This window comes from Epinephelus lanceolatus, chromosome 13 (genome assembly GCF_041903045.1).
Source record: "Epinephelus lanceolatus isolate andai-2023 chromosome 13, ASM4190304v1, whole genome shotgun sequence".
NCBI lineage: Eukaryota > Metazoa > Chordata > Actinopteri > Perciformes > Serranidae > Epinephelus > Epinephelus lanceolatus.
Window position 1 is genome coordinate 25,676,229 of NC_135746.1, and position 231,366 is coordinate 25,907,594.

Here is a 231,366-nt window from a genome sequence, read left to right on the forward strand (position 1 = left end):
CCTGAGGTTGCTGCGGCAAGGACACAACCTTTGTACATGCGGTGCTGGCTGCTCTACCAGGTGAGCTACTCAGCGCCCCCCTCAAATGTATGCTTGACACTAAAACATGATGTATAAAATATATTAATTTACCAATAAGTATGGTTTTAATAGCTTGGTATGGTATGGCTTGCTATGCACCATAAAAAAGTATGTTCATAAATGGCACTAGAGGTCACTCTACATGTTTCTGTTGGCACAGTCTAATATGCAACTCAGGCTCATGCAGCATATGTCATAAAGGGTCCCTGCTCTGTCTTTCTTTCAGCTAAGGAGTCCTGATTGAGGGCCGCTTCTTTGAGCAATAAGGCTCATGAATATCTATAGTTGTAGTCAAGAAAGCCCATGAGAAAATCAAAACCGTATGTCTCTCAACATTTCTGAGTTCTCAGCCCCAAGCCCAGTTGACGCATGATGATATGAAGATGTAAGTCTTTATGCATATATGATAAATGATTTAATTAAACAGCTAGGGCCTCTGGTTTTTGGAGACAATGTCAACAGTGAGAAAATACAGAGCTATCATCAGACTTTAATATTGGAGTTGCATCAGACTGAAGTGGCAGAACATCTCTACTAACCTGGAGTCTGGGGACCAGACAGACCTCTGATGAATTCTCCGGGAAGTCTTGAGCTGTTTTCTGCATTTAGCAACACCCGTGCTATTTGTCCATGTTATCCATGGCACACTAGTTTTATTACTCAGCTGTTGGAGTGGGTAATGATTAGCATCATTTCTTTAAAAAAAAGTACAGGTACAGACCAAATCGGATCAGATTCAACACATTTGATGTAGAAACGTTCATGACGAAAGTAGAATTCTGCCTTTGAGTTTGTATTTCAGTGTTCATATCAGTACACACAGACTCACCTTCACAAAACTTCACACAGACAATGAGCACAGGTTCATTCACAAAACACTTTTGCCTCTGAGCAGAACAAAAGGCACAGAGTTCAGGGAGATAACATCTGACAATACATCATTAAGAGACATAGAAGTGCAATAATTTACAACAGCATCACTCATCCATCAGAGAGACATGGTGGCAGTCAGGCGTCATTATTTAAAGTTGCTTCAAAATACCATTTTTTTTTTGTTTGTTTTTGTTTTTTTACAGCAATCTGAATATTGACAAGAACAGAGATGTGATCCATAAGCAATCTCGTGTCACCACTGTGAAACTAATGCAGCTGTAAATGCACAGAAATGTACAGATTAGCCCTTGAATCAGATATGGAGTGCAAGAGCCAAGATAAAAAAACACAAACATTCACCAAACACTGATACACACTAAGCAATTTATATTTATCATTCGAGAGTTGTAAAATCCAACAGAATCAGTGAAATATATTCGTTATACTATAAATTACTTTGTAATGTGTGAGCCTACAACATATCCTTTATATACAGTGCAAGTGAGCAATAGAATAAAGAAGGATTATATGTGGTTTAAAGGACAGGTTCAGTTACTAATCACAAGCTCATACAGTGCGTACATTATATATGTTGTCACTAGTTCCTTTAATCATTCCTCCGGTCCATATTGGCCCTGAAGTGACTCCAGTGATTATTGGACAAACAGTAAATTGGTAACACTTTACTTGAAGGTATCTACATAATGGTGACATGACACTGTCATGAATTTGTCATAAACATTATGTACATGTCATTAACATTTATGACTGCTGTCATTAAGTGTCATTAGGTTTTTGTAATGACAAGTTGACATTGTTTGGGTTGTCTTGATTATGACAACTAAAGTGACATTATCAGGAGTTGTCTTTGTGATGACAAGTTGACATTAATTTTTTTTTTGGGATGTCCTTATAATGACAACTTGACATTAATCAAAGTGACATTACCAGAAGATGTCTTTGTCATGACAAGTTGACATTAAATTTGTTTGGGATGTCCTTATTATGACAACTTGACATTAACCAGGATGACATTACCAGAAGATGTATCTGTCATAACAACTTGACATTAACAAGAAATGCACCTCTTTTTGTGTTTATGACAAGTTGACATAATGATGATTATTGTTTTGACAGATACATCTTCTGGTAATGTCATCCTGGTTAATGTCAAGTTGTCATTATAAAAACATCCCAAACAAATTTAATGTCAACTTGTCATGACAAAGACAACTTCTGGTAATGTCACTTTGATTTATGTCAGGTTGTCATAATCAAGACAACCCAAACAATGTCAACTTGTCATTACAAAAACTGAATGACACTTAATGACAGCAGTCATAAACATTTGACCTGTACATAATGTTTATGACAGGTTCATGACTGTGTCATGTTATAGTTATGACAGTGTCATGTCACTCTTATGTAGATACCTTCAAGTAAAGTGTTAACACTAAATCTAATATGCGTCTGCCCAGCTTAGCCTAATCCCTCTGCCACCTTCCTGATAATTCAACTCAGAATTTTGATGTAATTTTTTTACCTTCCCAGTCACACGCTTAATCCAAAAACAACTTGTGGATGTAAAGCAAAAGCAAACACTGTGCCTTACAGAAATATTCTCAAAGAATACTGTGCCAAAAAGAAGTGTCAAACACTGGATTTTATTTTGTATCTGTAATTAATTGAAGTCACTTTGAAGAGATCTGTTCTCACTCAAACATGAAAGGTATACATTAATATTGATGTGGGGTGTTTTAAAAAAAAAGCCTCAAAGAAATGTACTTTTATTGAGAGTGTTGTAAAACAGTAAAACAGTGGGTGAACACTTTTTATAGGCACTGCAGTTGGACTTATTAGCAATTAAGCTAGCAGCTTTTACCATTCAACAAAACCATACTGGACCAAATTATGCCTTTGGAACTTGGAGCGACATCACTTTTCTAGTGTTGCTTTGAGATGCCTTTTTCCAACCTTTGAACCCTGAGTAAATTGGTGGGAATTCTTTCAGAAACACGGGAAAATGGCAATGAGCAACTTGGTAAAAAATGTTCCACAAATTGCACCAAAAAAAAAAAAAAGATATAGAAAATTACTTTTAAAAAGCTAGGGAAAAATGAAAAGAAAATAGGGAATAATTATATTTATAATTAGCATTATTTCATTATATTATATTAAGAATTATATTACAGATTTTTAGGTTTTTCAGGTAACTTCCTTTTTTGTTTTTAATTTTCTTTTTTCCCTTTTTTTTAAAACTAATTTTCTTGTTTTTAATTATCTCTTTTTACTAATTTCTTGCTATGGGGGGGGGTAATTTCTTCTTTCATTGCTCATTGCCTTCTTCCCATGTTTTTGAAGCCAATTTGCTCAAATTTCGAAGGGTTAACTATGAACACATGAAAGACATAATCAGTTACAAGAGAGAACTGCTGCAAAAATAGAGTTCATGATAAGATGAAGGAAGTTAGCCTCCACCCAACATACTGGTGTTATTCAATAGGCTACACTGTGCATGGTGAATGTTTAGATATGTTATGCCCTGATGATATGCACCAGTATGGAGAGGAGGAATCATTAATTCTTTCAATATAATACATGTTAGCATGTGTAATAAAGGAATATTCCACTGATGTAGTGTTGCACTGCTTAGATAATTTTAGACTCATAATGGACAGGTTCAAAACTGACGCAGTAGAACCAGTGTTGTCTCTGTAACACACTTCTTCTTTGTAAAAACCTGGCGCAGACATTACCCACAATACAACTCAACTGCGACAGTTAGGTTGTAGATTTGGGTGTGTTATGCTAGTAGTGGCTAATTTAGCATCAAACAGAGATGAGGAGCTATAGAGGACTGACTTGTTTCTAACCTCTAACCTTCAGGGTTTTTTAATTTTCAAACATGTCTTCAGCCCCAACTGATGCTGACTCAAGTGATATCACTTGAGTCAGTATATCAGACTGTGCAGCTCCCGCTGGAGCTACAAAGCTTTATACATTTTTTTTTCACATTCAGTCGTACTCCCCAACAACTGTAAACAGACTTTAAAGAAACTCCATACAACATTCAGGGCATATTTATAATTGGGTATGGAGTATGGTCGTGATTGCCTACACATGGCTCTCAACATGGCAATGGCTGAGCAGATGGCTAGCAGTTAACAGTGCAAACAGTGCTACAATAGCAACAGTGTTGACAAAGCTAATGGTGTTGACCTGTGGTGGAACCAGAGGGCAGTTGCTAAGCTTCTGCTACAACCCTGTCCAGCCACCGTGGGTCAAGATAGCCTTGTCAATAGTAACCGCATTATGAGCGTAGCGCAGAGTGACTGCAATTAGCTAGCCAGTGGGACATGTACATAGATTTATAATAACACCTTGATACCAAATGCCAAGGTGCCGCCTGTTCATTCCAATTGAAGTGCTCGCCTGACGCATGCCCCAAAAAAAAGTTTCTACTTTCCAAGTTTACGTCTGCGGTATTGGGCCCACTGAATATCCTCCGTGTTTCTCCCGCTAGTCCCGCCTGCAAGTTCCTGCTCACCTCATAGATTTTACATTGTGATATTGTCAGGGGTTTGTAAATCGCTTTTCTTAGCTGCTGGAAAATTTTACAAACATAAAACCTCCATGGATAAAAAATTGATAATAAAAGAGTCAGTATTGACCTTGATTGCAGTTCAAGGTGTCCTGTCAACACCTTTACAAACATCTGTTTTATAATGGTGGCCTATGGGGAGAATGCTCTTTGAGCCACTGGGGATTTTTTTGCTGCAATACTGTGAGTGGCCACTGGGGAAAATTGGCTGCTGGTGGAGCAGCGTTCCTGGGAGCCTGGACATAAAGGGAGGGACTCATGCAGCTGGGTGGGCAGAGAAGCTCGTATTACAACACACAAGAGGTGGCGTGACTTTATTCTCTGCTCAGGACACCATTATTCCACTATATCCTTACACAACAAATAGTTGTTTACTGCTATATTAATGCTCTAATATTCATTATTATTATCACTTCTTTAATGCGTAAAATCAGTGAAGTTCTCCTTTAAGATAGACTTGTTGAATAATCTGAACCTGTTCTTTAACCTGTAACCTTGGTAAGTGTGTCACTGCCTTCATGACATTTCTTTTCTGTAATAATCTGTGACAGCAGTTCAAGTGCTGCATCAGGCTCAGCTCATTTTTTTACCAACACTTTAACACAAAAATCACATGCAGCACTTCATGCTGAAGATGACACTGACTACAGTATATATCAAGAAAATCCAAACGTGGGCAAAAGCAATAAGTCTGCTCTAACACTGCGGTCCGCCACATCAAGTCATTTTATTGTTGACGTTTGGGTTTTGGCCACACCAGTACAGCTTGTCTTCGCCTCTCCTCCTCCTCCTCCACTGGCAGAGCAGCAGCATGCGGAAGGTCTTCTGAAAGGTCTTGTTGCAGAGGGCGTAGCACATGGGGTTGATGGTGCTGTTGACGTAGCACAGCCAATAGCCCAGGTGCCACAGGGACGTGGGGATGCACTCGGCACAGAAGGTGGAGATGAGCACCATGATGTTGTATGGCGTCCATGTGAGGATGAAGGCCAGGAGGATGGCGCTGAGAGTCTGGGCTGCCTTCTTCTCCTTCACCAGCACCATCCTCTTCCTCTTGGTGATCTGGTTCTTCAGGACGGGGTCAATGGGTTTGGAGGTGGTGGAGGAGGAAGGGGAGGTGTTTTTGGGGGGCGGCTCTGCTTCAGGCAGGCAGGGCGTGGCAGTCGTAGGTTTGCCGTTTTTACCCTTTGAGCCAGGTTTGAATTTATAAGAGATGCGTTTTTTACTGCTCTTCTTCTTAGGAGTGGAAAAATACAGATCTTCTGTGTAATCATTCACCTGCCCGTTCTTGTTATTTTCTCCACTGCCTTGCTCTTTGAAAGATCCCTGTGGAGTTTCTATTGAAACATGCTGCTCCTCCTCTTCAGACGAGGAGTAGCTGTTAAAGGAAGTGATCTGATCTGCCTTCGCCCATGCCTCGTCTGATCTAGTGGTAGTTTTAGTGGCATTACTTTGATTAGATGAGGACCAGGAGGCCTGACTGCGGTCCCTCCTCTCTCTGGTGAAATGAAAGCAAGAATGAATGATAGTTTTCTGTGGTTTAGTCCCCTCGAGAACATTCTCTGTCGCGAGCCCTTGCAGCTCTGCCAGATCTTTGGTCCGTTTCTGCGTCTCCTTGTAGATTCTACAGTAAAGGATGGTCATAACGGAGACAGGGATGTAGAAAGCAGCGATGGCTGTGCCAAATGTGATCACAGGCTCTGTTAAAAACTGAATCTGGCACTGGTCAGGAGGCACGTTTCTCTCCCCTACAAAGTACTGCCAGCACAGAATGGGTGGCGCCCAGAGGACAAAAGACACCAGCCAAGCGAGGCCGATCATGATGGCAGCTCTCTTTGGAGTCCTTTTAGCCCTGTACGTCAGCGGCCTCGTGATGGAGAAGTACCTGTCGAAGCTGATGACGAGTAAGTTCATAACTGAGGCATTGCTGGCTACATAATCCACTGCCAGCCAGAGATCACATGCAAGGTTCCCCAAGGACCAGTAACCCATCAGGATGTACGTGGTGTATAAGTTCATGGACAACACTCCGATGATGAGGTCAGCGAACGCCAAACTCAGCAGGTAGTAATTGTTAACAGTCTTCAGCTGGCTGTTGACTTTGAAAGACAGCAACACCAGCACGTTACCCACGATAGTTATCAAGCTGACAATGGCCGACACTGTAGCGATGGTTATGACCTCCCAGACGTTGAAGGGAGCCACCTGTGATGCGTTGGTAAAAGTGCTGTTTGGAGGATCTACATCCATGTTGTTATGTCTGTGTTGCAGTTGACAGGTCAGAGGGAGGCACACTTTTGTGGATCCATTAAGAGGCTTCCTGAAATAAAAAGCAAAACATAAATGAGATACAGTTGCACATAAATGTATTATTATTATTATTTTTTTTTTTTTTTTTTTTACAGCAGGATAAACCCCTGTAGATATATTGTTTTCAATGGGTCACAAAACATGCTCATGTAAACTACTATTAGTTCTGTAGTACTTGAAGTATTCAGTTTATTAAAATATGTTTATGTCCTCAGTGGACATGTTTGTAATAATACAGTGGTTTTATATGATATTCATTAAAAAAAAAAGACAAACTAACCCACTTTATTTAATAACATTGATTTTATTTACAACTTGTGATGTAGTGCTGTATGTTACTATGGAATAAAAAAAAAAGATTATTGATGATGTTTGCATATCATTTGCAGATTTTTTTTTATTAAAAGGAACAAAATTCCTTACAGCTGTATTGAAATTTCAATTGCACAAATCTAATATAACTTAATGAATAAGATCCACTGAAAGCTTTTTTATGTATATATTTTTACATAAATCGTGCAGCTGTTTTTTTCAGATTTATTTTGAAATATATTTATTTATCTATTTATTCAATTTTAATTTTAATTTTTGTATTCAAAAAGAATTATTTTTGTTATATTACATTGTTTTTTTCCCAATAAAATAATTTTAAATAACAAAATAAAATGTAGGTCTTTTTAAGACAGCCTAATATTGGAAATAATTTTAAAAATATTAACATTCAAACAATAAAAATATTGACATTCAATTTTTAAATACAAAATGATTATTGCCCATACTTCAGTCAACAGATGACATCGATTATTTTGGTCCAAATGAGACCGGGAACCATCAGACGCCATTTTGTCGCGGGACACCATTCCATGTAACACTCGTTCCGTTCAACTCTTAGGGTGTTACATGCTAAACCGTCCGGCCACAGTTGTAAGCAATGGAAGGTAGACCGAGCAGAGGCAGAGGCAGAGGCGGCAGTTGGAAAAGAGGCGGCCGGGGTGGAAACGACGGCGACAGCGGTGGCGGTGAACACCGGGGCAGAGGCCGAGGAGGCCACTACCGAGGCCGGGGGAAAAGAGACCACTACCGCGGTCGTGGACGCGGGGGAGGCGGCCATGCAGCAGAGTTCCATCACCGGGTGAGACAGCATGGAAGCTGCGTTCCACAGGCGCTGCTCCCCGTCACCCCGCTGGACCAAACCTCGTTGACCAAAACAGTTATTTTGGGATTGCGCCACAAAGACAACACCCACAGTACTTTAACAATGGAATAAAAGTTAACAAGACCTCCTCTTCATTTCGGCATAAGTAGCAAGAATTTTAGTATAATTGTTCGCTCATTTGTCCCAAAATACTCTCTTAACTGAGCACCGTGTAAACTTTTAAATACCGATACTTTCTATAAAAAAAGGTTGTGCTTTGTGGGTAATCTGACCGATAGTCAGACAAAATAATATGACGTCAACACGTTTGCCAATATGTGACAATTTTTCCATGCAATTAAAGCACAGGCTTTGTAGCAGCTTTAGATTTGTGAGTCATAATATTTATAGCCTCAGAACAGATAGGTGGAGCACTGTGCAGTAGATAAGTGGGTCTGTGTCAACATAATCAAATCCACACTTATCTACTGTACATGCGTAATGCACACGCCATGACTTCCTGTCAGCATGTATGGTTAGACTGAGAGGAATGTTGGTAGTGATCAAGCTCTTTCACAACACTTCAACATTGTCACTGGGCCTTGGATTTGACACCAGAGAGTATGCTTAATTTACAGCAGGATGTTCTGTCAGATGATGCTCCTGCCATGGTAACTACAGAATTAGCAGGGAAACAATAGGGGCTCTGTGATTGCAATCATACAAATCTCTTTTGGTACATAGGAGCTCCTTGATTGCAATCATAAAAAAATATCCTTGCATGGATCCATAGCTACCATGGGGGCTTTGATGATACTGTTGTGAGAAAATATAGCGCTGTTGTGTGTGTTTGATTTTCTTAAGCTTTTATTTTTATAGCATTTTCAGTATAAGAAGCAAGTGTAGAGCAGACATAAAAATCCCTTGATCGGTGTCAAAGAACTGTCGCCAACAATCCCCCTTCAACCAGAAAAACTGAGCAGGCTTTGTCCCTCTGACACATCTGCACATTACCATGACAACCTCAGCAAAGGTTTGTGCAGCTATGTGACAGAACAGCAAGAAATCCATGACGCAGACGTATTTAATTAGTTCAGTTGTGGACATCTATTCTTTGTCATACAGTGCCATTTACCTTGACCCTTTTGTTAAGCTTAGCTACCAGTCATGAGTAACAGCTATGTGTTAATGACGGCTTTACAAAGCGCTCTTTGAATTAGCTTTGTCGAGCATCATCAGAGGAGTGTTGTTCCTGTCATGGAAAAATCTTTAGTCATTGTACCTAAGACTAGCTGGCTCCACATAGTTTATAAAGTTGGAGTGATCTACACCACCAAAGTATTTAAAATCAAAATGCAGTTCATTTTGTTCTCTGGAAAGGTGGCATATTTCAGAAGTTATGTAATGGTGTGCCAGAAGGTGCACATACATTTCCCAACCATCTCTGATGATATACAGGAATAAAGAACGTGTTAAAGTACCTGCAGAATACGCAGCAAACAACAATGAACAATCGTGCTCCAAGAAAACAACAGTAAACTATAGAGTGGTTATCTGACTTTCTTCCTCACTCTGACATATCACCCAATGTTTCCTGTGTAGGGTTGCAACGGTATAACGGTATTATTGTGTGCCACGGTATGAAAATTGACAGTTATCCTACTGTGTACATTTGCTTATCTACAGTATCTAAAAAAAAAATGCATCCAGACAGAGACTCTCACCTGCACGAAATGATATAATAATTGTGTAATACTGTATACTGTGAAACTGTGATATTTTCTAGGACGGTCATCCTACAATGAAAATCTCATATTGTTAAAACCAGAAGTGAGAGCAGTTAGAGGGGATAAAGGGGATGTCACACCTTTCAAATGAAACGTGCCCTCTTTCGAATACAATTACAGATTTTTCTGGGTTTGAATATTGTTGGAAACTTTTGGGATAATCCAAGTACACAGCTCAACAAATATATTATAGGTATAGTCCTTTTTGACATTTAAAGCTTGAATGTGAAATAGGGCTTCAACCATTAGTCGACTAATCGATGACTAATCGACTATTAAAATAATCGGTGACTATTTCAGTAGTCGACTAATCAGTCATTTTTCATAGAAAAGTACTATAAAAGTACCCCAAAATACTCTTATTGCAGCTTCTGACGTTCAGATATTGGCAGCTTTACACACTCTCCCATGACGGTGAACTAAAACCCTTTGGCGTGAGTATGAAACAAGACATTAGATGACATAATTTTGGGGTTTGGGAGAGACAAACTGACATTTTTCAACATTTTAACACATTTTTTGATAAAATGATTAGTCAACTAATCGAAGAAATAATCGAAAGATTAGTCGACAATGGAAATAATCGTAGGCTGCAGCCCTAATGTGAAATTTTATACCTTTGAATAATAGGTTTTTCCCACGATCGACAGCCCTGAACCAAAAGATATTCAGTTTACAGTGATAGAAAACAGAGAAAAGCAGCAAATCCTCACATGTAAGCAGCTGGAAGCGGGTCATTTTTAGTATTTCTGCTTGACAAATAAAACACATTGATTTTCTATCAGTGAACTAATTGTTTACGGTCTGCAATGTCCTTCTGTTAGTTTGATTGTGGGCAAAGGCTTTCTAAAAATTTGAAATGCTTCTGAAAAGTCTGTCCTCCTCCTATCCTAACAAGAGCCCTTTTTAGATAGGAATTGTCTCAAATTGGAGATTAACAATTCATGGATCAAGATATTTTCAAAATACAGCTCCTGTTTTTGAAGTATTCAGTTGAATTACCTAGTTGTGTCATCAAAAGTATCGATTTACTGATACATATTGATTCTGAAGTTTTGAAACAGTTTTAATAGTCATTGTAGGGCTGCAACCTACGATTATTTTCATTGTCGACTAATCTGTCGATTATTTCTTCAATTAGTCAACTAATCATTTTATCAAAAAATGTGTTAAAATGTTGAAAAATGTCGGTCTGTCTCTCCCAAACCCCAAAACTATGTCATCTAATGTCTTGTTTCGTACTCACGCCAAAGGGTTTTAGTTCACTGTCACGGGAGAGTGTGTAAAGCTGCCAATATTTGAACATCAGAAGCTGCAGTAAGAGTATTTTGGGTACTTTTATAGTACTTTTCTATGAAAAATGACTCAAACCGATTAGTCAACTACTTAAATAGTCACAGATTATTTTAATAGTCGATTCGTCATCGATTAGTTGACTAATCATTGCAGCCCATACTCATTGTTAGCAGTATCAATACACCGATAACGGCAGTGCTTTCCATCTCTATTGTCAGCGTTTACTGCAGTCATCCTGCTGTTCTTTGCTACTAACCAAGAAAAGACAAGTCATCGTTGTCATGTCATAGCCTCGTTATATTTATCTTTTAATAGAAATTTAAACTACTCAAAAATAGTATTGACATTTTTCAAAGTGTTGTATCAAAGTTAGAAATTCTAGTGTGGTGACAACACTATTTGTTACATTAGCTTGATGGAGTGAAGTGGATTAAAGGTAAAAGGCGTTTGGATTTGGAGCTGTATGCAGTCATTTTTCTAACTTTCCAAAACCGCCAATTCAGTGATCACTCCCACTTCCTCCAGTAGTTGGTGAGATGTAGTCAGGGTTTGAACATCTGTCACTTTTCATATGTACAATTGAGTGCAACACCATAAATGCTTTCTGAAGAGAGACTCTGAGTGTGCACTATGATTGCCATTTGTTGCTTAAATCACGTTTCTCCTTTTGTATCCCACCATGCTCTTCCTCTCTCAGAATCAAGATGAAGAGGACAACGTTCAAGAGGAAGACGACAGGAGGGAGGTGTTCTCCAGGAGGAAACTGGAGTCAAACTGGGATCGATATGAGGCGTCAGAGAGGCAGGAGCCTGACGATGACACACCCACTCAGAGAGGAACGGACTACCACGTCCTGCTGGAGTCAGCAGGTAAGATCCGACCGCGAAGAACTTGAGGAGGTTGTGTTTGTTTTGCCAACGCCCACTGTAGTCCATCAGCAGGAGCGAGAAGCCAGGCATCTCAGCTTCCCAAACACTTAAAATATCCTTATAATACTCAGTTTTTGGGGGGCTGAGATTTGTTTACAGCACAACAAATACATAAAGCCAATTTGCTCCAAAGGTTTAAAGGTACACTTGTTGTCGGCTTCTCTTTGTAAACAGCATCTGCAGCATAAGCCAAAGCCAACCCCAGATTTGCTGTGTGTTTCAGCAAAATGACGCTCTGGCACCAGAGGCCTAACACGAAGCAGGATTTGGGGTTAGCGAGGTAACTTCAAGGTTAACTCTGGGTTTTCAGTACTACGAAGCTGGTTCACTTTTTACCAGGATAAATCAGAGTGGTAACTGTAACTGAGAGTGTGGCTGATTCTCCACTCTGATTCATCACTGCAGCTCAGAATAACATGAGACGCCTGTGTGATGAACACTGGGAATAATAATGAAAGATTATTTCTTTATGAAAAAAATAGCCCTCTCATTGTTACTCAGCTCTCCTGATGATAAATGCAACATTTCGGTCAGATAGACCTCATTCATCATTAACTATTTTTTCACTCTTTACTTTAGTAGCACAAACATTGTGGTGTTACTTTGAAGTGTTTTTATGTGACATATTCAGAGTGGTTTCATCATCATCCAACTAAATGGCACTGTAACTAAAATACTTATTCTATACTCAAGTCATATATAATCATACCTACACATATTTTAAGCCTTGGTCTCCTTTTAATATTATGATATGATTTTTAGTGTTTTTACATCTTCTTATTCTGTTGTAAGATAATAAGATACCATCTACATTTCATCGACTTTTTAGTGTCTCTAAAACAGAACTTTCCTGCCAGAAGTGGGCGATATTGCCCTAAAATGATATCACGATATTCATCAGGGTATTTTTGCGGTAATTATATTCTTGACGATATCACAAATTAGTGGGAAAAAAAATGTATTAGTAATTTATAAATATAGAATTGCAACAAAATAAGTGATGTAGTTTCACAGTTTGCCTTCAAGTGTTCAGTAAAAACTAAACAAACGTTACCTCTAATTTCTTTAGTTGGTAAACAACAACAGGAACACAGAGTGAGGTCAGATTCTGTATACAATATTAATAGTTCAACAAAATAAAATCTACCACAAATTACACATTTAAACAGCTCCCAAATACAAAATAAAATGTACTCTCTGGGATCTATATAGTATATAAATCAACAGGTGATTTCCTTCTTTTAGCAAAATCCTAAATGACTGAGTAATAACTGACTAATCATCACACTGTAACCTGTGACAGGCTGTTATGATACCACAACTATCACACATTCACATATATGTAGTTTTTGGTCGAGCCGCAAGTGGCATGTAGGTTTACATTACCAAAGCTTTATGACAAAACAACACCGAGGAGAGGGAGAGACGCTGTGCTGCTGCCAGAGGAGCCGCTGAATGAGTTCCCTCTGAGTGGTAACTCACTAAAAGAGTCTGAGAAGTCCGGGGCTGTTCATAAAACATTCAGGACACAGTTTATTCCACACTACTGAAGCTGCTCCTTTTTATGGAACCACTGCAGAGTTGCTAATCATTTCGCTGTCAGTCATGCTTGTTGTTGCCGTGGGTAACAGTATGGCGTCAATAGTTGAAATATCGCGAATATCACAATATGAATTTTTCATATCATATTAAAAACTATACCGGTGTTATAGTGAACGAGATGATATGACACACCCCTAATTCCCACAGGTGATCAGTATCACTGTTTCATATTGTCTCATAAGAACGACTTCATTCATGGTTCTGATGGTTCTTTAACATGAACACGCTCGTGGCTGGATAGAAAAACCCAGAGTTGACTGCACTAGTTGATAACCAGCTTTGTGATACCGGTCAGTGTTAGGGTTAGTGAAGCCAGATGGGTATGTTGAACTTGCTTCTTCAGTCCTCTGGTTGATACCTTTTTATAAAGTCCTAACCTCACCTGCATGCTGTGCCCAGGAACGTCTTGAATACAGCAAAGTAAGGAGAAAATAGGAAAGCACATACACTGCCACACGCTTCTAGTAGGTAAGAGGAATTGCTTTTGTGTGTGTCTGTACATTGTTGTAAGGAAAACACCAGTTTATCTTTAAGTGACTAATTATTGTTCCATTTCCCGTGTTTATATTTGCTGCTCCAACATCGTGCTTCAATTTGCACAAACAAATGTTGGCTAATTTTTTAACAATAATGATCAAACCATTCGTGGATTAAAGGAAAAGTACGAAACTATTATGTGTTTGTGTTGTGTATGAGCCGTTCTTGGATAACGACATGGAAAAATCACCCAGTGTCAAACACTCCACTGAGTCTAATTGTGCTTTTCTGAAGTTGTCTCTGGATCCTAATTAGTTAAAAGGAAACGTCTGTCGTTTTAATGGACTTTAATTGCTCTGTATGGGCACTGCTGTCAGATGGCTGCATAGAAAATCCTCCTTGTTTGCTCTTTTCAGTGGACTGTGTTGCAGCCCCCTGGGCGCTCAACAGGCTCATCCCTGTTTCTGTTGATATGTCTTCCCCCAAAGGAACACGAGCAGAAAGCTCAGTGCCGTCTTATTAGAGCAGAGCTCAAATTTCTTCATATTTAGGAGCGATTCTCACAGCCCGTCACATGAAGCTCATTTTAACAGCTCCCAAGTGAGCGGTAATTTAGCAATATTGCCACGGCTGTTGGCTTTGTAGCATCGTGCTTCACTGTGTTATTAACTGTAGTTTAAAAGTGTAAAATGTTTGGTTTCATTTTACCTAGTGTCTGTTGGTTGATTTGAATTTTATAAACCAGCAGGATTTGATATGTGTATTTAGAGACCATTAGTCAAATTAGGGTTACACCAACATGTTGGCCTCATGTTAATTAACAAACCTCAACCAGTTGCTTTGTTGCCCTCCTGAAATGATTCAGTTTCTCTTTTTACAACACTGGCATACAAATGAACTGGAAAACATGTAAATGAGATTTGACTTCCTTGGTACATTTTGTGTTTTTTTTTATCACCCATTTATGTTTTGGTAAATTTTGAATGCCTATTGTGGGTTTCATAATGGTTTAAAGCTGCAGTAATCAATATTTTAATGGTAAGAAAAAGTGGTTGCTAATAGTGGTTATTGAACAGAGAAATATCAGCCACCTTTGCTGCTCTTCCCAAATCTACGGCGCATTTTAGTGTTTTTCAGCTCTTTGTTTTGGTTTTATGGCTCACAGCTTTACTGTTTTGGTTCAGTCTCCCTACTTTTATCAGTGTTCTTTTCAGCAGCTGTTTTCAGTGATAAAGCTCCAACATCCTACCGTGTGTTACATCTAACAACAGCCAGAGTTAGCGAGTATTTGGTGAACACACTGGAGCCTTTAACACTGAAATACACAGATATAACACCAACAATTAATGCAGTGAGACCTTTATGCTTTGTGCTTATCCTTAGTTTCTGTCATGTATATAGATACAGTGTCAGATATTCATATTAATTGGGCCAAAGTTTCAAATAATAAGCTGAATGTATGTAAAAGTAATCCCTGGTGTCAGCACGTGATGGATTTCTTTGTATGGTCATCTACTCCAGGCCCGCTACTGCAAGTGTTTACATTACGTAGCCTACACTGCTACATGTAGCTACATGCTAACAGATAGGGAAAGCTTGATTGCTGTTGCAATTCAGTGGGTTAATTGTGGTTTCAATTATTTTTTATTGTCAGAACTGACTGACATTTCCCAAACAGCAGAACATTTCACAAACCTATGGTAGATTAAAGTCATTATAAACAAAATAATGTCAATAAATAAATAAATAAATAAATGAAATAGACAAAGAAATTTCCGTGGTCAAAGCAGTCATACTCATGATAACTTCATAACTATGTTGAATGCTAGAACGTTACCATACGCATTAGTGGCTGGTCTTGTTGTCTTTATCTACGGCTACTGCTATTACTTCTCCTTCTCCTTCTTCTGGTTAATGGCGGGTGGCAGTTAGCATTTCAGATGCCTTACTGCCCCCCTCTGTGTATGGCTGGTTTTATTATGTCTAGGATTTTTTGAACATGTATTATATCTCTATTGGTATTGTTTTATTGCCCAACCCTAGTATGCTGTACTTCGTTACAGTCATTCCTCAGCTGCAAGTACACTGCTACATGTAGCTAGCTACATGCTAACGCCAGGGACACCTGTAACCTTGGTCGTCAAAGTTGTTTATTTCTCTCTGATTTCGGATCGTATTCCCGCTGGAACATTTCTAGTTGTGTTTACAAGCTCTTATTGGTGACTTTTCATGGTGAAATGTGCTGCGATTTTTTGTTTCTTTCATTTCTGTGGCTGCAATGACAGTACAGAGATGCTGAGATGCAGAAGACCTGGAAAAGCTGACCAATCAGAGCAGACTGGGCTTTTGTAGGAGGGAGGCTCAAAGAGACAGGTGCTAAAATGAAGTGTTGCGGACAGATATTATAGTTTTCTTAAACATTCTTACATTAAAGCATTTAAACATGTTCTAGTAGAAACCCAAAATTAAAGTATGAACCTGAAAATGAGCACAATAGGTCACCTGTAAGTGTTTCAGGGGCTTGGAGGTATGGAAAAATTGATGCAATTCTGGGAAGAACACTTTTGAATACAGTTTCCTGCTGAGGAAAACACGCACAAGGTGTTGATAATATAACAAAAATATCTCTTATCAGCAACTAATGTATTTAGTATTGTTTTTATTATCAGCCTTTAATGAAAACCCACATTTGTCAAGCTGTTAATTAGGCCTAAGCTTTGCTGATGGAATTTGAAATAATCTAATCTGTTGCATTCAATAGCTTTTAAATATTTGCTGATTAAGTGCTGTATATTAATCAGCACAAAGTCTGATAAGCTATCCTTAAATCAGCCAAGTGTATTTGTGTTTTTGCCAGATATCCAGGAGTGGGCACTGACAATCTGTGCAGGGCTCGCTCGTGTTTTTCCAGGAAGTTTTGAGGCCATTTTTAACTCCAGATGAGTGTTTAAGCAGCTAACTGTTTTTATAGGATTGTTGTGTTTTTTTTGTTTCTCACGCCATTAGAGAGTTAGAGAGTGTTGCTGCGCCGTGTCTCTCTCCCCTTCTCTTGTAGCGTAAATGCCAAAGGTGTTCCTGTGAGTTGTTTGACTCGTATCTCTCGTCTCTGTGTTTTGCCCACATTGTCAGATTAGTCATGCCGTACAGCAAGAGGCTGCCGCTCTCCAGAGAATACTTAATTGTACGTGGGAGGCGATGCTTTCAAGAGTCGTTTTTCTGGCCAATTAAGGTAGCCATGAAATCAGGAATCTGCCACAGAAACCTCCCTTTTCCTCTTAAGTTGTTATAGAATACTTACTACTGTGGAGCTTATTTCACTGTCACTTTTTATATCCAAGGCGTTGAAGTGTTGAAGTATTCTGACTGTTGTATTGGCGCAACTGGGCAGAATGTAAAGGTGAGAAGTGTGTGCAGAATATTTGTATTTTCGGATAGAAATGGCCTAAAGCAATGTTTTCCCAACCTTTGTAATGTATCAAGATTCAATATCTCAGAGCAGAGAGGCTGTCGGAGTGATGTAGGAGTTAGATGTGAGTGAGATTATGAGTTAATTTTACTACATTTTAATCAAATAAATACAATAAGCAGTATGTGATAAAGTACAGGGATGCTGCCTGTCAGAAGAAGAGCCTGTCTGATCATGTTGCCAGCCACTGTTGTCAGAAGAGCTGAGCACATAACCTAAACAACCTAAAACAAAACTGTATAAATATATATCTGTGTGGGTGGGGATTGTTTTGTTCTACCTGACATTAAAAGGCAGAGAGCATTGAAGTTTTGTTGAAGTGAGAACAAGTCAGTTTGAAAGAAGATGCTCAGACGATTAGTTGAACGATTCATTGGTCTATCAATTAACAGTCTGAATATTATTAGGTAGGCCTACACATTGCTAGTACTGGGTTGGACCCCTTTGCCTTCAGGACTGCCTTGATTCTTGGAGTCATAGATTCAACAAGGTGCTGGAAACATTCCTCACAGATTTTGGTCCATATTGACATGATAGCATCACACAGTTGCTGCAGATTTGTCAGCTGCAACATCCATGATGTGAATCTCCCGTTCCACCACATCCCAAAGGTGCTCTATTGGATTGAGATCTGGTGACTGTGGAGGCCATTGGAGTACATTGAACTCTGTCATGTTCAGGAAACCAGTTTGAGATGATTTGAGCTTTGTGACATGGTGCGTTATCCTGCTGGAAGTAGCCATCAGAAGATGGGTACACTGTGGTCATAAAGGGATGGACACGGTCAGCAACAATACTCAGGTAGGCTGTGGTGTTTAAACCATGCTCAGTTGGTACTAAGGGACCCAAAGTGTGCCAAGAATCCCCCACACCATTACACCACCACCACCAGCCTGAACCGTTGATACAAGGCAGGATGGATCCATGCTTTCATGTTGTTGATGCCAAATTCTGACCCTACCATCTGAATGTTGCAGCAGAAATCCAGACTCATCAGACCAGGCAATGTTTTTCCAATCTTCTATTGTCCAGTTTTGGTGAGCCTGTGTGAAGTGTAGCCTCAGTTTCCTGTTGTTAGCTGACAGGAGTGGTACCTGGTGTGGTCTTCTGCTGCTGTAGCCCATCTGCTTCAAGGTTCCACGTGTTGTTGGTTCAGAGATAGTCTTCTGCAGGCCTTGGATGTAACGAGTGGTTATTTGAGTTACTGTTGCCTTTCTATCATCTTGAACCAGTCTGGCCATTCTCCTCTGACCTCTGGCATCAACAAGGCATTTTCACCCAGAGAACTGCTGCTCACTGGATATTTTCTTTTTCTCGGACCATCCTCTGTAAACCCTAGAGATGGTTGTGTGTGAAAATCCCAGTGGATCAGCAGTTTCTGAAATACTCAGACCAGCCCGTCTGGCACCAACAACCATGCCACGTTCAGAGTCACTTAAATTGCTTTTCTTTCTCATTCTAATGCTCCGTTTGAACTTCAGCAGGTCATCTTGACCATGTCTACATGCCTAAATGTGTCAAGTTGCTGCCACATGATTGACTGATTAGTTATGTGTGTTAACGAGCAGTTGAACAGGTGTACCTAATAAAGTGGCCGGTGAGTGCATGTGTTGATAATTTTTTTCAAGCCAAAATTATCAATAAATAAATAAATAAATAAACAATTGCTCCACCTTCTCAGATGTATAAATGTGCTGCTTCTGTCCATTATAGTAAACTGAATATCGCTGGGTTTTGGACTGTCAGATAAATTAAGGAATTCGAGCTTATCAACTTTAACTACTTTGTGATGTTTTATTTAATTAACATTAAATTGAGAAAAATGGCAAATCTGTTGATAAGAGGTGGAGGATATGGCCAAAATCTTCTCTCATAGTATCAGTAACTTTATATCAGTAGCAGTATAAATCACAATATAGTAGTTATTCTGTAAAGTCAATTACAAAATGGTTTAAATAACCATACTGTACCTCATTATGTCTTACTATTTTCTTCTTTTATTTTGAGCTAAAAAAAAACAAACAACTGCCTTACATGAGACAACACCACGGTTGAAAGCAAAATTTTCTAAAATGGAAGCTTTAATGTTCCCAAGGACAATAATATTTCAAGTGTTACAACTTCACTGTCCTCCATGTCTGCCTAAATCCGTGGTTTCAAGTTTGTAAAAAACACACTTTATTTTTTCACACTTTATTAAGTACAGTGAATTTCCAGCAGAGAGCTTTTATTTTGAAGTGCTGTTTCCTGCTGTAGAGTGAGTGACTAACGGACAGCTACTTGAGAGAGACAGCAAACTAGCTCGAGGGCATGGGCAAACACAAGCATGATGCTGAATATACACTGCTCGAAAACACCTAGTCAGTTAAACTTCAGGGATATCAATGTGTCCATTTAGGAAGCACAAGTGATTGTGAATCAGTTTCACCTGCTTTGGTGCAAATGAAAATGACAAAATGACATTGGAGAGGGAAAAGCAAGACAACTCCCAAAAAGGAAAAGGTTTTACATGTGGTGGCCACAGACAGTTGCTCTCTCCTTATCCCTACTGACTGATTCTTCTCTAGTTTTGTGTTCTGCCAGCACAAATGGAGCTGAAACTGTCAGAGTTTTTGGCAGACAGTGTACGTGAGGCTGGACAGATAATAAAACAAATCACCATTATTATCCTCTTCCTGTCCGGGAGAGTGGAAATACACCTGTCAACACCTTTAACACAGGCTGTATTCAAGACCTTTAATTTGCGACCCACAACTCTGATCTTTTTTCAGCTATTAGAATGTGAAAACAAAGTGGAAAATAAAATAGGGTCTGATTGTCAGTATGCTGTGACAGAAAACACCTTCAAGAGCTGCTGTTGCTTCACAACTCCAGTGTCAGGCATATCAGATAAAAAGAATCAAACGGCTCACCAGTAAGCCAGGCCACTGAGGCTAACCAGCATGTAAAGCTTTTGCAAGAAGTCCTCAAAGTGCTCAGATAAAATGGAAATTTAGACATTCACAAGGCAAATTTCATCCACTGATGAAGATCACATCATGTGATTGAAAGCACCAGAACAACTACTTGAAGGGATACTTTGCTGATTTTCAACCAGCTCTCTGTCATAACAATGTGGGTAGTATATATTAATGAACTGTGCTACACTTCCCTGCTCATCTCCCAGCTCAAATATGGCAGATGATTAGCTGGAGGCAAAACACAACTCTCCACCACAGGGCTGTAGGCTATATAGGAGTCTTAAAATGTGGTCTTGTTGTGTTATTGGGAGCCAGAATAGAAGGAGTCATGGCTCAAAACTTACATTTGATCACATACCGCTACCGCTTGTCAACAAAAACAAAGACAACTATGGTTAAATGTGATAAGACGAAAAGACAGAGGCGATCATCAACAATGCTCATGTGCAGCGCACACTTCATATCAGGTTAGGGAAAAAGTATTTCCTGTTGTAAGGATGAATAACGTTATGTGTATTAAGGGTTATCATGTCCACCTCATCAGAAACTGGGGAGGTATTAAGAGGAATATTAGATTTCTCTGTAACGCTAACTCTTTAGCTCATTAGCTAATGTTAGCTTTGGAAACCGTTCAAGTGTCATCCTCCTTCGTAAGATTGGCATAGTAATCAACCACAAAGCTTCCTGTGAAATCATCCATCCACTGAGTGAGAGCGTACGGGTCGGCCAGTCTGGTCCTGTTGGTCAGTGTTTACTCTTTCAAGCACACTCGCAGTCCGGAGAGTGAGTGACCTGATGTGGTGCGATTGTAAATTCAGTCTGATGCTCTACACTAAAATGAGAGTCCTGTTTGTCAAAGAAATGGAGCATTATATTTCTATATGAATTAACAGTTAAGTTAATCACACATTAACTCCGCTAGGCGCTCTGCTGCTCTGAGAGTGCGGTGGTCTGGATAACTGAATGATACATTTTGACAGTGCTCTGACTTTCTGAAAGGTCCAGTTTGTGCCAGAGTGCACTCCAACACTTGGAATAAGTATTTCTGAATGTACCACTCGCACCATCTCCCTCTATATTGAAAACGAGCCAACAGAAATTGCTAGCGAGTGCTAGCTAATGTCTGTGGAGAATTGTTTTTCCTCCAGTTAAGCCCCGCCCGCCAAAAAAACATCTTATTGGTGACTAACAGTATAAGGGTCTACACAGAGAGTATACAAGCGGATCAAGAGAGAGGCCCGCCCCCCTCTCTCTCAAACTCAGACCAAACTCTGATCCAACAGTAAAACTAAGCAGTGCTGAAATATAAACCAAGATTCTGTTACTGTTTTTCCTATTTCAAATATAAAATGTCCTCAGAAACAAATATTAGTGCACTGTTTGGCTGTAATACGAGAATTTGTGAACAGAAAGTGGGCGCCATACTGTTTCCTGTATTGTGAAAATGGGGGCTGAAAAAATACTGTGATCAAACAGTGAAAGAAGGCAGTGCTGATCAAATATGTATTAAGATTCTATTACTGTGTTGCTCATTTCTCGCCTAAAACGTTTAAGATTTCTGTCTCATGGTAATTAAAGACACTTGTTACCAGCCAGCGGCCATATTCTTTCCTGTGTCAAAAACAGCCAAGCTCGCATAACATCATCTACCAGGAGGAGCGTTTATTGGTCTGGTGCATCACAGTGCATTCTGGTAGTTGTAGGTTTTCTCTGGTCATGTAGCACCCATTTCAAAAGTATTTAAGTCTTTCTACTGCGGAGACAGCCTAGGTTTATAAAAAGACAATCTTTTGAGAATTTGTAATTGAAGTTGAGATAAGATTCTTCTGTCAGTGTTTGAAACGATAGTAATCAGAAATTGGTAGATACATGGTATGTGTTTAAGATTTAACAGTTGAAACCTTTTGATCAACTCTGCCTCAAGAAGGTCAATTACAAAATATAATCAACCAATAAACTCTGATGTGTTATTATAGGTCAAATAAGATGAGAGTTAATTGATCACTGGGAAAAATTCACAAGCATCCAGCAGTTTAATTAGCTATTAAATTAGCTTCACCTTTACTCAGCTGCAACATTAGAATTATATACACATTAAGGCATCAGTTATTATAATCCAATAATATGATAATATAATTATGAAATGGGCCATTCTGCTTAATAAGTGTCTTTACTTTTGGTTCTTTAAGTATATTCTGATGCTGGATGCAAATTTTGAATAATAAAAGTACATGACTTTTATTTGTAACAGGATGTTTCTGCACTGTAGTACTGCTAGTTTGATGTCAGTGAAAGATCTGAGTACTTCTTCCATCAGTGTAATAATGCTGCAGTCCATACATCCCACTCCTTCCAATCTTACATTTTGCCTCAGATGTTCTAGTGCAGAACCTGTCGCTGTTGTTTATATAATCTCCATTTATATAACCTGTTTGCTTATAATCCAATTTGACTTTTTCCTCTGTATCCGAATGCATTTGCTGCTGCAGCGACTCCCACAAGGAGCATTAAAGTTTTTATCCTTACTCTGCGTATATTAATTAATTCACACGACACAAATTAAGTGCACGGAGCTGGAAAATGTGAGCACAAGGTCCACAAGGACCTGCACCTTTTTGGTGACTTTGCCTTGACGATCCATTTAGAAATGTATAATTGATTCATCAGGACGTACAGTGGCTGACTGTGTGTTTGCAGAGGCTCTATTGAAAGCTGTACTGTACTCAGTGTGATGAGGAAAAATGGAGCCTGACAGGGAAATTATGTAAAGAGACTGTTTGATTTGAATCGAAGGTCATGATGATTTCTGTTGTTTCGTGGCCTCGTGGATGGCTATTATGTGGCCGCGCTGCTTGTCCAAACATCCCGAGTGCTTTTAGCATTCATGTGTTTTGATTGATTCTGATACACCTTCTATTATTACACCCAATGACGAGATTAACAGTGTCAGGAGGCAGCGGACCTGCTATATGACATCCGGATTGAGGTTACTTTTCAAGGATGAAGCATTGGTGCTTTTGAAACTTGAAATATTTCAGGATCAGGTGCGTTTTAGAAGCTGCTTTTGTGCAGAAGGCTTTTCATCGGAGAGGAATTTTGTCAAAAAACGGGTGTATTGATTGATTTAAAAGCAAGGTGCCTTAAGGAATGAATCACTGTCGACTGCTTTGTAACCCGAAGGTGATTTTATTTGTCAGGTCTCGTCTCCTCGCATTGTTGGGGGTTGATTGTGCTGTTGCTAGGGGTAATGCACACATGGTGCAATTGCCTTGTTCCCTGTGTATGTATGTGTGTGTATGTGTGTGTGTGTGCATCCATGTGCCTATATGACTTGGGGGGATTGCTGGGCAGTTATTTACATCCTTACACGGTCATCTATCTGTACACATTAACACAGGGATCAATCCTGCTCCCCCGCAGCCGTGGTTTACCAGGTCGCTAATGGGCACCTATCAAGGCTCAATCATAATGAGACTAAAGGAAATCGCATTAGAGCTTCAGTGATTCAGCTAACTAGATTGACAAACACAAGGACGTTTTCCTAACTGAGATGAATAGTCCCAATCATGCCATTAATTCATATGTTCCAGTGTCATTATGGATACTTGATTAGCCTCCGAGACTGGAGGAGACTGGCGTCAAAGCAGAGGAATGAGGCTGTTCACGTCCTGTCTGCTCGGCAAAAACAAATAGGAAACAAAGCATTACAGGTGGTTCGTTTCCCCGCTAATGGTAATTATGATGAGGCCAGTGGAGGACGGTGTGAGGCCAAATAAAGCAGCAGGTGGGTCATAGACACTTCACTGAGATCCTCACACAGCAGCAACAGTCTACCCACTTTCATCCTTAAATACCTGCTCCATTGTTTGACTGTTAATACGTTGATATATGAGGGTCATGTGAGGGGTTTGTCTCAGGGCTGCAGTTATTTTCATCATCCATTAAACTGCAGGTTAACTTCTCAGTTAATGCCAGGAAATAGTGAAAAAGTCCATCAAAATTTCCCTGAGTCGTCGGCCAACAAACTGACCAACAATCCAAAACCACAAAACATTAAATCTACAATCGTAAAAAAATATAGAAAGGCAGCAAAATGACTCTAAACAGTTACTTAAATTCCATTATTCCATTACTGACAATTTTGCCATTTATTTTGTCAGTTAAACAGTTACTTGTTTGGTCTATATAATGTCAGAAAATAGTCAAAGATGGCCGTCATAGTGTCCTAGAGCTGAAGTTGATGTTTTCAACTTCAAATTTGCCATCCAAATCCAATTCTATCAAGTTTGCTATGGAGCTGCAATGATTACTTGATTATTCAATTGAATAAAAACATGACTTTGTACCTGATAATTAATTAATCATTTAGGCTAAGTCATTTTTAAGACAAACATTCGCTTTGACAGTTCCCGCTTTTCAAATATGAGAATTTTTGAAAAGCTGGAACCGTGACTTTTCATGGTGTTGGATTTTAGTAATTTTTTATAAATCTGTATCTGTATATATTTAGTTTTTTGACTTGTCAAACAAGACATGACATTTGATGATGTCACCACTAGAGCTGCAACAATTTATTGTTAATTAATCATTGCCAACTGTTAAATTAATTGCCAACTAATTTGGGAATAATTGATCTGTTTGAGTAATTTTTTTGAGAAAAACAAGTCAAAATGTTCTAATTTCAGTGTCTACAATATGAATACTTTCTGGTTTCTTTACTCTTTTATGACAGTAAACTGAATCTCTTTGGGTTCAACATCATCAACATCTTTTTTTTGACCATTTTCTGCCATTTTATAGACCAAACAACTGATTTATTAATCAAGAAAACAATTGACAGATTAAAAGAGAGTAGAAAATAATCCTTAGCTGCAGCCTTAGTTACCACCATCTAGGACAGTGATGCACATTTTAACTGTTTTCCAATGTTTTACAGGTCAATCAGTTCATTGAGAAAATAATCTGCAAATGAATTGATGATAAAAACAGTCGTCAGCTGCAGAAAAGGTGCAATTCTTAATCTCGAACAAGGGAATTTTTGGCTGTTGCTCTTTAAAAATGACTTAAATAATTAATTGTCGAAATAGCTGCCTGTTCATTTTCTGGCAATCAACTAGTGGCTAGTCATTTGAGCAGTAGCTCAGTTTTAAAACCTGCTTAGATAAAGCTCATAGTGTTTATACCTCTAAGACTACAGTGGTACAAGTGTTGGGATGCCAGTCATGTGACTTGTCATCCCCATGGTTATTTATGATGGCTTAAATGAAATCATCTTACTCCTTGTACCTCCTATGTTTTCCTGAGTAGAAAATAAACACACAACACCCCTACACGCACTTAGTAAAGCATATTTAAGATTCAGGATCAGTTTAATAACCTTTTTGTAGGTGTCAAAAAAAGTCAATGTTGTACAAAATGTACTGCAGAGCTCCGAGTCTGAACTATAAAAGCACCATTGACAAGTGATGAACCCCAGCACTTGTTCCGTGATTCATTGATATAGTAACTCGGCCACATTTATGATTCAAGTGATAAAAATTTAACAATGTTAGAATATATAATGTGATTGTACTGAAGAGTAAGCTGCTCCTATGCACTGTTTAATTTCCTGCCATAATAGCCACATCAAACAGAATACATACTCACCCTGTATGGCTTTGACAAAACACGATCCTCCAGAGTTAAATGGGCGCACGGCCAGCTCTTTGATACGCTCTGTTTTTCCTTTTACTCCTTCAGTCTGGCAGAGTTGTCACAGTTTTTTCTCCCTGTCTTTCTCAGCTCTGTTCGTCTTCTTTCTGTTTCAAAGCGTTGGCTTCACACCTTCCCTCGCTGGCTTGCTCTTCCCCTCCCCTGCTCCCTCTCGCTGACTTTTTTTCCTCTGTGCTCCTCTCTCCAACGAGGTGAAAAACACACTTGCCAAATACAGGTAGGTCATCACACCGTCTCTCATCCTCATCAGTTGCTAAGTACGAGGTGCTTTGATGCGAACAAGTTTTTCAGCATCGTTGTCGTGTGCTGTATAGCTCCTGAACGGTCCGTTTTTCTCTCCGAGATGAGATGGTGAAAAGCAACAGCTGTTCAACATCAGTGTCCATTTGACAGAGCAGCTTAGGTGCCTCGTTGGTGCTATTCAGAGCTTTTTCACAGAAGGATGAATTACTGGAAACGGCTCCTGGTCCTCAGCAGGGATAATCACGTGAAGATCTCATCAAAGCCTTTTCTTCTTCACCAAAGATAAACTCAGCATCTTCTGGGAAATCGATAAAAAAAGCAGAAAAAGTTGCAGTTTCTCACTCCTTCTGCAAAATTTTGAGCAACTCCGCTGGCAAGGAAAGCGGAGTAAAGCTTCTCCAATCCTCAAGGCTGCCCAGATTGGATGACTTTTTGTCTCCTACCAGGCTTCTGCTCGCCACGTCTGATGAAGCTGCCCGGATGCACGTTTGAACTAATGTCCTCAACCAACACGCAGATTCAACTGTGAGCCACTATTAGGAGAAATTCCCACATGGCCGGAAGCTTCATCCTGTATCCGAGCACTGAGCAACATGTAAAAGGAGGGAGGAAGAGGTGAGGAGGTGGAGGAGTAGGATGAAGCAGAGGAGGGGAGGAGCTGGAGGAGGAGTCAATGTGGGTGTCAGGGCTGACTGTTTGCCTTTGCATATGCAGTGCTCACAGCCGTACGTCTTCATCAGAAGGGGGAATGCATTCACACGACTGCTGGCTATGTCCCACTTCATGGTGACTCTGTTAATCCTCAGAGTGTGAACCCTCTTTAAAAGCAGTGAGAGTCAGTGTGGAGAGATTTGCAGAGTTTTTCAACTGCTTTCAGTTTACCAGGTAATCTCAGCCGCCTCTGTTGGCCTCACAGTGAGTGCTTTCACTGTGCGCCTTCTGTTTCTGTTGGTGTGACCTTCACTGCTTAGATAAGCTTCTTTCTGTAGATGCAACAAAGGAGGGAGCAAACAAATTAGGTTTTTTTTCTTCATAAGTAGCTGCACTGAAGTGAGAAGTTAATTTTCTCAGTGGCTGAAATGTAAATTCAGTGGGAAGCAGAGAGGAAGAGCGGATATCAGTAGTATAGCTCAGCCAGTAAGGGATTTTTCATCATAAACTCATAATGTATTGTGACTGAGATACATACTCAGCAGGATATTATACAGCTGAAAAGGTCTTTGCTGGACATTCATAATCATCAGCCCTTTTTACGCAGATATCATGCTGTGGGGCTGCGACAAAGTCCCTTCTTCATGCTGCCTTTGCATTTTACATAGAACCAAACAACAGCGACATCATGCCACTCCATGTGTGACATTAGACAGCATGCCGGCATCATGGTAGCAAGAGGTGTGAAGGGCGTGACATGTAACACCATGGCGTCAGCCTCCAGTATGACATAAAACATACGTGTCAACAGTGCATTCTAAACAATAACACAGGCATTAACGTGGAAATAACAATCATTTACTGACTCTGTTATCTGGAGGCTGATCTTGTATTGATCTCGAATTTACTGACATTTTTAGCTGCGGTTCCTCTTCTTTTAGTTAGCCACTAACTGCTAACAGCTACTTTTTAAATCTCCCACAGTGGGTTGCATGCATAATACATCATCAAGACGTCACACTTGTGCGCCCATGATCCCGTCCTGCCAGCTGCCCTGTTTATACAGACTCCATTTTGGCACTGTTATTACCGCACGTAGCAGCTTAAAGGGGAGATCACTCTGTCCCCCTATTCTGTGTTTGTACCTTATATATAGAACAGTGAGGTGGCATAATGGTGTGAAATTCCCACCTTGAACAGGCAGTGTAAAAGGGGCTATTGTTTCTATATGACCTCAGACCTAGTTTGGCATTTCAGTACCGCAATTTGCTGTTACTCATCGGCCCACATAAACACTAATACCCTGGGTACTCCAGCTTCCTCCCACAGTCCAAAGACATGCAGGTTAATTGGTGACTCTAAATTGTCCGTAGGTGTGAATGTGAGTGTGAATGGTTGACTGTCTCTATGTGTCAGCCCTGTGATAGTCTGGTGACCTGTCCAGGGTGTACCCTGCCTCTCGCCCAATGTCAGCTGGGATAGGCTCCAGCCCCCCCTGACCCCCAACAAAATAAGAGGTTATGAAAATGGATGGATGATATATCTCCAATAGAGGTTGATCAATTTATTGGTTTGGCTGATTAATCTACACCAATGGGATGTTTTACAAACTATTGTTTTCGGCAGAACTTGGCTCCGACAGTGGCCGACAGCTGAACAGCCTCCGCCCGTGACACAGTGAAGTGCCTACATTACTGACTGGAGAAGAAGAGGGTTGTGTTAAATGATCAGTGGCTACAACTCCAGTTAAAGCAGGTCCCATCTGCTGTATTAGTGTGTCTAAGTTTATTGCTCTTCGTTTTAACATGTAATTGCATGATATTTTTGGCAGAGCCACAGCAGCTGATCTGGCCCTGTAAACATGAAAGTCTGTGACGGAGTGAATGCCACACTTCTTGTCTCAAATGAAAAGCCCTCATTTCAAATTAAAAACTGTCCAGCATTTCAGAGCCAGTCTTTTTTTGATGTTCAATGAATCATGAAATAATTTCAATATTCTGAAAATACAAAATGACTCAACAATCTTTCTAACTCTTGTTACAGTTTACATTTGAATTTTTTTTTTTCAGTCCTGTCAATTAGCAATTACAAAGTGCTCCAAAGTATTTGAATTACTGCTTTGAATGCAGGCTCCATACTCAAAGTCAAGGTAATGCCATTGTGTACCTGAGAACCTCAGGTTGACTTTGAGGGAAGATAATAACTAAAAGAAGTCACTCCCACCTTTATTTTTCACAGTTAGTCTGATGTTCAGCTCCAGATTTATATATTTATTTAGACATTTACTACTTTGAGTTTGATATGCAGTGATCTAGATTCATTCATTTATTTAGGTATCTACTACCTGACTTGAATAGTCAGTCCTACAGTTATTTGAGCATCATCCAGTTTTTGATAAGTGGTTGGAGTGTGGGGTTTGATATCGGCCCATCAATCAGCTATCTACTTTTTCCTGCTCCAAACCATCATCAGTATATTGGCCTTCGCTGCAGTTGATCGAAATTGTTAAAGTTAGGTAAGTTAGAGAGTAATAATGTCGGTTCCTGTGTCTTTTTAATTAATGGCCCAGCCGTACCACTGCTAAGATACTATCCATGTTTTTGGGAGACATAACCCCACAGCCTTGTGGCAATTGTAATGGGTTGTTGTGAGTATCATTATAACGATTTGGAGAAACATGGAAAGGATCAACAACAAGAGATTGATCCACCATTGACTAGTCAAGGAAAATAGTCAATGTCCCCAGCAAATTCTCAACATGCTTTGGACCAATGCTTTCGGCTGTTTGTTGCGTTATTTAAGAGCACCTATTAGCCTCTCATCTGTGTCCTACTTGTTGCTGGATTCACGAGCAGCTGTTCATATCTGTAAGCAGCGTCCAATCCAGCGCAGAACAGCTTGGTGATTGCTGTTGACGCAGTGAGACTAACACATGGTCACGTGTTGTGGAACATGCCATCAGCTCCCAACACCACACTGACATGACGCCTCGTACAGGTTAGCAGCAGTGATGAAGATGTCATTGTTAGTGGATGGCAGTTTTGGCTTTATTAAGTTATTTATGACCATTACATGAAGTTGTCATTAAGACCATGTTTCTCAGCATTTTTGGGTCCTGACCCAAAAATGTGTCTCCAGACCCCAGTGATTAAAACATTGCTAAGTTGTCATAACAATATAACTCAGTTTGAGAAAGCAGCCAAATGAAAACAGTGTTTATTGGAGACATAAATTTGGCCAAAGGGAATGTGATTGCATTGGTTCTATCAGTTTCTCTTTGAAAGCTGGATGGATACGGTGATGTGCCATACAGTATCACTGTTATGAATGTCTGAGTTGACGCTGGACCAGGACAGGGTTTCAGTGAGGTAACGTTAGTGATGGTAACAACCCCACGCATTCATTGTACTGCAGATTTTGGTGTTTTTTCAGGTGGTTTAACAAATTTGTTGTGTTGCTTTCTGGCGCAGGCACAAGTCTCATGCACTCTTTGACCAATTTGTTCTCTCCTAAATCTGAAATACTTCCAAACAACAGATGATGACAGTTAGTGAGCAGATGATTGTCATTTTTCCCGTCTACAGCTGCAACATTCAGGAAGGATTTTCTCAGGCGGTTGCTGCAGGGTGCACGCTTAGCTAAGGTTGCAGCAGTAGGAGATGTTCACCGTACAATTACCGTCTCAGAAAATATTGCGGTTTCACCATATCATGGTATTACAGAATATATATTATTATCAGTCAGAAGGACCCTCAAAGGAATGAAAACAGAAGGGTTATTTTTGGTTAAACAAACATTTTATTACTATAATTGAAACTTGAAACCATTTTGTTCACTGTGTAAAATATTGTAGATAAGCACATGCACATGGTATGATAGCTGTCAGTTTTCATATCACAGTAAACCTTGAAACCGGTATATGGCTGCAACCCTACGCATAGCAGACAGCTCTTCATAAAATGGAGGGTTAGGTTTAGCTTAGTTCAGGAAGCGCTTGATTTAATATGCAGCAGAGTTTTGGAGCATTTTAGACATCAGCATTGCAGTCGATCATGTTCGTTCAATTGTGGGAAGCCAAAATTGTGATGGTGATCAATATTTGATTAACTGTGCCGCTGCTGTATCTTCCAAATTGGGGATATAGAGATTATGTCTTTCAAATCTAATCAAAGCTAACCCATATACTTTCTCATGTTGTTGCCCTGTGCAGTGGTGTGAGGTCTGCAGCAAAGATGGCAGAGTTGTTACAGGCATTTGTGTGGAAGCGGTGTTTGAATTTAAATGAGCCAATGTAGAATGTGGAAAATTGGTCCAACTAGCATGGGCTTCAATTTTAGTGCATGGAAATACAAACAGGATGAAATATCTCACTTCCATTTAGAGCTGTAACATAAAGGTAATAAGTTGTCAACTGTTAAACTATTTTACAACTAATTTAACAATAAGTTAATTGGTTTGAGTCATTTTTTCAAACAAAAAGAAATTCTCTGATTCCAGCCTCCTAACTTAAAATAATTTCTGCTTTCTTTACTCCTCTATGACAGTAAACTGAATATCTTTGGGTTGTGGACAAAACAAGACATTTGAGGGTGTCATCTTGGGTTTTGGAAAACACTGATTAATATTTCAAACTTTTATAACAGCTAATCAGTTAATTGTGAAAATAATCTACAGATTATAGCTGCTGCGCAGCGATGGGTCAGGTGCGGGAATTTTTAGGCAATTCTGAGCAACAAGCAGAAGAATTGGAAGACATTTAGGAATTTAGCAACACAATCTGCCTTTTGCATCAGCTGATGCTTAAACTCACAACCTCTAAGACTAAGAATCAGTTTCTATCTCACTGAGCTAATTAGTCAGTGACAATTCATGTGTAGCTTCACAAATTGACTAAGCCAGACGTGCAGGTTTAGCAGCCGTCCATGCATGGAAAAGCAGATTTCAAACCACTGTAAAAAATTCAGTTATCGAAACAAAAATCTGAAAATACACATATTGCATCTAGACAGCATGGAGATGTTGGTAATTTGTTTGTAACAATGATTGACTTGCTCCATAAGTGAAAAACTGATGTTTAAAAATGCCATTTTTACATTGACTCCAATTGTTCACATTAGAGCAAAATTCAAAATGCTGTCAAAAATTCAGTTTTTGAGATAAAATTCTCAGGGAGGAAATTCTGAAATCTACCATGACTCTAGAATTTTGTCATTTTTTTCATGAACATTGAAAATATATTTAGCAAGAATTTGCATGTATATGTTTACAGTACCGTTTACAGTCAAACATTTTGATGCACTGTCGGCTCAATTTTTGATAAATCAAAAATCTGAGAAGGACCGTAGGACAGCCTGAAGATGCTCTGTAGCAAGTTTGGTGTCAATTGAGCAAAAATTGTGGGAGGAGATAGGTTTAAGAAGTTTTACAGTTTTTGAAAAAAAAAAACGGAGTGATGAACTTCATAATTTTTAATAGGCTTAAATGATGAAAGTTGTGAAGTTGTAGCACATATGGTTGATTTCTTATGAATTTTCAAAATTTTGAACTTTATCAGGACTATTAGCTTGAGTTTACAGCTGAGGATATCTGGCATGAGACTGGACCTTTGTGCAAAGTTTGGTGAGTTTTCACCCATGGGAAGTATGATTTCCTCAGAAGAAGAAAGAAGAAGAATACCTAGGATTACAATAGTGTCCCGGCAGCTTAGCTGCCCGGACATAAATCGACAATAAAAGAAACCTGTTGCAGCCCTGTTTCCAATGCATTGATTCTGTTTTTAACCGACAGGCTGTTTTTGTACCATATTTTACCACACTGGTTCACTGCATCAGTGATACCACTTAAATTAAAAAACATGACGAACACCAGTCTTTTTATGTTTTATAGAAAAGAATTAAACTAATCTTAATATTTTAATCTCCAGAACACTGCGGTAGAAACAGAGCTCTTGATTCGTACCCTTTAAATGATTTAATTTTGTGCACTGTGAAATGTCATGCATGCATAAAATCAGTCTTTTCATCACAACAAAAGTATTAGCTTTGAAAATTGTCGCTCCATTAGGCAATTATTATAATGGAGGGTTTGGTGGCTGTTGCTCATCATCTTTCTGCCCCATCAGCCTTCAGAAGCTGATGAGCCACCATTTCTCTGGCTCCTTCAGAAATCAAATCTTGCCTGAGCCCCCTGAAACGACCACAGCTGTTTCGTCCTGACTCTGTGATTGAACAGGTTGAGTAGAGCGGGCTGCTGTGCATTTCTTTGGAACAGTCTCTGCTCTTATATAAATATACCATACAGGTTCCAGTGGACCTCTAAGCTACAGGCTAGCTATTGATCATCAGGAAAATACAATAGAAAGGATATGAGGCATGTCTAATGTATCCCACAGGGAGTTCATGTAATGAGGCACACATACTGTATGTACGGCGTCTGCTCGATTTCAGTAGATTGGGCGCATCACAGTCTTCCACCCACATAGTTGACACCTGTGACACCCACACCGCTGTTACCCACCACTATTATTGTGCATATTAAATGATTGATGGGAGAACAATACAGTAGAGAGCAATTATGAGCTCTTATCTAGTAAAGCAGGATAAGAACAAATACTCTGTTCCTTACAAGACTATTGATTTACTCTGCAATTGAAAACATGTTTTAGTTAAGTTCCGTTTTTCAAAAGAGAGAAAGGAAGAAAGAAAGTAGATTTTTATTCTTTTTGCATGGCCTGTCAGCCTCTGTTTCTTTTCTTGTGTCGGTCTTTGGGTTCTGGGCCTGGATTTTACTTAATACTTACATGTTGAGGACTCTTTAGGCTCTCTTTGTTGGAGAGGGAGAGTATGTGACCTTCTTGGAGTTTCTGGGTGGGGTGTTAGGGTGCTTTCAGACCTAGAGTTGTCTTGCTTTGTTCTGAATCAGGGACTAATGTTGTCACAAAGTTGTATAATTGCCTAGAGTTGGTTCGTGTTCTCACGGCAGTATTTACAAGCGGACCAAATAAAATGCATTGTGTGAGAAAGCTGCTCTTGATTGGTCAGAATTTACATGCAGGAAAAATCCACAAAACGTTGAAGAAGAGTACACTTGCAAGATAAATGTGACACTTTCTAATGTCACAATGGAGGGACAACTACGCAGGTTGATTTTAACGCTGCTCATCGTGGACTATATTGCTGTCATTGTTCATTTTAGTCAAACCATACAGTTTGATAACGAGGCGCGGCTCATCCATGCCCTGATGTGCTGATCTTGATAGAGATCATGATCATTCAGGGGAGGGAACACTCTGAAGAACTCCTGACCCTGACTGGTATGTGTGCAATTAGGCGACCAATTAAATGTTGGCAGCCTTGCTGTCAGCAACAGAAACACTAGTTGGTTAAACCTATTTTTAAGATACTCAGAGGAAAATGGGAGGAGTTTGGGTCAGCATGCAAGACTAACCAGTGACTCTGAACATCAACAGCTCTTTCTCTTTCACTCTCTTTTTCACACACATGCACAAATACATACATGTCCTCTCAGACTTAAGTGCACGTCCACTTGACCAGTACAGGTCAAGTCTATGGTAGGCTTATGTCCAGCTACACACACACCCGTGCCAGCTGGATGTCTTCTCTCTAGGCGGACTGAGAGAGGTGCTTAGGTTTGCCACAAGTTCGGCGCACTGTAGATCCTGAGAAGCCTGGCTGTATGTGTGTTTGTCTCAATTTCAGCCACACTCATGCATCAGAGTGAGTGAGTGCGTTTTTGAATGGATATGAGTCGGGATGGTAAAGACAGGGTTGGGTGATATTGAAATTCCCCAACTGCTTTATACAAAATTATCATAAAAAAAAGAAAGAAGCTGAAGAGATTAACACACTTAGATGTAAGTATCCATAGACTGGTGACGTATATGTTACAATACCCATAAGTGGCCACGTTGTATAGGTAATAAGCGCTATTTTACAGAGAGATCAGATCAATCAACTGATAAGGTATTTTTTTTAAATTCAATAACATGTTAAACTGCTCTCAGTTATGCCACTGTTGACTGTCACATTTACGTTTTGTTACCTTTGATTGAGACAGTTTGCTACACTGCATTAGTTTGTTTGTTAGTTAACTCTCGTCCAGCCACTCACATGGTCTCTCTTTTTCCTCTTATTTCATTCCTACATCAACGTCCTCTTCGGCGTCTTCACCTCTACCTAGGGCTGGGCGTTATGACCTCAAATCATCAAAACTAATGAGCATTTTTTCCTCGATTTCGATTACTGAATGATTATTTTTTGCCCTCATAGTTCACTGACGAGGTTTGTATTGTAAATATAGCTTAAATAATTGAAGGAAACACACACAGATGAACTGTTTATGGTTATTTATTGAATATTTCGATATTTTGAATAATGTGTAGCCTTTGTAAATGCTTGTGTTATCGAGAGCTGCTTTGTGGAGGCACTTGTTGCTAGGCGCGTGTCAGTCTCTTTCCTTTTTTTTTTTAAGCTGTGCACTGTTCATATTCACTAACGTGATTGTGCTTTAAGTGCTGAAACAAATGAGTGGTATTACCTTTGGTCGTTAAAACGGTTTTTCACCAGTGTTTACATTTGATTTCATTCTGTTAGGTGTCGTCTTCACGTAAGCCAAACTATGTCCGAGCGATGGACACGGCATTTCTCTTTGCACAAGTTGCTCAGTTGGCTCTGTGTTTGAGTTCTCCTTCATGTTGCTCCCAGGTCTCGGACTGGACGGGGTAGAGTCACGTTTTTAAGGGGCCACCACGTAAACACACACATGGTGGGGAAGGTATTAACTGAATGTCAAAAAAAGAACCGAAATTACCGACATGGACAACAACAAACATTGTGGGAATTAAAGAGACAACATGGTCCCCATTATAAGTCAGTGTGCCATCAAAATGATTTGGAAGCTTTTATTTTACGGTAAAAACGTTGCATAATGTTGTTTTTAACCCTGTGACCAGATGTATCAGTGAACTCTAGGTTACTCTTGTTATCTGCGCACCGCCTTTCAAGCTGTTAAAATATTGATATTGAAAATGACCATTGATTTTTGTCCACTGATTATAAATGTGTCAGCGCTACATTGTCAAATAACCTTTAATTCCCCGCAGCTCAGCCAATTATATAAAAAGACTGTGGTTTGGAAAGAAAAGCCAAATTAGTCATTTAATGGTGTGATTCTCTGCCTCAAATAAAGATAATTGCTTTGTGTGCTTCACACCTCCCACACTGTGTTGCTTGTCTTGTGGTAAATAACAATAGAGGTGCTGATAATATTGGCACATGAAGCTTTCCACCAGATGCATCCTCGTCCTGACTGAACATTTTTTGCATTTAATGTCATCTCAGGCTGCTCATTAGCTGTGACCAACCAAACGTGACATTTGTCATCAGTCAAACGGTCTTAATTCAAACAAACACCAAACTGTGTGCGCCCGATTCTCTGTCAACAAGTGTTGCTGGCATTAGTGAACCAGGATGACCCTCGATTCAAGAAGCATTTGAATGAGTTGTAACTACTTTAGACCACTGAGGTAAGATTCCCTCCAGTGTAGATAATAAGGCATCATTAGCATTTGATAGACAGAGTGGCTTCTGTAATGGTGCCTTCTTGAACCGGCCTCATTACTCACATTTGAGAGCATCTCTCGTTCCTCCAAAGTCCCAAAGAGCCTCCCTTTGAATATGAATGTGACCTCGGTCTGCAGTTGGAGAGAATCAAGATAAACGAGAGTCATATAAAGCTCCAGCTGAAACACAAGCAGAGCTGACTGCAGGGCATTTGTGCCTCGCAGCATCTCGGCACGACGGTCTTGAAGAAAGGAAAGCAGTGGTCACTTAAAATTATTAATCTACACTCTTTGTCCAATTTATCATACACCCAAGGATGGAAAGTGTACCAGAATATTATACTAAATAGGACTAAACTAACATAACCTGGACTTTTGTTTTTTTTTTTGTATAAATCAGGAATTACAGTCTGGCTGAAATGGCCTTGTTAAAGTCTGGGTAAAGCAAAATCAGATATTTCTTTCTTAACATCATTTTACATGTTAGAAAGTACTGCACTGTCGAGTTAGACCGTTGAACTGTTTTTCATCATTTCTGTGTCCAGAATTTTTTGGGTGAGCCAAAATGCCTGCTCGAAGATGCACTACAGTGATCCAACATAACCCTTCCCTACGATATAAATACTATGTTACTATTGACTTTAGAGCACTTAGTATCAGTGTCGTTTCTTCCACCCACTGTGTTCAGCTGCGAATTTGCTCTGTCCAACAAGCTCTCTGAGCTCTCTCAGTCTAATAAGTATGTGGATAAACATCTCTGTTAAATGACACAATCATATAAACACACACTAAGCAGCCATCACTGAAGTACCTTTCAGTCTCTCTGGCTGACTTGGCTACCCAGCCCATCAGCAGTTACTGCTCACTGCTGTGGGTTTGTATTTCGTGCTAACATTAGCCACTATTAACTGCTGAACGAGAGGCCATCGCTGCGGAACAGTATGTTGCCTGTTCCATCATGTGGGCTGCCTTGTTGAGCGCAGTGTCACCGAGAACATTGTATTCGACACAGTTTCAAAAGTAGTATGATAGTTAAACATATCGTTTGATTTGTAATGTGTACTGAACCGAAAGCCTTGTACCAAACGGTATAATATGAATACATGTACTCTTGCACCTCTGTTACAACTCAAGTAAAAGCACTTGTAGTTTAAAGAAAGTTTATTTGAACTCAGTGTAGACATTACAGATGGCAGCTAAGATTATGCCTCAAAAAGTGCGAGAACCTTAACATCCATCCATTTTCATAACCGCTTTTCGTCTTGAGGGTCGCGGGGGTGCTGCAACCTATTCCAGCTGACATTGGGCGAAGGGCAGGGTACACCCTGGACAGGTCACCAGACTATCACAGGGCTGACACATAGAGACAGACAACCATTCACACTCACATTCACACCTACGGCCAATTTAGAGTCATCAATTAACCTGCATGTCTTTGGACTGTGGGAGGAAGCTGGAGTACCTGGAGAAAACCCACACTGACACAGGGAGAACATGCAAACTCCACACAGAAGGGCTCCCTCCTGGGATCGAACCAGGAACCCTCTTGCCCACCTTAACATTTGTAATAGAATAAAAACTATTGAACTCAAGATTTTGAAAATGTGTGTTGTTTCGCCCTTGAAAATAAACACATTTACAAAAGGGGAAAAGAAAGTGTATTCATGTGAAAATAAAAGTACACACACTTTTATATTCATGTGAAAATAAAAGTACACGCACTTGGGTTATAGTGAAAACTAAGTCAGATAAAATGTACTGTGAGTAAACGTTGCTGCTTTACATTTTTTAACAGGCTAACAGTAGTATCATACATGATGATATATGATGCTAGATTATAGAACACGTTTAGCCTGCCAGGGTTCAACGCTAAGGTTTTTTTTCACTTGCCCGGTCGGGCAAGTTGGTCAGAGATCTACTTGCCCGAAGTCAGTTTTTACTTGCCCTATAAAAATTGTTTAATTTAAGCAGCTATCAATGAACAAATACTGCAGTTATTTTTATGTTATGTAATCTTTATTCACACTGTATTTATTAATTAAAACAACATATGTCATGTATTGTAGCTTAATTCCTACACAAAAATGACAGTGTCAGGGCTTAAAGTGAAAAATTTGTCAGTCATTCTCCGTCTGTAATTTTGCGCCCTACTTGAGCCATGCCCACCTCTATTTATTTTTCACCCCTCTCTCCAGTTCTGCTGTATTAACACCGGGTTTAATATATTTTGCTTCCATCTCTCTGCCCTGCTCTACTCTACTTCAACGCTACTTAGCTCTCTCTCTACTCTACCAGTAGACTACCACATCCACCTGTTGCACAAAACGCACACAGCAGTGTTTCCCCTAGGATGGAGTTGTAGCAGCGGAGGTGAAGCACACGCATGAAAAATAATTTTCACTTGCATGAAACTTTTTTGTATGCTTGCAAAGCAGCCTGCTGGGATGTTTCTATGTATATACTGGCACCAGAAGGGCTCTTTAGGACTAAGTACATACAGTACATGTGTGCACAGTATGAGCAGGTGAAATGTCTGTCTAGCTTACATATGAGGTGTCTCAAGATTTAGGAACATACAATTTTATTGAATATAATAAAAGTAAAAAGTCACATGACATGCTGCTGTTTTGTGCTATGACCTATTTAAGTGTTGGAAGTTGTTATTTATGTGACAATGCCTGAACGCAACACAAGCTCAGCATGAGCGCTGTGCTGAGCTGCTGTGTGAGCAGCGTGTTTGTCTGTGCGTAACAGCAGTCTGTTGGTTATTTACACACTGTCCATAACATTAACTTTGTCAGCTGACAAACTGCACCGGGCTCGGGGTCAGGTTTGGTCAGGAAAATGCAGCCCGAGCCGCTCTAGCGTGCTCAGCTGTGTGTGGCGGAACTCTGCCGTGCGAGATACAGAGAGCAGAGGAGAATTGTTAACGAGTGACCATGTAGAGACAGAAATGACACGATGGCATAACACCATAAATATTATATTGTTATGTTATTATATGAAGCGTCCGTCGCGCAAAATAATATCAATGGGGGCTGTGGGCAGGACATTGTTACACAGCTGTGCCTGTGACTTCAGGCAGAGAGACCGCTGCATCAGAGCTGAAGAGCACGTTTTAAAATACATTTATTTTATCAATTAGTTATTAACTTTTACTATTTTTAGCAACTTGCCCAATCGGGCAAGTGAGTTGTTAGTTTACATGCCCGACCGTGAGTTTTACTTGCCCCAGGCAATCGGGCAATCCTTATTGTTGAGCCCTGCCTGCAAAATAAATTGAAGTAAATGTTAACGTACACATTAGTGCAACAAGATCATGCCACTGAACCCTGATGTCCAAACTAATATTGTCTACAGATGACACTTTGCAGTCTGTGCATACAACTGATTATCAGTTATGAATATATAACCACCATCCTCAGTGTACCTTTCTGAAATTAAAGGGATGCTCTCCCAGTTTTTGACCAGCTTTGTATTATAACAATGCTCCCTCCATCTTACTATTGCCCAGATCTCCCTGCTCATCTCTCAGCTCAAATCTCAAATTCTGATAGAGATCAGATTTTATTGGGCTGTTGCTCGAACTACATATTGTAATTTGCATTTTCGTGTACCTGCCCACCCCCCCAAGCTCAAATTACCCACCCAGCAGTGGTCCATGTTTATTGGTCTAGTGAGTTGTAGTGCATTCTGGTAGGTCTTGTACCTTTATTTCTCTGGCCATGTGGCACCAGTTTCAAAAGTATTTGCATCTTTCTTCTGCATAGACAGCCCAGTTTTATGAAAAGACCATATTTCCAGCAGTGATGTATTTCTTCAACCAGAAAAGAGGACAAAACTCAGACTGAAGTTCTTACTCTGTAATAGACGCAACTGGAAATGTAGTGAATTACAACATCTGTGGATAAAAAGTATTGAAGTAAAAGCAAAATTTAACAACAATACAGTTTTGGAAAAAAACATGCCTTCGTTACAGTAACGAGAGTCTGAGATGAACACCTTGGATAACTGCCTTGTATTTAGTGCTCCATTTATTGATCCAGACCTTATGACCCCTCTATAGCTTCCCAGTGTCTGTGTGCATTATGTGGATGTGAAAACTGGTCAATAGCTCATGAATACACTGATGCATCTATTGCTGCCATGAATCAAGAAGACACAGTTCCTCACATCGGTATTGAAAACATTCAAACCATAAATTGATGTCTTCTTGTGATGTTTTCAAATAGTATCTGTTGGACAGTTAGTGAGATACGTCGATATCATGCAGGTGCGCCATGTTTGTGTCTCTGGTTCTTGATAATATGAAGCTGTGTGTGTCTGTCTCCCTGTGGACCTATTGACTCCACGATGCAACCTCTCTGCATGTGTAATTTGAGAGGTTTTATTTTGAATCATTTTCTTTGATTGCAGCATTTGAGTCAAACTGCTGCTTCGACTAAAAGGATCAGAAGGGCTGTGTTTTTACGAGTTGACATTTGTCTTTCTCCCGTGTCTGAAATATTTAATCCACTGAAGTCTATTGGCTGATTTTATATCACATTAAACTTTATTGTCATTGGAAGTACTGTACATAAACTGTATAAAAATAATAGACGTAGCCAACATGATGTCTCCCCTTTTTTAAAAGCCTTGAGTCTGACGATAATGTGCAATTCGATAATGTAAACAGAATAAACAGCTGGAGACATGAAATGAATGCGGTGTTTACTCTGTCGGTCAGATTTATACAGTAAGTGTATAGTGTTATTCAGCAGCCAGAAACAGTCATAGTGGCTGATATTATCTTATTGTACATATGTTGGTGGTGGTGTGTCTTCCTCAAGCTTGGGTCCTTTATCAGAGGCCTGGGAGTTTGAGGGTTCTGCGCATTATCTTAGCTGTTCCTAGTACTGCACTCTTCTGGACAGAGATCTCAGATGTTGTACCTGGAATCTGCTGAAGCCACTCTCCTAGTTTGGAGGTCACAGCCCCCAGCTCTCTCACTGGGGTTACTTGTATAGTAGCATTCCAACAGTCCCCTATTTTCTGCTCTAGTCCATCTATGTCTTGTTCCAGTAGACATCATCAGCGTGCCCTGGTTCCCCAACACCTATATATATATATATATATATATATATATATATATATATATATGTATGTATTTAAACTATAAATAGAAAGAAGAAATTAGAAAGAAATCTTAGTGCAGTGGTTCCCAACTGGTCCAGCCTTGAGGTCCAGATTTCTCCTTAGTCATCAGTTCAAGGTCCACACAGTGTAATACATTCAGCGTCATGCTTGTGCTCGGCCATGTCATCGAGCTACTTTGCTGTCTCTGTCAAGTAGCTGTCCGTTAGTCATTCAACCTTCAGCAGGAAATTATATTTAAAAATAAAAGCTATGCACCCGAAATTCACTGTACTTCAAAATTTTTACAAACCTGACACACTCACAAGTCACTTGCGGTCCATTCAGAATGGACCCATGACCCACCAGTTGTGAAACCACTGTCTCAGTGTTTCCATACATTGATTGATTGATGTCAACGTGAACAGCCACACATTGATTGTGGGGAGCTGGTGAGAGTCCGCCTGCACACACGCAGTTACAGGGCTAACTGTTAGCATCACAGGAATAACGACAGTTGAGCTGGTCTAGCGTTGACAAGAGTTTTTTGGGACCGTTTAATGGCTTGATGTTGGACATTGTCCGTCCCTCGTGTTAGCTGACTGTTCGCCAGGACCGCAGCTCCTGTGGTTACTCAGCGCTGCGTCTAACCTCTGTATGCTAAGTCATGTTTGACCCTGCACCTCTGGGCCAAAGCTTTGAATGTTCGCTGTGTGTTGATTAATTCAGTTCAATTCAATTCAGTTTTATTTATAAAGCCCAATATCACAAATCACAATTTGCCTCACAGGGCTTTACAGCATACGACATCCCTATGTCCTTATGACCCTCGCAGCGGATAAGGAAAAACTCCCCAAAAAAAACCCTTTAATGGGGAAAAAAAACGGTAGAAACCTCAGGAAGAGCAACTGAGGAGGGATCCCTCTTCCAGGACAGACAGATGTGCAATAGTTCCAGAGCCCAGAAAAATGGTATTTGGGACAGCCCCAATCAGAGTTCATGTCAGTACAGCTGCCTTGGTGTTGCTTCAGTGAAGGAACAATCCAGAGAGTCCAGTTTGACCAACAGAACCATGAGTCTCTGAAGGCTTGTCAGACACCTGCATAATAATGTTGCAAAGTAATCTATCGTTTTAACTTATTTGACTGGTAAACCCAGGGCCTTGCTTGATGATGATGTGTTGCGGAACTGCAAAACCTGAGCCTGGTTCAACTTTTGTCCTTGAGTCCTCTGCTTTGGTACCCCCACTGTGTTAACAGATGGGTCTCATTCAACTACATGAAACTGATCAGTATCGGCCTTCAGTTTTAATCAGGCTGTAGTTGATTTATAGAGGCTGGTGCTGAAACACCTAGTCAATAAATCATCCATCCATCCATTTTCTAACAGCTTATCCTCTTGGGGGTCACGAGGGGGCTGGAGCCTATCCCAGCTGACATTGGGCGAGAGGCAGGGTACACCCTGGACAGGTCACCAGACTATCACAGGGCTGACACATAGAGACAGACAACCATTCACACTTGCATTCACACCAACGGCCAATTTAGAGTCGCCAATTAACCTGCATGTCTTTGGACTGTGGGAGGAAGCCGGAGTACCCCACGCTGACACAGGGAGAACATGCAAACTCCGCATCTCCCACACCCGGGATCGAACCAGAATCCCTCTTGCTGTGAGGCGACAGTGCTAACCACCACACCACTGTGCCGCCAGAAAATTAACACAGCTTTAATGATCAGTAAATTGTTTTAAGTATCAAGCAAAAATACAGAAAATTTGTAAGTTTGAGCCTCGAAATACGAGGATTTGCTGTTTCTTTCAGTTTTACAGAACTGTAAATTGGATATCTTTTACTTGTTTAAGCCTTTAGGCTCCCGACTGTTGTTCTGACTAAACTAGCAATTTAAAGACGTCACTATGAGTTCTGGGAAATTGTAATCCGTCAGAAGACTGAGGGCTTGAACTCATTTACAGCAAAGAAGCCGGTGAAAAGAACTCTTCCACGTTGTCTTTGTGTAGCCACGAGCACAATGAATGATCCTCCAAACTGTATTTATCTTTTAAGTGTGTCTGTACAGAGTGCAGGTGGCGGTGTGTGTTTTGTGTCTTTGAGACTGCAGCATCATGACTCAGTCAGACTCAGACAGTTATGAGTGTCTTCTGATGAATTTACTACAAGAACAGAGGAACTTGGGATTTCTGGAGCGAATAGATCAAACTGGGGTGGCTGCTCTGGATATCTTGTTATGATTTTAGTGCTGCGGTGTCTGTCACAGTTCATCCGCTCTTCAAAGGATTGAAATGTTCATGCTTTCTGGCAGTTTGGTGCTTATTTAAGGCGGTCCACAGGTCTTTATTTAGCTGCCTGTGGGTGCATTGTTCTTATCTTCCTGTGGCCTTTGAGGCCTTTTGTAAAGAGAAAGAAAACACTGGTAATGCTTCGCTTGTGAGAACAAAATCACCTTTTTCCCATCAGTGTAACAAACAAAAATGTCAGATGGATGGCACGTTCTTAACTGTCTTTTTCTTGTTAGGTGAATAATGACAATTAGCTGGAGTGGCTAAACAACTAAAATGCTCTGTATGGATCTGTGTGTAGCCTGCTTGTTTCACACTATCGATCCATTTTTTTAGCCCAGTGTTGATCAGTATTAGCTGTTTACGTGTCCACTCAGCTAACCTAATCGCTGAGGCTCCGTGTACCTTTTATAATGAGGGACCCAGATGTCCCAGCAGTCTCAAGACCGATGGTTGTTTCAGCCACAGGGACCAGCGCCTGGAGGCTCATTCTCACCTCACCTTCTTTGTTGCGTCCCTTTGATGGTCTGAAGCTAGATGACGTCAGACAGCATGAAGAGAACTGCTTAAATACTTCTATTTGTTTCCCATAAAGGGTGATAAAAGGCCACTACTTAGCTCTGAAATTGATGTTTGTATTGATTGTGTGTAAAGATTTAATGTGTTGCATGGTTCGCCTTGATGACTGTCACTGTTACACACTGAAGAGTCTTTGGTCCAATCTACTTGTTTGTTATGACCTGTCACACTGGTCATTTTTTATCTAATTGTCATTTAACCCTCTGAGACCCACATAGACCAGTTATTGTCTTTTTTGGTTGGATAGGACATCTTTTGGTGGAGATGGCAGGTCAACAGTATATACCACATAGAATTGGTATAAATCACCTGAAAGCAGGGAACCTGGAGATTAATTTGAGATGCAGCTCAACACTGTGTTAAGTTTTTCTAGTCACAACGTCACGATGGAATTATATGAAGGCCATTCCCATGCTCATTTATGTCTCATACGTTTTTGCAGCGATTTTTGGGGTTGATACCATTTGTTACATAGCTTGGGTGCTCAATTTAAGCATGTTGTACCACTCAAGAATTGATAAAAAAAATTGTCAAATCCCTCCATAATATCACATTAAGATACCAAGCCCTTGAGGAACACCATAGAAAAATCCATGCTGTGATTTGGAATCAAAAAGTCTTGATATTTGGTGATTTCTATAAGCATTGCATGTTTTGGTGATTGGGGCAGAGTGCACCTCTGCTCTGGAAACTGCTTTGAACCTCCCTTGTTGTCAATAAACCTATGAAAGCCATCCATCCGCTGAATGCCCGAGGTCTCTAATTTCTGGTTGTAAAGTTTACTGACACTGTAATGATCCTATAGGTCACTAGGTCTTTTTAGGCCGTGATGTCCATTTAAAACTGGTCTCACCACAATGAAATGGCCACTTTGGGGGCTAACATCATCACATGAATAAAACAGGGCCCACTGAATTCATAAGAGGCTCAGCTTTCCATTCATACCCAATTTATGCATTTCCAAGTCTATTTAGGGAGCCCAGTATGCAGAAATATTCAAATACAATCTGCGATAATAACACATTTATACTGCATGCAAAGAAGTGCATAGTTTGTGCCCAAAACTGAATGGGACTAGTATAAAGAGAGCATGTCTGTAAAGGAGAGACTTGTGTGTACAGAACCCATTTCCATTCCGATATTTTGAGGTGAGAGGTCAAGGCACCTCTGTGAAAATAGCCATGCTGTTTTCCAGTATCATCACTCAAGCTTTAAAACTCAGCCCTCTATAGCCTCCGAAAGACAAGAATGTTGGCCAGGATTGCCAGTGACCAAGCAGGTCTCAGAGGGTTAATTTACTTGTCACTCTTGTCATGTCAGATTTGTTTTATGCCCAACAGCTGTCTAAATCATTTGAGAGTAAAGAGTTTTCCATTAGTTATTCTGTACAGTTGATGAAGTTAAAGTTGTTTGTTTTTTACTTTAATAACAGTCATTTTTTAGTCACAATAGCACCGCGACACAAAGAGTTTGGTCCAGACTGAAATATCTGGATGACCATGAAATTATGTTTGGACATTCATGATCTCGAGAAGATGACTTTAGTGATCTCCTGACTCTTCCCTGTAGCACCTCCATGATGTTGACATTCATGTTAATAAGTGAAATTTGTCAATAACTGCCGGACAGATCGCCATCAAATTTGGTACAGATGTTCATGTCCCTTTCAGGATGAATTGTAACGACTTTGGTGATCCTGACTTTTCATCTAATCGAAGTTTAATTTGTCGGATTCATTGCAAAACTGATGACAGTCCCAGTAGCAGCTGCACTTTGTATTTATTGCTAATTAGCACATGCTAACACACACTAAACTAAGATGAAGGACATGAAAACATTATGTTTGCTTAACATCAGTATGTTAGCATTAGCGTTATATAGTTATGTGTGCATGTTAATGTTAGTATTTAATTTGTGCCTAACACAGCCTCACAGAGCCACTAGCATCACTGTAGACTGATAAAATTAGTTGGTCACCTAAACCCGGACTGTCTTCACCGGTTTAGCATGGTCAGACAGCAGGAAGATACATTTTTTTTCATATAGAAGAGTGATAATAGGCTCTCTAGCCCTAAAAACAGATGTCTGTATTGATTGTCAGAAGCTGAAAGATTCGATAAACTAATAAGCTAGCCTGGCGGGCTCGTGGGCTGCTCAAGCTCCGGACATTAACCCATTCAGGGCTTGACGCTAACTTTTTTCCCAAGGAGCACATGTGCTCCTAAGTTGAAAAAGTAAGGAGCGCACAAAGAACTTTAGGGGCACAATGTAAATTGATCAAATAATGTGTTTTCCGTAATAAACAAGCAAAATTATTTAATGAATTTGTATACTAAATGTACAGAAAGGTAAAATCATCAAGTTTTGAAAAAGTATTGCAATTTAATTTTGTCTTTAATGTTATTATCTTATATATATTATCTTTGCAATATGATTATCTTATATAATGTTATTACTATCCTAAAACATTCTCCAGGTCCTCTGAAACTCTGCAGGACTTAAGCCTCTTTCACACAAAGCTTTCGCGGCGCCCACCAAGGGGTAGGGCGCAGAGGACAGGATTTGGGGGAGTACAGGCTCGTTCAGGAGCTACAGCTCCATGGTGACCGCTTCCGGGTCTACTTCAGGCTCTTCTCTGCTATTGGACGCGCGGCGCCGAGGTATGCGCACATGCGCTAAGGTAGCACATACACAATGAATGGGTTCGTCGGCGGAGGTCTGCGCTTTGCGCGCTCTGTGTGAAAAGGGCTTTATTTCCACCCTGCCCAGCAGCGGTACCGTGGCGAACGGTCCCTAAAGGCCTCTACACATGATCAGCTGTAAAACCGCTTTGCGCTGGCTGTCCCATTGTTTGTCTATGGAGAGGGCAGCAACGCCTGACAAAGCGGCACCGCTACCCTTGGCGTCGCACACCACTCTGATTTTCCGTCCGAGCGCTGTGCTCAGAGTTTAAATTATTTGAACTACAGGGAGAACGGAGCAGGCTTCCCTGGAGATCCGCCGATTAACCCGGTCCATCTCCTCCACACTTTGACTTATTTCCACGCTGCCAACAGTGGGATTTAAGCCCTTTTCGCACAGAGTGCGCAAAGCGCAGACCTCCGCCGACGAACCCATTCATTGTGTATGTGCTACCGCGGCACAAGAGCGCATTGTGCCGACAGTGGCTTGGAAAACCGCCCATAACCGTGTCACACAGGGAACAGGGAAGAGGGAAGAGGGAAGGCGGCTGGAGTTCCTCCAACATTTGCGGTTAGATTATCATATTTTTTTATTGACAAAAATATAGGCTGCTTCGGCTGATTTTTTTATGCACACATGTGCCCCTAAATATTTTTTACAGTTCGCACACATCTATTTTTAGTCGCAAATGCGAGTGAAACGCTCGCACTGTCGAGCCCTGCCATCCCGGTGTTTTCTCCGCAGCCTCCACTTCACTCAGCTTCACTCAGCTGCCCGATAAACCCGCTGCTTCTTCCCACTTTAACCTGAAATGATGTTTTAGCCTAGCGGGCTAAGACATCGCTCTCACTCATGGAGAAGAGGAGGAACGTTAGCGTTAGCTCCCGCTGTTAGTCAGCTGCCACCGGCTACTGGAGTAACTTACAGCTATGGAGTGCTTCTACCAGCTCTTCTAGTCACTGAACCTCACCTCCATCTCAGTAAATATATTAGAAAAATGTAGCCTTGCGGGCTGCACGCCTGGCTCGCCAGGCTGCCCGCAAGGCTACATTTTACAATGCTAATTGAAAATGTTAGCTGGGCTGCCGGGCTAACTTACTCACCTAACACAACCATAAGGCCTGACCCATTGCTGGGACCGAGCCGCTAATAACTCAAGCTCCAGACATTAACCCATCCCGGTGTTTCCTCCGCAGCCTCCACTTCACCCAGCTTCACTCAGCTGCCCGATAAACCCGCTGCTTCTTCCCACATTAACCTGAATAACAAACCAGGGCTCGGTGCTCCGGTTGGATCCAAACAGAGAGCTGGGGCTAGTTGGGAAGCTAGCGGAGGCTAACCGACTGTTCTTCGCTCCGGTCATGCTGCGGCTGACCGCCAGCCGCTCCCAGCTAGCTCCGGATTGTTATTGAGGTTAAAGTGGGAGAGGCAGCAGATCTGTGGGGCAGCTGAGTGAAGTGGAGCCTGAGGAGGAAGCACTGGTTAGCCCCAGTTCTCCGCCATTTCGCTTCGAAAATACACGCTGCCATTGCTCACTGGCTGTAGCCTTTTATAGGGAGGGAGGGCCAAGGGCTCCGAGGGGGGTTCACATGAACGCGCAGCCGGACCGGCTTGTAAACAATAGGCTGGAGATCAACACAGAGAGAGGTTGTGTGAGGTCATGCTATACTCCAGATGAAATTACACCTCTAGTTCTTCACATAGCGATTTTTTAATTCTTTCAATCTAGAAATGATGAATTTCACTTATTGCTCCTTTAACTGTAGGACTACTTTGTGTGCAGTGCTAGTTGGCAAATGTTAGCATGCTAACATGCTAAACCTAGGTGGTGAACATGGTAAACATAACTCCTTTTTAGGTTCAGCAGGCTAGAATATGAGAGCATGTTAGCATGCTGGTGTTAGCATTCAGCTCAGAGGACCACTGTGCTGTACAGCCTCAAACAGCAGCTAGCATGACATTTGACTGATACACTGTGTGTCCAATCAGATAGTACACTTACAGGTGGCACAGTTTGTACATGTGTTGCACTGTCTTCATCTACTTCATCGCCACTGCTGTACACAATTAAAAAACTACAACACCCATAATTAATGTAGGAACTGCTGCAGCCAAAGTGCAGCCGGTGGGAGCTGCATGACGACTCAACCACCATGATCAGTTTTTAATGTTTTATCAGGCAATAAATACTCCAGACTCTGCTCTAGTGTCATTTTCAGGACAATTGGGGCAGGATTCTTCTTGGATTTCAGAATTGTCCTGAATTTTTCTGGATGTCTGGTCCCCCTAGTTAAAGTATATTTGTACAATGTTTTGGTGCTCACTGCAGTAGTCAGCCACCATTTCATAAATTTATTTAAAATGTGTTTGAAGTACAGCCCTGTGTGGTACATGGTGCACCATCGGAGCACTGCTCTTTGTTTACACTTACTGAGATTTAACTAATTTTGAACACTGAAAACAAATCTCTACAGATATGGAAACACAAAATAATTGCACAACATATCCACACCCCCTAACACCGTTTAGAATATAACACATCCACAGTAAGTCACCACTGGTGCAGGCAGTTTGCTGTTAGAGGTTGCATAATGAGATGAGTGTAATCAGCATGTGATAAGTGATTCTTAAGCTCAAGTTAAAGTGGCCAAAATTATACATCACTGCTTTTTTATAACAGAGACAGTTTCACCAGAGCAAATGTGAGATTCAGTCAATTCAGAGATGTGCAATTTTCAATTCAAATACTTCTCTGTGCATCGTCCTCTGATATCATTATGTCATATGAAAACATGAGTGTATTTAAATGAATCACAGTAAGATATATGTGTGCATGCTCCCATAACAGGATGACTAAGTACACTACATATTTTTTTGACATTATTGATCTCAGCAGTCCTTAAATTTGTATAAAACATGAAAAAAAACTTTGATCGTGGCCTAATATCATCCATCAAAAAAATATTACTGAGCGTCCATATGATCACCTGTTTGAATATGATTGATTAGATCCCAGGTTGGTCGAGCCCAAGCTGCAGCCTCTTAAACCTCCAAACAAGCTTCACGGCCATAAAACACACGCCTAATGAGAGCGAGGCCTCGAGTGGATTGGAGCTCTTGTGATACGACTTTGTCATAAACACAGCCTCACTCACGCAATCACCATTAAAAGTTAAGAATAAATAGCTTCAGCCCTGTGCATTGTCTCGCCTGGTTTGCTCGGGATTTTAATTGCAATTAGCGCAGCTGATTTATCAACGCGTAGTGGTGGGTTTCAGCACCATGCCGTGTTAGGCTAATTGGTTTGGTTAAAAAGGCGTGACAGGGAGCACGCTGTAGCTCTCAGAAAGAGGATCAGCTCCATGGATCGCAACAAGAAGTTTCTGTGTGCGGTCCTTCCTGCGTGTTTTCTGTGTGTTTTCAGTCTGTTTTCATTCCTTCCATCTTCCTTCAATCTTTTCCTCTCTTATCTTCCCTTTCGTCTTTTTCTAATATTTTCCATCCTGCCCCCCCTTAGTGCTACCAAACACTTCTCAGATGGGATTTGTCACAGTAGTAATAACACTCAATCAGTTCTCTATGAGCCGCCTTGCTCCATCTCCTCTCTTATCAAGTGAGGATCTGCTACGACAGCCGGTTTAAAAGAAAAGTAATCATTCACTGATCACACGCCATTACTCTGCTGCTAAATGGAGGAGGAAAGGGGGGAGCAGAGAATGTGTGTATTCCTCTTCTAGTCAGATAAAATGTCAACATTTCACTGCAGGTGTTAGTGGAGACTGAGCAGCGGTACTGTTGCTCCTTACATGTCCCTCCTGTCACCCGCTCCAAGAGAGAAGGCTGAACAAGTCGAAGCTGCAGCTTTACACGGCGAGCGGACCGAGTCTGTGCACTGAGCTGTATGCTAAAGGAGTGGCTCTCTCAACAAGGGTGTGAATCTGTGATGTTTGTGGTTTGTATGGCTGTCTGCTCTGCGACCAACAGGGCAACAGCGGCATGCTCTGGCAAACAGGACACAGGGACACACAACCCAAGAGACTTTTGCTGTGCACATGAAATGTTCTAAATGTTAGCTCCATATTCAAGATGTAGAGTTGCAGCCCCGTATTGAGAAGCACAGTTCAGTTGTCTTAAAGCTTTTATGCTTCTTCTCTAATTGAGGCTCCCACTTCGTGATTGGTTAATAAAGGAAATGTATGAGAGATGATCACTTGTAACCAAAGCATTTCTTAATACATGAAATGTAGTGGGGATGCACAATGATATTGATGTGTCATGTGTATCGCCAGATTCAGGTTTTAAAATGAAATACCAGCATCGACTTGAAATGAACAATTCTGCCAATATGACATGTCAATAAGTTGTCACATTAATTATGCAACTTCAATTAGTCAAAATAGGTTCCAGTTGTAATAATTGTAAGAATTGCCTCAGAGCATCATCCAAGTCTGTTAAAGGGATACTTTGCTGATTTTCAACCAGCTTTGCATCATAACAGTGTGGGTAGTATGTGTTAATTAATTGTGGTAAACTGCCCTCCATCTTACCAGCGCCCAGATCTCCTTGCTCATCTCTCAGCTCACATCTGCCAGATCATGCATTTCGTGTCCATCTGGCTGATTTTCGATGGCTTTAAATCTTTTGCTCAAAGTACAGATTGTACTTCCACTTTTTTGTTTGCCAGCCACCACGGACACAAAGAGTTTAGAAGCGGATGAAGAGAGAGACCCACCCCTCTGTCTCTGTCAAACTCAGATCAAACCATAAAACTAGGCAGTGCTGACCACATACAAACCAATACCCTGTTACTGTATTGCCTTATTCTCACCTACAGTGTGTTCAGAAACATACTTTAGTGCACTGTTTGGCTGTGATATGAGAATTTGTGAAGGGGAAGTAAAGGCTGAAAAAACTGAGATCATACAGTAAATTTTTTTGTAAATGGGTTGAAAAATTCAAACAATTTTCTTCTAAAAAAAGATGAGAGAAGATGTCTCAAGTTATCTTTTTAAGGCTGCAACTAATGATTATATTTTTAGTATTTATTGATCTGTCAGTCTTGGCTATTGATCTGATGACAATAGGCCCTTGGGGGTCAACAGCCATAGGAGATGTGTAGCCAGCAGATATTCGGGGCAAGACCTTCGCTTTTGTACACCAGTCATCGTTTACAGTTTGATTTGCACTTTAGACAGGTTCAGACAACATTTCGGCTAATCTCTTTAAACAGATAGGGGCATATGGATGCAGATAAATTAGTTAAAAGCTCATAAAAATCTAAATCATCGTTAGATGATAGCCGATGGGTTTCAAGATCTTTGACCAATGCATTCAACCTCTTTTGCTCTTCATATGGACTGTTTACCTGCTGCTCAAATGTGATTTGTCAATACTAATCCAATGCCAAATGCAGACCAGAATATCCCATTGTCTGTTTATATAGTTTACTGATCTGCAGATTAGTTTATTCCATGAAATGTCCAGGCTGTCCAAGCTACAGTGTAAATTCCCAAATATATTCAATTTAACATGCTGTAAAGAGAAGAAGGCAGCAAGTGTTCACATCAAAGAAGGTTGAACCAGCAAATGTGTGACGTATTTTCTTAAAAGATGACTGAAATTATTCATTGATTATCAATATAGTTCAAGATTGATCTACAGGAGTCATTTTGAGGATATAAGAAGACTCCACAGTGTAAATGTTAGGTGCAAGTTAAGGAGACAGTAACAGATGTTTTGTCCTCCTGTTTCAGTGTAGATGCATTTCCTCAACGCTTCACCTTGTTCATAGCAAAGCGATACGCATCCAGCACGTCTTATCTTCATCCTGACTCAGTGCCAGTGCTCGACAGTCTTACAGAGCAGAACAAGAGCAGAGGGGGTGAAGATGAACAGCGGAGGGGTGAGAGCAGAGTGGAGTTGAGTGGAGCAGGAAAAGAGCAGAGCGGAACAGAAAGGCAGGAGCGAGGCCACAACACATCCCAAATATAAAAGATGAGAGCGGGATGAGCCAGAGATAGCTCAGCGAAGCCGGGGTCGCAGGCAAAAAGCCACATTTGTTAATATGGGGTTCAGCCAGCAAGATGTCAAGAGACAGGATACCACATTATACAGAAGTTACACAATGCCAGCCGAGCCACTTAGCACACAGCATGAGTAATGCAGTGTTTATTCACCGTGGAATAACTCACCCAGGTTCACTGGCCCAACTGACGCACTTAGACAATAATTTGAGCTATGAATTGATCTTTAATCAGTTGTGTACCGTGAAGTCAGGGATTTACTGGCATCAGAGTCATCACACTAATATTTAACTTGTACCTGCACGGGACAGGAAAAGTTTCCAAAGTTAATTTCATTGTTTCCAGATGAAGCTGAATACCTTACGAATGACAGAACATGTAATTCGAAAAACAAAGTCACACACGTTCTTAGTGGGTGTTGCCCTCCGCCAGGGCTGTTCCTTGTCTCAGATTCTGTTAGGTGATATTCATGGACAGGATCTCAAGGCGCTGCTAGGGGGGAGGAAGAGGTCCAGTTTGGTGACCTCAGAATTGCATCTCTGCTTTTTGCAGATGATGTGGTTCTGTTGGCTTCATCACACCATGACCTCCAGCATGCACTGGGGTGGTTTGCAGCCGAGTGTGAAGCCATCAGGATGAGAGTCAGCACCTCAAAATATGAGGCCATGGTTCTGTGCCGGAAACCAGTGGATTACCCCCTCAGGATTGGGATAGTTACTGCCCCAAGCAAGGGAGTTCAAATATCTCGAGGTCTTGTTCATGAGTGAGGGTAGAATGGAGCGTGAGAAAGATCAGTGGTTTGGTGCGACGTCTGGAGTGAAGCAGGCACTGCACCGGACTGTCATGGTGAAGGGGGAGCTGAGCCGGAAGGCAAAGCTTTGGATTTACTGGTCCATCCATGTCGTATGAGCTATGGGTAGTGACCGAAAGACTGAGGTTGTGGATAAAAGCGGCTGAGATGAGTTTCCTCCGTGGGGTGGCTGGGCTCAGCCTTAGAGACAGAGTGAGGAGCTCGGACATCCGGAGGAAGCCTGGAGTAGAGCTGCTGCTCCTTCACAGTCAAAAGGGGTCAGTTGAGGTGGTTCGGGCATCTGATCAGGATGCCTCCTGGGCGCCTCCTGTTAGAAGTGTTCTGGGCACGTCTCACTGGTATGAGGCCCCGGGGCAGACCCAGAACACACTGGAGGGATTACATATCTTGTCTGGCCTGGGAACCCGTAGGGATCCCCCAGGAGGGGCTAGGTAAAGTGGCTGGGCAGAAGGACAAAAGGAATGCTTTGCTTGGCCTGCTGCCCTCTGTGGCCCCGCTTCGGATAAACAATTGGAAATGATGAATGACAGAACGTGTTTAAAGAATACTGATGATTGTCAAGAAACACACAAATACACAGTTTGTTACTGTGGATGTTTCTGGCCATGTCTGAAATTAGTGCTGAAACAATCAGTCGATAAAGCGATAAGTTACTTGACCAAAAGTGTATCAACAGTTTTGGTATTTGATTTGTCATTTAAGTCATTTATCCAACCTAAATGTCAATGCCAGTTCTTGTAATTTGAGTACATTTTGGGATTGTTATTTGGACAAAACAGGCAATTTCAAGATGTTTTTTTTTTATTTTTTTTGCTGATTGCTTGGCCTCTGGTAATGCTCTTTGCAGCTTTTTCGAGAACCGCTCATACAAACAACTTTACACAACACTGCTTGTACCCATCATTTGCAAGCTAGCTATTTGGGACCAGGCTGTTTATGGGAACAAAAATGTTCAATCTGAAAGTTACATCGCTAATGCCTGAAATGCTTGAGTTCACTCTGGTCTTTCTTTCTTCATCTGTTCTTGGACGTACTGTAGCAGGCAATGAAGAGCAAGCTGTACCCAGCATGCTGTTCAGCAGTCTAATTCGTGTCCCATCTCAATACACTACCCAGTGTGTACTTCAGGCAGTAGTAACGCACTACTAATTAAGATGTGTAGATCTCAAGAGCTCGCATTTGACACTGCACTTTCTTGGGTCCTCAGCAAAACACCTGCCAAGTCATCTGAACATCTGAGCAATGGTTGTCAAGAAAATCAATCGACAATCACAGAGACTCCTATTAGGGGATAACAATTAACCTGGAAATCCAGATGCCCCGCCCCCAGCAAATTCAAATTTGCACTGCACGGGGATCTGGCCCAGACGAGCAGAGCCCGCTGAATCGCCTATCGGACCAATCAGATCAGTCTATCTGACAGAGGCGGGCTCTGGGCGGGCGTAACATGACGAGGACAGCACTGCACTGTATGAGTCGAAAAGTAAACAGCCAAGATGGCAGCTGCCGAAGGACCGCGTCCATTCAATGTAGCTTTGGAAGAAACGCTAAGCCAACTACACTTATCTCTTTCCTTGAGAGAGGAACAGAAGACTGCCCCAGAAGCCTTCGCTTCCAGGAAGGACGTTTTTGCTGGTTTGCCGACGGGATATGGCAAAAGCATAATATATCAGTTAGCCCCACTGGTCGGCAAACAAATGGGGCTTAGTGCAATGAATACGTCACCTTGTTATTTGCTCTGATTGGCCATCGTGCTATCCAATTGCGTGCGGCGGCATTTGAAATGCCTCAGTTAGTGCCGCCCCTTGGGTAGGAAGGGTGTATCGGTGAGGGCCAGACTCAAAATCTTTCTAGATTTGAGTCTGGATTTTCAGGCTAGGTAACAATATGAGCCAAGGTGAATTTAATTTAAATAACATTATCCAGATCTTTAACAGAATTTTCTGTGGGCAAATGAAAACACAACTGCCAGTGTTTGATTTTGATCTTTTATAGGGTTGGTTTGGATTCACCAAAGTCACACAACAACACAAACTAACTAACTGATTGAGGCAGCTGTAGACCAGCAGCTCCTGTGTCCTGTGAGGCAAATGTACTGTTTTTGTCAGTGGAGTCTGGTGGCTTTGAAGGGAGCGATATAATGGCTTTATGTTCCCTGTTGAAAAGGGCTGACTGACAGTGAGGTAAAGCAAGGAAAATATTCTAATGTCAACAAATGTACAATGCTTGGCTTTCATGATGGATGGTCCTTGGCTTCCATGATACTTTGCTAAAATTTCCCAAACCTGAAGGTTACAGCTGTCTTGTTTTGTCTGATTAACAGTCCAAAACTTAAAGATATTCAGTTACCAATGATATTGAATATAGAAAAGCCATAAATATTCACACTAAAGAAGCTGAAACAGGTTGTTTGGTAATTTAGCTTAAAAAAAACAACACTTTTCTGCTGATTGATTCAAAGACTCACTGTCGTAGCTCTTGTATCTGCTATGATCTGCAAATCCCCACTGAGATAATGTGTGAACGGAGCCCAAGTACCAGTGTTTATTCAGTTGAGTGCAGTTTGATTCAAATGTGTTTTTCACACAGCTCGATAGTGACACATGTGAGGCTGAAGTCAGTGTAACTATGCACTTAAAACAGTGTCAGCTGAGAGCAGAGAGAGGATTTAAGTCTCACAGATCTGTTTGGACGAGCAGGAATGAAGAGTCGACTTTGCTCTCTTTCTTTTTTCTTCATTCCCCTCTTCTTCACACACCCCCCCCTCCACCTCCTCCCTGTCGCCCTCCTCCGATCCTCTCTTTTTCTCTGGAGCATTGACAGAAGGTTCTCTCATCCTCACCGGCAGCTGTTGCCATGGTTGTGTCAGCACTCTCCGCACTACCTGGGATGGTATTTCCATGGACACAGATCAGGATGACACTGGGCTGTGAGGTGTAGGAGGGAGGCAGTTCAGCAGTGTCAGCAGTTCTGTGTGTTGGAGACAAACTGAAGGAGACAGAGGAGGAGGAGGAAGAGGAGGATTAGGGTCTGGGAAGATATTAAACAGAGAGGAGCAGAAGTTGGAAAAAGAGTGAACATGAGAGAGAGAGGCCACTGTTGAAGGGTCATTTCTACTTGACGCAGATTTCCCTTTTTAACGCAGAGTTGTTCAGTTTCAATCCGTGAACAACAACAAAACAAGAGTTTAACAACCGGGGAGGCCTCCGACTGAGTCCTGCAGCTGTTCCATTAACACTGGAGTGGACATTAGAACATTTGAATTACATGATTATAATGTTTTCCAGATGAACCATAAATCATGGCCTAAATTGGAGAGTCACTCTTTAACACATCATTCTGTGTCCATGAGAGGGAAGTGAAGAATTTGAATTTTTTTGGCTGATGCTGATGGATATTGGAGAATGATAATTTATGTATCATAAATACCGTAATGTTCAGAATATAAGATGTTTTTTGTTCCTCCTGGAAATAAGTCTAAAAAAGTGGGCTAGTCTTGAATTCGGGTCTAAACTTTTAAATGTTAGTGTACATTCACATCAATGAAAGGTGCCAAATATCTGTACAATGAGCGTTCCTTTCCTGACCGAAGCGAGCCACCACCCTGTACAACAAGCCCATTACCACATCCATCATTCAGCTGAAGAAGGCCTCGGAAATCATTTAGGATCTGAAGATATCCACGACCGACTTCAAAGCTAGCCTTGGTAGATGTAGAAGAATGATGCAGCATAATGGCCCCTTCAGTTACAACACGTCATTAGCACCACTGCGCTCTGAAACCCATTATTTCCAATGGCTTGCTGTGCCACGACGGCTTTTCGCTTTGTCGTCGGTTAGAGCTTGCTCACAGCGCTGCGTGCACTGAAGCCAGTGGCGACACAAGCTCAGATCTGACTTGTCTGATGAAGCCTTAATGGACTATCGTGGCAATGCAGGGTGAGTCTTGCTGAGCAATCGCCCTTGGACTTCAGAGAGAAGCTACTGTTTTCTTTTTTTTAATGAAATGTGATTAAGTTGAGGAAAAAGGACTCCTACACCCTGGATCAGATAGGCAGTGCTGTTTATAAACCCGTATTTTGACATGTGTTACACTTACACATTGGATTGCATTTATTTAATTTAAATGTGGCATATCTAAAAGATATTGCAAACAGGATTGTACAGCAAACTCGGAATGACTATCACTCTTTAAAGGTAGTGGGTGCCCAACCCGAGGATGGGATCCTCAGGGCTAACTAATTATATAGGAAACAAATTAACACCTATTTATTGATTCGATAAAATGTTCAATAATCCACCATTAAAAAACCAAAAAGTAGAATATTGGATATTTTTACCTCTTCAGGAAACTCTTCAGTTGAATCATATGAGAATTAAACGTTACTCTTTAATTCACTGACACATGCAACCTGTGCACATGTTTGGAATTGTTTTAAAAGTAGGATTGCAGTGGTACACTGGTTTTAAGGTATGATACCATGCACATTTGCTTATCTACAATATTTCTAAAAATGCAACTAGACAGAATCTCAACTTGATTTTACTTTATACACAAACTTTCATTTAGGAAAATGGTTTCAAGGATCAATTACAGTAATAAAACTTTGTTCAATCAAAAACAACCCCTCTGATCTCAGTCCTTTAAGGGTAATTTTGACTTATAAGAATAACTCTGTAATAACATAGTACCATGAAACAGTGATATTTTCTGAGACAGTTATCGTACCGTGAAAATCTCATACTGTTGCAACGTTACTCACAAGCCAGAAAGATTGGAAACCATTGCTTTGATATAATAGATATATTAATGCCTCTGTGGTGTACACAACATATCTTAATAAAGATTATTAAAGCGTTTATTAATTATTACACTTGAGTATCATGATATTACGTTTTTTTTGGATTTTTGACACTAAATATTTTTGATTGTTTGCACTTTTTTATTTTCTTAAGTTGTTTACCCTGAAAAAAAAATCCTGCAGCAATTTTAATTTTTTTTATACTGACACAGGTAGATGTCAGTTCCTTTGCTGAGATTGCAGAAAAAAGTAGTGCTGTGATGTCGTATGTTACAGGGACTGTGATAAATACAAATATAGATCTCACTGTTCTGATTTTATCAAGAAAAATGTGGCTTTTTAATCCATAAGTTGGTGTTCTTTTTACTATGACAGGTTTCCTAAAATTGGGTTTTAAAACATCACAATATATTATTTTGCTTACAGTTACCCAGGATTGAAATGTAAATCGTGTATTGTGATACATATCATTTGATTCTTGCCAACACACAGCCTGGTGAATTCGCCAATATTTCTTTGTAACATCCTAATAGGACTGTGGTTGTTTTTTATAAGTGGTTGTGATTATTATAGGATGTGAGGCAGTACATTTCAGTTTTATTTTAGTTCCACCGGCCTCATCGTGTCCACCCGATTGGATCTTTCTCGACATTGTCACTGAGTTAATGGTTCTCTGGTTTCGTATTTGAAGGTGAGCCGCTCTGAATATTGTTAGCAAACGATCTCTGATCTGCTTCAGATAACAGCGGTCTTGTCAGTTAGGTTTAAGAATTCGATTTCACGTCCACCAAATCCAGGTTTTATATGCCCACATCTTTCCCTGTGAGGGTGAAAATCAGTCGATCTCCCCGATAAGACACCCATCTGGCCCGACACAAAGGCATCCGCTCCCTGAGCCGTCAGGTAAAGCTGACATTCCCATTCCCCTCTCTTAGCCTCCTGCCTCGCACTTATTGTAACCTCCATAATGCCTCTATTCATAAATCATCTTTTCTGGGCCCGTGTGACAGCAGGCACTCTGACCTCCTGCAGACTCTCCGTCTTGACCCCCTTCACTCCCCGTACAGCCGAGCAATCAAGGACAGCGGCAGATGGTGCCGAGCATCTCCGCGTGAAAGGCCGAGTGTCATTTAATATAACAAAACGAGAGGCTGTGACTGACTGCAGCTTCTCCGTCAGGTCTCCCACTGACCGCCCATCTGTGTGTGGCAGAGTGACCACAGTGTGCTGTTCAGCATCAGCGAGGATAACACACCCTTATCCTTAAATTCTCTATCAGCTGGACTCCTTGGTGGTTATTTAACTCATTTCTCTTAACAGTAGTTTTTAAGCTTCCCCCTGCTTCCAGTCTTTATGCTAAGCTAAAGCTAATTGCTCTCTGGTTACAGCGCCATATTCAGCCCAGATATGAGATAAAAGAAAGGGAACTTCCTTCTTAATTCTCCATCTTTGTTACCTCAAAGAAACGACTGCAGCATTCACATATTTCTTCCGTCTGTTTGAACGACGGGAACATTTCTCACTTCATCTAAAAGTGTTCACATTCACCCTGTTGTTCCACCCAGAGTTTCACCACTGCTGCTGTAGCCACATCCACAACACGAGGAGTTTTATTAGTGGTGCTTCACTTCTGACACTGTGCATCCTCGTAGAGCTGTTTGTACTTGGTGTCGTGTTTTGACTCAGCACTCTTCACACATGGTTTCCCTCTGCACCAACACACGTTTCATCTGCACATTTTACCCGATTGTGCATCTGTGTCCATTTTCTTTATTAAAAACTCAGCACGTAGAGTCCTCACCTGTGTGCTGGACGTGTGGCGCTGCTGCTGTTTGTGCTAATTAATGATCCAACCTCAGCCCTCAGCCAGTTGATGTTTGGGAAGCAGAGCGGCGTCACATGCTCGCCCTGCTTTCACTCTCACACTGATCAACAGTTTACACAAAGCTACCGCCTGCTTTTCCAGAGAAACACAGCTTCAGCATTTCAGACTTTTTAGGTGTGAAGGCCGCTCGCTCAGCTCGCACAAGCCACCGCTTCACACACACACACACACACACACACACACACACACACACACACACAGCCTGGAGTCTTTGCACTTACAAAGAGATGAATAAACTGAGTGTTGTTTTGAGTTGAACTAAAGGAGACAGCAGTCCTGTAGGACACCGTCAAACTCTGTTATCTGTGTGTCTTTCTCAGGGGATTCCTTCACTCAATTCCGGTTTTCAGAAGAAAAGGACTGGGAGATGGACTCATTTGCAGCCAGTCAGGTAAATCTATACTCTCCCCAGTGTGCAGCGTTCTGCACGGCATCTTTGTCTTTCATGGATTTAACTCACTTTGTGAGATATGGATCCCTCAGATAGGCATATTACACCTGGATTTAAAATGCACAGCAGGTGAAAGCAGGTGGTTGATCCATTAGTTTGGTTCACATTGATATATCCCAACTATCAGATAGATTGGCACAGAATTTTGTACAGACACTTAGGCCATGTTTACACGAAAACGATCCACTGAAAACAGAATTGTTTTTTATTTTCATTTTGAAAAAAGTTCCCCGTTTAGACGACAGCGTTTTGATAACAATCGCCGTGCACACGGATCCGCAAAAATGACCACAAACGCTGCAGTATACATGCAGCGCTTGTCTGGACGGACGACGAGGTGGAGTTGCTACAGTAAATCTACACTATGATGGGGAAGTGTTGATAAATTCAATAGGGTGAGCAGCACAAGCAGAGCTCAGGAGAACGCCATTGTTGTTGTGATGATCGACTTTCTCGTGCATGCCTAGTGACTGGAAGTGTAATGCTCATGTGCGAAAAGTCTCCGTTTTCAGAGGAACTGCATATTGCAGGACCTTATTGATCCAAGATGATGAGTCTTAGGTCCCCTTTATACGACAATGATTTCAAATGAAAATGGTAAACTTTAGTTGCATTTTGGCCGATCGTTTACACGACAGCGGCATTTTGTGTGCCTGAAAACGCAACGTTTTGAAAACAGGTTCCAGAGTGCAATTTTTTGGAAACGGCACCGTCTCCGTTGTCATGTAAACTTGCAATATGCAGTTCCTCTGAAAACGGAGACTTTTCTGGCAGACTCCTGAGCTCTGCTTGTGCTGCTCACCCTGTTGAATTTATCAATGCTTCTTAAGCAAAGTGTAGATTTACTGTAGCAATTCCACCTCGTCATCCGTCCAGACAAATGTTTGTGTGGTTGCCATTTTGTTTGTTTATACATCGCCTCTCTGTAGAAGGAAGTGTAAGCGCCACACCGCCAACTACTGGCATGGCATGTATACTGCAGCGTTTTGGGTCATGTTTGTGGATCCGTGTGCACGGCGATTGTTATCAAAACTTTTTTCAAAACGAAAATGAGAGACAATTCGTGTAAACATGGCCTTACTGACTGATGATCACCTGACTTTTAATCATTGCTGGTTTGAGTGAAATGTCTCAATTCAAACTGTTGTTACTCTAAATAAGAGCTGCTAGTTTATCTTGACTTCCAGTGGCACATATTTCACCTGTCAAACACTTTCAGGTCTGATCCTTCCGTGCACTGCGCTGCCTCATCATTATGGCTGATGCTAAAAAAAGTTAAAGCAGTAATAGTAATTTGGCAGCGTCGTCACATGCAGGATCAGGACTACTACTGGATATTATTTTAAAAAACACAATGCCAGTACCAATGCTAGCAACCCTCTCAGCATGCAGAACTGCCACCTCCATTAAATACACTGCACCACATCACAATATAGACTGTATGGGTTGTAGCTGCTGCGGTAGTGGGCCAATCATACGTCAAGTAAATCAAGAATGCTTGTGGTGATTGGCTGTGAGTGTGTTTTTTTAGATCTATACTGGATACACAAAGGATCAAAAGCAGGTATCGTTTGATTAGAGAAGTTTTGATACTGCTTGGTACTGGGTTATTTCATATAAATTATCAATTTTAATTTTAATTTCGTATGAAGTACCAATACCCAGCCCTGATCAGGACTGATAGAGCTTATAATGTGAGCAAACAGAGATGTTTTAACATTGAAACCACAAACACATCATGGCCTGTCATGACAGTTAACCGACTTGTTGAGGTCATGTCCATACATCGTACGATATCGACCCTGTGTTTACATAAAAATGCACCAAAAAATGCCACCAACATTTTACCTGACATGATGTACATTGTCCTCTTAACTATAGCGCTGTTAATCAATCTAGATTGTTTTGGTGTGAGTTGCAGAGTGTTGGAGATATCAGCTGTAGAGATGTCTGCCTTCTCTCCAATATAATGGAACTAGATGGCTCTCAGCTTGTGGTGCTCAAAGCGCCAAAAAAATACATTTGAAAAACTCAACAGCAATGTCTCTTTCCAGAAATCATGACCTGGTTACTAAAGATAATCCACAGACCTTGTTGTGAGCAGTTTCATGTAGGAACTATTTTCTTTCAGCTGAGCTTGACCCACTAATTGTATCATGACAGAAGGAAGAGTGCATCTACTCATGGACAAGAGGCTCATGCTTGTGACAGCGTGAGATGTAAACATTAATGGCGTCCTCCTCAGCTGAGCTGTAACATCAGCTAGCTCAGTGGTGCTAGGTGAGCTAGCAGTAGATGCACACTTCCTTTTGCACGGTGATACTACACGGAGACAGTGTGCCATCTAGTTCCATTGTAGGTATCTCTACAGCCAATACCTCAAACACCCTGCATATCTACGTAGCTTCATAGCTAATGTTAGCATGATGATGAAGATCTACTGGGCTCAAGATGTGGCTGTAGATCTTAAATTCTCAATCTGTAATTTACCAGCAGTAAATCTGAAAACAAACATCTAGATTGTGACTGCAAACAGCTGTTTTGGTAACATTTTTTCCCGTTTCCACTCTAGATGTCTGCAGTGTTTGTGGACCTCCCAGCACTCGCCCAGAGCCTTCAACAAGTGCCTCTCCATCAGAGACTCAACCTGGATGCTGAGCTGCTTCAGGTAGGCTGTCTGACTGTATCTCCTCTTAACTGAACTTTGGTTGCAGGTTTTTAATGTTTATTTATCATGCTGCTCCTGTTTCAGGTCACAACACCAATAGAGCTGCCCACTATGACCCTCGCACCTAAACAGGAGGTGCCCAAAATGGCAACCTTCACTCCTCCGTCCGCACCTTTAAAAGTCCCCAGCACCGACCAGAAAGTTCCCATGGCTGCAAACCCAGCATCAGGCTCAGACTCCCAGGTTTCCTTGAGCACTGCAGAGCCACCGGTGGAAGATGATGGTGATGAAGAGCTGGACCAGCTGCTAAGTTTACAGAAACCAGTCTCGGGTGTTAGTGGAAACCAGTCTGTCAGTGTCACAGACGAGGAGAGTGTGCTCACAAAGAAAGGTGAGTTTATTCAGCGTGTTTTATGTGAGTGCTCTGTATTTAAGTTTGACATTTTGGGAAATGAGCTTATTTGTTTTCTGTGGGAAAGTTAGCTGAGAGGATTGATACCACTCAAGTCGGTACAGTGAATATGAAGCTACAGCTAACAGTCACTTAGCTTAGCATTACGTCTGAGGCACAGGAGGGAAAACAGCGAGCCTGGCTCTGTCCAAAGGGAACAAAATTGGCCCACCAGCACCTCGAAATACAAAAATTATTTACATCTTGCATTACAATGAAGTTGTTTTTGACTCTTTCAATTACTTTATTTTTGGACAAACAATACTATAACCTATTTTGATGAAGATTTTTTGACACACTATATTATGACTTTTGTGATATGACTTTTTTTGTTGTTTTAGATATTTATGACATAGTACACTGACCTTTATTTTTTTGGCATACTATACTATTACTTATTTTTGGACTTTTATGACAAAGTACATTGACTTTTTTTTATTTGTCTGTTTTGGCATACTGTAGTATGCTTTTTTTTTTTTTACATACAATACAATATTATGACCTGTACTTTTAAAAGATTTGTATGACTATACTATTATCCAGACTGTTATTGAGACTTCTTCTAGTCCTCATATACTATGACTTTATTTCAGTTTTTTTGACATACTATACTATGGCTTTTTTAAATAGCATGTTCCGACATACTATACTGTGACACTTTTTTTTTCATGATTTTGGACGACATACTACTGTGACACTTTTTTTTTCATGATTTTGGACGACATACTATACTATGACTTTTTTTTCATGATTTTGGACGACATACTATACTATGACTTTTTTTCATGATTTTGGATGACATACTATACTATGACTTTTTTTTCATGATTTTGGACGACATACTATACTATGACTTTTTTTCATGATTTTGGACGACATACTATACTATGACTATTTTTCATGATTTTGGACAATGACGCTTTTTCCATGATTTTGGACGACATACTATACTGGCTTTTTTTTCATGATTTTGGATGACATACTATACTATGACATTTTTTTCATGATTTTGGACGACATACTATACTATGACTTTTTTTCATGATTTTGGATGACATACTGTACTATGACATTTTTTTCATGATTTTGGACGACATACTGTACTATGACTATTTTTCATGATTTTGGACAATGACGCTTTTTCCATGATTTTGGACAACATACTATACTATGACTTTTTTCATGATTTTGGACGACATGCTATACTATGATTTTTTTTCATGCTATTGTATCACTGGTTTTACTGGTATTTTTACTGCCTTATGATGAATTAGTGGTAGTAGCGCTTTAAATTGCCACAGCCATTTTGGTGCTTTTGGAGAACTTCATCAATGTGACAATCACTGATCAAATCTTGGCAGCCAGTCACAATGTTCTTACCATGTGTTCTTTTAATCTGCAGCATGTGAGGAAGTGAAGGAGGTGGTAACAGAAGTCATAGAAGAGAAGATGGAGGAGGTGAAAGACAAAGATGTCACACCTTCCAAATCTGCTTCCGTCAAGCAGGAAATGACAGAAGAAGACCTGGAGGATTGGCTTGACAGCATGATCTCCTGACCATCAACCCAACGAAGGACTTGATTAAAGACCGAAGAGTTGTTGGACTTTGGTCTTGATTTCAAACTTAAAATTTGCCTAAAAATCAGCCTGAAAGCTGATTCTAAAGTTTACATGTTGGACACATGTTTGTAAAGGACTTAAGCAAAAAAAGCAGAGACCAATATCCAACTTAACAAAAAGGGGTGGTTATGTGTTTGTTTCCTGGGTTGAATGAGAGACAGTATGTTCAGAGGTGAGACAGGACAGTATGTGTGTGATAATGTGTCAGAATATTCCTGCTTCACTTCATGTTTTGGAGAAAGAATTCTCTGTTTTGTGATACTGTGTCAAAGTGTTCCTGTTGCACACTTCATGTTTCAGAGAAAGAATTCTCTATTCCTTGTGAAAGTTACACACCGCGGGAGTGTCGCCGTCAGAGGGATCTCAGCTGCAAAAGGGACAGACACAATAGTGAAACTTTGCTTTATTGCGTCAATTACTTTATTCATTTCCTCCCCCTCATCAAAAGAAATGCGGTTTACCAAAGCTACTACATACATACAAATGGCCGTACAATAGCAGTTAACCCTTTTGTCGTCAATAAATCCTTGAAACAAGTTTTGTTTTTTCCATTTTCATCTGTTTGGGGGCTCTTCTACTGTGGAAGGAAGTGCAGGCGGGCAGGACACCACAGCTTTGAAACAAAACCAAACTAAGCAACATTTACACAAGGATCATCTAGATTTTATACAACAAATGTTTTCTCTTTTTATAATTTAAAAGCCACAAAACTACCAAGCTAAATCTGCTTGTAACTAATCCAGAGCTAGAGCACTGCTTGTGTCAGGAGGGACAAAAATGATAAATTTGTTTTGCATAGTTTCTCATAAGGCACGTTGGCACATGATAAACACCTAAAGTGAGTCGTCTCTGGTCCTGGAAGAACCATCTTCTGCAACTCCTCATTTCATCTGACAGATTTGAAAGGCAGATCAGGTCTCGCTCATGTCATTTGATGTTAACTGGATCAACAGTGATCAGTACTAGCAGCACACATCCATTCAGTTGGTTTGGTAATAAGTGACACTAACATCCTGGCGTTAATCTAGAAATTGTGCATATTCAGACATTCAGTTGTCATGCTGTAACCCTTCACGTGTATCAAATGTCTACACACAACAAATTGTGCAACAGGTTGGGGTTAAGCAAGTGAAAAGGCAATGTGAATCAGAATCAAAAGAAGAATTTGCATAAAAGAGGCGTCGTGGCAAGTGACTGTTTTTCAGTAACAAGGAAGAGGACTTGGATGGACAACCCCGAAATGTCCAGTCGTCAGTCATTTGTCTTTAAATCATTTTCTTGACATTATTTTTTTGTGTATCTGAATTCAATTCATTTTTTCTCGACACCATGGCAGCAGAGAAAGTCCAGAAATTGTCCAGGTTCTGTTAACAGGGTGAAGTCAAGTTCAGTGTCTCTTTCAGATAGAAGGAAAGTAGAGAGGCGTGTTTGGGGCACGACACAGAGCTGGCCCTCTCTAACCCAACTGGTCCTCATATTGCTTACGGAAGCAGTCTCCAGTAGGGAAGAAGTCCCAGCATCTCTCCTGGTACATCTTCCACACAAACGACTCCTGGTGGGGGGGGGGGAGAACAAATTTGATGTTGTAAATCAGTTTATTAAAAATTTGAAGGGGCAGTCCATCAATTTTACACATTAGATTTTACATTAAGTTTACTAGATGGTACTACCGTGATGGAAAAAGAATAATATGCCATAAAAAATATGAAAAAGTCAGAGTATAGTATGTCATTACAATGTGGTAAAAAATAGTCATAGTATAGCATGTTATCCAAAATCATGAAAAAAAGTCAGAGTATAGTATGTCGTCCAAAATCATGAAAAAAAAGTCATAGTATAGTATGTCGTCCACAATCATGAAAAAAAGTCAGAGTATAGTATGTCGTCCAAAATGATGAAAAAAAGTCAGTATAGTATGTCGTCCAAAATCATGAAAAAAGTCAGAGTATAATATGTCGTCCAAAATGATGAAAAAAAGTCATAGTATAGTATGTCGTCCAAAATGATGAAAAAAAAGTCATAGTATAGTATGTCGTCCACAATCATGAAAAAAAGTCAGAGTATAGTATGTGGTCCAAAATCATGAAAAAAAAGTCAGAGTATAGTATGTCGTCCAAAATGATGAAAAAAAGTCATAGTATAGTATGTTGTCCACAATCATGAAAAAAAGTCAGAGTATAGTATGTCGTCCAAAATGATGAAAAAAAGTCATAGTATAGTATGTCGTCCACAATCATGAAAAAAAGTCATAGTATAGTATGTCGTCCAAAATCATGAAAAATAGTCATAGTATAGTATGTCGTCCAAAATCATGAAAAAAGTCATAGTATAGTATGTCGTCCAAAATTATGAAAAAAGTCATAGTATAGTATGTCGTCCAAAATCATGAAAAAAAGTCATAGTATAGTATGTCTTCCAGAATCATGAAAAATAGTCATAGTATATAGTATGTCATCCAAAATCATGAAAAATAGTCATAGTATAGTATGTTGTCCAAAATCATGAAAAAACATCGTAGTATATAGCATGTTGTCCAAAATCATGAAAAAACATCATAGTATATAGCATGTTGTCCAAAATCATGAAAAAAAGTCATAGTATAGTATGTCGCCCAAAATCATGAAAAAAAGTCATAGGATAGTATGTTGTCCAAAATCATGAAAAAAGTCATAGTATAGTATGTCGCCCAAAATCATGAAAAAAAGTCATAGTATAGTATGTCTTCCACAATCATGAAAAAAAGTCAGAGTATAGTATGTTGTCCAAAATCATGAAAAAACATCGTAGTATAGTATGTCGTCCAAAATCAGGAAAAAACATCATAGTATATAGCATGTTGTCCAAAATCCTGAAAAAAAGTCATAGTATAGTATGTCATCCAAAATCATGAAAAAAGTCATAGTATAGCATGTTGTCCAAAAACATGAAAAAAAGTCATAGTATAGTATGTTGTCCAAAAACATGAAAAAAAGTCATAGTATAGTATGTCGTCCAAAATCATGAAAAAAGTCATCGTATAGTATATCGTCCAAAGTCATGAAAAATAGTCATAGTATATAGCATGTTGTCCAAAATCATGAAAAAAGTCATCGTATAGTATGTCGTCCAAAATCATGAAAAAAAAGTCATCGTATAGTATGTTGTCCAAAATCATGAAAAAAAAGTCATAGTATAGTATGTCGTCCAAAATCATGAAAATAGTCATAGTATAGTATGTTGTCCAAAACCATGAAAAAAGTCATAGTATAGTATGTCGTCCAAAATCATGAAAAAAAGTCATAGTAGTATGTCGTCCAAAATCATGAAAAAAAGTCATAGTATAGTATGTCTTCCACAATCATGAAAAATAGTCATAGTATATAGTATGTCATCCAAAATCATGAAAAATAGTCATAGTATAGTATGTCGTCCAAAATCATGAAAAAAAGTCATAGTATAGTATGTCATCCAAAATCATGAAAAAACATCGTAGTATATAGCATGTTGTCCAAAATCATGAAAAAACATCATAGTATATAGCATGTTGTCCAAAATCATGAAAAAAAGTCATAGTATAGTATGTCGTCCAAAATCATGAAAAAAGTCATAGTATAGTATGTCTTCCACAATCATGAAAAAAAGTCAGAGTATAGTATGTCGTCCAAAATCATGAAAAAAAAGTCATCGTATAGTATGTTGTCCAAAATCATGAAAAAAAAGTCATAGTATAGTATGTCGTCCAAAATCATGAAAATAGTCATAGTATAGTATGTTGTCCAAAACCATGAAAAAAGTCATAGTATAGTATGTCGTCCAAAATCATGAAAAAAAGTCATAGTATAGTATGTCGTCCAAAATCATGAAAAAAAGTCATAGTATAGTATGTCTTCCACAATCATGAAAAATAGTCATAGTATATAGTATGTCATCCAAAATCATGAAAAATAGTCATAGTATAGTATGTCGTCCAAAATCATGAAAAAAAGTCATAGTATAGTATGTCATCCAAAATCATGAAAAAACATCGTAGTATATAGCATGTTGTCCAAAATCATGAAAAAACATCATAGTATATAGCATGTTGTCCAAAATGATGAAAAAAAGTCATAGTATAGTATGTCGTCCAAAATCATGAAAAAAAGTCATAGTATAGTATGTCTTCCACAATCATGAAAAAAAGTCAGAGTATAGTATGTCGTCCAAAATCATGAAAAAAAAGTCATCGTATAGTATGTTGTCCAAAATCATGAAAAAAAAGTCATAGTATAGTATGTCGTCCAAAATCATGAAAATAGTCATAGTATAGTATGTTGTCCAAAACCATGAAAAAAAAGTCACAGTATACTATGTCGTCCAAAATCATGGAAAAAAGTCAGTTTGTCATCCAAAATCATGAAAAAAAAGTCATAGTATAGTATGTCGTCCAAAATCATGAAAATAGTCATAGTATAGTATGTTGTCCAAAACCATGAAAAAAGTCATAGTATAGTATGTCGTCCAAAATCATGAAAAAAAGTCATAGTATAGTATGTCGTCCAAAATCATGAAAAAAAGTCATAGTATAGTATGTCTTCCACAATCATGAAAAATAGTCATAGTATATAGTATGTCATCCAAAATCATGAAAAATAGTCATAGTATAGTATGTCGTCCAAAATCATGAAAAAAAGTCATAGTATAGTATGTCATCCAAAATCATGAAAAAACATCGTAGTATATAGCATGTTGTCCAAAATCATGAAAAAACATCATAGTATATAGCATGTTGTCCAAAATCATGAAAAAAAGTCATAGTATAGTATGTCGTCCAAAATCATGAAAAAAAGTCATAGTATAGTATGTCTTCCACAATCATGAAAAAAAGTCAGAGTATAGTATGTCGTCCAAAATCATGAAAAAAAAGTCATCGTATAGTATGTTGTCCAAAATCATGAAAAAAAAGTCATAGTATAGTATGTCGTCCAAAATCATGAAAATAGTCATAGTATAGTATGTTGTCCAAAACCATGAAAAAAAAGTCACAGTATACTATGTCGTCCAAAATCATGGAAAAAAGTCAGTTTGTCATCCAAAATCATGAAAAAAAAGTCATCGTATAGTATGTCGTCCAAAGTCATGAAAAATAGTCATAGTATATAGCATGTTGTCCAAAATCATGAAAAAAAAGTCGAAGTGTAGTATGTCGTCCACAATCATGAAAAATAGTCATAGTATAGTATGTCGTCCAAAATCATGAAAAAAAAGTCATAGAATAGTATGTCGTCCAAAATCGTGACAAAAAATCATAGTATGTCGTCCAAAATCATGAAAAAACATCGTAGTATAGTATGTCGTCTAAAATCATGAAAAAACGTCATAGTACATAGCATGTCGTCGTTCAAAACCACGAAAAAATTTAGTTTAGCATGTCGTCCAAAATAATGAAAAGAAGTCATAGTAAAGTATGCTATTAAAAATGTGATAAAAAAAAGTCATTAGTATATCATTATATTATTTTTAATAAAAAGTCATAGTATAGTGTCATTAAAAATGTGACAAAAAAATCACAGTATAGTATTGTCCAAAAATGGAATATATGTGTTTGTGTATATATACGTGCTATAAATGTCATCGTAAAGTATTCATAGTAAGGTATGTTATAAGAAATCTGGAGGTTACGAATATAACCAATGTTCCCTGAGGGAGGGAAACGAGGTAAGAGTAGAGACCAACCTGAAGAAACTTTTTCAACACGCCTGTCAAGGCCAATGAGACTGTCGCAGGCAGGGGAAGTCCCGCCTTCCCTTGGGGCTATAAAATACCCTGCACAGTCTTATTTCCTCAATCTAAACTGCACTTCACCGAGCCTAATTAAAAAGGCGGTGAGGGGCTAACTTGTGTTGTACCTCGTTTCCCTCCCTCAGGGAACATTGGTTATATTCATAACCTCCCTTTCGGTCGGTACACTCGGTACAACACATTAGTATGGGGACCTATCATCACGCCCCGAGACGTCCCTGCAGCTCGACTGAGAAGATCCAGCTCAGCAGTGACCCTGATGTCAGTTACATCACCTCCCTGCTGAGAGCACAGACTGAGTGACATCCTTAGCTGTCACATTCAGACAATAAAATTTCATAAATGTATGTGGAGAGGCCCAGCTTGCCACTGAACATACATCCTCCACTGAAACTCCTTTAAACAGAGCCCAGGACGCAGCCATGCCCCTAATGGAGTGGGTCCACCCGCACAACCCAATGAGAGAGGCGCTGTTTGGACAGTGCTCTGCCTTTAACTGGGTTAGCGAACAGACAAAAAGCTGATCCGTATCTCGTACCTCTCATGTGCGGTCGATATATGCGCGCAACGCACGCACCGGGCACAAATTATGTAAACGCTGCTGTTCAGCGGATACAAAGGGAGGTGGCGAAAAGGACGACAGTTCACAAGTCAAAGCCTTGTATGATAAGGTCGGCACCTTAGGGATGTACGCCGGATTAGGACGCAGCACCACTTTAGAATAGTCCAGCGCAAACTGCGTGCACGACGGATGAACAGAGAGAGCATGTAAATCCCCTATGCGTTTTGCTGAACGCAAGGCCAATAAGAGTGCAGTCTTATATGAAAGCATGTCAATGCCGATAGACTGAAGCGGCTCAAAAGGCGCGTCACACAGCGCGTCCAAAACCAATGTGAGGTCCCACTGAGGGACCACGGTTTTGCGCATCGGCCTCTTTCGTTCTAAATACACTTTCGGTGCAGCTTAGACACATCATCAGTGTTGTATCCTGGGTTCACTGGGTGTTTCGGGTCTCACAACAGATACCCTCGCCCAGGCGACCCAGCCGGGGTGATCAGTCCCGGCTTGTGTCTAAGTAGCTTTGGTTGTCCACGGATCTCCCTGCTTGATCTGGACGTCTTTTCTGCCACGTCAGTGATGTTTTTGATGGCTCTTCTGTTGTGCTGTCCCTTCACTCCCAAAATCCTGAGTGCTCTGATGAGAGACTGGCCTACGAATCCCCTGCACCCGACCTCGATGGGGTTGCATCGGGTCCTCCATCCTCTGCTTCGGCATTCGCCTGCCAGCTCCTCATACTTGGCCCTCTTCCTCTCAAAGGTCTCCTCCATCCGGTCTTCCCAGGGAACAGTCAACTCCAGCAGGACCACTTGCCTAGTTGTTTCTGACACCAGGACCATGTCTGGCCTGAGTGTGGTCACTGCGATGTTCTCCGGGAATTTGAGCTGTCTCCCTAGGTCGACTTTCAGCTGCCAGTCTCGAGCTGTTGCCAGCAGCCCCCCTGCTTGACTCCGGCACTGCTGTGGCTTCTCCCCAGCCCTAACAAAGGCGATGGACTGCCTTGTTGGTTGTTGGTGTTTACTGGTGGAGATCCCTGCGCTGATGACCTCTGCGATGACCCGCAACACTTGGTCATGGCGCCAGCGGTAGCGCCCGTCCCCCAGCGCCCTTGGGCAGCAGCTCAGGATGTGCTCCAGCAATCCAGCACTCTGGCAGAGAGGGCACAGTGGATTCTCAGCCAGGCCCCAGCGGAAGAGGTTGGACGGGCTTGGGAGGACATCGTACACCGACTGGATGAGGAACTTGATCCGGTGTGGCTCAGATCGCCATAGCTCTGTCCACGATATCTTCCAGTCAGCTGCCTCCTCCCATCGGGTCCACGCCCCCTGCTGCCACATCCCTACTCTCCTAGTGCAGTGGGCTTCCTCCACCCCTGCTCGGACCTCCTCCTGGATCAGCTGATGGCTTTCCTTTCCCTGGGCCTTGTTGAAGTGAGGTCTTGGGTTGCTCCCGAGTCCTGACCATCCGGACGCCACTGTTCCCACCAGCTCACTGTGTCGCAAGCAGGACTCAGCCTGGTTGACTGCCTCGTGAGCCTTCCACTTCCTGCCGGTTCTTACTTCTATGCCAGCTGAGGAGACTTTGACGTCACTGGAGTCCCTATACAGCCTCACCTCTCTTGCTCGGGTGACCATAAACTCCTCTGTCAGACTACTGAAGGGCAGTTTCAGCTTGTTGTTCCTCCCGTACAAGGCGATGCTGCTGAGGCTTCGTGGTAAGCCCAACCACTTCCGCAGGAAACAGCTGACCTTCCTCTTGAAGCACTCCACGGTGGTCAGTGGCACATCATAGACCAGCAGTGGCCAGAGAAGTCGTGGCAGGATGCCATGTTGGTAGATCCAGGCTTTAAACTTGCCTGGTAATCCTGACTTATCCACTGCTGTCAGCCAGGATCCCAACTCCTCTGATGTTGCTTGGAGTGCTGCGGTGTCCTTCAAGGTGCAGTCATAGATCTTGCCCAGGCTGGCTTCTCTCCCACAGATGGAATCTGGGTGCCTCCTAGTGAGAAGCGAAACTGGTCTGTGACCTTCCCCTTCTTCACCACCAGGGACCTGGACTTGGCTGGCTTGAAGTTCATCCGGGCCCAGCTAATGAGACGCTCAAGGCCTTGAAGGATCCATCTACAGCCCGGGACTGATGTTGTAGTCACTGTCAGATCATCCACAAATGCTCTGATGGGGGGCTGCCGCATACCTGAGTTGGTGAGTGGGCCTCTGCACTCCACCTCTGCTGACTTCACCAGCATATTCATGGCCAAGGCAAACAATATCACTGAAATGGTGCATCCAGTGATAATGCCCTTCTCGAAGCACACCTTTCATGAAACGCATCACCAGGGGATGAGAGCCAGGGGATTTCCCTTGAAATCCCACATGACAGGCAGAAATGGCTGAAAGATACACTTATTGTGGAGGAGGAAAGCCCTTTCTCTAACAATTCCTGAAGAAAAGTTAAAATCTCCACCGCAGAGCTCTGAAAAGGAGAAATGTGTCTCCACACACCAAGCCTCAAAAGCACACCACTTGAGCATATACAGTCCCTGTGTGGATGGCGCCCTGGCACTTTGGATCATATCGATCACATTATCTGACAAACCTGCAGCCGTCAGATTCTCCCTCTCAGGGGCCAGGCCCACAGACCCCAAATGTCCGGCCACGGGTGCCATATCTGTCCCTGGGCCTAGGACAGCAGGTCTCTGCGCACGGGGATGCACCAGGGCTCCCCGCTCCACAGCACCATGATCTCCGCAAACCACGCCTTCCTGGGCCAGCAAGGAGCGATCAGGATCATAGTTAATCTCTCTAGGTGCACACGCTCCAGTGTGGTCTGAATCAGCGCCACCGGAGGAAATGCATACAGGAGCGTCCACAGCCACTGATGGGCTAGCTCATCTAACCCAAGAGGCGCACTCTTGTCCCATAGTAAGAAGAACATGGGACAATGTGTGTTTTCTCTTGAGGCGAAGAGCTCGACAGAGGCCCTGCCGAACCGTTCCCAGATCTGTTCCACTATTTCCGGGTGGAGTCTCCACTCTCTCGCCAAGGGAAAGCCCCTGGAGAGGAGGTCCGCTCTGCTGTTCAACACTCTTGGGATGTGCGTCGCTCTGAGAGACAACAGGTGCCTGTTGCTCCATGAAAGCAGACTGTGGGAGAGAGAGAGCGTGTTCCTCCCTGTTTGCTTATGTGCGCAATTATGCACGCATTGTCGCTGCGCACCAGAACATGGTGGCCGGCCAGCAGACCTGCCCTGTAAAAATGCCTCAGTGACAGAAATACAGCGTATAACTCCAGCGTATTGATGTGCCATGTCCTTTCATCGTCCGTCCAGTACCCGTTCACGTGAACGTTCCTGCAAATGCCTCCACAGCCCCATTTTGCAGGTGCACCATTAATCTGGCTGTGTGGACATTTGCCTGATGAGCCGAGTCTGCCAGAATTAATAGATTGTCCAGATAGTCGAGGACCCGTATGCCCTGACTCCTGATCGGCGCCAGTGCTGCTTCCAGGCATTTGGTAAAGATGCGTGGGGCGAGAGACAAGCCGAATGGCAGAACTTGGTATTTGTACACAGTGCCTTCGTAAGCAAAACGCAAAAACTGTCTGTGTTTCCGCAGTATTGCTATGTGAAAATATGCGTCCTTTAGGTCCACTGTAGTACACCAATCCCCCAGTCGGACAGATTGCATCACCTGACGTAAGGTGAGCATCCTGAATTTGAATTTCCTCAGGTGTCTGTTTAACTTCCTCAGATCCAAGATCAGACGGAGGCCCCCGTCCTTTTTTGGAATGACAAAGTAGCGGCTGTAAAATCTGCACTGTCTCTGTCACGGGGACAGCCCTTGTTGCTTGTTTCGCCAAAAGTGTGCAAATTTCCTCTCTCAGTATTGGGGCCGAGGACGGATGTATGGCTGATACCACAATGCCTCTGAATAGCGGAGAACGCTTTAGGAATTGGAGTCTGTAGCCGTGAACTACAGTTCCCATAATCCACTTGGACGCTGTGCATGCGCGCCAGGGGCCCTGCCTTGCGGCCAGCCTGCCGAGCATAATCATTTGTGGTATGATAGCGCCCTCTGCTGGTAGGCCCGCACACCGGCCGAGCGGAGTTTGAGAGAGTGATTGAGTGTGCGGATGAGGTGTTGTCTCCTCGTTTATTTCCGCCATATGAAGTTTTTGAGTGGGGTGAAAACAGCCCTTTATTAACACACGGGAGCTCTGAACATTGTGAACACAAAATCATATCACTGTTTCTTTGGTAACTGCACAAGGACAACATTTTCCTTTTGTGGCATAAACAACAAGTGACAATGTCGGCCCTGGTGACTGTATGCTTAACCAGGGTTTTTTCAACACCGGAGCAAACTGTAAGTGAGGCATCTCTCGGTTTAGCCCTGTGGATCAAGAGTCCATAAATTGTGGGGAGACGACGGGCGCACCCTGCCCGTTTGGAGGAAGACTGCTTCCTCCCTCTCCCTGTGTGAGACGATTTTGGGTCCACTACCTGCCTCGGAACAAAACGTTGTTTAGTCCAAGCTGATTGTTTCGGCTGGGACTGGGGACGCGGCTCCGGTGTAGCTGATGGCTGTTGATGAGAGTAATCCTCCGGGGAGGGTCTCTTCTGAGCAGGGCGCCGAGTGAAGGAGTGTGACTGGGGACGAGGGCGTCTCTGGTCACTGCGAGGCTGTGGATGCGGCTGGGCGTACGCGCGCCTGGGCATGCTCATTCGCAGAGCCTCCTCCTGCTTCTTCCTTTAGTCACAGCGAGTCTGAATTTTATCCAGAGCCTGTCCGAACAGTCCGGTGGGTTCAACCGCCTGGTGGAGAAATTCAGAGCGCTGTGTCTCGGGGAGCTCGGTTAGCGTTAGCCACAGATGACGCTGAGGTACCACTGTCTCGGCCATGCCCGGGGCCACGGCTGCCATGCTGGAGAGACGGAGAATGAAGTCGGTGGTTCTGCGCACCTCATCCAGCGCTCCGGCTGCGTTCTCCTTCTTTACCAGAGCTTCATGCAGCTCCCGTAACATCTCAGCCTGCAGCATAGAAGCCGTATTCAGCGCACGAGCAGTTAGCCCCTGGGCGCAGTATATTTTCTCTAGCTGGGAGGCGGAGAATCTGCACTGCCAGCTGGGAAGAGTGGTCTTGCTGGCCGCTGAATTGGGCTTCGGCGCCAGGTGCACTGCCAGCGTTTCATCCATAGGAAGAATGTTGGTTAGTCCAGTGGACTCCATTCCTTCCAAGTCCAAGAACTGGGAAAAAGGCAGGGAGAGCGGGGCCTTGGTGGACGCCCAGGTCCGCGAAAGCTCAAGTGTAAAATCGGGGAAGACCGGTAATTTGTGTCTCACCGTTGCCGGCTGCTGGGGGAGAAAATAGTTACCGGCGAGTCGGGTCTGCTGCTGGCGGGGAGGCAGAGCCGGCCATGGTACCTCGAGGCGCTTGGCCGCTCGGCGGCACAAGTCAATCAAAGCCGGGGTGGTGCCATCCGGTTCTGCCGGCAAATCTCCCGATCCAAGGATCTGGCTGTGATCAGCATCCTCTTCGCCCTCTCCCTCCGCTTCGCCCTCCGTGAAGCCGCCCGAAGTGGCTAGAGAGAGCTCATCGTCGGAGGGCACACACAGCGGCGCATTATCCAGCGTGACGGTGAAATCAACCGCATCCTCCTCCATGCCCACGTAGTCGGTGGTAGGGAGTATCTCGTCCATTTGGTCCCTCCAGGACTGTCCCATGCTGCACTCGAAGCCCAGGCTGTCAAGCTCCAACTCCGTGGGTGACTCGGTGACCTCGGACAGCATGAGGTCCCCGAGAGCGGCAGATTTGCTGTTTCTTTACCGGAGCCATTCCACTTCGCTAGTTAGCGAGCTAAACTGGCGAGTCGTTAACTGGAGCTAAACTTAGTGGAATGTGAATTTGTTAGCGTGGCTAAACAAATAGTCATTAGCTAGGCTAAACGGCAGAAGGACGGCTAGTTAGCAAGCTAAACATGCATGTCGAAACTGGTATTTGTTAGCACCGCTAAACAAATAACTGTTAGCCAGGCTAAACGAGAGAGCAGCAAGTTAGCAAGCTAAACAAGCGCAACGCAGAAACAGCCTTGATAGCGACGCCCTGGGTAGGGAGCGAGCTCACCTCCTGTGGACAGTTAAATCGCTAGCAAGTGTTCTGCAATACTCAGGTTATACGAGGTGAAGTGCAATAAGATTGAGGAAATGAGACTGTGCAGGGTATTTTATAGCCCCAAGGGAAGGCGGGACTTCCCCTGCCTGCGACAGTCTCATTGGCCTTGACAAGCGTGTTGAAAAAGTTTCTTCAGGTTGGTCTCGCGAGGACGCAATCCCCATACTAATGTGTTGTACCGAGTGTACTGACTGAAAGAGAAAATAAAACATCATAGTACATCTTAAAAATGTCAGTTATAGCATATTCATTAAAAAAAAAATAAATAAATAAATAATAATAGTAATGTCATACTATAGTATGCCAGAAAAGTGTCAAAATTTTGTCACCATTTTTGTCCAAGCACACCACATTCCTACACACTCAACCAGCCACCAGCCAGATAAATGTTTCCGGTTATACAGGGCTCTGGCATGATAACGCATAAGTTATAAGCATGGCATTAGTTTTTCATAGTGTGTGGAAACATGGTGTTTACAGCATTAAAGCTTTGTGATTTTATTCTCTAAGAGCGGCTGTATTAGGTTGTTTTTGCAGCCTGGAGGAGCTGCAACAAATTCTGCTAAATTTGTGACCTAAGAACAGTGCATGCACATCAAATAAAAACAACTTGGGTCTCGGGTGCACGACAGTAACAAGTTAATATCAAAAAAGTCAAATGAACCCACGCATTGCTTCTTCCTCCTGCTATGCTGCACTTACGCAACACAACAAGTGGGTTGAAATGTTGCACAAGTAAAACCTACTGAAGTTTCTGTAACCTTCCTTTGCTGTCTTGAGGTTGATCAGACACATCATGATATCTAACAGAATAAAATGCTGCAGAGAAGCTGAAACACTAAGTTGTGAAACTCATCACATACCTGACCCGTGTGTTCAGTCTCATCCTTGTTAATCAGGTACATCAGGAAGAACCTGCACACAGAAGCAACATGAGTGGTGTCAAAAATAAACTGTAAATCAGAAATATGACTTTGGTGTTTGCTGCTGCACTCACAGGTAGTTAGCTAGGTTGTGCTCTTGTAAGGTGTGGGTTTCAAACCCGTGAGGCGTCCGGTCAAAGTAGTCATTCCCAATCCCACAGATGAAGCATTTGGTCTGAAAGAAGAATAAGAGGGGATTACTACATTTAAATAAAGGGCCACAGTATGTCAGCTAATACATTATCTTATTCTCTGCTGCAGTTGGGTTGATTTCACAGCTGTAATTGGTTCATTTTCCCCGCAGAAATGTGACACTGTCGCCTTTTTATAAACAAATCAACAGCTGCTAACACACAGGTAACTCATAGACTGGACAATGTTGTGTTTCTGCATCATGACTGCTACACTGACCCATGTGGGAAAATCAAATTACAGTGACCAACAGCAAATCACGCTGCACTTTACTGAGACTGGTGTGTTTGTTCACTATTCCTGGTCACTGAGGAATACATAGGGGTCTTTTACGGTTATATTACAGAAGGAGATAGTTACTGTTGTCACTATGTTTTAGGGCGCATTCACAACAGGATAGTCCTGGTTGGACTGCTTGGTTCGATTGGGCAGGGAATGCCGAAAAATTTCACACCTTCATTTGGTTCGGATCACTTTCACACTGCACTTTTTAAAGTGGACCAAACCCTCTGGACAACATCACACATACAACAGCTGCTCGTTTGGGGGCGGTATTGCCCAAAACGACCACTGACCAGGAAGAAAAAAAGCATGAGGAAGAAGAAAACCCGGCTCATCGATTGGCCAGGACTGAAAACGGAAATGCAAGTGAACCGAGACCCCCAGTTTTCAAGCAGACCAGGGTTCACACCACTCCAAACTAGCCAAACTATCCGTGGAAGCAGACCAGGGTTCATTTAAAGCGGACCAAATAGGACCAGTGTGAATGCGTCCTTACTCACTTTTTGATGAGGACCACAAACACAATACACTGCTGTTTAAACTCCTTTACACTGTCTAATTCATCAGTTAAAAAATATAGTAAACAATACAATGCCAAGATAACTTCTTGGATTTCATTTTAGTGTAGGTTTTGAATTTATGTTAAACATCACACGCATCTAGCCGAGCCTGACGGGACCTGTTGGAGTTGGGATAAATATTTACAAATGATGCTCTAGTTCAGCCTATGACGAACCTACTATCCGTGTAGGGCTACTTCTTGATCAGTGCTGGCATGTGTTACTTATGTGACAACATATGACAGGTTGAAAATATTAATTTAAGTTAACATTAGCGTGCTAAAAATGGAGGACATTAAACAAAATTTCTCATCACCTAACGTTATCCGAAGCTCGGTGCTCTTGCTCGGGACATTATGGCCTTTCCAGCTAGGAGCAGCAGCAGCAAATGGAATTTGAGCGTTACTGGAAGAACCATCAAACAGAGGAGGGCAACGCTGAAGCCATCCACGGTGGATGCTATCACCTCCCTCTGCAATAGCTCCAAGTACACCACGATGGTTGGATAACATAACAGTTACAGCGGTTACAGTTCAAGAAGAGTTTATGCACTGTACAGTTGTTATTTACGGTATTGAAAAAATGGATGGAGAATATTATGACTGAATAATAAAGTGTTTGTCCAACCAAAAAACTGCTTTGATTCCTTCAAGGTTCATTGTATGTGATATTAATAATTGTGTGACACTGTGTACTGTGATACCCTGAAACCGTAATAATCTCATACTGTTGCAATCCCAACCCTCCTACTATGACAGTCATTTACAAGGTGCCATGTCGATAATCGAAGAATACAGACAAGCTGTTTCTACAGGGATAAACTCAGTGCTTCAGTAACTTCACATGAACTGCATCAGGCTCTGGTTGAGTTTGGACATAAATTTAAGAGTGGGTGTTGGGTTCAGGCTGGGCTTGGTTACTACTTTCTCCGGCTTGGACTGAAATATGCTGCACGAGCTGCGATCTAGTCTAGAAGCCAACCAAGATCCTCCTTTTCTAGTGGGATTCAACTCAGATTTTATTCTGTGCGCCTATCCTAACCACACAGGTTAGGAATAAAGGCGCCTTGAGTATAAAAATTTTCCGCCACATTTCTTTAAAGCATGTAACTAAATGAAAAGAACTTTGTGGCTGAAATGTTTGCTCCTGGCTGCACCCGAGTCTCACCTCCATGTCCTCCTTCACCTGCTCCTGCTGGTCTCTCAGCTCACCAAAGGCATCAATAATCAAACCTGTAGGAGGGTGCAACAGCTGGTTACAGTACTGAGCATGACTTATCTTCTGTCACATGTGAAGTTGTATTAGCGCATTAGGATGCAGAACATAGAGAAATGACTAAGACTGTGTACCCTGAATGATGGCCAGCAGAATGACGATGACAAAGAAGAAGAAGGTGATGTCAAACAGGATGCGGTAGAGCTCGTAGGGGTCTCCAGCTGGGTCCTCCAACTCGTCTCCAATACCACCTCCGGCTCTCACACCCACGTACATGTGGAACAAATAGCACTGCCAAGAGAAACACAGGAGGGTAACTTACAGATTCAGTCATGAGCTGAAACCATTTGTAGAGTATCAAAGGCAGCTGTATCTTATTCTGTGGTGGCTAGGTTCGTCCATTTCAGACAAAATATATATGGATGAACTGAGTGTGTGACTGGAAAAACATCCATTGCTAGAAGAAGATAAAAAGCATAAAGCCTTAAGAAGCAAAAGTTGTCTGGTAAGGTGTCTAATAAAAGGTTGAGATAAATAACTATACTCTGAAAACTCCTGAGAGCCTGTGAGCTGCTCTTCTGGGGTGATGAAATACATTTAATAAATAATCCAGGTATGCAGCAAAATATTTATGTTTTTCATTCACAAAAGTAGTGTATGATTATGGTTTTAAAAATTAATCCTGTACAAGGTTGACTAATGAAAAATACTTTCTATTCAGTTTATTAGTCACCTCCTCTTTTAATACCAAGATGAAGGCCAGCAGGCAAAACTGTTTGAGTCAAACATTCAAAATAAATGCCTCAGGAATCCTTTTCAGCTCCAAACACTTGCTGAAGGCTGCCGCCATGGAAAGCCATTTTCTGTTTTCACAGGTTTTTCCTACATTAAAGTTTCTCTCTGGGCATTGATTAAAGCCATAAAAACTCACCTCTATTCATCAAAATTACATATTTAGAAGTATATTCAAGAATGAAAAATCATGAAAACATCCCTTCATGCCTTCAAATGGCTTAGATAAACCTCTACACCTTTGCCTTATTTAGTATGCATGGTTCTATGAATATGCAAATTAACCGCTTGAGCATACCTGATAACCTTCGACTCCACTCATCAAACACACAAACTTCTGCTTGTAAACATTAACAGATAATATGAGCCCTCAGCTTGACCAGGTTATAAAACAGCTAACAATGTCTTGCTAATGTTGAATAAACCTTGTGTTATGCCACCCTGCAAGTTAATAGGATCGTTTCCTTAGAACTGCCCGACCCTAAAATATTTTTCAAACCATCACAGATGTTGAAAATGTGAGAAACCCCACACATAACCATGAGTGCTCTATCGTAGGCAACTGGACCTGCTTGAGTTTCTTGAAGACATTTCGCCTCTCATCCAAGAGGCCTCTTCAGTTCTGAAGGACGCAGGCTTTAAACTCTGTGTGGGTGTGAACACTTACAGAGACCTTAAGGTCACATGTGAGTCGTTGACCCACCCGGCCATCTTGTGTGTTATTAGGGTTAAGCCTAGTTCACATTACACAATTTTCACCGCGATTTTGACGTCGGCAGAGTGAGTGAGTGAGTTGGCAGATAGTCTGCCATGACGAGTCTTCATGTATGAACAAGCCTATGAGCAAGTCGCCCCCTCGTCTGTGACCGGGACTGGATATCTGGCATGCTAGAAAACTGGAGAAGTCTGACATGACTGACAAAGAGCATCAGCCAATGAGAGGTGGGATACGTCCCACGTCAGCACACAGGAGGATGGAAGAAATGTGAGGAGGACAAGCCGCAGGGTTGCCACTTGCCAGGTTCACTTATTAGCCACGACTTTGGGCTTGTTTCTAAAGTGGAGTTGCTTATTTGGGCTTGCTCTCTAAACGTCACCTCTCTCTCTCTCTCTCTCTCTATATATATACATATATATATCTGTCTATTAAGTTATTTAAAAGCATGACAGTTGCTTCTTTTGGGCTTGTTTCCATAGCCCTGGTTGCTTGTTTCTCTCCCAAAATATGGCTGAAAGCTGGCAAGCAACAACAACAATGGCGGCATCCACAGGATCACGGGGAGTGCGTTGTGTTTGGACCCAGGATAATAAAGAAAATCCATGCCTTTATGATGTGTCGTCTCCAAGTTTCAAGTTTGGTGATGTCACCACATTATCTGGGGCTCTGTCGGCGAGGGCTTGGTGGAGAAATCTTGTGGTGTGCACACACAGGTCGTAACGCAGTTGGTAAGACTCCCGCTGACAGAAACACACGTCGCCAGGTACGAACACTCAAAAGATTACGATAGTCTCTGCGACGCAAAATCAGGGTGAAAATCGTGTAATCTGAACTAGGCTTAAGAGGGTGGTAAATGGTGTCGTAGGCCACCTCCTCTGTTGACCATCGTTAAAAGGCAGGAGGTGAAACATCTTCAAAAAACTCAAGCAAGCCTATGATAGAGCACTTGTGATTACTATGACCTGGATGACTGAGAATCTTCACCGACCCACACATAACGACATGTAATAATAAGTTTAAAAGTATAGTATTTAAAAAACATCATATAGACATGTTAAATAGGTTAAAAACATTTTCAGTGGAGGGGATCAGAGGTGGCCAGACGTACCGTCATCATATCATCACACTTCATGTCGGGCTCGTCCTCGTCCTCGCTCTTATTGTAGAACTTTCTGAAGAAGTTAAAGGCCACCACGGTGTAGAGATAGACGACCACAGCCAGCAGACCCACAGTCAGCACCAGCTAGAAGGAGAGAGGTTTCATCACTTAACATGCACTGAAACATGTCATTTGACCTTTACATATTCCCAGTAACAACTTGAGGAGAGAGTCGAGGGGGCAGCCGCATCTTTTCTTGTTCAGATGTAGATTTGGAGAGTAGTCTTTGTGGCTTTTGTCAGAGAACTGAATCACAGAGTCAATGTCAGTGCAGTTTTCTTTAATAGGGAAAGTGGAGCACAAAAGAACTGCAGTATTTACAAGGCCTTTATGTTTAAATTGAGGATTTCAGTGCAGCTTTTATACATATTCAAAGACTTAAGAGATCTTGAACAATTCAGTCAATCAGAGCCTTGCCGCTACAGAACTTTTTTTTTTGCCCCATCAGTGACCTGCAGTGCACTTGCTTGTTATAGTGTTTTAAATATGAATAGAGCCTGTTAAATTTACTTTCAGAAAAATAATAGTGTAAAGCAGTGGTTCCCAACCTTGGCAGAACTTTTCAACCCTTAATCCATTACTACATTAGCTATTTTAACCATTTATGAACTGTTTGCCTTTTCACTAATTATCCAACACAGCCATTTCAGCTGTTTAATTTTGCCTTTCAACAAATAATTTTAGCCTTTTCCAACAATGATGAACTCAGAGCCTTTTAACTAATTATCAAATAATGGTGAAGCATCCTCAAGAATGCCTTTTACATTTAATTTCTGTTCAGTTCTATTAATGAATTTCTCATTATGTTTATTGCTAGATATCCTGTGAGCTGGAGGACTGAGGATCTCCATTAACATTTTTCAAAGCTCCATCTTTTTTTCCAGAGGATAATTTCTTGATTTGATTATTTTGGTGTTAAGTATAAATCCCAGTGCAAGTTGTTTTGTCCTTATTATCTATCACAGACCACGTATACATGCAGATTGCAGAATAGGTCTCAGTGTGTGAGTTGAGGGCAGAATATTTCTCCACATTACTCTAAATTTGTGACAATTCAGAACACCATTAACATCTTACTTAATTAAAAAAAAAAAGTTATGATGAAAAGAAAAGTTCAAGGAAAAAGCTGCTCTGATACACGAGTGAGGAGTGATTACTGTCAATCTTCTATCCGTACTCTGGCTCCCTCTGCTGGTTAAGCCACGTACCTGCTTGCCGTTGTGAGTGACAGAAGACAGGATAGTGCGGAGGGTCTTGAAGCCCATGGCAATGTCCAGCAGATGGGCAGCAAAGAAGAAGTTGTTGAAGTGTCCGAAAATGGACATGGTAGTGTACCAGATCAGATACAGGAAGTACTGCAGGAAACGAAAGGACATTCATGAGTGACAAATTTTAAAAGTCTTTGCAGTGCTCCTCATATTTGTATATTTATCTTTCAGCTTGTACAAAATGTTAATGTGTAGTTTTTCATATTATTGTGACATGCAGATTTTACATACCAACTCACCAAGGACGATTGATGATTGAATTTATGGGACCTAAATACCACAGCCAGCTCTACTCCCACAACTTTTTTAGTTATGAGGTTTTGAAGTTTGGCCCTCAGAGCTGAATTTAATTAATGTGCGACTGTATTCTAAGCCTCAGTAATTGCTTATTTTCATTGGATTTGTACTGAACATCCAGGAAACTTAACCAAGGATAAATAGCAATGTGTATTCATGTCAATAGTTGTTGCTGAATGTTTTAGGTTTCTTTGTAATTATTTTGTTATGAAAGAGAAGAATCTTTAATTTTCAAAAATTAATATATCCATTACTTTTCACTCTCCTACAACAAATTTTTGATTATCTGTGGTATTAATATTGTTCTCACATCTAGAAGTTATTTGATCTAGCATTAAAAAAGAGGGAAAATATAATTTTGAAGATATTTTGATTGCACATTTTCCCCAAGAAGGCTTACTTTAATTTCCTTGAAACTTTTTTTTAAATGGGAAAGTATTAAAATTCATTGCAGCTATATCAAAAAGATGTTCTATTACACCTTTATCATTTTATATTTTTTGGAAACTAGCCAGTTTTTGGTAGTTCTAACTGGCTGTAATGTTACATTCAGTGATTTTATTTTGTAGATATTTGTACTATGATGACGTAAAGGTTTTATCTCTGTATGATACATATTGATTCTGTTTTTCCATCTAGTTCAGGTAGTTTACATGTATGCCTTTATTTGTTGTATACTACTATCAGAGTTGTGTTGAACTAAACTTGTCCTCAATAACCAGTTGAGCCAAAGGTGTCTCGTTGTGTTAAAATGTCGCATACAAAAACGCCAGTTAAGAAAATTATTTGACATTACAAAATAACCTTAAATAACCAAAACCTTGTTTACAAGTCAAGTTTTCCACTTTATTTCCCTCACAATGCTGGAAATCCAAACGCTTTTAGTACACATTAAATAAACTTACGTTGTCAGTTAGAACCACGCCCATTTTCCAGATGTGGTACTTTGTATCAACGGAGCTCAGCCTGCCAACGAGAAAACAAAATGTTGAATCAAACTACCAAACACTGGCTCCACATGGGGCCATTTGTGTTTTCGTATTGGCCACTGTATTTAGAAGCCCATCTGCAACGAGCAGCATCAGGAAAACACTGATTTGTAACATGAAACCAGCATTTTTACTTGTTTTAATCACCAGGTCTGTTTGTTTTGGAGAGAAAGAGACCTCTGCAGATAATTTAGCTCCTGATAAAAACCTCCTGAACAATGAACACTAAAGGAATTCTAGCCAGGAGAAGTTTCAGCTGGTTGCAATCTGCAATGCTCCCCGCTGGACGCCACTAAATCCCCATAGTAGAAACTGATGTGTATTCTGAGTGGTTAAAAACAGAGAAATTAATGTTGAAGTTCTCACCAGGACAGCAGGGAAGCTTCCTTCTCCACAGTCTCCACTGTGGGGTCAAAGTCCAGAGCGCTCTTATCCAGGCCCAAGAGTTCAGCGATGCGCTCAGCTCCGTACAGGTCACCGTATTTGTTGATCACCTACACATGCAAACGGAGGACAGCTCAGTCACCTAACATCAAACTTGTGATAAAGAAGCCTAGTATTCTCCAAGCCTAGTAGACTCTGCAACAACGCATGATGCTTCATAGAATGTAAAACTTACACCAAGTAAAACTGCCACACAACATGTAAACAACAACTGAAAACTACATTACATATCTTCTATGATATCGCCTATTTTTGCAGACAATTCCCATTTGGATGTGAGTAAGAGTGTAATTAGTTGCATGATATGTGTGTTACATTTTCATATATGGCTATCATATGTGGCTATATAGCCACACCTTAGTTCTAGAAAAAAACTGTATTATCAGTTCTTCCATGAAACCACTGTCACTGAGGGCTCCATAATGTACTCCACAACTGTATGTGTATGCTGCCCCAGAGGATTACTGGTACCTGTGAATGTAGATTGTGGCATGCAAGCATCACATTTCTGCTGCCCATTTTGTCACTTTTAAACTTTACTACCATCTGCTGGATTTTAAGATGTATGGCATTTATTCTGCCTAGGCCAAATCTATTTTGCAATGTTAAAGACAGTTTAAAATAAGTTGTATTTTCACCCTGTAATTAAGATCTGTCCCTAAATTTAAAGGGGCTTTACTTGGCCCATGCTACACCCTTCCACTAAGTTTCATGAAATTCAGGCCAGTAGTTTTTCTGTCATCCTGCTGACAAACAAACCAAACCAAAAGCATAACCACCTTGGTGGGGTAATTAGATGGTTTGAACACAAAAACATTTAACAACCCCTGATGTGATTCAGTAGGAATCCAGACTGACAGATACAATATAACTACATCTAGTTGCATCTTCTATTTTTGTCTTTATCTCTTGATCAGTTGTCACCACTTTGATGTGAAAGTCTTCTTTCAGACTCACCTTGCGCTTTATAAACTTGTCCCAGTAGTTGTTGGGGAAAGACCTGTAGAAGTAGTAGAAAGTAGAAGTGAGACTCAGCTGTGGTAAAACAAATAGTTTCATCAAATATATCTATTAGAGAAGCTTTCATTTAACTCCCTCCCAAAGTCTGATACTTGCTGTACTGCCACAAAATGTGTTGGCTATTTTTGTAGGTGTAGAGTGACTAAATATATTCACTATGTAAAGAATTGTTTTGTGATTCAAATTATCCCGATAGCACACGTTTTTGTTCATTTAAAAATATCCAGGTGAGAACTGGTGCTGTTCATTTAAGCACCCCATGCTTTTGTAGTATGATTTGTTTATTTTTATTATATATTTTATGTCAGAAAATAAGGACAAATGCCCACCACAGTTTCCAACAGCACACAGTTTGTCCAAACAACTATGCAGTTGTTCACAATCAATAGTTAAAAGGATTTAGTTTATAATAATATGACATGGAGAAAAACCTGCAAATGCTCACACTGGAAAAGCTGGAACCTACAAATGATTTTATCTGATAAACTGACGATTTATCTGTTGCTGTTGATTAATTCTCTATCAATCAACTTAAGGATTAATAGAATAATTATTCCCATGAACTGCTTTTGTCATGCTGATGATCCAAAATGTGGAACAGATAAACCGATTTTTATTAAATTAATGGATATTGGAACAAGCAGGACGAGGGATTTAAAATCAGTTCACTAGAAAAAGTGTGCGTGATAATCTGTGTTGGTGGGGGGAAAAAAACTTTTTTAACTTCATAAAGACAGGTTGTTCAATAATCCATATTTTTAAAAAAGTAATAAACAAAAAAATAAGAAGATTCAGATTTGAGACTAGTCTTAATGCCCGGTGTAAAAGAGGCCAGTGACTCACGGGGTGTTGATGACAAGCCGATCCCACTGGCCCTTGATGTCCTCATCAGACGGCTGTTCGGTGATGTAGAGACCGTCAAATTCAAGCTTCCTGGCGATCTCCTTCTCCCTCTTGAATACCACCAAAGGAACCTGGAGGTAAAATATCAAAGGCGAGTGACTGTAAAAAACTGTAATTTATGAAATGGGATTATCTGCAATGAAAAAGACCTACCTTTAGGAAGTAGTATCCTAACAGACAGATGAGTGAGATGACGGTGTGGAATACAGCCAGGAAGCGCAGAGTTGGTAACATGTAGCCGGTGCTCTCCTGCAGGACAAACTCATCCATGTCGAAGAGTGTGTTCTCACCATCATCATCCTCCTCGCCACCCCAGGTCATTGCCTCATCTACTTCTTCATCAGTTTCACCAGTGACCTAAAGAGCAAAGAGTAAAGAATAAATACAACTTAAACAAATAATTATCTGTCATTTGAAGTATTTTTTTCCCACTACACATTTCTAATAATTGTTTCTGGTTTTAGTTTTCAGACTATACAGTAACTGACTCCAACTACGCTTTAAGCTGGTACTCTTACTTTTCCATACTGGTATCATGAAATGAGGACTGTCAAAAGGTTGGCATTGAATGTCTGGTCTTGCAACTTTCTTAGGTAAGATTCTCCACTTATAGATTGTATTTTAATCAGACATGTTCTTGTACAGCTTCTTGTATTAAGATGACATTAAACATTTGAGAAGTTTGGCTTCTTTTGTTAAAAAAAAAAAAAAAGAGGTTTTGTTTAAGAAACTGATGAAACAATCACAAGTTCAAAAGAGCGGCTAACATTTGGCTTTGGTAACTGAAAGTTTGTTTCCAGTGTTTTTATACTAATTTTCAATTTAGGTAGCTCTGGGCTGAAGCACCAGAATTAGAAGAAGGCGAAAAGAAGTAGAAATATTACCAAAAAAGTTTCATGCCTAGCTAAGGCGGGAACAGACACAGACAACGGACAGACTTGGCAAATTAAACTCAAACTCATAAGACTAAAAATGATGTAAATATGACATAATGCCGTATTTCCATCACATTTTCCACATGGTTTTCCATTGCTTGAAATTTGAAGGATGCGTTTCTGGTTACAGCCTTGTTGCAACCCCTTCTTCTGTTAATCTCGATGCATCAAACCCCAAACTACTACTACTACTAAACAGTAGTAGAAGAAACGCACATTACTTTAGATTTTCTTTTCCATTTTCTGGAAATTCCATCAAAATTTGCACTAAATTTGGAGAGACACTTGACTTGAGTTACCTTGTAGAAGAGAAGAATGAAGTTGATGGCAAAGCACACAAACAGAGCCAGGAAACGCAGGTTGTAGAAGTTACGAGCCAAGTAGTTCTGTAGAGAGAAATTGGAACAGACGGTGAGACCAACTGCTGACTGCTTTGTAATTGTCCACATTTTGGCAACTGTTTACAAAACTAAGAGTGCGTGCTGAACCAAAGCATACTGAAGAAAAATATATTTTGAAACTACTAAAGCCTAAGTAGTTTGAGAGCTCACCAGCAGTTTGGTCACATAGACATCCAAAACGGCAAAAATACTCCACATGGAGCCCGGCGCCGCCTCTTTAGGTTGGCTCGATCTGGCTTTGGGCTTCTCCTCGGCCACTGGCTCCTTTGCCTCCTCCTCCGTCTTTGGCTTGTCCTCCTTCTCCTGGTTCTCTGTGCTGTATTCAAAACAGTTCATTTGATTTTGTATTACGATAATTAATTTTCCTCTCACTTAATTATACTCACTCTGCTTTCTCTGGTTCGCTCTCGGGGGTTTCAGCAGGCTTGGATGCAGTTTTCTGCAACGGTAGTGACACATTTTCATAAAGTGATGAAAATCTGATATCTACAGCGTTTTAACATCATTCATTACACTGATAAGTTATTGAATTGTGATTACAAACCTTCTTCTGATCAGCACTGGAGGTCTCTGCACTCAACTCAGAAACATCACCCAGACCCGGCTCCGAATGTTTTCCTCCCTCCTTCTTGGGATTCGACAGCATCTCCAACATCGCGTCGACCTCTGCTAGGTCGCCTGCTGGTGCCATGGCTGTGTCTAAGCTTCCTGATGACTCTATAGCCTCCACTTTCTCTCCTTCAATCACATCTCCGTGGATACCAAACTGAGTTGGGTCAGGCATGTTTCCGAGGATGTCTGTCACCTTCATGTTCTTGGCTCCTTCAACCAGGCCACCGCCAAACATGGAGGACCAGATGACGTGGAAGAACCCAAAGATGAGGCCGTAGATTCCCTTGAAGAAGCCGGTGAAGAGCATCCAGAAGAAGGAGACGAAGCTGGTGATAATCTCCCTGATGCTCAGGTTCTTCATTTTCTTGAACTGCTTACGCACGTTTTTCATAGAAAAGATTTGGCGGACGGAGGCGACCTTTTTCTTGACTGAGCGGCATGCGGTGGTAAAGGCTGAGGCAGACTCCAGGGCGCCCTCTTCCTCTTCAGCCAACTCGTCCAGGATACTGTGTGCTTCTTCCTCAGCCTCCTCCTCAGGATGCTCAACTGCATCTGGCTCAGAGATCTGTGAGGCTAGCTGCATCTCAAAAATGGTGTCCTCACAGAAATTCACAAACATCTCCATCTTCTCGCTCTCCGTGCCCTCATTGACCACGTCAAAGATGAACTGGCGCTTGGACTCTTTGACCTGCGGCTTCTCCCACTGCTCCCGGCTCGACTCGCTGATCTCAAAGTACACCCTCTCAATCCGCTTTGCGCTGCCCATGATTTCAATGCGACCCAGGTAAGGCTCAAAGTAGCTGAGTACGCTCTCTGCTAGGTCTAAGAAGGTGGCGAGTCTGGCGTCGTGTGGCATGTGTTCAGACAGGTTGGTCAGAAGCACTGCCACATTGAAGCCGATTTCTTTGGCCGGCTCGTGGAACCGCTCTACAAACTCCTTGTAGTTGAACATGTCATTCTCATCGGCCTCTGCGCACGAGAGCAGGAATTCTATCTCAGACTGAATGTACTGCTTCTGGCTCTCCATTGACTTCTGGAACTCCTTCTTTGAAATAATGCCTTTACAGTCGGGGTCATACTCTCTGAAGCTGTCAGAGGTCGTCAGGTCCTTCAGTTTAAGGAACATATCAAAGAACTTGAGGATCATCTCCACATTGTTAGACGACTCCACCAGGGTGTCAACCATCTGCTTTCCAATTGTTCCATTCACCACATTACCTAATTATACACAAACACAATGCATTATGTACTACATGACTTGTACTAAAAAAAACATAACAGACATGTACTTCAACTGTGTCAACATGTTTGTGTTACAAATATTTTGAGATGTTCAGGCAACAGATTTTCATTCTTTTGTCATTTCTCTGACAGCTCCAGGCTCTTACCCTCTAGCAGAGACAGCAACATGACAACCATGTCCTTCTGTAAATCCATCAGCTCCTTCAACAGCTCAATCTGACTGGCATCCTACAACAAGATGAGTCTTTTTGTGAAAGCTTTGCTGTGAAGGAGTTCTCCGAAGGCAAAACTCAAAGTTGTTAACTAAGATGTCCATGTATGAGGAGTGTATTTATCAATGCCTTTACCACAAGATCATTATTAAATAGAGACTTAAGACTTGCAGTTTCATGTCATAATGTTGTATGCGTCTACACAGTGGTTCCCAACTTACTTAAGAGGTCACAAGATGATCAAAAGAATAAGAAAGAAAGGAGTAATTCTGTTGAACAAAAATCTCTTTGCGTTGCTTTTTTGTGAACTTTGGAATACCTCTTCAGGCCTCCAAAAATCCTTACAATTAAACAATTCTTATTATACTGCTTACAACTTGTAATGACACTAACGCCCAATTCAGACCAAAGATTCGCGGCAAGACGAGTTGAAACAGGCAACTACTTGCAATGCACTGTTCTGCAACGTTCTAAAAACCTGCCGGCTCACACCAATGCAACTAGATGAGATGGTGTATCATCTCTATGCAACAACTCTGTACTTCTGTTCTGATTTCAAGCTTTTTAGTCTTATTTTGTGGCTGAATATAATTTGTAGTTTCTTAAAATATAAATGAGGATAGTGATAGTGAGATACCGGCTACAGCTGCATTCGTAGTAGAAACAGGTGACGCTCCTTACATTCTAAACCAGCCGCCGGTGATTTGACCAGCTAGGTTGCAGGTGACACCATCAGCCAGCTCGAGTCGAGCTCAGACGGCCAGTTCACACTGCTGCAACTTTTTTATGCAACGTTCTAAAATGGTTTCATCTCGTCGTGAATTATTGGTCTGAACTAGGCTTAAGGTTACAACTTGTCATGATGGATCACAAGGAGACTTTGTCTATTTTAAGTGATCACAAGCCAAAGACGGCTGGGAGCCCCTGCTTTAAGGCACCGTACTATGTAATGGATACTATGTTAATTATGATTTATAAATGATAAATTGAAATACATTGTGTTGCATATTTGAGGCTTATTTCTTTAACGCACTTCAGAACATGAGTTTTGCTTGTTTTCATTTCATCCTCTCAAGCTGAACGTTTTCTTTAAAAAGAAGATGCTTTACAAGTACAAAAACTGCAAGGTTTAGTGTACCTGAGACAGCTTCATTTGCATGTTGGCAAATACATGCAAGAAGCCTACAACTGCATCCCACAGTCTGCTGTGAGCTAAACTCTGCTGGTTCCCAATACACGGGCCCTGTAGGAAAGAGAAATAGTGGGTATGAGGAGAGAAAAAAACCACACACAGTGAAATATCTGATGAAAGTAATTTGCATTGTGTATTTAACAGTGTTGACTGAGGGATCAGCTTCTTACCTGAATATACTCAGTCAGTGAGTTGAATATCTGCTTGGCAACGTCTAAAGCTTTGGAGAAGTTGACTTTTCCAGTCTCATCAATGACATCTTTGCCGGAGTAATACCAGTAGAAGTCACTGATAGATTCCTGGAGAGCAGGATCACATTGGTAGACAATGAAAATGGTGTCGCGAGTAGGAAAATCTTTTAAGGAATAAAGTGTGTACATTTTGTGGCATTATACTTTTGTGTCACACACCTGAAGCCGTAGCAGATAGTCCACAGTGCTGATAATGATGTTGACTGTGGTTGTGTTTCCAGTTTGGGTTCTCAGGAAATTCTGGAAATCTGATAGAAAGAAATATTTTCTCATCTATGCTCTTTCCTCCTCTTATGGATCACTGTGCCCTTGTGTTAAAGTGCAGAAACCACTTAGACAAACAAAACAATGCTCCAATTTACGATGAAGATACATTACTTAAAATACACATTAAGCACAACCTCACCTCCATTGTGCCCCTCGCACAGAAGTTGCAAAAACCGGAACAGATCTTTAGTAAACTCATCATTCTGTAGCACCTTGGAACCTTAGGAGAAAAGACAACTTGGTGACTAAAACTGTGACACTACACAAAGTAATTTTAGTTTTTACTTACTCAACATAAGAAGGTCTAACAGTATGCGAAACCCCCCTCAGAAGCGATTAATATGAGGCAAGCAGGACGGGTTTCATGTTCAATACATGTTTGAAGTCCAGGGCCTTTAGATTGCAAGTTCAAAACTGAATCCAAAGTGCTTAGATTAAACAACAGTGAAACACTAGGACATTTCCATAAGCTGGAGGAAGCCTGATAACTTTCACATGTAGGCCGGGATTGGGCCTGATGAAGGGTATCATTTCAGAAAAAAAGCAGTGGACAGACGTAGCTGAATAACTCACTTAAAAAAAAAATCAATCAGATAATCCAGTCAACAGAGCTGAACAGAATGAGCACAAAACATTTCTGTGAGCAGATAAAAACCATGTGAAAGTTAGACATCTGAATGGAAACCAGCTTTGTGAAATAGGCCCAAAATCCAAAGCAAGACAAAGCTTTGCTTAGGCTGTGGAAGGCTCCACAAACCTTCAGTCAAACCCTTGAGAGGTGGCACTGATAGCCTTGGAACGACAGATTTGTGCATCAGTAATAGGATTTGCATTAGTAAATGTTAACATGAAGGGAAATGGTATTCTGAAGATCCACTTTTTGTGTACACTCTGCATGCACAGTTTGTCCCTACAGAAATCTGAGGGAGGGAGAGGCCGGGTACCAAGTAAAGCAGGGAGTATGGACCACAGATATGGAGGAGACATTCAGGGTGGAAGCATAGCCATATCAGGATGATCTAAATTTGCTATTTACCCCGCTGAGTGTGGACTGCCATCGATGGGATTTTTTAAATGACAGGAAGGAGACAAACAATACACAAAGACATAAGCAAAAAGAGAGGACATTGAGTTACAGTACGAAGAATTATGAATATATTGGCTACGAGTGAAAACCAAAGTCATGCAGTTAAAAAGAATAATTTTAGAAGGGGGAAATCATAGGCCTGGGTTGTGTCTATGTTGTATTCGAGATGAGTACCAAATAAGAGTTCGGTCATGGTGAAAAACCCATAACAGTAACAGAGACACAAGTAGTAACAGTGACTTGTTAAAACACAGAACTCGGTGGAAATGTTTAGCAGAGGACTGAATGATGGAAAGACGAACATAGTTTGATGTGAAAAGCATCGAGTGAAGATAGTTTATGTTTAATGTTGGACAGAGATTTGCTTTAATGCTGGACCATGTCCTCTAAGACAAGCTCTGCACCGCTGACAGCCACCCACTGTTCTGAAATGACAGGATACAGGATACATTCCTGCCTCAGTATCATCATAAAGGTTAACAGAAAACGGGTTTATACTTATACTGAATCGCATACTACGTACTACACAGCCCCCACCATATATTTCTAAATGACTCCGGCTTTTTTCACTGCAAAAGAAGACATTAAAGACACCACACAACGACTTCAGTGACTTCAAGACTGTAGCACAAGCAACAAGCTATTTGTATTAAAGGAAAACTTCAGCCACAAAATCACCATTTGTATATCCGCCATGCTGTGTTACATTGAATTCGTGAAGACAACTTTGTTTTTCTCACATGCCTCTATGGATAACGGTGAAAATATGATATACTGATGGACTGGGAACTGCTGTTTAACAGCTGTTTAATGGCAACATCATCACATCAAGCAGTATAATCCAAGTGTAATTTATCCAGCCGTATGTTCAGTGCTTCCCAAACACGTGCAATTTTTGCTGAAAAATGATTTAAAACTGAACTCAAACTTATCTATGCTCTCTTCAAAGTCAGGTTTTTTAGCAAAGATACATGTGTTCCATAGTACTGAGCAAACGGCTGGATAAATTACACTTGGATTATACTACACAAGCTGTGTTTGAGTTTTTGATATAGTTTTGCTATTGTTAAATTGAGTCCTAAATCAATCAATAAATCAATACATTTGTCGTTTTCCATGGAGGAATGCAAGAAAAACAAAGTTCTCTTTCAGAATTCAAAGTAAAATGTTATGACTGTTTGATGTACAAAAGGCTCATTGTGAGCAAAGTATTCCTTTAATCAAAATTCACATTGTCAGCAATGTAATTTTGATTATTTCATCTACGAGGGCCACAAAAACTACTAACTAGGGACAGCTTCGAATGGACATTATACAGTTGTCATGGTTCAGCATTAGTTTAGTTAAGGTGAAGGGAAAGTTCTACTGAACTTCATGGGAGAAAGCTGTCAAAAATATGATGCTCAGAGGACTAAGGAAGGGAAAAGAGGCAGAATATCAAAAAAAAAAAAAGGCTTCTTTTCACTTACTTGAGCCTTCCTCTGTCACCATGCCAAGTCCTTCTGCTTTGTTCTGCCTCTCAAATGCATTCAAGTCCAAGACACTGGTGGGAGAAAACTCAACAGTAAAACAGAAGCACTTTATGTCGACACAGAACTTCCTTTAAGCAGTATAGATAATATAACAGTACCTGCAAGACTGCATCAGTCCCGAGAGACTCTTGAAAAAGCCTGCATCTCTTTTCTCTTTCAGGTAATCAAGCATTTTCTGGGATATGAGATGAAATGCATTAAACATCCTGCTATCAAAACAAAGTGCTACCCCAGTGTCGTCCCTGAACATGCCGTATATACATATATATATATGTATATATATACACTGATGGATGGACGATAAAATAACTAATGTTACGGTTAACAGGAAAAAGCAGATACATATATTTGGATATCTCATCCGTATAATCTGACCTGCTGAACTTGCACATTGCCTCCATTTAAGATGGCGATTCCCAGTTTGAGGGTGCAGGTCACCATGGGGCCCAGACGACCTGATTAGAAAGGAATAATGTCAGATAAAAGCTGTGAGTTAGCAACATGGAGGAGAGACTGACTGGTAATAAAGGCAACACATCAGAGGGTTCAGTGAATAATCTGTGTGCATACAATAAGGTTATGTGTCTTGGTATCAAAACATTATCGCTGTCAAAATTATCATTTATCTTTTAATAAACACTTTCAATTGTTTGCCCTTAAAGTCAACTTTTCACCGTGGTATTGAAAATGGTATCGCCCTTTGATATTTTGTATGAAAGTTAGAAATCCCAGTATTGTGTCAACATTACAAAACATAAATTGTTTTTAGATTGAAGGCTACCTTTTTGTGTTTTGATTTCTCTGCCGTGAACAGTATCATAAGTATTCATTGTTTTCCCCAGGATGTTTTTCTGTCAACGATGAAAAACCCCTCGGGGCATCCCAAGTAGCTCATTGGATGGAGTATATACCGTTGAGGCTGAGCCCTCGCTGCAGCTGCCTGAGTTTGAGTGTGGCCTCTCTTTCCCTTCCCTCCTAATTATCAAATTAAGCTGTAAAATGCCCCAAAAATATTAAACAAACAAAACCAAACCAATGAAAAACCTCTTAAGTGCACTGGGCCTTTTGTTGAGCTAAAACTCTCTAGTGAACCTCAGGAAAATTACATTCTTGTGGGCTGGCAGTTGTTTAAAGGCAGGGTGATCCAGCACATCCTATAAGCAGGAGAGAAATCTGATACATTAAGGCCTGCAAATCAAATAATCACTTACAGAAAATATTTTAAGTAATTAGTAAAATAAAAAAGAACAAATGTCTGTTGACCCAAGAAGGACCTCCATTTCTGTGGATTACAGAAGTGACTGAACTGTCTAATAAGAGGCCACTATTGGCTTTTAGCTTAAAACAGCAGAAAGGTAACAGAATAATTTCCTTTAAACTGCCTTCAAAATGTTGAGCCATAGAAACGATAAGCTCGTCGTTACCTTTACTCGCACTGATCATTTGCAGCACCATCTCGGCGGCCCCACGGGCGTGCAGCCTCGCCTGCTGATACAGGATCTTCTGCTTTTCCATCTCCTTTTCCTGAGGAGGAACACACACACACAGAGCAGTCATCAACACACATTTTACTGTACCTGTTTTGAATTCTTTGCAGGTAACAGAGTTTTGATAAAGTAAACTAAAATAGAGGACATTATTTTAAGTGTTTGACAGAACCACTCAAGAGGATCTCTGCCTGAATGAGAGCATACCTCAAAAGTCTTTTCTTTCCCTTCCTCCTCTTCTTCCTCCTCATCCTCTGCACAGCTCTGAAGACACAAAAGTCAACATTTAAAGCTCATATTTTCATGTTATTAACCAAAGTCTTATCAGAATTATTTATACTTAGAAAGAACTCAAAGGCCACTACCTTTGCCATCATGTCTGCATACGCAATATACAAAGGATCCTCTTCCAAGCAACTGAAAAGGAGGGAAGTTATAAGTTAACAAGTATCAAAAATATATCAAATTGCTATACTTTATTCTCTGATACAATTCATTATGAGGAAAATTTCCAAAGCACACTGTAACATAGAGTCACTCTCGTGTTCAGTGATTTAACTCTCTTACCTTCTTTCTGTCAGAGCGTTGTGGCTGAAGTGGAGGATGAGTTGGTGGAGAGGGTCTGGCTGGATCTCAGCCACCTCCTCTTCCTCCTCCTCCACAATTTTCATCGGGGTTTTCTGCAGGAGTCCACAGGTGACAACAGTTAGCTCTGCCCAAGTCTTATCTGATCACTTATCATCCCTCTCATGAAATCTCGTTTTTCTTTTTTTAATCTTCACAAACTCACTGACAATTGTGCCCATTCACTCATTTGTCAAAAACACTGAAATGAGTCAGTAACATTCAAATAGCACCAGCATGCAGATGAAAGTTTGTCATGTCCTGGTGATCCGTGGAAAGGACAGGGCGAGGAAGTTAACAGTGGGTGATGAACAGCACTGGAACTAGTTGTCAAATACATGCATGTTACAGCAAACAGATGCAAGCAGTAAGCCATTTGGTGATATGACTTTGAACATGAAGAATGACACTAACAGCCTTACAAAGAGAGACTATCACAGCTACACAAATCTCCACAAGTCCAGACGAATTTGACAGACTTGTACAATTAAACTAACACTAAAAATAATCCCCAACAAGTATGAATAATCCGATTTTTGAGCAACTATATCTAAGGCTGTACTTCTAGTTTCAGTGTCTTGATGAAATTTGCGGCACATCTGCGCACAAAGGTCTAATATGAAATGTGATCTTCACATGACTACGCGAGCATGCCACTGACGTCACGGCCACAGGACGAACTATAACGTCACCTTCACACTCACGCTACAGACTTACAGAGTACAGCGAAAAGACAACTGATGGGTTGGATCCAGATCTGACAGCCAAACAGCTAGTGACTCCTAGTGAGAGGCCCTCCTTACCACTGCTGTCAGAAAGGCAAAGCCTGCTTTTCTAGAGCTGTGAGCGCCGGAGCTGGCCCTGTGTCTCCTTAGTTGGTCATGCAGCCTCTGACCCCTGACGGATCTCTGTTTGAAGGGTTTCGCACGCCTAGAGCGGGGGCCGCCCCTGGGTGCTTTGGGCGGGGTCCCCACCCGGGCGCGCTCCCAAGGCTCGACAGGCGCGGAGCTAAAGAAGCATTCGGCAGACAGGACTGGCAGAGGGGTGCCAACGCAGGGCACGCGCAGCAAGGGCAAGGCAAGCCCAGTACTTACTGCCAGATCCTGAACTAGCTTCTCCTCAAAGGAGTACTCCTCTGCCTCTATCCAAAGTCTCTGATAGGCCGGGATGAAGAGGTTGATAGCGCGATGCCTGGGGAGGGGGGAGGTGAGGGGAGTTGGGGAGGAATGGAGGGGAGTGGGGAGGGAGGTACAGTGGCATTAGGGTGGGTTCTGGTGAGTTTTTGGAGGAGACAGGAAGGAGAGATGTAGGGGGAGGAAGGGGTTACAGGAAGTGCTTTTCAGGCAGGGTGGTGACTGGTCAATGTGGGACCCACTGGCTCTTCTGACTGGTCACGTTTGGTCTCTAAAATAACTGCAGTTACTTCCATCAGGTTGTAGAATTCATCAGAGGAGACATGCACACTTTAGGGGAGATGTGCAGTTTTCCAACAAATCAGTGCATTAACAACTTCTTTTCTTGCAATTATTAGATTTACATCACATGTTTTTCTTAAAGACGCACAGATGTGTTGTAAAACTGCACAACCTTTGGAAAATGTATAATGAAAAAAATTTATAAGTCATCATAAGAGTAGGTAGCAAAATAACATAAAACAACTTTTATACTGTATATTACTGTAATCAAGCAGACTTTCTAACCCAGGTGGCCAACTAATCAAAGTCAAAATTGTATTCAATAGATTTCTGTCTTTCTTCTTCTCTCCTTTCTTCATTCCTTCCTTCAGGGTACACCTGAAATGAGACAAAGGCCTGCAGCTCGCAGTGTGTTCCCACTTTCCAAATAAGTTTGTTTCAGTCAATTCTTGGGCTCATTCTAGCTGACCAATCAGAATCAACAGTGCAGAAACAATTGGTTGCTAGGCAGAGATCGGTCCGCGGCCTGGTGGATGAAGGGAGGGTTGAACAGATGAAGCATTCGCCCTGTAGTTTCACTTTACCGTCAGCAGGGAGAACAGGCGGTCAAAGCTGGAGGCTTTGAACGCCCTTTCCAGCCAAACCTCCCGATAGCCATTCAGGAAGTAATTATTATTTTTGTATCTGAGGGAGGATGAGGTAGTGTTATGCAAGAAAACAACACAGAGGAGAGAATGTCATTAGGGAGGTGATGAGGGGTTTACATGGGCACACAATTAAGAAAAGAAATGCCCCACCCCCCACGACTACTTGGTGACTGTTTGTTATGTTCAGTTAGATTGAGACAAAGCATTGATTTAAACTTTTTTATTTTGTAGTTGTTTTTAAAACGTCATGTCAATATTTAAGTATTGACATTGTATATCAGTTCAACAAGTGTAACAGGTGTGAAAGAGACTAACCTGGGTAGATTGTAGAGTGGAGCCATGCGGAAACAAGCCACAACCGCACGCTTGCGCTGTTTGGAGAGCAGCTTATGCCACACCAACTTTTTATTTCTCAGAGGCTGCTCCACCTGAGGGACAGAGAAATAAAACTCAAAGACTTTCAATCATTATTTAAGCACTCATTTTTATTCTAATGGATAAAATTGTTTTCTAAAATTAACTTATTATCAATCAAGTGGTTTTTTTCCATGGACCAAATTAGAAAATGGCTGATCTTCAAGGTATTCCAATACTTCAATTTCTGAATGCCAAATTTAAGTACTTGAAGTACCTTGTACCAACTCTGAATAAAGATACTACGTGCTTGGTACTGTATTATGTAAAATAAGTTATTGCTAGAAAAAAAACAACAACAAAAAACATTGCCATTATTAATTAATCTGTTAGTTTCTTTTTAAAATGCCTCTTTGAATTGCTTCATCTGTCTGACCAACAGTCCCAGACCACAAAATATTTTATTTATAATGATATAAAATGCAGAAAATCCTCACATTAGAGAAGATAAAACTTTCTTTATCTCCATCCTTTTCCTACTTAATGACATTTTAACAGCTGACTGATTATCAAAACTTTTGTCAATTAATAAGACAATCAACAGAATACCAATAGAAAAGTGTTTCCCCAATCCCCACTTGAAGGTACTGCTGCCACGATATAGGCAACTCACATATTTAGAAAATGCTGCCTTTTGCACCCTTGTTAATAATTTATCACCTGGGTAGATGTATTTGTGATCTTCCTTTATGTTACTGTTGTCATGTGGGTATACATGAAGGACAGAACTGTGTTCCTACCTGCTCCAGGTGGAAGACTGCAGCTGAGATGCACTGCACTCTGTCCACTGAGTGTTCTACATTTGCGGGTTCCTCACTCTTCACCACCACGTCTTTGTAAAGGTTCAGCTGCCACTGGACAGCTGGGTCATCAGACTATGACACAATAACCATCAAATCAATAAATAAACAGCAGCATTGCACTTATATTACCTAAACTGCTCTTGCTGGTAACATTTCAACTAGAAAGCATCATCTCACCTTGTCCTGGAGGTGGAAATTTTGACGCAAGTGCTCCTTCACCTCATCATCTGTGTCTTTCTATGAAGAGAAAGCATATTCATAACAGAGAAAAAATGAAATGTTATTACGCTATTGCTATACTTAAAAGTAAATGGTCAGGGTGCTTACGTGCGTATAATGCTAATATACTGGACTACATTTGAAAAATATTTGTAATTCTATAAATATTGAATAAAGAAGAAATCTTATGTTAGTACAGGGCTTTAATTTGCATAAAGACAATGCTCTGCCTTAATTTTTTTGGCTCCTTTTGGATATCCTCTAACATAATGAAATAGAGACTGAAGTCTGTAATGCAAACAAGGGCTGCTGTGTTAAAAAAAAATGATATGGCTGAATATAAGGACAGCATAATAAGAGATAGAGTTCATGTTGGACCTTAAAACTGACCTTAAAATAATTAACGTTAGAACTATTCAGTTAGTTAGGATTTAGGTGGTCTAAAAGCCTTCGCGCCAGGTCCTGGTTTTGTTGGCTTACCAGACTGTAGCGTATCTTGGCAAGGGAGATGAGCTCCTGGTCTCCTGGGGTGCACATGTTGAGGCCGATGGGCAGCATCTTTTTCAGGGCAGCTACGATCAGGGACGTCTGGACGGAGTAATACTCGCCTCGACGGCGCTTGTGTTTCCTCTCCTGGTCCCCCCCTGACTACAGAGAGAAAATACATTACTCTATGATCATAAGACTGAACTCTGTGGCGGTTTAAGGTACTCTAAACTTATAGACTTTTGAATATAATCTTCAAAAGCCAAACACACTGAAAGCGATAACTGACGCGTGTTAATGGATGCTCCCAGGGTGCACTGCAGGCTTCAGATTTGAAATGCCAACACTACAGAAGCAGGAATATCTTAGAAAAGGTGGCTATTTTGAGTATTCTTAACAATCACATTTTTTCAAATTTGGCACTCCAATCAAATTTAGCCTCAAAATCTGAGATCCAATTTCCTAAGACTACGCTGTCAGGGGACAAAAACAGTGTTTTTCACCTCCAACCTTTTGATAAAGATAAATCACATACTAGGACCAGGAGTGCTTCAACATAAATCACTCAACAAGCAGAGTCCTTCAGGATCAAGAGCTTTTCTCCACTGTGAACGATTGTGTCAAAACACCCCAAGAGTGCAAATAAATAAAGTGACCGGCTCTGCCAAGAAAAATAAACAACTCTCACAGTGACAGCTAGTTGAGCAGCTGCTAGAACAAACTCTGTCAACATCCAAATATATGACCCAACTTTACTAAGACAAATATCTGATAAAATGTCAGATGTTGTAAACCCTCCATGTAAAGACCAATTTAAGAGGTTTGAATTCATGCAGGTGATTCGTCAAACATCTCACATCTACATATTCAGTGTGTTCTGCACATGTCAGGGGATCTATTAAAAACACAGGCAAAGTGCTTAGAAGGACTTTTGCTTTCATTAGCAAAGTCTGTGAAATACAGTAGCAGGGAATGGAGCACTTTGGGATCCCATCAGGTTGTGTTCAGCTTTTCCAGAGTGCTGACACAGTGAAGGGAGGAGCAGGAGAGGAGCGAGATAAGTCCAAATTAAACCCAGAGAGAACTAAAGTGTACTCTGCTCCATCTCCTGAGTTCGTGACAGGACAGATGTCTCACAGAATGAAAAGGTCAATTTCCAAAGAACAGACTTTTTCTTTAGAGGCCTAGTGAGTGACCTCATCCTTACTGAGTAAATGTTACAGTATCTACAATTTTTAAAATCTTAAGGGGCTTAAATTCTGATTTTCACTGTCTTAACTACTAAAATCATTAGACTAATATTAACATCTGGAACATTTCTTGGCCAGACAATGCCATTTCTGGTGTACAGAGCTCATCTTATGACCCATATGAAGTTGAAGTAGACAGGAGATTAGTCAGTGATGATTCCTACTGTTCCCTTGTAAAAACTCAAGGAGAGAAATGACTCAGTGGTTGTTTCATTTCAGTGACTTCTTTAATATTTTAAAAGGTCAGTCAGTCTCTCAATACTTGTGAACTCCCCTGACATCTGTTGTAATCAGCCCAGCTATTCATTTTTACTGAAGACATTTAAAAATATCTCACAAATATAAAGTTGCATCCCAAATAAAAACTTCAGTAATTTCCTTTAACAGCTGGAAACTGTAGTTGTAGCTAGCAGCTAACAACTATGTAAAGTTTGCTGGCCTGTCTGCCTGTGCAGAGAGCAGCTGCGCACACGCCCCTTGAATCAGGTTGTGGGTTGCCAGGTTGAAGTGACAGGTGGGTTAAAATTGTATGTAGTCTGTGGGTTGTGCTTCAAAAATGATCTGGCAACTTGGGTGCAAATCAGACAAACATATAAAATTTATGGATCCGTGTATGTCCATTATTTATAAGGGCCAGGGTCATGCAATTTATATGAACTTGTTGGAAAGAACAACAGAAAAGGAGCTGGGAGATGGTCTAGAAATATCAGGGAACCCCAGGAAACACGGGAATGTCTGCAGTAGGAATCAGTCAGATTCTGGTTTATTTTGCTTAGGATAGTCTGACACCTATTGACCAGTAACTAACCAGTTCATTTTTAAGGGAAAAAAAAAAAAACACAAAATGATGTGAAAAACAAGAGGTTTTCTTCTTTTTTGGCTCCACTGACTCAGTGAGCTTTAGTGCTACCTTTCAAACCACTATCCATTTAGAGGTGGAGAAGTTTTAATGTATTGTGTTGTAAATGTCTTTCCTAGTGCCCACTGCCCACCATCCAGTCTCCACTGGTTAGCTAACGTTAGCCTTGGCTGCTCTGCTCTGCTCTGCTCTGCTCTGCAATGCACACCACCTGGGTTGGGTGGGAGCTAAGTTAACTAGTGGCACAGATCATTCACAATAACAACGGGTAACACTTCCCTGGTGGCAGGATAATGTTTCTGCAGAAACATCATGGCTACCCTACGGTTTCCCCCATTGTAGCACCAGTGAGTAAGCAGATTCATTTTGGGCCATAAACTCCCTTGAGCATCACTGTTAACCACATTAGCAATGTCAGCACAGCTAGTGGTGCTAATATAAACTGGGATGACCTGGGGGGGAGACTGGAGGGTGGGCAAAATGTTTCCACAGCAACAGTAACCATGTTTCCATCTGCCTGTTTAGATGCGCATCTAGAAGTATCGCATCGGAAAATTATGATGGAAACGCCAAAATTCGAATTAAAATCCCCTGATTCGCACAAACTAAAATACGCTCGCTTTAGCCAGGATTTGGTTGATTCAAAAAAATACTGAATCGCAAAACGGGGGATGGAAACAGTTATGTTCGAATTAAGTCTGACGTAGCACACCTCTCTCCATGGTAGGGATGGGTCACGATTTTCGAATAGTCGTTTTATTTTGAAAAATCGATTTTTTAATGCGACTATTACTATTCGCGGTCTTATTTCCCCCCTTTATTTGACATGCAATTCAGCTCCTAACCGCACGAGGGCAGTATAGGATTGCTACAGCGGTGTGAGATGGGCTACCAGCTAGTTTGATGCTCTTCTACCAACAGGAGAAACATGCAGAGACCACTACAGTCATCAGAAAGTTCCGTGTGGAACAACTTCGACAAAATAAACGAAAATGAGGTGCAGTGCAAACTCTGTGAGGCAAAGCTTGCGTATCATAAGTCTACAACAAGTACGCACAGTCATTTGAGAGCGAGGCACGCAGGAGGCGGCGAGGGACCGTACGGCCGGGCTCTGCAGCACACGTTTGCAGCGCGAGTCCCGTAGCAGCTCACCCCCCTGTTAATCAATTACAGTGGCTCCACCGGCAACAGGAGCAGCGCGACAACCCCCGTCGGTCGCACAACTCTCTATTTTACACGGCTCTTCTATTTTTGTCGTGCTACACTCCCCTACGCGACCCTCCAGCAGATAAAAACTACATGAAATAGTGTGCTAAACGTGCACAATGTGTTTTTAAATGAATAAACCATTATCAGAGGTGATATGTGATGATTTTTTTTCATGCATTTACCCATGTTTATCCGTGACATTGTGTAAATGTCCGTGGCGGACATTTGAAAGCGAGTAGATGACAAACAGTACAGTAAACTTGTAGATAACTCAAATATATGTTAGTAACTTAGGTGGAAAATGCTTTACTTTAACATTTCATGCAGCCTACATGGAGCCTCTCGGCTCGGCAAATGGTAAACAACCCCGCTGGCTTCTCTACGTGTCGCTTCCGTACGCAGTCAGTGGAGCCCAAATGAATATGCCGCGACGCCACGCTGACATGACGCTTTGCAGCCAGTGGAGCCCGGCCGTAATGATGAATGGATCTCTGTGTGCGTGGCTCCGGGAGGGGAGGGGGGAGGGGGGCGATTATTCGAAAAATCGTTGAATAGTTGCCATGATTTTCGAATAGTGTTTTTGCTTGTGCTGCCCATCCCTACTCCATGGTGATATCCACACTCCAGGTCAGGAAGGCGGTAATGCATTTACAAGCTGGTTGCCAACCGCTAGAAAACATAGAAGAAGAATGCGAGACTTGTTTTGTTTCCGGTTCTGTGAAAAACTTGCGCAAGTTCGTAGTTTTCACCAAAGTCCGTACATTTAATGGAAACACACAGGATTCTTATTTCTTTTAATGCGCATTTCCCAATGATTCAAATCACTTTTGGATGGAAACATAGCTAGTGTTGGGTTGAGGCAGCGTTACTAGCAGAGTTCAAAAGTGTGACTCACTGATGAGTTTTTAAAAGTTTTAGAAAAAGTTTGAGCCCCACAGCACAGTGGAATAAGTTGAATCAGGCTTTGGAAACAGGCTACACATGTTAGCGGGATCAGTTTAATAATGGTTTTAGTCTTTTCATTGTTTTGTTGGGTTGTTTTTTTTACATAAAGAACAAAACAGAATGTTAACATCCTTATCTTGTAATGTATTTTATCAAGTTAATCAGCAATATCTATACTTTTGTATTTACCCACATCACCTGCAATATCCATTGTATTTACCTTGGACATCTTCGCTTTGCCCTCACCGGTCAGGAAGCCCAAGTTGTTGATCTCATTCTGAACCACAAAGTTTTGCTCCTCACGCTTAAAGTTCTGGGTTCACAGGGCAAAGACAAGAGGTCAAACAGGAAAGACATCCACAAAATCAGGATTCTGCTATTAAATGTCATACTGTGATAAGACTACTAGACTGGATGGTAAGCCTTACGTGGGACTTGCACCAGAGGATGAAGATCTCAGCCACCATCCTGAAGAGCTGAGTGGAGTTTGCATCGGGCTCCTTCAGCCACCTGGACCTGGAATGGACAATGATTTGAAACAGGGAGGTTTTCTATAAAGTATCATTAAGTTGTGGTGCATCAGTGCAGGACAGGACAATATTAAAACTTAAACTAGAAATACAGGTGGATAAAGCTCAGGGACTACAGGAAAATATTCATGCTGTTCAAAACTGAACAAACTAATGTTAACACATCAAAAACTTGAAATAAAAACTAATCTTTTTTGCCAATACTGTACCTGTTGTTGTCCACATAACGGATAAGCATGGGGTAGAAGGCGTAGAGGTCTCTGCAGAGCACAGCAAACTCATCTAGGATTTGCAGCTCGGCCTCCTGGTTGTCACTTTTACCGTCTGCCTTCAGCAGCTCCTCTTCAGCCACAACCTTCATTTGCAGCACACCAATTCATTAATATAGTCCTCACACACAACCCCTTCCAACTCAATGGTAATAATCTCCTGTCTGTATGTTCTCTCAATACGTGACAGAGGTATTTTTACTCTCAGTAGATGATGTGACTGAATATAATGTTCTTGTGCTAGCTCCTCCGACTACTCACAGCTCAATATATACAGTACAGCTTCAGCAGCTAATGATGGAGTCAGCAAAAAAATCTACTTTAACCACAGGTGTCATTGAGCAGTGGGTACAATGTGCTGCTGTAATACCATGTACAGTATATTTTAGGCTCTCACCTTCACTGTCTTCTTCTTCAGTTTGTCCAGTGTCGGCAGGAAGTGGGTTCTCAGCAGATCTGCTCCAGCCTTGCAGATGATTGGCTGAGAGTAGACTGGAGACATAGACAATGGAAAATATACAGTATATCCAGGACACTGGAAACTGAGATACTGATGCTCTGAAGAATACATCAGGCTTCTGGAAGGATCTACACCTAATGTTTGAAGAACACAGAGACTATCCCTGGATATTATTGTCAGAGCTGTCAAACTTTAGTACTTTAGAACAGCAGTTTTAGAATGACCAAAAGTTTTCACGTTAAATCAGCCAATGCGGTTTTTACCCTTGTATCTGAAAATAGAACAGTACTAAAAACAGGAGATATTAGTCGAAAAATAGTCCCCCTCCAGACATGTTTTAAAGCATGTAAAAAAACAAACAAAAAAATCCACATGGGCCAGGAGCAGATCTCTTTTTACAGCACTAAAACAACATGTGGAAATAGGTCTGGCTATGGGAGACTAACGCTACGTTGACTGCTGAAAGAGCAGCGCAAATCAAGACGGCTTGCGTTAGCGTTAGAGGAAACATCGGAGAGATTCAGCCATACATGTTTGAGCTTCATTCAGGCCAAATCCGATTTTAGGGAAGTGCATAGACTTCGGAATGTGAAAACATTTCTCTAGTGACAAACTTTGATACAAGTCAGTGTTGGCAAAGTCATTAATTTCAGGGGATGTAAACATAGGAAAATATAGTTGTAAATTGGATGGGGACATTACATGTAGGTCACAGTGGGAATTTTCCCTGTGTCTAATACATTGTTTGTAAACGTGTTGGAAACACAATATTCAAATGTGGTTTTAAAATGTAAAAGTGCCTCAGGCTACGTGCCCCCACAGCAGCCAATTATGTTTATCTGGCCTTTCCTGAACTCCCACTGAGGAATGTGCCCTGCAAATGCAAATGTTCTACAATAATTAAATGAAGGTTCCCACATGGATTTACTCAATTAAAATAACTTTTCAGAGTTTTTTATTATTATGCTGAAGTTTGACCTTAAATTTGACTCTTTCAATGTTTGTTTTTGAAGAGAAAGTGGATGAGCAGGGAAGTTTCTACCTCTGTTGAGACCTGAACTCACCACCTAATGAAATGTGAATGCATACTCCCATGTGGCAATGTCTTTGCAAGTCTGGAAAAAAAACTTTCTCTAACAGGCTTGTGTGTGGTACATACCTGCAATCCTTTTCATCCAGGGGGCGTCATCGATGCCCAGGTTGTTGTTGAGGATCTTGAGGATGTTTCCCAGGATGATGCTGAGGTGTTCAGAAGTTACCATAGTGCAGCAGTGGGCATCTGGAGGTGAATTCTCCGGACCTTTCTCCCACCAGTAGGACAGATAGTTACAAAGCATGGGGAGGATCACCTCAATGACCTGCAGGAGACAGGCTGAATGTCAAATGTCTGGTGACGTACATCTCAGTCGTTTAAAATATACACTGATCATTTCTGATAGGAGCTTTTCAATCCAATATCACACAAAAGAATGTCCAACAATAGTACTCATATTGGGTATGTATGCATGGTATGCAATTCAAGACACAGCCACAGTCCCTAAGCTCTATTAACACTGGATCCTACCTATAATGCAACTCATTAGCATACAAGTGGTGACCATGTTGTTGTGGACCAAACACCTCAAAAATGCAGCTTTCTGTAAACATTTAAATTTCCCATCAGCCCCTCAGACCTGTGGCATTTCACTGTAGCGAGCACCAGACTCTGACACATCGCTGACATCTTTCAGCAGTCTGTCAAGGCGCGGCAACTCCGGACACATCTCCTCCACTGTGTCCGGCATACTCAGGACTAGAATAGAAAAACAACAAGATGAAATTTTTTAAATTCTTAGATGATGCAAAATACTTCAAGAATCTCAAAACAGGAATGTCAGAGCATTGTAAATAAATGTGATAGTGATCAAAATGAAAAGGAGGATCAGGTGGACACTCACTGGCTCTCTCTCTTGGGGTCTTGGTGTTGAAGACAGAGAGTGGGTTGTGGGCGTTTAAGTGGGGCTCCAGGAATGCCACAGGCATGGCTGCCACCAGAGTTGCCAGGCTCTCCCCTATTGCTGGAAGATGCCTGCAGATCAACGTGTACATTCACGGAGTGTAATATGAGAAAATGCACACCAAAAATAAATATTTACAACATACGACATAACAAGTCTTTAACCGGAACATTTTTGGGGTTTTTGTTACGACAAATCTCAACACTTGATCCACTGGGCTCTCAGTACACTGAGACTTCACAGAGCACCACGTTGTATCAAGATTAATTTAGTCCAGACAGCTAAGGTAAGGTTGTGGTCAAACTTTATCACTGATTATTTCACAGCTTGAGTCAGCTCAAGGTGAGAAACTTTCTTTTCCACAACAGTTCTGGGAGGTTTTATTGCCGTGTAACAGCCAGTCAGGGGATAACGCCACAGAGTCGTGGTTTTAATGAAAGACATTTCACAGCACAAAGTGTTTCTGTTGTGTCGTCTCACTGGGCCGTGAAATCTTTTTTCACTTTATTGATTCTCATTAAATATGATCCTTGTCTTGTCTGGCCAAAGTCAAAACCTCTGCCTTCATTTTGTTACACATACTGTATCACATTAACTGTGGCACACATAAGACACTTTTTAATTGAGAGTACACAAGGCACTGCAAATCCTCCTTAAATTGCTGAGGACATCTGTCACAAATATGAGTTAATCAAAAAACTTAACAGCCATATCCTAATTAACAGTGACAAGCATAATGTAGTTTATACATTTCTATTTCACAGTTCCTTGATAAGAATTCTCACAGATGATAAAAATATTATAGCAAGCATTAATAGTTACCGAGGAGTCTTAAACTTAATGGTCAAATATACGGTGCTGCTCACGTGTAGAGTCAGAAGCAATTTTACACCCTGTTGCACGGTTTGGGAAAGGCTTGGCCTCCTACCTTTCCACAAAGATGTTCTTTCCTGTTCCCAGAGAGTACAAACAGGTAAGGAATCTGTAGCAGGACAGCTGGACATCATCCACTGAAACAAACAAAAACATTCATCTAGCGCACATCAAACGAAAGATAGAACGATACAAATACTTGTGAAGCTAGTGGTGCTACATGACCAGAGAAAACAGAGAAAAAGAGCTGTGGCATTTGCTTCGCTCAAGGGGTAGAAAACCTATAACTATCAGAATGCACTGCACCATACCGGACCAATAAATGCTCCTGATGGCAAGTTACATAATGTGAACTCGTCCATGTGACACAATGGCAGCTAGATGGTAACGAACGCACTAGTATCACGATAAAACAGTAAGCTAAATATGTTTTTGTAAACATCTGAGATGAGAAAATGGCAGTGCAGTGTCTGTGGTGGCAGCATGGGTGGCGGGCAATACGAAAATGCACAAGTACAGCCTGTGGATTAAGCAACAGCTCGGGTAAGACAGCAAAGCTCCGCCGGATGAGTATGAGTATTTTATTGTGTGTGTGTTTTTAATGTATTATTCCTGTTTGCTTTTTATTTAAAAGGCAATAAAAATAAAGTAAAACAAAAAACTGAAAATGGTGTGGAAGCATTAACTCACACAGAAGGTCCACTCCAAACCCATATGTTGTGATGTGCTCAAACAGGGCGGTGAGGATGGGCAGCAGTGCCACGGTCACATAGTTGATGCTCTGGGTGACGCTCTTCATCTGGGCACGGGACTGCATGAACTTCCCCAGTTTAAGCATCTCCAGCAGCTTCTCCAGGTCCTCTGCTGCGTTCTCAAAGAAAGTCCGAACCCCGGCTTTGACCAGCTCTGAGCCAGATTTCATCACCGTTCTGAGTGAGGGGGAAAGGGACACAAGAGCTGATGAGCACACACGAGACAAATGCTAATTGTCTTCTTGATGGAACAGCGTGCACATACTGTACAGACAACAGTGTGTTTTTACCTTGTGTCAAGTGAGTGGGTGAGGATGTGCAGACAGCTCACCATCATGGCAGAGTCACTTCCTGAGAGAGAAACATTTATAGTAGATGTGGAGAGATACTCACAGCAAACAGGCACACGAGGATACAGACTGAGGCAATGCCAACCTTACCAAAGAGAGAAATCCTGTGTCTGACAAGAGCTGCCAGCTTACAGAACAAGCTGGAAAAGAAAGACGGTAAGAACAGAAGTGAACAAAAAGCGTCAGAGAGAACAAAGAGCTGAAAAAAAAAAGCGAAGTAAGCAGGGAAATAAGAAAAAGTCTGATGAAAATATGAAAGAGAAATTCTGCTCTCTTCTCACTGAGATTAAAGGGAGGACTGCAAGGCAAACCCCTCTAAACAGCAAAAACCTGACAACAGAAATACTGATTACACAGATTGTATATTGCTTCGACACAGTACCTGGTGACCATCTCCTTCTCTTTGTTGGAGGCACAGCCACAGCTGCTCAGGTTCTTGCTGGGTGTGGACAGGAAGTAGAGATGGTGGTTCTTAAAAGTTTGATCTATCACAGGAAGCAACACCTGGAGAGAAGAAAGTGAGGTATGAGACTAAAACTTAAAAAAAAAAAAAAAAAGCCTATTTAAAAGTAAATTCAACATCATATCAGTGTTCCATACCTTAGCAAAGAACTTGATTTCCTGGTCATGAGGTGATTTGTCTGTCTTCCCACTGGTGGCCATAGCCTCTGGATTAACATCAACATTGAGTGGCGAGGTCAGCATCACAAAAGGGTTCTGAATCAATGTAATGCATCTCTCAGTGCCCAAATTACCTGTGTTTAAAATGCCACACACTTACCAAGATGAGCGATGAACTCCTGGGCAGAGTCGACGTACTTCAGCAGCCTTTTGAGGAACTTGTAGGAAAAACGTTTTTCCATGGATGATGAGTCCTGCTCCATGTCCTTCAGACCTCTGTCAGATGAAACAATTACAATTAGGTTTAAAACTACGCTGGCTGTTGTGACATTATGCTTATTCCTTTTTTACATATGTCTTCAATGAAGGATGAATTGGAATAAGAGGAGGTAAACCTTATGATGGCGTAGCCGCTGATTTGCAAAAACTTGAAGAGCTCCTGGGCCTTCTCTCTGTCTCTGTACTTCTCCTTAGCAGTCAGGGTATCATAGGGAACCAGCAGCGGGTGGGTCCCTCCTCCTTGGTCGGTCAAATCAAACTCAAAAATCATTTCAAATGCATTTTACACAAATAACAGGTCAGAATTAGCCCAGGGCAAGTGTATTTTTAAAATGTACATTTACGCACCTTTGCTGACGAGTTCAGTCTTCTTCTTCTTGGCCCAGATGTTGTGGTAGTTTTCTGCAACCACCTCCACCATGCCCTGCAGACACATTTTATCATATCTAAGCATTTTGGTTTCGAGTTACACAGACAATTCTCAAACTGAGATTGGAGCTTATGTACAAACTTCCTAGAACAGTGATCATATCATCATTATAACAACATTATAAAGAGTTGAACACAAACTAACCTGTAACTCTCTTGACAATGTGACATTGTGTAAATCCATTGGAGCAGGACTGAATCCATTACTCTACAAAGACAGACAGAGACAACAGAAGCACAAAACCAGATTTGAATATTCAAAACGATGATCTAATTTAGTTATTCAACAATATTTCTCTATAAATCAATGTGTAATTTACTTCCTTTTGCCATCCGAGACATTACATCTGTGATTCTGTTCATGTCTGACTTAAAGCTTTTACATTTGAAGTTCTAAACATTTTGGTAGCTCTTCCCTGGAAAAATATTCTGGTGTTTAGGAAGTGATGTGTGTTGTGTCTGGTTTGGCTACACTAAACAAGAGCACTGACACAAGACATGGCTGCACAGACAGAAGAGAAAATTAAAACTGATGTTGCAGTACTAAGTTTAAAGGTGTGTGTGTGTGTGTGTGTGTGTGTGTGTGTGTGTGTGGTGATGTATTTATCTGCAGAGACTTTGCCCTCCACCTGTATTTTCTGATTTTCTTCTTGCATTGCTGTGTTCAGGACATTTATGGGTGTGTAACCCCCAGCTAAAAAAACAGCGTGCAGGTGAGGTCAGGGTTTTATAAAAATACACCCATCAGGTAGTAGCAGCACACATTCAAGAGGAAGCTATAAAAATCAGACACAGTGTCAAAAAAACACAATTATAACAAACAAGAGTGAATCTAGGGTTGGCTGTCATGTTTAAGATATTAACTTAATTATTAGATTATATATTTTGGGCGGGGCAACACAATGGTGTGAGTTGAAGGTGTGAGAAAGAATAGTATCAGTAACATTGTTAACACTGTGCTACATTACAGAGAAATACAAACCGTACTAATGAACCTTCATTAATATAGGCCTATATTTTATCTACAAGTGCACGTCACACACTGAGCGAGCCGCCTGTTAGTGATGCTGTTGGCAAAGCAGTAATGATTGTGCTAAGTGGCTAATGGGCATGTAGCTACTTCCATGTTTCAGATGATACGTCATGTTTGTAGTCGACCAATGAAGATGAGTTTACATATCCAGGGTCTCTGCAGGTTTCAACAAGTCAAATTTAAGACTTTTTAAGACTTTTTTAAGACCATAATGAATACAATTTAAGACCCATTTCACATCGATAATGGCAAAAAAGTACAAAAGACTTGAAGGAAAATTGGAGGCCCGGAATTACTTGCAAAGTATATGAATTTATTCACAGCTCTTTCACATTGGAATACAAAATGCTTAACCTAACTAAAAACACCAGTAACCTCTCTGTTGTGAACTAATATTTGTTTGGAACTCAGAATGAAAAAAATATTGGTAAACTCTATAGCCAACGGCCATTGTGTGTATGTGTGTGTGTGTGTGTGTGTGTGTGTGTGTGTGCATGTGTGTATGTGTGCACACAAGAACTATCTGAGCTCTTGTCCCGTGGCTGCAATGTCCTCCACAATGTTCTTGAGCTCTGCTTGGTCTTGTTCGTTTGATTCAGGCTTTCGTCGAACATCAGCATGAACTGGCCCTTAACTTTGGAGATGAGGTCTCTCTTGATGTAATTGGCTAATCCAAATCGCGCTATGTACGCCGTCTTGTCTTTTCCACACTTAAAAGTTTTCGCAATCTCGGAATCCGGGAACATAGTCTGGAACAGCTCATCAGTGTTCTCATTACCAGTATATGACTGGTGCTTAGTTACCGTATGAAAAGTCCATAGCACCTCCGCTTTTAGTGTGGGTGTAGACCCAAACGCTGTCCGGAGGTCGACTGGAGTTGCAGCAGACTGGGTCGCGCTGGACCTTGATGCTCCAGCTCCTGTTGTGGAACAATACTGGCTGATTGACAGCGTTTGCTGCTGGCATTTTATGACCGCTTTATGTTTTTCTGATTTGCAATGGGATTCCAATGCCTTGATGCCCAATGTTCCAAGTTTTAAAGTTTTCTTGCAGAAAGTGCAGTGTGCTTCATATATGTTTCCATCCACCGGCTTCAACCATGTATTAAACTGTTCGTTCTGAAGCCACAAATCGTTGAACTTGCACTTACCCATCTATGCAAGTAATTCGGCTTTGCTGTGGGCTTTTGTTAGTAAGTTTTCTCCGCTGCTATGCTAAGCTGTCTGTCACAACACACCGCTGCGCGCGCACAGCACATTAGCTGGTGGTGTTCGATAAATTCTGACCGGGCAGCACAGGTAGCCTACTTCAGTTCCGCTTTGTAGTTACGTTATAGCGTCCTCAAAAATCGAAACATTTAAAATCGAGACTGAAGTTTATGCATGTTTTAAATAAAAGTAACGTCAATAGATTTTTAAGACCTTTCAAAATTGTATTTAAGACCTTTTATGAGAATTTGAGACATTTTAAGGCCTTAAATTCAAATTATTAGATTTAAGACTTTTTTAGACTTTTCTAAGACCCCGCGGATACCCTGATATCACCTTGGGTTCGTCCTTCACCTTCTCAAAATGATCCCACACTTTGGATTTCCTGCCCGACATGTTATTAACTAGCCTGTGTGTTAACCACAGGTACCAGCCCTGGAAATTAACGTGACTCCTGTCTGATTGCCGAGCACTGTCCTTTCAAGCTAAATTCCCACATGGTACAGTAGGGCTGTCAACGAATATTCTAAATTCGAATTTGAAAAAAAAAAAAAGGACCTTCGAATGTGAAAATTGATATTCGATTGTGGAGGGGAAAAAAACACCACCGCAGCTGTCCTCTTTACGAGTGGGCGCTGGCCTGGGCCGCTGCACTGAAAGCACTGCATAAGGGGGGGCGAGCGAGAGGTCCGCAGTTGTTTATAACGTAATGTTATAGATAATTGTTTTATGTGTTTTAATGTGTAGGTATGTAAATGTTTTCAAAGACGTTTATGTTGAAATAAAAATACCTACAAGTAGTTATGTTTCCTTGTATTAATACATATACAAGTATGTTTCCTTGTATTAGTTTGCCCTCTTGTGGACATAATGCGAAAAAAAAAAATAAAAATTTGAATGGTTCGAACCTATGAGTTATTTTTAGAAGGAATATTCGAACGTCATTTTTCAGCAATTTTGACAGCCCTATGGTACAGTCATATAGGTTTTGATTTATTTAGACAAGGTGCAGCACCTAATAGAGTTCATGTTTGTTTGTTTTTTTCTCTCTGCGACAAAGCAACCAATGAAATGTTGCCAACTAATGACCTTTTGGTCGACTAACCTTTGGTCGACTATTAGGGGGCAGCCCTAACTTTTACAGTAAGTCAAATGTAAATGTTAAGTTGTCTATACTGTAGACAGTCTTCCATGCTGCTAAAAAAAAAACATAAAAACACAGCCATTATCTTTGTCGACTTAAAACTGCAGCAGCTTTTTCTTAGTCCCAAACAATATTCATGCTTTTCATGACGTGCATGTTGCCCAATAACTTTAATATGTGAGAAAAAAGAAAAAAAAAAAAGCATTTGTGTGATAAATGAAGCAAGACGTGAAAGTGATACAAGCCATTAGCTTTGCTGCCTTGTGCCCATTATTCTTGCAGGGCAAGGGAGTGGCCCTCCCTTTTAATTTTTCAATGGGGCCCTGTTATAAATTATCTCTGCAAACAAAGTGCAAAAACATCACAGCAAAAGCTGAGGCTGCTGAACAGAGAGGACAAAGACAACTTTAAAAGGGGTTACTTGTGAATTTATGTCAGTTTGTGAGATAGTAAATAAGTATCACAAAGGAAACATTATTCTCTAATCGTGATGAAAAGTAATCACACAATAAGTGGATCATACATCAGGATGTTACCTGAGACTCAGAGGTCTTTCGTTGTTTTTCACTCTCTCGTTGCTGGAACATGGCTTCTCCCTCCTTGGTCCTCTCAATGTTCCAGCCCATAGACAGCATGCTCTTCAGAGACTCCCTCACTGGCCAGCGGTATGTTTCTCTCTCCTGCATATTGAACACACAAAAGTCTGTTAGACACTGTTTGGCTAAACATCTTATGAAGGACTGTGTCTCCACCAAATGTGACAGTTCAGCACGAGTGAAAGTCATATAAATACATTTGATCAGCTCATGAAACAATTACATTTTTTTAAGGATGTTCATTTCTAGTTTATTTTCCTATTGGAATTTTATGTTAAAGAATGAAGTTCACCTTGACTTAATAAATTACCTTTTCATCCCTACATTGATTAAAGTCAATAAAAGAAATCATTTGCCTTCCTTAGACTTATAAAACCATGTTTTTTTTTGTATTTGACCAGTTCCCTTCTTTCACAGTCAAGTTTTCAAGTTGGCAAACCATAACTTTTGCTCTCAAAAAATTGCACCACTCTGGCCTTAAAACAACTACTGCCATCATTTCTGTCTTCATAATAGCTTTGCCATTAAGAGAGGTTCTTCTTACAGCTAAATCTACCTGTAAACATTGGTCAATACAAGATTTCTTTCACTATGTTTCAAACACAATCAGCAGTAGGACAATGCTTTCTCTAGCAGCAGCTGTGTGTGCATGTACCTTTTCACTCAGCCCTTTGTAAGGCTTCAGCAGTGGATGAGTTTTGGCCTGCTCATCCAAGCTGTCTCCATGTTTCCAACCTGCTGACACCTGCAACAACAGTTTATTGTACACTGTGTAGTATACTGCATTTCAGGTATACAAACTCAGTAGTATAAATTCTATATTGTGAGTTCTGGCCAGGCACGCTACTGTACCAGACAATGTAGGATACAAATTAAAAAAACAAAAACAAATAAAATATAATTAAATAATCTATTTATATGTTATATTTTATAAATTAAATGTTAGTACGAGGGAGGAAAACACTGCAACCATATGCACAGGGACTAACCTTCTCTGAGGACCACTTGTCATGGGAATGCTCTGCATATTTATTGGCAATGTACTCAAGTTTTTCAGGAAGGGAGATACTAGAGAGTGGAGATAATGTTTAAATATTTATTGTTATTTCAAAGTCAATTCTGCTTGTATAATGAGCAGGTAAAAACTTTGACAACAAACACTCAAGATATACACACAGATTTTAATTAAATTGACAGAGCTAATATTGGCAAAACAGCAAATCAGTTTTAGATATTAGATTAATTTCAACCACGTGCCTAATATAGCTTCAAAAAATAAATAAAAATAAATGCATTTTCAACTCACTTGGCAGTGTTGATGGGTTTGGGATCAAAGTTGCCCTGTGCATCCACTGATGTCTGTTTCTCCAGTGTTGCTCCAAGAGTGGCATCAATAAAGTCTGGAGGCAAGGCTCCAGCAATGGCACACAGGCATGACATGGCCATTTTGAAAAGGTCAGGATCGTACTTCTGCAGAAGAGGCAGATATAGCAGAACGAGGGCATGTCTGCATTAGCTATTAGATGGACAGACTGAGTACAGAAAAATAAGAGGAGGCAGAGTGAAACACAGAGGGCTGGAAAAGTCTGCACCAAGCAATGTCTCGTCACTGACTGATAAATGATTCATCTGTTTTGGCTTCACCTCAGCTGCTCTGCTCAGAAGCACTTCATTGAGCTTTCATTTCACTACCTCTGACTATGGAGAACTTTTCTCTCACGAGGGCCACACTCAGGTATTGAAAACTCAAGTTTTTTCTGAAAACAGAATATAAAAAAACAGCAGCAAACTGAGGAAATCTTGATGAGAGCAAACACCACTAGACTACTAAACATTTTGTTATGCTACAGAGAAAGATTGAGGGAAAATATTGCCTCGCCTCTTGATACTTCTGATTTATTCTCAGAGATAGAAAATGACCAAGAGGGAGATAGATAAAGAAAATACAGAAAGGTAATACAGCTTTCCGAAACCATAAATAATTTCTTGGTCCATACACACGCTGTCTGCTTATCTCAATGAATATTCTGCACAACATGGTTGTGGCTGTACCTTCTGAGCAACAGAGTCAAAGATTCCCCAGAAGAGTTTCTTGGTTAGAAGGAGCTCCTCCTCGGAGGCTGTGCCGTAGCTGCCCATACCAGAAGGCAGGCAGTAATACTTCCAGTTCTGCTCATAGTGGTTGGTCAGGAGCTAGAGATCAAAGATACAAGAAAAGAAACAACTGAGTTCAAGTTTATGAAATAGTCTTGTACATCTCTCTACCAGAGAGTTAGGTTTTTGCCGTTTCATACTGTACTACATGTATACATGGTAAAATACATGGTGCCCAATGTCACCTGACTTCACACAAATATTTAGGAAATGCTTGGTGGAATAAACAATCATGTGTAGATGTTCAACACACAGCAACTGAGGAGGATAAATGGGTTGTAATATACGAGACGCCTCTGATTGCTTATAATAATTATCCCATAACTCTTTCAACCAATAAATCAAACTCAGTAGTGACAGGAAACCCTGTCCAGTGTCTTACCCGGATAGGTATCTTGCAGTATTCATTGAGCATGGGAACGTCGAACACCAGCCGTCTGAGCAGCTGCTGCATCATGGAGGGACGCAGGTGCCTGTGAAATATAATTATATTATTAAAACAAAGAAATGCAGAGCAGTGAGTCGAGACTCCCTAGATATCTTCTTCTAAAGAGGAGTAGCTACAATAACTGCAGATTCAATATAATATGACCACTGCACTTATCTGATATGATTCTCTCATGTGTAATTAAACCAGGCTGCCCAGAAATATCAATATACATGTACTCATATCCAAGAATACTTTTAAAACTAGGTGAAAAGGGCCCACTGTATGAAGGGAAACAGTCTGCAATGTGACCCTAAGTATGCAACAAATTGTATGCACCATGCTCCATGATTCAGGGTCAGTCAGGGTCAGACTCTGTCGGAGACATCCAAAATGGCTGCCAACAGGCTAAAATCCTTAAATGTCAGTGTTATCACTCAGTAATGCTAAGGAACTAGTAATGAAGGAAAATGTTGCTGATGCTGTCACTGTTTTCTGCAGGTTGTGAGTTGTGGTGAACAGACCTACATGCTCTACTAAAGTGACACAGAGGGCTGTCAAATTATGTATTGCCCTAAAGCCTGAGACGACCCTTCTGACAGCAGCTTCGTTTAAATAATAACATGATGCAGCCTCTGTAACTCTCCAGCGCCCATTTGCTATTTTTACTCAGCTGAGACTAGACAAAGCTCTGCCGGCCTTACTTGCAGATAGCCAGCAGACACTCCTCGATGGCGTCTCTCTGGGCCTTGGTGAGTGAGCGTCCTTTGGACAGCCTGTAGATAGTCTGCAGTGTGGAGTCAATCAGCTGTGCGTAGTGCTCTGTGTTGCTAAAGAGAGCGGCGCAGCGAGTGAGCAGAGGCAACAGGGCTGAGCCGATGTATCTGTTCATGGCCAGTGCTGTCTCACTGGTGCTCAACAGCTCCTGTGGAACAGAGAACAATGCATGTAGGCTGAAGGATAGTGAGGCAAAACACACCTCTCCCCGCATGTCAAGATTAATAGAGTTGGGAGTGAATAAAGGTTCCTGGCAACAGCAAAAAAAGAAATATGTGGTTCTTGGGATGGAGAAAAAAGGGAAAGTGGAGTTGAAAAGACTTAATTTCCCCCCTGATGTCACAGCTAGGAATGGAGGTTTGAAAAGGGCACTGACTAAACAGAAAGTCTTTTAAGCAATAATCCAGTTTTAAACGAGTTCGACTAATATGTGAACAGTGATTATTTTTCTGAGAGAATGGTGAAATTTTCACAGTCATTCCACGGTGATTCACATATTGCTGCAGTGGGGAGTGTTGCAGTACGAGATTGTTTGAGTACTGATCATATGAAGATGAGCAGATGTTTAACATTTTTAGTCTGATGATTTCACCAATAAGTATGTTAATGTTTCTGCCAACTTGGAGGCAGCCATGACAAGGCTTTGTTCTGAGCAATCTGTGGTTGTTCAGATTATCTGCCTCTGTCATACATCTAATGAGCAAACTGAAAACTCAAATTCAAACAGTGTGCACTGAAATTATAACTAGATGACAAAAACACCATTTGAGTTTGAAATGTAATGGAACAGAGACAAAGAAGACACAGATTTAATAATGCACCTGCTGCACCAAGAACTTTTTCTTTGTGAAACTATTGGCTACAAAGACTAAAATACTCTCTTTTCAAAAACACTGACACATATGTTTTGGTGGCCAGTGAGTAACAAAATGGGAGCTTGAAGGCTGACTAGGGATATGAGGTCCAAGTTATTTGGGTTGTCTGCCACTTACAGTATCAATAGACGCAGATGCTTGGAGGTCAGGCAAGAAGCCAACCTCCAACATCTGGAGCAAGAAGCTCTGGTCCTCAATGCCATAGACTCTTTCCAGGAAGAGCACCATGGGGGCCTTGTGGTCCGGACAGAAAGAGGCTGACATGTCGGGTTCTGTCACTGTGCCATCTGAACACAAACACATGTAAGGGGAAAAGTTTCAGTTTAATGTGCTATACGTAAGCATTGTATTTATCATTTCTATTTAATCTGATACTTCTCCTCGTATTCCTGACTATTAAAATTGTATTTTATTGGTAAGTTTAGTATTTTTCACCCTAGACCCTATTTTCCCATGTTTATGTAAATAACTGCCTTGTGGTTGTCTGCCTCTGTGCACCACTTTCTCTTACAGTTTACTTGTATGTCTGTAAACATACTGATGCTTCACACACATCTTCTCCCAGGCAGCACTGAAGATCTATACAATCAGCACAGTTTTAAGGTGCACACCCAAGATTAGTGTCACCAATTCAGTATCTGACCAAATGTCTCCCCTTCTGTTCCTGAGATATGATGCTGAATAATGGCCAGAAAAGTGTTTTTGCTGAATATTATGATGCCACAGTGAAGTTGACCGTTGACCTTTTGGATACAAAATGTCATCATTTTATCCTATTACACTTTGATGTGAAATTTTGTCACAATTGGCATAAATGAGTTTCAGCAAAAAACGTGCTTTGTAAGGTCACAGTGACCTTGACCTTTGACCATCAAATTCTAATCAGTTCATCATTGAGTCTGAGTGATTGTTTGTGTCAAATAAAAGGAACTTCCCTAAAAGTGTTCTTGAGATATCACCTTCACAAGAATGTAACAGACGCAAGGTCACAGTGACCTTGATTCTTTGACCACCAAAATGTTATCAGTTCATCATTGAGTCCAAGTGGAAGTTTGTATCAAATGTAAGGAAATTCACTGAAGTTGTCCTTGAGATACAGTAGTCACGAGAACAGGACAGACAAGGTTACAGAGACCTTGACCTTTAACTTACAACCACCAAATTTTAATCAGTTCATCCTTGAGTCTGAGTGACCGCTTAGGCCAAATTTAAGAAAATTCCCTAAAGGCATTCTTGAAATATCACCTTCACCAGAATGTAACAGACACAAGGTCACAGTGACCTTGACCGCTGACTACCAAAATCTCATCAGTTCATCTTTGAGCCCAAGTTGACAGTTGTGCCAAATTTGTAAAAATACATCAAGGTGTTCTTGAGATAATGCATTCAAGAGAGTGGGATGGATGTACAGATGTATGTATAGACACACAAACAGACGGACAACTGTAAAACATAATGCCTCCTGTCACAGCTGTCACTGGTGCGGAGGCATTAAAAAAAAATAAAAAAAATCTTATTGACTACTGGGAACAATTTTTTTTTTTTTAAACTGGTCCAGTATTGAGCAAGAGGGCTGCAGCCTACACCCGCCAAACAGGCCGCTATGAAATCACTTTTTGTTTCTACATCTGTTGCACATGCACTGTAAATAAGCATCACAGGTGTATTTAAGGTAACAGTAATTCCAGGCATTATAAGCTGTGGAAAGTTATTAAAAAAGTAAAATGAGTTCAGTCATTTAAGACACAGCTTGCTTTCTTATTAGACGATGTCACAGAGAAAATTGGATATGAAGTTAATTTTCTGGTGTGATTGCGGCTGAAGATTTTCCCAGGTAAGATAATAACTACACATAAAATTAAAAGTCAAAGCACAAACTGCCAAGGTGCAAGAAACACCTTGTGGGCACAATTTTCCTCCACGGTAGGAACACAGGGAGAGAAGCGAACAGATATGCACTCTTGAATGAAGCCCGGCTGGTGTGACACAGTCATTTTCGTGATATACCTCCAGCTGGCAGAGCTGTGATTATTTTCAAAGTGCAGAGATATGAATTTATTTGAGTTGTCTTGATCTGGCAGTGTGACTCACAGTACATACCAGCCAAATCAAACTCTTTTCATATTTGCAGGCAGTAAAGTAGTGTGGCATGTTGGTTCAGCAAGCAGTGGAGGGAATCTGATTCTGATCTATTTAAGCTTGTGTTTGTATATTCAGTTTAAATTAAAAGTTCGATCAGATTGCTGCGTGTGAGACTAGTTACAGCCTTGAATTCAATCCAAAGACCATTTTTCCTGCATCACCTTTGGCTGTTATTAATGTGCTCCCCCTTCATTTGTGTTCTGTTTATCTGTTACTATTCAACCATCAACATTTGCATGCATGGCTTCATGTAGCAAACAAAGCTGTTGAGACCAACATACCTTTATTGAGCACAGGCATTTTGAGGGGGATGCTGATGATGCCCACCAGGTCTGTCGTGGGAACCAGAGAGCGCAGGATGGCTCGGATACGCAGCGCCTCTCCTTTACCTGCATTGATAAGCTGTGAGAGACACAAATAGGAAATATTCAACTCGCTATTTCATGCCAGTCATTGTAGTGGTCTATGTTATTAAACAGAGGATCATGATAACATAAAACATAACATAAAAAGTAAGATGTATGTGTGATAAAAAAGCTCCTCACATGCATCTCTGGAGCGCAGCGGCCCAACAGGTCAATAAGAGCTGAGTAGAAGGACATGATGGCGTTGCCCATGTGAATGACTTCTTCTTCTTCCTCACCAGACCTGAAACACACAATCACTTTGACAACACATTTTGGGATCCTGCAAACCTCACTAAGGAAAATCAGGACCCACAGACAAAGTAGGTTGACAAGAAATTGGGCACCAGAAGAGCATTAGATGGGCAATTTTGTGAGCATTTATAACAATATTTTGGCACAAAACATGATCTCCTCACAGGCCATTGCGTTATACATATTGATTTTGACCTGCTTCCCAATCCCTCTCCTCACTTCATGCAATAATAACCTTCCGCATTAAAATGCAGCCAGTGTATAACAGCCTTTGCATACTGATGTGAGCAGGCAGGAGCCAACAGTTTCCACACTGCTTTACTGACAGCTACCATCAATGTCAAGGCTGCTATATTCTTTACTCTTACACCTCTAACCAGACAAGGATCTCTCTATGATGTCTTCATGTTTAAGTTAGAGTTTAAATTGTCTCAGATGCAGTCATGAAGACTTACTGGAAACATCAAAGAATTGTCAATTAAAAGAGTGTTTCCAGCTGTTTCTGTTGTGCTTTGGGAAATTTCTAAATAACTGTCTTGTATCTTGAAATACACAGGATGTGGCAAGTTGTTGTTGACATAATCATTTACTTTTTCGCAATCTTAAAACAAAGTTTGGACTAGAAACACACTAAATAAAATTATCTTACTGACATTTATTTTTACTTTAAGACTCAATAATGGGGAAAAAAGATGTTTTGCATTGTGTCCATCATTAAAGAGATGTTTGAGCTTCACTGTGCAGAATGATGGATGTGCAGAGTTTGACACTAAAAGCTTGTTTTCACATTAATCTGCTGAAGGGGAAAAGTTCTCCGTGCTCACTTTAAATCTCAGTTAAAAACACGTACCAACCAACAAGGCTGACTTTGTGTCATCATAACAGTTTGGAAGCCAATCATGGTCAAATACGCATCATACACAAAAGTGTGATGTGGAAACTTTAAACCTCCAGCACACACACACGCTGACAAAAGGCTTTTCAGTAAAGTATTTCGTAATTAAAGGTTTGAAAGGAATCTCATTTGCATATTAATATGTGTGAGGGAGAATGAGTAGATGTACTTTGAAGAACTTGGAGAAGTTTATAAAACTTTTTGTTGTGTAAAACCATATGGGCCACATTATTATTCAGAACAGAGCGTTCTTAAATGTCTTAATATCTCTGGGGGGAAACAATCTAAAGTTTAATAAAAGATATGTTACAGAGGGGTTAAATAAGGAAAATATATTGTGATTATTACTGTTTTTGTAGGAGACTTTTAGTAAAGCGATTCAATCAGATAAAACTTCTCATTCAAACTAAGAGCAAATACTCCTTTTCTCTTCAGTTCCTTTGTGCAGGCTTACACAAAGAGGCAGACTCCGATCTCTTCCCGGTGATGTGAACGAACAATATATCAAATTCAAAGTGATATAGCACTAAAGTCTAATAACGAGAAATAATGCGGGTTTAGCCGAGATAAGAAACACACTGGCAAATCTCATTAAGTGTAACAATTCACCACAAAGACACAGATAATGGGAGACTTTATCACTTGTGACTGCTCGGTGGGTTTTTAGTGTCTCGTGATGATCTAAAGGCTGATTAACTGGCTGGTTAGAACAAAATAATGCAAGAAACTGGTGCGGATTCCTACCCAGTATTGACCACAGCTGGGGTACTGGGTAGGTCCAGGGCAGGATCTTCAGATATCTTGATGGCCTCCTTCATGGCGGCCAGCAGACCCTGACCACCCTCTCCCCTCAGGGCAGGACCGAAACACTCTGGACGTCTAATCAGCAGCTTCACCACCACATTGGCATTTTCTTCTACACTCTCACCTGGTATACAAACACAGCAGGGCAATGGACAGACATTTATAGGTGATTATTAAAGTCATCTCCTGAAAGGACAGGTCAGAAATCCTGGACCTTGTGTTTACTGCCTTCCTCAAGGATTATTTCTTTTTTTTTTTATCCATAAACATTTGCACTTCTCTTCTCTTGGGCATTTGACAGTAGTTAGAGGTAATTCTAATAATGGTGTCACAATAACATCGCCCGACCTGCCATGCAAGCACAATGTATATATACTGCTGTCATAGCCATATGAAGAACGTGATTAAATCTAATAACTGACCTCCGGAGTAGCATTACTCTAAAGCATCACTAGTGAACAAAGAGTCCTCAAATCATCTTTAAAAGGCAACATTTTCTGTATTTACACAATGTGTTCAGTATGAAAGACGACATACCATTGCAGAAGACGACGAACCTCAGGAAAGACAGGTAACGCTCTCCCTCTATAGGGTTCCAGCCGAGGTCTGGATAACCCTTTGCTACCAGCATAGCACAACTCTGAAGACCACAGCCTGCCAGGTATGTCACCACCTACACACACACACAAACACACAAAGACACACACAATCCTGCTTCACTCCTGGGGAATATAATGGCACACTCTGTCTTTTTGACTGTCAGTGTCACTAACAGTGACAGCTTGAAAGCATTTGCTGAGCAAGCTTATTCAACTGGCACAAAATCATACTTCATTTTTCACAGGGAAAACTTGGGTGGCACGAGGCTTCTCTTTCTGTCCAACTCAGTGTCACCATACGTAAAGTCAGCAGTAAAGAGTGGTTAGGAGAAATCATCCAAGCTAATAATAATACAAAGGAATTCGCTGATTGTTTTGCACTCAAAAATGTTACAATATCTTATGCCTGGGCCACACTGCCTGCGTGTGTGCGTTGCAGAACCTCTTGTATTTTTTTTTTTCGGCACCTGTGTTTCCAGGTTTGAGAAGACACGCTGCCCGCATGAGCAGCACCACTAAGGCTTGGCTTGGCAGCTGCTCAGCTGCAGCACATCTGGATAATAGGAGTGTTGCCTAATTTTACTGCATGACACATGCAGTTTTTAGCAAAAATAGACTGTGAAATGGTCTTTTGTTACTCATACTGACATTACACCATCTTCTTTTTAAGATATATTTTTAGGGCATTTTGCCTTTAATGGACAGGACAGCCAAGTGTGAAAGGGGGGGGGGGGGGGGGTGACATGCAGCAAAGGGCCACAGGCTGGACTCGAACCCGGGCCGCTGCGGCAACAGCCTTGTACATGGGGCGCCTGCTCTATCCACTAAGCCACCGACACCCCAATTACACCATCTTTTACTACAGTTCCAATGACCTAATGTGTCATAGACATGAAAAAACAGAAATACTCAAAAATAAAATAAAAAAAGCCCTCTGACAACATTTTTGTGGACACAATCCCTTAATTTGTTAACACAGGGCTTTTCATAGTGAAACATTTGCATGAGACGTGTTGTTGACAATGCTCTGGCTTGCACAGCTCCATAAATGAGTGGAGCACCAGCTGTTAATTGTGGAAATACAGTATTTATAGGAGCAGGCAGCTTTACAGCAGTGCCACACCAACAACATTGTCTGTGAGAACGTCGCACGAATGCAAGCTGTAGCAGTTCAGCGAGGTAGCTGTCATGCACTGCTCACACAGGCAGTGTGGCCCAGGTGTCAGTCTAACCTCACAGTAATTCCCAACCATCATTTCTTCCTTTAAAGGCCTAGTACATAGAATTTAGGGACATCTATTGGCAGAAATGGAAGATAATATTTATAATGACTAATCTTTTAATTAGTTTATAATCACCCTATATATTCCTATACTAGGAATTGCTGTGTTTTCATTCCCTTCAAACGAGCTGTTTATATCTACGTATGGAGTGTGTCCCCTTCCACAGAGTCAGTCATGTTGTTCTACAGTAGCCCAGTAGGGCTCCAACGATAAGTCAACTAATCGATGACTAATCGACTATTAAAATAATCAGTGACTATTTTAGTAGTCGACTCATCAGTTTGAGTCATTTTTCATAGAAAAGTAATATAAAAGTACCAAAAATACTCTTATTGCAGCTTCTTACATTCAACTATTGGCAGCTTTACACACTCTCCCATGACGGTTAACTAAAACCCTTTGGCTTGAGTACGAAACAAGACATTAATTGACATAATTTTGGGGTTTTCCCATTTTCGTGTCGGCAACTGTCTTCGCCTCAAGCTAGGCACACGTCAGAATTTTCAGTTCTGCGACTTCACTGCTAGATACCACTAAATCATCAATGCTAATTTCATTGTTGTGTCCCATTACAAACTTTGAGACTAAAAGGTTGTTTCCATGTATTTAACCTTAATAAAACTTAATGTACTCTTACCAGAATATCTGGTTTCTTTTCTCAGCATGTTAAATGTAATTTGATTCAAATCCACAATTTTACAGTGCCTGAAATAGTATTTAACAAGCAAGTCTATCATATGACGGATTCCTCTGCTACAACAACAAATATCTTGAGGTCATACCAAACACTAAACTCAACACTGACTGCTAGTCTAATCAGCCTGACCTCACTGGGTGTGCTTAATAACACAGGAGCAATAATGGTGTTATTTAAGTGCATATCAGCCTCAATCATTTAAGTTGCAGTCAAAATGATTTCACAAACAAACCTTCTCTAGATCAGGCTCCTCCAGAGCCAGAGCCAGGCCGTTGTTGTCCATCACTGAAGATGCTGCAACATCCAGCGGAGTGGAGCCCCGCATAGCTTCAGAGGCTTCACATACACACACACACACACACACACACAAACACAGACAAAGTGTTACCAGCAAAGCAAACTTTACATTTGTTCTGGACTAAACAACAGGGGGCAGTCTATCTACATATGTTATCGTGATATTCTCCAGTGTCTTGCAGTTCAGAGTAGCAGGTAGTCAGATGTGATCATTAGAAACTACCCTGATTTTTGAAAAAATGTTATACACATAAGATATTTATTGTTACAAGAACAACAAAATATTATTTCCAACTCTTTCTAATTCTACAAGCACTTCACACCTCTGCTCTCTTTCCCTAGTAATGTTTGAAACTCAATTAGTGTTGCAAACATAATGCACATTTCTATAAACCATTAAATGATTAAAAGAATGTTTCATAGATTAACTGTGTCACTTTTAATGGACATCAGAGTCTTTAATTTAATACAATGACCATTATAATTGTAATGAGTGCAATTTATTAGAAAAAAAACTGGTAACAGTAGCAGAAATACTGATGTTGTGCAGATAGTTAATTATAAGTTAATGAATCCTCTGCACCTTAATGTGCAAAACTCCCTGCCTAAATAAATGGTTACACTCCCACTGGACACCTACTCTGACAATAATTGTGCACACTGCTGCATGGCAATTTAGATTAAAAAAAAAAAAAAAATCATTAATTGGTTTATAATTCTAATTATGTCCTTCACTCAGGCAAACTCATCATTTGAGGTAATTAGCCCTGAAATACAGAGAAAGCACGAGGCACGTCTCCCAGCACCTTCACAGTGACATATGTGATTTATGAGTGAGCAAATATCAAATGTTTCATGTTGGGCGTAACAGACTGGTGTGTTTGCATTCATCTGTCTTCTCCACACCATGTGAACCTCTCCTCTTTCACAGGCAGGAGCTTTAGTTTACACCAGCAGCAGCCGGAGCCCAGTGACTCATCAGTCCTGCCCTGCGTGACTAAATAACCCCCGTCCCTCATTTTCCTGCCTCTTTGGCCCTTTCACTTTCAAACTGATACCCTGGCATAATGTGGGCGATAAGTTTGAGTCTGCACTTCAATTAAATGAAAAACCCTTCCAGCGAGTGGCACCTACTGGTTTCTGTGAATATTTCACATCACTTTCGGGAGCAGCAATGTGCAATATTTCAGTTCCTACAGTGTGGTAAATACTTGAAGAAATTCATAATGTTAAGGAAACCATTTAACTTCTCTCAATATTTCTCTCTTCCACCATACCCTTTTACTTTCTCTCATCTCCCATCTTTTATTTCAGAGTGCCCTCTGCTCATCTGTCATATTTAGATTTTTCCATTCATTTTTAAACCTCTGTCGTCCTCTCTCAGAATGATGCACACTAAATGTAATCAAAGACAAAGCTGTAAAGACACTATCAGGACAGGAAGGAGAGCAGACTGTCTCATTTTATGACTCTACCAGTACTTACCCAGCCCGACACTGCTATTCTCCAGCAGGTAGCTCAGGTGGTCAAACATGGCTTTCTGGTTCTGGCGGCTGATACGACAGAAGTAGCACAGGAAACGACAACAGCTGGCCACCATCTTGGGGAAGGCAATCTCCTGTGGACACAAATGTAAAAGACATGCTAAAATCAAAGCAGACCCACAGTTTCATTCATTTATTTCTTCACAACTTTATTCTTATTGACATTTTCAAGCAGAAAGGAGCTGACCACAGAAACAAAGCGTAAGCAGAATGGAATATTTCATTCAAATCAGTATAGCAGGATGGTCAGAGCAGCTGCCATTTTTATGTGTACTGTTGCCATTGCCAACTTTTGTATAAATCAACAAGTGGCTATTGGCAAACTCCTTAAGGTGAGGTTTTGCAGTAACAACAAACAAGCAGTGGAGAAGTATGAAGCATGTAGAGGCATCTTTTTGTGCACAGTCTCCATCATCTTGTTGCTGGAGAGGATTTGAGGACTGCTGAATTTAGGTGCTTCGTATTTCCACTGGTACGTAAGAGAATCACAATTTTGGCCATGTTTGGCTATTGTCCATCTCTCTAATATCAGATGTCACTGAGGCGTTAGTTGACCATTGACTCTGCAACACGCCAGGACACTCAGGTGTTCATGATTATTAATGTGATCATACATGATGATCATCATGAGAAAGACAAAAGGAAAACGCCAACTTATTACGTAAAGTAGGCCGAAACAGAGTCCAAAAAACTAGCAAGTGTGACACACTTTACTCATGTGTTGTCACCATAGTAACTAACAACAATTGCCATTTTCTTTTGAACCTGTCAAATGACAGCATCAATCAGTTCAAGGTCTGCTCTACTCTTTTTTTTTTTACTTCTATGGGGTTGACATACTTGTGACCCATTACATGTGTCACTGAAAGACATTATTCCTGTACATCCTTTAGGCACATACACTGATCAACCACAACATTAAAAACACCAACCAGTGGAGTGAATAGTATCGATCATCTCGTTACGATGCAAGGTCTGCTGGGAAACCTTGGGTCCTGGCATTTACACGGATGTTACTTGACATGCACCACTCACCCAAACACTGTTGTAACCAAGTACCAATTATAGCAATGGCACTTCCCGATGGTAGTGGCCACCCCAGCAGGACAGTGCGTAATGAAACACCGCAACAACTGCTCAGGAATAGCCCAATTCCCCAGATCCCAATTTGACTGAGCATCCAGCGGATATGCCAGTCCCTCAACTCCCAATCCACAGGACTCAAAGGATCTGCCGCCAACGCCCTGGTGCCAGATACCACAGGACACCCCCAGAGGTTCTGTGTCCACGCCTTGACAGGTCAGAGCCAAGTCCAATGCAAGGAGACCCCAGCTTGAAATTGGACTTAGCTCTGGGGTACTGGAACATCCCACAGTTGCACAATTAGATTGCAATCTGGGTAGTTTGGAGGCCAGATCGATGTTTGGAGCTCTTTGTCACCTTCCTCTGGCCATTCTCAAGTAGTTTTTACAGTGTGGCATGGTGTGGTGTGTGGCATCAGGGAGAGCTGTTGCCATGAGGGGGTGTACTTGGTCCACAATGGTGTTTGGGTGAGTGATGCATGTCAAGTGGCATCCACATAAATGGCAGTGCTCAAGGTTTTCCTGCAGAACATTGAATTGTAAGGAGATTATCAATGATATTCAATTCACCTGTCAGTGGTTTTAATATTGTGGCTGACTGGTGTATATGTAGTCGACTTGAGGAAAAGGTCAGTGTCTCAATACAGTTTATTTCGTTGACAGACCAGTCGTCCTTTGATGGACAGCTTGACTGCAGCCATTTCCATGTGGTGGCTTTTTTTGCTCCAAGCCAAGAGGATTTTGTCACATTATATCTGGGCAAAAATCCCAATCAATTTCTATTTCAATCTCTTGCTAATATGAAAAATAAGAGGTAAGCCCAAACAATATGAAAATGATGAGCCATTTTTTACCACAGTGCCTCCAGCATTCACTCTGTATCTAATAACCCTTTTGAATAAATTTCTACTTTGGAGTTACAAAATATTTTACAATGTTCTTCCAACAGAAGTCTCTCAAGGACCGTGAGTTGGCAGTTTCAGCCCAGCTTTCCCATATATCATTTCTATCGTCTTCAGATATCTCCAGGCCTGATTCTTTCTCCCATTTTAGTTTGGCGTTTCAGACCCTCTGGTTTTAAAGTGAATCTGAAACTCTTAAATATTCTCCAAACATACCATATAAGCCAACCTGATGCTGTCAAGAGAGACAAGAAAATATTTGTGAGGATGATATTGAGCCTTTCCCCAAATAAGCGGTTGCTGGAGCGTTAAATGCTTGCCTCTGAGAAAAGTGCAGTCAATAAATAAAATGTTTTTTTCTGGTCAAAACACAACAACTGGAAAATCATTTCACCTATAAACCTTTCTGCATATAATGCTGTTACCTCTGTATCATCCTCAATCTAGTTTGGGTATAGTCAAAGGTTCAGCATGAGCATTTATCTAAGAGTGAAGTCATTTTTGTCCATGCTGCGAATGAAAGTAAATTGCCAGAGGGACATATATATACCAGAGGGAGGGAAATCCACACCTTTTCTCTGGTAAATTACACTCAATGAATATGAACAGCACAGAAAATGACACTCATCATCAGACATGTTGCCTGAACTATTCAACTTTCAATCATGCCAAATGTTTCCACTTCTAAAAGCCAAAGCAATTTCATCTATTTAATGTGTTTAAGCCTTGGGAAAAGTCACTCAGTACTAATGCTCTATGAGTGCTAACTCTGTGCACACTTGGGACTCAACATGTTATCAAAGTCTGGATTGAAAAATGGAAAACCTTTTTTGTAGTGTATTTATTTTAAACCTTGATTACATGTTACATCGTTGTAACATATAATCAATATGTAAAACACACTTACAAGCTGTGGTAATGCCACTTTATATGGCCACAGTAAGTGAAGCGCACGTATCAAGTGGCAGTAAACTGGTCTGGAATTTATGTCTGAGACTGTGCGATGAGACTGCCGGAGTCAGATGTGAGGGCCTGAATGTCTCCCTGAGGTCTTTCTGTCTGAGGTTTAATTCATGCTTGGCACTGGACGGGGCATTAAATCACAACCATCTCTTCCAGCTTCTGTCAGCACTGCCCGAAAAGGACAGGCTTGAGAGGCCTCCCTCTCACCCCACTCATGCCCTCTCCTGCCCTCTCCATTACCCTTGTGGTTTTTCTGAGTACAGGGCTGTTGATCTTGGCTTACTTCACCTTCTTAGGATACAGTTTGTTTTCCTGAGATCAGTAAACAACCTGTAAAGCATTAAAGGTTAGCCTCTGTCATGGTTTTTCAATCAGTTGCAGGTAAAAATAAATAAATAAATAAATAAATCTGGGAATAAGTCGGACACTAAAATGTCAATTAACATATTAGTGTATGCATTTTCTTGAGAAACTAGGTTTCTCTGTTTAAGATGTTGGTTAAAGGTGCCCTGTGAAGATTTTTTTGACACAAGTAAAAAGTTTTGTTGGCATTCAGTGTTACTCACCAAAACACGTGTGTATAAATGTATTTCTTTTCTCATATAACGTCTGAAAAGGCTATCTTTCTTTTTTGTACTTTTTAAATCCTACAATGTGTACATCCATGTTTACCTGCTAGCAGCCTTGTTCTTCCCTGCCTTTGTTGGCAAACTGCTGCTTTTCTTGGACCATTACTGCCACCAGCACTGTAGATCAGTGGAACGGTGTGGCAGGAAAGTGCATCATGTTGCCCACATGCACGGGTGGGTGAACTGATCCATAGTACTCCAAGAGGTGAAAAAAATTCCACAGGGAACCTTTAAGTTTTTCTAAGTTCAAAGACTCCTCAATAAGTAATGAAATGAGGTATTAACATTTTTATCACTCCAAAAATTCCTGCAGATTTTGGGTGGAATCAAGAACAGGTCCAACATGCTGAATTTTGCAAGTGTTACATTCATATGAAAATACTATCAACTTAACCTTGGACTTTTTAGGGGCAGGGACCCTTGCATTATCTTTAACCACCTGAAAAACACAGGGTTGGGCGCTGGGTGCTACTCTGTGCCAACTTTTAAGGGCGCAGAGGCAGGTTGCACCTAAAGTCATTAAGCAGCCATAACCAGCACTGTATTATAGCCTACTTAACAGAAATCCCAAGTTCGTCGCTGATCTTCTTCTATGCATTGTCTTGTAAGTGTGTACTAGGACTAAAACACTGTCTGTGGGTCAGATGTAAAGGTCTGGGGAGCCCTGCACTAAAATGATCAACTGATGTTTACAGAAGAAAGAGAAGATGTCTACCAGCTGTGATTGGTTGTTCCTTGTCACATGACATGTGATACGCATTGCCGTGTTCCAAAGGTTTGGTTATCGCATGGTAAAGTAGTTGCACCCTGCAAAACACGTCTTTGGGAGCACCTGCCATCTGCAATGGCGTCACTCTCACTTTTGAGCGTGCCTTCCACCCCTCTACATTGAAAACAAGGGCGCCAAAAATGCAGGATGTGTACGGGCCTTAAGTCAGCATGAATGGGGGGGGGGGGTGTAAGGGTGCATAGAATCAAAGTTTAAACATCAACAACTGAGCAAACAAGGAAATGATGACTGTCAAAAGCTCCAGAGGAAGCGTGTAAGGTGACCTTGAGTTGAGAGGGTTTGTCAAGTGTATGTTTTCATGACAGTAATGTGAAAGCAGTGGGTTGTATTGACAACAGCTAATACCGAAAGACTGAGCGGGGCTTAAAATGTCAATAATTAGCCACGCCTTCGTACCTGTGACTTGTCTCCTCCCAGCACATTGACCATGACCTCCATGACAGTCTCGTGCATGCCCAGCACTCTCATCAGGTTGGGATGTTGGTAGAAGACCTTGTTATTCATGATGTCACTGGAAACACAAGAAAGTGATTGTGAAGGTCTTGATATATTGTACATCCATAACTTTTTGAAGCAAAACATAGCATATTGGAAACACTGCCTGATTGTGGAAATAAGTTTAGGTAAATAACAATGTGCAACGAGGAACACTTGTTATAATATTATATATACACACTCTTATTTACGCGCCATTATCAATCATCACATTTCACATCACAAATTACATTACATTAAAAAAAGAACTTGATAGAGTGAGAAGTCTGTGTTTACTGCAACAAATGTTCTCACCCGAGTCCATCAATCATGAGTTTCTCCTCCTCCTTGCCCATTCGGACTGACAGCAGAGACCTGATTTGACCCAGTGATGCCAACAGGTTAATGGCATCCTGCACGGACGCGGCGCTGATGGTGTAGGATTTCTTCATGGCCCGGAGCAGCTCTCCGATGCCGTCATACTGCCTCCTGAGCAGGCTGAACATCACTCTGACCAACTCTGGGTCCTGGATGTGAGACTCCTGGGCCCAGCTGGTTATGGTCTGGGAGATCAGCTCCTTCAGGTTGGCTGGAGAGGTGAGAATTCGACATCCACACAGTGAATGATGGAATAGAGGTGGTAAAGTTAGAGTAGATTTTGTATCAGAGGTTAATGGTTTAGTGGTGTGATGACTTGACGACCACTAAAGTTTTCTAACTCTGATCATCATTCATCATTCACTGTCATTTTCAAATACTGATCTGAAACTAATAATCAATACGCTTTGTAGGGCGTAACAAAAGTGCCAAGAGCAGACTATAAGCCAGTTTTTCTAGGTGCCTTGTACAATGCCTTTAAAACAACATGTACAGAAATGTGTCAGATGTACAACAGGTGTGGCAAAAACACAGTTAAGTAATGCTATTGGGCTTGTAGTCCCACTGTGCTCAAGCTTGCTGTGGATAAGTCAAGGTTAAGTAGTTCTGGGTTACTTTATCCTACGTATGAATCAAGGGAACGCACAAATTCCAAACACCATTTCAGAGGGCTTTAGAAAGGTGAAGCCTGTGGGTATTACTGTGTTGAACAATGGCGTCTCTCCTAAACAACACACTAGCTGGTTTCTACTTATTAGAATGCTAAGCCAGCAACCAGAAAATACATTACGTCTGTATGAAAACAAAACGCTGAGGCTAGCTCATTCTGTAATATCTGCTCCAGGTCCCACCATGTGCTGCATCAGTGCCAATGCCATTTTATACCTTTAAACAATGGTTCACAGTGTTTTAGCTCATTCCTAATAGGAAAAAAAGGATTGTTCACCCCACAGTTCAGCAACAGTGCCAGCACAGTCTATGTATTTCATTTTTATATCCAGTATTTTAAAGCTTTGCAGTACAACCCCTGCATTTGATTCAAGGCTATTTCAGAGGAAGTTTCTGAGGCCACACAAAGACTTAATTAACAATAAACAATTAATTAGAATAAGTCCTAAATAAAACTATAGCCGCAATTCTTTGATTTGGTATATACTGGTCAGCCACAACATGGGGTGAAGGGAATAACACTGATCATCTCGTTACAATGCAATATTCTAATGTCAAAGAGCTCAAGGCAACGACCTGGCCTCCAAATTCCCCAGATCCCAATCCGATGAAGCATCTGTAAGATTTGCTGGTGATCCACCTCGCAACCCACAGGATTTTCAGGACACCCCCAAAGGTCCTATGTCCATGCCCCAACAGGTCAGAGGCTTCACCTTGGACCTCTGAACTGTCCAGCACTTGGTCTGCAATGGTGCTTGGGTGAGTAGTGCGTGTCAGGTGGCATCTACATGAATGTCAGGACCCAAGGTTTCCCTGCAGAACATTGCACTGTAACACTTTACTCATCAGTGGATTTAATGTTGTGGCTGATCTGTGTATGTGCTTACTATTACCGGTTCAGAGGTGAGAAGTAACTGTGCTTTGTAGGAAAAATCAATCTGGGATTCATTGAGTTGAAAACATTGTACAGGTTTTACTGCTCATAATCAATTTGTTACGTATTTCTTTAACTACGGCATAAGAGACAAAGATCATCCATCCATTTTCCATAACTGCTTATCCTCTTAAGGGTCACGGGGGTAAAAGAAAGGTCATGAAAGGGGTCATGCTGCTACTTTTGTAATTTGAGCAGATGACCTTCCCATAAACTTTGTCCTTATGTACACTGATGATGCTGTCATACAGCATATCAGGGGATGTTTACAGATCAATTACCAGAGTACTTTGAAGTGATATCTGACCGGCTTGACACCTTGAGTCTGGAAAATCAGTTTGTAATTGGGTACGTGTGATCTGTCACTTTAAAGAAGAGCCAGTAAAGAGTAAATTAATTAACAAATGAATTCAATTTAGCATTTGAAACGGTGTCTCAACTGAGCACTAGGAGCAAGATAATTAAAGCATCACAACTGTGGTGGATTTTACACATAGTGACCACATATCGAACTGGGAAATTTGGATGATGCATGCAAAATATGAGACTGTAAATCTTGAGCCCTCGACCAATTTTCACTCTCTTAATGTGTTAAGCTAATTAATTTGTATCGCCCCCTTGTTCCTCCTCTACCAACAATACAAAACACAATGCAACACTAACAACATTCACTTATCACTGACCAGCCTTGACTCTAAAATGTAGGAAGATAATGATTTTTTTTTTTTAAGCCAAATGCAGCCACTCAAAGAGCTACTTCTACTCTCAACCTTTTCTCCTGCAGTAAGTTCACTTATAAAAGCTTAGGGTATAATTGACTTTTGCTTATCCTTCAAACTTGTCACTCCTTGGAAGAAAATGTCTGAAATTGTTTCTAAGGACTGTCGAGAAACAGCTGTGGGCTCTGGTCCCCTGACACCTCAAAAAGGTTTTTCATTAAAAAGGGAACAATGTGTCTCTACCTCATACATTTATAGTAGAGCACAAAACACAAGATAGATATATAGAGACAGATGAAAATTAAAGTGTAACCCAAAGTTGTTTTTTTGTAAAGGTTTAAAGTCTGGGGGACCCTTTGAAACTTTGTCTCAGGTCTCAAACTTTAATCTCACAGACATGACAGACAATAAAACTGGGCACAGCTACAGAGGAACTCAGTGAACTGTAGTGATAAATGAAGGGGCTGTGTCTAAATGCCGCACCTCCCCAAATGATAACATTGTTATTCCAAAGCTATCGCTGAACTTTGAGTGTTTAAGTCAAACAACCCAACATCTGTGGCAAACAAAGGGTCAGATTCGAGCAGAATCCTAATGAGAGACGAGACGGATACAAAGAGAGAGAGAGGGAGCCAGCTGCCCTGAAGGTGAATGTCTCGCAGATTCACATCTGCTCTGCATCGTCTCAAACAGTGGCTCACATGGGAGTCATCACTAACACCAAAAACTACCCGGTCTGCAAGCCAATCAGCTAATGATCACACACAGTCAGTATGGTGCTATTAATGAAAACGTTTATGTGCTCCAAGATGTGTTTTCAGCACAGACTAAGCACTGACGGATTGTGGCCACTTATAGCACCATGAATTATTACACACTGCTTGCAACCACTATCTGACCCCTTGCAAGGTTTGATTTACAAATTTTGGTAATGATATTACAGCACAAACACGCCCATGAAGTTTTGCAGTTGAGCGCAATTCACCCTTTCCTCAGGTCTGGCTGGTATTATCCAATAACAGAAACTAAAATTTCACATAGCACAGAGCTACAGGTCCCGACCGACAAGGTGCACAGGCATTCCTCAAAACATCCGGCAAGGAATTTGATACCGAAAGAGAAAAAAACGTATTTGGGATTTAATATCCCAGTCTGTCAGTGCTGCTGGTGTTTTCAAACTCACACCTTCAGACTGTAAAACAAGATTAGTGAGACACCCCTTCTAAACGCACTCAAGTTACCGCCAACTCTCTGAAAACGCCAATAATTTTACTGGAACTATGTGCGGCTGTCAGAGCTGACCTTTGTGAATTGGACTGTTTTTGCAGTGATGCTCATTTGCATTAGAAAGGGGCCAAATTTACCCCAAATGTATGCATATGACCTAATTTAATATGTGCAATTAGCACAGGAGTACTGAAACATTATCTGCTTGGCAGCACAGTTATGGGTGCATTTAACCCTTTGCAGGGGCTTTGAGAATGATTCAGTTTCTTTTTGTAGTATTTGTGCAGGTTTATCGATGTTTCACCCCCTCATCTTTTTTCGTAATACTAAATGATGACGAAGATACAGTACTGACTTTAATTCCAAAGCTGTCAAAAAGTAGTTTGATTGATTTTGGTGTGCCAGTTCATACATTATAGAACATTTCCATGTTTAAAAAATCACAATATAATAGACTTGAGGAGAAGCTGCTTTCGTCCCCCATCATTTAACACGTCTACTTAACTATGATCTTAATATGATGATGAGCAAAAGGTGATGCAGTTCTACAAGAACCATCATGAATCACATCATCTGTCCACTTATGAAGCGTTTCAATAATGCAGGCTAGGTGTGGGAGGCTGGAGTCAGGCATTAAAATTGATAGCAGAGTCTTGCAGTGGCTGTCCATTAGTCTTCTATTATTTGAAACAGAACATGACCATGCTTTCAGCAAAGGGCAGCAGAGAATAATATTGAAACCAGTGACCCCATGTTGAAGCAAAGAACTTGTTAAACTTGTAGCTGGGCAGTGTTGTCATGTTCTGTTTTATTTATGATGTATATCTGCACCTTTTTTTAGAATTCTTCAATACCAATGTGATAATTATTAAAGATTTAAGAGAGTGTTATGGCTTATTGCCATGACAGCAAACATTTAGATATTAAATAGGTACAACAATGGCATCCTGTGTAAGTGATGTAGCATCAAGATGAAGAAAAGTTGAACTGATAAGTTAAGGTTTTAGCTGCTATTTGCATAATTGTGTAAAATATGAGTTCATGGTGATTTTTCCCTCTTGTGAAATGTTGAATTTTTTTTTGGGGGGGGGGCATTTTGCCTTTAATTGATGGGACAGGTAAGCATGAAAGGGGGGAGAGAGAGGGAGCATCATGCAGCAAAGGGCCGCAGGCTGGAGTCGAGCCCGGGCCGCTGCAGGCAAGGACAGAACCTTTGTACATGGGGCACCTGTTCTATCCACTAAGCCACCTATTTTGAACCCTTTAATCTCTTAGTTTACCAATTCCTCTGAATAAGTTACAATTTCATAACACTCTGCCATGAGGTGCTCAGAAACTCTATAACTGTTACAAACTTTTAGGTTAACAGGCCATTTTTCCTCCTTGGTGTTCAAAGGTACTTACTGGGAGCAGCCTGTTCCTTCTCTGTGGGTTCCTCCTCGGTCTTCTGAGGTGGACCTTTGATCTTGTACAGTAAAGCGAGGAGACGGCCTTTTATTGAAGTGTCCTGCTCTTCTTCTTCCTCCTCCACAGGAATTCCTGCAAGAGGAAACACATCTTGGTCAGACACTCAGAAATTCAACATTTCCACAGGGGCCAAGTGTAGTACGTTTGGGGTTAGGCACAACTGTGAACTCGTTACACTCCATTTCCATCTTTAGTCCGACACTGTATCCACTCTAACCAATTTCCTTAGGGAATGGGGATTTGATTTTCACTAACCAATCACTAGAGACCAATGAATCCCCCTGAGTCTAAGGTTATTTTGAGTCCACATTGATGTGTAGTTATGCCAACATAATGGTTTTGCTAGGACTTATGAGTTGAGCGGAGAAAAGTAAAACAAACTACAATGTTTGGTGATACTGGGAGGACATATCGATGTAAAGCAGCCTCGACACCAGCGTGTATATATAGTGATCGCCATTGTGGTTATTACTACTTATAAGTTCTGGGCACCACTTAACAATGGCATTAATCCTGCCCTTCATTTCCACTACTGGGGATACTAACTGCAAAGAACTTAGACTGATACTCTTTGGTAACTTGGGATAGCTACCAAGGGAGGGAAAAAATCTAAACAAATAGTGTCATTATTTTAGCCATTACATTGTGGAATCAAAGTTTACGTCATAATTAGGGATATCAGTTTCGGTTAATTTTGATTGACCAACACCCGTTAACCAGTAACTAACCGGTTAATCAAAAATGCAAAATGATGTGATATACAAGAGGCCTTCCTATTTAGTTTGGCACTCCACTGACTCTTTGATCTTCAGCACCACATTTCAAAGCTGTGTAGTGCTAGATGGTCTGCAGCTCAAAAATTGAGCCACTTACTCCCCGCGGCGACCTGGGGAGAGACTGGTGGGTGGGCGCAATATTTCACAGCAACACTGTTCAGTCTGTACAGCATTACCAGCTGTAATCGCCAAATGACTGGTGCCACTAGCTAGCTTCCACCAGACCTGGTTGGTGCATAGTGCAGTAAACTGAAGAGAGTCACAACTAACCTATAAACTGACATGTGTGACCAGTTAAAAATATTCCCGGTTAACCGTTTATAAGTTGAAGCAAAAAACTTGTCTGTTTCCACTTTAATACACCAGTAAGTTTGTATTTTATTATTTTTGATACAATATCAAGCCAAGGTCAACATGACTGGTAGTGTCTATGTTCAAGTGTCTATGGCACCCCGAGAACCACTGCTTTGTTTTTTGTTTGGTTTTGTTAGTCAAAGGTGAAGTTCAAACAGTTTATATGGAAAGCCGCACACAAAGTAATAACATCTATGAACCAAAAAGCAAAGGAAATGAAGGAGCAATCAGACTTTACCGCAGTGCAGTCGCAATTCTTCATGGAAGGAGTTGAGTTCCTCCTGGATGTCCTCAGGACAGGGGCAGTCCTCTCCTGCACTGAAATTCAACAGGATGTTGATCTGCAGGAAACAGACAAACAGAACATTAAGGTTAGCAGCAGAGGCTGGGGGAGGAGAATATAAAAAATGTTTTAGAGAGCAGGAGGGACGAGGAGAAGGAGGGAGAAATAAGTCAACAAGCAAACAAATGTGTGAAAGAACGCATAAAAGGAGGACGGCAGTCAGAGAGGACAGCACTATCATTATTCTGAGTCATAACTCTACAGCAGAAACCCATGTGGTCTCCTGCAGTGAGTGCTCACATGGGCTGTTCAGTTAGTATCTGTCTGATCAAAGCAGAGAGAAACTGTCTGAAGCAGTCTACATCAAGTGAACATTAACACCTTACGTAATTCTTAATGACAGAGACCTTTAATGATGAATTATTATGAACAGCTACAAATCTGCTGTGTTTGCTGTATGTGACAAGCTAACAGACTAAATATACATGAGCTGCTTCCTCGGGCTAAGCAAATGCAGAGTCCAGCTTAGGCTATTCTGATGTCTATTTCTGGCAGAGCTTTTTAATAAACCATGGGAGGAACATACAGCGATCTCGGAGGATGTTACCTACAGTATACACCTGCTGCTGACCACGACAGTACTTATTTTTCAGGGATCAGAGTGGAGCTGAAGGCGTGTGCTTATCTGCAAGGTTTAACAGCTTGGAGGAAGTGCAATTAATTTTTTTTGAGCATGAAAGCTTTGCAGTCGTGCAGATCTTAACCCTGGCTCGTGTTTTCAAGTTTGTGTTGTATGCAAGTACTCTACTCGGCACAAAAGCAAGAGATCTGAACACAAACAGAAAAGGAGTGACTGGGTCTTTCTGGCTAATGGGCAGGAAGAATAATGTTGCACCCCTCTCTTCTTCTCTACTCTGGCTCTGAGACACACTGAAAGAGATATGGATGTTAAAAAGAGGGGGTTCTCATTAGGTACAAAGATCTGAGCCCCTGGCACTGTAGTGTGCTGACGCAGTCATTACACACTGGGCTGAAAAATACTGATAGCATGCAGTGTTAAGGAAAAACTGAGATCCAAGAATATGCTTGAGTTTGTGTTATAGTTAGCCACTTAGCAGCAATATCCAATATTTAATCATAGGGTCAATACAAATATAAACTGCTTCTATCTATGCTTTTTAAATATTTAAAAACAGAAAATATACACATAACATAAAAGTGGAACTAGACTAATATATCAGCCGATATTAGCTTATTCATTAGTCATTTAAATTCAATCCCAATTATGGAGCTTATAAAGAGTTACCAGAGTAACAGCTAACGTGGATCCAAACAAACAATCAGGGCTACACTGTCCAGTCTGGCCCCAGTCTGACCATTGCCCTGATAGCATGACACACCGAAACCTGAGTCTGACCTCTCAAAGTGAAAAAAGCCGATAGCTTCAACATCTGTTGTGAGAAAGAATAAACCCTCAGGGGGATCGTTTTGGTCTGAAGGATTCAAATAGCACAGACTGCTCAGTCGGCTGGTTTGATTTCGGATTCGTAGCAGCATCTACGCCCTCGCCAAACAGGTATTTTTGTAAATCTAGCACTTTAATAATCTGGACCTTGCAAACTATTTCAAGGCTAACCTATAAAACTAGAATAACTGCATCATGGTTGTACGTCCCCGCAAACCAGTCAAGTTGCAGTAACAGTTTAAATCCATGTCTGTACAGACTCAAATGTAGACCCTGACAGCAGACATTAGGGGTGTGCCATATGTATGTATGTATGAATGTAACCTTTGAACAATCATCACTTTCAAGGTGGACAATCAAGATTAGTGTCACCACTTCAGTATCTAACAAAATGTCTCCCCTTCTGTTTCTGATTATGGTGCTGAATTATTGGCAAGTATTTCTGTAGAGTACAAGTGAAGGTTTCTGCCAAATTTGAGGAAATTCCCCCTAGGCGTTCTTGAGTTTACGATCATAGGACTGACAGACACGTCTGTTGCAATTGCAGAGGTGTAATACTGGATTGATGCTGTTTCTACAGTATCAAACACAATGCATCCTGACCTGTAAAGCTGAATGCAGTAAAATGCAAATTCCCCCTTGTGGACTAAACACAGTTTTCTTTTCTTAAATGTCAGCTGTTTAACTCTCAATGCACGGTCAACTCAATCAAAGTTCAATTCAGCCTCACATATGGCCCAATATACCCTTTGGGAATACCAGCAGAAAATATATTTAAGAAACCACTGAAAACTTAAAGGCTCTCAGAAAACTACAAACCCTGCACTCTACAGTCCCTGCTTCCGAGTCTGTTCTAGTCAAGGTCATAGATTTATTCCACCCTGAGGCTTGAGTGATCATTCTGGGGTTTGTTCTAATATAATACCTCAAACCGACTTGAACATAAATTACATCTCAACAGGATGTAAACATTTTTTCTCAGACGCTGTACCTGCTCCTGTGGGGGTGAACGGAACTCTTTAGTCTTCTTGGCAGTGACGGCGGCTGACATGTTGAGCGCCAGCATCAGCTCGTTGTAGCGGAACTTCTGGTTGAACTGCAGCTTGGACACGAAGTTGTCGGAAAAGGAGACAATGGATTCGATGCGGTGCTTGAGCTCGCAGTCGCAGAAGTAGTGCAGCAGCTCACACATCTGCAAAGAACCAAACCCCATTTTAAGAAATTAACTCTGCAAGAATGGCAATCCAGAGAACATTCAGAAGTAGAAGTGTCTCTTTCTCTCTGTCTGTATTGACAGATGTGGCTTTGAATAAGCTCATTTCATCATCATATCAACTGACTGAATGTTTTTCTGTATGTTCATTGGAGAGAAACCTCATATAATGCAAAGATTAAAGCTGTTTTTCTCCAGTTTTCTCAAGCATTGTGGACTTTTTGTCATTGATAGCAACATTAGTATTCAACCACAGCCTCCCTTTGCACTCATGCAGACACTTCTCAGAGAGAGATAAATCATAAAATCTCAGAACTGCTGACAAATAGGGAATTAGTGTACCAAAACGGATATGGGCAAATAAGATGGGGAAAATTTACATTTAGTTAAAACCTTGGAATATTAATCGATGGACTCTGATGGAAGTTTTTTGCAACCATTTCCAAACTTTCATTTAATGGCTGTCACGTGTGTGCATGTTCTTATGTTCATTTTCATCACCTGGCGTTTGACAGACTCGGGCAGCGACTTCTCCAGCAGACCTTTAGCAGGCATTTTACTCTCCTTTGTCTCCTCCTCTCCGGCCTCCACAGCCTTTTCCTCGTTCTTGCTCACTTCCTCCTTCTCCCCCGCCACGGCCACTTCATCTCCCTTGGCTTCCTCGCCTTCCTTGGCCTCTCCGAACACGTTGGGGTCAATCAGGAGGAGAATCAGCCTCACCTCCTCACTGGTTAGGACTCCCATGATTAACAGCGTTCCAATCAGCTTCAGGATGGGGACAAACTGGTACTCCACGCTGCCGCCTACCGGGTCTCGGATGTGCGTGCCTCCGCCCTGCACAGCCTCAGTGAGCATGCTGATGGCTTTCTCCTTCAGAATGCCCAGAGGGATCTGGGGGCTGTAGAGGTACTGCTGCCGCTTTGTGCCGATGATGCCGACAGCAGAGAAGTTGACCCGAGGTTTGAGGGAGGTGCTCAGGCCCACGCCGGGCAGTGAGTGCCGCTTAGACTCATCAGGGAACAGCTTGATGGAGCGAGTCTCCTCCGTCACAGGGATGATGAACTCGTTGTTCATCATTAGGCGAGCCTCCTTTGCAGTCTCAAGATGGATGCTGGCAATAAGAAGAAGAATCAGTTCAATCATTGTGCACACCTGGAGGCATTGGCCATTATACTTATCAGAAAATAAGTATTCCATATTCTAGGTCTAGGTTTAAAAATAATCTTGCCCTAAGTGGTATAAATGTGCAATTGTTAAGATTTGTACACCCCCGCAGCACAAAATTACCATAATATATCTGTGGGAGGTGACAGGGTTGTGGATCAGTGATAGTGAGTCAGCAATTACCTGACTTGCTGTTAAGTTCTCAAACTATTTGTGGCCCATAAACACAGTTTTAAAACAAAACTTTCCACCCATAGGGATGTTAACGCCCTCCCATTAAAAGTGCATTTTCAGTGATAATGGAGGTTAAGAACAGTGTCACAATGTATGATTTATCCCAATCAAATATATCTGTGGTTAGGCTGAGAATTTATTGACAACATGACGAAAAGAGAGACTCATTTACACACCAGATTACACAGGGGCATTATTAAGATTTATTATGACACATTTGCTTTGTCGTCTTGTGTGTGGCTCTATCACTTCATCAGTTAATGGTGCTGGAGTTGATGTTGTAATAAGTTATAATTATATCATTGTTCATCATTACATTCTCTGATGGGTAAAAATACTGACAACTTCTTTTTCTGAGCATCAAAGCGCAGGTTGTTAAATTTTGACACTTGCAGCATTGTATCTCTGACATCAGCGCTTATATATCTCCAGCTACAATTTTCACTCCTCCATTTCAAAAATGCAGACAAAAAATCCAGGAAGGTCAAAATGAATAAAATAAAATGAATCAAAAATACCTGATGAGGACATTGTAGAAGCCCTCTCTCAGCATGCCAGAGAGGTACTGGTTGTCGATGGTGTAGAGGAGCTGTGATTGGTCCAAATGGCTGCAGAGGGCATGGCCAACACGTGTGTTTCCCAGGGCACAGAGGGCACAGTACAGCTTCAGTGTGTGGTAGTGGAACTTCCTCAGGTCTTCATGCTCTGATAACTCCATGATGTCCAAACACCTGGAGGAAAGCAGGAAAAGGATCATTTAGGATATTTAGACTGCAGCAGTACATACTAGGTAGCAAACCATCTCTTCTAACATTCCTTGGTGTATTGGATTGGACTTAAAGGATAATTGCGCCCATTTTCAAAATGTATACGTTATTCCTATGGTTTAAAACCCTCCAAAAAATATTAGTAAAAATGAGCAACTCTCTCCCAAATCCAAAAACTAGAGTGCTAAAACTCAAATATGTGATGTCACAGGGTATGAAGTCTGGAGCTGCTCCAAAGTTAATAAATTGGAAATGATGTTACAGATGACACTGAGAGCACCCAGGGGAATGTTCTGGGTATATGGATACATTCTGTTTCAGGACTGAGAACACTATAATCAAATAAAGCTCACTTGGGTAGAAAAAAGAAAAACATTCTGTGGGTCCACAAAATCAGGCTCCCATTCATCATCTATAGAGCAGCTCCAGACTTTACACTCTATGACACCACAAGTTTCAAACTGACTTCTCTAGTTTCTGGCTTTAAGAGAGAGAGTAGCTCATGTTCACAAGTATTGATTGATCTTTCCGAGGCCTAGGTGCCAGAACATAAGCAGCAGGCATCCAAGAGACACAGCATAGTAAAATCGCAAATACAGCAAAGCAAATTGCCAAACAAGAGTGAATCTGGGGTTGGCTTTTGACCTTTGCTGGCAAGCATGTTCACAAACAGTAATCAATCATCCATACTATACCTTTAATGATAAAGAATTTAATTCATATCGCCCTATCCTAAAAGGAACAAACAAACTCCATAAATGCGGAAATGGAGTGCTTGTAACAGCCAAAATACATGGGACACGGTCGCAGCATGAAACGTCTGCCACAGGATGCCCGCAGCAAAGCACGTTCATTATAATCAAATAAAGCTGCTACACTGACCACAGAAGTCGCGCTTATATCAGGTGAAGGTGTTTACAGACTATGTTCTAAGCCTACATCACATCCTTGCTGCACACCTGTTCTCCTCAGGTATATGCACAGCCAACATCTGCAGTGGTTCCAGACACTGCACCACCCAGCCGTGCCTCTCGCTGACCCGAGCAGTCTCCACATTGAGGAAGGTGTTTGGCATCCGGCTCCACAACACGGCCACGATGGTTTGCACGTCCAGTCGTGGCGGGCATTGTGGCACCGGGTTCCTGTGCTCGCTCTTAAAGATGGCAGACGAGAGCGGCATCGCATCCTGGGAGCAGAGAGGGAGACGGAAATATGAGAGATCATGTGGGAAACAATTTTAACCAATGGATAGACTGTAATACAATTTATTGAATAAATATTTTGATTCAAAAACACTTCTAAGTCATTTAAATCTGTGGAGCCTTCAGTGGAGACTCTAATGGATCCTTGAGCAAAACTAAAAGTTTACCTTAGATAATATTTCATCCACAGTTATTATCCTTACATCCTCCCAAATAATGTATAATATGTATTCTGAGCATAGTTTAATTCTAACTGCAACTATTTCAAGTGCAGACAGAGCTAAATAATTAATGACAGGAAAAACTGACAATGTGGGTCACAAATTTGGGTCTGTTGACCAGTGCATGACTATTTAAGAGAATGAGGGACATTAAAAAAATGAGAGAAGATGCAAAATTGTTCTACATATCATGTTGATCTCCAGAAAATGAGGTTAGGTGTACTACAATATGAGTAATGTGAAGGATTAAAATTCTTTAAAACCAAAATTCACTACTACACACCATATCATGTCCAAGCATTGTAAAATGTTGGATTTGAAAAAGGGACAAACCTTGATCTTGACAAATTCAAACTGGAAGAGGTTTGCACTGGTAGGGCGTACAAACACAGCTGGGAACAGTTTGGTATTTGGCTCCACCTGAAAATAAAGTCCCAGACATCATAGATTTAGTTATTTAGATTCATCAGGTTAATAATACAACTAAATGAAGCAAAGATGCTGCTCTACTGCATGATGAAGATTACAGTACTGTAACAGAGTAACAGTGCACAAAGTCACTGTTCTGATCATACCCTGTTCAGGGGTCACAGTTCAGTGAGAGTTTGGTACAGCAGAAAAAAAAAAGGGAGGGTTGGGTTTTCTTTTCTCTTTTTTGTTTTCTGTTTTGGTTCTTTGCGGTTTTTAACCTCTGTGAGGCGCTTTGTGTTACTGTTGTATGAAAAGTGCCATATAAATAAAGTTAATTTGATTTGATTTGATTTGAGCAGACAGTAGCACAAGCAATACACTGGAAACTTTGGTAAACTAAAAACTATAAAACTTAGAGACCATCTTGCGGTCTTGCATCTCCATTTCCTATCACTCTACTTCCAGGTCCCCTTGCTCAGACGAATTCTAGCTTCAAAACAGGCCTTATGTGATCTCAACTACACACTACTAACGATTTGTGCATCTTTTGTTGTGATGCTTTTGCACTGGCAAAATCTGTCCACAGACAGTCACATAAATAACTGGAAAAGTACTACAACTGCTAAGTGCCTCCAGGACCACATTTTGCCATGATGACAAACACAAACACACAACCTTCAAACAATACCAGCTCCCCTGTTGCAGCTGGTGATAAAAAAAAAAACCATTTCAACTACTTGTGTATACACTGTGCAAACACTGACAACTTTCCCAAAAGGCAACAGGTCACAACAAGCTATAAAACTGAACAGCATCTCTTATGCTATGAAACTGAAAATACAACATGAATAGAATAATAAAAAATAAAACTTGTGCTTTCGGAGGAGTGTTACAGTTAAAGGTAGGATCTGGAGGATTTTCAAACATAACAAAATATAGACATATACAAATGAAATCCTGCTTAATCATCACCTATGGGCTTCTACTCATGTGTGGTGGTGACTCTTGTTTGCAGAGCTCCTGCCCTTTAACTGTATTTTGATGTTTGTGTGAGCTCGGACCGCTTCTGGGCGGAGATTTCCTCAGCCAATGAGAGAGCGCAGGTGCCGTGCCCAAGCGTGTCCGAGCGTGCACCAGCGCGAGCCTTGCCTGAACCTCTTCTGTGAAGCCTTTTTCCGTACACCCGGGAGAGTTGAGCCTGATAGGAGGGGCCAAATTTGAATGTGTGTTAACAAACAGCAACTGGAAAATCCTCCAGACCCTACCTTTAACCCCACCTTAGATATATTTAAATATTCAAAGCACCCAAAGGTTTATCGTCCTGGTGACAAATGTGCGTTGGATGTGTTTCCATTTACATATCCCATAACAGTGGAGTAATGCCGACACACCATCCTTGTCTGATACTCAACTCTCTCTGTTGCTCCACTGTTTCATTAATGCTCCCAACAGTGTGACTGACTTGCATGCCAATGTGCTTGCTGTATTACTGGTGTACAACTAAAGTTTCTAGATGGAAACCTAATGTGTGAAGTTTGTTTCCACATTATGTGCATCTATCCACCTATCCGCATGCGCTGCACTGTGACCCCTGTGCTGTGACAGTTCAGTACAAACACACAAACCATTACAGCCATATAATAGATTCAGATTTGTCCTGAACTAACCCCGCAGTGGGATCTAAAATCATGGGTAATTCTTATTTCAGCTTGTTGTGCATCTGGTGCTTAGTATTCTGCTCTTTCTAGTGTCTCTTCTGGTGGCAAATTCAATAAATGTCAGAAGGCTTTTAACCTCTAAACCCATGGATTAGCTGGCATTTAAAATCCGAGTTCAATGAGCATCAGTTGGTGTTCCGATGACAGCCATCAGCACAAAAGATAAATACAAAGAGAACGGAAAAACAACCCACAACATGAAGCTTTTCATCAAGTTAAAAGCTTCTCGATTCCCTCTGAAGATTTTCGCTTTTAAAAATGCCAATTCACAGCTAAATCAAGGACTGGAAAGAAGAAAGAAAACGGGAGACAATAACAGAGACAGGAGCTGAACAAGACTTGTGTTGATAGGAGCTTCTGAAGGCGTCATTTTGTGGTCTAGTCAGGTATTCAATATGATGCGTTAAAAACCTGAAATCAGTGAGGCGAGACGAGGATTACTGAGCAGATGTCGGTCTTTGTTAAGACTCTGGTATTGAAAACAGATGAGAATTCAACTGTGTAATTTCCTAACTGCCTTTCTGCAGGTCTAATTTACTGCAGTGCAAATTTGTTTACGTTACCTGAAGGGAAGATAGGAGGGAAGGTATTCTGAGTGCATGCGCGGAATACAAATGAGTTTTAGTGCCATCATCCAAAAGATTTATTGCGACAAAAACACTCAAAAGTTCTCAATCTCTGAATGTAATGGTTATGGAGCTGAGTGCTGAGGAGTATTAATTTAAAATTCAACAACATTCGACTCTTTTTCTTTTTGCTTTTCAGATGGACTGGAAAACAAGAACTGTACTTTTTTAATCCCAGCAGGAAATTGTACCGTCACAGCAGCTTAGCACAAAGGACAGGCAAAGATAATGTGTAAAAAACAATGCAATACTGAGCGATATATAAAACTTGGAGAACATGGTACAACTTTAAAAGCAACATGTACTCTAACATCACAGAGCCTTTCTTGATCAGAGAGTTTAAAGAAAGATAAAAGGTGAATGAGTCCAGGGTGAGTGTTTGTAGGAGTAGTGGGTAAAGAGGAAAAACACTGCATATGTACCACAGTATAAACACATAATTATTCACATACTGAAGTTTATGCAGCAGACTGTCCTTGTGCTTTAGTCCTCTGCACCCCACTACTGTGCTATTAGCCTTATTTACCTGGTAAGTTGTGGACATCTCCTTGCCATTGGCAGTGAAGGACACAAGGCCAGTGGCCAGGTCGATCAGACAGCCGATCTCCAGATCAGAGTTGGAGTGGCTGGAGGAAGTCGGCCCGGCTGCGTCAGCTCCACACACCATGTAGCAGTTGCTCCTCTGGACGCTGCAGCAGCAACGGCAGGAAAAAAAATGAGCCTGGCACACATAAATCCATGTGAATAAGAACAACCACAGGACAAACAAGATGACTGAAAAATAACTAACTTGTGCACAATATCTTTTCATTATGTGCCACATTCATCGATCTGTGTTGACTTGTGGCTGTTGCCTCATTCATATTCATTCTGTTACACACAGAGGCTTTTCTCCTCTGAATACTGAAGGAGGATGGAAAAAGGATGATAAAAGATACGTCAATATGTCTTTGGTTCTGTAGCCAAAGACACAGTGCTACTGCTGGGTCAAGTGTAAGTTTACCATACTGGTTAAAATAAGTAATTTATATATAGGGTTGACTGGGTAGAATCTTAATGATAATGAAATAGGGATTGTGTTGATTTTTTGCGAGTATAATGCTGCCAGGTCATCTGGACTCTTGCATCTTTGCTACCTTTACATCAAGCACTACAATGAAAAGAAGTCTTGGGCTTTACTGTATTATCCTTGCCGTTTCTTGTACATGTCTGTGCTTTGATGTCTTCTCATAATGTCAAACTAATAAACTAAAACACTGCAAAATCAACTGTGCATATCACCGATTGTGACCTAATTTAGAAGTGTGTTTAGAAAACAATTGCTCTTTTGCTTTGAAGAGGTCTAGAAAATATCTAAGGTGATGACAACTGTTTTATCATGTTACCAATGGCAATGTTTGCACTTTTTGCTTTGTTTTTTTATTATTGTTTGCCTTGGGGTTTTTGGGTTGTTGTTTTTTTCCTTTTTCTTGTTTGGTTGGGGGTTTTTTTTGGTCATATTTGGTGTTGTCTAATGATCCTGTTCCTTTTTTTTGTTAAATGTTTGTCTAATTGTGCCTGTATTGTATTATATTTCCTTGAGGACCCCCCTGAAAAAGAGATGGTTCTTCTAAAGGGGTTATTCCTTGTTATGAATTGGACAGAGCCTGTGAAATACCATGGTAGAAGTTAATACCCCAAATATTTTTACCTTTTCTTGCAATAGTTTTGTGATTTCCATACAGCCAGCACAGCATTACCTCAAAATACTATCTCAGTCCCATCAATACATGTCCCACAACACTAGAACTGCAACGATTAATCGATTATTGGTCAACTATTAAATTACTCGTCAACTAATTTGATAATTGATTCATTGGTTTGAGTAATGACTTTTAAGAAAATGAAGTCAACATTCTCTGATTGTAGCCTCTTTAAATGTAAATCTTCTTTACTCGTCGATGACAGTAAACTCAATATCTGTGGGTTGTGGACAATAAAAGACACTTGAGAACGTCATCTTTGTCTTTAGGAAACACTAATCAACATTTTTCACCATTTTTGAACAGTTTACAGACCAAAAAACTAATCGATCAATCAGGAAAATAACTGGCACAATGAACAACAATGAAATTAATCCTTAGTTGCAGCCCTATGCAACACCCAGCACTGCTCTACTACAATAAATCAGCTTCATGGTAAGACTACAGATCACAAGGGAATTCATCTCTGAAAACACATTTCAAACAGGGGCTACGAACAGGATTCACACAGTAGCCCTTAAACAATATTGTAGAAAAAAACTGTATGACCTTACGTAAACAACTGTAAGAAGGCACTTTCTTATACTCCCAGATAATCCCTGATTTCTTTCAAGAACGCAGCACATCTGCTGACTCACCCCATCTACATTAAACCTCTCTGTGTTTCACGATATCCTATAAAACTCCTGTGAACTTGCCTCTCATGGACCCGGCCCCTCTCATCTCCCAGGGTGACAGTGACTGTTCGCATCTTGCTGAGGCAAAAGTTCTTGCTGTAGTAATGAAAGTCCGGCGTGACCCAGCCCACCCACACTGACGCAGGGTCCTGTCCAGCAAATACTCTCACTGAGTGGTAGTACTGCAATAAGAAAGCACACAGTACTACAGGTTAACCTTGTTAAACAGACAGTCATCTGTAAAAATGTTTTCAGATATGTATATATCAAGTTGTGGGTTTATTTACAGTTGTGATGCTTCCATAGTCAATACTTCCATCTTCTTTTGGAGGTTGGCTGCAGAGAAAAATACAGCAGCAGTTGTCAGCAAGAGCAAATAAGTGCAAATTGAGACGAAATGATCAAATGGATAAATCTGACATCGCTGCAGTAACATCAAAACAATTCCACTGCTGTTCCTTCGTAATTATTTCTTTATTTGCATCACAACAACGTTCTCCACTGCTATGCCAGCGCCACTCAGATGTCTGACCTGAGTTTCAGTGACTCATCCAGTATCTTGTCTGTGGAGTAGAACTCCACGGGCATGCTCAGTCTACAGTAAGTCATGTCATTGTTGCTGTTCTGTGTGCCAAACGTCTTGTGGGTGACCTTGAGGCAGGGAGGGCTGTCTACTGTTCCATCGATCCTCGTCACCTGAGAATTTAAGAGGCAGGGGGGAGAAGGTGATAATACACATCATCATATGTCGTTTTCACAGTATCAACCTAGAAATGAAGAATATCTGAAACGATGCATGAGAGTCAATGAAGCGCAGTCGTGAACTTGTCTGACCCTGTTTGGAGCTGGCCGATGCTACGCTACGAGTGGCCAGTCTGTATTCGAGGGGCGGAAGGGTCAATACCGACAACAAAAATAATAACAATGGACATGCGTCTTCACCTCAATATGCATGTGGTCTTCGGGTATGTTGACAAAGGTGGGAAGGCGCTTGCTGAACCACATGGTGATCTCTCTGTTCATGTTGACGCCGAAGGGCTCGAAGCCTTCCTGGAGACCACACATGGTGTAGTACTTAAAAGTGCTGGCGTCCTTGCCCAGGTTCATGTGTCCAGTCTGAGACATGCCCAGACTGCACACAGGGATGAAACCTGGAGGACAGTTAAAAGGACATTGGTGGGTTTGCCAGGTCAATATTGGTCTCTTCTAAACAGTGAAATATCACCCAGTCATGCCATCCCTTGCCTCCCTGAACTAAGTTGGAAAGCCTTTCTCTGCACATTTAATTAAAAAGTAACTCAGACAGTTCCAACACTAACGATGTAATCTGTCTATGTGCCCTCAAGAGCTGCATTTAATTAGTCTGGTGGCTTTATAACCCTAGCAAAAAAAAAAAAAAAAAACAACCTTGGCACCCACAAAAAAGGAATGCATTAGTTATTAATAACAACAATAGCAATAACAATATAAACTTCATTCCAGCACGTACCGTTACTTAATTTGCATTTTTATTAACCTTGAAAAATCAGTGTGCTGTCATGTATGTAAACTGTCTATACAGCAGAATGCAACACATACCACCTATAACAGTTAATTTAAATCACTTAACTTTATCTCAATGTGACTCTCATCCTGAAGGATGCTTCATTTACAGAGTAATGGGCCAGTGCCACAATGGACTTCATTAAATTGCAACATCATTAGCATTTTGTACAGTTTTTTTGTTTTGTTTTGCCTCATGCCAAATGCCAAACAAACCCAGTCCTACCTCTAGAGATATTGAGGATGAAACACACAGAGAATAAATTAATAAATTAGCACTAAAGTTCACTGGATTATGGAGCCCTCACCGTCCTCGGTCTCAAAGTCAGCGAAGCAAAGCTCAGAGCCCTTGCTGGTGATCAAGAGCTCTCCGTTCAGGGTGAAAATCATGGATTTGTCCTCCATGTTGATCATGCAACCGACCACGTCACCCTTTTTCCAAGGGTGCCCAAAGTAGCGGCTGCCTGCATGCATACGTTGACCCTGGGGGAAAAAGAAAAAGCTTTAATGTTTTGCAGCATCTATTGTATGATCATGCTAATAAAACCGTTATGATCAAAGTGATCCTACTGTACAAGCTGCCACAATATCATGGAATCAATCAATGGTAATATCCTAACAACTCCTAACAACTTCATATTATGCTGATTCATTAACAGTATTGTGCACTACACTAAATTTAAGTGACTCAAAATTGAAACCCTTTAAACCCTGTAATGCAGCAAGGATGGAAAAATGATGGCTGCTGCTGCAAGTAAAATTGTACAATATGTCACAGCTGGTTTACCCTGAATCCATCAAAGACGAAAGCCTGGTCATCCGTCCCCAGTTCCACATCAGGCCTGCAGCCTGGTCTGGCCCAGCCGACCCTCATATCTCCTCCACTCAGGGCCTCAAACTCAAAGTACCACTTTCCTGTCTTCACTGCATATGTCTGCTCCACGCGGAAGAAGCGGATGGTCTCGATGCTCTGATCGTCCACCACATGGACAGCTGGGGACAGGGAGAGACAGGGAGAATCGATGTTTTAACACTAAATATCAACTGACACCAATAGGATATGTAGCTAATTTTAGGCAGCATTTTCGGCATCGGTATCAAATTATATAATTACAGGTAAACTGATTTAAGTAATTGAATATGTCACTAAATATGAAATTCATTCATTCATTATCCGTAACTGCTTATCCTTTTAGGGGTCGCTGGGGGATCGTCTGAACGCGTGAAATTAATGTGTGCAGGTTTCATTGAGTCAGCCTAAATAGCACCTGTCCTTCTACATGTTTCCACCCGAGGAGTTAAAAGGGTTCTGTGTGTCAGCTGTGTCAGTAACATGTTCTCACCCTCCTGGTCTGGGGGGTCGATGTCATATCCATATCCAACCATGGTCCTGATGGCCTCTCTCAGACTGTCTCTGTTAGACTTCTTTGTGCGCTCGTCAAGTAAAGCATATGGCACCAGGCGGGGATTACGCCTGCTCTTCAAATCCTGACACAAACAAGAAAAATATGCTAATACAACAGAGGAAACACGAAGCAGGATAAAGACAAGCATATAACACAAATAACAGTTCTGCAGCATAAATCTCCAAATCAATATTGTTATTGTTATTAACTTTACTCTCATTTTAAGACCAGACCAATGTGCTGCCAGTTCCCAACTTTTACCTGCTGGATGCCATAGGTCCATCCTTGTTTAATTCTGTCTTTGGCCCACACGTTATGTGCATTCTCGGCCAGTTTATCAACTAGAACCTCCTGACCTGCATTCAGCTTCACGTCAGAGAGTTCCAGTGGCGCAGGCTTATAACCATTAGACATCACGTAGCTGCAGAAGAAAGATTACAAAAAGTAAAAGCACTTCAGCATTTCATAAAAATCATGTTCCCATTTCCCTGGACTCTCATTCAAATCAGGTAAAATTATATCTGATCATATTGTTACAGGGATATCCTATAACATCTAGATGACTTCCAACGTAAGATATCATGCAAAATAGAGTAAAATGCATCATATTTCTTTCTTGATATTCAAGAGGCTGTCAAAAGAAAAAAGCTGTTAACTTACTCTTTGGGAAGTTTAATTTTCTTCAGATCGTCCTCAGCGTGCACATTGACCTGGGCAACATGGCATCCAAGAGCCAACAGGGTCCTGAGGATAAAAGAGACACATATAATACAGAAAGACCATATCTGTTATCAATACTCAAGCCCCATTACACTTTGAAAGATGAATATGTTTCAACCTCACGCCAGCACAATCCACTGAGAGACTGCTACATTTTTAACACAGCTCATTAGCCATTGATAAATCTTAGTCGATCAATAGTTACACTGCGAATAGTAGCCGGATATGCCTGTACGGATACATGGCAGTTATTGAGCATTTGGCTCGGCCTTATTGAGGCAAGCCAAATGTTTTTACAGTGAGATGACTCAGTAGCTGGCTCAAATAAGCTCTGGACCTAAGATTTCTTAAAAATCAATACTGGAATTCACTCAGGAGATGCAAGTCATTACAAGCACTGCTTTAATCTGAGCCTTAATCTGCTCTCGCAGAGCATTCAGCAAGGAGGAGAGGCAATTCTATGAATAAGTAATTGGATTATTTAGCAAACTGCCCGGCCTTACTTAAGTGTTTCACTAGACATCTGCACGTTGTAGTTCCTTTCAGTTTCAGGCAGCTTGGCGAAATCCACAAGGCAAGGGTGCTGCCTCTTGTTGTCATCCCGAACCTGAGAAGAAAGCAGTCGGTGTCATTACTAAATGTTTCATGTGACAGTGACAAATGTGATTTTTTTTTTTTTTTGTTCTTTGGTCTATGAGCCCATCTGTCGATAACTGCCAACACACTCCAAAAGGAAAACATGATTAAGCATGGCTCAGTATTCAGGAAATAAAAAACTGGACCGCAGCCTAATTTATCTGCAGTCGACGCTGGCAGATGCATTTTTGTTTGTTTTCCACCTGCACTGACTCAGCCCTCAGGTGTTAATTTTTTAATGAAGCAGAGATAAGCCTGAATCAGCTCTGAGAAGAGTGTCACAGTGGAAAGAGGCTCATCTGTCTGTGATCCAGTCAACTAAGAGAAATTTTCTGCTGTGCGCAGACTCTCAGTGAGTGACTCTTTCTCTGATAAGCTTGTCTAACTCAAACATTAAAGCGTAAGCTCAGTATTTTTCAACCTATACTTGTTTTTTCATGTTCATTTGTCTAAGGGTGCTTTCACACCTGCCCTGTTTGGATCGGTACAATCGTACTCAAGTTTGTTTGCTCCCTAAGTGCGGTTCATTTGGGCAGGTGGGAACACAGCAATCATAATTGGGTGCACACCTAGACAACCGGATCAAGACATTCTTGAAGAGGTGGTCTCGGTCCGGTTACAAACGAACTCTGGTGCGGTTCATTTGTGGTGAGAACGTGTTCTGACCTCGATCTGAACCAACTGCAGTCACATGACACATTGTTTGGGTTAAACATGAGCATGTTACAGTCCTGGAGGATTATTAATGTGCACCTCCTCCTGTACTGCCTTAATATGCACATACAGCACATCCAATGCATCAAAACATTGTTTTCTAGTAGGAGCCGCGCCTTGTTTTCAAACTGTATGGTTTGACTAAAATGAACAATGACAGCAATATAGTCCTCGATGACCAGCGCTAAAATCAACCTGCGTAGTTGTCCCTCCATTGTGACATTAGAAAGTGTCACATTTATCTTGCAAGTGAACTCTTCTTCAACGTTCTGTTTACTTCCTGGATTTTTCCCACATGGAAATTCTGACCAATCAAGAGCAGCTTTCTCACACAAGGCATTTGATCTGATCTGCTTGTAAATGCTGCCGTGAGAACATGAACCAACTCTAGGCAATTATACAACTTTGTAACAAAATGAATTCCTGATTCAGACCAAAGTAAGACAACTCTAGGTCTGAAAGCACCCTTAGAATAATAGTTTTAAACATGTCAGTGGACGTTAATTGTAGGGATGCACCGAATATTCGGTAACCGAATATATTCGGTAACTGAATATATTCGGCCGAATATTGCAAAAAAACACACATTCGGTATTCGGTGTAATAAGTTAAAAGCAAGGCCTAATAATAGCGCCGTGTTTTGATAACGCAATCAAACAACGTGCCGTGACGGGCCGAGTAAAATGTCGGCAGTGTGGCGATCCGCCCGTCACCACACTCACATTTGTGACTAAAAATAGTTTTGAGCGAGCAAAATAGGCTTAAATCATTCAGCACGCTGTGCTAGCAGCCTACAGATTTCAACCACCAGCAGAAACGAAAGGCGAATCCCACCGATTGTGGGTTGAACAGGGGTCACAGACACAGACAGTAACGTTAATGTATTCCTGTCAAATACGGCGGCCATTGGCTTACCGGCGACGGATAAGTCGGCTCCCATAATATCCTCTTCTTGGCGTGTGGACTGCCCAGAAATACCTGAACAGCTGAGCCAGCCGAACACAGGTATGTGACGTGTCAGAGGAGAAATGAACCGTTCACGGCCCACAAACCTCACCGCACTTTAAGGACTGTTCTTTACTTATGAAGGGACTGTCAGGGGAGGAGGGTGGCTGGTTGATTCTTATTTTATTTATTTATTTATCTTATTTCAATCCCCCCCTATGTTCATCACTCATTGATGCTGTTTTTGAAGTACGAATAAGTCAATAAGTAATTTATTCCACTGAAATATCATTGATGTATTATAGAAAAGTGATTTATCATTTTATAAATGACAAAAGGCACATCTGCCTCATTTTCACTGTGGTATCGTGATACTACTCAGAACCATGATATTTTCATTGGTATCGTACAGTGGGATCCAATTTTGGTACCCTGACAACACTAATCTGGAGGGAGTTCATCTGCAAAAACTAATGAAAAACTAAACAGCGATATTCGGTATTCGGTACTCGGTATTCAGCCAAGCATTTAATATTATTCGGCTTCGGCCACAAATTTTCATTTCGTTGCATCCCTAGTTAATTGACAGTGTGAACATGCCCCAAGTGTAAACACTGCAGCCTGTTTTGCCGCTGTCTTTCTTAATACCTGGAATCAGAATCAGAAATGTTTTATTGCCAAGTAACTTTCCACTCACAAGGAATTTGACTTGTTGATTTGGTACAGATACTATCAAATAATAAAATAATAAAATTTACAATAAGTGACTGTTTTTAAAGCTGCACAGTTTTACACTGGACCACATTCAGAAAGTGTTCCCATTAGTCACGTCTAAGCAATACACTGTAAGCACAAGCACTCTGTTACAAAACAATGAAGCCGATTCCAACTTTATTATAAACTCTCCTGTCAAGTATCTGCTGCTTGTCCAAGTGCAATGTCACTTTGAGCTCACTGAGGCTTGTTACAGCAAAATTAAATACCAAGCAGCTGTTTGGACCTAAATGCTGTCCCTAATAAACTGTAAGACCTGAGTTACCCCCCCGAGTGGAGCTATCTCCCAGTCTTAATTAATGTGGATGTCATGCGCTTAGAAGGTGAGACACTCATTAAGTTTGTTAAACGGCTGCTGTGGCGACGGCCTCAGAGGGAAATGATTCTGTGATAACCACTACAGTACAAAAGAGGCGGTGTGTGCAATCAGACTTCTAACAGACTGAAGGCTGCAGTGAGCAGGAGGAGTGATGAGCATGATGGGAGAGAGAAAGGATTATAATGTTGGACGTTATATAGGCTATCTGCTGGTAACTTCACTATAAACAACATGTTTGAGCATCCAACTGAAAAATAAAAGTTTCTGATCTGTTGAAAAACATAAATACGTACAAACCAGAACACCCTAACTAGATCTGTCACCAAAACTGTTTTTTGGTCCTTTATGTGTCTTCAATTGATGTGCAGGTAAAAAAAAGAGCCAGAGGTTTCTTATATTTTCACCAAGCAGCAACCTCTGGGGCTGAAAAATGAAGCCAACACAAAGTGCCAAAAACTGCAGTTCTTTGAACGGCCACTTGTAGCTGGCCCTGGAAGCGAGTCAGTCTTCTGGACTTGTCATTTTGCAGGAAGAAAGGTTGAATATTTGCACTTTACAGTCTACTTCCACCAGCCCCCCCCCCCTTTCCTATCTATCTTTGGCCGTACAATCAATAACGGCAACAACACATAAAATAATCTTTAAAAGGTGTACAGACAGGTGAGATGGGAAGGGGTCTATGTTGTAGGAAATATGGCTGGCAGATCATTTCCACATATTCTGGAGCTGGCCAGCTGTTCAATCATACTGGCAGGAGGTGATATTGGCAATACAGAACATTTTTGGTGACAGAATTGACTGGTCTTTCTCTACAAACTGCAGCACATTTATCGGTGCAAGGCAAGTATCTATTAAAGATATTTTTAGCAGCCAGTAAGAAAGCTGCAACACAAAAATGGTTACAGACCGAACCTCCAACAAGCCTGAGTCGATAGATACTGTGACAAATGTTCAAAGTAGGGAAAGAATTGCTTTTTCTCCATCTTCTTGATAAATTCTGGCAAAACTGGGAAGAATGGATTGTGTTTGTAAACTCATGGGATGGTTACTGATCCTTCACTGAATGAACTGGCATGTATGTCCATCAGCAACACATCTGTATGAGTGCATAGGTGATCAACTGTTTGTTCTACTATGTTTATTTTTTACTGAATGAAGCATTTTCAGAGGTGTGCTTGCTACAAGAGGACCTTGTGCACTATACACTTCACTAAACAGTATCTTCTCACGGCAGGAACCAGCTATTTCTGGATATGTGGAGACATAATATCCAAGTGAAAACTGGTTTAAACCGGGTATTTCTGATAAAACTTGCTGAGATGAAGACACTTTCTTTGCGTTCTTCCTCCCTTTGTTTCTTCAGCTGGCCTGGAGGCACGTAAATTCTCCAAACGGAGGATCTGATGTTTTTGATTGTCAGCAAAAGTTAACTCTGATCTAGTTCTTCTTCACAATGTGCAGTATCGCTTCGAGTACCTGAGTATATGATATTCATTCTTCTTCATTCTTCTCTTACTCTTACTTTGAAAAGGATTTGATACTTTCCCCCTTTATTTTTCTGTAGGTGGTTAGTATACTGAGGCAGCAGCCAAACTGCTGTCACGTATTTTGAACGGACAGAAACATTGAAGTTAATGAGCCATAAACGTGCATTTTACTGGAGAGAGCTCAAATTAACCTTTGTCACACACCCCTTCCAAATATACCCAGGGTGTTTTTGTGTGTAGAATGTGATGACGGGTAGCAGCTTTACCTTGCCATACGTCCAGCCCAGTTCGATCTTGTTCATCCCCCACAGTTCGTGGATGTTTTCTGCCAGCTTGTCCCGGACATTGTCCAGGTGAGGGGGAAGAACAATCTGCAGGGAGAGAAAAGGAACAGATGGTATAGTTGGATAATAAAAAAGATGCCAATGGGCCAACAAATGAACACCGTTGTCATATTTTCTCCTGACTATGCTATTGTACCTGGGATTGGAGAAACTTTCACATTATTTTGGCTTTGTTACACGGAGATAACAAGTATGCATTTATTTTGCGCTTGTGCTTCAGGGCCACTGCAGAACTGAATATAATATAACAGGTGTATAACTGAGAAGAACTGAATTAATCTCATATGGGAGACTCCTGATCCTCCTGAAGGCTTCAAAAACTTATAGGATTTATTTTCTTTCCAAACAATCCTTAAAAACATAGCAGACAAGCATAGGTGTGGAACTAATCAGCACTACTGTCTGCAGTTGGTAAATATTTAAACTGTTTTGGAATTCATTACCTTGTAACGAAAATCTTGTATGATGTGAAGGTAAGCTCAATTCAGGAAGGAGATTTTCTTTAAAACTCAAACCCTTAAAGTATTTTTCTACAAGAATGTTTTCTCTATGATGTGAATAATACCCAATAATGGCAGCTATGTCATTACAAAAACTGTTACTAAAATAAATGTGTTACATGTGTTTTGAATATTTGAATATTCTCCCTGATGGTTCTCACCTGGCTGGTGTCAACAGGAGTGGGGATGAAGGAGGCCTGAGAGAGGAACTTGGTGGTTCCCAGCAGGTCACGAACCCCCTCATGGTCCCTCTTGTACTCCTTCACGGCCTCTACATGCATCTTCTCTTTGGGCAACAGTGCCTCGTAGCACGGTGAGTAACCAGCGGGAGGCAGGAACTTGAAATCTCCATGGCGTCCGCCCAACAGGAAACGGACCCTAAGATGAGATGTTACATTACACTGTAAGATGTTATGTAATAATATTTCAACTCTCAACTTCACCATGGGGATTTTTAAAGTTCCTTTCTACTTTTTTTTTATTTCAATAGATTTTGAAACCTGAAATCTTTTTGCCACAAGTTTATTTTGTTCTTAGTAAAATGCAGCATCATCATTATCATTTAAGTTATAAGAAGAATGTGGCTTTTACGGACAGATGTTTTCTTTGGGAAGTTTTTGTTGTTGATCCCTGACAGGAGGCCTATTCACTAATCTTTTAATTCAAAAATCACATTAGTGCTTTATATATAAAGTGGCCATAGGCTGACGAGCTGTAATTAGATCTCAGGTATAAAAACAGCGCCAGCAAAAGGAAAAGAAGCCATTCTATTGGAAGTGCTTCGTCATCTAATTTCCCAGTTATAAATGCAGAGCCTTACTTGACACCTGCAGAGAAGCTGACAACGGGGAAGAAGAATCCTTCGGTGTTGAAGTCCTCGAACATGCCCTGGACAGGCTGCCCGTTGATCCTGAAGGACATGCTGGGAGCGCCCAAATCCAGACAGCAGCTGACCACATCGTCTGAGTTCAGCAGGTGCTGGTTAATGGAGGCCACGGCCCTCGGGATTCGGCCTAGACAACATCAGGCGGAGACAGAGAGGGAGGATGGATGGCAGTTACAGCAGCAAAGTCATTGCGAATGTAGGGCAGCATGATGGGCGAGAGGAAAGAGGGAAGAGGGGAGCAGAGAGGTGGAGAGATAAGTGATGAGTGCTTTAAAAAGGTATAACATGGAGTGGATGAGGGGAGGTGATGGGTCTTTTGGTAGATTTGGGATAGAGGAGAGGTGAAATAGGTGTGATGCTTTTAGGGTGAAAGGAGAGAAGAGGGGCATTTGAGGACTTCAAGCCCTGAAGCACCAAGCTGACAGTTGGCTATAAAAACTACTGACGGGTTATATCCTGTTACGCAATCAGAGACCATACCTGCATAAGTGCAATTAGTTGGCCTTCACCTTTGTAGTGTGTTAAAGTGCAACTTGAAGAATTTTATATCACAGTCAGCGCTGTGACTTTGTCCTTCACTATGTGGAAAATAAAAGAGCAACCTAGAAGGTGGACAGCAGGCTCCTGCATTATTCACAGTGAGTTCTGTCGAGGCAAAGTCCTTCTAAAACATCAAGACTTTCTTTTTCATTGTACACTTAAATTACTTCAATGCAATGGTGCAAATTAGTACAGAAATGTTTTAATTCATATCATATAAATTAGTCAAAAGAAAAGCTACAGTACTAGAAGCCACTAGAAAAAGGGCCAGTTTAGAATTTAAAACATAGCTTTACAAGTTAATGGTTTAAGTCTCTTTAAAAGTTGTTTTCAAATATTACATATCTCTCTGTAACAATCAGTTTACTACGAAAAAAAATCCTTATATAGTATTTATTAAGAGTTCACGGTTTTTCTTAGGTTTTAAGACAGCTTAGGCGCAAATTAATTCATGTGGTTAGTTGCATATTGGTGGCATCATTGCACATTTATTTGCATAAAGCGAGGTGGTTGCGATGGTTGCAGCAGGGGAGAGATCGCCTAAAGCCTAATCAAGTAGTTCTTTATCCAGATAATCACAAACCCACCACAGGGACATTGTTTGTTTTAAGTAAAAGAGTAAAATCAGAAACACAACTAGTAAATTAAAATCTACAAAGGGAGGAAGGCAACTGTGCTGGATTAGAATCAACAGAAAAATCCTCAAAAAACCTTTAAAGGGACATTGTGTAACATTTTCAGTTGTTTATTGGCAAAAATTGATGTCTGCATTCATAAATATGTCATCACTGGTGTACTATTACCTCCACCAATAATCTGACTTATTCTCGTAAAAGGAGAATTTCAGATTTGTTTGTACATTGTGCGGGTAAGTCGTCTGTGGGGTTCCATTACGTTTCGCCATCTTGAGAATACACCCGCCAGCAAGGGACATACAGCACCGCCTTCAGCATTTTCGTTGAGAGCCAGGCCAGCACTGCGTGACTGAGGAGCCGAAGAAGAGGCGCAAGAGGTGCTTCGCTACTACCCTGGCAAATTTGACACAAAGTCCCACTCTTTGAGCATAATGCAGGATCATGCATATGCAGCATCATGGGAGACGGAATCCTTGTCGCCAAGAAAGCGCAAAAGGGAATAGAAAAGGCAGCGTGACCGGCGAATTAAAAAAACGGAGGCCCACATCGGGGTAGCCTTTCCCAGGTAAAGAGAGCTGCTGAGGGAGAATGGTAATGCAATCACAGGCCAGCACCGCTGTTGGCTGTTAGCCGCCAGTCGCTAACAGCCTCATCCCTCTCCTTGCATCACTACGCTGCTGTTAGCTGTTAGCCGCTGTTAGTGCTGGCCTGTGATTGTATTACCTTTCTCCTTCAGCAGCTCTCTCCACCTGGGAAAGGTAACCCCAATGCTGACCCTTGTTTTTTTAATTCGCCGGTCACGCTGCCTTTTTGATTCCCTTTTGCACTTTCTTGGCGACGAGGATTCCGTCTCCCGTGATGCTGCATAATACATGATCCTGCATTATGCTCAAAGAGTGGGACTTTGTTATGCGGCAGTAGTGCCGCTGGCCACTAACAGCTGTTAGCGGCGCAGTAATGCGAGGAGAGGGATGAGGTGTGTGAGGTTGAGCCACTTGTCAGTTGTCAAAGGACAAGACGTGACTGGTTTGTTTCAATTTACATCCGCCCCAACAGTCCTACGTTGTAAACACAGCCAGCATGGTGAGGAGGGGGTTTGTCAACTCGCGTGGCCTGTGTCTGTGTAGGAGCCTGAATGAATACTCCATGTAGTATCGGATGACATGGTTTCATCAGTGTTATCATAGCTTTTTGGTACACAGCGGCTACAGTTGTTGCAATACATGTTTGAAACAGTGAGGCGCTAGAGTGCGCCATCTGTTTGAATGCAATATATGATTTCAACATTAGATGGGAGAAATTCCTACACACTGTGGCTTTAAATGGCATGAGCTAATGCACTAATACTATAGCACACTACTTTCTCATGCTTCCAAAGGTTTCAATCCAAAAAGCTTTCAGAGCGAGCACTTTAACATAACGGAAAGCAGTGTCCTCCTGCCTGCTAAAGCCCTGTTAACAACCTGTACACAGCACAGGAGGAGAGCAGGAGACCCTAAACTGATGGCCCGTCCCATGCGTCGACTGGTCCAGATGCAAATTGTTTTAACATTCATACAGAGCCACAACGCCAAAACGCAAAGGCACTCTGCCTAAGCCTTATAATGGCAATGAAAAATGAGAAGTTTAAGACTCAATAATTGCTTCATCAGTACCTTTCTAAATAAGGCAGAAGTTTATTCACATAGGACGTCACTGCTCATAGCAAGAAGCTGATTGAAAAATGTGTCTGTAGGGCCTAAAAGGTTGATGCAGTAAAGATCCAATCACATCGTGCATACTCCATGGAGGTAAAACAAACAGTTGCTATTCTAACTTGGCTCCAGGTGAGCAGTGGGATTTCTTTGAATCCTAATAGATTTCCAATCTCAATCACTCTCATACACGACTAGCAAGTGGGGCTGGTTTTCTATAAGATGCCTACCTGACCAGAGATGAAGTCCATCAAAGCTGTAAGAGTACAGGTCATCACCGACACCGTTGCCACCCCATCCCTCTCCTCCACCGGGGTACGGAGCGTAGCCTTGGGTATTGGCCCAGCCGACCCTCAGGTGAGTCGGCTCGCCAGTTACAAAGTGGTCTACCTGGTCGATCACAAGCTCAAAATACCACTTCTTATACTGAGCTGAACCTTCAGCCACGCCCAGGAAGATGTTTGGCCGCATGCTGGAGGTGATAAAGGAGGAAAAATCTTGATGATCCAAAACATATTTAATAGTCAAATAGTTTTAATGTAAGAATATAAATCATTGATTAGCAACAGAAACACAAATTCACATTTACTCAAAAGTTGATGAATAAAACCATAAATAGCCTTTTGTCATTGTTTACCTCTGAACATCATTGACCAGTCGAGTCTGAAGCAGCAGGTCCCTCTTGGGAAGCAGGTTGTCACAGATCAGATTCTGATTGGCTCTCACTGCCACCCCATTACAAACACAGAGGGAACACAGGACATCCAGAATCTTAAAAGAGAGAAAAAGCAAAGATAACACTTATGGTAGCCTTTTATTTTTATTGTTGCCCTACTTCTTATCTCATGAAATTGAGAATCCACACCTTGTTTTTTAGTTAACTGACCAGTTGTTCTCTGGAAGCTGCAATGCTTGTAATATATCCATTCTGTATAAAAAGCCCTCAAGTCAACATGGCCATAGACCACTCATGAAATGACAGCTGTTGTTTACAAGCATGCCCTTTCATGCCTGGTACAATTTACAGAGTAAATATTGAGACTGTGACATTTGAACACTGCACGTAAAACACATAGTGGGAACGTCATTAAACACAAGAATGTCATTTAAGACATCACAACAAAGATTTAAATACATGTTTTAGTGTTATAACTTGTTAACATGTTCAGCAGTGAGTGAGTGAGGTTTAATGAACTCATGTGTCTGTGCGCTGGGTTTAGTTTTGTTGAGACAGGAGACTGTAGCGACTACTATCAATGAAAAAAATGACGCTAAGAGGCTGAGTAGGCTCTTAACAGTGACTTGTTGAAAGAAATTTACGCTGAAGTCCAAAGATGCCACGCTAGTGAATAAACAGATAAAATAATGTGAAACCACACCCCTGTGCCAATTACCAGAAGTCAAAGTGACCAAATGAATGTGTGCAGCCAAAACAAATAATAAACAACATAGGCTAAATCCACATTCTGGCTACTACAGAGAGGAAGAAGAAAGCATTTAGGGGCGAGATAAATGCTGCCTTCAAATGGAACTCCTGAGCTTGTCGATACCACTAGACAAGCCGTGTACACAATATGCCTGGCATTCAAGTATTTAAGTATTATAAGCACCACTGCTAGGCAGCGGCAACATAGACGCTACTGTCAGTGTCAGCAGTCACACATACAGTCATATGGTGGGACACTCTTGGCTGATATTGGGCTATAGAACTCATATTTCATCCTACCTTGTGGTTGCGTCCGTGTTTGTAGAGCAGAGAGATTATGGATTTAATGTGAGCTTTCTGAATGATGTGCAGAGCCTCTGGACTTTCTATCAAGATACAGTGGAGGACTTCCAGGATCCCTGAGAGGTCAGACAAAGTATTTGTCATTATCAGAACAAATGTATATTAAATAAACAACATCTCAGCATCAGTGGAGCTGTATGCTGACACTCAGTGTAATGCTACAGGTTGGTGTTTCCCATAATACCTGATGAAGATTCCAGTCTCTCCAGTTTGCTGACCAACCAGTCCAATTTGCGGGAAAACTGGGTGCAGTTGTTCCTGTTCCCACGAATCAGTGCAGCTGAACAAAGACAATGATTCCACAAAGTTTAATAAAAATACACACAAGGTTTTAGTAAAAGACATGACTCCAACAGATCCTAACAGCTGACTGGTAGATGAGAGGATATTGCAGACAGTATGAATGACTTTTAATGAAAAATAGTCCACCATTTTCCAGACATCCTCAGCCCAGAACTAGATATTAAAATTCATTAAATCTGACACACCTGACTCTGTCTATTATGAAGTCTTTTTGATAGAAAATACATTGGAAGGGTTTTGAAGCCACAGTGAAGTCAGGCGCTCTATGTTCTATAAAAAGTTGAGGTGTATTCCCTTGTGCCCTTTCTCTGCCACCGTGGTGACATTAAGAAGTCTCCTTATTACTTTACTGTCTCATTTTTCACCATTAGGATTCAGGGACACCAGACCGATAATGCCCGTGAAACAATTTAACAGCACTCTGTGCCAAAGGAATACTGATGGGTGTCTAATCTCTTTTAATTCTGTCTTTTCAGGCAAGCTATCGTTCAATATGAACACATGGATAGAGCCACACCACGAGGCAAGGGCAAGGATGTTCACTGTGAATGATGTGAATGTGAAATTAAGAGACAGAGACAGAGACAGAGAGGAGAACCTGAGGCTACACAGACTCCAGACTTCAAATATTGGTTACATTAGCATACACTATATTAACTGATATGGAAAGCCAACACTAATTACCGCCTATTAAGTAGGACACACTGAGCTTTTAGCCATAATAATACTGGCAACATTTCAATGTAGAGAGACACTTGTGAAATGCTTTGTGCGTTAAATCCAGGATCAACAGCCCCATCTCATTAAAATCCTGTCACATTTTGCACATAGAATAAGTTCCATTCATTTAGCCAATTATAGTCGCAGTTTGGAAAGACGTCAGTCTGGCATTGGAGCAACAAAACGAATGATTTACGACAATGGATGAATTCAATGTCCATGCCCTCATCATTTAACAGATAAGTTGACCACCTGGACAGTAGGGCTGCACAATTAATCAAATATCAATCTCAATCACAATTTTGGCTTCCCACAATTACATGAACATGACTGTATTACTGATGTTTAAAATGCTCCATTCACAGAAAACTCAGCTGCATAAATGATCAAGCATTTCCTAAATTAACAGCCAGCCTCCACTTTTGCAGAGCTGTCATGCCGCCTGTGAAACACCTTCCTCAATGATGTGGCTACAGACAGGCAAAATGGAAATCGAAGGTCTGGAGCAGACGGCAGAGAGCTACTCCCTCATAAAGGATCATCACAGGATGTTTGGAAGTATTTCAGGTATAGGGCAAGTGATGTTAAGCAAGAACAAATAATATGCAAAAAGTGCATGAGACTTGTGTTTGCACCATAAAGCAATACAACTTACTTGTTCTACAGCCTGAAAAAAAAACACACTATCTGCAGTATGATGAATGTATGAAGGCCAAGAAGAATAATGTCACCAACTTTACCTCACTAAATCCCTGTCCTTGTCCAGTGTCAACTCAGACATCCATAAAAGTGACGGTGCACAGCACGTCGTCGTTTCCACCCAGCACCCAAAGACAGATCGATATATCCAATGCAGTCACATTCCATTTGACCAAAAGATATGTGCCCAATAGACACAGTTTTCATTTGGTTGAATTCTGTAATGGCATAGTTATTTTTAATTAGCCTATATTTTGCTTTTTTTTTTCTTCTAGGGAGATACATTGAATGCAGCTGAAGAAGAACCTTAATTTAAGTCTTATCTTGGTGTAAAGATTTGTTAATTAGCAGAGATGTAGTCCAACATGAAAGTGAAAGCAATGCTCTGTTGATTTATCCATCCATCCATTTTAATCAGCTTTATCCGGGGCTGGGTCGTGGGGGCAGGAGGCCAAGCAAAGCACCCCGACAACGCTTTCCAACTCCTCCTGGGGGACCCCAAGGCGTTCCCAGCCCAGATGAGATATGCAATCCCTTCAGTGTTTTCTGGGTCTACCCCTGGGCCTCTTTACTGTGGGACGTGCCTGAAATACCTCTAACAGGAGGCGCCCAGGAGACATCCTGATCAGATGCCCGAACCACCTCAACTGACCCCTTTCAATGCGAAGGAGCAGCAGCTCTACTTCAAGCTCCCTCCAGATGTCCAAGCTTCTTACCATATCTCTAAGACTGAGTCCAGCCACCCCATGAAGGAAACTCATTTCGGCCGCTTGTATCCACGATCTCATTCTTTCGGTCACTACCCAGAACTCAGATGGACCAGTAAATCGAAAGCTTTGCCTTCTGGCTCTGTTGATTTAATCTTTGCTAAAAAGTTTCGGCACAGTTTTTATACATATTTTTTTCTATGTACTGTATGTAAAGACTAGTCTTGTTTTGGTGCAAAGCTTTGTACATTAGCAGAATGTAGCACAACATGGAAGTGAAAGCAGTGCTCTGTTTACTTAAATGTGAAAGCGCAAAACAAATATTTTGTCCCTAAAATCAATGGATTGTTATTAAGTGTGACAAATAATCGTAATCAAAAATAATCAGGATTATCATTTGGCTATAATTGTGCAGCTCAACTGGACAGTTTCACTAATAACTAGCCGTGTTCTTTTAAAAACAGACAGAGTTACTATGGAGAGGAGGTCAGGACAAACAATTTATCATGCAAAACCCTATTCACCAGACTGCCTTTGCATCCTTGGGGGTGACCTCTCTGTGGGCAAGGCTGGAGCGTACTCAGAGGAGTTTATTTGTGGGTTTTGAGACTGTGTGTTTAATGTGTGTGCATGTGAGAGTACATGCTGGGGATGTGATGAATATAAGGGCAGTCAAGGTGAGCCGAGGGGAAGCTGTTGATGGGGAAGCTCCAATGACAGCAGAACAAACAACCCAAGAAAAAGTCGTCCAAAATAAAACTTCTCAGGGTCACAGCTTTAGCATTCATGACTCAATACGCGCCCCGAGAGAACGGGATAATGTCAGCACCTGTGATGGCTGGCATTTTGTTAATGATGCTATCATTCCTTCAAATATGCAGCGCAACGCTTCATAATATGCCCACACTGATCTCAGAGAAGGATGCGACCTAAATTGAAGGCAGGACAGATTATCACAGAAGAATACAAGAGGCATTCTGTCTTTGCGTCTCTTGCCACTCCCTTGTCACAAATAATTACAAATAAATGTCATGTAAAGACTGTCACCAGCTGTGAACTCCAGATGTGGCACAGAGGAAAACTAAGGAGGGAGTTCATGGAAGAGAGAAAGGAAGGAGGGATGCGAGATAAGAAGTGCAGAGAGTGAAGTGTGAAGGAGAGGAGGAGGATTCGGTTGAGACACTGTGGGAAGATTAATACTGCATTTCTACCCAGGGTCAACAGCTGACAGAAGATGTGGATATTTCATGTGATTCATCACGCGGACCCGCTTACCCAAGAGTTCATAGAGGAGGTTGAGAATGTCCTTCCACGCTGCTCCCGCCTCCTCCCCAGCTACCTCTCCGAAGTGGGCAGCGCTGTTGTACAGGTTCATCCGGTCGATGCATTTGGACAGGAGGGCCAGCATGCCCTAAGAAGAGGCAGGATGATTGCAATGAATAATCTGTGATTCATTTCATAACACAGACAGTATAAGATGTAAAATACTTCTTTTAAACATGTGAAAACAAAGTTATTTTTGAAGCCACATGACTTATTAATTGTATTTAGAGAAAGGCAAAACCATAAGCTGCAGGAGATCCAGTCGAGGACCTATGTTGCATGTCATTCCCCATCTCTCCTCTCACTTTCTGCCATTTCTCTTCCATCAAAATCTCTGGTAGTGACCTCATTAGATAGTGGGGGTAATTTTTTTCCCCCTCAAAAGCACTCCAAACTAAAGCTATATAGAAAACTGTATAACTGGGTATCTTCTGGTTTATCAAGGAGTTAAATTATCCACAATGGTAACTTCACAATCAGCATTTTGTTAGAGCGTCTTAATCAGAAGTCGATGGCTCCATATGGTCCACTCTCACCTCCTCTTTGAAGAGGTCTTGACGTTTGATGAGTGAACGGAGGAGAGACTGTTTCTCCTCGTGCTCAAGCTCCGAATCGGGCTGTTGGAAGTACTCGATCAAGTCGTTCAGCGTCTGCAGCACCTCTTCAACGTACCCGGCCACTGCTGAGGACTCGCCCTCGCCAATGCTGTCCAAAGCCCTGGGGGAAAGACAGAGGAGACCGAGAAGGAGATTCGAGGAGATTCAAAATAAACCAGCAATAATTGACAGTGTGTGTGGGTGTTTTCTCATGTTGTGTGATAGAGAAGACAGATGAAGGTGTCTGTGAATAACCCCTTGTCATTACTTTATAAAGTTGGCGAAGAGGAACGTGGTGTTGCGGATGATGCGAGCAGCCCGAGACTCCTCATGCTGACAGCGCTGCAGGATAAGCCCATCATCCATGTGGCCCTCAGAATGCAGGCAGGCCTGGACAGGGACAAACATACACATAAATATGCATTTCATCATTACAACAGGATCAACACCTTCAAATTTATAAGGCAACAAATGTCTTTTCGTCCAATCAGACATTTGAAAATGGATCTGTATCTGTATTACTTGAAGTTTTGTGACAAATCAATGGATGTTTAAACAGCTATTAGAGTTAATGAAAGATGCAAAAATATACAATGACAGCCATACCTCAACATTGCTCTCTGATAAATAAATAAATAAATAAATAAATAAAGGTTTAGCAGGTGCGCTGCAAGCTACTGATCTTGAAACTATAAGAAAAGCCAAAGAAGTATGCACTGTGTGACAGAATAGTCTTCTGCAGCTAGTGGGTTTACACCACTACAGCTCAGTGAAACCTGACTCACTGTAATCAAACAGCATAATCAAGTGGAAGGAGGAGGATGTGGGGGGGTGGGGGGGTCTAAGTGTAGGCTGACCATCACCTCCAACATATCAGGTGCATTGGCATGCTGCCACAGCCTCAGGGACTATCTGGCGCCAGCATGAGGTGGCGTTTGATGTCCCTGGAGGCGTGCCCAGCGATGACTTACGTTCATGTGCTGCCCTAATCCCCCTGTCTCACCCAAAACTAACTGTCACCCTCCGCACGGCCCATTATCACATTTAAATTGGTTGCTACATCATGTGTGCAGGTCCGAGGAGTGTCAGGGGAGGATGTGTCAAGAGTATCCAGGGCAGACAATGATTTGAAGTAGAGTGTAAAATAAATATTTGCCTGGGTGAGGTAGGTGTTTAAATAGCCTTTCCACTGGTTTGATTGGGTGTGATTCGCTACTGCGCACATGGGCTTAGAGGTGGAGACGAGCTATGGCAGGCATTCAGAATCTTACTATAAACACATAGGTAGACACATACCAGGTACCATATCTGTGCATAGTTATTTGTATCACTGTGCTTCCACCTTTTAAGTATGAACAGCCTGCAGTATGTTCCTAAAGAGCTAATTGGTCCCAAAGACCACAACTAAATGTGAATTGTGTTGTGTTATCCCATTTACCCTTCTTTTCAGAGGTCCTAGGCGAGACGATTTGGCATCAGGTGCCAGGTAAGACAGCCACAGTCCCGTCGCGACGTGCATGACGAAGCACACAGAGTCCCCGTACTTGATCTCTGGCACTCCCATGCCATCAATGTCCCTCTTTGGGCCCGAATCACTCTTTTCCTGTTCACATTAAGAGGCACATAACCAAATATACACACAGAGAAAAGTCACACACACCACAAATGCACGGAAATATGATAAATGAAGATATATTGTGATCACATGGTAATCAGAGAGGCAGGTCGAGATGAGTGCATTCATTGGCCTGCCAGGAGGTTGCTGCTGGCCTCATTAGCTCTGCTACATTTCTGGCTCAGTGGAGATGGAGCGATGCAGCTGATTGCGGTCGACAGCAAGTAGCGGGGAACATATTAATGCCAATGTTCAACATTGTAAAGCATTGACCTTTGTAGATACAGGGACCAACTGGTACTGGGTTGGCAGTGCGACAGACGAGGGGAACAGAGGTTATAAAAGATACAGAAAATATGACAGTTTCTATCTATATTTATTTTTTCAAAGAAGCCTGACTCCCCAGTAAAACTGAAACGCCAGCAGGAACAGTGATTACTGAGGGCGGTTACACTGTGCTGTCAGGAGTGGGATGGGTGGAAAATTAAAGCCTCCAGAGTGGCCAGCACTCAGGAGGATTTCATACTGTATCTATTGTAGATAAAAGGATATCTGCGGGGACACAATGGTACTCTGTGAAGGTGACTCATGGCATTGAGCTGTTTATGTGGCTGTAGCCATTTTACTACAGGATAATAATGTGGATTATTTATGCAACAAGCAATAAATCCAAGAAATCAGCGTCAGTATGGATATATAACAAATTTTAGCTAGATCCCTATAAGTGAGGAAGGTTCGACATAGAAGTATCCAGCTGTAATTTTGAAAGAGGATACAGTTAGAAAGGGAAAGGATTACATTATTTACTCCTGTGTCAACTTCTACATCTAAACTACACAATTTACAAGTACAATTCTCACTGAACAACACACCTAAAATATCCATTTTCAATTTGTATTTCAAGTAAGCCATGTGCTCCTTTCTCACAGTTATTTTTGGCAGTGAGGCTGTATTTTTGGAATACACGCCATTAAAACAAAAGATGTGAAGAGCCCTCGTATTGAGAGAGAGTTCAAAACAGAGCGTGGGATAAAAAGGCTGAATAATTGAGGAGAGGAAATAAGCAAAGGCAAATCGACGAATACAAATATCCTGAAAATCCCCAATGCATCCCAGTGAATCTTTATACTGTGGTAGTGAGGGTACATTTCTCTTGACTTCATCATTGAAAATGGCTACATCCCAGCCAGTTGCTATTAGGTTGGTGGACAACATGAATGTTTGCACCAACATTTACAGCGCTGTCTACTCAGCAGCTGTGAAAAGGTTAATTCAGTGTGGCAAGCCACGAGCTCATTAAGATCTTACAGACCTGCCTTTGATGAAGCAGTCAGGGGAAGATATTTTGGGCCCTCTTTTAATGAGGTAAGTTGACTAAGAACATTTATTTACATCAACACCCAGGGAAGCATTCAGATGGTGTAACTGCCTTGCTCAAAGGGCACATCAGAGCTAGTTGTAAAAATAGAATAAATTAATTATCTCGACATAGGGAGAGGGGCACTAACCTTGGAGGGCCTGAAGCAAAAAGCGGTAGCCTTGGTGTCGGACTTCTCCCTGTCCTGCAGGACCAGTCCGCGGTCCTCAGTCAGGGCCAGGTAATGGCCAGTAGAGAGGTGGCGTATTCGGAAGGCCTGACCCCAACGGATGTGGCTACCGCTCCAGCTGAACACAGGGTACTGTTGTTAAAAACTTTGGATACATTCCTGGATTATCTGTGTTCTTCAATACTTAAGTTCTCACATGGCTGATTTTACCTTTCGGCCCCGTGGCCAGCAAAACTATTGCATTTTTGTACATAAAAGTTTAAATATTCTCAACTTTTCAGCACCGCTCATCAGTGTCACACTTGGCCCAAGCAGCCAATCAAATCGAGCAACAGGTGGGCTTTGCTACTGTTACTGTGCTACTGAACAGTGGGACAATGACACATGGAACAAAAGGTTTATATTCGGATATTTGTTTAGATTGAAGGTCACCCTGTTACTGAAATACTAATGGGCAAAGCATACATAGAGTTGTGTGAACAGTCAGGTGAGTATAATGCCATTTACTATACTGATAGACAGACTAGCTATTTAGTTAGCTGTTGAACTGAGAACTGAACTGAAAGAGCTTCTTGGGGGGGAAGGGGGAATTCCTATGTCATGTCATGAGAGTTTCATGTAGGCCACTATAGACCACACGTAAGGGGCAGCATTAGAGACTAGTTTGTGCTAATTTTTCCGTTGATTACATTCACTTTGATTTGATTTTTTTTTTTTTTTTTTTTTTTTTGTGGCAGCTTACATTTAATAACATTCACCGTTTAAAATTGTAAGGCTTATTTTGTTAAGTCAGAAAAAATTGAAACTTAGATATCAGTTATTTTCAAAACTTGGCACAAGACCCATCCGTATTTTGGAGGCTGATTATTATAATTAATGGTAAGAAACAAACAGTTTCTCTACCAATATAATTTATCCATGGTAGCTTGTTAAACTTCCCAAATCATAAATCCTGACTTTATGAATTCATGAAAGAAGGATACCACTGATATATGTATTCATTTACATTCTGACAGGAATTCCTTCTATAGCATAAAATGAGCTATTTCACCCTTCACTGCAGATTGAATCACCAAATTAGAATATTTTCCGAATGTTTCCAAAACCAATCTGCCAATGAAATGAGAATGTCACCCGAGAAACAGATAAAGTTGAACTTTTAACTCTCTCTATATGGCTGATACAGTGTGGAAAATACTGTTAGAAATCCCTCCCTGAGCCGAAAAGGGGAACATGTGCTTTAATAGATGCACCTGCGCCATTTCAAAGTGTACAGACTCTGACAGGCAGTCCCAGTGAGAGCTGGCAGACGATGTGACTGGAGGGAAATTGCGTGGGTGGCTGGTTGAAGAAAGGAAGGAGAGGAAGACGAGGGAGGGTGATAGACGGAGAAAAAGAAATAGACTGAAAGGGATGGTAAACAGAACCTCACCTTCTGAAGGACTTTGCCCACTAATTGGTAGTGACAGTTCAAAGTAGAGGGAGGTGAAGTGTATTTATAACCTGCAGTACAGTAGCTGTGACATTGGTGTATAAAGCACCAATTCTATTTATTCTTCATGAGGAGATCCCCTCAATTAAGACAACACCACTATGAATTTCTGAGAGAAATCTATGTCAGGGTTTTACAGTTTTTTTTATTCACTATGTGTGTGTATTTGGGTCTGATCTCACCTGATCCTGAGAGGCTCCAGTCTCCAAAGTGAGCGGGCCCTTGATGCTCCCTTACCCGCTTCATAGTTGACTATCCTGAAAGCAAAATGACACAATTGGGGGCTTCTATTATTTACGAGTCTTTCATTCACAGAAGAAATAAAATAACGTGAAGACTTTCTGCTACTGCCACAGTTCCGGGACGGAGTATACCAGTGATGCTGAATGAGTCTCACTGCTCAGCATTTGGACAGAAAATCTTTAATGTGATATACTATCTCGCAGAAGCACAATGTCTGTAATGGATATATGTATATCCTAAACTCTACATGTGCTCTGGTAAGCTACTAACATGCACTGCTGAAAGATAACAAACGTGGCCCTTATAAGGAAGCTAAGCCTCGCTTGGGCACGTTCCTCAAATCTGCACACATAACAGCCCTTTTCATCACAGCCTTCTAGGCTGTCCAATTGATGGCCTTGTCTACTGTCTATTGATGTTTGGGACAGACAGGTCAGGTGAGTCTCTCAGCTCGTACACTAGCCTCATCTTCTCCTGGTTGTAGCCCAAGTTGATGGATTTCAGTGGACACTTCAGGGTGTTTATCCCAAACCCCAATTGCCGTGTTAGAAAGACAACAAGGGGAGTCTTTCTGGAGAACATGATCTGTGACACAGTAACCTAACACACTGAGCATGCTAAAAGATGACGACTATGACCACTGTGCGTGTGGCGTATGCTCCGAATTGACACACCCTGTACTTTGGCTTCGGTGGATAAATACATCCATCCGTAATTAGAATCCTAAAATCTGGTCTGCGTAATGCAAGTTTATATTTAAGTTGTGTTGGCAACATATCTTATAGGCCACACAATATTAGGTTAATATTCTATTAATTCATTTATTTATCTGGCATATTTCCCACTGGACATTTTGGCCGTTGATGTTTTCATCTGCTGGACAACTACATGTGGTATCAGCATTTGCCTACTAAAGTAAACTCTGATCTACAAGTCTTACTCTGCTGGTAAACGAGGACTTAAATTACTTTGGCTGTCAGTAATTACAGCATTACTGCAGAAAAGAGTTGTTAAACAGTTTTCTAATTTATCATCCTTCAAAACTACTTCATCAGTTTTTAGATTTAAAGATTTTGTACACTGACGTACAAGGCAACCTGTGGATTAGCTCAATTTCGTTGAATTGCTGAGCTAACTGGCTACTAACCTCTGCTCCTCCTCATTCTTGTCTGCTCCAGGGATGGTCAAGCTCTCATCATGCCCATGACAAAGACGCATCACATGTCCACCCCTCAAATACCCTGACAGTAACAAAAAAAATTCTCTCTTTAATCATGCAAAAATTATGGAAATCATAGGAACTTAAGTTTAGACACTTGCTATTCTATGTAAATATCATAACATGAGTCATCAGCTTAACTTAGAAGGGGTTTTCCTTATTGCAACAGACTTAAACTGTCCAGAAGATTATTAGACACAAGAGAGCTATACTATCTTGGATGAAACTGTTACAGTGGTTGCTGGGCTCATGAACTTGCCTACAGCCATGCTGCCTGAAGAGCAGGTAGGCTGGACGTTCCACAGGGTCTGCATGAAGGACGCATCCACCTGGATGTTGCCATTGGAGATAGAGAGGTGCTGCAAGAGAGAAGAATGTTATTTATGTCATGTTTACAGACAAGGTTTTAGACAGAAGGGTACAGATTGCCAGTGAAGTATTAGCAAGAGGGAAACATAGACAAACACAGGGAGTCAGCAATACTGCACAGAGGAGGGAGATGCCCCGCTGTTGGGATTTTAAAAAAGATTAAAATAACTTTGTGCCCTCCTGCGGATCTGCCAAACAGTGTTGTAAAGCTGTGGGCTAAAAAGCACTGCTGCGTTAGTGTTTCTCTATGCAGCAATGTACAGATAATGCTCTACAATAATTCCTTCCAGCAGAAACACTTGGAGCGGCTCCCATTTCCCTACAGGCAGAATTCAGAGGCGAGAGAAAGCTTGAAATGATCCTAGCCTTCAGCTACATCCCAGTGTTTCCCCTGTATGTATTCAACAACGGAGAAGTACCGCTGCTAAACGATTAGCGCTGCTGCTATATCCCCAAATGCAATAAACTTGCTATCTCTCTAACTTTAAGCAGCCAGAGTCGGATACCAGTGAGGATATCCTGGTTTCTGAGTGCTACCAATTACCTGCACAGGCGCTGCGTTAGCCAAATGATATGACAGAAATACTAAAAGATGGCAGCAGGGAAAGCATCTCATGAGTTTTGTCTTTCCGTAATGACAGGCTGCTTATCTTCATCCACTGCTCCCCTGTCCTGCCTGGTGATAGTGACAGTGACAGTTGTCTGTGTTGTGAGTGTAGGGTAGCTCCTTTCAGGAATAGCTCATTGTATAGTGAGTGTGTGAGAGACAGAAGGTGACGGGGATGAGCTCAACGCAGACAGCTACTGGCATACAGAGCAAAGAAATTAGTACTGAAGTTGTCACTCTTATTTCCCTTTTGTTTTTGCAAACATTACAGGCACCTGCACACACAGCAGGTAGCAATCAGTAACCAGGATAGTAGTATTCATCATGTATACAGTGATGTGTTTCTGAAAATCTGGATAAGGGCTCATTCGTGTTTCTGAAATCCGGATATCACGTTTACATGCTTGATTTGATTCTACATGATTGGTACTGTTGCTGCTGGAAACAAGACCTCATGTGTTGACTGGCAAAATTATGTAAATGTGGTACATCTTCTTCCATCTCACTGAATTCCCCAGAAAACGATGTGCTTTTTACATCATCGTTGGACCAAATATAACAATCCATTTAGATTTTATTGGTCTTTCTTGGTGTTTCGGAAATGTGCAGTCTACTGTTCCTGTGTATGTCGACAGATTATCTGGATTGAGGGAATACTGTGCAAAAGCATATTTCTAACCACTGTATGAAGTCAAACTTTTTGTGCACCAGCACTCCCTGATCTGATTTTTTTTTTTTTTTTTAAATTGTCCTGACATTTGGGCACCAGGCTTCAACAGTAGATGCAGAGTGCAGAAAAAATGCTGACACAATTCAGCCTCACCGGACACAAAGACGTCAAGCAACAGACGCCTCGGCCTAAAAAGACCATGTCAGAACCTCTGTCATTGTTCACAGTGATGGGGCAATGATTGCTTTTGCCTGAATTTCTAATATGTCCCGTTCTTCAAAAGCTCAGCGTCTGTTGGGCCAAATCAGGTGAAGATTTCCCATCGGAGGAGTTGAAAGTCTGGCTCTTTGCCAGTTTTGCTTTAATTGCACATTTCCTTCCCCGGGGGGCTGGAGCAGCCACTGGAAGCCGGTGCTACTCACTCTCCTATGCATGGCACGTCCCTGTCCCTCCTTCCTTCCATTTCTCTCTCTCAGCCTCTCCCTCTCCTCTCTCTTTACCAAGTAAGTTAATTGAGGTCGGGTGTGTAGCTCTGCATGAGGAAGACAGCATTAACTCTAAGCTCATCAGTCAGATGGGTGCCTTGCCTAAAAATTATTTTTAAAAAGAAACTGCACAGGAGGGCTTTACGAGTAATCAGATTTCCATTACAGATAGTAGTGTAAAGTTTTAAAGATTTCCCCTTGAATTGCCTTGTCACTCTGAAGTTGGCTGGAGTGAGATGGGTATCAGAGCTATCCGACGGCTATAAAACTTTCCAAAGTGCCTTTTTGAGACAGACAGTGAACCACAGCAGATAACTCAAGCTATGTGGGGCGCATAATCTCCAAAAAACAACCATCTCTCCCTGCACTTGGCGCACTGTCTGTCTCTAAACTCTTACAAATCTGGAGGCAGACAATTCTGTCTGACATGAAAACATTTGCAAAGGGAGCCTCAAAAACAAAAACAGAGAAAATCCAAATTTATGTGAGATCTGACAAACAAACCAGACAGAGTAAAATGAGAAATGATACAATGTGCTTTAGGAAACAAGAGACTGTATCTGATGTGTCCAGACTGTCTGAAAAACTAAATATTCATGAAAGAAAAACCCCTTATCTGGAAATGAGAAACTGAATGTAGGCTGACTTAATGACAATTTCCCGAGCTGCAATTAAACCATCTTTTAAAACTGCATCCTCTCTCAAGTGTGCAATGGCAAGCTCCAAACAGATGATTCTTTGTTGATAATGCTCAACAATAACAATGTCTGTTACTTTTTGAAAAGAATTTACCATGGAGTGCTTTAGTTCATGGCTTCTAAATCAAAATGCTAACTGGCCATAATGTCTAATCATATAAACTGTTTTCATCAAGATGGTAAATCATACTTTGGAGCAAGCTACAGATGAAACATAGCAGTATGTGCAGTGTACTTTGTGCTTGATCAAAACAAATGTAATTTTGCAAGTAATTAGCACAACAATAATATAACAACAAACAGCATTAGCAACTTGTTTTTCTGACTTCCTAATAGGGCTTCATTACTTTGTGTGCATGTTTTTAAAATATTTTCGGATATATGATTTAATTATGCAAAAATGCACTTTATAAGGTTTGATTGCTTTAGCTTTATGATTAACACTGGGGGTTTTCTCCTCTCCTCTCTGCTTATTACTATTATAGGTGTATTTCTCAACCTGGGTAGCAAGGTGCTGCTAAAATAGCAGGAGTAAATTAAGTTTTATTGAACTGAAAGAATTTTATCCATATCAATTATACATCTTCTATCCAAAAATAGTGTGTTAAGTCTTTGTGCCAAACCTCTACAGCTTGTTTTCCCAGTGGCACCACAAGAAAATAATCTTGTCATTCTCATTTTCTTCACAGTTACAGGTTAAGTATCAAAAACTCGTACGTTGAGATACTGGACTTGACCTACCAGGTATCTCTCTGTCGACACACTGACTAGGATCAGGTCATCTCCAATGCGGACTTTCTCTCCCTCGGATCTCTGCTTGGACGCAGGGTGAATGGTCCACCAGCAGGCCTCTCCTATTGATACAAATACACAAAACATTACTCACTTATTGGCGATATATATCAAGTAGAATACACGCATACATTTGAGCATGTCTGTTGTCTAAACGACTGTCTATTCTACGTGGCAAAAAGCATAAAAACAGCCCTCATCTGAGGAAGACTGAAGGAGCAGTCGAAATATTGTTTCCGCTTGATGAATGGCTTGAAGCGTTTCTGTAGTTCAAATGTCAAATATAGCACTGCAACTGTGTTTTACAGTATTTTCCCTCTGGGTATTGATTCCATCTCAAGGTGAGGTCGACCTAAAAGGGCTACTCAGGAGGATGGAATTCAATTAAAAGCTGCAAAAAAGCCAAGTGAACTTTGTAAAGTGCTAGTTAATCATACTGTACCTATTGAATCTTCTTGTAGTCCGACATCAAATGACAGCTTGTCTGTCAGAGACCTCGATGTCTTCAAACAGGTCAGGTACTAGGGAGTGGCAAATTAATTAGTCTTAGGTCAAAGAAAGCATTAAGACAAGCTGAGAGCAGAAGTCAAGTCTTGTTTAACTGTCTAATAAAATATAACACAAAAAAGGTACAGCAGTCACACACACATTCAAAAACCTTTTAAAGCAGGTGCTGGACCAATAAACGCCTGAAGAGGAGCATTAGCTAGAAACATAACTTGCGGATGTGCTAATAAATTGCATTTAAGATAGCTACAGTGTGCGGACCTTTCTTTTTTGTTTTCATAAAGACATGATGAAATAGTTATGGATGAAAAATAGAAATTGTGTTGTATTGTTGGTACTCACCATATCACTAAACGAGTGGCGAAGGAGGATGGCATGACCGTAGAGCAGGGTCCGGTGTCCACCCCCCTGACCCGCCTGCCAGGAAATACACAAGTGACAGATTATCATCATATCCCAGCATCCTTGACCTCTGGACCCTGTCAGGTTTGACTTATCGCATCCATACTCAACGTTAGTAACCTCCATGTCACCTCTATGTCAGATATTAAGAGTTTCCTCTGCTTTTGACCCTGTGTGGGCAAACTGCACAGGACTGAATGGATAAAGTATCGTCAGCGTCGGACCTCCATTCCAAGTGCAAGCAGGGAACAGACAAAGAAAGAGGGAGGGAAGCACACAAAACTACATACACAAACAAACCAACAAACATGTATAGTACCACACTCATTAGACAGCTTGCCCATTCTTGTGACAAACAAGAATAATTGTCATACACTGTAGCACAATGGCAGAGGAAATGTGAGAAAATAGTTGAGCAAGAAAGATCATAAAATATGATTTCATCTCCACCGGTGGGGTGGAAAAAGAATTTTCTACTTACCTTTTTAATCAACCTCTAGCAGCAGAAGAAAAAAAAGAGATGGTACCGTAAGCAGTAACATCTAAATCATCTCTGTACCAACAATTTCTATTGGGTTTTAGGATTGCGAGCTGGATAAACACAAATTTGGATCAGGCCTACTGCTGCTGTGGAGTCTGTTCCACTTTCATATCAACTGAGTACATGATTATTAATTTTTCTGATGTTTTTTGTCATCAGTTAAAACATTATGGTAAAAAATTAAAAGTATGTACATACTTGATAATGTACAAATATTACTTCACATTCACTAGTTGTTAAATGTTTCTCACTGTCACAGTGGACATTGTTAGGGCTATGAACAGACACTCGGTTCTCACCAATTTAGTTTATTTACCATATTTGACTGTCTTTCAAGGTGACTAATAACATGCAAACTCCATATAGAAACAGCTGGGACCAATAACAGGACTGGGACTGTGCCAACTTCTAAATAAAGTGAGGCACACCGCAGTGTTTATCCAATGAGCAATACATAAAAACTATCCGCTTTCTTGCCCAGTTGTCAACATTAATTTGTGTTTGTTTGCTCGCAGGGTCACATTTAAACTAGTCTAGCATAGCCAGACCTTGTTTTAGCGCTGCCAGCGCTGACCTAAAGAGAACTCACAACTGCCTCCCTGAACTTGACCCCAAGCTAATTCTCTTTTGGCTACCAAGTATTTCCCAGATGGCTTGTATAAGGCAGACAAAAAAGGAAACAGAGTTTGATCAAAAGAAAAATGGGAAGAGTATCCAGCAACAGCTGGGAGTGAGGGGAGGAAGGGGGGCGTTAGAGAGAGAGCAAGCCAGCCTGTATTTCAGGCCTGCCGTCGTGCTGACACATCAGTGCCAGGAACTATGACCTTTGGTTTGGTGCCCCTCCAGTTGTAAGTAGGCTACTGTATCCTAAACAGCTTTTCAATGAGTGCATTTGAGGAAGAAACAAAGGCAGAGATGTTTGTGTGGATGTTTTAATGTTGTTGTTAGGGAAAGAGGTTTCATGTGCAGTTATGTCTTAAACTTATACTTTTTTTTATTAATTGGCTCCCAGGTCAACATCTTGTGTCAAGTCATGAGGACATAGCGAGACACCATAATAATCATCATCCTTTGTTTCATGGTAGATGCTGGCTCTGACAATCCATGCCAGTAGTTAATTAGCACACACTGTAGTAATATATGCATACTAGCCAGGTTAAGTCAGTATGATGTATTATTTAGCTTTAGATTAGCCCTGATCTGGGTCAGAAATTAGCACCAGCCTAATGCCAGTGAAATACACATGTAGCTGCTAACTTAGATTTGCTTTACTCACTAGTCAGAAATAATGGTAATCTGTTGAGTAGCTAACGTTAGCAGATTTTGAAAGCCACCACCCACAGTGGCAGGTGGAAAGAAAGTTTATTTCCAACCCTGGCCCTGATGAGCATATATCACATTTGTGCCTGGCTTTGATTTTAAGTGAAGCACCTATCATAGGCATTAAGTGCAAATATTGAGAAAACAAAGCCACCAGGGGATAGATAAATTAACGTTAGTGTAACGTCTCAGCAACAATTAAATAATGGCTGCACCAGTGGGCTAACGTTACACCTAGCTACAAAATAAGCTGACACTTTCTTTCTGTTCACTTTCCTATTTAACATTATTTAAAGTATCTACAAACGCACGGCAACAGTGTAATAAAGTCACCCTAAAGTTAAACCAAAAACAGTTTACAGAAAAAGTGAACGTTAAAATGAAGTTGGGATTCATTTCATTATTTATACTGAACGTAGCTAACGTTAGCTTAAAATGCCACCGATGCAACATACCTAGCTAACTTCCAGTACTACGCAACCCAGCTGAACAGCACTCCAGGTGAGCTAACGTTACGACCATTAATTGCGCGCCATCTTTATTGTTTCTATGGGTTGGAATTTACCTGTAATCCGAGCCAGTCGCGTTTTGTCCACCTGACACCGACGTGTATTTCTCTGAACCGTTAATGAGAAACTGAGCTGAATGTCTTCGGTTAATTAGCACAAAATGTCTTTGACGGTTGCTTCTCTCACAAAGTTAACGTGAGAATTTGAAAATTTAACAGAATTTAACGGAAAACATATTTTTAGAAAAACCGGTTACTTTGTAAAGTTAAAACTCAAAGATGTTTTTTTTTTTTATTTTAAAAGAAATGTAAATTTGTTGAATTTCATGACAAATCTCATGATCCTGTTAGGTAAATTTCGTTTACATCACTTTAATGCTGCAGCTGGTAAAGCTGGGGCTAGTTATAATTACTTTGGGTTGTAAATTTAATTAATCATTATCATAGATCATATTTTGTATTATTAATATGAATCCGTAAAGTAGCCTGACCAGTAACTAAAGTTATTAAGTAATGTAGTGGGCTAAAAAAAGTATGATATTTGACCCTGAATTGTAGAGTAATAGAAGTATGAAGTAGCAAAATGTAAAAAAATAGTAGTAGTGGATCAAAATTTTGCACTTTTATTATCATTATTATTATTTTATTTATTTTAACATAAGATCATAGCAATTGTACCAAAAGTGCCAAAGCCACCCAAATTCACATTAATAAAGGCTGTAAGCATCAAATTCTTACGTTTAAACTTGCTAAATTTCTTAAATCGGTCCAAAACATGGTGAATTTAATCAATTTATTTTCTGCTGATGACTTGAGAAGCAGCGCAATAGGCCAGTATAAAATACAACCTACTTAAAACACATGGATGATTTTGGTGGCTTTGCTGTAATCACTGACACTGAGCCAACGTCCTGAAGTGATCTTTCATTCTCCTGCTTTCTTGGCTTTATAAAAATGAAACAGTGTGTGCTTTCTCTTTACTAATGCCTAACAGAGCCATTATACCAAAGCATGACTAAGTAATTTACCTAAATGTTCACTTGATATCAGTGGTTTCTCTTATATGGCAGAATCTGAGCATGGGAAATAGCAAACTAATCAGTTTTTCAAGGCCGTGTATGAGGGAGACATGCCAGACTCATTTTCTAAGTACCATCTGATATATTGATTCTGATGTAAATGTTAAGTGACCTGTCCTTTAAATCATTTGGTTAATGAGACAGTGATTGTGCTCCATTTGCGTTGTGTTTGCTACAAAACCATCCATCAAAATATTGTGTACGCTGTCATGTGTAATATGTGAAAGCTGAAAGAAAAAAACAAATAAATACATACATACATACATACATGTTATTCTAAAAATTAAAACCACAGGTGAGATGCCAGATGAAAATAATAACAAATAGGTGTTAGCAGTCCAGTGTGTTGTGTGAGTAACATGAAGAACGGATGAATAATCCTCGAGGCATCTGCAACGGCCTTGCTCAACAGTAGTGCATGTGAACACTCTGAAATCAAAACTGATTTCAGGGACATTTCCTCGTGTCAATTCCCGTAAACGAATTGATGTTAGAGAACCAAACCCAGAGAAAACAGAGCAGCACACCCAAACCACAAAGTGAGTTTTCTGCCAACGTGTGGGTTTCCAGATCCTTTCATTTAGATCCAGTAAATTAGATAAACCAGAGGGATCATTACTGCTTTTGTAAGCAAAATCTAATAATATATGTATATGCATGTGTCTTTTAAGAGCACAGACATTGTAAGCTGTAAACTAAAGCTTGACTCTAATTGTATTAAAAAACAAAAAAAAGGGGATAATGAATAGCTTAAGCAAATGAGAAGCAGACACTATCACTTGAAAGTCCCTGCACACTTGCACACAATGTAGTCTTCAGAGAGGAGGCAATGCATTTGACTCCTGTGCACAAGGTGACAGCACCAACGGATGTCTATTTCAAGATTGCCATAATTTAAAGTTCAGAGACATCTGTGACAGGCTAATTGATTGTCCCCACAGTGGCTGGGGGAAAGGGAGTATGTAGAGTTACGGTGAGGTGAAAGCTTAATTTACTATCCAGAAGGGAGTCTACAGCAAAATAAATGTATTTTAATATCCATCTGCACAATATGTGCTGAGGTGGAAAAATTGAAACGTATTACCATTAGCTTAATATCTCCCCGCATTGCGATACCTGCCATGGACGTTTAAGCTAAATGCCGTACACGCTATAAATGCAGCTTTTATGGCAATCGAGAAATGGGCGTCACTTCAAGTGAAAGTGCTGGGAATTCAACCCGTTCGTTTGGCAGTCTGTCATGCACACTGACGACATGATGGATGAACGAACTCATGGACCTACCCATTTTTCATGGTCAGCACTCTAGTAACACACAAATACAAATGGAAAGAATGTGTTATTGGGTTGTATGGCAGTCAATTACACAAATCTGAGCAACAATAGTGAGAAATGGGCCCCTTACAGTGGAAAGGAAAGGGGAGGGTGATTTATTAGCCTCGCTACCAGAGAGTTTGTATTCAAGCCAGCGTTGTGTTGTCTTGCCAAACGGGGCCAGCCAACAATGTTGTACTGTTAAGCACAAAACAAATCTGCTGCCCAGGCTAATAACAATGCAGGCCTGATTTACCAGTGGAGAGGACCCAAGTGGTATACTGAATAAGACACTTAAAAAACCATCTGTGCCAGAAGGCTGCATTGTGCAAAGTACAGTGGTAGCCAGAGTCACCCAGCACAACACATTATTTGGGCTATCTTGCATGAGTATGTGGGATTTTTATACTCAATTCATCTTGCAAATAGCACCGTAATGCTGTGTCATGCTTGGGTTTCTGTGATTGCTGCAGCTGTACTGCACAATGATTCATACATCCATAGCTGTGTCATCTCTGTTCCTACATACCAATGGTCTGCCCTAAGTATAAGCTAATAACAATAATTGGACCCATTAATCGAGGAACTTTCAAAAGCAACACAGGCCATGTGTATCCAGTAGGAACAGTGATGAAAATAAAAAACGCTGCCACTAATAAGCAGTTTGTTTGTCCAAATTTAATGCTGGGATCTATCTAAGACTAAAGCACTGTTTTCTCTTTGTTTTTCCCAAAACAAATTAGCATTTCATCCAAACATTGTGATGCCACCCCTTCGCATTCCTTGACCTCCCCCTCTGGATCCAGGAGGGCCGGGCGATGAGATTAAATGACACATGAAATGACTGTTAGAGCGCAGCATCGTGAGTGAATATCAGCATCTGACAGCGGTTTACAGACCACACGAATCCATTGCCTTCCGATGACACCCCTCCTGTGGCACTGTACAGAGCCTCCGCCCGATCGGAGATTACTTACCTGCTCTAATAAACATGCCAAGGGAGCTGGAGTGGAGCCGGGAGGAAGGGGCTTGCTCTGTTTAGTGTAAATCAAGAGAGCACGGAGGTTGTAGGGAAAAGGAGGGTGTGGATGCGGCAGTGCACTCACAGATAATTTCCCTCCTTTCTTTGACCCCCGACGGCCTTTCATTATCACTGCCTTCTGATCTCTTTTTGCAAAACAGGAAAGTGTTACAGAGAATGAGAAGAGACAGCCTCTATTTAGAATTCAATTGCAGTTCTTGGTGTTAAAGTAGTTCAGAGATTTGCTCGATGTGGTCCGTCTGCTTTGCGTCTGGGATTTAATCCAACCTACTCATTGATTTTTAGCATATTCACTTGTCAATGTCAAAATTTGGTCCAGATATATGTGCAAAATAATCACACTGCCACTGAGTAATTAAGTAACATTTGTCAGATGAGACATCTTTGACGTGGCAACAAGATTTAGAGTAGTGCTTAAAGGGAGCCTGTTTCTGGATTTTAGATTTTCTGCCATTTATACAGAGTGTTATGGGTAAAGCATTGATCGGCCACTACAGTTGTTACAGTAATTTAATGAAGTTACTTTCCCAGACTTGTACTAAAATGTTCAACTTTTCATATTTAACACATGAATGCCTACTATTTGGAGATACTACTTTGTAACTGCCATCTTAGGAAAACATGAATGAATCCACTTTTACATCTGGAACCTCCCGTCTACGACAGGCTTGAGACATGCCCTTGTTGAGGACTTGGCTCAGATTAATTTGATCCCGTTTGATTCAACGGATAAAAACTTGCTCCTAGTTGCCTCCAGGAAGTCTAACATAGACCGATCAGCCAAAATAACAGAGCCACAGACAGGTAAGGTGAATAACACTGAGCATCTCATTACAATGCAATGTTCTTTGGGGAAACCTTGACTCGCACCACCCACCCAAACACCCTTGCAGACCAGGTACAACGCCCTGGTTGTGGCCCCCTCAGTGGAACAATGTGCCCCTGCAAAAACTCTTCAGGAATGGCCCAAGGAACGTCACTCAAGGCATCGACCAGTCCTCAAATTTCCCCAGATCCCAATCCGATTGAGCATCCATGGGACATGCTAAAATAAGTCCAATCCATTGATGACCAACCTTACAACCCACAGGACTCAAAGGATCCTTGCAAAGGCTCTGATGCGAGACACCACAGGGTACTCAAGGAGGCCACACCTTGGACCCATCTCAGTTCTGACCTGTCAAGGCATGGACACAGGATCTCTGGTGTACCGACAGGTCCCACCTATGCTTGATCAGATTTGGACCTGGGGAATTTAGAGGCCTGGTTAATGCCTTGAGCTCTTTGTCACACTCCTCAGGGCATTCCTGAGCCACTCCTACTGGCAAGTGCCATTGTCACGAGGGGGTGTATTTGGTCTGCAACGATGTTTGGGTAGGTGGTGCGTGTCAAGGGGCATCCACATGAATTAACAGCAAGGTTTGCAAGAAGAACACTGCATTGTAACAAGACGATCAATGTTGTTCACTTCACTTGTCAGTGGCTTTAATGCTACGGCTGATCGGTGTACACACTGCAGAAGAATAAAACAAATGCTCCCCATGTAAGAAAGATTCTGCTGATTTTACAAAGTAGTTATTGACATTTTCATCTCAAAACTTTACACTGTACACTTGCTGTAACTTTAAAGCATACATATAGTTAATCTCAATAAAGATCAACATGTGAAGTTTTTACTCAAAGCAAGATGTAAACTCAATAGATCTTACACTGTTTGTGGTTGTCTCATGAAGGCACTACTTAAAACAGTGTAAAAGCAATAGTGTTCAAATTCAAAATTACTGACTTCAAAGAAATCGCCTATTTTTGCAGGACCATGATACACTCATATAAACGTCAAACATATTTGCCTCCAAGTGGGGAAGTGGAACATCCAGCTAGCAGTGCCAACAGGTACTTGCTAGTTACTGTGAGCATCAAATTTTGGTAGATGTCACAATTAAATGACTTGAATAATGAATCTCAATGAACAACTCCACAAAGTTGAGCTGGATCTATATTTGGTTTCCCAATCTGACATTAAAAGAGGTTTGAATGCATTATTTTGGGGAGTGGGGACAACTGAAGAATCACCATGGCTGGACTTGGCCTTGATTGGGTGGCCTCAAAAAACCTGAAGTACTTCCAATCAGGCCAGTGAGAATCCTCCTCCACACAGATTTACTACATTTGTATTTCTAGTACTGCGACTGCTCTGAGGAATTCCATTTCAGCTTCACTGAATAAATATCCCATTGTATTAACTGGAAAACAATTGTGAAGATCATTATTCTGTTACACCAAAACAATATTGCAGAAATAGTGTGCGACTTCCAACTGAATCTTGTATTTTAAAAAAGTAAGTAAACCCCCAGGGCATTTTGTAGCAGAGTGCACTGCTAGACTACAGAGTGATTTATGTACATGTTTCTGTATACAAGTGTTGAGTGTGTTAGTGTGCCTGAGACAGAGAGCGGCGGGGTATCGGTGGGAAGGAGGGGAGTACTCACCCCTTCGCTGTTCTGCCCAGTTTTAGCCAGCATCTCCTGCAGGGCCCGCACTGACAGGGACTGCTCCAACACAAAGTTACAAACACACAAGTCTGGAGGAACATACTGTAGGGTGGAAGGAAGAAGGGGAGGATGAAGGGACAGAGGGAAAGGAATATTAGTTGAAAAGGCACTGACAAGGTGTTTTGAGCAAAAACAGAGTCCTCTCCTGGGCACAAAAACAATGTGCCAGGAGTTTTCTCTCCTTGACTCTGTTTTCACCCTTTTATGTTACTGTATAGCTTCGAACATATGCTCTTGCACCCAAAAGTCCCTGATCTGCAGTACTGAGATTTTTGGCATGACAAACATAACATAAAAAACTTGTGGCAAACTTTGAGAAATGTATCCGTTTATCACCATTCATGATGGTCATTGACATTGTAAAAGCTGACACACGTAATGTCCAACTGTTTAATGGACTGTGACGTGCAGGCTGTGTGACCTAAATAAAAATTGCAGTTTTATGACACAGTACATAAATACACATTTAATCATTTTGCAAACAACTTTCTGAACCGACATCAGAAAGATATTTAAATTCTAACGGACCAAATCCATAAACATACCAGCTCACGACAAGGACAACAAGACCTTCTCAAATATCATTCTGGTGCCTATATACAAATTTTTCTCCTGAATTCGTAATAATTATGTTCTATTTATTCATAATGTATGCATCTATCTGTCTGCATCTTTAATAAATGAATCCAAACTGATTTCATGACAGGGAGATGCAGCATTGTAAAATGTGCTGATTAATCAGACACATGTGCACACATAACATTTTATCTACATGCTGATATTTACTATTTACTCATATTTTTCCCTAAGTATTTGGTTACTAAATTAATTGCAGGCACTGGCCTGAGACAAGAGCCCAACTGAAATGATTAAACTGCTCAGTGAGGAATGGGGCTCATAAATAATTCTGATGACTTGCAACTTCCTTGCCATACTGGTGTGTGCTAATGAGTGGCTGGGGAGTATGAGGAGGGCTGTCAAAAGGTGTGCAAGCCTGCGGCTGCAATGACCAATAATTAGTGTGGCTGGGCCGCTTCCCTCGGCAGACAGGGTTGTTTGGTTTCCAGTACAACCCGGCTTCAGATTTGTCTTCTACTTTTAGCAAACTGCTTTAAGTTTGTCTGTAAACTTTCGATGCATGGGTGGAGCCAGATGTTGGAAACATTTGGGGCTCAGGCGGGGGTCTGGGGGCCAGCTCCGTGCAGAGATTATTTCCCCAATCGTACAGCAGCTATACTCACTATTTTGAACTTAATCGAGATGACAGACTGTCTAAAAATCTGTACATCATTTGGGAAAAACATGACAGGTGCAAAGGGGGAAAAAAAAACATTTTTCAGATGCTACATTCTACTTTTTATCTAATTGTTTTCCAATCGTCTTCATCATTCTGGTACTGTAACACACCAAATGTTGAGGAAGACTAATTTCCACTCCTGCCACCTAAGAAGGGGCAAAAATAGTTGGATGTTACTAACATAGATAGATTGGGAATCAGGGAAAATGACATAAACTTGAAGGTATTTTAAAAACCTATACGATTTGGAGCTTCATAGAAAACATTCAGGGCTTGAGCCCCAGAAGCCATCCCCCGTTCTGCCACTGCTGCTGGGATTCAATAAATCTTTCACAACTGCAAAGAGAGAATGCTAAAGAATAAAACGGGACATTTGAGATTACATGTTAGTAAATTATTTTCTACTCAAAAAGCAGTTGAGAGGCAGAGCTGGAGACCTGTTCTTTATCTGCATCTGCTTGCCAAAGTATGAAAAACTCATTTACCTCTTGATGTGCTAGATGGCACTGTTGATTAGCATTACACTGCTGCACACATGACGTGTAATCAACAACACATACACAAACCCATAACACCCACATCCTCATATCAGATCATATCCCCACCCTCATATCTCGGAATAATCCTCATATCTTTCACAATACTTAATATTTATCTCCGTTTCATGACAATAGCCAGCTTTATGTAATATGCGATCCATCTCCCCCCGACAGAGAAGAGGACAAGTAATGATTTAAAGGTGTTGGGTGGATGCCCTGACTCAGTAACACGACCAGCTGACCCTTGACCTCTGAAGTGAAGTGAGAAATGTGAGCAGAGGGGAGGGCTGCTGGGTGATAATGAGGATGGCACTGCTCTGTAACTCAACACAAACATGCATGGGAACCTCCACCACCGCTGTGTCTGCATGCGTCCAGCTCTAAGAGCTCCAACAGCCTGTACTCAAATACTGTTCACACAAATATTCACCATTTGACTGCATTTATACCCACATAAGAGGTTTTACAATGACAACAACAACAAATAAATAAATAATATAATGGAAAAAGACATCTGAAGTACGGCTATTAGCCCCTAAATCCAGTTATCTCGCCACAAATCTTGAGACAGAGCCAGCTGAATATTTACTTTTCCCTGCAAAGAGGATAAAACATGACATGACGTAGCTGCACCTGTGGTGTCATACGACCTTCCACAGTTGATAACTTGCAACCTGCTGCAGATCTTACACCTCTTATGAATTATTCACCACCAATACCAATTATCATACTTCTTCCAGGGTTGGGCAGACATACTGAACATTCTTGCTTGTCTGGGAATAGAAGAGACCGTTTCAACGGTCACAGCGACCTTTAGTAAGTCTGCGGGGAGCTTAAGACAATACACTAATATAAGCCATGAAATTGAGAAAAGTGATCCTTCGGAAGATCAAATAGCATTTAACAACCCAGTGTCTTGCATCATATGCAAGCTATTTAAAAGAGATCAAATACAGTGAAATAAAATGAGTTCTTTTTCGTCCTCACTAGGTTGTCTACTCTAATAAATCCCATTAACTCAATTTTAACAAAGCCATTCAAGCTAAAAGTACTGGTTTTGAAATGTTAAACAGAACTACAGAATGTCACATTAAAGAATGAGTCTGGTGATATTCTATATTTTCGGCTAAAACCAACAATGCAATGGTCTTACAAACAAGTACCTTCAATGTAACCTCATTGTTGTCCAAAACTATCAGAGTAAAAACATATCAGTGAGTCACACATTATAATGAACATGGGCATCAAGGTTATTTTAAGTTAGTCCTACATATACTGTCCTGAAAATACTCACTAGTGCACCAAGTGTGTATTAATCCACGACTGGAAATAGTCCCCAACAAATCTCTCATTTACTCCAGTTTGATTAACAGTCACTAAAAACTACAGTGCCCAGCAGCTTTACGGTGTCATGTTTAGCCTTTTGGAAAAAAAGAGTATATATTCATGATCTGTTCTGAAGATTTACGTCTTCAGAAGGAACAAATCGGCTTCTGAAGTCACAGACAGTTTGGGAAAGTTAGAAAGTCCTGAGAGACGAACTAACACATTGATGGTTCTGGTTCGTCCATGGGATTCGTTGACTGTAAAAGAATATCATCAGTCTTATCCTTTAATACATCTAAACTTCAACAAAAACAATCAAAGCAACATACTAGATATAAAAAGGTATGATAACAAGGGTATGAAGTGAATTAATCAAGCAATACAATGCAATCTTCTGCTGAGAACCCTTGGATGCTGGCATTCATGTGGATACCATCCACCCAAACACCAATGCAGACCAAGTAAACACCCTCATGGCAATGGCATTCCCCAGTGTCAGTAGCCACCCCAACAGGACAATGTGCCACGCCACACCACTGCTTAGGAATGACTCAAGGAACCTGACAAACGGGTCAAGGAGTCGACTTGGCCTCAAAGTTCCCCAAATCCCAATCTGATTGAGCATGCGCAGGATGTGCTGGTACCCCAGAGGTATCCCTGATCCAAGGTGGGGTCTCCTTCCATCAGACTTGGCTCTGACCTATCAGGGCATGGACACAGGACCTCTGGGCATAGCCCTGTGGTGTCTGGCACCAGGGCATTGGTGACGAATCCTTTGAGTCTTGTGGGTTGTAGGGTGGGGTACCGGCATGTCTCATGGATGCTCGATCGCAGCGGGATCAGGGAGTGCTTTTGCCATGGGGGGTGTGCTTGGACTGCAACTGTGTTTGGGTGGGCGGAGCGCATCAAGTGGCATCCACATGGATACTAGGACCCAAGCTTTCCCAGCAGAACATTGCATTGTAACAAGACGATCAATGTTATTCACTTCATCCACCAGTGGTTTTAATTTTTTAGATGGTCAGTGTATATCAAGCTATTTGTTTTTAGATACACTTGAGTTCCATTAATATGAATTTCATGTGTTAAAAGGTTGTTACGGAAACTTTTTTCTTCTTAATATGAAAAATTATGAATGAATTATTCCACTAACGGCTAACTACTAAACTTACAATATGGCATGGTACTACGTATGTGGAGCAGCATGATAGTCAAAAACTGCCTCAGAACTCTTATTCAAATTAGATCTTATTCACTTTGGCCTCATTTCTCTGTACCAGCAGCGGCAGGCAGCCAGGCTTCGTCAGAGTCTGGAAATGAGGTGTCAACACCTGAGATCCGCCAGCAGATGACAGCCCCTCCCCATGTGCCAAACCACAGCTGTCGTCCCCAACACTCGACCACATTTCACAGCCAAGGAGGCGCGACGCATTGTCACCAGGTACCCAAGGTGAGAGGAGAGAGGTGTTTGTGATGGGCTGCCTTGTGTTGCCCTTCGACTCGACAACAGTTCCAGGTGGATGAACAGACACAAGTCCCCAAAATTTTAGTCAAAGTCTTATTTCTCAGTGGGCCAATTAAATCAGGCTTCACTTGATATGCACAGCTCATAAAAACATCCTGGCATTGGAGTGTTTTCCAGTTGGGATCATGTGATTATCACTCTGACACAAAGTAAGTGTGAAGCCAGAAATAAAACACCATCAGTATACATACAGGCTGCATTGTCTGTCCCACATAGATATGCATCACTGAGTGACAACACACTAGTTCTCCCCATTAGAATATCTCTGAAACATCACTGAAAATGCTGTGACTAATGATGCACATAATGATATACAACAATTATGCTCCCATTATGAGGCATATTCTCCAGAGCCAACACAACCTGCTTCATTTCAACATGTCTTTCTTTTTTTAGGTCCATACAGTACGTCTCGTCAAAAAGTAGATTAATGAGACATGTAACGGAGCACTGACAGCTCTGTTGTGTTGCTGCAGCACCACAAGCAAAAAAATGCACATTTTAATCACACAGTCATAATGAGAAACTTCACTCTTCAAACAGAAGTGTTCAAAACCATCCTCTTTACATATGTGTTGTTGTTTTGTCCACCTGGGCCCCATGACCAACTACTACGATGTACCACAGTGTAGAAATATAGTACATAATCCATAACTAGCCCAATGAACATTGTCCGTTGTTTTTGTTGGGGTTCGGGCCAAGTTTGAAGCATCACAGCCAGGAACTGACTCTGGATCACTGCAGTAGTTGTGGGGGAATGTTTCCCCCCCTGCACCACTGAGGCACCCATTTTAAAATTGTTTCTGTCTGAGTAGTTGTATTTTGCACCATAGGGCCTTCTACATCATTCCCATTATTTGACAGGAAGGCTGAAAGCTCATCTCAGTAAGAGTGGGTGGAGGGGACAGAGTGGATAAACAGATGGGTTTCAGTAAAGGAACTCACAAGTGTCTCTTACTCTATCAGGGGGAGAGACGGCCAAGGAACAAAACTGGACTGCAGACTCTTTTTGGATGCAATATTATTTCGAGCATCTATTTAACGATGCAGAAGAAATAGTTTTCTCAAAGAAAGATAGAATTTTAATCTAATTGCTCAAGGATTAAATTACTGGAAGATGTAATTAATTTTTTGAATGCGAACACAAACAGAGAGACACAGCTCCCATTTTTTCTGTTGTCACGCTTCATCAGAATTAACATACAGAGTAAGGAAACCCATCTATTGGACTGAATTTGGATTACACACAGAATGAGACAACATGTCTAGTTTTCACAAAATTAAAAATGTCTGAATATTCATATCTGGGCCAATTTCAGGAAGTTGAGTAAGCTACACTCAGTTAATTACATTTCAGGAGATTAGATTTCGTAAATCCTCATTCTGTCCAAGAAAACAGCTGTCTTCTATCAATCTGCTTTGTGTCCACTATCAGTGATTCAAACTTGAACCCCAATGGGGTACCTCTGTAGTTTCCATGGCATACATGGAAAGATTGTGGAATAACTTAACTAATTTGGGGGAAAAAAAATGGACATTTTTATGTAAAACATATACATTCTGAGTGCCAGAGTGCACCCTGGCACCAACTGGACTGCCAATTTGGAGCACTGTTGGAATGTACCATTCAGATATTCAGAACACCACACTCCTGGAGCAGCAGAGCCTTCTCTGGGCACTCTGTCTGGGGAGGTGGAGCAGCAGAGCGCCGACTGGAATGAATGTATGATAAATGTAACTGTTCGTTAATTTATGTAGAAATAGAAAGCTCTATTACTTCAAACAACACACTCTCATTTCAGTGCAGTGTGTCAGATTGGATTTACAAATGCACCCATAGAGTTAATGTGTTGAGATTAAGAATGAGTAATTAGTTTACTGAGAAAAGTGATGCAAAGATGTTGAAACAGTTAACCAAAAGTGATACCGTAAATTCTCAAATAGTAAACAGTGTCTTATTTACCACAGCTGAAAAGGGTACCAGGCCTTTATTTGAAGTAGGCCTATATTAGAGAGGGGCTGTTATTCCTAATTCACTCTGTTGTATATTTGGCCATATTTTAATATAAAACTTCCTTCTTTTCTGATCTGCTCCCTTTTGCAATGGTAATTTTTTGTCCCTGCATTATACTGTTATTCCATCTCAACACTTCACTTTGAAACTGTCTGTTTCAAAGTAAAAACCCTGCAGCATCTCAGTGGACAGAATCCATTCATTTTACAAAAATGCTTTCATTGTAAAACATTTGCTGGGTTATCATCCAGCACTTTAAATGTAGCTGCTGTCATATTGTGGCGCTTACTATGTTACTGCTACAGTTTGGCTTTGATATTAATAGACCTACGGCCACTGTGACTGAGAACAATACACTTCAGATGAATAATCCAGAACAACATAGTGTTACAAATAAAATGATTATATTGTTGAATTTATTAAACTAAAGTAATGGAAATGTGCGGTTTTCCTCCTAATCACAGGGGTACCAGGAGTTTATCCAACCTTGTTTTTTTCCCCCAGCCTGTATTTGAGGCCAGCCTTTATTTGTTGGTGGCGACCACGCCCCGGTCATTATTTGAGACCTGGCCTTTACGTTACCTAAAAAAATATGGTAAATGGTTGAACTAGTTAGCTAAAAGGAAGGATAAATTGTTGCTAAAAGTGATGTAAAAATTGTTGAAAAACTAAAACTAAAGGTAAAGAGTTGAAACAGTTAGTACAAAGTAAGGAAACTCTGGATAAATAACTAGGTAAAATGAGATATAAATTGTTGAAATTGTTAGCTCAAAGACCTGATGGATAAATAATTAAAAAACTAAAAGAAAAACATTGAAATACTTAACTAAAAGTAAATTACTGACGTAGCTAGAAGTGTTGGATAAGTACCTAAAATAGTTAGCTAGCAGTAAGAATAAATGGTTGACATAATTTACTAAAAAGGAACGAAAACTGGTTGAAAAGCTAAAATTAAAGAGCAAATGGTTAGCTTAAAGTAAGCATAAATGGTATAAATATTTAGCAAAAAATAAAATATAGATTGTTGAAATTACTGAATTGTTGTAAACTATTGATAGAGTTGACTAAAATTGTTGGATAAATATTCTAAATAGTTAACTTAAAGTAAGGATAAATGGTTCACAATTTGCCGAAAGTGATGGAAAAATAATTAAAGAGGCTAAAAGTGAAGAGGTAAAATAGCTAAAAGTGATGGGTAAACAGCTCAAATAGTTAGCTAAAAGTAATGGATAAGTTACTAAAATAACTGAAAGTAAACTGCTGAAATAGTTAGCTAAAGGTAAATTGTTGACATAGTTAGCTAAAAGTGATAGCTGAAATTGCTAAAAGTAATGGATAAACAACTCAAAAAAATTAACTTTATAGAAAGGTTAAATTGTTAAAATAGTCTGCCAAAATTATGTAAAAGGAGTTGAAATAGTTAGCTAAAAGTAAGGATAAATGGTTGAAACTGTTAGCTGAAATTAGGCCTTATAGATAAAAGATTTGACTAGCTAAAAGTTAAGTATTGAATTATTTAGCTCAAGTAAACAACTAACATTGTTATCTAAAAGTGATGGATAAAAAGCTCAAATAGTTAGCTAAAAGTAATGGATAAATTATTTGCTGAAAGTAAACAGTTAACAGCTAAAAGTAGACTGTCCAGATAGTTAGCTAAAGGTAAATTGTTGACATAGTTAGCTAAAAGTGATAGCTGAAATTGCTAACAGTGATGGATAAACAACTCAAATAATTAGCTTAGAAACGTTAAATTGTTAAAATAGTCTGCCAAAATGATGGAAACGGAGTTGAAATAGTTAGCTAAAAGTAGGCCTAATGGATAAATGATTGAGATAGCTAAAAGTAAATTATTGAATTATTTAGCTCAGTTAAACAACTGACATTGTTATCTAAAAGCAATAGATAAAAAGCTCAAATAGTTAGCTAAAAGTAGTGAATAAATGACTGAAATAAGTAAAAGCTAACAGTTGAAACAGTTAGCTAAAAGTAAAATGTTTAAATGGTTGAAACAACCAGCTTCTGCCACACAAATGCAACCTGTCTAAACCTCATCTAAATATTGACAGTTTCAATATATAAAAAATAGTAACTTGCATTTCAGCTTGAAAGATGGTGCAGTATTTTCAGGAGCAAACATCTCCAGAGTGTTGCCTCAGCTTAAACTTCATTAATATACTATGCTGATAGGCCTGGCTTTCTGTTTTTATGCCAAACTGACACTGTTTTGCCGTTTCTTCATCATACCTACAGCACCAAACAAAGCTGTTTGCCACCCTCACCTTAGCATCAGATGTGGATTCCAGGTAACACACACGGTTTCCGAGTCCCTCAGCAGCCAGGCAGAACTTGCGATGCTCCTTCTGGATGGTGGCCACACACTGAAGCACCACCTCGTCATCCTGCCAGAGGAAAGAGAGGCACATTAAAGCCAAATCTGTTTTGACAGTGACCTATCCAAAAAATGAACAAGACAGGACAAGAAGAAAATAACCTATATTGGCTCAGTTTTTGTTGCTTCTCTCCATCCTCACTTGGATAAGGTTCTTAAACTGACACCTGGATATGCACCTTTGACCTATGAAGGTGAATGCTGCTCGGGAAGCTTTCACATTAATAGCGATAAAAAAGAAACATCGATTTTGTGTTATGGGGTGGAGGCAGATCTTTCACAACAAAAACTGGCTGCAGGATGAAAATAGGGGAAGCATTTTTATATAACAATGACAAAGAAAGGCTTTTTGCCCCCACATATTTGTCATGTTTTTTGTAGGTAACCACATCCAGAGGGCATTTTTAATTCAATGAGACTGTTGAGGCAATCAGATAAAACGGAAACGCAAGGAAATATCTTGATTTAAAATTCGAGCAGACAGCCATTTCAGCAGCAGAAAAGAAAAGACCAAAAACTGTATTAATCAATAGCAGCAACAGCAAAGCAGCGTTGAGTAATATCATTTCTAAACCTGTTACGCAGCCTCTGATATCTCTGTGGGAGAGAGGAAACCCTCGATTCAATCAGTGTAACCAATAAATGAACATCTGTATCTGTCAGGGTCGAGAGGGTCTGGCTCTATTTGGCAACACACACACACACAGAACACACACACACACACACACACACACACAAACACACACACACACACACACAGATATCGATTTGTTTGTGTACTGTATGAGTGTGTGAGTGTGTGCATGTCTCCTGCCAGCTCACGTCCCACACTAATCTGAGCTGATGGTTGCCATGGTTCTGGCTCCCACCTCCTTCACAGCAGTAATAATTCAATAAAATTTAGATACAGGCTGTGCAGCACCAACAGATTCAGAAGCAAAGATAACACATCCTGACATTATTTCAAAACAACGACACTATGGGCACAAAACTACAAGAGTAAAAGTGCCCCTGCATGGTCAGACTCTAGTCTTTCAGTTTTCTGGAGACATGCCATTATACCTTCAGACGTTTTTCCCTGCATCAGAAAACATTCACTAGCATACACCCAACAATAGATGAGAAAATTGTGTTTCTAATTTGTAATTTCACACTGCTGTACAGACTGAAATGAAATGGGAAAAAAAAGAGAAAAGGTGTCTTTAGCAAAATGCAAAACAATTTTCTGGGAATTAGGACAGATTTTTCAGCACTTTCAACAGATGCAAAAGTTCAAACAGACATTGTAGGGAGGCTTAAAGTCAGTGTCTTTGTTTCATATTTAGCGCGAGGTGTTGCATCACAAATTAGATTCTCCGTCTTTCTGGTATATGTGGGAGGTGTTCGCAATCAAAAAAAGATACCGTCTTCTCCCTTAACAACAGCACACTTTGAATTCATTAACCAAGCAGTATGAAGCAGTCTGTGTGAAACTGCACACTAGAATACATCTTTTTGTACTCTAGCTCTACAGTAGTCAATTAGTACAGAAGCTAATTAGAGCAGATCCAACAAAAAGGAAAAACACCCAAGTCTTTGGGATTTATCAACAACCTTATTAAGGACACATTTTGGTCAGTTTGTGTTGCGGGGCAATAAAAATCTATCTTCAAGCACTTTTAATGGATAAAGTGAAGCACAGTAGAGTTAAATGTCACAGTAAAGTGAATGAGGGGCCGAGCTGGCACGGCACTCCATACCAGCAGCGTTTTAAATACCCCAAGACCCAACTTTGGGCTACGGGGAGGTGATTACGGATAGCAGAAAGCATCAATGTTGGCTTCCAGTCACTGCTGCAGCCTTCCCAGCATGATGGAGGAAACACAGCTTGTTGTTCCAGGCTACAGAAACTAGGGAAACTCAATATGGCCGCAGGATGACCGAAGACTTGTCACCTCTTTAAAATCAAGTAAATAAACCTCTTTCTTGTCAGCTGTTTGGAATTGTGGTGGCCTTGTGAAACCAGCAGGACCTGGCACTATTAGTGGCATGCTTTTTCTACGTGTATATGTCATAAGCCCTTTTTAAAAGGGACAGTTCACCCCAAAATCAAAAGTACATATTTTTTTATTACCTGTATTGCTATATATGAACATAGATTTTTTTAGTGTGAGTTGCTAAGTGTTGGAGATATTGGCCATAAAGATGTATGACTTCTTTTAAGTATAATGGAACTAGATGGCACTCAGCTTGTGGTGCTCAAAGCTTGAAAAAAATACATTTGAAAAATTTAACAGCAATGTCTCTTTCCAGAGATCATGACCCATGTAATCCACAGACGTTGCAAGCAGTGTAATATAGGAACAGTTTTTTTTCTATCGAACTACACCCACCAACTGCAGCGTTGGGTGGGCTACTTTTAAAATGTGTTAGTTAGGTTTTTGCAGTTAAATTACAGTTTTCAACTGTTACAAAGTAGGCGACAGGAATAAATAGAAACAGGGCATCCGACAAAAGTTCAGCTCAAATCGGCAGTGCTACGTCAAAATGCAATCAATTCGATGCCTGCTGGCGTCACGTTCAGTTAGGACTTGGTGTTAGAGCAAATAAAACAACAACAAATAAAGAAATCCCTTCAAGTATTCTATCGTTTTAAGACAGTAACAGTATTTAGAATACCACACATATAAACTGTAACAGAATACAGTTACTCATATTTTGTATGTTAAATATGTAACTTAGTTACTTGTATTCTAATACTCCCCAACCCTGACCTACTGTCTGTTCAGAAGGAAATGTGCTTGCTAATGTTACAGCTCAGCTGAGGACACCATAAATGTTTACATCTCGTGCTGTCACAAGCCTCTCGTCCATGAGTGGATGCACTCTTCCTTCTGCGAGTGTAGTTCAGTAGAAAGAAAATAGTTCCTACATTTAAGTGCTCACAACAAGGTCTGTGGATTATCTTGAGTAACAGGGTCATGATCTCTGGAAAGAGACACTGATGTTGAGTTTTTCAAATGTAATCTTTTGGCGCTTTGAGCACCACAAGCCGAGTGCCATCTAGTTCCATTATATATGAGAGAAGGCAGACATTTGTCCAGCCAATATCGCCAACACTCAGTAGCTCACACCAGAACAATCTAGATTGATATATAGCACTACAGGTAAGGAGAAGAAATATATATTTTCAATTTTGAGGTGAACTGTCCCTTTAAGACTCATGAAACTTGTGATTTTGAGTGCCAAATTGCTCTATAAATGTGACCAATTAAATTAAATGTTTTATTTGTCAGTGCGGGAAATTCTTCAAAGTGGCAATTAAATTCCTAAAACGCTACGCTGCAAGTCAGGCAGAGACGCATATTCATGCATACTTGAATTTGATCAAAATTGACAACCAGGCTGAAAGGCTCAGTTGCACAAAAATTGATCTTTGCTCACTTTGAGACTGCAGCCCCCAAACCAAAAGTGGTCAGAGCTACACTGGGATCAAAACGCTACACAGACAGGATACCATCCTGTCATCTGAGCAGTGTGAAGCAATGGCAGGAGAGCAGAATGGATGATAATGCCAACGTCGCTCTAGATAAATAAAGAGATGCTGCGTGTGTGTGTAGGGTTTAATGCCAAGAATAGATAGATAGTGGCGTTCTCTCATAAAAATCCAATCACTTTGATCACATCTCAACAACTAATGAACTATCCATGTGTAATCACAGCTAAGACACTTTCTTGAGACACTTTCTGTCTCTCTTTGCACCCTTGACTTGATCCCAAGCCAGAGAATCTGGTGAATCTGAGGCAAAGTGATCCTCGCAGCAGCAGTGTGACCATCTGCTAGACAGCTAAAGAGCAGCATCAGTACTATGTATAGGGCCCTGGCCTGCAGCAGGAGGAGGTTGGGTGGCTGCTTTACCCAGCTTCCAAGTGTAGAGCGGGAACTTGACCCTGCCCTCTCCCAACCCGACCCCACCCGTCCTCACTACACCTCAATTTCTCTCTGGGTCCTGCAGGTCCGTGCTTCTCCACCTGATCAAACAAAAGAGTGTCTGTCACTGTGATAAGAGCTTCCGCTGAAAGACCACCAACACTGTTGGGTGTGTCTTCGACAGACCCTCAATGTTTCCCACCCTTCTCTTGCTTTCTTTTTTCATCTCCACTTCGTTTACAGAGCAGCCAGTGTGCCTTAACAGAAAGCAACAGGTGTATGTTTGTGTGTGTGTGCGGGTGTGGGTGTGTGCGGCCCGATGCATCCACCAGCCGAAACCCGAGAGCTACAGATGCTCCGGTGTGCCAAATAAACTCCCACAACTCACCCGCTGCTGCCACCAATGTGAACTTGAGAAAAGGTGAATCTGTTCAATCCCTCAGCGCTGCTATTTTGACCCGCATGCTGTGCACATGCTCAGTGGCGATCAACAGGCACACTTTGAGAGGGGCATAAAAAGGCAGACTGGGGGTTAAAAACAGAAGGGAATTAAGTAAATTCCAGCACGTTTTGTCTCCTTGTTCACACTGTCTCGGTGTGTAGTCTGTCTGAGTTGCTGTGACTGCTCAGGAGTCATGTTTCTCATAAATGTCAGGCAGGGTGCTAAGTGCAGGTTGAGCTACATGTTTTTAGTGAAGCTTAGCTAACAGCATGGACAGCAAAGTAGATACAGTGTAGATGTGTGAGAACTACAACCTGATAAGCCGCATGAAGACTGAGATCAGAGATTCAAATGTTAGTATATGATATGAAATTGAAGAATTTTTACAGAGCCTGTGTCCCTGTGTGAAATAAATGAACACACTCCACAGGTGGAGGTGGTTTTTCAGGGCCTTTACTTAAGTAAAAGTACTTCTACCACACTGTGAAAATACTCCATTACAGGTAAAGTAAAAGTCCAATGTTGAAAATGTTAAAAGTAAGTACAAAAAAAAAGTACTTAAATGGGAACTTGGGCATTTTTGAGTCTGGACCCTATTTTATCATGTTTTTGTGTCTGAGTGACTAATGGAGACAATTTTTGAAAGTGATTCAGTATTGAGAAAGATGCTGCAACCACAGCCACTGCAATGTAATCCCTATGGGCAATTGTACACCGTCAGTTTAGGTCCATTAAAAGCACTTGTTTTTGCCACTAACAGGCTCAGGTTGTTATTGGAAGTGTCTGAAAACATTACTGGAAAGACCTTACAGAGAAATTCTTCATCGTTTGTTGGTCTGTTTGTTTTGTGACCAAGGCTAACTCAAGGAGAAGTCTGCTTCTGAAATCTCGCAAGATGGGACTTCTTGTGGAAAAATCAACGATGAAAACACTCAGTGAAGTCGGAGGGAGGATGGCCAAGAAGAGTTTTTTGTGTTAAGGTACAGACAGTGAAATATGTGTCTTTTTCATACTACAATATGAAAATGAGATTTCAGAATGAAACGTCTTCTTAAGTGACACTTGGTTACAAACAGACCAGATCAAAATGAAGGTAAAGAAAAATGTTTAATTTCTCTGTAGGGTCTTTTCTGTAATGTTATAACAACAATCTGAGCTTGTCAGTGGCAAAAACACAAACTTCCAACGGACATATACTGACAGTGCACAATTGCCTGTAGGAATTATACTGCAGTCTGTTTTGCCGATGCAACTGGAGCGGTATCTGTTACTACTAGATTTATTTCACCCCCCAACACCCACCCAGCAGCACAAAGGATCTTTACAATCAGCACAGTTTCAGGGTGGGCACCCAAGATTAGAGTCTCAAATTCAGTATCCGACCAAATGTCTCCCCTTCTGTTCCTGAGATATGATGTCGAATAATGGCCCGAAAAGTGTTTTAGCAGAACATTATGATGTCACAGTGAACTTGACCTTTGACTTTTTGGATATAACATGTCATCACTGCATCATTACATCCTATCAGACATATGGGTGAAATTTTGTCATAACTGGCCAATAAATTCCTGAGTTATGGCCAAAAACATGTTTAGTGAGGTCACAGTGAGCTTGACTTTTGAGTCCAAGTGAACATTTGTGCCAAATTCAAGGAAAGTCCCTAAAGGTGTTCTTGAGACAAGAACATAACAATGCCAGATCACAGTGACCTTGACCTCTGACCACCAAATGTAATCAGTTCATTCTGAAGTCCAAGTGGATGTTTGTGCCAAATTTGAAAATATTCCCTTAAGGTGTTCTCAAGATATCACGTTTACAAGAATGACACATACAAGGTCACAGTGAGCTTGACCTTCGACTTATGATCAACAAAATCTAATACAGGAGTTCATCATTGAGTCCAAAGGGGCGTTTGTGCCAAATTTTAAGGAATTCCCTCACGGTGTTCCTGAGCTATCGCATTCACAAGAATGGGACATAAACGTTTATTTAAATAGTTACAAATTTACTTTCTGTCAATTATCTAATTGATTAATCCACAAATTATTTCAGCTGTAATTGTGTAAACTGTTAGGTAGTTTAATCTATTAGAAAACGTCATGTTTTATAAGCTCTTCAAATGTAGTAAAAAGTACAGTATTTTCCTCTGAGATATGGAAGCGTAAAAGCAGAAAGCAGCATTAAAAGAAAAGACTAAAGTAAAGTACAAACAGGGTTACCTCAAATTTGTGCCTAAGTACAGTACTTGATTAAGTTACATTCCATCACTGATACACTCATGAGTCATCCATCAACCACAAAACATCTGACTATAAATAATCAAGTTATTATTCACAATGTTCCAACCTTACAGTATGTTAAATATTTCAAACCTTGTGGAGCCGTAGGAAACGGGAGAAACAGTGAGAGTGTGAAAAGATGATTAAAGGCAGCGAAGAACCTGACAAAGTGCAGTGACAGTGAAAAACAGAACTTGAAGCCAAAACAAAAACAGATGAAGATGTTAAAAACAGGGAGAAAGACAGACACACAGAGAGGAGGACTGAGAAATTGGCTTTTAAGCAATTTGACATTTTAGCCCTACAGTCATTATTTTCGACAGCCAAAGAACCACAGTATTTCTGGTTTCAATTGAAAGTATGTCACCGCTCCATCTATTTATCAGATCTGTTAGTTAGTCAATACAGTCGGCCACACAGAATGCACCTGCAGCTGCTCCATACATCTCAAACTGATGGAGGGATACAACATCTCATCTCTATTTATAGACTGAGTACATTTGGTAATGTCTGACTGGCTCCTTAATTTAAATGATCTAAATCAGTGGTTCCCAACTGGGGGGTCGTGGTCCAAAAGTGGGTCGAGGGTGCATTTTTAATGGACCACTGACTTGCAAATGTGTCATGTTTGTTAAAAACAAAATTCATTTTTAAGTACAGTGAATTTCTGGTACAGAGCTTTTATTTTGAAGTGCTGTTTCCTGCTGTAGAGTGACTTACTAATGGATAGCTACTTGAAGAGACAGCAAACTAGCTTGACGGCATGATCAATCTCAAGTATGACACTGAATGTATTTTTAAAATCCTACTACTAACTTACAAAGCTTTAAATGGTCAGGCTCCGTCAAATCTTAGAGAGCTCATAGTGCCATATTATCCCACCAGAACACTGCGCTCTGAGAACGCAGGGTTACTCGTGGTCCCTAAAGTCTCCAAAAGTAGATCAGGAGCCAGAGCCTTCAGCTATCAGGCTCCTCTCCTGTGGAATCATCTTCCTGTTACGGTCCGGGAGGCAGACACCATCTCCACATTTAAGACTAGACTTAAGACTTTCCTCTTTGATAAAGCTTATAGTTAGGGCTGGCTCAGGCTCAGCTTGTACCAGCCCCTAGTTAGGCTGACTTAGGCCTAGTCTGACTAAATTTAATTTATCATGTTGATCTGTTCTGTACGACCTCTATTGCACGTCTGTCCGTCCTGGAAGAGGGATCCCTCCTCAGTTGCTCTTCCTGAGGTTTCAGGGCTTTTTTGGGGAGTTTTTCCTTATCCGCTGTGAGGGTCATAAGGACAGAGGGATGTCGTATGCTGTAAATCCCTCTGAGGCAAATTGTTATTTGTGATATTGGGCTTTATAAATAATGGCCTTGAATTAATAATTAAGGCAATATCTGGACCCCATGGCTGGACCAGATGGGAACCACTGATCTAGATCAATCTTTGAGGTGGTGGAATTATTATGTAAAACAACAACAACAAAAAACATACAAAATAAAAAATAAAGGTACAAAATGTACCACTGAGGTCTGCCAAGTCGTTTGACTGCAAGACTCATTCAGTGGTTCCACAGCTCACAGATCCATATTAACCTTACTCATAGTACTACTCGTCTCTAAAGGACAGACAGTGGACATCGAGCCAGTATCCATATAACTTCCAAGTCTTCATAAATTTCATAAATATTATTTGTCTATCAAGAAAAAGCAGGGCTCAGTAAATGTAGTAAATTAATAAAAGCCATGAAGACAGATGACCTTATAGTTTTTTTTCTAGACAAAAAGTAATAATTGTTTATATGTAGGACAGTATAATAAAAGGCATTCAAAATAAAAGCCCAATTCAGCAATCAAGATTAGTGTTGGTAGACGTGGAATGCTAGGAAAAAAATATTATGGTCATTAAATAAATGTAAGAATGTTATTGTCATGCAAAAAACTTTCTTCTGTTGTTACCAGAAGAAGTCGTTTCTAAAAATTAAAGTTTGGAAGTGAGCCATTAATTTGGACTCATATGTGTGTCTCTGGAGAAAGAGACAGACAACTAAAGATGGAGCCAGAGTAGAAGACAGACAAAAGGAGAATTACGCCCTTTCACTTTAAAACTCCCACATCGTAATAGCAGTTGATCTACTCAGTTAGACTATGTGTTTAAGCAGCAGTAGCAGTTCCACTGGGCCGTGTTTCCAATCATTTTCCACAAAAGCCAGTCTGCTTTCCATCATAACTGATTCATGAGATGTTTAAATTAATGAGATTTAAATCCACGTCTCTTAACCAAACAGCCGTTCAAGCTCCTGAGTTCAAACGGAATGAAGTCGACATGGAGCTACAGCGTGTGCTGCCTCAGCAGGAAATGTCAGTGTTCAGACTATTCTGTGTAAAATATTCATTTTAATGTTCTTTTATATGAACAAACAGCTTTACAGAGCACTCACATGCTTCATTACAGATAATGACATTAATGTGTGTGTTTCCTGAACGCAGATGAGACACATAATGGAGGACCAGCACAGAGGATATAGTCAGTCTTGTTCAGAGATGGTAGAGCCACAATCAGGTTATTGCTCTTAGCCTGTCTGTTCAGCTTCTAGATGCTTCTGTGTAGTGACTCACTGTGTGGTGCTTCCTGGCCTTAGCCAAGTTTGATTTAGGTCAAGGTTTCATTTCCATGACACGGGATAGATTTCATAAAAACTGTCAGATGTCTAATTGCCTCTACAAAAACTTAAAGGGGACCCATTATGCTCATTTTCAGGCTTGTATTTTGGGTTTCTACTGGAACATATTTACATGCTTTAATGTTTAGAAAACATGATATTTTCCTCATACTGTCTCTACTGGAACACCTGTATTCACCCTTTGTCTGAAAACGCTCCATTTAGCACCTGTCTCTTTAAGCCCCCTCCTGGTAAAGCCCAGACTGTTCTGATTGGTCAATGTTTCCAGGTCTTCCATCTATCTGTGTCTATGCATCGTTATTGCAGCCATGGGAATGATCCGAAATCGGGGCAGTGTATGTAATTTAAGCACTTGCAGTAGAACACCTAGAGCAGATGACCATATAAAGAAATCCATCACGAGCTGACACCATCTTGTAGCCAAAGTACATTGAAAACATTGGAAACAATATTAAAAACAGTCTGACGCCTGATGTTTCTGCTCACAGGGATTCATTTTACATTTGTTTACCTCACTGATTAGATCTTCGGCCACATTTAATATGAGCATCTGGCATCATAACATTATATGTGCCCTCTTATGAGGACATCACATTTTGGGTTTCCTGCACTTTATACTTTGTTCTGTTGTCCTCATTCATGGACACTTTTTGTGCCATCTAGTGGTAGTGAGAGCACAATGCACTAATCCATGTAAAAACAAGATGGCAGCCATCTCTGCCAAGTCAGTCTGCAGCTGATCCCGACACAAAAGTGGACAAGGTACAAAACGTGATCAGATTTTATGGTTGAAACTTGTTTATTTATAATTAATAATGTTTGTAGTTTGATATGGCAACACATTTGACCAATTTTAGTAACAGTAACAAGCTAAAACGCTGTTAATTCTTAAGTACTTGTCTTAGGACATTGGGACTTAATCACCATCTTGTTTGAGGATGTTGGGACCTATTAGGTGTGACAGACTGTCTCTACAGACAAAAGGACATTCCTTGCTTGGAGTATGAACCAAGGACAATTCATCCAGAGTTACAAAACATACAAATCACAAGAGTTTTAGAGTTGTTGCATTATTTGTAACTAGGTTTTTGCACACCAACGTTCATTGACATAAACATTTTTATACTTTACTAGGAACCGTGACTATTAAAGATAAACCCAACATCCTCATATGAGGACTTTAATTTTTTTTCTAAAACTACTTCCTTATCAGGTTCTACTGATCCCAAACAGCTCGGAGGCATTAAAAATGTGTCCCAAAAAGAACCTACGGTTTCAGGAGCATGTGACAGAAATAAGAAAAAGAATCTTCGATAGTGCGTTTTGATAGTGTGTCCAAGGACAGACTTGCCAGTCCAGTAGCTCACCACATATACGCCTGAGGATGTCATCTTTTAAAACACTGTCATTCCCTGGCAGTTATTTAGCATTCGCACCATGTTTACACCAATATGCCTGGTTATTTTGTCTTGTTTTCATCTATAATTATTGCCACAGAAGAATTTCAAACACATCTTGACCTTTAAGAGATGCATCACAAAGGCAGGTAATCACACCCTCAGAGAATCCTCAAAGATGTTTTGACAAAGAAGTATTAAAAAAATGTTTTCAAAGAGTAGAAATCTTTCTGACCTCAGGATTTACACACAGAGATTTGTCATTGAAGATTCATTTAACATTATGCCATCGCTGTCACATGTCATGTGCAGACATATTTGCATGCAGAATGTGTAGGCGTGCATATGCAAGTGTGTGTGTGTGCGCGTCTGAGACGACATCATGGGTCAAAATGAATTATTTACTGCACATATGAGCTCCATATTAAGTCAAGCAGGTTTTGCCCCACAGTACACTGCCATGGATCACAGACTCCAAGATTTATATGGTGTTCCTATAACAAATTGGATTTTCTTGGCTTAGTTTGTATGCATATTGCTTTAGAGCAACTTCAAATAATAGAGGCCCCCCATGCGTGCAAGGCTGAGGCGTCCACCTCAGCAGAAGTGCTGAGAAATAGAAGGGGCCTCTGGTCAGGGACGAAGCTGGAGCCTCTCTAAAGTCCATCATCCTGTCTGATGAGACAGAGCGGACTTAGGCAAGATGTAGTGGAGTGTGAAGAGGCAGAGAGGATTGTGTATGTGTGTGGCTGTGAGGTGAAAAAGTGCAGAGATCAGGTAAAGAAAAAACATTCACCTGAAGCCAACTTAAGCCTTCTTTTCTCCCACTAAGCTCTTAGCTCATGACCCAGGCGGACAGTTGCTTTAACCCTCCATCTTGCCATTACTGGGAGAAATCTGATGCAAACTTGCATGATTTCAGCCCTGGAAGACGGCGATGTGATAAGGCCAGCACTTTTTCTTCAGAACAGATTTTGCAGAGGTCAGATTTTCACTTCTCAGACAGACCGAACAGCTATGGGTCAATAAGAGAACATGACACAAGATAAATTAAATGAGCATTTAAGTATTTCACAATACATCAGCGGCGGCCTGTGACAAGGTAAACCTCCCTCCCTTACAAGCGCTGGAAATGGTTTCCAGATCCATCAAGCAACAAGATGTCATCTCTAGACTGCAGCTGTCACGGTTGGGTGCACACAGCAAATAGAAATGGTGTTTCTAAGATGTTGGCGGGCTTACTGAGAAAGTAAAGATGAGTTAATTATTAGCAAGATGACAAACAGAATTATGTTTTCCCACAGTGAAACATCCTCAAATCCTGTCCTGTCAGGAAATAAATTAAGTGGGATCAGTAATTCAAACAATGGATCATTTCTTGGCAGCAATCGTGACAAATTGGGGTTGGACATGATTGAGTCCTCGCTTATCGTTACTATGAGATGCCCTCGAGCAAGGCACTTCATGCCCAACTGCAGTAGAGCTCTTCAGTGACTGTATACTGTATAAGGGCTGGCAAATTTTCAATACATTATTAGCATCAGGACACGAGAATGAAATATTGAAAATTTGAATAAATGCATAAATAAATGAAATGAAATAAAAATAAAATGGTAATTTTAAACTCTTAATATTTAACTTAATTAACTTAAAGGAGCTATATGTAAGAAATCTAAAGCAAATAGTCGTTAAATTTTCCGAATATGTCACAGAGACTAAGGAATAATGTTCATATAACATACTGATCTCATCGACAACAATAGTACAGCCAGAATATTCGCATTTAAAAAAGCATTTTTACGGTCCGCAAATCATGTTTATGTTTTGAATTTGTGTTTTGGCCTGTTGCGCCACCGTCTACCAGTCACACAGTCAGTAGAGTCTCAGCATCAGTTACAGTTACGACTGAGCTACAATGGCTGACGGTGCAATTAACCTCGTTATGATTCCCAAAAACAGCAAGACAAAACTCGAGGCAAAGCGAGGGTCTATATGAGATGCTTGTGAACACTGGAGACGGTTGAAAACGGAGAAGAATTTGAAATCGGATGTGGAAGTGGCTACTCTTCTCCTCGACAGGTAAGCTTTAGCCAATCATACATTGTAGCCCATGTGCAGGTGGGTCATCAACCCAGCTGATTTTTTTGAGAAACAAACGTTAGCAGCACGGCAAGCAGCATTAGCAGTGTTCCGGTACATAGCATTAGCAGCCGGCTCCTCCTCCGCTGTATCCCGGCAGCAGCGTTAGCAGCAGAGAAGCCGGCCTTGCTCGAACGGTCCGCTGGAAAACCGAAGATCAAGGACGCGGCGATGCGGCCCTGCCATGGCAGCCGCCCGTGGGCAAACAAATCAGTCTCCAGCGTGCCGCTGTCCAGAGACCTCGAATCTGTAGGGGAGGGGGGGCGGACACAACTCACAGCAGTATTTTGAATTTGAGTGCAGTAACCGTTTTGGCCACATTCTTACATACTGTGCCTTTAAGTATTTCACTGCTGGAAAGATGGTCTTTTCATAAAGCTAGGCTGTCTCTCACTGGTGGGTGACGTAACGCAAAGCTTGGTTGTTTTTCCACTGGAAACAATATGGCGGCTGCTAACAAACAATCTCAAATTGCAGTTAAACAGCCAGTTAAAATATGTTTCTGAAAACATCTGAAAGCTCTGTGTGGCCATGGTGGTGGGTATATGAAAAAACGTTCCACTGAGCCAGCCAAAATCCACTGAATGACACATTTCTTGTAACCCAGCAACAAGCCCCTAAAAAGAACTAGGCTTCAAATCTTAACTTGGCTATAATCAATATTCTTATAATAACACTGTCTACAATGACAAAGGGAAAACAATATGAAAGTTTCAGGTCCATGTTTAGCTCTCCGGCCCACAACTGTATTGTTTCAGCTCCTTGTTACTGCTCTCGTAGCATCATTTTTGGCCACAGCAGGCGGCTGTTTCCAGCAAAATGCTCCAAAATCTCACTACACACTCTACATGCTCAACACCAAACAGTAAACAGACACAGTTAGCAACTAGCTGGTGAACATAATGGAGAATTTAGCAGCTAAAGAGCAAGATATTTTCCTCAGGAGTTGGTGGAGAACAAAACAGAGCAAAAACAGAGTGAATATTGGGTTTAGATTTGTCAGGTGGACATAAACATGACTCCAAATGAATGATAATGTTGCTGCTGGATGTGCTAATAAGCAACTCTTTGCTAAAAAGTTTGCCATATTGATTTAATATGTGACGATATGTAAATGATGTGTTTACAACATGTTTATGCTGCCCTCAAGTGGCCAAAAAGATTACACTGCAGGTTTAAGAATTTCACTTTAACATTAAATATTCATGACTAAATATCGGTGTTTAAAGTTAAGTAAAAGTGTTAATGAAAAGCATTTTAAGTAGAATTTATTAAGTGTAAAAAACTTGACTGTGTTGTTGTTTGATCAACTGAACATCCCACCTACTGTCATCAGATTCCAATTCAGATGATGCTTAATTCTGATTGGTGCATGTTATCACCTTTTCCAAACTGAGCCACTTCGAACTCGCAAAAAGAACTTAAAGGGAAAAGGACACGGAAATTTCTCAACAGCTAATAGTGTTCAAACTATGTCAGAAAATAATGTGTTCATCTGGGATCCCATTACACACAGTGAGACATTTTCAAGGGCCTTTAAGGTGGATTAGTAAAGGCCACAAACAATGCTAACTGGTCTGTGGAAGAAAACCATTACGGCCACAGAGCTGACAACAAACTGAACCATACTGGTGTTACATGAAAATGAACCAACTGACCTGAGGGACACTCACAAAGTTAAGAGGCTCTGCACCTTTTTCAGCCCTCTGCTGATTAATGATGGTAATTATTTGGGTTGAGAGTCCACTCACGCCGCTGCTGCTCTTACTGGGATTCTACTGCAAACACTGTCTGGACTGCAACAACAACACACTGCACAATGGTTCCTGCTGTAACTGAAATATCAATGTCAAATTAGATTAAAGTCATTTGTATTTTGAGTTATGATATGAGACTTGATGCACAGAGTATGGAATGATATTGATGAGTAAGTGCATTTGGAACCAATTATTCAAATGAGGTATTGATTTGATTCTATAATGTTTGCTAATTACAGTAAAGGGAAATCTGAGACTGCAAAAGAGGCAACAGCAGAGACAATGGCAAAAATATTTCATAGGCCAAGTCAAAAAATATGACCAGAGAAAACAGAGAAAAGGGCCGTGGTATTTACTTTTGCTAAATAGGTAAAAACCTACAACTACCAGAATGCACTGCGCCTCACTTGACCAATAAACACTCTCACTGGTATGTGATGTAATGTGAGCTTGGCTGTTTTGACACATGAATCAATATGGCAGCCAGCTGGTAACAAACAATCTCAAATTACAGTTAAACAGTACACTCAGATATATTTCTGAGAACCTTTTAAGCGAGAAATACGCAACGCAGTAACAGAATCTTGATTTTTATTTGATCAGCACTGCTTAGTTTTAGCATTTGATCTGACTTTGAGACAAAAAAGAGAGGGCTGGTTCTCTCTTTCAACTGCTTATATACGCTTCTCTTGCATAGGAAAATGCAAAGTACAATCTGTAGTTTGTGCAACAGTCCTAGATCTGGGCGCTGGTAAGATGGAGGGAAGTTTAGGAGAGTTGATTAACACATACTACCCACATTGTTATGATACAAAGCTGGTTGAAAATGAGCAAAGTATCCCTTTCAGTAAATGACTAATCATATTGATATGGAGCATTTTGGGAATGAACACTTGCATAAGGCTAAACCTGTAGCCACACACTAAAATGACAGGAGATCCCTGTGTGCCACTTTAATCATGTATGAACTCCAGTTCAGGGTTGAGCACAGAGAAATGCAATAAGACTTTCTGGAGAACCGAAGAGCACTGAATGATACACCCAAGCAAGAGAAGAGGTCCATGTTGATTTTAAGCTCAAATAAGCTGTTCAGTGTTTACTCACAAGTTCTTAATCTTATCCTGAAGCTAGTTTCATCTTCAAACAAATCCATATCAGTGACGTAAGGTCCTGCCACCTTTACTCAAGGTCACTTAAATGACAGCAGGCTCGCCGTCCTTCAGCGCTGACGACTGTGGAAAGCCGGAACTGCCAAAGAACACACTGTTGCTCTGCCATCACAACTGGCTCAGTCAATATGGAGGAAATCCTTCCCGTTCAATTTAAATCACTCTGAGTGAAGTTCACCTGATGCCACAGGACAACGCTGCCTCTCTCTCTCTCTCTCTCCTCCCAGCTCTCATTGACGAGGCAAACTTTGCAAGGTTATCAACTACTGCATTATCGTAAATGCTGCATACTGTGCTGGAATGATGACTCCATGACTCTGAGACTATATAGACTTTCTTTGCCCAGAGAAATTACAAGTCCACAGTACACCGTACTTTCCATTATTCCAGGATGTGTCAGCTTAGTTGAGGTCTCTGCGTTTAATTTCCAACTATCAGAAGAAGCCATATGCTCACATTCATTCTACAGGATACCTTCTCCTTAGACTCCTTGATATGAAACTATTCTTATTAGGTTTAGGGAGACATGCAGTGCAGCCAAGGTGATATTTTTTTTTTTTTAAATCTTTATGATTATCACTGAAAACTGAACTGATAACTGAAACTCATGTGATCACTAAACCAGCTGTTTCCAAGGTCTACCATGAACTTCAGAAGTTGAAATTTGTGTAGTCATGTATAAATATGTCCATCTCACTCATGATTTGCCGAGCGTTTTCTAAAACTTTTGTAAGTCTTCCTCACACGTTCACCCACACTCTACAAGACATTCTAAGGACTTTAATCCTCCATATTGTCAGACTTCTCTTAGTCAATATTCATTGAAATACAGAGGACCATCTCTTTGGAACAACCTTCTTCCACCTCTACAATCATCATCTACATTATTGTTGTCTAGAACTCTTGCTTAGTAATGCAGTCTTCGCTTTTATCATTTTCTTTGTATGTATAATTGTTATTTAACAGGGGAGGTATCTTCATAAGCCAATTTTGGCTTCTAACCTCTACTACAAAATATTTTAACTTTTAAAATTTCTTTTTTTCATGTATTTTCTATACATGGATGTGCAACTAAACTAAACTACACTAAACTGAACTAAACTTTGAAGCATACATGGATGCCATTCCTCAAGTGCAAAATAAATACCAGCAATTCAATGTCAGCTCTGTCTGCTGATGAAAACCAATTTTTGCATTTCTGTTTGATTGTTTTAAAGTTGATGACACATGCTTATACTGTAATCTTATTCTCTATTCTCTATTCTGGTAGAGTGTCTGCCCGCCCCATGTACCATAGGCTGAGTCCTTACCACAGCTGCTCCAGTTCAATTCCAACCCGCAGCCCTTTGCTGCATGTCTTACCCTGCCTTTCCCTTCTCTTCTGTTAATCTCCAATTGTCCTATCAAATAAAGGCAATATAGTCTTATTAAAGATAAAATTGCCTTTGACAAAATGGACCTAAAGGTGAGATTGTTTGTCCAACTGTTGGACAATCTTGACAAAACAATGTTTCAAACAATTTTCATAAAATATAGTCTGGTGGGAACTAAGTATCACTCACACACAAAAGCCGAAACCTAAAAATAATATAGGATACAAACCATTGTTTTCAGTGTCAAAATGAAAAATGTGCAAATTTGTAGCATTAAAGGTCCAATGTGTAGGATTTAAAGGCTTCTGATGACAGGAATGGTATATACTAATCATCACTGTGTTTTCATTAGTTTGTAAACAAATAAGACTTGTATTTTCATTACCTCAGCATAAGCATTTTATATCTACTTACAGAGTGGGTCTCTTCCACAGAGTCTGCCATGTTGTTTCTACAGAAGCCCAGAATGGACAAATCAAACACCAGCTCTACACAGGGCCATTCACGTTTTTTTATTTTCGCATCAGCCACTGTAGTTTCAGTTCTGCCACCTCACTGCTAGATACCACCAAATCCTACACAGTGGACCTTTAATATAATTAGTAGGAGGCAGAATTGTCCACGGAGCTAGAATATCATTGTTAAACCATCAGGCTACGTTTGGGTTTTTTAATGTATGCATTAGTTCAGTGTGTTTGAGGTACCAGTTTCATCTCAGTTTCATATTTCATTACGTCCTACTTCCAGGCAATCACCTCACATCTGCAAAAATAAACTGAAGATTCCCCTAGAAAATTTGTTCTAAAAAAAAGTGCCACAGAAACTATTTTAACTTATTCCGAAGATCTCATGTTACATTAAGTTGGGTCCGACACTGTAACGTTTGTATTTACCACGTCTTCATTTTCACTGACACTCGACTCCACTTGTCTTTGACAACTCTTCAACCAGTTACATCAGAGAAGCAACCTTCGTGGGAACATGAGCTTACACTCTTAATTCTTTGATTTAAGATCCACAACCTTAACTCAGTTCTTCTCAGGCCATCTACATGCATTACTCAATTACTGGACGTACTCCTCAGTGATAAGCCCTAAGTGAAAACATTAAAGCGAACACAACGCTTCCGAGCTCACCACAAACCTACCGCAACACATTCATCATTTTAATGCATTTGAAGATTTACTGGAACACATGCTGTGGTCATTTCAAAGCTCAGTGACACTGTCCATCACTCCGACGTTTTAAGCTTTAGTGCAAACAGTATATCACCGTGTGGTATCAAGCTTTTGATTTCTAAATGCTACTTTATCCCCATAAACATGGTGTTAAAGAGTCACTGGTCTTGTGCTGCCCTGACTCAAGCACTTCCCCTGGTGTGGTTCGGTGCCAGCGGAGCAGAGCTGTATGTGCTGTGGAAGCATCATCTTTAAAAAGGCTAAATTTAAACCCCCAGAGTCCTTGCCTTGGTATGCAGAAGGCTTCCAGAACAACATAAACTCCAAATAAGCCCCGAGTAGCTACTGGTGGACTGCGAGCCTCGATCATCTTGTTTTAAAAAGGTGTAACAGTAGCTCACCTGGAAAAGTAAGTTTAAATTACACATCGTGTCTCTAAAAAGTTCAGCAAATAACAAAATACACCTTGTTTGACCTTTAGCTTAACCCTGCTGCAGTAACTGTAGCTACGCCTGCAAAGCTTTCCATTCTCACACAGTGCACACACGCAGTTTACAATGATAACTGTGGAAACTTTACCATAAGGAAATTCTCAGCTATTTAAGAAACAAAGGGTCTCTAATTTCAGACAGCAATACAACAAATTTCTAGGTAATTTTTTAAAATAAATTCTAAATGAAAAATAAATTATATTACTTTTTTTATTCAAATCAACTCAAAACAAAAATTTCACAAAAACTGGCTTTTATTATCATTTCGATCCAGACTGATGTTGATGGACAGTGCTTGTCAGTACACTCTTCAGCCTTTGAGCTATACATTGAGCAAATATTTAAGCATCAAGCCATTTAAGTGTTACAGGTGTCCAATTTGGAGTCCTTAAATTTGCCACTAGGTTCCTTTTAAAGTATTAAGGGGATAGATTTCAGTGAAATTAGACAAATACCAACCAAGTCGGCAGAATAAATGTCGGCATTTCTGCACATTCTCTACATTTCATATGTAGTGGATATGTTGAAACTTCACATTTCTTTACACTTCAATTTTCAGTTTTATCACGTGACAGTGCTGTGGTTAATGTGTGGCTATGTTTAGGCTCAAAACCACTTAGTTACAGCTAAGACGAGATCATATTTTGGCTTAAAACACCTGCTTTTGTTGCTACCAACACGACTGAATATGTCCCGAACCTGCTTTTGTTGGTCTCAGACAGAGGTCTGCTGCTGTCTGCGGCCTGGCAGAAGTCTCGCCTAGGTGTCACACTATCCACCATCCCCTCCTGCTCCTGATGACAAACTCAGCTCATATGAATGTAATCAAAACTACATTACTTTAAAGATGTTGATATGATGAATATGAAACGTACAAATGTAACATATCCGTGTTTTGCAGAATCGTACATTGCCAGCATTTTATTCTGGGGACTGGGCTGAAAAATACACAACACTGTTGGAAAAATTAAAACAAGAAAGCAATGATTTTCCAACTAAATTAAAGAATTCTTGATAGAAGTCAATGGGTATTTAAGTTTAATTTAAAATACATTACAGCAGGAAAAATCCCCACTTTTGATGCTATGTTTTAAAATTTTATTTTTAACCCAAAATGAGGGAATATTTCGCACATGTATTTTCAAAAAAGTGCGTAGGAGAGGGCCGAGAAGAATTAAACTTGTAGAAAAAATTGCAAAAAATAATGACTTTAATGCTGCTGCAACGTTTCGGTGACTAGACCTTCAACAGGCAAACAGTTTTGTAACAAAGAGAAGCCATCTTAAGTAGGAGTAGCTGTGAGTTTGCCAGGCATTACATCAGCATGTGGGGAAATCCAAAGCTTAGCATGCCTACATATGCTACGCTAAGATTGGACAATCACTATTTGGGGTGAGTGGTCAGTTTTAGCTCGACCACAAAGAAATCTCCAATAAAACCTAAAAAAGTATTCACCCGAAGAAATGACAACGTAGACTTGTGTCATTTCAGCAAAGAAGCCAGTTAATAATAATAATTCTTTGTTTAATGTAAAGGCATTGTTTCACATAGCAGCACAATCAGTAAGTACCAATACTGCAAATAACACAGGTGACTAAACATCATTTTCTGACGCCACTGCAATTATCAGTGTTTTATAACACTGCACTTAACAGACTGAGAACATGACTTGCACATTTTCTGATTCCTGCATAAATTAAAGACAGAACAGTGTTGTTTGAAGTAGAAGCCAAAGCTGAGCACTGATGATACCCACCAAACCACCAAAGTAAATACTAGTTTGTTGTCCTGTGCATGTGTGAACTGAAGTGCATCATTTTCCCATTCAACATTAAATCTTGGGAGAGTTAATGAGCTGTCCAGGAAAAGTCACTCCTAATCAGTGAGCAAAGAATTTCATGCACTGTGGGGGTTCTTCTTTTGCCATCCATTACAACTTTTGTATGTCCATTATTGGCATCAGTGTGGGTCTATAATGTTGCAGGAGGGACTGCTGTCTTTATGTCGCAGTAGAGGTGTAACATTTTCCTCAGTTTCCTTTGACAGAGAGGCTCTTATCGCTGCCAGCTTTCCCAACGTTACACATCAACAGCAAGGTGAGACAGCGTCCGTCCTGAAATTGAATCACAATGTCTGGACTTCTGTCAACACCTGACAGTCATATCCAATAACAAGAGACTTTGCAATTTTATTCCTTATAAATATCTTGACTCGGAAAAAAAATTGAGAACCTGACAACAGCTGCAGATTTCAACACATTTGGTCCTGCAAATGTTTTCCTTCCAATAACTGGAACAAGCACAACACTACAAATGCAATCCATGAAACAAAAGACCCGGCAGTTGTACACAGGCTTACACCATGACGTTCAACAGATTGTTCAATTATCGCTCTTATTTTAGGGCTTCCTGTGAGGGCGTGTTTCACTCAAGGCTGAGGTTTGATAACAAGGCTCTGTGGAGCTCAGGGGAAACCCCCCTCTCAAACTGCTGTTGTCATCAGATAACCAGGATGCCATTGTGACAGTAGAATCTGAGAGGCATGGGTCAGCATATCACTGGCATCACAAATAGTAGGAGCTGTTAACTACAGGGTCCCGCCTGCCACTAACAACCAGCCAAGACTTCAAGGGGATTACATATAGATTAATAATACTGCTGCGGTGTATATCAACATCTCAAAGCCAAGACTGAGGAGTACAATGTCGTTAGGCTGTCAGCCAAAATGGACGTCAATGTAAAATGTCACTTAGAATGATCAAACCAGCATGTTTGCATGTTTGAGATACTTAAAAAAAATCACATCTTATAAGTGAAGATTGGTTTTAATCGTGATGAAATATATGTCTTAAAACTAAGTATAATTTTTTTCAAGCCAGGCAAGGGGATCTAGTGAGAGAAGATAAGTTGCATCATGGGAAATGTAGGATCCAGGAAAGAACTACTTCTTGTAGTTCTACTGCTTCTGCTGCTACTGTTTAAAAGCCCCATAACTTTATGAAAGGAAACATGACAATAAATTGCTGGAGTGTTGTTTTTTTTTTTTCTCGGTGTTTATATCTGCAAAGCATGAGAATCTTTACAAGCACAGCAAAAACTAGCTTGAGTTACATTGCACGTCACAGCTAACAGGTGTTTGACATTTTTTGTCCATGTTACTTTATTGTGGTAGTGCAGTTTAAAGGAGCAGTGTGTAGGATTTAGTGGCATCTAGTGGTGAGAATTACAGATTGCAACCAGCTGAAAGTTCTCCCATGTGCCAAGTTTGAACTCTTGCTTAAGATTCTGTCAATGCTCATTGTTCAGGGGGATTTTACCATGAGCAGAATTAACCACAGAGGTCTCTTTCTCTCCAAAACAAACAGACTTTGTGATTTAATCGAGTAAAAATAACATATAAAGCAGTTTCACATTAAAAATCAGTGTTTTTCCAATGCTGTTTGGCACATCGTGGATAGGCCACTAACCCAGCACCTGCTAATGTGTGCTCACAATTTTTCTCTGATATCCTAAGATCCAAATGTTTAGAAGATTTTTACCAGGAGCAGAATTATCCACAGAGGTCTCTTCCTCTCCAAAACAAACATTCTCTGTGATTTAATCTGGTGAAAACAACATATAAAGCAGTTTCACATTAAAAATCAATGTTTTTCCAATGCTGTTTGGCACTACCCAGATAGGCTGCTAGCCCAACACCTGTTAGTGTGTGCTCACCCTTTTTCTCTGATAACATAAGTTCCAAATTTTAAGAGGATTTTTACCAGGAGCTGAATTATCCGCAGAGGTCTCTTGCTTTCCAAAACAAATGGACCAGGGGATGTAAACCGGTAAAAACACTGCATAAATCAGTTTCACGTTAAAAATCAATGTTTTTCCAATGCTATTCAGCTCGCCAGAGAAAGGTCGCTATCCCAGCACCTGCTAATGTGTGCTCAACTTTTTTTCTCTAATAACTTAAGATCCAAACGTTCAGGAGGTTTTTACTGGGAGCTGAACTATCCACAGAGGTCCCCTCCACTAAAAAACAAATGGACCCGGTGATATAAACCAGTAAAAACACTGAATAAATCAGTTTCACGTTAGAAATCAGAGTTTTTTCAACACTGTTCGGCTTGTCACCAAGCTAACTACAGCGGCTGAAACTAAAATACAAAAATGCGGATAATCCTATCTCAAGCCAGGTTGGTTTGTCCGCTCTTGGTTACTGTAGAAACATGGTGGTGCAACATGGCGGACTCTGTGAGTGAGGACCCACTCCTTATGTAGATATAAACAGCTCATTTTAAGATAACCAATCACAACGATTCTCATTTCACGTGATTGTTCACTAAAGAAAACAAACTTATTATATTCCATCTCTGCCAATACATCCCCTAAATCCTACACACTGGACCTTTAAGTACAAAATAAGTCTGCAGTGCATGACCCCACTACATATCCTACAGAAATAAATGGAAACCAGTGGCAGCCTGAGCAAAACACTACAAATCCATACCACTAAATCACAGCAGTGTTATGTGAGTGATTTGTAGGAAATGGGCGAAAACGTGCAAAACTGCTGGTATAGTTCTTGTAATGCTGAATCTTAAATTCCTTATTTAGACAGCAACAGATTTCAACCCAGGAATAAAGTCAAAACAAACTGCTATACATAAAGAAAGTTGTGTTTTATAAATCGTCAGAGACAGAAGGTTCAATGTTTTCCATAACATTATACCTATTACAGGATGCTTGACGATTCAAACTACAGGGTACTCTTCCACAAATGTACAACACTGCAGAGTGAAAAGGATCAGGACAATAAAATAAATCATATCTAAGCTATATGGTATGAAACCAGGTGGGCACCCCAGCTGAGCATGTTGCATGTGTCATAACTGAGCCTCATTGCTCTCCATGCAGCACCTGGGTCACACAGCTTCAACAGGCAGGAGAAGAATACTGCGCGACAGATATTCCCACCACACCAACATACAAGCTGTCATATCATTTACAGGGATAACTGCTGTGCATAACCACATAGAGCAGGGACAACGTAAGCAATCTGCGTCAAACAACTAAAATAGTAATCAGCAGGAGGTGGCTGGTGGCTGGCGAGCACAACTTATTGAAACTCCTCTCCCCGGGGAGAATAAAAAAAAAGTAAAAGGCTGCAAAATATAAATGTTTCTGCAACAAGGCGTTCCCGGAGAAGAAAGCGATGAAGGGTGGAAAAATGAGAGAGGGGCACATGTTATGAAATGGCCAAGAGCTTGTGAAGTCATTTTTGCCCTTGCACCAGCAGACGGGAGTCTCATTGAGATTCCCCACATCAAGAGTCCTGTCGACAGGTGCGCCGTGGCCGCGGGGTGCAGCGCTGCAACCTGCGGCAACTTCCACAAAAATCATCAATCATGCGCATGCAAAGTCAAAAATCAACCACTGACGATGCATTTCCTTCCCAAAACTTCCACATTAATCCAACTTCTACGGGTGATTAACTTAATTGGCGGTGCAGTGTGCCGCCACTGAAGGCGTTAATTGGCGAAACTGGAGTGCGCGTTAGAGCACGACTCGGCACCGCACCGATGGAAATTATCTTTACTTACAGTTCTCAAGAACTGGATCTCGTCTTCCCCTTCTCCGCCCTCAGCCATGGCTGTGAAGGAGCCTGCTCAGACTCTGGAAGCCACCACTGACTGCCGGCAGAAACGCGATGCTGTGCCTCTCAATCCGATATTAGCATACAGCTCATCCACAGCCATATAGGGCAGCCCGGCCGAGCCCCCCTCCTCCTCCTCTCCTCTCCTCTCCTCTCTTCTCTCCTCTCCTCTCCCACCTACCTACCCCCTCTTCCTCCTCCGCCCTCCTCCTCTTCCTCCCCCTCCTCCCTCCCTGCGCCCAGACGCCAGCAGCAGCAGCAGCAGTGCGGACCAGCGAGCGGACGGAGCCGGGGCATCAGAGGACGAACCCCCGGTGGTGATGCTGCTCTGCTGCTCCTGCTGCTCCTGCTCCTGATGATGCTCAGGAGCCAAAACAGGCTGCTACTACTTTTTAAACATTTGCGGTGAACCCCCTTTTTGCAAAATTGAGTCAGCAGTTTTTTACCGGCTCCCTGTCTGACAATGACGCATGGTGGTCAGATGAATGGCAGCAGACTGGCTGCATTCAAAGTTATGAATGGCTCTGTCTCTCACCTCAGCCATGCACACACATGCACACACCTGACACTTGTGGCACCTGTGATAGCACACTACCTACTGGCTTGCTTGATTGCTTATCTCCCTATCTGGGCTATATTTATGCACATGCTACTTTAGCCTCTCTTGTTTGCCAGCTTGCTTATTCATCTCCTTTCTTGCTTTGCTTATTCATGTGAGAGGAAAGTAGAAAAGTCTAATGTGGTCATTAGTCTGGCTACAAATTACAGTGTCCTCCTGTTAACCATTAAGCACAGTGCTGCTGAGGAGCAGGGTCATTTCACCTGCCTGCCCACCCTCACTCCATTCATTTAACTTGCTTTAAACATACGGTAGATTTAAAATTATGTCAGTAAGATGTAAATATAATATCTTATAGGCAGGTTTACAAGGAGAGTTATGGTGTCCACTTTAACTGTAACGACATTAGGATCGTATAAAGGTCATCTCGGTGTTAAATATTGCTGTATCACACCAGACCTCTATAATAAAACTCACATGAAGATTCAGTGCAGTTTATATACAGAGATCCATCCAGTTATCTGTCTTAATTGTATCTGCCATTAGCGTCACTTTTACACAGAGCAAAGCCCAATTAACATCAGTCAGGTGTCCATATGTGTGCTTCATATGGTCTCATTCACTGATCAGGAGACACATGAGATAAATGCTCCAGATCAGGGCTCCAGCAAAGACATTGGTGACATCTACTGGTCATGTAGTGAACCTCCTGTGTAGCTGTGTGCACTGCTGCTCTACAAAGACAAACTGCAGTAACTAACTAGATGCTTAAAACCAGAATCTGACCTTTTTTAAGTCTGTTTTTACCATGTAAGAGATGTTACGTAACAGTATGTAAACTTTATTATGGAACTACTAAAGAGATCAAAACCAAACCACAGTGACTGCTGGCACAGAAGTAAAATGATGGCATAGTATGTTTCTGCAAACCACAGTTGTGTATATTGGCACATACATGTCATATCAACATGTTTAAAGTGATACAAAATATAAGTTGGCCCTGTTACTGTGAGGCAGAGGAGATGATGACTGGTACATCACCTATAGGTAAGACTTCTGCCAAGTTGCAGCCCACTGTTCAAGAGCAACAAGCAACAAAACTGGTTCCCAGTTAACATTTGTATGTGGGCCCCATGTGGGTAGTAAATGAGCTGAAAATGGGCCCTATATGGGATTGTCCATGGGTACCATGGCCCCATGCCAATTGCCCACATGGGTAGGTTTACCTATGTGGGTCCCACATGGGTTATGCTACAGCTACAAGTAGGTTTGGGTCCAAAAAAGGCATCTTATCTTGGGCCCACTTACAATTTGGGCAATTTGCATGGGCCCCACATACAAATGTTGGCTGGGCTGTGTTTTAGCAAGTCCTTGGTGTGTTTCCATTGGCTTTTAGGTTTCAAACATGGGTGTTTTGTTGCAACCCATCTGTGTTATTCCAGCAGGGATAGTGGCACGAAAAGCAACAGTTTGTTTTTACTGAGACATCACTGTTTTTTTCTGACAGAAATGTGCCCCCAAAACTCTGCCTTAACAAAACCACACATTACATTCATTCATTCATTCATTATCCATAACAGCTTATCCTGTTGGGGGTCGTGGGGGGGCTGGAGCCTATCCCAAATGACATTGGGCAAGAGGTGGGGTACACCCTGGACAGGTTGCTAGACTATTGCAGGGCTGACACAGACAATTTTGAGTCACCAATTAACCTGCATGTCTTTGGACTGTAGGAGGAAGCAGGAGTACCCAGAGAAAACCCACGCTGACATAAGGAGAACATGCAAACTCCACACAGAAGGGCAATGGAAATGTAAAATTTCAACGTTTCTGCCACATAATAATGTGCATCGTATCAGATGTGTGTAGAAACATACAACCTAGACATCAGACTGCATGCACAGCTAGCCTTAGCCTAAGCTAATTAACAACTTTTTACGACCTGTTTCCTGTAATTGAAACATTAATTCTGATACTCCGGCATCTAGATAATTAAGTTCATTATACCACATATACACATAATAAGGCAGTTGCTAAATTAAAACATAACAAAGCAGAAAAAAACAACCCCAACCCCTGCTAAAAGCTAACTAACCCAGCTCAGATACATTCAAGAGTATAATCAAACAATTTCCTTTTTAGCCTGTAAAGGCATAAAATTTACATTTTGCACCTTATATATAGGCCTAGCTGGTACACACTTTGGTACAGCCTTAATACTTCACACTCTTTTTTCTCAATGTCAGTGAATGTGCAGCTACTGCCGACTGTGTCTGAAAGTCAGTATACTGTCTTGTTCATAATGTATGACCTGAGGGCCTGTCGAGTTTTGTGCATCATACTTTTTAAACAACTCTGACAATCAGCCAGTGAAACCTTACATTGTGGTATTTCTACATTTACACATTCAACTGAACTGCATGGAACTGAGTATTGTAAGTGCCATCTAAAGATACCAAGGTCAGTCTCATTGATTTTCACTGTTCTGTGACATTAACTGTACAATAAAACATGTTTGTTGTTTAGTGCAGTGTCCTGTTCATTCCTTTGAGCTGTGTTTCTGTATCTCTGCGAACAGAACGGTCCATTATAATGTAAATTTTTAAGGAAAATTAGGGAAATTAATTTGAGATTTAAATGACTTCACAGGCTGTAATTCAGATTTATATTTAAAACTGCACATTGCAATCTTTTTTTAAGTAACCCAACACATAATCATCCATCTTCTTTTTCGAAACTATCGCTGAAGATGTCGTGGTTTCAGTGAAGTTAACAGCTGTTTGCTTTCTTTAAACTTCTGTAATCCATCAAAGACAGCTGGCCAGTAGGTCAGATTAGCCCCATGCACGCAGTGACCAGTGTGCAGCTCAGCATGGTGCACAGCTGACCTAAATAGAGCACACGGTCAGTAGATGGCAGGAGGGCAGATGTGACTTCCATGTTTCAGGTTAACATGGAGATGATACACAGCCTTTGGCCTTAACGCACAAGGAGCAACATTACTTCTCCATGTTTATCTCAGACAGTGGTGGAATAAATATTTTTACTTAAGTATTTCAGTTCAGTTTTTTTGAGTATTTCCATTTTCATGCTACTTTATACTCTGAATTCACAAGTTGTCACTGGGAAATATCATACTTTTTAATCCACTTGACAGCTTTACTTAGTTACTTTGATTTTAAAGTTGAGAGGGGCTGTATAATGGCTACTTTTACATTTGATACTTCAAGTACATTTTGCTGTTACCTCTGTCAGCCTATTTCTACTTAAATTAGATTTTGAATAGAAGGCTTTTACTTGTAATTGAGTTGGTTTGTATGATTTATTGGACAGTATATACATTGTGAAGGTAGACATTTGGGCTCTGTGAACAGGTGGCAGCATTTATTGCTATTTTCTTAATTTTTACAAACCGAAAAATTGCTCAATTATTTTCGAAAATAATCAGCAAATTAATGCGTAATAAAAAACAAATACTTGCAGTGAGATACAAAACAGAAAAAATAAATGAAAAATGAAATACTCCAATTCAGGCAACAACAGTAAAATCCTGCTTTTACATTAATGCATGAGTGACAACAATCTAATCATATGATATATATTAGTATAACAATCACAGAGGACAGTTCTGCATTGATTGCTTTTACTTTTAATACTTAAAGTACACTTCCTGATTACTGATACTTGCATACTTTTACTTAAGTAACATTTTCAATGCAAGACTTTTACCTGCATGTAATGAAATATTTCTTTACAGTGTATTATTAGTATTTTTGCACCAGTAAATTATCTGTATACTTCCTCCACCGCTGATGTCAGATATTCTCTTGTATGTGCGCATTGTTAGAACAATTACTACAATATTTAACCTTGCACTGTCACTTTTATAGTGCACAGCTAATACTAGGAAACACACAAACAGAAATACAAGACAAACACAGTTAACACTGGTTTGCTGGGTTCATTCAGTAGATCGATGTCAAGAGGATTACATTGATTTGGGGAAAATCCTCACTGAGCCTGCCGTCTGTTTGTGTGTTAGTGTGGCCCCCTCATACCTGACAGCCCTCACAGGATTAATGGCAGTGAGTCTTATCCGAGGAGCCAATAGGAATCAACCGAATTCTCACGAACAGCGCTGATTGGATTAAACTTGTGTGTGACACTTCAGTGGGCGGGGAGTTGACTTCTGTCACCTGAGTGTCACTGTGGGTTCACAGAGGAGAAACCTGCTGCTGCACCGACGGACTGAACAGATACCGCTAGGTAAAGGACAAAATACTTTTGTTTATTTATGTATTTATTTTGACCTTTTATGTGATTAATTTTCAAAATAATGTGAACATTAATCTTTTTTTAAAGCATTGTCAAGAGGTTTTTTCTTCTAGATTTGAGGCCGAATTATTTAGTTTACTGCGTGAAAAGGAAAAAACAAAAGTTAAGTTATAAATTTTAGCATTAAAAATAGTAGTAAAGTAGTAGTTAAAGTAGCTCTACCACAATGAACAAATACTCACAACACAAGTAAAAGTCCTGCATTCAGAGTCTTACTCATTAAGTAAAAGTCTTGTCTTTAAATAGCCTAAATTTAAAGTACCAAAACATCATAACTGATGCATTAATGTGTTGGTATCACTAATATTGATATATTATAATATATAATATAAATATATAATAATATATTTGAATCAACACATAGTGAGGTAAAAGTAGAGAGTAGAAGTATATTGAAGGACAGAATGGAAATACTTATGTAAAGTACATTAAAATTTGACGTAATTACAGTAA

General features: G+C 40.9%; 3 protein-coding genes across 6 annotated transcripts; 1 reads left to right on the forward strand and 2 right to left on the reverse strand.

The window, feature by feature from the left end:
• Window positions 1-5,122: 5,122 nt before the first annotated feature.
• Window positions 5,123-26,372, reverse strand: chrm5b (cholinergic receptor, muscarinic 5b). The gene is made up of 2 exons (XM_033648438.2): window positions 26,161-26,372; window positions 5,123-6,872 (listed from the first exon to the last, which is right to left on the reverse strand). Exon 2 carries the CDS (start codon window positions 6,800-6,802, stop codon window positions 5,273-5,275), a length of 1,530 nt encoding a protein of 509 aa, XP_033504329.1. The 5' UTR covers window positions 6,803-6,872; window positions 26,161-26,372; the 3' UTR covers window positions 5,123-5,272.
• aven (apoptosis, caspase activation inhibitor) lies at window positions 7,709-66,618 on the forward strand. The gene is made up of 6 exons (XM_033648439.2): window positions 7,709-7,994; window positions 11,778-11,949; window positions 61,213-61,283; window positions 63,916-64,011; window positions 64,096-64,402; window positions 65,865-66,618. Exons 1-6 carry the CDS (start codon window positions 7,794-7,796, stop codon window positions 66,017-66,019), a joined length of 1,002 nt encoding a protein of 333 aa, XP_033504330.1. The 5' UTR covers window positions 7,709-7,793; the 3' UTR covers window positions 66,020-66,618.
• On the reverse strand, window positions 66,485-226,101 carry ryr3 (ryanodine receptor 3). Of its 4 annotated transcripts, XM_033648437.2 has the most exons (107): window positions 225,967-226,101; window positions 201,461-201,580; window positions 192,418-192,522; window positions 188,857-188,877; window positions 184,065-184,139; window positions 183,658-183,736; window positions 183,165-183,277; window positions 179,854-179,953; window positions 179,523-179,616; window positions 178,315-178,389; window positions 176,602-176,758; window positions 174,917-175,081; window positions 173,747-173,868; window positions 173,419-173,599; window positions 172,835-172,970; window positions 169,315-169,410; window positions 169,068-169,186; window positions 167,979-168,112; window positions 167,572-167,813; window positions 164,407-164,599; window positions 163,748-163,964; window positions 163,009-163,113; window positions 158,371-158,474; window positions 157,808-157,891; window positions 157,409-157,568; window positions 157,085-157,229; window positions 156,529-156,734; window positions 156,050-156,224; window positions 155,142-155,350; window positions 154,732-154,895; window positions 154,487-154,535; window positions 154,221-154,381; window positions 152,307-152,469; window positions 149,359-149,445; window positions 148,562-148,788; window positions 147,354-147,566; window positions 145,939-146,548; window positions 145,216-145,416; window positions 142,715-142,817; window positions 141,284-141,418; window positions 136,268-136,541; window positions 135,875-135,989; window positions 131,054-131,186; window positions 129,504-129,607; window positions 127,230-127,365; window positions 126,633-126,816; window positions 124,880-124,982; window positions 124,616-124,736; window positions 122,310-122,479; window positions 121,245-121,465; window positions 120,496-120,586; window positions 120,012-120,152; window positions 119,266-119,429; window positions 118,949-119,027; window positions 118,615-118,704; window positions 117,900-118,043; window positions 114,124-114,186; window positions 113,898-113,973; window positions 113,666-113,789; window positions 113,431-113,546; window positions 113,250-113,317; window positions 113,032-113,153; window positions 112,740-112,789; window positions 112,590-112,650; window positions 112,238-112,476; window positions 111,603-111,684; window positions 110,615-110,745; window positions 110,351-110,469; window positions 109,837-110,035; window positions 108,615-108,709; window positions 108,158-108,303; window positions 107,847-107,934; window positions 107,639-107,731; window positions 103,150-103,317; window positions 102,628-102,687; window positions 102,388-102,522; window positions 101,549-101,661; window positions 100,266-100,362; window positions 99,115-99,227; window positions 98,913-98,964; window positions 98,755-98,811; window positions 98,485-98,584; window positions 97,436-97,515; window positions 97,159-97,235; window positions 96,998-97,071; window positions 95,478-95,492; window positions 94,581-94,661; window positions 94,334-94,422; window positions 94,094-94,222; window positions 93,870-93,974; window positions 92,666-92,747; window positions 91,210-92,495; window positions 91,052-91,104; window positions 90,816-90,981; window positions 90,564-90,650; window positions 89,483-89,686; window positions 89,270-89,400; window positions 88,364-88,406; window positions 87,329-87,456; window positions 86,879-86,939; window positions 85,617-85,763; window positions 84,358-84,492; window positions 81,874-82,030; window positions 81,692-81,756; window positions 79,565-79,665; window positions 79,431-79,482; window positions 66,485-67,634 (listed from the first exon to the last, which is right to left on the reverse strand). In XM_033648437.2, the coding sequence occupies exons 1-107, from the start codon at window positions 226,012-226,014 to the stop codon at window positions 67,539-67,541; spliced, it is 14,574 nt and encodes a 4,857-aa protein (XP_033504328.2). In that variant the 5' UTR covers window positions 226,015-226,101; the 3' UTR covers window positions 66,485-67,538. The 4 variants fall into 4 exon arrangements, with proteins under 4 accessions (XP_033504328.2, XP_078030034.1, XP_078030033.1 ...); XM_078173908.1 differs by lacking the exon at window positions 188,857-188,877; XM_078173907.1 differs by lacking the exon at window positions 95,478-95,492.
• Between the last annotated feature and the right edge of the window lie 5,265 nt (window positions 226,102-231,366).

Coding starts and splice junctions, on each gene's coding strand:
- chrm5b (XM_033648438.2), bottom strand. CDS start 6,802: ATGGATGTAGATCCTCCAAACAGCACTTTTACCAACGCATCACAGGTG.
- ryr3 (XM_033648437.2), bottom strand. CDS start 226,014: ATGGCTGAGGGCGGAGAAGGGGAAGACGAGATCCAGTTCTTGAGAACT. Junction 103,318..107,638: donor GCAAAGCGAAGATGTCCAAG/GTAAATACAATG, acceptor TTCTCTCTGTAG/TCAGGGGGGGACCAGGAGAG. Junction 97,072..97,158: donor GGACTGATGCAGTCTTGCAG/GTACTGTTATAT, acceptor TTCTCCCACCAG/TGTCTTGGACTTGAATGCAT.
- aven (XM_033648439.2), top strand. CDS start 7,794: ATGGAAGGTAGACCGAGCAGAGGCAGAGGCAGAGGCGGCAGTTGGAAA. Junction 61,284..63,915: donor ACTCATTTGCAGCCAGTCAG/GTAAATCTATAC, acceptor TTTCCACTCTAG/ATGTCTGCAGTGTTTGTGGA. Junction 64,012..64,095: donor TGGATGCTGAGCTGCTTCAG/GTAGGCTGTCTG, acceptor CTCCTGTTTCAG/GTCACAACACCAATAGAGCT.